This window comes from Ahaetulla prasina, chromosome 1 (assembly GCF_028640845.1).
Source record: "Ahaetulla prasina isolate Xishuangbanna chromosome 1, ASM2864084v1, whole genome shotgun sequence".
NCBI classification, from domain to species: domain Eukaryota; kingdom Metazoa; phylum Chordata; class Lepidosauria; order Squamata; family Colubridae; genus Ahaetulla; species Ahaetulla prasina.
In genome coordinates, this window is record NC_080539.1 from 213,166,387 (window position 1) to 213,382,184 (window position 215,798).

The 215,798-nt window shown below is 38.7% G+C and overlaps 2 protein-coding genes and 2 long non-coding RNA genes across 6 annotated transcripts; 2 read left to right on the forward strand and 2 right to left on the reverse strand.

The window, feature by feature from the left end:
- Positions 1–933: 933 nt before the first annotated feature.
- Positions 934–173,243, forward strand: PDE11A (phosphodiesterase 11A). The gene is made up of 20 exons (XM_058189722.1): positions 934–1,271; positions 35,972–36,130; positions 79,455–79,544; positions 83,470–83,610; positions 87,382–87,446; positions 91,189–91,327; positions 93,395–93,470; positions 96,006–96,073; positions 101,064–101,156; positions 102,597–102,647; positions 120,035–120,181; positions 120,287–120,394; positions 135,805–135,914; positions 144,158–144,248; positions 145,971–146,071; positions 148,507–148,584; positions 151,583–151,646; positions 154,177–154,251; positions 154,961–155,044; positions 169,655–173,243. Exons 1-20 carry the CDS (start codon positions 1,053–1,055, stop codon positions 169,796–169,798), a joined length of 2,103 nt encoding a protein of 700 aa, XP_058045705.1. The 5' UTR covers positions 934–1,052; the 3' UTR covers positions 169,799–173,243.
- Positions 5,485–60,712, reverse strand: LOC131201694 (uncharacterized). 3 transcript variants are annotated; one of them, XR_009155952.1, is made up of 5 exons: positions 60,643–60,712; positions 57,978–58,028; positions 14,663–14,760; positions 12,850–12,939; positions 5,485–5,687 (listed from the first exon to the last, which is right to left on the reverse strand). It is a non-coding gene; the product is annotated as an uncharacterized LOC131201694 (long non-coding RNA). The 3 variants fall into 3 exon arrangements; XR_009155953.1 differs by lacking the exon at positions 5,485–5,687 and adding an exon at positions 10,804–10,920; XR_009155954.1 differs by lacking the exon at positions 12,850–12,939.
- Positions 109,389–115,105, reverse strand: LOC131201690 (uncharacterized). The gene is made up of 2 exons (XR_009155950.1): positions 115,013–115,105; positions 109,389–110,881 (listed from the first exon to the last, which is right to left on the reverse strand). It is a non-coding gene; the product is annotated as an uncharacterized LOC131201690 (long non-coding RNA).
- Positions 173,244–175,895: 2,652 nt separating the features above from the next.
- On the forward strand, positions 175,896–180,193 carry IFT70B (intraflagellar transport 70B). The gene has a single exon (XM_058189697.1). The coding sequence runs from the start codon at positions 176,832–176,834 to the stop codon at positions 179,094–179,096; it is 2,265 nt and encodes a 754-aa protein (XP_058045680.1). The 5' UTR covers positions 175,896–176,831; the 3' UTR covers positions 179,097–180,193.
- The last annotated feature ends 35,605 nt before the right edge of the window (positions 180,194–215,798 follow it).

The window sequence follows — 215,798 nt, forward strand, 5'->3', positions numbered from 1 at the left end:
GGAGCTGGTGGAGAAGTGGCTGAAAAGGAGAACCACTCTCCTTAGTAAAGCAGCTCCCGCGGGAGCGCCTGACTTCGGCGACGGCGGGGCGGCAAAGCAGCCAAGCAGACACCACAACGGCCTCTCGCCTCGGAGCAGCCCCTCGTCCACCGTCTCCCCCGGCCCGGAATCGACGGCCGGCGGGCTGCTTCAACACCGAGGGTCCCAGAAAGAGCTGAGGAAAAGTTTCGCGCGCTCCAAAGCGATCCACGTGAACCTGACTTACGACGAGCACCTCCACGCCAGGGCTCAGGAGCCGCTGAGCAGCGCGAGGAGAAGGGCGCTGCTGAGGAAGGCCAGCTCCCTGCCGCCCAGCACGGCGCACCTGCTCAGCGCCTTGCTCGAGTCCCGGGTCAACCTGCCCCAGTACCCGCCCACCGCTCTGGACTACAAGCGCCACTTGAAGCAGCACAACGAGCGGCAGTTCTTTCTGGAGCTTGTCAAGGACATTTCCAACGACTTGGACCTCAGCGCTCTCAGCTACAAGATCCTCATCTTCGTCTGCCTTATGGTGGACGCCGAGAGGGGCCCTTTCCTGGTGGAAAGCGGCGGCGGCGGCAAAGCAGCCAAGCAGACACCACAACGGCCTCTCGCCTCGGAGCAGCCCCTCGTCCACCGTCTCCCCCGGCCCGGAATCGACGGCCGGCGGGCTGCTTCAACACCGAGGGTCCCAGAAAGAGCTGAGGAAAAGTTTCGCGCGCTCCAAAGCGATCCACGTGAACCTGACTTACGACGAGCACCTCCACGCCAGGGCTCAGGAGCCGCTGAGCAGCGCGAGGAGAAGGGCGCTGCTGAGGAAGGCCAGCTCCCTGCCGCCCAGCACGGCGCACCTGCTCAGCGCCTTGCTCGAGTCCCGGGTCAACCTGCCCCAGTACCCGCCCACCGCTCTGGATTACAAGCGCCACTTGAAGCAGTACAACGAGCGGCAGTTCTTTCTGGAGCTTGTCAAGGACATTTCCAACGACTTGGACCTCAGCGCTCTCAGCTACAAGATCCTCATCTTCGTCTGCCTTATGGTGGACGCCGAGAGGGGCTCCCTTTTCCTGGTGGAAAGCGGCGGCGGCAGCAAGAAGAGCTTGGTCTCTAAGGTCTTCGACGTGCACGGCGGCGCCCCCGTCCTGCCTCGCTACAGCACGGAGAACTCCAACGAGATGCAGCTGCTCTGGGGCAAAGGCACCGTCGGTTATGTGGCCGAGCACGGCGAGACCGTCAACCTGCCCGACGTTTACCAGGTAACGGCTGGCGTTTCAGCAGCCCTCCTTGGCGACTCGATAACCATAACAGAATAACTTTATAAAACTAAGGTCTCCGGTTTAGACTCAAAAAAAAACAAAACACAACCCAACACCACCAAAACAAAATCCTCCTCAAATTCATACCGTAGTTATCCAGAAGGGCAGCGTGGGAAGAAATCTGTTTAGATGAAAGCATAATATCTTGCCGAAATGAGGTGCCGGTTATCTAGGAGCTGTTACACATGTTTTATGGCGAATTGAGGGTGGGGGGGGGAGAAGAGATTTCGTATTTACATTTAAATATACGTTCATGTATAAATACAATGTGCCGTCAGAGAAGGGTGTTTGCAATCAGAGTAGCCGAAACAGAGCGAGCGGTTCCTTTGTGCATATATGTGTGTGATTAAAGGATTCAGATGAGTGAGAGATAGATGGCAGCAGCTGTGTAATTTATGGCCAAAGAATCCTGTGTGGGTTAAACTAAAGACTCAAGAGAAGTCATGCCTATTTTTTCCTCAATGGCCAACTAGAGGCTGAAGTAAAACACAAGTAGTCTTATTTTACAGTGCCTTATACACTGTAAGCCGCCCTGAGTCTTCAGAGAAGGGCGGGATATAAATGTAAAATAAAATAAAATAAATAAATAAATAAAATAAAAAATAAATAAAATTTTATTCTCCAGCAATTAGTATTGAGAAGTTTATTCTTGCTTTGCCTGTTAAATCTAATGGGTTTCTTGGTTAATAACCTATAGCTATAGCCTTGCCGTCCCTCAAATAAATGCGCTTCTGATCACTTGTTTAAGTCCAGCTGGATCTCTAGATAATAGTAATTTTGGACCCATGAAGGTGCCTATGAGTGTATCCAAAAGCAAACCACGGTGATGCCAAAATTACAACATGCATGTAATAACCATTATGTAAAAATAAAAGGCTCAATTTGCCCTTTTGATTGCATTCATTTGTATTTATTCCAGGGATGGGATAGTTTGGCTGATGCATAGTATCTAAAAGGAACATCATGGATTTATGTGAAAACATTTTGGTTTTGACTGTTTAACTTTTAATATTGCTATGTATCGGTCCATAAATAATTTGGAAAATATGCATTGGAAAATAGGGGAGTGTAAATAGAGAACTCTTGTCCGTAGGCATCTAGAGGAAGTAAGGGACAAAACATCCATGCAACTTAAGCTGCACCATTACATGCTGTATCATGATGCAAATACGAAAGGATAGGGTTCATATCCTGATGTCACAATGCATAGGTAGTGTTCTCATATCAACATGATCAGCAGCATCAAGCGAGATATCTATGCCCTCGACTGCAACTTTTGAAAGCAGCCATCTCTATTTCCAGGATCACATGCTGCTCTCTGCAGCTAACATGTCCCGGGAAAAGATTTGACTGCTTTAAAGAGGTGCAGATAAATTCACATCCCCCTTTTGAAATGGAATCCAAAACATTGCACAGAACTAATTTTTAGTTCTTGATCTCCTTAACATGGTATGTGCTTTTTTAAACTGTTTTGTACATTATGTAGATGTTTTCATTGGCCCTGTGAATTCTTATCAAATTAATTACTGCCAGAATTTAATAATCCTCCTGGTTATTTGTACAGACGAATCCATTTGTAGAAAAAAAAATAGGTTTCCTTTATGTGGTTGACACAGAGACTGATTAATAAAGATATTATTAGGTGGAAGTGCACAGGTTAGTATATAGGACTGCTACTAAATATGAAAAGCTGACTAGCGGTGGGGGGGGGAAAGGCAGTCTTGTAAAAGGATATTATTATACTGTACCTCTAGAATTAATTGGCAATAAATTAAATCTGATCAGTAAAACACTTTTTTATGTAGAACAGTCAAGATAGTGGGCTTTTATGTAGTTTACCTTGATAGTAATGGGAGTGGAGGGGCTACATCGTGGTTTTTCTGTAAATCACCATCCAGAACATGTTTAATTTTGGCTTCTTATTGTTTAGCAACCTATATTAAGTCATTTTCACTCCCAAATATAGTTTGTTTTCATAAATGCAGATAGTGTAAATTTGATTGATTGATTATGTGTTAATAAAGTTGTTTCCAATTCTTAGCAATCACATAGCTACATTTTCTTCATGATGATCTATCCTTAACCTGTTCTTTTAGGTCTTCTAATGGTGCACTCATCACCATTGTAACTGAGTCCATCCACCTTGCTGCTGGTAATCCTCTTCTTCTTCTTTTTCCTTCTTTTTCTCTCAGTATTAGAGTCTTCCCTAGAGAGCTAAATCTTGGCGCAATGTGTCCAAAGTAGAATAATTTGAGCCTAGTCATTTAATCCTCAAGTATGAACTCTGGGTTGATTTGTTTGCTAGTCTATTTGTTTTCTTTGTTGTACTTGTAAATTGAAACTTATTACGGTAGTTAGAAGGCTAACTAGTCTGTGAAATTACTTGCATGGAACTAGTTGTTCCTATTCTACCTACAATTCTAATAGATAAAATTGTGGGAAGCAATATGAAATGTAAACATACAGATTTACTGACCGATAGTCTCACTGTAATGTAGGAGCTCCTGCTTTAAGAGACAGAAGGAACAGATGGATTACAAAATAATTGTGATTAAGATCTGGGGCAAATTACAATATTTATTAAATCTGTTCTGCCATATGTTCATCTTTTATAAGGTCTATCATTAGGTCTTGGCTTTTCATCTAAAAGAGTAAGTCACTGATTTAACCCAACCCTGTAAAACACTCTGTGTGCCATTCTGGTTTTGGAACTATATCAAGACTTATTTGTCTCCAATTATTCAGCTGCTTTTAACACAAAGAGCTATGGACTTAGATCTTAGAGATTCACTGTGGAAAGAAACTGCTGTATATGATAATTTATCAAAACTGCTCTCTTCTCCTGCAAGCTGAGTGCTTGATCAGTTTTACAGCTTTTTTCTTCTTGTTTAAAAGTAAACCTGTGGATTTACTTCTATACCTATTGTATGCAACAAGTTGCATTATATTTATTAAAAAGTGTTTGGTTTGACTAAATACTGCTAGGTCAAGCAAATATGAGCTTCTCTTTCATAAAAAATATGGAATTTTCTTACATCAGGGAAAGGAATTGTGCTTAAAAAATTTCCACCAGAAATAGCTGGGTTCCAATAATAACATGTTGATTACAATGGCAAAAGAAATACCAAATTTGGATCTTCATTGTGGACTGTTTCAGTCCAAACATCAGTGCACTCACTTCTTATATATTACACTATGTCTCCATTGTGATTACTATATTAATTCCTTGCAGGTAGCCAGATAGTGCCTGGTTTGCAAAAATCTATCCCAACTTAGTGTCCTTTCAATGGATTGAACTAGAACTCTAGATACAATAGTGGGAGTTGTTACACCTCACTTTTTCTGTGGTGTCCTATGGACAGGACATCACAGAAAATAAAAACTATTGTCTATTGCTCCAAAGGACAGGAAAATAAAATAATATATTTAAATTATAGGAAAGTACACGTTTAATGCTGGGAGGATAATAGCCAAACATTTGGAGCAGTTAATGAGCAGGAAAGAGCAGGAAATGAAACAATTATCTGGAGAGGTGGTGGGTTTCACTTTACTGGATATAGTCAGATGGAGTTAGTCAGCTTTCTCTCATGGATGCTTTATTTTAAATTTCTGCAGTCAAATAGGCAGTTGGTATGATAGTCTTAATGGACCCTTTCAAACTGTTTCATTCCATTCATTTTAACTCCCATTTTTCCTAGTATTACTTGTGCAGAACTACCATAACCAGGATGACTAGAAATGGTAGCAAAGAGTTCATTTTTGTGTACCTCTTTGCTGCCATAGCCACCCACAGATTTGTAAATGAAAATGATAGTTCTAACATCTTTTTTTTCTAGATAATAATGGAACAAGTTAAATGATAGAATAGCTGTGTAGTGCTGCCTGAACATATTATGAATTCTTTTTCTGAAAAGATAGGTGACAGTCATGGTTTGGAGGGCCTTTGCACATATTCTTCTTGTGTGCCAATGATACCTGTAAGAATAAGAATTAACCCTTTATCTTATAGGTTGTTACTAGCCAGCTCACACTTACTCTCAATTCACTCAGGGATAAATGAAATATTAAATAATCACAGATTTGAAGAAATGTTAGAGTGGTCAGAGAAAAGAAGTCGGGTATTTTTTTGTTTTGTTTATTGAGTGTTCTTTTGAATATTGTTGTGGATCTAACCCTATGCCCTTACTTTATAGTAATTTTACAGAATTTGATACTTTCCTATTGAACATCTACATGAAACTTGAAAGTTCACCCAGTAACTTGGGTTTAGGAATCATCAATATGATACATCTCGACTCCTGGTCATCCAAGCGATACTGTCAGTGTTTCATCTCAGTATCCGGAAACTGTGAGAACCTAGATAGAGAGGAATAGGCTCAGTCATAAACCTGAATGAAAATGAGTAGCAGTTCCACAGATTTTTCATCTCTAATTCTGGATGTGGCCATACTCCCTAATCAAAAATGGTATGCAATTTGAGGGTCCTCATGGACTCATAGTTCCAGCTTGAGCGGTAGCTGGCAGTTATGGTTAGGAGGGCCTTTGCACAAAATCCTTCTTGTGTGTCAATTATAGCTGTTCCTGAATCTGGAGGCTTTGCTCATGGTCATCCACACTTCAGTGAACCCTTGCTTGGATTAGTGTAACACGCTCCACATGAGAGTGCACTTACGGACAGCTCAGAATCTATGGCTAGTCCAGGATACAGCAGCATGAATAGTTTTAAGTGTGCCTCAGTATATCCATATAGCATGAACTGCATTGGCAAACATTCGGCCTTCTCCAGGCAAAATCTACCTTGTTTTTTCCGTGTCTTCTTTGGACTTCTTCTTTTTTTTAAATAGAACCCAACATTGTATATAACCCTCCCTGGAACCTAAATTTATCTTCTCTATCCCATGTAGAATGTTACGCACAATGTTTCATCTGAGGGTCATTCTGATTTTTCCCCCCACTGCATTACATTTTTTCTTACTCAATTTTTCATATATTCTTGACAGGATTTGCCATCACAGTGATAGATAATGTGAGGCTCAAGGCTCTGTGAAGCACATGGTATCTCAGCCTAATATTGTATGAAGTGCCAGAAAGGACAAAAGAAAGAAGGCTAGAATGAACACATAAAGTTCAAAATCAAGAGAGCAGAAACTATTACAGCAGAACACACCTTTTTGTTCAGTCTTTCTCAACTCTTTTATCCTGGAGGAAACCTTGAAATATAATGTTCAGTTCTCAAGAAAGCTCTGCATAAAAAAATATCTCTACAGCTACCGTAGCATTGCACAATGTATTAAGTTTAAAAAACAGTGTTTAAAAAGCAGTGTTTTTGTTACAAACTCACAGAACCCCTAGTAAAGCTGATTAAAAGGCTGCCTTTTTGCCTTCGTGTAACATGGTTCTTCTCTTTGATTAATTATTAAGAATTTTTATTCTTGATACCTTTGCTTATTGTAGTAACTTTCATTTGATCTACTGTACTCTTGGAAAAGCCAATATTTTCTATGTGCCCTGCATTTCACATATGAATGTTGTTTTTAGATAATCAAAGAAAAAGCTTTATTTTTTGTCAACACAATTTTTAGTATGCCAATTTTATATACTAACTAACCCCTTACAGATATATTAGAATTGACAGTTATCTAAACAAGAGGAAATAGTGTGTTCAAAAAATGAAGAGGCTTAGAAGGGCTCTTTAGTATTGAATACACACAAATGAGCAGCAGATGTTGCCAATCAGATCACTGTTAATCTCATGATATTAAAAATTAATAGCAATTGTTATTTTTTATTTATTTATTTATTATTTTGATTTATATACCGCCCTTCTCCCGAAGGACTCAGGATACTTTAAAATATCATTTAGTTCTGAACATAGCTAATTGCTTATCCATGAAGTGAATATATAATCAAAATAATAGATAAATGATGTTCTGAAGAATAATGATATGGAAAATAAAGTTCAAATGTTTTGGAAGAACAAACATTTCAGCGTTGCTGATACCTAAAGACATATTGGGGGTGGGGGGGAAACCCCAAATCCTGTCTTTTGTCCTAGTTATTTAAACTTAAACTTTAAATACACTTCATAATGTAAATATGTTATTGGATGCTAAGTTTAGAATAATAGAGTATATTCTCTTCTATTGGTAGGTTAATAAATATCCGTGTTGAATATTTAGTGTTACATAGAAAAATGGAGAGGATTGGACACATTTTCACATTTTTAAACCATCTGCTTTTCTTCCTCAAATCCTGATAAGTTTGGCACTGAAATCACAGGTTTTACACTTGATTCAGTTAGATTTGGACTGTATTTCTGCTGGCATATGAAATTGTTTCAAAGACAGGTGAAATAAAGTGTACAAAAATATTCATGGCAAAATGATGTCTTTATGTACATATTTTATGACTTTAACTGCTAGAAAGCAGTTCATTTGTGTATCACTAAAAATATCAATTGATTCCAGATCATTAAAGTGATTATTAATAAAAGAGAAAACTCCTTGGAAACTATTCTATTCTGATCTCAGTCTCATAACAAGCTGTATAAAACTTCTGGAATCCAGTGTTTGGTGTTTCTTTAGGAGCGTGGTTTACTACATATACCCAGCCTGAGTCAGTGGTTCTTAAACTGTTTGACCCAATTAATATTTTCCTGGTCTCAAATTATGTCATTATGCCCACAAAAAACCCAGACTCTCTTTATTTCACTCCAGCTTCTTGATGGCAGCAGTTCCAAAATGGATCCTTGAAACACTATCAAGCAATTACAAGTTGCCCCATTACTTCCACAATATACCCAAATTATACCTCTGGGAGGAATTACTTCTCAGTTTAAGAACCACTAACCTAAATTGTTGGGTTTACCAAGACATTTTGTACATAGTATAGATAAGAACATGCACGTCTATAGAATTATAAAATGGATTGGACTACACACCATGCATAATGAGTAATTGTAAGTAATTATAACTTCCTACTCACCTGCTTTTTGCTACAAAACAATAGTGCTTTACAATAGAGGGCAAAGAATATAAAACAGTTTTTGTGTCATTGGTCCATTTCTTCCACATAGCATTCCTCGCATCCAGTCATGGAATTTCAGAGAGTGCAGTTTGAATGACTTATTAAATCTGGGTCATAATTCTTCGGACCCACATCTGTGGATGTACACACCTCTGTTGCTGCTTTTGATTGCCAGTAAGCATAAGTGGATTCAGGTTTAATTTGAATTTATATCCCGCCCTTCTCCGAAGACTCAGGGCGGCTTACATTGTGTAAGGCATCAGTTTGGCTTTGATGCCTGCTTGTTCCTGATACTTTATGAAAGGCAATATTGTTTAGTCAATGGTAAAGCTGGATTATGTTTTCTATTATTAGTTTTGTTATATGAAGCCATGAAATTAATATTGTGTTACTATTTTTTATCATCATCTTAGCTGTGCTTTATAGTAAGATTGGCAATTAAACCTGTAATGTTCGGGTTACACCAAAATGGCTGGCCCAGTTTACAGTCTTAGAATGGGTGATGAATTACAACTGATGTTCCACTTTTTTGGAGGGGGGCGGGGACCTAGAAGGGTTGAATTGAACTACTATTGTTGGAATAGGGCTGTGATGGCAAACCTGTGTCAAGGGTGCACAGGAAATGGCACGCAGAGCCATGTCGCCTGGCACGCGTGGTGTCACCCATTCCTCTTCCGGGCATGCGTGCACGACAATCAGCTGGCCTTCACAGGTGCCGTAGTGCCAGAAACCGGAAGATCAGCTGGCCAGCTGATTGTCGTACACGTATGTTTGCCAGTAAACGGAAAACTAGCTGGCTTGTGCACATGCGTTCCCCGGGACATCCAGCCCTTGCTAGCCAGGAGCGCTACCCCAGTTACTCCCCTGCGCCAGCCCACCTGCCTTGTCACCGATACCGCAAGGAAAGGCCCTGAAGCTCCGCTGCCTGGGATCCACATGGACTGCGGCAGGGGGAGGCCAGGCATAGCTGCCTGGAGCGCGAGGCTGGCAGGAAGATAAGGAGCCTCCACTGCCTCTTAGCTGGTGCAGACGACCTGCTGCCACAGCCTGCCGCTGCCCTCTCTGCTCCGCCAGCTGCTCCTGCCACTGGAGCTGAGAGCTTCCCTGTCTCCCTGCTCGAGTGAGCTTCTTGCACGGCCACAAGCCTCCGGTGGGGAGACAGGGAAACCCCGGCCTAGCCAGCAGCTCTGCTCCTTTTCCTCTTCTGGGTTCCAGCGTGCCCCTTCACCTCTCACAGCCAGGAGAAGGAGAAGCCACTGACGGGGAAGCGAGCTGCCCCCAGGAGGACCAGAGGGGAATGTGGTAAGTGGTAAGAGGTGCGGAGAAGTGGATATGCTCCCTTGGAAGAAGTGGTGGGAGAGGGTTGTACCAAACTTTGCCAGCCCGAATGGCCATGCTGGATGCTGCCTGGAGCTCGAGGCTGGCAGGAATAGGAGCAGTGGCAGCAGACCATTCACAACAGACAAGTTTGGTGCAAGAGCCTTTCCAGGCCCAAAACGAGGCCATATGTGCAGGTGGTGGTGGTAGCATCTTGGTCCCTCTATCTCGGCCTCTGAACGTGCAGCCTCCGCCACCCTGCCTAGACTCCTCCCTGCAGGGAGCCACCAGCAGAGCAGGTGTGGCTGGCAGGGCTTTGTCAGACCAGCAGCCGGTGAGGGTGGGGTGGATGGGCTGCCTGCGCTGGTGACCCCATGGCCATCATCAAAGCAGGACCAAGAAACCCTGTTGGCTCACTCCGCTGGCTGTACATGTCCCCTGGACTGTGGGTGTCGCCACCTCCCCCTGCTGCACAGCTCGGCAGCAGGGGTCGGGTGGAGGTACCGCGCTGCCTGCAGTTGGGCCTGACCTCTGCAATGCCCGCTGCTGCACCGCCTTGGGACATGGAAAAGCCAGTTGGGTTTGGATCACAGGATGTGGAGGGGGGCTGCTGAGAAGTTAACCCTCGACTCTCTGCAGATTCCCACCCACCTACCAACGCCTGGATGGGGTTTCTGAAAGAGGCACCTGTAAATTAACGTGCGGCTGCAGTGCAGGTTCAGTTCATGTCTGAAGGCTACTCAGGAAAGATCGGAATCGGGGTGCTTATTTGCCGAATCGATTTTTCGGAAGGAAAAGATTGATGGGTGGCGGGGTTGGGGTGGGAAGGGAGGGAGGAGAGAGAGAGAGAGAGATTCAGATTCTTCAGGTATCAGTTTTAGTTTAGTCTCAAAAGATTTCAGGGCATGAAAAAGGAGAAACTCCGGCTGCCCTTCTGCTCCTTCCCGGTGTCGCGAGGGTTGGGCAGGGATGCCGTGCATGTTCACTTCATGTCTGAAGGCTACTCAGGGGAGATCATTGGCTCAGCTGATGGCACAGCGGTGGGCATGGCAGAGGTCGGGTGATGGGCCCCATCGCAGGTGGCACAGCACCCCTTCAGTGACCCCACTGTAGGGGTGCACATTGCATTATGGGTGCCGCCACGCATGAGGGTTGTTGCATATGCACTTTCAGCATCCGAGGAAAAAAAGGTTCGCCATCATTGGAATAGGGCATCTCCTAATGGAGTTGTTGTAGCTCGTCCTCTCTATTTAAAAAAAATATTGCAAAGGTTGTTACTAAGGTGGATGTTTCATAATAGCTCACCTTATTCCTAGTTGCATTCTTCTAATTATATCTTGACATAGGCAGTGGATATCTGTAAAATCTTAACGAAGGACAAGGCCTTTGAAATGCAGTGATTTATATGTTTTAGATTTGTCTTCTCCAATCAATTTGGTCATTGAAATTATGAGGACTGATCCAATATTCCTTAAGAGTTCCAGATTGGGGAAAGTTATTTAAAAGATGTTCTTTGTTCAACAGAGCATTAGCTGAGGTTTCAACATTTACTGCTTTTAAATTATATTTATGTCAGGTAGAACCTAAACCAGAATGGTTTTAATTTTAGTCAAATTTCAGCAAGAAATTGAAAAAAACAGCAATTTGCAGGAAATGGTTTTAAGAAGTAGGGATAGAAAAAACATTCTTTTGTAAATGTTTATCCACAGTGGATAAAACATTCTTTTCCTCCCGGAACAGCATGACTATTCTAAAGGGCTGTGAAATAAATACCATATTTAGATAGCATTAACATAAGCCAGGTCAAGAAACAAATATGTAGCACAAGACATATTAATTCTCTACAATTTGTTGAAATAGACTATAAAAAATATAATCATGAAAGCCTGACAGCATTTTCCCTTCCTTTCCTCTTATTTCAAAGAAAGTCAAGTCTGTTTTCCTGAACTAAGCTCATGTTTTACTAATGGTGGCCACATATTTTCTTCAAAGCCAACTTTGTTTCCCTCTGCAAAATTTCTTCAAACAGAATATAAACACCTCAGCAGTACTTTAAAAAGTGTTATTTAAGGAAGCATTAAAAACAGCATCTGCACTTGTAGTTCCCAATCATGTCTTCCTTCTGATGCAAGTGCTAACATTCTTCCTCGTAGTTACAGTTGAAAGTAGTTTGGAGATTGCAACTAAACAGAGTGCAACAACATCCATAGCATTCTTCTAAGACCAGCTGTATGTTTTCTCCTGGATTTCAACTTTTCATGGATGATGCTGAGGATCTTTAACAGTTTGGAACGTCAGTACTTAGAAACACTTCTAGGATGTATCTACTGTTATTTTAAGATATACACAGAGGGGGGCTTTTAGTGTCCCTTGGCTAGAATAATTATGTTAAGTGGAGATATGGGAGATACTTAGTGGCACCTTGATTTTGGAATATCATTCCCCTAAGACAGGCTAACACCTGATTCATCATGAGCCTTTTGGCTCTAGCTCAACGCTAACTTTTTTTCTTATGTTCAAAATGTAGCATTTGGAGCCTGGTCATGCTTTTAATCACTTACCTGATTTTCTATTAGGAATTCTTGCTGATTTAATTTAATTTAAATAATTTAAGTTCATTTATATCTTACCTTAATCATATTTATAAAAAACTCAAGATGGCGAACATACACAATATTCCTTCCTCTTCCTATTTTCCTCACAACAACAATGTTGTGAGGTGAATTAGACAGAGAGAGAGGTACTAGCCCACCATTCCTTTCATTCTTAAGGCTATATTTTATTTGGCAGTAGGGTTTATCCAGTGGTGGGATTCTTCTGGTTTAACAACCGGATCATGCATTTTGCGTGCTGCGCACATGTGCACATTTCAACAAAAAATCACCTTCCACATTAGTGCTAGGGAACTAAAACAGCTGAGGCGCAGCAATCTGCTCTGCCACACTAATCAGCTGTGAAGATAAAAGTAAAGTGCAGGGGTGGACGGGAGGGCCCAGCTGATCGTCGGAGCAAACCGGTTTGCTCCAAGCTGATCGTCGGAGCTACCGATTCACCCGAAATGGTCCGAAATGATAGAATCCCACCCTGGGTTTATCTTGTAACATGCAGTGGGATCCTCTGGATAGCAGCAGATTTAAGGGTATGGTGTGTAAATAGCAATAGCAGTTAGACTTACATACTGGTCCATAGTGCTTTACAGCACTCTCTGAGCGGTTTACAAATATCAGCATATTGTCCACAACAATGTGAGTCCTCATTTTATCAACTGCGGAAAGATGGAAGGCTGAGTCAACCTTTAGCCAATCAGGATCAAAATCTAGACTGTGGGCAGAGTTTGCCTGCAATACTACATTCTAACCACTTCTCCACCAGTGGCTAGAATAATAATGTATTTTCTGTTAATATGCCCATTGCTGCGTTTATTTGGGTTTGCTATAACAGGACAAAGTATAGGCAATTTACATCCCATTTATTTTCTCTTTTAAATCAGAAAAAGGTCATATTTGGGCTTATACTATACTAACTGAATACCTGTAATACGCTACGAAACTATATGATCGGGCTTGATAAATTGACACAGCTTGAAAATTAATGAGTAGTTATGACCAGCCTCTCCTCTCCCCTTCTCTCCCTCAGCCTTGCCCCACAAAAGCCTCCCCTCTCCTATCCCCTTCTCTGCCTCAGGCTTGCCTCACAGAAGCCTATCCTATCCCCTTCTGTCCCATATTTTTCTGCAAGCATAACTAAAACCTAAATGCCTGCTGACGTAAAAGACAATCCTCTTCATTTGTGTATTGATTTTGTCATTTTGACTGGGAAAATGGCAAAGTCCCTGCCTTTATGCAGTTTGGCATAGCAGTTGTAAGTCATTTGAAGGCCAAATACTGGGAAATGTAGTACTTCTGCATTTGTAGAGGCATACTATAATTTGAAGAAATAAATGTTCCTTAAGACTAAAATAAAAGGCGATGTTTGCAGCTCCCTTTTTACTTGAATGCTACATTTCATACTAGCAACTAAGTTTTGTTTTTGGGGGAAAAAATCCTTTACCATCTTCAGAAAAGAAAATATTTCTTGCACACTGATATAATCAAAATGCAGCAGAAGTATAACATCTTAATTGACTTAAAGGAAAAAAAACCTTAGAAATCTTAATCCACACTCTTCTGAGAATTTATTGAAACATCTCCATAGTACTAACTAGATATATTGTCAGGACTTTAAAATAACATAACCTTTTGGGAAGGTATTTTAAAAGGAACAGTGGGGGAATTTATGTAAATAAGGAAGGAGGGAGGGAGAGAGGGAGAGAGAGAGAGAGAGAGAGAGAGAGAGAGAGAGAGAGATGTTATACCCTAGTATTCTTCATTCCTACGTTTGAAATTTCTGATGAGAAAATAAAATTTTTATGATGACAATCATTCAAATAAGCTAATATCAAAAACAAGGAAAATATTTTTCTTCTCTCTCTATAAATGACCATACTTTAAATCAAATCTCAACAATAACCTAATCTATATTAAGTAGCTATCTTAATAACGCAATTTGAAATTTAGTATTGCCAATCTACCTTGTTGTTTGGATCTTGTAGAATTTTAAACTTCACTTTCAGTCTTTTACTTGATCATGTAAAATTAATTATACTGTATGTCTCTGCCATCAGTTTATTATCAATACTTATTGGAATGATTTGAAATTAGTAAAATCTTGGCAATATATTCATTTTTTTAAACATTGCAATTCTTCCTAACAAAGATCATTTTTACTTTTTCAACCTTATCTGCCATATTTTTTTCAAATCTCATATCTTTTGAAAAACAAATCTTTATTTATTTTTGCTAAATTCCAGCAGACATTATCTTTTTTGTAATAACATTAAACCATTTGCTTGCTGTAAATACTGTTTTTCATGTTCATGTTATAATTGAGCCGTACTTCCTAACAAACAGGAAGCAGCAGGTGAAGCTAAACAGAATCACATTACATACCTGTACAATTAGCACAGGGCTCCTCCAAGGCTGTGTGCTCTCCCCACTTTTTTCTGTATACCAATGACTGCATCTCTAACGATCCATTTGTTAAACTTCTGAAGTTCACAGATGACACAACAGTGATTTGAGACAATGATGAATCCGCATAGAGACAGGAGGTTGAACGACTAGCCTTGTGGTACAATCAGAACAATCTGGAACTGAACATACTCAAAACCGTAGAAATGGTGGTAGACTTTAGGAGAAACCCTTCCATACTTCCACCTCTCACAATACTAGACAACACAGTATCAACAGTAGAAACCTTCAAATTTCTAGGTTCTACCATATTGCAAGATCTAAAATGGACAGCTAACATCAAAAACGTCATCAAAAAAGGAAAACAAAGAATGTTCTTTCTGCGCCAACTCAGAAAGCTCAAACTGCTCAAGGAGCTGCTGATCCAATTGTACAGAGGAATTATTGAGTCTGTCATCTGCACCTCTATAACTGTCTGGTTTGGTTCTGCAACCCAACAAGACAGACACAGACTTCAGAGGATAATTAGAACTGCAGAAAAAACAATTGCTACCAACCTGCCTTCCATTGAGGACCTGTATACTGCATGAGTCAAAAAGAAGGCTGTGAAAATATTTACAGACCCCTCGCATCCTGGACATAAACTGTTTCAACTCCTACCCTCAAAACGACGCTATAGAGCACTGCACACCAGAACAACTAGACACAAGAACCTTTTTTCCCCGAACGCCATCACTCTGCTAAACAAATAATTCCTTCAACACTATTTACTAAATCTGCACTACTATTAATCTTCTCATTGTTCCCATCACCCATCTCCTTCCACTTATAACTGTATGACTGTAACTTTGTTGCTTGCATCCTTATGATTTATATTGATATTGTTTCCTGATTGCTTATTTGTAGCCTATGACTATCATTAAGTGTTGTATCATTAAATGTTAAATTTGTACCCTATGACTATCATTGTGTTGTAAGTGTTGTACCTTGATGAAGGTATCTTTTCTTTTATGTACACTGAGAGCATATGCACCAAGACAAATTCCTGTGTGTCCAATCACACTTGGCCAATAAAAAAATTCTATTCTATTCTATTCTATTCTATTCTATTCTATTCAATTCTATCCTATCCTATCCTATCCTATCCTATCCTATCCTATCCTATTAATTTATCCATCCATCCAGTGTTTAAGAGTCAACACCAATTTGATGGTACATAATCAGTCTTGTTAACCTGATATCCTGATGATGAACTACACTGCTGTAGGTACTCCAATGTAAGATCTAGAGAGCATTTTGCATGGATAATTGCAAATATATCATCTGCAAATAATTTATGTACTTGATTTGATGGTTTAATTCCTGAAATTTTATTTTCCTGCTTAACTTCTTTGCCAATGGTTCTAATGCCAATAAAATGAATGAAAGAAGAAACAGACTTATTTACGTTTTGATGCCAGAAGTCCATTTACAATTAACATTTTATTTTTTTATAAATAATATGAATCCATATAAAATTTTAATTACAATTCATATCTTTAAAAATAAGAGAAAGGTCTTATATAAGAAATGTAAATTATCAGAATCTTTGTCCACATCAAGAAAAAATGCAACTGTTTTCTTATTTGTTTAATTTATATTATTATTACATTCAAAATATATCTGATATCCTCATATATCTCTTTGATATATGAGAATAATATCAGATATATATTATCTTTTTTAGGACAAAGCCAGTCTGCTCAGGATATATTAATTCAGATAGAACGCCATTTACTGTCTTTGCATTGCTTTAGAAATCTTGTAATCTACTGCATTGTATTTTATTGCTCTTATTGCTTTAGATATCTTGTGATCCACTGCATGTTTAACAAAGAAATTAGTCTCTATGATTCTGGCTCAGTTGGATCATTCCCTTTTATATAAATCAAATAATTTAGAGCTTCCTATCATGTAAAAGAAAGTACATAAATTGTTAAAACTAATTCAGTAATTAACAGTGTAATCAAAATCTCTTGGAAAGTCTTGTATTAACTTCAGGAAAACAATAAGGTCCTGGAGATTTATTCAATTTCAATCCGTTCTGCTTACCTTTGGTAATTGGTTTATTAAGAATTTCCTTTTGTTGATCTATACATTTGGTGAACTGTCTTGTGTTTAAATATTTTTCAGTTTGTTCTGGATTTGGTGTCTGTTTGGTGTACAACAATAGAATAATATTTTATTTAATAATTAATAAACTGATTTATCTCCTCCATTGTTGAAACATCTGTTACCATCTCACATAATTTTTGTCTCCTTTTCCCAGTTGATAAGGTAACAGTTTATCTAGTTTCAGTTCATTCACCTATATATCCTTCTGATTTTATACAGCTTTTTATTTGATGCTAAGGAAATAAAAACTTTCTCGTAAATGATTTGCTAGAATTCATCAAAAGTTAAACTAGCTTGGAAGAAGCACTTTGGTTTATGTTGATGTTTTAGTTTAATATCTTCTTGCTGTAATGATAAACCATTAAGTCTGCACCTTTTCCAGGCAAAGGGTTCCTCTGTGTAAACTGACAATTATTGGATTATGATCTGCTAAGTGAACGGTGCAGTTTTTACATTTATAAGGTTAGTAAGCAATGAGCAAGAAATCCAATGCAAGTCTAGTCTTGGATAAGCTTTATGAGCAAGAAAATCATAAGTAAATTTCTTTTTGAGAGGATATTGGCATCTAATGTGAATTTGAGAGACAGAATAGCAAAATATCATCTGAGACATTTTGGGGGAATTTTGGCCAAAGTCCTTTTAAATGATCTACATTTGTTGAAATATAAAGAAAGGATTCTGTTGGTATTTGTAAGAGTCAGACTTCTTCCCCTGCAAACTCAAGAAGAAATTGAAAAAAAGAACAATTCTACTATAAACTGCAAGCATTTGCAGATGATTTGGCTTTTATTAATGAAGAACCAATAGAGAAAGGACAAATATTAATTAAAGAATTAGAAAGATATGGAACTGTAGCAGGACTGAAAATCAATAGACAGAAAACAAAAATTCTAGCAAAAAATTTATCAGAACTACATACGACAGAATTGGAAAGAACACTTGGACTCCAAACAAGAAAAATCAAATATTTAGGTACACGGTTGACAGCGCACTGCAAAGCAATAAAAGAGAACAACTATAACAAACTATTACAACAAAAAAGATTTAGAACGATGGACTAAGATGCAACTGTCACTTTTAGGAAGAATAGCAGCCATAAAAATGTCTATATTACCAAAATTTCTATATTTGTTCCAGACTATCCCAGTTAAACTAGAAAAGACCTTTTTCAACGACCTTAATAAAACAATAGCAAAATTTATCTGGCAGGGGAAAAAACCCAGAATAAAAATGAAACTACTACAAGATATGAAGAGCAGAGGAAGATTCGGATTGCCAAATTGGGAAATATACTTTAGTGCAGCAACATTAGTTTGGTTAAAGGATTGGATTAATTTAAAGAATAAAAGAATGTTAGCTATAGAAGGCCACGACCTGCAGTGAGGATGGCATGCCTTTCTGTGGGAAACAGGGCTTACAAAACAATATTTCCACTGACACCTGATTAGAGATTCGCTAATAAATAATTGGATTAAAGTTAAAAAGAAACATTACATAAAAATCCCAACTTGGCTATCCACAATGAAAGAAATGATCCACCCAAACAATCTAGACCTGAACAAAATGTTAAAATATAAAGACCTATTAGATATCCGTGGAAATTTAAAATCAATACAGGATCTCCAAGAACAAGGGCTACGAATCAAATGGTGAGCTTATCTCCAAATACAAAGCCGATATAAACAAGATATAAAAGACTACGGAATATATCTCAAACCACAACAATTAGACAAAATTTTATTAGGATTAGGCAAAAAAAATATTACTAAAATTTACAAATAACTTCTTGAAGTAGAACTGGAGGAAGAAGTAGTAAAAGGATGTATGATTGCATGGGGTCAAAATATTGAACACAATAGAAATCTATCAGATTGGGAGAACATATGGAACAGAAACCACAAACTAACAAAATCAACAGCCTATAAAGAAAATGCATATAAAATGTTCTACAGGTGGCACCTACCACCTTCGAGATTAGCAAAAATGTACCCAAAAATGAGCCCCATATGTTGGAAATATAAAAAGAAAGAAGGAACATACTACCATATGTGGAGGTCCTGCCCTGAGGCTTGAAAATATTGGCTTAAAATTAAAGATTGGCTACAGGAAATTACTAATGAACAATTAGATTTAGAATCAGAACTCTTCCTACTGGGGATCTTTAAAAAAAGTTAAGTAAAAAGCACAAAATATCTAATACTACACATATTAACTGCTGTCAGGATGGCCTTCGCTCGATGTTGGAAACAGCCATGCATACCCGCAGAGGAACTTGTCATACAAAAGGACATGAACTGCGCAGAAATGGACAAATTAACGCTGAGTTTAAAAGATAAAGAGGCATCAATATTCTACAATGTATGGGAACAGTGGTATAATTGGATAGAACGGAGATAGATTAAAGATAGATAGTTTTTAACTGTAAGTAATAGATAAAATAAGAATGTAAATACACACAATTGAATTTTTGTAAATAACGCATGAATTATTGTCATAAGAAAACCACTACAAACAGCTGTTGTTGAGTGATATAATTTTTTATGTTTTTGATGTAAAAAAATTGAATAAAGTGTATTTTAAAAAAAAAGGAAAAAAAACTCCATAAGATTTTGTTTATGATAATTTAGAGCATAAATTGAAACAATTGTTATTTTCCCTTGTTTGGCCTTAAAATGAAATATTTGGTCTTGAATTTGTTTTTTCCAGAGTCAATGGTAAATTTTTCACATATATGAGTATTCCATTTTTTCATCCACCTAACGCCACACAGATAATTAACATAAGTTATATACAGTCTAATAAATTAATAATTTTAATGCAAATCTTTTGAAGATATATAATATCATATTTAATACTTATGTATTATCAGTAAAAGAGAATATTTATAGCTCAGAGTTGAAATGAGTGCTCTCAGAGCTTGTTTGTTTGTTTTTTGCAGATGTTTCATTATCCAAGCTAGAGAACATCATAAATGCTAGTGCTAGTAACATACCTAGCATTGATCATGTTACCTAGTTTGCATAATGAAATGTCTTCAAGAAAACAACAAGCTCAGAGAGCAACAAGGACCCCTCAATTTACACATTACCTTTTATTACTTTCAGAAAACCCTTTCCTTTCAAATGGACCACTTAGTCCATTGATATTAGTTGAAAATGTTTCTATAACTTATTATGCCAATTATCACTGAAAAAAAGCTGCTGCTTGATCCAATTGGTCTTTAATTGTTTTGAGTATTTTTAAAAATCTATAATTGCTAATGACTCAAACATACTGTTGGTGACTTCAACTGAATATATAAAGCCTTTACTACCATCCATAAAACTGGAGACAAATGGCTTTTAACTATATGATCTTTCTCTCTCAAAGAGATGTCATGGAAATCTCAATCTCTTTTAAGTATGCAGCATTCTTCCACAAAATCTAGAACAGGAGTGTCAAACTCAATTTTATTGAGGGCCGTGGCCAGGGTGAGCGTGGCCAGCTTGATGTTACTCGTTTCGGGGGCACCTGTGGCGATCCGAGTCTTCTGCCAGTGAAAACGGGCTCCCAATCTCCATTTTCGGCTGCAATGGCCTCCTGCAACTCTCTGTCAGAAAAAACAGAGGTCAGGAGGGCAGCACACAGTCCTCCTGAACTCTATTTTAGGTGGTAGAGGCACTGCGGGCTGGTCCTTCACTGTTTCTAGGGCAGACCCCTGTGCCAGATCTAAGCACCCTGCAGGCCGGATCCGGCCCATGGGCCTTGCATTTGACACCCCTGATCTAGAAGGATCTTATTTGTCCAAACGCATCTCAATATGGGTCAGGAACAGTGTGCTGGGATGCAAGGGAATATACAAGAACTACAGCATAAGGAGTTAGGGTGCATTAGGTTGCAAGGGAATGGATAAGAGGCACACTGCCAGTCAGAGAGGGTACGTGGGGGTGTGAGGGATGTGTGGCAATGCAGCATGGGTTTAGGAGGGTGTGCGGGAATGTAGCATGGTTTGAGGAGAGTCTGCTAGGGTCGGGAAAGGTCTGCAGGGAGTGCATGACAGGCACTATGGATTTTGGAGCTGCATGGGGGTACAGAGTGGATAGGGAAGGGGTATATAGTTGGTGCATCATGGGTTGGGGAAAGTGCATACTGCACAGGGATAAATGAAAATGCAATGGAGGTATAGCAAAGTTTTAAATAGGGTGTGAAGGGATGCATGGGTGGTAGGTAAAGAATGTATTAAATGATAACCAAAATGAGTCATGATTAATAATTAATTCTGTTTATATCTATCTACCAGCTATTCCCCTTGAGGTAAGAGGAAATAAGTTAGTATCAGGCTAAATTTTTAAAATGCTACTAAAAATGTTAGCAGTTGTCAATGTTTGCACTTTTATGGTTTTCATTTTGCATCAGAAGAAAATTGTACCAGTCAGGAGCTTTCTGTCATCAGCCTCATTGCTGATGGCTATCATGTTTCTATTGCCTCTGTAAGACAACTTCAATTGTAAGTTCTGTCATTCTTCGAGATTTTGTTTTCTTTCCAGGGCATATAGGCCTGTGATGGCCTGTGATGACGGAAGTGGCACGCAGAGCCATGTCGCCTGGCAGGCACAGCGTTGCCCATTATTCTTCCGGGTTTCCGGCACATGCATGCGCATCGGCCAGCTAGTCTTCTGATTACTGGTGCGCATGCGTGCACGACAATCAGCTGGCCTTCACATGTGCCGCAGTGCTAGAAACCAAAAGATCAGCCGGTCAGCTGATTGTCACACACACATGCGTGCCAGTAAACAAAAGACTAGCTGGCTGGTGGGCATGCATGCCTCAGGACATCCACCCCCTTGCCAGCCAGGAGCGCTGCCCCAGTCACTCCCCTGTGCCCGCCCAGCTGCCTTGTCACCGACACCATGAGGAAAGGCCCTGAAGCTGCACTGCCTGGGATCCACATAGGCTGCTGCCGGGGGGGGGGGGCTGGCATAGCTGGCTGGATGCTGCCTGGAGCACGAGGCTGGCAGGAGGATGAGTAGTCCCCTCTCGACTCTGGACGGGTTTCGCAGTTGTGATCCTGAGCCAACACTAGGGAAGGAGCAGAATGGCAGCCAGCTGCCCCGCCTGCTGCCCCTTCACTGGCATTGGTTTGGCCGGTAGCGCAGCAGCGGGCATGGCAGAGATCAGGCAATGGGCCCAACCGCAGATGGTGCAGCACTCCCGCCCAACCACCTCCGCTGAGCCGTACTCTCCGGTTGCCGTAGTGGGAGGTGGTGACGGCCACAGTCCAGGGGACACATGCGTCCGGCAGAGCGAGCCAAGAGGGTTTCTTAGCCCTGCTTTGCTGGTGGCCATGGGGTCACCTGCACAGGCAGCTTATCCCCCCCACCCTCACCGGCTACTGGTCTGCCAAAGCCCTGCCAATCACACCTGCCAAGTCCAGGCAGGGCGGTGGAGGCCGTGCATTCGGAGGCCAAGGTGGGGCCAAGACGCTGCCACCAGCCAGGGAACAGCTGCTGCTTTGTCTCACCAGAGAACGGGTCGATACCCGGTTGCCCTCTGGCCTGGCGATGCGTGCTGAGCTCACCAAAAGACTCGCAGTCAGCTGAGTGAGCGTAGCAGAGCAAGAGGCAGCCAGGTTGCTCAAGGGCCCTGACCCACCAGGCGAGGGAAAAGCAGCGGTGGGCAGCAGAATGCTTTCAGACGTGCAGCTTTTAATCCTTTATAAATCATTGTTCTTTTGCTATAAGTAACAGAATAGCAGCTAATGTTCTACGGTGACTGAGATGTTGCACTTTTTTCATATGTTCATATGTACATCTCACTCTGATCTGTCCACCTTAGTATCACATGAGTAAATGTAGATAGCTTATAGCCTTCTGTATGTTTTGGAGTGCAGCTGCTATCAACCTCTAGCCGTCGTAGCCAGGGGCTAAGAATTACAGGAAGCATACTCCAACCATCTGGAAGAGGATGCTTTTCATACGTTCACAGACCTCATTGGACATATAATTTAGACTATTATAAAACCCAAGAATTTACAATAATATAATATTAAATGTAATTTATATTAATTAGGTTTAATTAATATTTATGTTAATTAGGTTTAGTTAATATAATTCTTTAGCAGCATATTGTTTTGAAACTCTTGATAGAACTTCTCTCTCCCCTCTAATTTAATAGCTTTCCCACATGTCACCCAATTGTTTCACAGGTTGTGGCTTTCTGCCCTTTCTTGGGTAGAGAGTTTGATATTAGATACCGTATATACTCGAATATAAGCCGATCCGAGTATAAGCCGAGGTCCCCAATTTTACCCCAAAAAACTGGGGTAAACTGGGGACTCGAGTATAAGCCGAGGGAGGGAAATGAGGCAGCTACCGGTCAGGGAAAGCCTCCCTCCCTCAGCCGAGAAGGCTGGCGGCTCCCCGCCCGCCTCTCACTGCACCGGCAGGGCCTCCCCGCGCTAATGCAAAAGCCCGCCAAGTTTGCACCATCCGGTATAATGTGAAAAAAAGAAGAAAAAAAAAACCTCGAGTATAAGCTGAGGGGACGTTTTTCAGCACAAAAAACGTGCTGAAAAACTCGGCTTATACTCGAGTATATACGGTAAGTTTAGAAATGTGTCTTGCACAGCAGAGTGACCTGCTCTTTTCAGTGGATTCCCCCCTCACTTCCTGCTTCCCTACCCAACCATATTTTCTTCTCCTATCCACTCTATTGTTGTTTTCTTTTTCAATGTGTTTATTCTATTGTTCTGTTACTTTACTACTGTTAAGTTTACACTTCTTTTCATTTCTCCAGTTTTACTGCTGCAAGCCACAGCAGTAGAGTAGCTCCATAGGTGGCAAATAAATTTTAACACATAAATAAAATAAAAATCTTGTTGGATTTGTATAAGGCTGGTCATTTCGTACAATCTTGATATCTTCATTAGCAGAGTTAGAAGTATTTTGTTCCTGAAAGGAGTAGAGAATAGCAGACTAAGAGAAATGATAAGGAGTAAGGGACTTTTTCCACTTGCTATATAGCCCTGAGGAGTTTTGAAAGCTCCAGTGAATGAGATTCTATTTAAGTGTGGCAATCTGCACATATTTGTAGCAATCCAACATTTACATTTCTTTAATTTGTATTGTGAATTGTTTCTTAGCATATGTTATTCAGATAAAAATAGATAGAAAACATAAACTAGCTTTCTATAACAAGATATTCTCCAAATGTGTTGAACTAAATATTCTTGAATTCCTTTCTGGAAGTATCTGGAGTCTGGAAGTATCATCCAACATATTCTGGAATTGCCAGGCTCGAAAAGGCAAAAATAATTATAGCAATTGCAATGCATTCTGCCATGAATTGGGTTTCAGGTAAGGTAAATACTTAAGAATACATTTAAATAAGCTATATTTTTAGATATAAATGAGAATAAGAGAAAGTTATTGTGTAAAATTTATATGTACCCAAAAAAATAGCTGAAAATGCAATGATTAAGATTAAAAGAAACAGGGAAAATGCAAAAAGTTTTTACTGGAATTAAAAAAAATATTCTAGAAGTAGATAAAAAGGGTTAAACAAGGAGTCTTCAGCTGACTGAATGCGATTAAAAATAAAATGATTAAATTATTTGAGATGAAACTGAAGTCAGGTAATGCTGGAAGAAATAGTTTAGTAATTTTTATGGCTGTGGTAATGTTAGATATAGGTCAGGAAGCCATAGTAAACACAGATCATGGTGAAATACAGATTTACGCTAAAGTCTTCCTTTTTTCTCTTAAGCACGGCTTCTAGCACACCAGTGCATTCCTTTTGACGTCAATTCCCCATTGTGTGCCTGCATGCTCTCTTCTGACACTTTCTTCTGCAATGAATGTAAATACAAACATCAATTCTCTGCTTGCTAATTATCCCAGCACTGGGATGAGCATTCCCAGGGGAGTGGAGGAACAAGGGCTATAAATAGAGATTTTTCCCTTTTCTCTGCTTCCTTGGGATCTGAGTTCTGGACACCTTATTCACTGTTTGAGGTCATACACACACACACACACCCGGCCTGGATACTGTAATGGAATGGAAACCTGAAGTAAATATGTAAAAACACAGTTGCAGTCAAGGAACTTTTCACTTTATTGACTACTTCACTTAGTGACTGATTTGCCTGTCTCAATTATGGCCACTAAATGAGGACTGCTGGTATGTGGAGATTGCATTTCCGCATGGTGTTCAGAAGAATGTTTTTTATCGTTCCCTTGTACAAAGGAAAAGTTATAAGAGTGAAAGCAAAAGCTATTGGAAGATTAGTTTGTTATGTGTGTCCAGGAAGATGTTCTCAGAATTCTGATTGAAAGGATAGTAGAAACATAGTAGAAAGCAAAATTTGAGATGTGCATGTTGAGTAGAACACTTCTCAGCAGATTATGGAGAAATATATGAATGTGAGAAAATTTACTGCATTACTCAGGCTCCAGTTGTGGGATATTTTTCCTGAATATAAAATTGAAGTTTAGTTAATGAATGCGACAAGAGTAACATATAGTGGAAATGAAATATGTGTAAGAATAAATGCATTGTTTAATGAATGTTCAACATTGAGCTTAGAATAAGATTAGGCTATGTAATGTTTCCTTAGTTGTTTAATATATTTATGTATGAAAACAAAAATAATACTTATGCACTCCAGTGTGTAATTTTAGAGAGATATTGGGGAATTTGAATCTAGACTATGCCTAGATAGAGCAGGAACCTTTAAAACCACTAGATATATCTTACTATATTGCTTGCTTTATGATGATACTCATGGTTAAGTACACATTTAAACAAATTTCTTAGTCATTCTGATCAGTTTTATTTAGAACACTTTCAGGCTCAGGTAGTTTTTTTTTTTTTAAATGTAACCAAATTCTGTCATGGAGTATGAAAGATATGCAACATTTGGGTTAACATGCTTAATTTAATCAATATTATTTTATATATGTAATGTGTTTAATGGACTGGGCATTGATCATAATTGTCTGTCTATCTGTCCCTCCGTCCATCCATCCATCCATCCATCCATCCTCATGGTAGTGTTTGGTATGTATTGGACAGAGACATGAATGTGTGTGCAGACAATTCTTTGTTATTGATTGAAAACAAAATGATTTACAACAGATATTAGATTGTATGATGCAACTAGAATATGGATCTGGAAATTAATGTATTGAGGACCGAGATAATTATGCTTGACAAGGAAAATGGAGTGAATGATTGCAAATTATATATAAACAGCAAAAAACTAGAGCAAATACCGGTAGATGAATCTGTGTGTCTAGGTAGAGCAATAAGAACGTTAAGCAGTGTAAATGTTGATAAAAATATAATAAATAATATGTGATCTTTTATGAAGAATGAATATTTCTTGAAATAAAATAATACGTTGTATATAAGAATGTGCTCCTGCCCATTTTATTATATAAAGTTGAGTATGTCAGGATGAAAAAAAATTAATGCAGTTGGAATGGGGTACTTAAGAATTTGTACAGTATAACAAGAGATAAGTTCAGGAATGAATGGGAAATGAATGTGCACTGAATTAAAAAACAAATTAGTGCTATGAAGGAAATACATTGAGGTAGTTTGACCTTAGGGAAGAATGCACTGGGAGCAGGATTGCTATCACTAAGTAATACAGTTGTAAACCACAACATCACATTATAGCATCACTTAGTGACAACAATCTTGGGCAGGGGTGAAATTCGACCAGTTCGGACCAGTTCAGGCAAACTGGTAGGGACAATTTGAATCGGTTCGTAGAACCTGTAAAAACCACACCTGGTTGGCCCCTCCCACGCCCACTTGCTGCTCATCCCTTGAACGCGCGGCCGTCCTGTGTCCATGTGCCAGCCAGACACGCACACACCATTGCCTGCTGCCATTGCGGTGTCCACAGGGCAGTGGCTCGTTCAAGAAGCAGAGCTACTCCGGTAATTTTCACTACAAGAAGCCTGCAGCCACTGTCTACTTTTTGGCGCAAGAAGCATCCCAGCGCACTGAAAAAAAGAGGCTGTGGCTGCAGGCATTTCGCAACAGGGGGGGCGAGATGCGGGCTGGCATGGCAGGGAGCCTAGCAGCAATGGTTCAGCCCTGGCTTGCCTTCCCTGGCAGCCAGCCTTGGAAGGAAGGTATGGACGCATCGCTTGGCAAAGGGAGAGTGGGAGGCCTTTGACAGAAAATAGAATAGAAAATAGAATAGAAATTGAAAATTTATCCCTACCGGGTTCTGTGGGCATGGCTTAGTGGGGGGAGTCATGTGAATGAGTGGGCATGGCTGTGAGTTACGTCGAGTTGGCCTCGCCCACTCAGTCACAGGGACCCCACCACCAAGCCACGACCACAGTAGGGAAAAATTTTGAATTTCACCACTGATCTTGGGCAGTTTTTAGTTGACATCATAGCCCCAAGATTTATGTGTCATTTAGCTAGAAGAGATGGTAGTCCCGGGTAAGGAGCCTGTTATAGGGGGTTCTGGAGGTCAGGGAGGGATGGTGGACCTGGGATGTCAGCGAGGGCCTGATGGGAGCCCAGGGGATGGCTGACATAAGCTGACCATGGGTCATGGGAGGCTGGTGGAATAGGCATGTAGGCATGGGTGTATTGTGGCTTGGAGAAAAAGCAGGAATGACATACTGGAGCTCCCCTATTGAGGTTGCTTACTGAAGCTTCCTTATTGAGTTTGCTTTTGGGAAGCCAGTAGAGAAGGTTGCAAATGGTGATTATTTGACTGTAGTTTTCTACAAACTTGTAATTACATGCTGGGTACCTGAGCACACATATTGTGATTGTGTGACTGCATGGTTGCTGTGATTGCTGAAAATTCAAGGACCAATGATATGTCCATTTTTTTACACCATCGTAACTTTGGTCAGTCACTGAATGAATGGACATAAGCCAAAAGCTACTTATAGATAAATAAAGAGGTAATGGTTGAGAGAAAGTTGTGGTTGAAAAGAGTTGACAAGGGAAGTGGAAAGTTAATTAACAGAAGGGAATATGTGAACTGGTACAGATATGGTAACAAGAATGGTTTGCTTTAGAAAGAATACAGATGTAAGTGGTGATTTAGCTATATTTCTTATTCTTTTTCATCTCATTCCTCTAATTTCTTTGACTTACTTGTTCTTACAGTATTTCCATTCTGTGCTTTTTGTAATATTTCTTATCTCAAAATAGAATACTAGTGATAAGAATAGTATGCATATATGTAATCCCAAACTTTTAGGATAATAATAAATTTAAGATTCTGAAAGTACATATGGACACTCTCACTAAAAGTAATGTGGATAAGGCAGGGGTGAAATACAAAATTTTTCCCTACTGGTTCTGTGGGCGTGGCAGGGGAAGGATATTGCAAAATCTCCATTCCCATCCCACTCTGGGGCCAGCCAGAGGTGGTATTTGCTGATTCTCCGAACTACTCAAAATTTCCACTACCAGTTCTCCAGAACCTGTTAGAACCTGCTGGATTTCACCCCTGGGATAAGGCCAATTAGAAAATATTAAGTAACCAGAACAGTTGCTTTCTAACATTGCCTCTTATTCTCCAAAAACCCATCCAGTTGTAATTTCTTCAGTAACTTCAGATTAAACAAATTCATTTACCATTCATCAAATTTATTTAGAAGGAAATAAGTATACAAATTAAATAAAAATTAAACCCACAGTCATTTGAAAACATTTTCTTAGTTTTTCAGGGGGCTTTTATTTAAATCCTTCACATGACTCATGCTTAACTTAATTTCTTTTATGATAAATTACTTTCTTTTATGTTGTTTTTAATGTGCGAAGCCAATCCCGATTTCCTAACTGTATTATTAATCAAAATATGAATATAAGTTACATTGTTTCTCTTTTATATTAGATGGCATATTTAATACAATTAAGATAAGTTAATTAAAGTTCTGCCATCCTTTGAAAATTAAGGGACAGAATGTTACAGGTCTAAGTAGTAATCTCTTTGAAAACATGGAAAGTAAATGAGGGCTGTATAATTGTCTTTGGAACAGTTTTGTTGCATTTTTAAATATCATATTTATTACTTAATGGAACTACCATATTTTTCTTCTCTACAAAATTATGCACTTTGTTGATCATTATTTTCTAAAAAGTTATCAACATGTATAATCAGCATGATTCATTATTGTCATTATTAAGAGGCCTATAAATTTTTTATGGAATGAGTTACCAACAATATCAAAAGATAAGTAATTAATTGAAAAATTAATTGAACCTCTAGCTAGCTAACTACAAAAGATCAGTTCCATAAAATACACTTTAGTTCCTAATTTATTAAACATATAAGCTTTTATTCTCTATAAAGCTAATACAGAATGCATGATCTTTGACTTGCAAAAATACGACAAATTTAAGACTTCATAGCTGATATTGAAAACATAGTACAAATTATTTTAAAATTGCTTTGTTTTCATGTTTTCTCATGGTGAAGCTTCAATGCTTCACCCTGTGAAGTAAGCAATAAACTTCCTCGAATAGATAAAAACACCTTAAGGTTGACTCATTTGGGCAAAGAACATGCAGTGCAATCTTATCTTCACTGCCAAGCTGTGACTAAACAGATTTCCCACAATTATTTCTCGAATATAGAGTCTTTAGTTTAGGAAACAGTTGTATGGTTAGGTAGAACTGACTCTAATGCTGTGGTTTCTACACCCAAAATTACTCATCCTTTAAAAGATCCTCATTGTCTATTTTAGCAAATTTTTGCCATTGGATTTGCTATCATTGCGGAGTTAAGTTCCTGAGATCAGTGTGCAGGTATGTTTTTCATGATGCCTGCTTTGGCTGGTCAATGCCACATGAAGCATGCCAAATGTTCTATAGATGTTTTCACCCAAGTTAAATGCAGAATGGGCAGCATCTCTTCTGCTGAACTCCATACTGATTCATGACTTTGTAGAATTTTGATAATATAGCAATTAAATTTTCTTGCAAAAATGAGAGATTAAGAAATAGCCCAAGTGATAATATGTCTTCGAAACTGTAAATGGTTTCCAAGGCAACCCAAAATTGACAAGTACATGAAAGAGCAGTACGCTGGACTCCCTTGAAATGACTAAAAAGTATGCTGTTTTTAGAGTTAAACTTGCTCCTAAATAGTAAGGCAACTACCATGATAAGGCTACATTAAATTCTGGTTCTGAATATTAATTTGGATGATTCACATTCTTTAGCTGTGGTTATGGAATCCTTAGGCCCTGCTGAAATGAAGCAAAAAAATAAAGACTCTTGGCTATCCTAAGTCAATTGACCTCACCCCATTCCTAAGAGGTCTGTAAGGGGCGTGCATAAAAGCACCAACTTCCTGTCCTAATGTTCCCTTTGATTGTATCCAATTTGTATAGTTATTTCATGGATATATATATATATATATATATATATATATATATATATATATATATATATATATATATATATATGCTTATATATATATATATATATGCTTATATATTGTATAGTTATTTCATGCTTATGCTTTTATATACTGTTGTGACAAATAAATAAATAAAAATAAATAAGTCCAGCCTGATATATCCGACGCTCACTCGTCAAGTCGGACAAGTGGAAAAACACTGGTTTCTCAAATTTCAGCTTAACCATTAAATTAGGCTTTGACAGCATCACAGTATCTGTGTCAGTATATGAATAAACATTTCAGTCCTCCCCTTGATAGGAACAGACATGTTTTTCTTGGTCTATGTTTATAAAGGTTGTTTTCAGAAAAGAAAATTTAGACCAAGCATCTTTAGAGCTATGTCATTTGAAGGAAACGGTCCTTTTATTTAAAAAAAACCCAATACACTATACTAGATAGAAATCTCTGCAGGTAGTGAACCATACAGGTTTGAATATTTCATATATTTTTTGTGGCTTGCTAAATCATGCTCCTGGATGCTGGGAAATTCTTTGATTATTTTGCCTCCTCTCAGCAGAATAAACAAAACAAGTTCTTTCCAAATGGAGAAAAAATGTTACTGAATGGAGAATTGCTAACACTACTAAACAAAAAGATATTATGCAGCTATTCCAACATGTTCTCCTTAATGGATTTCAATCATAAGAAAAAAGGATGAAATAAGTAGTGGAAAAACACAGGAGGATTAAAAATGGAAAACATCATTTGGAGCATTGCATTAAATTCCATTAACGAGTCAGTGGGTCTGCACATAAAAGCCTTGTCTAGAAGCACTCTTTCTTACAGGAACTATTAAGAAGATTTCTTCAATTACAAAAGAGTGATTGGTAGACATGCTGAAAGGTTTGCTGTAAAGGATTTTTCACTGGTTTTAAGCATAGCAGGCAGTCCTTGTTTACAGGTCATAAATGAAACGGGCAACTTGTTTGTTAAGTACAATAGTCACTAAGTGAAACTGCCACTGTGTTTATGATCTTCCTTCAATTTCCCTTTGCTTTACAGACCTGCGAAGGTTATAAATGCAAGGAGTGCTTATAAAAGTGACTTTTTCATCACTGTTGTAACTGTGAATGGTCACTGTGCAAGACAATAGCTAAGCAAGGACTACCTATATTCAGAATATTTCAGTAGACAATAGTATGTTCTAATACTGGCATGAATAGAGGAATGTATAGATACGTGATGGTGAACCTATGGTGCGCGTGTAGATGGCACGTGTAGCCATATCAGTGGGCACGCCAGCTCAGCTCTGGCGCGCATGCACATGCCACCCAGCTGATATTCGGGCCTTCTGGGCCCACCAGAATTAGGGAAACAGGCTGTTTCCTGCCTCCGGAGGGCCTGTGTGGGTGGGGAAGGCCCGTTTTTCTTTCTTGCCTGGCTCCAGATCCTCTCTATGCATTTAGGAAGGGCAAAAACAGCCTTCCCCACTCCTCTGAGGCCCTCTGCAGGCCCAAAACAGCCCGTTTCCCAACTTCGGTTGGACAGGAAGTGACATTTTTTGCTGTCCCCAGCCTCCAGAAACTCCTAGAAAGTTTTCTGTTCTTAGAAAGACCATGTAAGTCAGGGGTGTCAAACTCAATTTCATTGAGGGCCGCATCAGCATTGTGTTTGACCTGGGGGGGGGCAGAGGGGTTGTGGCCAGAGGGCATGGCCAGCTCGACATCACTTGTGTCGTGGGCGCCTGTGGTGGTCTAAGTGCTCTGCCAACAAAAATGGGCTCCCAAGCTCTGTTTTTGCTGGCAGAGACACCATGGGCCAGTCCTCTGCTGTTTCCAGGACGGCCCGTGGGTCAGACCTGGCTGGATCCAGCCCCTGGACCTTTAGTTTGACACCCCTGATATACGTGTTTGTGGCATTTTGCTATTTCCCCAAGTCTAATGTATAGTAATTAAGAATGCTCAAATTATTTTTGAGTGGAAGTTCTGTTTCTGAAAGTGTAAATATGCATTACTTAATTTTAAAAAACCAACCTTTATTGACAGTATTTGAGATGTAAGGATATGCCCTCAGGTAACCTAACGGTAAGATTGGTTTTCATGTTGCTTTTTTAGCATAAGCATTGTTATTTTTGTTGTAAAACAGATATTCAGGTTTGTTCAATTCTTAAGAACCTTCTTTAAAAGGTAAAGGTAAAGGTTCCCCTCGCACATATGTGCTAGTCGTTGCCGACTCTAGGAACCTTCTTTACTGATAACAAATTATATATACTGATACCAGATTAGAATCCTTAGCTTTGGAATGGTTTAAGTTTTGAGAATTCGCAACATAAATTTATTATATATGGGCTATTATATGTCTACAGAGATTCTCAGTCATCCAGGTCATGGTTGTCCCAAAGGTGCTGCTTCAAAAGGCAACTGAACTTCAGTTCGTGAACTGAAGAAGTTTCTTGGATGAGAAATATTTATTTATTTAATTTATACACTGCCCTTCTCCCGAAGGACTCAGGGCGGTTTACAGCCAAATAAAAACAAATATCACAAAAATTAAGAAACATTTTAAGAAACTAATTCGATCAGGCCAAAACAGACTAAAACTATAGTAAAACCCCCATTACAACTACATTAAGCTAGCCCTGCGCGATGAAACAAAAAAGTCTTTAGCTTGCGTCGAAAGGTCCGGAAGTCGGGGAGTTGACGTATCCCCGGAGGCAGCTCATTCCAGAGGGCAGGAGCCCCCACAGAGAAGGCCCTCCCCCTGGAGGTCGCCAGTCGACATTGCTTGACTGACGGCATGCTGAGGAAACCCTCCCTATGGGAGCGCACGGGTCGATGGGAGGCTATTGGTAGCAACAGGCGGTCCCGTAAATAACCCGGTCCTATGCCATGGAGTGCTTTAAAGGTGGTAACCAACACCTTGAATTGCACCTGGAAGACCACTGGAAGCCAGTGCAGCTTGCGTAGGAGAGGTGTTGCATGGGAGCCTCGAGTTACTCCCTCTATTACCCGCGCAGCCGCATTCTGGACCAGCTGGAGCCTCCGGGTGCTCTTCAAGGGGAGCCCCATGTAGAGAGTGTTACAGTAGTCCAGGCGGGAAAGTCAAACATCTTCAAGGAAAAACAAAGCCCAGTTGCCATTTGAAAAAGCACCTTTGGGATGGGCTATGTAATTGACAAATTATAGTTGATGCACAATATGGCAGTGAGTTTGCATAGTCCTTTTCATTCCTTTTTGAGGCTTGTTTTGATCTATTATGTTCAAATGGGACCTTAGAAGAACACCTTTTGCCTCATAACTACTCCTTTAAGGTTACTTGCAGTTGCCCTTCAATCTGTAACTACAGATGGAAAGTAACTACAATGGACAGATATTTATTGTTTATAGAAGTTCTTTAAGAAAGGTTAACCTGATACCTGCTCCTTTCAGTTCTAGACCAAGATACATATTAAACAACATATTAATTAATTTATTAATTTTTAATGATAGTAATTGGTTGTTTTTCATTTTTAGAGACCTGTTTTAGCTCTCTTTTGTTATTGACTTTAATGCTAGCATTTCCTTTTATTTTGGAGTCAATTATCTTTTATTTTATTTTGTATTCTGTATGTGTCTTGAAGAATTCTGTTTTATAAAATGACACCATTATGAACAAATGCATTCTACATGATTACATTCACTCTAGTTATTTTCTTTGGAACTTATTTTTCCATTTTTTGCTCCCTACCTTTACATCAGCCATGCTTATAACACTTTATGAGTTATAATTTGCTCCATTTGGTTAGTTTCTTTTTCATTTCACATTCATTACTTCTACTGTATGGGACTTTTTAGTAGTGGGTCTGCCACACCCAAACAGGACAACCAGGGGATTGTTCAGAAGTTCTTGCTTTGTCCTATATTTGCTGGCAGCACTGCTTTTAATCTCCCCTTAATCAGAATTGTAATAGCTAGATTTTAAGGAAAGGGTTAGCCATCTGTAGAAGAAATATAAACAAAAGATGGAGATTAGACCTCAGGGGAAGATTAGTTTAAAGGGCTGCTTTAATTCAAGCAAATGCAAATCCTAATCCCAAATCAAGCTTTCAAGGGTTACACACCCGGAGTTAGGGAGTAAATCACAGATTGCCAGACAGTTAACAAGATAAGAAAGGTTATTGCATGCAGTAATGGAACTTCAAATACAACAGTTGATTGTCCAGTGTAGTGCATAGAGGTCAGAAATTTATATAGCTTTAGGGTTGAATTCTTCCTCCTTACTTCTGAATTCCATTCCTCTACCCGTAATAAAATACTTTATGCCACTAGACTCCAAATTTTAGGCTTAGACAACTTAGAACCTTGCCAACTTCAGTCTCACCTAAGCATAGTACATAAAATTATTTACCACAATGACTGTCAATGACTACTTCAGCTTCAACCACAACAATACACGAGCAAATAATAGATACAAACTCAAGGTAAACCGCTTCAAACTCGATTGCAGAAAATATGACTTCAGTAACAGAGTGGTCAATGCCTGGAATGCACTACCTGACTCTGTGGTTTCTTCCCCAAACCCCCAAAACTTTAAGCTTAAGCTGTCTACTGTTGACCTCACCCCATTCCTAAGAGGTCTGTAAGGGGCGTGCATAAGTGAACTTGCGTGCCTACCGTCCCTGTCCTAATATTCTTTTTTACTTATGTTTTTCACGTATTCAAATTATGTTTATACTTTTACCTGTTATCTTATATATGCTTGACAAATAAATAAAAATAAAATAAATAAATAAATTAGCAGATTCCTAGCAGGATGTTCAGAAGTAATTGTGATATGCTTATGAAATGGTTGTCTTTACCGTGGAATTATTGGGTCCTGCCTTAGCAGTTTCAATCCTGTCGATATCTAATTTCTCACTGCATGTAAACATCTCTGTGATTTAGACATAGTCCTTGGAGTATGACCATTCATTCAGTGACCATTCAAAGTTACGATGGCACTGAATGAAGAGACTTACGATCTGTGCTCAAAGTTACAAGCGGTGTAGCAAACCTGTGGTTATATGACCAAAATGCATGCGCTGAGTGATTGATTGTAAGTCAAGGACTACAGCTTGGTACCTGTAAGCTTCTCATATTCTCAAGTGATGATGGAAGGTGTGACAGTAAACATATAGGATGGCAGCTGTTTATATCCATTCATCTCATTTAAATTGTTTAAAGAATAGCAGTTACTGTTATATCTGTCAGTTATCTTAAATATTATAAATGATTTCCAGAATTGGGTGGAGCAGAATTGTACAGTGATCATAGATATCAGTGTCAATAATAGATTGGAATGGGAGTCTAAAGAAACTGGTTAAAATATTTATTTAAAAAGTCTGTTAAATTCAGATCCATTAAAATAGCCAAGAATGAATGAAAAAGCAGAAAAATTACTCCTACTGTACATGCCAAGCAAAAGAAGCAAATAGAAATATTACAAAATGTATATCAATTTAATGTATACAACATAAAACAACATGCAAAAAAATTTCTGTCTGTCTGTCTGTCTGTCTGTCTGTCTGTCTGTCTGTCTGTCTGTCTATCTATCTATCTATCTATCTATCTATCTATCTATCTATCTATCTAGTATGTTTTAAATTATCATCTTTCAGGAATGTGTAATCCATGCCAGATCGTAGCTTAATCTAAAAAATTCCTGACAATATATTGAATGTACAGAAGAACATTTTAAAAGCATATACATTTTGATCTTAATATTTTCCTTCTCCATTTTGTTAGGACCACCGCTTTAATGACAAGATTGACAAACTGACAGGATACAAGACCAAGTCGTTGCTCTGCATGCCTATCAGAAACAGCGAGGGTGAAACCATTGGAGTTGCACAAGTGATAAATAAAACTCCTGGAGGTATTCCATTTACTGATGATGATGAAAAAGTAAGATTTTCTGCCCTTTTTGTTTGATAATATGAAAACGATCTCGTACGTAGTTCTTTCAAATGTGTATGCAGAGATGTATTTCTTTATATATTTATTTATTTACTTATTTATTTATTTTGTCAAATACATAGTGTAAGCCGCCCTGAGTCTTCGGAGAAGGGCGGGGTATAAATGTAAATTTAAAAAAAACATATTCAATAATATATATAAGTATAAGCATGAATTGAATACATAAAATGAATACAATTAAAGGGAACATTAGGACAGGAACGGTAGGCACGCTGGTGCTCTTATGCATGCTCCTTACAGACCTCTTAGGAATGGGGTGAGGTCAACAGTAGACAGTCTTAGGTTAAAGTTTTGGGGATTTGGGGATGAGACCACAGAGTCTGGTAGTGCATTCCAGACATTAACAACTCTGTTACTGAAGTTATATTTTCTGCAATAGAGATTGGAACGGTTCACTTTAAGTTTGAATCTATTGTGTGCTCGTGTATTATTGTGGTTGAAGCTGAAGTAGTCATTGACAGGAAGGACATTGTAGCAAATGATTTTATGAGCTATGCTCAGGTCATACTGAAGGCGGCGTAGTTCTAAATTTTCTAATCCCAGAATTTCAAGTCTGGTGGCATAAGGTATTTTGTTGCAAGCAGAGGAGTGGAGGATTCTTCTTGTGAAATATTTCTGGACGCGCTCAATTGTATTAATGTCCAATATGCTCTGTGGGTTCCTGAAAGATGAGCTGTATTTGAGAATTGGTCTAGCAAATGTTTTGTATGCTCTGGTTAGTGTAATCTTACCAGAGAAGAAGCTACGCAAGATTAGGTTTACAACTCTTAATGCCTTTTTGGTGATGTTGTTACAGTGGGCTTTGGCACTTAGCCACTTTGGTACTGTATAATGTATAAAGATAAAGGTTCCCCTCACATATATGTGCTAGACGTTCCCAACTCTAGGGGGCGGTGCTCATTTCTGTTTCAAAACCGAAGAGCCAGTGCTATCCGAAGATGTCTCCGTGGTCATGTGGCCAGCATGACTAATCACCAAAGTCGCACAGAACGCTGTTACCTTTCCACCAAAGGTGGTCCCTATTTTTCTACTTGCATTTTTTACATGCTTTCTAACTGCTAGGTTGGCAGAAGCTGGGACAAGTAACGGGAGCTCACCCTATTACGTGACACTAGGGATTCGAACCACTGAACTGTCGACCTTCTGATTGAAAAACTAAGCATCACAGTCACTGTTTATGTATAGTAAAGTATTATTTTTCTATAGGATACTAATAAGCGTTGCATTACTATATTTAATTTGAATCTTACTGGAAACCTGGTCATTCTCCCAGATCTTGGAGTAAGATGGCTGGTTTAACTGCTTCAATTTTTTTGGTTTAGATATTTTTTTTTTACTGTTGTAGGTTGGTTTTCTGGTTAGTCTTATTTTTTTTCCTTGATTCTTATTTTATTTCATTTTATTTCCTTGTAAACTACCCAAAGTCGTTGTGTAGGCAGACAGCCTTACAATTGGGATAAAAATTAGAATTAAATTATTTAATAGCCAGCCGTTAAGTCACTTATTTGTTGAAATTGTTCTATTCATTAACAATTATAAATTCTTTGTATACATTGATCAGGTATGAATGATTATAATAAAATATGGTCCCCCATTACTGAACACATTTTATAAAATTTTACATAGTTCTGTAACAGGCCTTCACATACACATTTTTATTATGTTTCTTTCTTTTTTCTTTTTCCATTATTTTCTTTTTTCTGTCCTGCTTATTTAAAGAAAGACAGCATTTACAAACAGTCACTCAATAAGCTATTCTTCCAGAGATATCTAAATCAACTTTTGACTTTTACCTCCCAAATGATAATCAGAGTAAGAGAAAACCATTTTCTGGGTGGAGACAGCAGTGACAACAGCAGCCACAGATTAAGTAATTCCTTTTTATAATACATTTAAAAAAAATAAATTTACAACTCAAGAGCAATTTTCAGTGGAATTTTAGAGGTATACCCAGGTGCATCTAGATCAGTGGACTTCAAGGGTTCCAAGTTATCTGTCCTGGATATATCAGGACAGGAAAGGATGTCCAGGAAATGTTATTATTAAAAAAAAGAAATGAAAAAGGATGCACATATAGAAATGAATCAGAAATGGAAATCTGGAGATATTTCTGTTTTAATGGTATATTTTGCTTGGATAGAAATATAATTTCTTAGTGAAAATCTTAATTACTATAAGTAACCAGATCCCACTGGAAGTATGCATGTGTTTATGATAACTGAAAACTTTTCCTCATATCACTGTTCTGTTTCTTTGCTCCTTTGAAATGAAAGCTTAATTTGGAACAAACAAGTGAAATTTGGATACACTAATTTCTTTGCACATGTTTCATTCTTCTCTTCATTCTTTAGAGCATTTAAGACATGGTCTTATTGTTGTGGTAACAGCATTACAATCATAAATATTTTTTAATTAAAAATACACAGTTTAATAGCAAAATGTACCCATTTAGGTCAGGGGTAAAATCTAAAAACTTTTTAAGGTTCTGCTGATGAGGAACTCAGGTGAGATCCCCAGAGTAGCCTTTATTTATTTTTTTAAGTTTAAAGGCTCTGCCGATCTCAGCTGAGGGGAGGGATCCTCAAAGGAAGTAAAACCTTCTTTTAAAAGTAAAAAAAAACCCTCTGCTGATGGTGGGGCTCAACAGAGGCGGGGGGGGCAGGGCCAGGGATTTTTGCTATCGGTCCTCCGAACCAGCAGCTGCCTTCGCTACCGGATTGCGCGAGCCGGTCCGAACCGGGAGCATTTCACCCCTGATTTAGGTCTTACAAGAAACAAATATTTAGCAGAATTGGATGAAGAGTTACTTAAAGTTATTATGTTCTGAGCTAGCCCTCTGAAAATAGGGAGAGGATATTGATTTTCCGTTTTTAGCATGCCGCAATAATTTGTATGTAATTATAACAATCTCAGATTGTAATGCAATCGGGCGTCCTTACTTTATTATTACCCATAATCTCTTTGTCCAAATTTTCAGTAATAATGGTGGATGAAATCATTAAGAATATTTTTTTTTTCAAATTGCATCATGGTATTTTCAAGAGCTCCAGGGAATAAATAAGAATTGAGTATGGTTCTTTTTATGGCTTCCTATCACTGTGGAGGACCAGTCTAGCAGTGGAAATCATGCTGATATATAAAAGAAAAGCTGCAGTGGCAATGTGGGAATACCTTTAAAGTAATGTGTTTTGCAATTATGTGCCTTAAATGTGGAATTAATCAATTGGTGGAAAACTAATGGACTTACTAAGCATAAACTTCACACATTTTTACAATAGAAAATCAGTACTTCCCTGGGTTATAAAATTGGAGATTTGTTTGCTCTCTGTGTGTGAACTGGCTCTTTATCAACACAATGGAAAGATCAATTAATATTATTTCATGTGGATAAGGTTTAATGCATTTTAAAAACTAAGTTTTTATGTATGAGTTTTGTCTTTATTTTTTCCTTTTGCTTATTTTTATTTTGTTTTAGATTTCCTATCTTTTAAAAGACTGACACTATGTTCACCTATTCAAGAGGTGCAAGGCTGGCTTAGTGGCTGGCTTATCAAACTTTCCATAATGAGAATCAGAGTCTTATAAACATTCATACTCTTTTGCATACAAATCAGGGGTGGGTTCTACTTACCTTTACTACTGGTTTGCAATGGGACCGCGCGCGCACACAGTTCTGCACATGTGTAGAAGCTTCTGCCCATGCGCAGATCACCCTTGATGACATCGGGGCGGGTGGGTGGAGCCTCCCGTTGGTTTTACTACCTGCTCTATAGAACTGGACAGAACTGGGAGCATCGCACCACTGATACAAATCAGGAAAAGGAGAATGAACAGAACATATTTATGTGTATTGGATGAATCAGTGCAGTTGCTTCAAGCCAGAACTATCATCTTCAGTGGTTATGTTTTAATGCCAATACAGACTGCAATTAGAATGATTATATGTTGATACATAACTATCCTAGTCAGAGCTCCGTATAGTTTGCCCCAGCTTTAGAGCTCTTGTAAGCTAAGACTGGCTTATTTCCTTGCAAACTATACCAAAAGGTTTTAGGGTTTCTACTGGTGATCCCCCTTTTTCCCAAATGTCCATGAGTCACTTCTCAGAGTTAGATGGACAGCATATAAATTAAATTAAATAAATAAATAAAATATATCCTACATATTAGATCTGCAGCAAGAACGTGACCACCACTCAGCCGGAACGGCAAGAATAACTTTATTTTAACAACTGTGTTTAACAGCAAAGAAAACAGCAACAACTCGGCTCTCTCTTGACAGCTCTTATATACTCGCTGCCTCAGAGAGCGAAACCAATGGCAGGGCTTCAATTTCCTGCTTCCTCGAAGCCACGCGTCTTAACCAATCAGCAATCGCCTGGCTGTTGTCAGGCGAATAAGACGCGTCGTAACTCCGAGGACTTTACACTCTTCCCCTCCTGGATCGCGCATGCGAAATCGGCCAAATACGCAGGCCGACGTCGGCTCCGCCCAGATCTCAGTTCGGGGCCGGCCGCCGAAGGAGGAGGAGTGGCTGATGCTGTCGGAGTGGCTGGCCCTGCTGACGATCTATCGCAGATGGAAACTCCACCCTAGGGGCAGGCCTGGGCGACGCGGGAACTACAAAAGACCCAGGTACGTTAGCCGGCGAGATCGATCCGTGTTTCGAGGGTTGGAGTCCCTCCCCGGCTTGCAGGTCCGGAAGGCCGGTTCCCAGAGTGGGAGCGGTAAGGTTGTGGTTTCCTCCCAGGACCCTTGGCCTGGAGGGTAGAACGGGAGTATCCTGCTCTGTAGTTTCCGGGTAGTTTCGCTCAACTGGTGTGTCCTGGTTGTCTGGCAGCCGCTGTTGAAGTTGGTTTATATGGCGGCGCCATTCTCTTCCATCAGCCAGCTGGACCCTGTAGGATTAGGGGCTCGTTATTTGAGTAATGCTGCCTGGCACCCTCTTAGGGAACGACCCAAAATTCCGGGCAAACACTGGGTCCCCGGTATGAAATGCCCTTGTTGCCCTGGAATTATCAGGGGCCCTTCCTGTATCATAGTGGGGATGCAGCCGATCTAACGTTGTCCGTAGCCGCCGCCCCATCAATAACTCAGCTGGGCTAAGATTGGTGTCTGGACATGGAGTGGAATGTTGCGCCATTAGATACTGGCATACACGGTCATGCCAATTGGTGGCCCCTATTCTGCCCAATGCATCCTTGGCCGATCTAACGGCCCGTTCTGCCCGGCCATTCGCAGCCGGGTGGAATGGCGCCGTTGGGGCATGGCGAATGCCATGCTTAGTTAAGAACAACTGGAATGGTGCCGATACAAACTGAGGGCCGTTGTCCATAACCACTAGGTCCGGTAACCCATGGGTTACGAACAAACATTCGAGCACTCTAATGGTGGCCTGCGCAGTGGTAGAGGACATGCGTACCAACTCCACCCACTTGGAGTAGGCATCCACTACCATCAGGAAGGACTGCCCTAAAAATGGTCCCGCATAATCCAGATGGATTCGAGACCACGGCGAACGGGGGGCCTCCCACTCCCTGACAGGGACCGCCGGGGGAGCCGGCCTCGATTGCTGGCATCGCGAGCAACCAGAGACACAAAGTTCTATCTCTAAATCCACCCCTGGCCACCACACATAGCTGCGGGCCAAGGATTTCATTCGGACAATTCCTGGGTGGGCCTCGTGGAGCGTATCAAGCACTCCTCCTCTGAGATCTCGTGGGACCACTACCCTATTTCCCCACAACAGGCAGCCTTTCAGGACTGACAGCTCCTGCTGCCTGCGCCGAAAGGGGACAAATTCTTCTGCCACTGGGTCCCGGGGCCACCCTCTGCGCACCCAGTCCAAAACCTGGGCCACAGTCTTGTCTAATGCAGAGTGGCGGGCAATATCAGAAGAGGATATTGGGGCCCGCCACTTGTCAATCAGAAGGACTGACGCTGCCGGGGCAGGGTCAACTAACGGGACCCGTAAAGGGCAACGACTCAATGCGTCTGCGTGCCCGATCGCCTTGCCTGGCCGATAGGTCATTGTGTAATTATAGGCCGCTAAAAATTCAACCCAACGTGACATTCTAGGGGACAGGATCTGGGGGGACTGTCTGTCTCCCGCCAGCAGGCCCAAGAGTGGTTTATGGTCCGTTATTAATAAGAAATGACGGCCATAAATGTAGTGATGGAATCTCTTGATTCCGGCAACTGCTGCAAGGGCCTCTTTATCCAATTGACTATAATTCTGTTCGGGCGCTGATAGCGTCCTGGAATAATAGGCAATTGGCGCCTCAGCCCCACCAGGCAGTATGTGACTCAGGACTGCACCGATGCCAAAAGGAGAGGCATTGCAGGTCAGGGTAACAGGGAGGTGCAAGTCATACTGGACCAGAACTGCCTGAGAGGTGAGGAGGCCCTTGACAGCCTCGAAAGAGGCAGCTTCCTCCCTTCCCCAATGCCAAGGCTACCTATCTGACAGCAAACGGTGCATAGGTTCTGCTAGGGACGCCTTATGCGGTAAAAAAACTGCATAGAAATTTAGGAGCCCCAAAAAGGCCTGGAGCTCCGTTTTATTAGTCGGAGCCGGAGCCTTTTGGATAGCTTCCACCTTAGAGAGTGAAGGGTGGATTCCCTGAGAGTCCAAACGGACCTGTGGTACGCCAATTTGGCACTTTTGCCTCTTGAGCCTCAGCCCCACAGTCCTAAAACGGGACAAGACGGTCCTCAGTTTCGCGGCCAGGTCCGCCGGACTAGCCACAGAAACAAGGACATCGTCGAAGTACGGAACGACACCCTCCAACCCATGGAGCAATCGCTCCATCAAACACTGAAATAGCCCAGGGGCGAGACTCACCCCGAATTGGAGGTGATTGCATTTGAACGCCCCGCGGTGCGTCACGATGGTCTGGGCCATCGCTGTGGCGTCGTCTATTGGCAACTGCTGGTATGCTTGAGCTAAATCAAGCTTCGCAAAGATAGAGCCTCGTCCCAAGGAGTGGAGCAGATGCTGCACCACTTGGACAGGGTAGGGGTTGACCTGTAGTACCTTATTAATAGTGCCCTTGTAATCGGCACAAATTCGTATTGCCCCGTCCTGCTTCAGGGAGAGAACAATTGGGGTCTCCCAGGGTGAATGATCCACAGGCTCAATCACCCCTTGAGAGAGAAGCTTATCCAACTCCATATCGACCCTATGCTTTAAGGCGAGGGGCACCCTCCTAGGCTTCAGACGGATCGGTGCAGTTTTGGGGTCCAAATTGAATGAGACTGGAGAACCTGAGTAACGGCCCAACTGCTAACTAAACACATCAGCAAATTCCTGGACAATGGTCTCCCAGCCACCCAGAACTACGGAGTGGACCCCCAGGACTCCCAGGCCAAGGGAATCAAACCAGTCTAGGCCGAGTAGTATGGGTAGACGGCCCTTTACAATGACAAGAGGCAATGACCCTGAGAACTTCCCATGGCGAACATGGAATGTGCAGCAGACCAAAACGGGAATGGTTTGCCCTTGGTAATCTTTAAGTGTAACTGGGCACGGCCACAAACGGGACTTAGAGAAGTTCGGGAAGAGCCGTTTGATCGAGAACCAGGAAATCAGTGATTTAGAGGACCCCGTGTCCACTTCCATCCTGCAGGCAGAGCCGTCGAGCTCTACCGTGAGGTAAAGCTTATTACCGTGGGGGGCCACTGCGGCGTGCCCCACGGCAAAACAATCTTCCTTGAAGCCAGGGGCCTTTGCCGTCGCCTTCTTCTGGGTAGATGAGTCCCCAGGATGGTCAGAAACGGGTGCTGCGGCATGACAGACACGGGCGAGATGGCCCTTTCTCCCACAACGACGACAGGTGGCAGTCTTGAAACGGCAATCAGACCTTCCATGGTTACCTCCGCAACCTAGGCAGGGAACCGGGGGCGGCTTGGCAGCAGGCCACCCTCGTTTTGGAGCGGCCCTGAGATGGCAGACCCCGCCGTCCTCATCAGAGGAATCGGAAGGGTCCGGCGCAGTATGGTGGACAGTCGGACCCATCTCAGTGGCAGCAGCGTTTGATTGAAACTTGTGGATCTCCGCTGCGGACTTTTCTGCCACCTCAGCTGCTCGAGCCTCATCGAGTGCTGAGGTCAGAGTCAAATCTGCACGCGCCAGCAAGCGACACTGCACCCGCAAGTCGGCAACGCCGCTAACAAGTTGCTCAAGGAGGACCTCATCCAGGTCATGGAATTCACAGTCCAAGGCGGCCGTCCGCAAAGAAGCCATATACATATTCACCGACTTCCCCGGCCGTTGCACCCTACGCCTGAAAGCGTGCCGCCGGGCAATGCGAGAGGGTGTTGGGGAGTAATGGCTCCGCAATTTGGCCAAGAGGGTGTCCCAAGGTACATCAAAAACTGGCAGGGGAGCGGCCAAAACCCTTGCTGTCGCAAACATGTCACGTCCACAGAGGCTGAGAAAGTAACCACGCTTCCTAGAAACGGTTAGATCTGCATAATCATTCGCACGCAAGAAGCATTCAAAGCGGTCGAGAAAAGCTTCCCAAGTCTCAGCATTAGGGTCAAATGGAACGAAAAACGGCTGAGTAGCCATCTGAAATCTGAGAAGGTTACCGAAATTTGTCCGACAAAGTCGTTTTAGTCTGTCTTTACCTTCGTCACCAGTATTAGATCTGCAGCAAGAACGTGACCACCACTCAGCCGGAACGGCAAGAATAACTTTATTTTAACAACTGTGTTTAACAGCAAAGAAAACAGCAACAACTCGGCTCTCTCTTGACAGCTCTTATATACTCGCTGCCTCAGAGAGCTAAACCAATGGCAGGGCTTCAATTTCCCGCTTCCTCGAAGCCACGCGTCTTAACCAATCAGCAATCGCCTGGCTGTTGTCAGGCGAATAAGACGCGTCGTAACTCCGAGGACTTTACGCTACATGATTAATTCATGCTATCCTCCTGGCACAGGTGTGATGAATGCTATTGCATTGGCTTGGGATAGTTGTATCTTTATTCCTGTCCTGATGTTATCACTAGGTCCCATTCATTTTAGGGGTAGGACTGCTAGGATGTTGGCTTATTAAATTTAGGGACTCTCCTTTCTGTCATCCAAGTTAAATCATTGTTACCTTTGCCACAAATCTGCAAATACCTCATCAGTTATATCTGAGATTTCCAGGCCTTGGAGCTCATAAAATTCCTTCCATAGTAATCCAGGAAAGCAGTTTCCATCCTCCTTCAGTCCACTTCCAGTATTTCTCTAATGAATCCCAATAAAACTCTCCAGATGCTGGATAACATTTGACAGGCAAAGTAGGAGGGGAGAAATGGCATAATTAGAATAACGTATCAAGGAGCAAATTAATTCTTTGGGCATGACATTAAAGAAAGACATAGGAAAATAGGATTATAAAATGGAGGAAGAGAAGAAGGAAGATATTGTTTTTAACCAGATTTTCTGCTTTGTAAAATGGAGGAGGAGGAAGATATTGTTTTTGAGTTAAACCAGATTTTCTGCTATGTGGAAGGAATGAGCAAGTAATAAAATTTACATAAAACTTAATATGTAGAAATTTGTTCTGCTGGCACAATAAAGCTGTCTCCAAAAAGTGAAAGCCAATTTAGTCTATTGGGTAAGGCCCTAGACTAGAAAGTAGGAGACCATGAGTTCTAGTCCTGCCTTAGCCATGAAAGTCAGCTGGATGACCTTGGGCCAGTCACTCTCTCTTTCAACCCAGCCCACCTCACAGAATGTGGGGAAAATAAGAGGCAGAAGGTGCGTTAGATATGTTGGATGCCTTCAGTTAGCTATAAAAATAGTGGCAGGATACAAATAAATAAAGTCCTTTGAATATGGTGCTAGAAACAAAAAACATTGTAAAAAAACAATCCTATTATATATTACCAGTGTTGAACCTGACTTCTAGAAAATAATTGATACAAATGAAAAAAGCATGGTAAAGAAATTTGTTCCCTAACAAAGTTAATATAAGTGGAGAGAATAAACTTCAGACTTAGGTATTGCTGATGCTGATTATGTCAACAATGATATAGTATTTTGAAAATTAAATTCCTGTTTAGGAACTAACATCTCTTTCAAGAGGAAATAGGAAATTTAGTGATGAGCTCTTTAGTTAAGAACACACGTAGATCACTATATTTTCTCTTTGGTAATGGTCTTAAGAGTTGTGCTGTAACGGCACAAAGTTTACCATGTTACGCCATAGAAAATCTGTCTGAAACTATTCCTATTTGGTCCCATCAGGAATAGTTTATGATTTAGCTGATATCTGAAAAGAATTTTTAAAAAATGCTAGAATAAATGCCTTTGCTTGCTTCAGTTTTCCACATTTACAAAATGGGTATATCAGGAATGTTGCCTCACCATGTGTGTTGCTTAGCTAGATGGCTCTACCTAACTGATTTCTGCGGTCAGAAGCTAAGCAGGGCTGAGCTGGGATAGAATTTAGAGCAGGAGCGTCAAACTTGATATTGAGGGCTGCATAAGGGTTGTGTTTGATTTTGGGGAACTTGGGTGGGTGCAGCTAGGGTAGGTGTGGCCAACTTGATGTCACACATGTCGGGGATGCCTGCGGTGGCTCGAGTGCTCTGCCAGTGAAAATGGGCTCCTGAGCTCCGTTTTCGGCTGCAATGGCCTCCTGCAATCCTCTGCTAGTGAAAACTGAGCTATCTCCCAAGCTCTGTTTTCGCTGGCAGAGGCACCGCTGGCCAGTCCTTTGCTGTTTTGAAGGCAGCCCCGCAGGCCAGATCTAAGCGCCCTCTGGGCCAAATCCGTCCCCCAGGCCTTGAGTTTGACACTCCTGATTTAGAGAAAATTCTGCCAGAGAATCTCAAACTGTAGACTGGGTTGGGAAGCTGAAAAAAATATCTAAGAAGGGAGTGGAAAGGCATTATTGTTACTGTGGTAAGGAAGTCTTATCTGTAAAATTATCAGGAATTGGGCTCAGGACAGAGTCCCTACGTTTTTATAGCAAATTTTTAGGCAAAGATGCTTTTGGTTTTCCCTTTTTTGAGGGAAAAATTAAGACTTACAAAAAAAAAATGTTTTCTTCTGATCACTGTTTTTTTAAAAAGATCTATAAAGTTTTTTATTCACTTTTCACATATTTCTTAACTGGCAATATTTCTTAACAGTTTATTTTAGAATTCAGTTATATTTCCCATTTATTGCTATATTACTCAAAATTAGAGCTATAACCATTAACATATATATAATTTTTTTAGAACCAATTGTATGTGAATTTAATATTAGAATTTTATTGGTGATTTTTTTTCAAGAAATAGAATTGACCGTATTTTTTTTTCTTCTCTGTTAATTTACTACTTCTTCTTCATAAAAAAGTTTTATTTTTACAATCATATCAAACAGCTCATCCAATGTACAGTTATATACAATTAGTCGGGCTTGCCCAGTCACCACCCCCCTTTTTAACACTCTTCCCTCTTCTACCTTCTTCTACTTTCCAGACCTTCGTCTCCTTCTCATATCTACATCCTCTCCTCCCTCCACCCTACACCTTCCTTCTCCCTCTTCTACCCCTCTTCCTTCCTCTTCTCCTCTTTCCTACCTCCTACTCTCTCCTCTTTTCTCCCTCCCCATCGTTCTAAAATGGTAACTGGGCAGACCCGACCCTACATTAATTATATTTATACATCTTCAATAATCTCTGTACATTAACCATCACTTCATCCTTTACCCTCAACCCCCCAATTCCCCACCCCCTTACCCCCCACCCCGACTTCTCAGAACAAAATGCAGGGTATCAAAACTAACAATCATAATCCAAAATAATTCCTAAATTATAATCTCTAGTCACCCCACACATAATCACACTCTCAATTCCCCTCTCCTTCAAAAATATATCTAATACAAAATATTTCCTAAATTTACTCATATGCTATTCGATATTTTTTTATCTGATACTTATGTATCAGATAAATAAGTATCAGAATTGACCGTATTTTAATGTGTCAACTATCAAGTGATAAATTATCTTTGAATTCCCACTTTTGAGTATTATTGCTGGAGCTTTTTATTGGCTTCCTCAGAGATACATAATAATCACAATTGTTTTTGGTTTTTGTTTAGTTATTATTCTGAGTAATTCAATTTTTTTTTTCATAAAGGAAGAACTTCACAAGTTTACTGCACAGTTGTTCCTTTCTGGTTACAACTTCTTCAGCATTTTGATATATGATTATGAGCTGTTTGCACTATTCTAATTGAAGTTAAATGCCAACAATGTACTATCTTCCACTGCATCTTTTGTATGGATGCTGATAGAAAAATAACTTCATTTTTTGTATTCATTTTTCTAAATCAATATGACAAGATTTGTTTAAAACTTCTGTAGGAGTCACCTAATTCTATATTCCAGTAATTGAGATTGTTCTTTTAGGTTGGGAGCAATAATTGGTTAGTCATTTGTCAAAGGTAGCCTAACACCAAGATGCTGATTCTTTTATATCCTTCCCATTAAAAAGAAATTAAGATGGAGTCATTTGAGCAAAGACAGATGGCAACCTATTTGTAATTCAATCTCTACTGTGTAATGCCTTCTTATTATAGAAGCTACTGACTGCCAATTGACTCCAAGGCTTCAGTTGGGTTGACTGATCGTGGTTATGGAATTCTTAATATACCATTAAAGATATTGGAGAGATACCTCTATCAGTGCTACATGTTAATTTTTCCCAAACCAAAACAGATTTTGCAAATGTTCTGTTTATATTATTTTATTTTTAAAAACATTTTGAGGAAAATTGACTTGTGGATCTATTTACTTTTTATTTGTGTTTGAGCCGTATCCACTGTCTTCTTCGATCAAAGGGTCCCAAGATTGCCACTTGATACATAATTTTAGAAACTCCCCATCCTTCTTATTTTGGGTGTATACAAGTAGGCCTTATTTAACAAACATACAGTTGGGACAAGCAACTCCATCACTAAGTGATGTTAAATTGAAATACCATATGCCATGCAAGACGTAGGATGTCAATTCCACATTAAGAGAATCATCCACAGACATCACATGACTGCAATTTGTGACTTATGCTGACTTCTCTATTGACTTTGCCTTTCAGAAGCCAGCAGTGAAGCTCGCAAATGGTGATCACATGACAGTTGTGACATTGCAACTATCATAAATGCATACCGCTGCAAAGTGCTAGAATGGCGATCAAGGGCTGGTTCTAAAGTTACTTTTTCAATGCTACTATGCATTTGAATAATCACTAAACAGGGCAGTAATTAACTAAGGCTTACCTGTGTTTCCATAAACTTTTTTCATTAACTCTTAATTTTTTACATTGAAACTCTTTTTTTTAGAGTTAATATTTCATCTGGGACTTCTTCTGGAAGAGTTTGAAAAAACAGGCCAAATGCTAACTAAAACAAATGCTAACTATTTTCCTTACATTTCCCCCCAAATTCTGAAATAGATTTTCAGTTGTAAATTATATAACACATTATGTAAAATTATACAATTAAAATGCCAATAATGAGTAAATGAGATGTATTTGTCCAAATGAAATATCAAAATTTCTGATCTGAAATGTGTACTGGTACAATCTCTAACTGGACTGATTCAGATATATTTTTGGAACCCAAATATAATTTATTGCTTTGCCTACCCTAATAACACCCTGTTTGATAGAAAGTTTCTGTCTAACCTGTGGTAGTGATAGATTAAATTAGCAGTCAAAAAAACGTTTAAGTTAGTGTTCAGGAAGCAGTCTTTGTTGTGCAATGTATCCAGCTAAACCAGTATTTTTTCTAATTCTCAAATTTTTTCTTCTCTTCTTTTCCTGAACAGTAGTCAAGTCCAATCTAATGTCTATAATACCTTTTTGCACTTTTCCGGTATCAAGGAAATTCCATTGTATGTTTTACTTGAGTAGATGATTCTTTTAACTGTTTATTGACTTGTTCCAATGTACCTCCCATATTCTTTTGGATTGTATTAGCTAGTTCATTCCATACTACCTTCAGTTCTTATTTTAGTTGCTCAAAACATTGATTGAACAGTGCTCAATTTTCTCCTGCTTTGTGGTGCTATATCCTCCTCTTCCATTCGTGTAACTTCAGCCTTTTGGAGAATCACCTTTCATAAACATCTTTTATTAGTAATCTTGCCAATTAGATGTCATTTTTGTGTGTGCATGTGGCTCGGAGTCTGTGATTCCAGGCAACTACCTGGACTAGTCCCTGCTGTTTTCTTGGCAAGGTTTTCAGAGGTGGTTTGTCATTACTCCCTTCCTAGGGATAAGAGAGAATGACTGGCCAAGTTCGACCAGCTGGCTTTCTGCATAAGGGAGGACTAGAACTTACTGTCTCCCAGTTTGTAGTATGATACCTTAGCCATTATACCAAACTGGCTACCTAACAGTCAAATACAGAAACATAACATATCAAAAGGTCTGGAAGCAGTGGTGGAATTCAATTTTTTTTAACTACAGGTTCTGTGGGCATGGCTTGGTGGGCGTGGTGTGGCTTGGTGGGCGTGGCTTGTAGGCATGGCGGGGAAGGATACTACAAAATCTCCATTCCCACCCGACTCCAGGGGAAGTATACTACAAAATCTCCATTCCCACCCCACTCCAGGGGAAGGATACTGCAAAATCCCCATTCCCTCCCCACTCCTGGGGGAAGGATATTGCAAAATCTCCATTCCCACCCCACTGGGACCAGCCAGAGGTAGAATTTGCCAGTTCTCCGGACTACTCAAAATTTCCGCTACTGGTTCTCCAGAACCTGCTGAATAGCATCCCTGTCTGGAAGATATCAATTTGTTCAATACACCGTCTTTACTGGTGGCTGGCCACACACCCTTGTCCCCCTTCTTCTCTAAGTGATTGTTTTATATTCTTTACATTAAAAAACTCTTCTTGAGATAATTCTTGAATAACTGAAACGTTTTGAATTCATTAAATTTAACAAAAAGTAAATAACAGTCTAAAAAGCAACTGTGTATACAGCCATCTACAATACAATAGCAATAGCACTTACACTTATATATTGTTCCACAGTGCTTTACAGCACTCTCTGGGGGGTTTACAATGTCAACATATTGTCCCCATCAGTTTGGGTCCTCATTACTGACCTCAGAGAGATAGAAGGCTGAGTTGAAACAGTCAGGATCGAACTCTTGGCAGTAGGCAGAATTAGCCTACAATGCTGCATTCTAACCACTGTGTCACCACAGTTCCTAGGCATAATTATGTATAGTAAAATATATTTGGCATAATATCACATAAAACTTTGTTCTGCTCTATCACCACAGCTCATGGATACAGTTAATCACAAATATTTTGAAGAGGGATGCATTCAAAATAAGACATTAATGTAATAGTTACAAATTCCACTGGCTTCTAATTATGTAAGGATAATTTATCATCGGCAGCCAGTGGGGGATATGGAAAAAATAAAGCAAATGACAGAAACTTAAAACTAGGATCAATATTCAAAAATATTAAGTTGTTTGGAACCTTGGTTAGAGAAGGAAAATGACAAATGAGTATGATTTAACAGAAAGTATATGGCTGCTTGTAAAATTATGTGGTGGGTTTCTCTGTGCCTTAGTGAACCTGAGCAGGATTAAGGTAACATAATACTGTTTTGATATTGGTTTATCACTAGCACATATCAAATAGAGTAAGGAAGATTAAATTTTTGTTGTAATGATGACAATGCATCTCTTGTATATCTGGTTTCAGAAATTCCATCGCAGTGTTAATATGGCTATATTAACCACAATATTTAATTCTAGTTTTGCCTTATATTTTATCTGATCTAGCATGTATTAAAAACACAAAAAAAATGGAATAAATTCTAGAATATTTTCCTTAAACGTTCTTTATTGGCAATTAACTTTTAAGACTACATTTTCCATTGCATAAAGTGTATTTCTTGTTGACAAATTAACATAATTGGCCTGTTTTGCTGATACTTTAATTTTAACAACCTTTTTTTAAAGTGGCCTTTATAAACTATTCCAGTTTTTCTTGACTGTCATGTTTGCAATGGATAACTAGGGGAAAAAAAAGATCTGATACATTAGCTTTGCACTGCAATTTAGTCAACTAGAATAAAACTATTGTCTAGCTAGTTTGCCAATTTATGAAGTTCGCTCCACTGCTTGGCATAAAAATGAAAGCCAATTAAGCTCCCTGTGATATTTTCTTCCCATGCAGCCATGTCTTGGCATTATGTTTATTACTGCAGTCATAATAATTTTAACGCTTTAACGTATTTGGGGAATATCAAAGATAAATGTGTGCCATTGTTTACAGTCACATATGCTAATTAAAAATAGCAATGTATTGCATAGTTTACAACTATAAAAGATAATTAATGTTATGCTCTCAAACAGCCCGTGTCTCTCAGTTCTATTGATATATTCAGAAGATTGTTAAATATAATTGGAATAAGGTTTATAATAGAAATATAATAGAAATGCCTTACCATATTACCAATTCTATTTCAAACCTTATTACTGTTTGAATTGGTTTTATCATTGTAGCAAATAGAAATATATATTAGTATACACTAAAATATGTCAATTGCTTTGAATCCATATTATAAATCACCATATTATAAAAAAAAAGTTGAGACTCTGGGAAAAATGCAGAAAAGAGTAACAAAGTTGATTAGGGAACTAGAGGCTAAAACATATGAAGAATGGTTGCAGGAACTGGGTATGTCTAGTCTAGTGAAAAGAAGAATTAATGATAGCAGTATTCCAATATTTGAGGGGCTGCCACAAGAAGAGGGAGTCAACCTATTTTCCAAGTACCAGAAGGCAAGATAGGAAACAATGGATGGAAACTAATCAAGGAAAAAAGCAACCAAAAGCTAAGGAGAAATTTCCTAACAATGAGAACAATTAACCAGTGGAATGGCTTGCTTTCAGAAGTTGTGGGTGCTCCATCACTGGAGGCTTTTAAGAAGAAATTGGATAGTCACTTGTCTGGAATGATAGAGGATCTCCAGCTTGAGCAGGATGTTGGATTAGAACTGAGGTGAAATGCTACCAGTTTGGACCGGTTCGGGCAAACCGGTAGTAATAAAAGCTACCGGTTCGAGTGAACCGGTAGTAAAAAAATGCTACTGGTTCCGATGAACCAGTATTTCCGATGATCAGCGGTGCCGCATACTTTCTAGTGAATCTAAATCGCGGGGCAAAGCTGTTCCCGCTCTTGCTGTTCTACTTAGAAAGGACTTCTTAATCCTTCCTTTTCAGTGCTGCGCAGCAGCGCCTGCAGTGCGCCTGCACACGAAGCACACGTTTTGTGTGCACCATGTATGCACGCACGCACGCAGCGAACTGGTAGCAGACCTTGGAGGATTTCACCACTAGACTAGAAGACCTCAAAGTCCCTTCCAACTCAGTTATTCTGTTATTTGTCTCTTACGTATTCAGTGTTTTTGAAGTTTGGGTAAAATCAAGCAGTCAGTTCCTTACTAATACTCCAATAATAGAACAATGCACATTTTCTTTTACATTAGTGAAATATAACATACTTTCTAGGAAGAATGCTGAGTTGTTCATTGTTATGTAAACCAGAGTCCCTCAGCCTTTTGAGCACCAGGGACTGGTTCTGTGGAGAGAGGTTTTTCTGTGGACCGGAGGGGGCGTGGTTTCGCATCTGTCCTGCATCCTGCAGATGAGGCTTCACTTGTTTGTGTGGCCTGGTTTCTGGCATGCCTTGGACTGGTGCCGGTCCATAGACCAGGGATTGGCGACCCCTGATGTAAACCATTTATTTATCGTACACTTCACAAAGGAGCTGCACATGACCCATCCTTACAGCTTACATCCTTACATCCAATATAAGAAGTTGTTATTGGTGTACATTGGATAACTGAGAAAACCAAAGAATACCGAAAATACACAAATGCCTTTCTATAATCAATGAACCACCTATGGTTCATTGATTATAGAAATGCATTTGTGTCAGTGTTGTCAAACCGTGGAATGTGCTTAGAAAAACATCTCATTGTCTTCATGCAAAACCTATATACAAATCAGGAGGCCACAGTGCAGATAAAAGATAAACAGCTAGCTTCAGGTTAGCAAAAGAGTAAGACAAGGCCATGTATTCTTCCCTTATTTAGTCAGTCTATATGCTGAATATATATTAAGAGAAATGGATTGAAAGAAGATGAGCTTTAAAATTGGAAGAAGAAACATAAATAGCAGTCCTATACTGATGACACTACTCTGATAATTGAACATGCAAATGAGATGCAGTCTCTATTAATGTAAGTCAATGTCCTCAGAATTTAAAAAAACCCAATTACAACAGGTATAGCAACCTTTGTCTGGAATTGGGCAGCTTCTAAACTGAATGAATTAAGTTTAGTATAATCAGGCTTAGAGCTGACATTTATTTATTTATTTATTTATTTATTTATTTATTCATTCATTCATTCATTCATTCATTCATTCATTCATTCATTCAATTTATATAGATATCCATCTAAGATAAGTAACATTAAGGATACTGAAGAGAGGAGTCAAGAAATATGCTGCAAAATCAGAATATACCTACAAAATCAAAATATGCAAGTGATAGTACACAATCAGTGTAAAGTTTTTGTTGATTTTCCTTTGGATTGCCATCTTCCTGCTCCTTGTTTTATGCTGGCTGTTGTCAACTTGATTTATATGTTTTAGTTTTTTTGTTGCAAAAGTTGATTTTAGTTATTAAATTTCATAGCAAATAGTTGCAAAAGTATTTTTCCAGCTTGGTGACTTTTTCATATATATGGGAGGATAGTGTTCTATTAAACCTAACATTAATTGGTTGTCCAATAAATATTAGAAATAATATTGTATGCGTACTTTTGGATACCTTAAAAGTTATTAAAGGTGATTCTGGCCCCTTTAGTTGTGTGCTGTAGATTATTTAAGCATAAAGATCTGTGCAACATTTTTGTTACCTATTGTCATTGAGAAAGAAAATAGCGATTGCTACACCTGACTATAAAAATATATTTGTGGAGCTGAAGAGGTAGAAGTTCTGACTCATATATTATTCAATTGCTGTTTGTATAAGGGGGCAAGAGATAAGTACCGTATTCCATATATTAAATGTATGGCCCAGTGGGAGGCCCATATTAAAACAACATACCTCATGTGTGGCTAGAATTTGAAAACAACATTTAATACAGCACAATAGCTGACTAAAATAGTCCAACTGAGATCAGCTTATGTGGGCCTGATTGGAGTAGATAGAATAGAATAGAATAGAATAGAATTTTTTATTGGCCAAGTGTAATTGGACACACAAGGAATTTGTCTTAGTGCATATGCTGTCAGTGTACATAAAAGAAAAGATACGTTCATCAAGGTACAACATTTACAACACAAATGATGGTCAATATATCAATATAAATCGTAAGGATTGCCAGCAACAAAGTTACAGTCATACAGTCATAAGTGGAAAGAGATTGGTGATGGGAACGATGAGAAGATTAATAGTAGCGCAGATTTAGTAAATAGTTTGACAGTGTTGAGGGAATTATTTGTTTAGCAGTGATGGCCTTCCGGGAAAAAACTGTTCTTGTGTCTAGTTGTTCTGGTGTGCAGTGCTCTATAGCGTTGTTTTGAGGGTAGGAGTTGAAACAATTTATGTCCTGGATGTGAGGGATCTGTAAATATTTTCACGGCCCTCTTCTTGATTCGTGCAGTATACAGATTGCAGGGGTGATGCAGAAATATAATGTTATGTCATTTGATTCTATTTTACGTATTTAGGTATTAAATTATTGTATTTTATCCTGTACTATTGTATTTTGCCCTACTCTCATTTTAAATTGTTTGTATAGGATTTTATTGGTAACACGTGTTCGAACCTTGCACGTTAAATAATAATGATAATAATCAGATTCTAGGTCCTGTGGTTCGGCAGTGAAATATTGCTTCATCATTATAGCTACAAAAGACTGCTCTTTCTAGTCTTATTATAACTTTCATAATTGTACTACTTGTGCTGCTTGTGGCTCATTTTTCTTTCCCAGTTACTGTTACTGCCAAGCAAAATTAATTGCAAAATTGGATAAGTAAACCTAGTAGAATAATTTGCTCCGCAGGTTTTGCCACTTCAGTTTTTTGTGTGCAAAAACTGAATTGATCTCAATGATCTAAATGTGCCAATGGAGGAGAACGAACTGGATGCACTGAAATGTTCCTAGTTAGATAATGAAACATCTTGCCTGAAAACAACCAAACTCATAGAGCACTAAGGATTCCACAGATACAATTGTACTTTCTAGTCTCAGGCCTGCATGACATACAGTATGAAGCTGCCTTTTTTGCTGCTTAAGCAGAGAGATTCTGCTTAAAAGTTGGAAGTTGAATGAAACAGGTTCCCCATAAACAACATTTCTTGACGATCCTTGTTGGCATGTCAACTTTGAAGCGATACCCCGTCGCATTATTCCTAATTTGAAGGAAGCAATTTTAATTGAATAGTGAGAACCAGATAGGCAGGTTTTAATAATTTGATTAGGTATGCAGAATGGTGGCCTTCATTAGAGATGCTGAACTTGAAATTTGAACTTTCTTACTTCCCAAGTCTGTTCTCCATGATTGATATAGAGCAGGGATATCAAACCCAATTTCATTGAAGGCCGCATCAGGGTTGTGTTTGACTGTGGGGTGGAGGTGGGGGAGGCGTGGCCAAGATGGGTGGGGCCAGCTCGACGTCACTCATGTCGGGGGCGCCTGTGGAGGCCTGAGTGCTCTTCCAGTGAAAACGGGCTCCCAAGCTCTGTTTCATCTGCAGTGGACTCCTGCAACCCTCTGCCAGTGAAAATGGTGCTCAGGAGGGCCACACACAGCCGTCCCAAGCTCCATTTTCACTGGCAGAGGCACTGCGGGCCAGTCATTTGCTTTTTCCAGGGCAGCCCTGCAGACCAGATCTAAGCACCCCTGGACCTTGAATTTGACACCCCTGATATAGAGAGAGGGGAAGAGTCTAAATGAGCCAAGCAGAAGTTATGGAAGGAAATAATTCTAGTGTTTATTTTAGGTAATTGAGATAGAATGAAACGATCGTAGGCTAATATTGGAGGGCTTCTCCTATGGAACTGTCCTTGTTCTTTTTCTGCTTTTAAAATTTCTGTTAGGCTTTATTCTCTCTGTTCCTGAGCTATAAACTGCTAGATTCAGATTGTTTATTGTTTAGTTATTTATCATCTTTAGGAACCACCCATCTCTCTCATAGAGGGAGATACAGTTATATCATTTGTTCTATGATAATGTTTATTGTTGTTGTTATATTATTACTAGATTAGTCTTTTAATATGTTGCAAGATACTTTGGGCATAATCTTAATATACAAAACTTTGCCAATAAATAACAAAGAGAATAGAGGTGAAGTATGTCAAGGTGCAGGACCGTGCACAGTGAAATGCAATCAGAGGTTCGATTCAGCAAAGCTTCAGCAAGTTTGACATGTTGGTGTTAGACTAACACTGGGGAGCCCCAGAATCAAGTCTCCACTCAACCAGAGAAGTTTACTGGGTAAATATAGGGCCAATCATTCTCTCTCAACCCAACTTACCTAATAGAGGAGTTGTTATGAGGATAAAATGCAAATGCATCTTGATAGAGAGTGGACCAATCTCTCCTTAATGATCCTCCATAATCAGTGAAGGTGGATTTGACTGCATCACTTAGCAACAGCAATTCTGACAATCCTTCCTGTGAGTTGGGGGAGGCTGGGAGATTCTGGGAAAGTTGGCGAAGACTGTATGTGGCGGGAGTGACTTACCATCTTGTCATCTTCCTTGCTGTCTTCCCGATTGACTTTGCTTGTGGGAAGCTGACAGGAAAGATTGCATATGGTGATCATGTGACTGGTGATGTTTTAATGATGTAAGAAGCTGCGCACCTGAGTGTCCAGATTGCAATCACATGACCATACGGGTGCTTTGCCGGCTTGAATACTGGTCATATGTTCATTTTGAAGTGCCACTGTAACTTTGAACAATGACTAAATGTATGGATGTAGGCCAAGGACTAGCAGTATTTTACTTTGAATGTTTTCTGCATAAAAACTTCAATAATAATAAAAAAAGATGTTCAAGGAACGTCTGACCCCAAATAAGGGGAGGTATCACTTCCCTTGATTTTGAAAATTAGCTTCTGTTGATGTAGCCTAAAATTTCGTTTCCCGTTATTGCTGCTGTTAACTCATACCGAGTTTGCTACCAATTACTATTTTTTTTCATAAATACTGTTTTCATAAGTAAATGTGCCAGGCCACATATCTCCAAGTTGTGCTTATCAATTTGAATCCTCTTTACCAAGTGAAGAACTTTGCATTTATCTTTGTTAAATTTTGTTAGGTTAGTCTCAGTTTGTTTTTCCAACCTATTAAGATCATTTTGAATCTTGTTTCTATTGCCTCTAGGATATTAACTCCCACACAGTTTCATGCCATCTGGAAATTTGTCAAGAATTCCCTCTTTCTCTTCATTAAAATTATTAAAATATATTGGACAACACAGGGCCCAGGATCGAATCTTGTTAATAAAAACATTAACAAGGAAAGCATTTTTTGGGATATGATTTTTGAATCAGTTATGTATCTACTTAATTATGCTATCTAGGCTATACTTAGTCAGTATGCTAATCAAAAAATCATTGGCTATTTATTAAATGGCTTGCTACCATGATATGTTTATAGCTTTTACACAATATGGCAAGGTAGTTACCTAATGGAAAACTGGGATAAGAAGATTAATCTAACATCTCTTCTATTCATGTTGACTTCTAGTAATTATAGCTTTATTTGGCATGATACATTAGCATTTGCTGATTAGGTGCATTTTAAACTATAAAATTAATAAATACTGTTATTGGACTGTGACTGCATCATTCTTAAAATGTTGTATGAAATCTGTTTTCATTCCCAATTTAGATATGAAGCCAATAGGATTGTTTTTAACCAAAATAATGCCTATTAAGACAAGACTCTTTTAAAAATAAGACCAAGGTGATTATATATAAACTTTTTTAAAATAAAGGATGAATATAGCTCTCTCTCTCTCTCTCTCTCTCTCTCTCTCTCTCTCTCTCTCTCTCTCTGCTGAGAGTTCAAAAGGAGGAATATGCTTACTTAATACATTTTAACTAATTGATAGTAATTGATAGATAGAGGGACTTCTCAGGGTGCCGTCTGCCAAACAATGCCGGCTGGCGGCCCCCAGGGGAAGGGCCTTCTCTGTGGGGGCGCCCACACTCTGGAATGAGCTTCCCCCGGGTTTACGTCAAATACCTGACCTCCGGACATTTCGTCGCGAACTAAAAACACATCTTTTTATCCGCGCGGGGCTGGCTTAAATTAGTTTTAGGGGGAAATTTTATTAATTTTAAATGGGGTTTTTAGTATGGATAATTTTTTAATCTCAGGCTAATTTAATAAGTTTTTAAATGGTATTTTAATCTGTATATTGTGTTGTTTTACTTTTGCCTGTACACCGCCCTGAGTCCTTCGGGAGAAGGGCGGTATAAAAATTAAATAAAATAAATAAATAATAAATAAATAAATAAAGTAGAATTGATGAAATGGTTCAGTTTATCATCCACTCAACAGATCTCTCAATTAAACTTGTGTATAATTTTAAAATATAAATTGAAAAACTAGAAAGATAGAGTTCCTGTAAAACATTACCTTTGTTAATAATTTTTAGAAGTTTCATTTTTAAATTTAAACCTGGTTTTATTATTTTCAACTTAACTTTTTAAAATTAGTATTGTTACTGTATTTGTAAAGTATTGTTTCCTATACACTGAATTAATATGAATTATGTAATTATAATGACATAATATATGGATTTGCACAAGTTAACAGCTTGGTTATTTCCAATAATCTAAGAATTTTGGTCCAGTTTTTATTAGCACTTTGTGCCCTACAGTTCTCCCTGACAATCCCAGCCTGAAACGAGGAAATAGGCCTAGCCTATTCACACTGCCATCAAGTGGATGAAAGCTATCATAACTCAAATTTTTTTCACTACTCAAAGGTTACAAATTACAGTACTGTCACATTAATTTCAGCAGCATAAAATTGAAAAGTCCAGTTTTCCCTTGTTCTCAGTAAAATAAAATAAAACATTACACTTATCAGAATAGATCCATGTAAAAGTTCAGGCTGATTTCTTCCATTAATTATTCAATCTGTAACTCAACAGCTTTAGTAGCAGTGAGTTGTTTCATCAGCATTTATTAGACATAATGCAGTAGCTGATGTGAAAAAAATTGCACACAACCTGGAGAGTTAAAATTCCTTGTAAATTCTAGGGTTGGGATATATCACCTCATTTTATTCTGAATGGATCACGTTACTCTTTCCTCACTATCTTTCTTTTAATTCAGTTAACAAATTATAGCTCACTTTTTTTTTCTTTAACCTACACATTTTTCCATGTTACCTCATATAAGAAGATATAATGGAATCATGTATGATAGCAGCTCCCTTTTGACAGAAGTTGTTCAAAAGAGGTGTTTCATAAAATATGTATGGGTGAACCAAATGTTTTCTATCAAAAGTTAAAACAGCTATATCTATTGCAAAGCCCTGAAAGATATCCTTTGTGTGCACGTGCATACAAAGGCCATGTTTCCATCAGACTGCCCATAAAGCAAAGGAGATGAACGTACACATATATGCAGAGCTATGCGTGGCTTGCAATTTAATGTCCCTGCGGAACATCATCCACACGGATATAACACTGACCTCCAACTTGATTCTCTTTGGAAAGGCCCTGAAATCATTGGTTTTGTCAGCAGGCCTGCGGTGATATGGAGCCCATCCAGTGGTTTGTTTGATGTTGCTGTTGCCAGGGGGAATAGGGGTTTATTGGGTTTTGTATATGGAGTTTTACTTCTGTAAGCTGCCTGGAGCCTCCATGAGTGAGATGGGCAGCCATGTAAGTTTTCTTAATAAACAAATGTGGGGAAACCGCCCCCCCCCCCGCCCCAAGAAGAATGAAATATTTTGGGGAATATTAAAAGAGGCAGAATATTATATTTCCCCAAACGAGAAATGGAGAAAAATCTTAACAAAGGCAGAAAACAGCCTCAAATGCCTCCAGCAGATGCCTGAAGTCTTTAGAGATGAGATTTTGTACCCATTAAGAAATCTGGGCCAATCTATTCACAAACAAAACACCTTCAGCTCCAGTTGATGTGATTAAGAAGGACAGGACATGACATTTAGGACATAATAGGATTAATTCATCACCAATCAAATAATAAAAGCACACAAAGCAAACCTCAACATTGCAAAATACTGTAAACTGTATAAAAATCCTCGCATTCATCAAGCTAATTTGTCAACTGTCCCAGAACTGTATGCTATGGTTGGTTCTGCTCATCAATAAACAGGGTGCTTCTTTCAAATCAACCTCTATTTTATTTCCAGTGCCTTTCTCCCAGTTTGGAACCAAACTGGATTTTCTTCCTACATAAACAAGTAAAATAAATCAATTTTGTAAAAGATATTGCATTTCAACACATCCAAGGGAGGTACTTCGTTCTTCCTGGTGCATTTGGCAAACTACGTACTTCTGTCGCATGCATTACACTGCCTTGAAAATCAATGTGTGAAATAAGTCTTGCACACAGCCCTCTAATTATTTTTGTAAATGCTTGGTTTTTTTAATGTTTGGAAACAAATATATATAAATACAATGGAAATGGACACTGTGCACTTTTCTGATTGCAAAATAATTGTAGTAATAAATTTGGAAGCATTTGCATTTTCCATCAATTATATAATGTTCTAAAAAAGTCATTTCTCTTTCTGCATTAGAAAGAGCCATGGTGGCGCAGTGGTTAAAATCCAGTACTGCAGGTTAATTCTGCTGACTGCCGGTTGCCTGCAGTTTGGCAGTTTGAGCCTCACCGACTCAAAGTTGACTCAGCTTTCCATCCTTCTGAGGTCAATAAAATAAAGACCCAGATAGTTGGGGACAATATGCTGATTCTGTAAACCACTTAGAGAGCACTGTAAAGCATTGTGAAGTCTAACTGCTATTGCTATTGCTATTAGAATAAACATTTTATCACTGGGAGTCATCTTTGGGAGATTATTTAGCAACTGTTATACTACTTTGGATGTTTAATGGCCCATTTCTTTAATGTGAAAGCAAGTGGATTTAACTGTTATTAATTTTAACATATCACGTTAACACCATCATTGCAGTTGCAGTTACATACAAAAATATTATACAAAAATTATCAATAATGAACTGATTAAAATACAAAGAAAGTTTTAGTTCTATAAGTTTTACAATATGTAATACTCCTCAACTTCCAACTGCAATTGGAATTTGAATCTTTATCACTAAATAATGCAGTTGTTAACTGAATCCCATGGTTGTTAAGCAAGACACTCAAAATCAAAGTCAGTGGGGAAGCTGGCAGGAGATTGCAAGTCCCAGGCTGATAGGCAGGCAAGTGGCTACTTCTTGGTGTGGGAGGGAGCATGGGCACCCAACATGGGCAAAGTGTGGGTCAGGGAGGGCATAAGAGGGTGCGTGTAACAGGCATGGAGAGGGCTGAGAAGAGTCTGAGGGACTGTGTGAAAGGTACTGTGTGCGTTGGGGAGGATGCAGGGGAATGTGCGAGAGGCATGGCACAGGTTGTGGAAGGTGCATGGTAGGGGAAAGAGGCATGAGTTGGGGAGGTTGCCCAGAGGTGCACAAGTGGCCAATGCAGCATGAACACAAAAGGGCTGGTGGAGGGTATCTAAGTGAGGGACACTTGCCCCCAGTGATTTGCGACCTTCCCTGCTAACTTTCCCGCTGACTTTCTAGGGAAGGGTTGCAAATGGCGATTACATGATCATGGGACTCTGCAACTGGATGTAAATGCAATCTGGTTTCTAAGCACTCAAATTGCGATCACAGGACTGTACAGATGCTAGGACAGATGGAACTTCAAGAACCAGTCATAATGACCATTTGTTCAGTGCCATTGTAACAAATCTTTGCAGTTCAAGGACTACCTGTATTTTATAAGCTGTTATAAATGATATAATGTGAGATGCTACTAATTTATTGACCCCCCCCACAAAAGAATTCTACAGCCCAATCCTGTGATAAATTATATACTCTTATATAATTTCACATCTACTGTCAAAATGGTAGCAATAGTTTTAGCTACAAGGACATTGCGTAGAAGCTGTGGCAAAGCTTTAGAAATTTGGCAAAGCTGCAGGTGTAAACTTACCCCTTTTATTAAAGAAGAAATGACAGATTGCCTTTGTACCATTAAAAGCAATTGGTATTATAAATATCCAGTTTCCAGGAATAGAGAAAAATGAAAAATGGCCTTTTTGAGGCATTTTGGCCTAATCATCAACAAAAGTACAGTGTTGTCAGAATACAGTTGCAGTAGGATTCTACATTCAGACAGAAAATGGATTAAATAGAAGAGATAGAAGGCTTATGAATATGTAAGATAAAAACATTAGGAACAAGGATACAACTCTATTAAACCTCTCTTCTGGCATTTAGGGTACATAAGAACCACATCTGATTGAATCTTGGCATTTTGATACAGACAAGTAATTAAGTGCAGCAATCTTTTATCAAAAGGAAAGTAATTAAATGTTCTATCACAATTTCTCTCTAGAAATAGAATAAAAAATAAAATACAAATGAATGAACACGAAATGCACATGTGAATTTTATGTGTAACTAGCATTTATTTCTTGGTTAAAGATTTAAGACAGTGATGTGGAATTTACTTTCCTGTTCAGATCCCAGAGACATCAAATTTTCTGCTAAAGTAACTCACAAATCTGATAGGTTCCCAATTACTGATAGCAAATAAAAGATCTATAACTGAGACAATAATTTTTTTAGCCATTTTGTAATTAGGAATTGCTGTCTCCAAGAACTTATTTTCTTTATTGTGTAAATAATGCTGCCAAAAGGACACATTGACTTTTCAGGATCTTGGGCATAAAATAGTCAGACTTGGATATTTTCCTAGGTTTTGGAAGAAAAATCAAAGATCTTACATCAGAGTGGATTGTAAAATTCCAGGCTACATGTTCATGCATTTTCAGTAATAATGGAAAATGGGATATTGAAAAATTCAAACATAAGAACAATCCAAACATTCAATGCAACTCATTTTATTAAGGATGTTAATTAGTAATGATCCCATTGATAATTGGCTATACTGTGTCTGATACAGTGGAGAAGGGTATAGAGGTCATCTCTGATGGATTTGTTCAGAGGTCAGAACTTTTGACAGTGCAGCATCTGTGGTGTTTCTTAGCACAAGTGGAACTCATCCAGCTGCTTTTTATATCACAGCTATTCTGTAACTTTTAACAAATTATTTAGCTTACAGATAATATTTGAGAGATCTCATTGTTGCTGTTATCTTCTTGGCAGCCCAGAAGCTTCTCTGAATGTTCCCATTAATCCTATTTTTCTACAGAATTCCTTTGTTTGCAACTTTTTTGACCTTGATCATGATTATTCTGCCTATTGCAAATTTTTCATCCCTTTTTACTCCAAAATGCTTATATTCAATTTTAGTTGTAATCATTGAATATTGATGCAACATAAATAATAATCAATAAATATAATAAATACCAGTATACATGTAGTTACTAAGTGATACACATACACTGTTTAATATTATGTAAAACCAATATATTTTTTTAAAGCACTGAAAGGCATTTAGTGTATTTTCAGTTGGTAATATATTATAGATAATGAGGAATTTTTTTAATGGATTTATACCAGTATTAATTGCTTTTTGGCTTCACAACAGGGGTGAGTTCCCCTTACCTTTGCTACTGATTTGCAATGGGAGTGCTAGTGTGCTCTGCTCATGCGCAGAGTGTCCATGATGATGTCCAGGTGGAGGGGCAGAGCCTCCCGCCACTGTTACTACTGGTTCTCAAGATCCGGACTGAACCGGTAATAACCCACCAATGCTTCACAATACTTATTTTCAGTGCAGCACATCTGAATGGTATACACCTTTCCTTGAGTTCTCCAACTACAGAGATAAAGCTATTATATATGTCTTACAGATAAGAATTGGAAGGCATCGTAGAGGCCTTCTAGTTCAACCTTCTGCTGAAGCAGGAGATCCTATACCAGTGATGGCTAACCTTTTCTGGATGGACTGCCCAATGGATGACCCCCCAAAATGCAATGCGTGCTTGTCCCCGTGCATGTGCGCACAACCCCCGCATGCACGTGACCCCCGCATGCTCCCAACCCCATACATGTGCAAGTGCCCCACCCCCCTGCACATGTGCGTGTGACCAACTGCATGCTCCTGCCCCTCGCACATGCTCACACGAACCCCCCCCCCGCATGCCCCGTGTGCCCCGCCCCTGCAGCAGAGACCCAGCAACCAGCTGGCCAGCAGAGCTGGGGCGACAGACAGCTCATGTGCCTACAGAGAGGGTGCTGCATGCCACCTGTTGTGACTCCGGCCCTCGACCCTGAGGAGAGTGACTCGGAAAGTGAGGGAGAGGAGCCAGCAAGGCCTCCCTCGCCAGGATCCTCCTCGCTGGCACCGCCCCAACTTCCAGCTGCAGGCCAGGAGGAGGAGCTGACAAGACCTCCCTCTCCCGCACCCTCCTCCTCCCTGGCAACGCCTCAAGTCCCAGCTGCTGACAATCCTGGATTGATCCGAGGCAGCGACGTAAAGATAAGCGTGCACAACAGAGGAAAAGGTGTGGCAGGCTCAGAGATTGCTGAGTCACTGAGCCACACCCCACAGGGTATAAAAGTGGGTGGAGCTGCTATGTGGCCCTTGTGACGGACAAAAAAGCTACCAAGGGTGTACTGCAGCTCGGTTGTTGGAGGGTTAACAGACTTTGTCAGTGAGTTTTGACAACGGACCTTGGATACGAGATAACGGACCCAGCACTTGGCAGGCCTCTGCACGGTCACTGCCATGTATTTCCTCAATTGAAGAAAATCAGGTTTGTAGCAAATAAAAAGACTGGGAGACACGCGTCTTTGTATTTGCTCTGTGAAGTGGGGACGGGGACAGAATACTACCTATGGCACATGTGCCATAGGTTCATCATCAGGGCCCTATACCATTCCAGACAAACAGCTGTACAATAACTTCTTAAAACCTCCAGTGATGGAGGCAAGCTTTCCACTGGACAGTTCTAACTATCAGGAAATTTCTCCTTAGTTCTAGTTTGGATCTCTCTTTGATAAGTTTCCACCCAATACTTCTTGCCCTGCCAGGTGCTTTGGAGAATAGGTTGACCCCCACCTCTCTGTGACAACCTCTCAGAGATTGGAAGATTGCCATCATGTCCCCTCTAGTCCTTCTCTTCAGATGTACTTAATTTCCACAACTGTTCATCCTACACTTCAACCTCTAGTCTCCTAATCACCTTTGTTGCTCTTCCCTGCATTCTTTCTAGAGTTGCAACCTGTTTTTTGTACTGTGGTGACCAGAACTGGATGCAGTATTCCGAGTGTGGTCTTACCAGTGCAGGATAGAGTGATACTAATACTTTACGTTACCTTAATATTATCTCTCTGTTGATGCAGACTCATTGGCTTTTTTAGCAGCTGCAGCCCACTGCTGGCTCATACTTAAATGATTGTCCACTAGGACTCCTAGATCCCTCTCACAGTTATTGCTGTTGAGCTAAGTACCACCTATTCTATACCTGTGAATTCGGTTATGCTTGCATGCATACTAGAGGTTCCAAGATTCTAGTGCTTCAGAGGGTAACTATTTCAGTTTATGTTCTTCCAGATTATAATGCATAATAATTATAAATAAATGCTGCTTTTTCATAAAGTAATCAAAATTTATTTAAATAAATGAGTGCTATATGAAAAGGCAACCTTCCTTCGTTGCGGCAAAGCATGCATGAAACGAACATGTCTGTGAAGAATATACATATTTTTATTTTTTTGTTATTGTTTAAATTTATCATGTCTATCCATTCCAAAAGTCTCTGGATGTTGTATAATATGTTGTATATCCGAATTCCAAACAGCCTGCATATACATATTTGTGTAGGTATTTCTGATTTAAATTGCGGTTGGAAAGACAGCCTTAAAAATACAGATTATAAACATTGTATTTGGTAGCTTCAGTACTGGCACCCTGTTATGCTTGTATAACAGTGTGTAATGTTTTGCAGGATGTAAGCTCATAACATTGCTCACAGTGCTGTACTCACAGAATGTTCATCCAGTCATTTGTTCTATTTTGTTGGGTTTTTTTCTCTCCGTGCATTTCATAAAATTACCCAGAAGAAAGGCAAATAGGTTCATTAGAAATCATTGTAAATAAACTTCCAGTCTGCTTAGTTAGAAAGGAACAGAGGAAAGATATAGAAACGTTGCCATTGCTTCACTGCTCCAAAATTCAGCAGTCAACTTTCTTTGTGTCAAGCTTTACATAAACTAGAAGATGCTGAAAGCCATTATGCCCTGCTGTTGCACCCTTCTCTGATATCTCTGTCTTATTTAATTAGATGGAATGTGTGATGGGCTATCATCCCATTCCCTTTCAGAGCTTGCCACTGTGCAGGGAGAGAAATTCAGAACAAAGGAGATTTAACTTTATGTTGTCAAGAAGCAAAGAAGGGACCACACCAGGATTGCTGAATGGCTTAAAAAGAATGCAACCTTTGATCAGTGCTGCACATTACAAGCTGCTGAAACGCTATTTTTTCTTTTATGAACCAGTGTTTAGAAACACAAAACATTTACGTTGTTTTAAGTACAGCCATCTTTTAAAGGCAAGGAACATGTGTAATACGTTCTTTGTATAGTTTTAGACCGTAGAGATGAGCTATGGGTGAAATTTTTGTCGCTTGGAATTAAACTGACAAATATAAACCCATGTTTTAAATCAGAGGCTTTGGGCTGGAAAATCGGCAAATTAGCTTTTAGAGTTATATATTTTAAATTCAAGGTTACAGCATGTCTCTTTGAAAACCTCTGTTTCTCTCCCTCCCTCATAGAGTTTTGTCATCTAGATTTGTAAACTTTATTCATTGATCCAGGAAGCACAGCAGGCTGTGTGTGGGATACTTGGAGCTCAAACCATTCATACCGTTTCATTTTTCCACTGAAGTACACATAGCATAGATTCAGATAAATAAAGCTAATAATACAAAGTCAGGCTGTATTAATCTAAACTAAACGGGGATTATGAAGAGTTATTGAATTCAGAATAAACTATGTACTGTTCTAAGAAGGAGGTTTTTTTTTTAAACTCTTAATCTCCTTTTCTAATGTAGAGGTGGGCATTCCGCGGATATGATACACAGAAGATTCCACCCCCTCCTTCGCACCATGAAAATAATAATAATAATAATAATAATAATAATAATAATAATAATAATAATAATAATAATAATAATAATAATAATAATATTTTAATTTGTATACCGCCCTTCTCCCGAAGGACTCAGGGCGGTGAACAGGCAGATAAAATATACATACACACAATAATTAAAAACATCCCTTAAAAAACTAATTTAAATGCCCAAAATATTAAAAAACATACTTCCCCGTAAAATCACAGAATTTTAAAAAACCATCCAATAAAAATAAGAATCAGACTAGTCCAGCCATACAGAATAAATAAGTTTTAAGTTCGCGGCGAAAGGTCCTAAGGTCAGGTAATTGTCGAAGTCCGAGGGGAAGTTCGTTCCACAGGGTCGGAGCCCCCACAGAGAAGGCCCTCCCCCTGGGGGCCGCCAGTCGACACTGTTTGGCTGACGGCACCCTGAGGAGTCCCTCTCTGTGGGAACGTACCGGACGATGGGAGATAGAAGCCGGCAGTAGACGGTCCCGTAGATAGCCCGGTCCTAGGACTTATTTGTTAATAACTCATTTTATGACTTTTCTTGCCACAGTGAATCACTGCAGTTGTTAAGTTAGTTACATGATTGTTAAGTGAAGCTGGCTTCCACATCGAGTTTGCTTGTCAGAAGGTCACAAAAGATGATCACATGACCCTGGGTTGCTGCAGCCATCATAAATATGAGTCAGTGGCCAAGCATCTGAATTTTGATCATGTGACCATGGGGATGCTGCAGTGGTCGTAAGTGTGAAAAACGGTCATAAATAAATCACTTTATTAAGTGCCGTTAGAACTATGAACTATCACTAGACAAACTATTGAGGATTACCTCTACTGTACGAGATATATGAAGCCTAATTACAGCCCATTTTAGTGGAATATAGAAAGAGGATGTGAGAGGAAAGTTCTAATAAACAAAACTAATATTTTACAGGTAGTCCTCGACTTACAACAGTTCATTTAGTGACCATTCAAAGTTACAACAGCACTGAAAAAATAGACCTATGACCGTTTTTCACACTTATGACCTTTGCAGCATCTCCATGGTCACGTGATCAGAATTGAGATGATGTTTTATGACCGTTTTAATGTCCCGGGATCGCATGATCTCATTTTGCTACCTTCTGACGGACAAATTCAATGAGGAAGCGAAATCCACTTAACAACTATGTTAACTAACTGAACAACTACAGTGAATCACTTAACAACTTTTGGTAACCTGTGGTAAAAAAAAGTCATAAAACGGGGAAAAATTCACTTTAACAAGTGTCTCCCTTATCAACATAAATTTTGGGCTCAATTGTGGTTGTACTCAATTACCTGTACTCAATCAATTACCTGTACTCAATCAAGTTTCTGTTTGGTTGGAAACATTCCCATCCTACTAGTTATTTTACCAGCTTCTCTGATAAGTTATGAATGGACAGTTTGTCTTTCCAGGAAAACAATCAGCCTACACTTGCAGCAGGTATATGATTCTTGGCTTTGGAATTAAAAAAAACATAGTGCACTCCTGGGGGAGCAATTCTTACGCTTTCATATTCCTGAGATCAATTATAAGTAAAAGAATTCTCCCTCTCCCTCTCCCTCTCCATCTCTCTCTCCTTTTCTCCCTCCCTCCCTCCTCTTCCCCCCTCCCTCCCCCTCCCCCTCCTTTCCCTCTGTCTACACTCCCGCTCTCCCTCTCCCTTTCCCTCTCTCCCCCCCTCTCCCCCCTCCCTCCCTCCCCCTTCTCTGCCAAATCCTGTTTGTGCTCCCTTTTTCATTGTTCGGTGCTTATGTGATTGAAAGTTTCAGTCTTCCCTATCATACATTAACAACGCCCACATACAAATCCTGGAGAAGCAATAACTTAAAAGCACATAAAAAGAAGCTAAGAAAGATTTATGTTCTCAAACTCCAGTGGCATTTAGTAGCAGGTTTAAAAATAGACCTTGGAAAAATATTCATTACAAGACTTGTTTCAAAAAGACTTTAAAAGTAATTTAGTGGTTATGATTCAAAATCATGGGGAATAAAAGTTGTGCCAGATAATGTATAAGTAGTACAGCCATGGATCAGTTTAGAATAGATACTGGACCTTGATGCAACATATTTCACGGGCATGGACCAAATTTGCACTTCCGTCGCTGGTGTAATGAGATTATAAAAATCCCTCTGATGCCTGATTCAACACACCGTCTTCAGTAACAAAAACATAGTTCTTCCAATCAGTCCACTCATAGATAAAAAATGGCATCCTGTATTCATCTATGGAGATTCTCAGTCATCCAGGTCATGGTTGTAGAAGCTGAAGAAGCTTCTTGGATGAGAAATGAAACATCTTCAAAGAAAAACCAGAAAGTCTAATCGCATCTTGTATTTGTTGATCAGCTTTCTCTTCTTGCCTTTAACAGTAGTATGGGTCTCCTTTCGTACTACTGTAAAACATTTCATAATGCCTTGAGGTAACCTATGCGCAAACCAATATTGTAAACTGCTTGCAGATTTTTATACCTAAGGCATCCCAGAAAATTACTGAGAGTTTCTTAAATATACTGATTCAAACTTGGCCTTCTTGCAAAATGACTGTTTAGGTGGTTCTGCTTTAAGGATTATGATCTCTGTCTCCTAAGGATATTCAGGGTATTCTCCTGAATATCCTTCTATACCTTTAAATCTCTGGCAGGAGAGATTGAGTTAAAATAGAGATTTGAATGAAGAACACAAGCTAGCATAACACGGTAGCTAGAATGATATGAATCAAGATTTCTGACGAAATAGACATTAAAAAAAAAGATTAACATGTTGCTTCTTATCTAGGACTAGTGAACTTGAGTTTAAAACTCAAAACTGTGGGTTAAACGGTTATTTTGGTGGCTTGAGAATTAAAACAGGGATCTATCTCCCTAGAGAAATATATTTGTTGTATGTTGATTTGATCAGAGGTCTTGATTATGAACCTTGCCAGTAACACCCAGCATAGATGCCATAGAGTAATTCTATTTGGTTGAATGTTCACATCTAACCACATTGCAATTGATTTCCAGGCTCTGGATTCTGGTTTTAGGCGATTAGTGGAAGTGTATTACTGTATATTTTTTTTTAGGAAGATATTATATAACAGAACGGGCATGAAGATTCAAGTTTGGACATATATGAATTAGTTATAGAGATAACGTATTTATGAAGGAAAATTAGCTTTCTGCTAGCATTCTTCTGAATCCTTTTCTTGCTTTGTAGCAAACGCCACAGAAAAGATGATTGCTGAATGTATAAAAAAGAAAGGCAGATTGCTCTTTCAAGTTTCTTCTGATTCCAGGCTTAGATCTGACAAATATTTGAAAGGGAGGGAGCATTACGTTCTTTGAATGTAGTATTGTTTACTGATAAGTTTAAGGATAGACTTAATATTCCTTTTTTTCTCTTTAAACATATTCTTAAATCCCCCAAAGATTAAATAGAAGAGGACACAATAATTATAGCCCATAGCAATATATAAGGCCTGGGCTGTCACTGGTACAAACAGAAAATCCTTAGGAAATGTATTTCAGCATGTGATATATATTTTACAGTATGTGAATCTTTTATAAAACTAGGAATGCCTTTTTCCATTATTCAGAACTCTCTTCACTGTCAGTATAATTGTGTAGTCTCTGAAATGGTAAATTCTAATGGCTTTATGATAGTTTTACAAAGTCACACGCTACTAATTTTTGTAGATAAATCAAATTCTCAATAAACATTTATTCTTCAATATGCAAGTAGACTTTTTGTATCCCTAGAACATGTGTGTCAAACGCACCGCGTCACGTTGCCGTCATGTGAAGTTGCATGACGTTTTTCCCATTCACGGACCTGAGGTGGGCGTGGCCTGCCCGTGACGCATCCAGCCTGCCAGCCACCAGTTTGACATCCCTGCCCTAGAATTTCTCTTAGAGTAAGCTAAACTCAGTGATGGGATGCTGGTGGTTTAACAACCGGTTCGGTGATCACACGCTTTGACAAGAATTATTGTTGAATTACTTTTTAGTTTTTTTGAGCATTATAAATGAAGGATAGCAAATAGCTAATCTTTACAACACAGTAGAGAGCTATTCTTCTTTCACCAGTCACAAAATTTGAAGCCATCCTTTTCATGGGAAAGGTCAAATCTCCTTCAAGTCAAGCTTAAATCATTAGTATTTGCTAGAGGTCTCCTGTCCAAGCATTAAGTAGACCCAGTACTGCTTACCGTATTTTTTGGAGTATAAGATGCACCTTTTTCCACCCTAAAAGGGGGTGAAAATTTGGGTGCATCTTATACACTGAATGTAGCCACGCCCACCCACTGGCCCCCATGCTTTGGCCTCTGCCTCCCAGTAGTTTACCTCCTTGCAGCAAGAAGAAACAGCCCATTCAGCTTCAGCACAACCTAATTAGCACAAGTTGATTGTCTGTTGGATCAGCCTCCTGACTCCCAGCTGTTTCAGGCTGCAGGGATAGCCATTGCCTATTACTGTGTGGGCCTCTACTGCTTGCTGCAAGGAGGTAAATTGCTGGGAGCAGTTTTTTTTTTCTTGTGCTAATCAAGCTATGCTGAAAACGAAAATGAAAGTAAAGCAGGCTATTTGCTGTTTGCTGCAACAACGCAAAATTGCTGGGAGGCAGAGGCAGATTTCTTTTTCTTGTTTTTCTCACCAAAAAAGGTAGGTGCGTCTTATAGTCCGGAGCATCTTATACTCCGAAAAATACAGTAGTTCTGAGCCCAGATAAAGTTGCCCAAGTTCTATTAAGAGTTATGGTGGTGCATTGGTTAAAGTGCAGTATTGCAGGTTAATTCTGCCGATTGCCAGCAGTTCAATCCTGACTGGCTCAAGGTTCACTCAGCTTTCCATCCTTCCGAGGTCAGTAGAATAAGGACCCAGATTCTAGTGAACTTCTAGGTGCTTCTGTATAATCCACAAAACATCTCAAGGAGCTTTCAAAAAATTCTATTTCCTATTGTTCCCTAGACATTTTTAAATTTGATTTTAAGTATTATTCCTTTTTTTATTTATTTATTTATTTATTTATTTATTTATTTATTTATTTATTTATTTATTTATTTATTTATTTATTTATTTATTTATTTTTTATACCACCCTTCTCCCAAGGGACTCAGGGCGGTTTACAACCAAAATAAAAGTGACAGCAATATACACATAAAACCATGAATTAAAAAACTTATTACACAAATGGCCGAATTAAAACATTTAGAATAAAACCCCATAAATTATAAAATATTAAAACATTAAAACTAATTAAAATCCTATGCCAGTCCTGCGCGAACAAACAAATAGGTCTTCAGCTCGCGGCGGAAAGTCCGAAGGTCCGGCAGTTGCCGAAGTCCAGGGGGAAGTTCGTTCCAGAGGGTGGGAGCCCCCACAGAGAAGGCCCTCCCCCTGGGGGCCGCCAGCCGACATTGCTTGGCGGACGGCACCCTAAGGAGTCCCTCTCTGTGAGAGCGTACAGGTAACAGCAGGCGGTCCCATAAGTACCCTGGCCCTAAGCCATGGAGCGCTTTAAAGGTAGTCACCAACACCTTGAAGTGCACCCGAAAGACCACAGGTAGCCAGTGCAGACTGCGCAGGAGTGGTGTTACATGGGAGCAACGTGAGGCTCCCACTATCACCCGCGCAGCTGCATTCTGAACCAACTGGAGCCTCCGGGTGCTCTTCAAGGGGAGCCCCATGTAGAGAGCACTGCAGTAATCCAAGCGAGAGGTAACCAAAGCATGAGTGACCGTGCATAAGGCATCCCGGTCAAGGAAGGGGCGCAACTGGCGAACCAGGCGAACCTGGTAAAAAGCCCTCCTGGCGACAGTCATCAGATGATCTTCGAAAGACAGCCGTCCATCCAGGAGGACGCCCAAGTTGCGCACCCTTTCCACTGGGACTGCGGCTGCAGCTGACTGTACCGGGGTGGCGGCATCCACAGCCACTCCGTCTTGGAGGGATTGAGTTTGAGCCTGTTTCTCCCCATCCAGACCCGTACAGCTTCCAGACACCGGGACAGCACTTTGATAGCTTCGTTGGGATGGCCTGGGGTGGAAAAGTACAGCTGCGTATCATCAGCGTACAGTTGGTACCTCACCCCAAAGCCATTGATGATCTCACCCAGCGGCTTCATATAGATGTTGAACAGGAGAGGCGAGAGAATCGACCCCGCGGCACCCCACATGTGAGGGGCCTCGTGGTCGATCTCTGCTCTCCTGCCAACATCGTCTGCGACCGGTCAGAGAGATAGGAGGAGAACCATCGATAAACGGTGCCTCCCACTCCCAAACTCCCTAACCGGTGCAGCAGGATACCATGGTTGATGGTATCAAAAGCCGCTGAGAGGTCTAATAGGACCAGGGCAGAGGAGCAACCCCTGTCCCTGGCTCCCCAGAGATCATCCACCAACGTGACCAAAGCTGTCTCCGTACTGTACCCGGGTTGGAAGCCAGACTGGAACAGGTCTAGATAGACAGATTCATCCAGGTATTGGGGTAATTGACGTGCCACCACACTCTCAACAACCTTCGCCACAAAGCGAAGGTTGGAGACTGGACGGTAGTTGCCCAAAACAGCTGGGTCCAGGGAGGGCTTCTTGAGGAGGGCACTCACCACCGCCTCTTTCAAGGCAGCGGGGAAAACCCCCTCCATCAAAGAAGCATTGATAATCCCTTGGAGCCAGCCTCGTGTCACCTCCTGTGTGGCCAGCACCAACCAGGAGGGGCATGGGTCCAATAAACATGTGGTGGCATTCAACCACCCCAACAACCTGTCCATGTCCTCGGGAGTCACAGGGTCAAATCCATCCCAAATAGTCTCAACAAGATGTGTCTCCAGCCTCTCACCTGGATCTACCCAATGTTGATCCAATCCATCCCGAAGCTGAATGATTTTATCGTGTAGATAACCACTAAACTCCTCGGCACGGCCCTGCAAGGGTCATCCCGCACCTCCTGATGAAGGAGGGAGCGGGTCACCCGAAACAGGGCTGCCGGGTGGTTATCTGCCGACGCAATGAGGGAGGAAACGTAAGAACGCTTCGCTTCCCTCAGTGCCACTAGGTAAGTCCTACTATAGGACCTAACTAGTGTCCGGTCAGCCTCGGAACTGAGGAACTTCTTTTCTTTAGAATAGAATGTCTTTGGTAGCATCATGGTTTTTTTGCTGAGCAAGTTCTATTTTGCTCTGTTTTGCTGATGTTTATTAAACAAAAATTCCATTCTGATCTGGTTTGCACTCCAGAATGAGGTTTTCTTTTAACTTTTTAAAAACTCAGTATGTGGGAAAGCTGGCCAAGGGGCCTTTTCTTGGATGAATTACTTTCTGAGGTGTTGTTTTGGACCACAGTGGCCCAATATCTTATTTAAAGAAGGTATTTAAAGAAGGTCACATAACCAGATATTTATATTGGATTCAGCCTTTTTGAGTCTTTCCCATGGACCTGGTAGTACAGGCAGATGTTGTTTAATAATAAAGGTATTGTTGCAGGCTATAAGCTGTTCCAAATAAAGCTGCCTTTTGCAACTGACTGATGATGTTTTTTGTCAATGCTAATGACGTTCAAGTGGTGCTCAAAATATTTTAGGGCTGCAGCCAATGCACCTATGGGTACTATTTTTGCCTATTTGCAACAATCAGCCTTTTTCTACATCTTTGCATTTTGTGATTTTCTCTAGGGTTGTTTGTTTTCTCTTTTGTTCTGCTATATCCAAGTATTGCAAAGTTCATTATTCAAATATTTTTGTGTTTCTTACAAACAATAGTTAAAAATCTGGGGTGTTATATGGCAGATGCTTACGGTTTGAATTCTAAAGTCCTAGAACCCATTGGCTTTTTCATTCTTTATTAGTTTTTCTATTTTGTGATTCCACCAGTTGTTGTTTGTAGGCACATGGTATTTCTTGCTTGTAGGCAAGTGGTATTATAATGTGCCATTGTTGCTACTTTGTGATGCTGTTGTCTGCAATCATTCTGTGCAGTCTTCTTGCAGTGGCTAACTAGGTATTCTACTGTTTCTTCAGCTTCTCTATAGAGAGGATTTGCTGTCTCTCAATCCTGGCTTTATATGCATTTATTTTTAAACCTTAAACTTCGCAGGCAGAATTAGCCCTTCTGTCTCTTTCTTCAAGTTTCGTGTTCTTAGCCATTGCCAGGTCTTGTTGTTATTTTCTTTGCCTATTGGGGTTCCCCCCCTTTTTTTTTAATGTACTAGCCATATAATACTTTGCCTTGCCATGCCTCTTTTCTGTTGTTCATTTGGTCTTTCTTATAAGCCAGTTTGATCTCTTAAGTCTTCCTATGTACTAGCTTCAGTGCATCATTGATCTTCAGATTTTATTCCAATGCCCTTTTTTCTTCTTCATCTGTCTGGTGTACTTACAAAATTGCATTCCCACTTATTCTTGGTAAGTAGACTCTGTCAAGTGTCACTGCATTGGATGAAGAGCATGGTTCATTGTGATTATTTTTCTGGTCTTCTTATCCAGAGTTAGTTAGTTCAGTTTGAGCCTAGTCCACTATGCCAGCTGCATATATAATTTCTGGAATTGTTCAAGTGTTAATTGCCTTGATGGAATTTCCAGCACTGAGATTGGACTTTAAGGTCTTCTTCGTTCTAATGATATATTCAGTACTATATTTTTTCTTGACTTCAGTTGTCTCTGATGTTGTCAGCCTGAAGGATTTGTTTAATTTTATTTTTTTATTAAATTTATTGATATTTATTGATCAGGTGTTCTTTGATTTCTTCATTCTTCAGCTTCTTTTTTTCATCTGTTCTAGCTCTCTTGATCCAATCTTAGGAAAGCTGATCTTATTTTCTAACCTGATTTTCTAATTTGGTGATGCACTGTTTGCCAAATTTTTTCCTTATTTGTTGATTTTGCATTTAGTTATAACTGCAGCAGTGCTCTATATCTGTTGGTTTGTTTATTGCAGTAAATTGACGCTTGTATTCAATATTACAATATTGGCATCTTTTAATACTACTGTATTTGGGTTTTTCTTTCTTTATAACCAGCTTCCATGCAGGTAACCATATTCTGTTGATTTTCTGCTGCTCTTTCTGCAGCTTCCAAAGCTGACAGCTCAGTTATTCATCATTTAAGTTCCCTTGTTTTTTTTCAGTTAGAGAACTTTGTTTTTCTGAGAAGGTAAAGGAGATTAAGCCTGGTCTGTAAATGAGAACAGTTCACTAGTAATGCTGACTTCCTCTACCACCAATTCCCCTTTATTTGTCTCTACTGTCTAAGCTACTTTGTCAGACATGCTTCCATTCAGAACCCAAGAAAGAAAATCCCAATTCCATTTTTTGTAGATAAGAGGTACTTTTACTGAGTTTGAAATGATAGTGACGAAAGAAAAGAAAGATCTGAACCAAAAGGCACAAAAGTTACATATAGAGTAAGTTTCCCCTAATCCCTCCCCCAAGGAGCCAGGCTGAATGTCCAAACCTAACCCATATGATGTCATGTGAGGCAAATCTTCAGGTGTTTTCATCCATTTGGTATTCCGGGACAGTTGACCTTGACTGGGTATAAAAAAACCCCCATTCAGCCAAACAGTAGATCATGAGAACATCCCTACCTTTTTGTTCACACAGGCCATCTTCACTCCAGCTCACTTCCCCACCCAAATGCCAATCTTCTCCCCTCCCCGTTACTATGGCAGCTGTTAGCAAGCAAACATCAGAATGCTGACATACTTCTCTTGCAAGGCTTCAATTTCTTTGTCCTGGGTAGGCCATTGATGTACTTCCAGTTCTACTTCTATGAATACTTTATTTCATGTAATAAATTGATGTTGATTTGTTCTGTTATTTCAGAATCTGAATGTTCTTTCGAGAACATTCTTTTCAAATATCCTCTTTTCATTGGACTTGATTTATAATAGCAAATCATATTTCTTTGTTTTCAGTCTTTGTATATTTGTGATGAGTAAGCAACTTTTTTCCAGTAATCCTACAGCTGCTAGCCCTGGTTGCTCAGTTAACAGTTCCGAGTTCTATAGTCCACTTTTGACCAGATGTCTAGAAACTTGTATACCTAGCATGGTCATTGTTGACCTAGGCAATAACTCATCTGGTATAAATTTCTGTAGTTATGTCTCACTATATTGTTTATGGGAAAGACACTCTTTGTCTGGCTTCTCTGAGGAGACCTGTCCATGACTATTGAACCTCTGGCATAGTTCTCAACTTCCTCAGAGCATGCAAACCCTACAACCTCATCAAGGGGATTATTAAGTCATTATCATAATAATGCCAATAACTGGGGGTTATTGTCATTATCATAATATTTTAACCTGCCTTTTTTATTACAATATATTCCCCATGGAAGAAATCGTACCTGTATTTTTTCCTCCTCCTATTTCCCCCACAACAATAATCCTCTGAGGTGAATTGGTTGAGAGATAGAGAGTGATTGGCTAGTCACCCAGCTATTTCTTTTTAATGTCTAAGGTGGGACAGAGTTCAATATCTTCTGGTTTCTATGCCAGCACCATTACGCAAACTGGTAGTGTAGGATCTGGGAGGCAACCACTGTTCTGTGTCTAGCCTAAGATTATGCATTTTAGTAGGAAGATTCTTACCACGACAATCTTGTCCTGGGGAATCATTGTCCTAATTAAGAAACATCTGTTAGAAAATATCTGAGGAGTTTAATTGCAGCCTACAAAATTGGGTACAAAAAGAGCTGGGCCTGATTCTTCGTCCCGTGAGATGGGGCAGGGGGTGGTGGTTGTGTCTTCTTAGCCAGGAACTCTAATTTTTACTCTGCAGGGAACTGTGTAAGTAAGTTTGATGTCAGAATACCTGATATTCTGATATATCTTTTATGAAAATGAGATTGCTGATACATATGTAATTTCACAAAAAACATTTGATGACCTTGTCTTTCTCTGTGTGCTAGGTAATGGAAATGTACCTTCCCTTCTGTGGTATTGCCATATCCAATGCTCAATTGTTTGCTGCTTCCAGGAAGGAGTACGATAGAAGCAGAGTAAGTCAGAATAACAACAAGAATAACTGTCATTAATATGATTTCATGTGGCATCTGTTTTATCATGTGATAAAAGAACAAGTGATGATTTGCATAATTATTTGCACAGTTACAGTGCTCTATAGTTTCAGCAAAATGATCATAATTGATATTCCTAATTTGTATTTATATTTTAATATTGCCATATGTATTTTTATCCAGTGAAGCGGTTTTTGCGGTTCTTTAAATTCAGTTGGGAAAAACTTGCTTTGAAACATACAGGAGCACAAGCACTCTGTTCAGCTTATTAAAGCAGCCGCATTATTTTTCAAGACTGTGTGGTTGCAGCAGAGAGATTTCTGCTACAGCCGCATGATCCTGAAAATAGATCTGGCTGCATCAGTAATGAGTTAGCATCTTTGTACACATTTCCCTGGGAATAAGCTATACTGAATTGTGGAATTTGCTTGTTTATACATATGAAGAAGTCTATAGAATGTGGTTTCCTATTTTCTCATTCTTCTCCTTACACCCAAATGTTTTATCTTCCTTATATTTTAATTGCTAGTATTTACAGAAATTCATTTCTACTTCTACTGTGCCAACACTTTTAAACTAAATAACAAACAATAACATTTTTTCAAGATTTTACAGTGCATAATCTAAGAGAATATAGTACATACTCTGTTCAGAGATGTCTCCCCTGCTCTTACAAAATTGACTAGCAAATAAAAAAATTCTGGTCTTATTTTTTTGACATTTCAGTTTCCTTGATTTCCCTTGTCTCTTTACCAGATGGATGATATTGGGGAGCACAGTGGGAAGCAAGGAGAATAAGGGGCGGGGGGAAGCCTTCTAAAGCAATTTTCCTCATTCATTGGCTGTGCTATGCCTCATTCATGAAATTTATGTGGATTCAGTCATAGTCATGTTCATTTTGTTTAATTTTTCATTTTTTCTCTACTGCTATTCGTTTCTTTTTTTAGTTTCCCAAAAATAAAAAATTAAAGGGAAAAAAATTCACAATATTAATGTTAGACGCATTACCCCAACTGCGCTAATATATGCCCTCTCTTTAGGACTGGTGCTGTACAAACCCAATTCTTATTTTTTCTGTTTGCTTTAGGAGCTCAATACCTATATCCTGGAAGGCTGATTTCCTTTTGGAATACTAACATAACTTGAGCTTTCATTAGTTTGTGAAAATAATTCATACGACGATTCCAATAATGTGGGAACATAAAAAATAAATAAATAGCACAAAAAAAATCATCCCTAGATTTAAAAGAGAGGTAGCATTTTTCTTCTGCACATTTCTTTCAGTTTGCCAAACTTGGATCTCTGTGATTAATTTGTGCAAGGATACCACAATGCAGGAGATTCTGAAAGAAGAAAGCCTTGATTATTAGTCCTTATTTATGCAGCTTTCATGAAAAGAAATACAAATTATTTTTACCCCCATTTTGGGGAGACTTCCTCACTCAAATTATTACTGTTATTCAAAGCAAACATTGGTAATTAGTATCCCTTCTGAAGTTATCACTTACTTCCTCCACCATATCCAGTCCAAATAATAAGACTAATTGCTATAGTACCATATGAACATATTATGAATTGGGGTGAACTTGGCCTTGTATATTTTTCAATGTAAATCTATCCTAGAAATTTTAATATTAACCCAAGTACCATTCTTTAAAAGGCTCTAAAGATGATTCTAAATAAGGCTTTTTAGAAATGAATATCCATAACAAGTCTCTATATACTCGGGGGGGGGGGGGAACATAGTGTAACTTCCGGCATTCTAGATACTGCTGAGCTCTAGGAACTACTTGGAGATGTAGTTCAGAAGTACCTGTTACACATGGGTTTACATTTTCCCAGTGCAGTAAGGAATCTTTACATGTGTTTTTTTTTTCCTATCACTTTCTCCATGCTCAAATCTGGGAATTGGGTAGCGTATAAATTAATTAATTAATTAAATATATAAATCTTGAATTACCCTTTTCTTGGAGCAATGTTTTGTTTTTTCTTAGGGCCTTTCCAACTTTTACAAATTATGGACGACCCCAGAAAGCTCTTGTTTGGATGGGTTACACTTTTACCGTATTAAATATCTCATGATTGTTTGGTGGGATTTTAAGATGGTATTAATTTATTAACATCGGATAGCAAATAATTGATTTTGATTTTATTTTGCTTGGAGGGAGTTGGTGGACACCCCCCCCTCCTCCCACCCCGGGGTCCTAGTACCACATTCTAAGAAACACTGCCCTAGAGAAATAAGAGAGCTAGGTCGTATTCTGTGGAAACAGCTTTTAAAGTAACAGTTATGTTGATATATCGGCTAACATATATTTTTGTGAAGTAGAGTCCACTGAACCTTAACTGACTGCTGAGAATAACATTTTGCCTGTTTAAGTAGTAAACTTTAAAACACAAGAGCTTATGTGATAATAAATCTACTAGGCATTAAAATGCACTTTTTAAATATCTTGTTTGCTAAAAGTTTATGCTCCTAATATCCTGAGTTTAATTTATTTCTTTTTCAATATAAAAGTTGTCCTGTGTGATCATAAAATGAATGATAACTAAATGAACATGGCAGATAGTTATCCCTATGTTGACATTTTTCTACGCACTAGGAAGACATGAGGAAGGGTAGACTTTCATTTTCCTTGGAGATACCATTTTGAAAATTGTATATCTCCTATACTAATGAAATCACAATTTTTAAAGAAGGAGCATCCAGAAATTTCCCTTGCCTGTCCTCTTTGCAGTCCTCAGTCCCTCCAAATGTATTAAGTGCAGAGCATGAATCCTAAAAGTCGATCCATCTGTCCAGTGGCCTGCATTTGTATTAATTCATCAATTTTCCCTTTCATATTGTAGTCTGCAGTTCTGGGCCCAATCCTATCCTTGAAAGTACCCCCAAAGGAGAATAAAACAGGTCTAGAAAATTTTCCTCTGCCACTCCTAGTACTTTTAACATCTTTCTGTAAAAAATCTCTGCTATTCTTCAGGTGGTGATTGCCCACTTCTGCCATAATTAATGCAGTATGAATAAGAGCAGAATTCGGCATCAGTACACTGTTCTGTATTCATACTGGGTGTTGTGTCATGTTTGCATACTCCTTGTTTTCTACAGCACTCTTAACTGAAATAAATCCCATGTAAAATGCATGGTATTGGTTTGCCTGAAATCTATTCAGCTTCACTACCATAATTATCAAGGCTATAATTCTGTATGAGAAAAGATTCTTTTTTCTTTTCCACATAATTACTTTGAAACATTCAGAAAAGCTATTCTGGGCTTTTTTCCTCGTACTTTACTAATACTTTTCAAGATCACTTAATATCTAGTTTATCTCAAAAATTTGGTAGATTGCCACTGAGAATTAATCTGTTATGTTATAATTTGCCTTGTGAAACACATACATTAGCTACTACAATCTGAAGCAAAGTAGCTGTGAGATTAATTAACGCTTTGTACCTCTACTTTCAAATTGCCATGAAAGAAAAAATAATGATCTCATATTCAGCACAAGGTCACACAGGTTTATATCAAACTTGCTTGATTATTCTTAGCATGTGACTAGATGATTGTTTTTATTATTATTTTCTGGGGGTCATTATGATATGTCAAAATATCTTGGTAGTTGTTACAGAAAGCTAATATTCCCTAGGACATTTCCTAGTCAGAAATAATTTTAAAAATAGTTGAAATATATTCAAGTCTCTTACAGGGAAACTAAATTGAGAGCATTCCATATGTACATGTCCTGGTACCTATGGAATGACTGTGCATCTAAGTTTAATTTACAAGTAACCAGTATCCCAGAGTGTTAGTAACTGGTTCTTTTTACAGCTCTTTTTTGAAATATTACACAATCATGTATTCATTACTTTTGGAAACCAATTGTGATCGATTTCCATCCCATGTATGAAGGCCTTGCTGGAGGTGGTTAATGATCTCTTTGAAGAACAGACAGACTTGGAGAAAATTGTGAAAAAAATTATGCATCGAGCCCAGAATCTACTCAAGTGTGAGCGTTGCTTGGTATTGCTTCTTGACGACATTGAATCACCAGTAAGTAGATATTTCATATTTTGAAAAGTGTATTTTATGTAAGCGTCGTGATGTTTGTATTTATTTATTCAGCATGTACTTAAAATTTGTTTAAAATTTGAATGGTACTACGTTTTTGGTTGACTAAGCTGAAACAAATAGCTAGTAAGGTGGAACAATCATGAACAATTGGATACTCAAAATATCTGGTTTTGCTGAGAGAAAAGCCTGAGTGGAATGGGAGTGTAGATTTTTGCGCTCAACTGTTCTTTATGCGGGAACATTCCCATTTCAGAGGAAAAAGGGAGATGGATTATTAAGAGCCACGGTGGCGCAGTGGTTAGAATGCAGTACTGTAGGCTACTTTTGCTGACTGCCGGCTGACTGCAGTTTGGCAGTTAGAATCTCACCAGGCACAAGGTTGACTCAGCCTTCCATCCTTCCGAAGTCAGTAAAATGAGGACTCAGATTGTTGGGGGCAATATGCTGACTCTGTAAATCGTTTAGAGAAGGCTGTAAAGCACTGGGAAGCGGTACATAAGTCTAAGTGCTATTGGTATTAAGAAATATGAAATATAAACAAACAAACAAACAAATTCATCAGAAGTAGAAATGGAATGAAGCGTTGCTCATTTTCTATTATACAGTCTAGGTTTTGGGGGTGGTTTCACTTAACCCACCAAGCAATCATTTTTGTTCCCTCCGCTCACCTTTAAAACTGGGAAGATGCTAAGTTCAACAGAGGAATGACTGGACATTTGCAGCCCTTCTGCAGTGTTAAACTAGAGAAAAAAATTAGCTTCTGATCATTCACATGGTGGTATATTTGTTGAAGCCTATGTTTTTAAAAATATTTTTGAAGGCATTGTAGCTTATTATTCAACCCATTAGATCCTTGACCTTTGAATATATAATCCACTGAAATTAATGGACAACCTTTGTTTTACTGAGCTTTAGGAAAGGATCATATTTAGAATGACCATACACTCTGAATTATAAGGGATACTCCTTTATTTCAGGAAGCTGCCCTTTAGATTATTTTTGTTTTGCTCTTGAGTTTCCTTTGTTATAAATAATTTTGTTTTTATCATAAAAAGAGGTTTTCATGAACCTCTTTCAAATTTGCCCCTTTTTCAGGTTTGTCCTTTATTTTTTCCAGCAAATATGATCAGTGTAATCATAGTTCAATGTACATGTTTAATTGAAAGAACCTGAAATGCACTAACATTGTCAGTTCAAATTGGCCATGCAGATACCATGGGCCATAGGTGTCCCTCTAATAAATAGGCCCTATGCAGTGTAAGGCTTTATAGGTCATAACCAGCACTTGGATTGCACCCAGAAGTAAACTGGCCACCAATGCAGCTTGCAAAGCAAGGGTGTCACATAGACATATTGAGACATGCCCATAACTGTGCTTCCTTAGCTGTTTAAAACTTCTGCATGGTTTTCAAGGCAGCCCCATGTAGCCCTAAATGTTCACTCAGTATTCCAAACTATAAACTATAGTTTATATTGGAGGTCCTCAAGTAACAAAAACAATACTTAAAACAACTTGGTGATCTTGAAATCATACTTTGGAATAATTATTCTATTCCTATTCCTATTTCTGTTCTATTCTATTCTATTCTATTTTTTTTTAATTTATATCCCGCCTTTCTCCGAAGACTCAGGGCGGCTTACATTGTGTTAAGCAATAGTCTTCATCCATTTGTATATTATATACAAAGTCAACTTTTTATTGCCCCCAACAATCTGGGTCCTCATTTTACCTACCTTATAAAGGATGGAAGGCTGAGTCAACCTTGGGCCTGGTGGGACTTGAACCTGCAGTAGTTGCAAGCAGCTGTGTTAATAACAGTCTGCATTAGTCTGTTGAGCCACCAGAGGCCCGGATATTCTATTCAATTCTATTCTATTCTACTCTATTCATATCATTAAATTTTTATCTCGCCTTTATTACTTTATAAGTAACTTAAGATGGCAGATATATATATAATACTCATGAGGAGGGTTGGGTTGAGACAGAGAGCGACTGACTTAAAGTCACCAACCTGGCTTTCTTGCCAAAGGCAGGACTAGATTCACGGTCTCCTGTTTTCTAGGCCAGATTAGTAATAATTTCACAGTATATGAAATTCACAAGGATTCAGTTAATTCTTTATTATGTAGATAGGATTAAAAGAATGTGCTTTATGCTTTGAGTATAAATAGGGCACATATTTTTATAATGTGATTATGAATTTTTTTAATGTTGTATAATAAATTTGCAATGTATGACATTTACACATGTTTTACCTTGACAGGAGGTAAAATTTACCAAGTCCTTTGAACTGATGTCTCCAAAGTGCGTTGCTGATACAGAAAATAGGTTAGATTTTATTCTTTTATAATTAATCTTCTTTTTAGGAATAAACCTAGATTATAGGACAAAATTCTGTCTGTGAAAAGCTCTTTCAAGTTCACCTTCATTCTAGAAATCCAAATAAGAGGTCCTTTTATTTCAGGAAGCTGCCCTTTAGATTATTTTTGTTTTGCTCTTGAGTTTCCTTTGTTATAAATAATTTTGTTTTTATCATAAAAAGAGGTTTTCATGAACCTCTTTCAAATTTGCCCCTTTTTCAGGTTTGTCCTTTATTTTTTCCAGCAAATATGATCAGTGTAATCATAGTTCAATGTACATGTTTAATTGAAAGAACCTGAAATGCACTAACATTGTCAGTTCAAATTGGCCATGCAGATACCATGGGCCATAGGTGTCCCTCTAATAAATAGGCCCTATGCAGTGTAAGGCTTTATAGGTCATAACCAGCACTTGGATTGCACCCAGAAGTAAACTGGCCACCAATGCAGCTTGCAAAGCAAGGGTGTCACATAGACATATTGAGACATGCCCATAACTGTGCTTCCTTAGCTGTTTAAAACTTCTGCATGGTTTTCAAGGCAGCCCCATGTAGCCCTAAATGTTCACTCAGTATTCCAAACTATAAACTATAGTTTATATTGGAGGTCCTCAAGTAACAAAAACAATACTTAAAACAACTTGGTGATCTTGAAATCATACTTTGGAATAATTATTCTATTCCTATTCCTATTTCTGTTCTATTCTATTCTATTCTATTTTTTTTTAATTTATATCCCGCCTTTCTCCGAAGACTCAGGGCGGCTTACATTGTGTTAAGCAATAGTCTTCATCCATTTGTATATTATATACAAAGTCAACTTTTTATTGCCCCCAACAATCTGGGTCCTCATTTTACCTACCTTATAAAGGATGGAAGGCTGAGTCAACCTTGGGCCTGGTGGGACTTGAACCTGCAGTAGTTGCAAGCAGCTGTGTTAATAACAGTCTGCATTAGTCTGTTGAGCCACCAGAGGCCCGGATATTCTATTCAATTCTATTCTATTCTACTCTATTCATATCATTAAATTTTTATCTCGCCTTTATTACTTTATAAGTAACTTAAGATGGCAGATATATATATAATACTCATGAGGAGGGTTGGGTTGAGACAGAGCGACTGACTTAAAGTCACCAACCTGGCTTTCTTGCCAAAGGCAGGACTAGATTCACGGTCTCCTGTTTTCTAGGCCAGATTAGTAATAATTTCACAGTATATGAAATTCACAAGGATTCAGTTAATTCTTTATTATGTAGATAGGATTAAAAGAATGTGCTTTATGCTTTGAGTATAAATAGGGCACATATTTTTATAATGTGATTATGAATTTTTTTAATGTTGTATAATAAATTTGCAATGTATGACATTTACACATGTTTTACCTTGACAGGAGGTAAAATTTACCAAGTCCTTTGAACTGATGTCTCCAAAGTGCGTTGCTGATACAGAAAATAGGTTAGATTTTATTCTTTTATAATTAATCTTCTTTTTAGGAATAAACCTAGATTATAGGACAAAATTCTGTCTGTGAAAAGCTCTTTCAAGTTCACCTTCATTCTAGAAATCCAAATAAGAGGTCCTTTTATTTAATTAATTATTTGCACAATTTTTCATTTGTTACACCCAGCTGTCATATTTTCCTTCACTTTTGTTCTACTGTTGTAAAGGTATTATATACTTTTATGCCCTTAAACTCGATATGTTGTAGAAGAGAAAATATATTCTTCCTCAGATGGTATAATTGGTTGCATTTCTGTTATGTGGGAAACAGTTGCAAAACTGTGACATGATTACATGGAATGTTATTTTAGCATAATTAGCAGACTAAAAGATTTAAGTCTCCTTCTACCAAGGGCATTCCATACAGACTTCATCCAGTTTATTAACTCCATCCACGTTACTTAGCTTCAACAAATTGAAGATACTTTCACCATATTGATAAGTTTATTGATGTGATTATTGAAGAGTTATACAATCTTCTTCCTTCCAGCCAACTTTGTGCACTTTTGGGTTATTTCTATTTCATTGTAGCAGTGAACATTATTTAGCTGTGCAAACATTCTCATGATAGTTTTAAACTTTGGGCTGTTTCTTCTCTCCTGCCATCCCACAGCTGCAGCTTAAATAGCAGAGTACCTTAATGACAAGATGGGTACTAATTAAATAACCTCTTTTTTTAAAAAAGCCAAGTTTTTAATATTTAAAATACTTTTAATACTTATTTGGCCATGTTATTATATAAGGTGTCTGTATCTCATGCACAACATATTACATGGGAAGAAATAAAGTTATGTTTAGCATAAAATAAAAGGTGCAGATCTAGAGGTTCATTGAAACTTGGGAATTTTTATATTGTTGTAATATGAAGCTTGACTTATATAATTCCCAGGAACTTTTAGCATGTACATTTGGTTCTAACTTCTATGTAGAAATAAAAGTCCAGAAATAAATTTGACATAGATGCTGTTCTTGGAACACAAACAGAGAACCATGGGCTGGTATTTTCTGTAACATAAAAAACATTTTCTTGTCTGCAAAATAGTGTTGAACCTGAAAAATTTGCCTTGACCATGTAATGTTTCTGCTAATCACCCTTTTTCCATGTGTCTATCTGTTTTCCTTAGTTTTTTCTTCCCAACAGAGATTCTAGCTAATTAGGGATTCTGATGTCTTTTGAATTTGGTTATTGTAATTTTTCTTGTGTAGTTTGCATAGGAAACATTTGACATTCATGTCATTTCTGCATTTTTATAGTAATATGCAGTAATCCTTGAGTGTGTTATGTAGAACAATCAATCATGAACATAAAATTGTTGGGGGGGAAACAGATTTGGAATCCTTTTTTACAGGGTCTATAAAATGGAACAACGGAACATAATATATTTTGTTCTTAGTTATTCTTTCCTCTATTTAGAGATTGTGAGGGAACGAAGGAAGATTTCAGGATAGAGAGAAGAGGTGCCTAGAGAAAACTGTAGATGCATCTTTTATGTTATTTTTGAGACTAGTTTTTGCCTTCAGTAATATTTTATTCAAGTATGGATTTCTGCGTTCTTTATTTGAAAACCAAAGGATACAGTTTAGTTTATGATCTTGAATTTATCGATGGGGTATTTAAAGGAAAAGCCAAATTCAAATAAAGAAAGCATCTCAGATCCAGCAAGTCTGACTGGGAATTGGCCTGGGTTTCATAGATTCTCAGTTTATAGTTGGATTTGCTCCTTCTGGTCTGCCAGTCAAATCTTACCACTGTGAAATACAACTGTATGATTGACTTCCATGAATTTCATTATTAAACAAGGCCCGAAGAGTAGATCCTGGCCTTTAAATGTTATACCTCTCTGCCATCCTACCTTTCAACTCAACATACGCTGAACTATTGTAAAAGTGTACAATCTTCACAAATCTCATTACTGCAGCATGATAAATATGGACAAATTCCTTTTATTAGTAAGTTCTAGAGCTACAATTGGTTTAAATAAAAATGAAGGATTATAAAAAGAATATTAGTTTTACCAGAGGGAAAGAGAAAAAAAGACCCTTCGTCAATCAGTTCTGTGTTAATATTTTGTAATAAAATAACAAATAAACAATATGAGAATAGGAAAGAAAAGAAAAGTAAACTAACATTAGAATAAATGCATGTGTGTTCCAACAACATTCTTTGCCTCTGCAGAACTACAAAATCAGTACTGTTTTTCAATGAGATAAATAAAAAGATGATACCAAGACAGAAAACAATTAAAAGAAATCAAGAGGGAGATAAGACAAAGTAAACCTTTATTAGCTGGTTCCAAGAAATCAAATTATCAGGATACAACATAGTTGAGTCGGGACTGAGGACACCACCGATGACATTATATTTAGCCAATGTAAATAATAGCAAAAAATAGAAATAAAGGATTAAAGTGAAGCAAAAACAAATTGTAAATGCCTTCCCCTACCCGCCAAAGGACAGATTGCTTTTGGAATAGACAGTTTCTTCCCTTGATGGTGACTAATCAACATTGCTGGGGAGATATGTTTACCAAATACAAATGTTTCATGTAAATCATTCAAAGGTTTATTTCTAGCCTTGTCTGGAAGAAATATGAGCTGCAAGATGGAATAAGTGACAGGCAGAAAACAGATGCCTGTGGACTCTAGAAAACTATGCTTTTAAGAGCAATAGAAGCAAAAGAGAAATGAAATAAATCTTAAACCATAACCAACATTTAAGAATTTTACTTCAAGCTTGCTTGACTGATTCGAGGGAATGATTCGGGGGAATGACTGATTCGAGGGAATGAGTTATAGAGGCAGAATATTGTATCTGCTCTCTCACATTGCAGTGACCAAGGACATACATTCAATTTTGCAGCTACAAAGATTGTTGGATGAACAGGCACAAAAACAGCCAAGGGGCGTGACTGAAGCTTGGGAAATGGATCCCTCCTCAGTCAACAGGAGTGCTGATTTACCACCAGCTTATCAAGCACTTGGGAGGCGAGGGCTTGACAGCTCCAGGAAACAACAGCCAATGACTTAATAAGTCAGCATCAACACACCAATCCAAATCTAAAAAGCCACACACAACAGGCACCATATAAATACCACACAGAATAGCCCAAGCACACAGTCTGCTAGAGACAAGTTCCCTAAGGATGGTCTTCAGCATGAGTCCAAAAGTTCGGAAGACTAAACCTCTGGTCCCGATGACCAACCTAGATTGGATCCTGCAACATTATTCTGGGACACATCTATTTGCCTTCATTCCTGTATTTGGAAATCCCATAGTTGTTATTATTTGTTCACAATAATGTGAAGTCATAGCTGCTGGTTCTTTAGCTGGTGTTGGCCCTTATATGCAATGAGTTCTTTCCAAGACCTAGGTTGTTGTAATTATTATTATTTATTGATTAGCCAAAAGGCCATATAGAATAAAGATAAGACAATGTGCTACAAAATAGAGTAAAACGTGTAACTAAAGGAAAATGCAAATCATTTTTTTATGTCACTCTAACAATTTCCCCCAGTTGTGTACAGATATAAATATCGAGGGCAAATAAATCTGCCCATTTTTTTAATTATCTAAATGCAATTAAGCTGCTCTGAAATTTTAAAGGTTACTCTGAAACAAGATGATGGTTTCCATATATTTAAGTGGATCTTGAACCAATAGTGACTACATTCTTTCTTCCCTTGCTTTTTTTAATAGTTTCAGAGACAATTTGGAGAAGCCATCAGCATCTTATTCAGACTGGCTGGTAAATAATAGCATTGCTGAACTTGTAGCTTCCACTGGCCTACCAGTGAACAACAGTGATGCATATCAAGATCCTCGCTCTGATGCAGAAGTAAGACATTTTTGACTTATATAAGTATCCCATTCTGTGTTCTTTTGATAGTCAAAATTTTGGGGAGCTTTTTAATAGCTAATCATATTTATCAAATGTAATGATAGCTGAATGTACCTTTTATGATCTGATCATAGACCTGGAAGAAATTAGATTTATAGAAACATCCTCATGGTGTGTGTTTTTTTTAAAAAAAGTCAAGATGGTGCCTATGACCACATGTTTGAAGCCTTCTGCACATGTTTTGAACTTCCACACATATTACATGGGATGGGGCTTCAATTACACGGTCATGATTGACCCTTTGGCCTCCCACCCATCCACAATACTTTTGGAGATTTGCCTTCTGAATACATCTTTTCTCCATTTGATTTAGTCATTTTTAGAATCAGCATTGGATCTTTGTATCAAAATAATTGCCTGGTTAATTCAAATTAGTCTGTTAAAGTTTTTGCTCCATTATACAGTTTCTTAGCCTTCAGTACTTTCTGGAAATATCAGATCACAATTGACAGTAGATGCCACAAGTACCAAGATTTCCTATAATTATGGCATTCTTAATTCCTTTACTTTATTCAAAGAGCCCTAAAATAGTTTAGTTTGAGTGTTTTTGTGGGTGGGAGCCTGGTGCAGAATTAGGTGAGAATTTACAGCAGTTCAATCCATACAAAGCTAAAAGAGCAAAAGTGACATTTTTAAAAAGTCTTCTGTTTATAGGAAGTCTGTCAAGAAATGTTTCTAAAAGCCTTCATAATATATTTTTTATTATATTTGAAATATAAATGCTCAGAACCATTTTACAGAGAAAACTACTGGAGGTAATTAATTCAGTCATTGAGAAAGTGTCATTAATGCCTAGGCAATATTTCCTGCCAAAAGGCATGCTGAAATAAAGCATATAATATTCTTGCTGAATGTAGAGTTACAATTTCACATATGCTCTTTTGATTAATATGTAATGCAGCTGATTAATTTTTGTTTTACATTTCCTTAAAGAGTGCATTAATAAAAATGCTGTCAATTTATTTAGAGAAGGAATATTGTTTTTATGAGGCAGAAGAAGCAATAATTCTTGATGGGATTGTCTTGCTATTTAATATTTAAACTCGAAAGTCAATTTTTGAGAAAAATGATTATTGAAGACAAAATATCTTTATTATTAAAATAACATCTCATTAAAATACAAGAAAGCTAAGAACTGGGATTTGCCATCAGATTTTGTTTCTGTTCCTTTCCTGCACTGCTTGAATTGCAAGTAAAATTATTATCTATTTTATTTCTGAAACGTCTTTACCATTTTGGAAACTTATTTATAATATCTATTAGTAACGGGTCCAGCAACTACTTCATTTACAGCACAGCAAAAATCACATGTTGAACTCCATATACCATAAATTATTGCTTAAAATGATGAAAAGTAGCAAAGACTATTAAAATACAAAACAGATTAAAAAAGGATCACTGAAGTTTAGGAAGAAAAGCTTTTCAGTACAACTGAGATGTATTCAATAAAGATGCATTGATACATATCATTTTGCCTAGTGTTCATGTACCTGTGTTATTCATTTCAAATTAGCACCTTTTTTCCTCCAAATATTCAAGGGAATGATGATATAGGTGAGTCCTCAATTTACGACCATTTATTTAGCAACTATTCAAAGTTATGACGGTGCTGAAAAAAATGATTTACAACTGATCCTCACACTTACAACTGTCGCAGCACCTCGTTGTAACATGATCAAAATTCGGCATTTGACAACCAGCGTGTATTTAGGATGATGTCATGTCCCAGGGTCACACGATCATCATTTGTGACCTTCCCAGGTAGCTTCCAACATGCAAAGTCAATGGGGGAAACTGGATTTGCTTAATGAGTCCATGACTCGCTTAATGACTGCAGAAAAAAGGTTGTAAATCATCTGCAACTCTACTAATAACCAATTCACTTAGTGATGGATGTTGCAGTCCTAATTGTGGTCCTAAATCAAGGACTACCTGGATACCTTTTGGATAAGACTAAACCATACGTTATGGTAGTTGATGAAGGTTGTTTTTTTTTTAATCTAGGTTGATCAGATGTCTGGCTTTCACATAAGATCTGTACTCTGTGTACCTATATGGAATAACAGTCACCAAATAATTGGTAAAATACTAAAAATACTTTTTAAAATGTGTTAATGTGTTGGTATGATATAGTTCACTATCAATTAATTACTGCAGTAATACTGTAATAATAAGTAACTTGCAAATTAGTAGATTTGCAAATTAAATTTATATTGAAATTGTCCATGTCTGTATAAAATAGTATAAAAGATATGAACGCAAACAATAGAACTGTAACAAAACTTTACTGTTGGCTGTTTTAGTAATTAATTTATGAATTGAATTGAATTGAATTGAATTGAATTTTTTATTGGCCAAGTGTGATTGGACACACAAGGAATTTGTCTTGGTGCATATGCTCTCAGTGTACATAAAAGAAAAGATACGTTCATCAAGGTACAACATTTACAACACAATTGATGATCAATATATCAATATAAATCATAAGGATTGCCAGCAACAAGTTATAGTCATACAGTCATAAGTGGAAAGAGATTGGTGATGGGAACTATGAAACGATTAATAGTAGTGCAGATTCAGTAAATAGTCTGACAGTGTTGAGGGAATTATTTGTTTAGCAGAGTGATGGCCTTCGGGAAAAAACTGTTCTTGTGTCTAGTTGTTCTGGTGTGCAGTGCTCTATAGCGTCGTTTTGAGGGTAGGAGTTGAAACAGTTTATGTCCAGGATGCGAGGGATCTGCAAATATTTTCACGGCTCTCTTCTTGATTCGTGCAGTATACAGGTCCTCAATGGAAGGCAAGTTGGTAGCAATTATTTTTCCTGCAGTTCTAATTATCCTCTGAAGTCTGTGTTTTTCTTGTTGGGTTGCAGAACCGAACCAGACAGTTATAGAGGTGCAAATGACAGACTCAATAATTCCTCTGTAGAATTGGATCAGCAGCTCCTTGGGCAGTTTGAGCTTACTGAGTTGGCGCAGAAAGAACATTCTTTGTTGTCCTTTTTTAATGATGTTTTTGATGTTAGCTGTCCATTTGAGATCTTGCGATATGATAGAACCCAGAAATTTGGAGGTTTCTACTGTTGATACTGTGTTGTCAAGAATTGTGAGAGGTGGAAGTATGGAAGGGCTTTTCCTAAAGTCTACCACCATTCCTACGGTTTTGAGTGTGTTCAGTTCCAGATTGTTTTGGTTGCACCACAAGGCTAGTCGTTCGACCTCTCGTCTATATGCGGATTCGTCATTGTCTCGAATGAGACCAATCACTGTTGTGTCATCTGCGAACTTCAGTAGCTTAACAAATGGATCATTGGAGATGCAGTCATTGGTATACAGAGAGAAGAGAAGTGGGGAGAGCACACAGCCTTGGGGGGCCCCTGTGCTAATTGTACAGGTATTTGATGTGATCTTGCTTAGCTTCACCTGCTGCTTCCTGTTTGTTAGGAAGCTTGTGATCCACTTACAAGTCTGTTCCGGTACCTGTAGCTGGTTTAGCTTAGTTAGAAGAATGTCTGGAATGATGGTATTGAATGCTGAACTAAAGTCTACAAAAGGACCCTTGCATAGGTCTTTGGAGACTCAAGATGTTGTAGGATGTAGTGCAGAGCCATATTAACAGCATCATCTGTTGATCTATTTGCTCGGTATGCAAATTGCAAGGGGTCTAAAAGCGGATTCATGATGGTTTTCAGGTAGGAAAGCACTAGCCTTTCAAAGGTTTTCATGACTACAGATGTTAGAGCAACTGGTCTGTAGTCATTTAGTTCCTTGATGGTGGGCTTCTTCGGCACTGGGATGATGGTAGAGCGTTTGAAGCAAGAAGGAACATAGCACATCTCTAGTGATTTATTGAAAATATGGGTGAAGATGGGGGCCAATTGGTCAGCACAGACTTTTAAGCAAGAAGGAGTTATCTTGTCTGGGCCTGGCGCTTTTCCTGGTTTTTGTCTGTGAAATAGGTCCTGCACTTCCTTTTCTGTGATCACTAGGGGTTGTGAACCCAATGAAATGGGGTCAGTTGTAGGAGGCTTGGCTGTTGTTGCTGTGTCTGAGATGGGGGTTGTGGAGATAGGTGGCTGTAGTTAATGGTAGTAACAAATTAAAATAAATAAAACTCTGCTTGGAAAAAAAAAATAAACAGAAGCCTATTTCCGAAGTTTCAAGTACTGATCCAGCAAGTGAAAGAAGGTTTAGGAAGAAAAGAAGACTGGCAAGCAACAGATTGTTGTGCTTCCAAATTAATTATAATTTATTGTCTCATGGAATTTATTACGTTAAAAAGGAGATACAGAAAGAATATTTGTACAGTAAGTTGACACAAAGCCTGACACTCAGAGCTAAATCTAATTCAGCCAGCAAAGAAGGAGAAAAGCTACTATTTAGTTTCATTTAGCTGAATTCAAGCTTTGATGATTATATTAGTAATCCAGTATCAGATGCTATTGGTATCATAGCATTTATCATTTATAATGCAAGTAATAATGCTTTGTGGTTTTTGAATTTTGAGTTCTTGTTTTGTGGCATTTCTCCATTTATTTATATATATGCTTCTCATTGTAAATACACAGTTTCCTTTAAAATATAAAATTAATTATGTATGGTAATTCTTTGTAAAGGGGTCGCTCAGGTGCTGAATAGACTTGATGGAAAACCTTTTGATGATGCTGATCAGCGACTCTTTGAGGTAAGACATGTCAAATTGATGCAGCTTAATTACAATGTTCAGTGCAGTATATATATTTCTATAGGAGACACCTTCCTATAACATTTGTTGCAAGTAGAAAGAATTAATAGAATCATATTGGGTTACCTGATTTCAGTACAGGTAGTCCTCAACTTACAACCACAATTGAACCTAGAATTTATGCTTTCTTAAGCCCATTTTACGACTTTTCTTGCCACATTTGTTAAGTGAATCACAGTAGTAGTTAAATTAGTAACATGGTTGTTAAGTGAATTGGGTTTCCCCATTGACTTGGCTTGTCAGAAGGTCGCAAAAGGCGATCACATGATTCCGGAACACTGCAACAGTCATAAATGTGAATCAGTTGTCAAGCATCTGAATGTAAATCATGTGACCATGGGGATGCTACCACAGCCGTAAGTGTGAAAAAGTCGCTTTCTTCAGTGATGTAACTTTGAACGGTCACTAAATGAACTGTTGTACATCGAGGACCACCTGTATATTAGTGGTGGCAGATACCTTTAGAACCTGTGCTGCTGTAGTCTGCTTCAGCATTCATATGAGTGATAATCAGACAACTAAACAGTAAAATCAAAGTGGAAGATTGAATCTGCTATTCTGAAAACACACCAAACTTTGCTCTTCCATTTTGGTTTAAAAATAAATTATGTTTGCATATGAAATACTTACAATGTAATAATTTCATCAGTATTTGCAATTGCACATAGTCTTGCTTTTCTTATATCTGCTTTATAATATAAATACTGTGCCTTGTGATATTGCTTTATAAATCTTTACAGAACCTCAAATTAAATTGCTTACTATAGAACTACATTTTAAGATTTATCACTCACAGTTTTTGATGAAGAGATATTTTTTTAATTCTACTCTTTTCGTTATTCCTGATCCATCTCCTTTTTTCCACCATGTCCAACTTTTTCCTCAAGTGCTCCAAAAAAAAGTGGCCCAGATTAACAGGATCCAGCAATATGAAAAAGAATCACGCTCAGAATAAAACATGCCTCTTTCGAATGTTTATTTCAACTACTGAATAAAATGTGCCTTTTTTTTAAAGCAGTCTTCTGGATGGTCTGTGGATGGCATGCATAAGAGCACAAGTGTGCCTATCGTTCCTGTCCTAATGTTCCCTTTCATTATATCCAATTAATATAGTTATAACATACTTATGCTTCTATATATGCTTATATATCGTACAGTTATTTCATGTTTATGCTTATATATACTGTTGTGACAAATAAAGAAAGAAAGAAAGAAAGAAAGATCCAGAATTTTGTTTTGCCTCTTCCAATTGGAATGTTGTTTCCCCTACTGCAATTCAAAATTCACTTTGAATTTTGCAGCCTGAGCCGGTACATCACTAGGGATTTGTCATGGATCAGGGGTCTCCAATCTTGGTCCCTTTAAGACTTGTGGACTTCAACTCCCATAGTCCCTCAGCCAGCAAATGGCTGAGGGACTCTGGGAGTTGAAGTCCACAAGTCTTAAAGGGACCAAGGTTGGAGACAGCCTGTCATGGATGATGTGAGAGATTGAGCTTTGGTGTGAAGCAGTAGCCCTTAGGGGCACAGGGGGAACTGAGGAAGCCATTCTGGGTTTGAGTGCTGTAGGTGAGAGATGCTCCAAAGAGTGAAGCTAGGAGTAAATGCAAACAATACTAATACAATTGCCTTCTTAAATTCAGGTATAGTATGCACTATGCATGGTCTTATGTGCTGGAGATGTAGAAATGTAAGTAAGTGAATGAATATGGGTGATTCCTGGTTTCTCTGCAGAAAATAACTGCTTTCCCATTGCATAGCTGGGGGGGAAAAGTCCAACATTTTTCATCAATCTGAGAATGCAGCAAGACGCAGAGATAGATTTAATCAAGATCCATGTGCCTCAGCTTGATCAACAAGCCTGGTCCACAATCTTGTGTTGCAGCATTGCTGATTTATCCACCCAATTGAGTGTTGAGCATGGGGTGACGTCCATTGGGTATGTTTAGTCTAGTGAAAGGAAGGACCAGGAGTGACATGATAGCAGTGTTCCAATATTTGAGGGGCTGCCACAAAGAAATGGGGGGGGGGGTGTCAACCTAGTCTCCAAAGACAAGATAAGAAACAATGGATGGAAACTAAACGTGAAGAGAAGCAACCTAGAACGAAGGAGAAATTTCCTGACAGAACAATTAACCAGTGGAATAACTTGCCTCTAGAAGTTGTGAATGTTCCACGACTGGAGGTTTTTAAGAAGAGATTGAACAGCCACTTGTCTGAAATGGTATAGGGTTTCCTGCTTTAGCAGGGGGTTGGACTAGAAGACCTCCAAGGTCCCTTTCAACTCTGTGATTCTGTTAAATTCGGGATACCTGTAAAAATGTAGTACATCTTTGTTTTTAAAAGTTCTCTGAAAGATCCATAATCAATAGGGTAGAAAAACATATAAAGGAAAATGAAGAGACTAAAGTGCTCAGAGACTTTAGAATTCAATCAGACAAGTACCTGTGACATAATGTCCCAGATTTATCAATTGTTGTTTTAAAAAAATTGAATATAGGACCTGGAGAAAGCAGAACAGAAGAGGAAGAACTTGAGAACAATCACAAAATACACAAAATACACAAAATAGCTATAAACAAGAGTAAAACAAGCATGGCAAAAGAAAAGCAAGATAGTACCAATAGTAATAAGTCTCTTGGGTGCAATCCTTAAGCATCTGGAGCTCTACTTGAATACCATCAGCATTAACAAAATCACAGTCATTCAATTGCAAAAGGGAGTTTTACATCCTGGGACAACGACTTAAACCCCATCAAACAAACAAACAGGTTCTTGGGAAGGACTTGATAGGTGGATAAATATGCCAAATCCAATCTAAACATCTGAATGACTATATGACCAACAACAACAACAACAATAATAATAATAATAATACTCTGGCATAAACCAGTGCAGGTGGTTCCAGTGGTACTTGGCACACTGGGAGCTGTGCCTAAAGACCTAGGCAAGCACTTAAAAGCAATTGGCGTTGACAAGATCACCACTGGTCAGCTGCAGAAGGCCACCTTACTGGGATCTGCTCTCATAATTCGCCGATACATCATGCAGTCCTAAACGGTTGGGAAGTGTTCGACTAGAGATCTGTGATACGAAATCCAGCATAGTTATCTCGTTTGCTGTGTATACTGACATTTTGTGTAAATAATAATAATAATAATAATAATAATAATAATAATAATAATAATAATAATAATAATAATAATAATATGATGATGATGATGATGATGATGATGATGATGATGTTCCCATTTTAAAATTTAAATGTAATTAAATGTAAATTATTTAAACTATTAAATAAATCACATTTAATTTTTACTTATTTATTTTAATTTAAAATTGACAAAATTCCTACTTGTCAATTATAATAGGCCAAACTGCTTGGTTATGCACATATACTATGCCAATATACTGTATTGTAACAACCTGGGATCTTGTGAAAGACCAAATCCTTATGAAGGCCAACACCAGCTAAAAAACTCACAGCTATGATTTTATATTGCACATGTATATAATAAGATACAAAATGCCAAATCCAGTCTGAACAGCTGGCTGATCGTGCAACAAACCATAATAAGAAAGGCAAATGATTTAGAAATGCTTACATCCTGTGATGTTACCTTTAACCAAGGGTGAAATTCACTTACTTTTGCTACCAGTTCACAAATGTGAGTGCGAGCATGAGCACTACACACGCACACGCCTCCTCCACGCATGCACAGAGCCTCCTTCCATGCATGCACAGAGCGTGATGACATCTGGGTGGCTGGGCAGAGCCTCCAGCCATTGGCGCTACCGGTTCACCCGAGCCGGATAGAACCAGCTGAATTTCACCACTGCCTTTAACATTATTCAACAATATCTGCCTATCTTAGGTCCTTGGGAAGGACTCAATAAGTGGATAAAAAGACCAAATCCAGTCTAAACATATGGCTGACTATGCAACCAACCATAATTTATAAGCTTGTAGGGCACCCAGCTCATATAAAAAGTCTGTACTGGTTGGTTTCAGCTCAGTGTTGAATTTTGCTGAGGGCTTGCACTCTGTTCATGTTCCTGTGCAATATTGATGCAGTTTATGATGTATTTTGCTATAAAAAGATGTTGCGGTGTACAGTATTTGTTCCTTTGGCATTTGAAGTAAAAAAGGGGTTTTTTTACCCCCCCAATCAAGCATACATGCATGACTCATTCTTGTTCTTTTTCTGAGCGGCTGAGGTTTTAGAACCTCAGTGTGTAGAAAAGCAATTTTATATTTTCCTTGTAAGATTTCTTCCCTGCACAGCAGTACTTGCCTTCTTTCTTCCTTCCTTCCTTCCTTCCTTCCTTCCTTCCTTCCTTCCTTCCTTCCTTCCTTCCTTCCTTCCTTCCTTCCTTCCTTCCTTCCTTGTTCTCATTACAGTATGGAGAAGCATATTTGTTTCTTCATTCATATGTTTGTAAGCCAGCTATTGCAAGGCTGCCAGGAAAGATAAAACCACATATTGAAACTGAAAAATAAGAATTGTGATGTTAGGTGCTGACTATCTGCAAGAAAACTCACAATAAATAGGGAAAAAGTCAGCACTCCCCCTGACCCCTGGGCAAAAATCCCTGAAAACTGTATAGGAAATTTCAAATTTCTTTCATGCTTTGGGGAATTTTAACTTTTGGCTAATCTTTATGCAAGTTGACAAGCCAATATCTGCATAAACTGCCACTATATGTATTTGTACAGTCCTGAAAAGGGAGAACCTCATTGATTTCAATGTTTCCTAGGACTGGAACACAATAGCATTTCAATGAGACTGTTTTGTTCTGAGCTCACACAATTTTTTTTTTTTTTAAATCATGCACATCCTAGTAACCAGAACATTGCTTTCTTTATTCCATTCAGTATTATTAAATTTTGAAATCACTTATATTAAAGCTAGATCTTTTTTTTTTTTTAGGCTTTTGTTATATTTTGTGGCTTGGGCATCAATAATACTATAATGTACGACCAAGTGAAAAAGTCCTGGGCAAAGCAGTCTGTGGCTCTTGATGTAAGTATTATTGAAAAATAAGTTTTTTTTTTTAAAGCTTTTTATGAGACTGATTCAAAGAATGCTATATATAATTGGAAAGAGATCAGTAGGAAGGCAACAATGCTGATACATACATACAAGCAGTGGTGGGATTCAGCCAGTTCGCACCACTTCGGGAGAACCGGTTGTTAACTTTCTGAGCAGTTTGGCAAACTGGTTGTTAGAAGAAATCATCAGGGCAGAGAACCGGTTGTTAAATTACTTGAATCCCATGACTGCATACAAGTACAGAATTGCTGTGCTGGGTAGGGACATAGCATACAGAAAATGAAAAGGAAGAGCAGACTGGAAAAAAATTAATATTGAAAACAGAAACAAAAGAAAACAAAAAAGTTACGTATACTGAACTTTGACTTCCTCTCTATTAAACAAGTGAAGAAGAAAAACGACTGAAGAAACAGAAGAAAAAAAGACCCAGGTTTATACATTGTGCCATGTAAAATGTCTAAATCAATAGCTCATTATTTATCAACAGTTTTATTTCTTCAAAGTAAGACAGATTTAGGGTTTTTTTTAAAATACTCTTTTATACTGTTAGCTAATTTCTTAATTTGGTATGAGTAGTTTCCATACATCACTCAATCATTTACTTCAACTTTTAAAAACAGACTATTAGGGAACATTTTTAAGACTTGTAAAAAACAAAATGTTTGGTGCCTCTTGGCAGCCCCTCAGGTTTTCAGGGTACTTTTTCCCGGACAATTATGTCTCTCTGCAGTGGTGGTTGATACCACTGCCAGGATCAAAAATAATTTAAATGATTCTGTTATTTATTAATTTGTCTTGCAAATGAGGCCTAAAACCTGAAGTAGGCATAGTATGAGTAGCTGTAGTGAAAGTGTATTACTCTAGAAGCAGAACCATGGGCATTCTAGTTTTCTTTAAAATTGGGTCCATCAGGGTAAGTAGTTTCGTGGATAATACATATTGCAAAGATACTAATAAACCATTATAATATTCACTTCATTGATGGCTTAAGACAGGGGTATCAAACTGGATTCTTCAAGGGCCAGATCAGCATTGTAGTTCTCCTCCATGGGCCAGCGGGCCGGGGTGGTGGATGATTGCCTCCTGCAGCACCCAGCCGACCAAAATGGGGCATGGGAGGGAGCATGGGGGTACTGAGGAGTACCCCCATGCTTCGTTTTCAGCCTGGACAACCTCCTGCAGCACCCTGCCAGCCAAAATGGGTTGCACAGGTGCTGCCCCGTGCCCCGTGTTTTGGCTTCCAGAGGCACCACAGGCTGGTCCTCTGCTATTTACAGGCCGGCCCCATGGGCCAGATTTAAGCACCCATGGGTGGGCCTTGAGTTTGACATCATTGGCTTAAGATGATTTTAACTTTTTAGGTTCTCACCTGTGACCGTTTCTCCCCCCTCCCCATTTGTTCTGGATCAGGTGCTGTCTTACCATGCAACGTGTTCAAAGACAGAACTTGACAAATTTAAGGTAACATATTTCACTAATTTTAGCAAAAAATTTAATAAAAATACATTTGACTCTGATAGAAATTAATTCTAATATTTTCAAGGTTGACTGCTGATTCAATTTCTTCGGTTGCTATGCAGTTTCTTCAGTTGTTTTTGAAATGTTTGTGATCAAATGATTACTCTTGTCAGAATTTCCTGTGTTTTATGTTTTTGGCTCTGCATTATTCCTCCCTCAATAAACGCAACCTAACTTTCTCTCTCCGCTCTTTCACTTTTACTGGGATCATATATTGTCTTTAGTCCTGGTTGGTCATGGTATGCTTAGCTACTAAGGTTTGTTGAGTAAGTCACATTCAATACAATGCACAAATTGTGGTTTACAAACCATAGGGGCTGAATTGAGATTGTAAGACAATTAGAGTGCTTATATAAGCAGAAAAGTGAGTATACATTTGTTCAGTAATAAAAAAATAAATACCCTGCAACAAGCAAATGAAATCAAACAACCAAATTATAGCATTGACGAGGAGTACTGTAAAACTTTGACCTGAGGGTTGCAGTATTTTTAAATGAATATGACATTCAAAAGCTGTGGTTACATGCAATGTGTGAATTTGTTGATGTAGTATCTCCATTTTAACGTTTTATCTAGTGATAAATGCTATAATTTGTGGTGGGAACAATTGTACGTATTGCTATAATTTGGGGCAACATGATGGGAGGCTGCAGATTGGGAATTGGAATGTGGCCTGTGGATTATAGGTTGGTCATCCAAGTTTGATATGGTATAGGAATTTTATCTAGTTGACCATTCCATTATAGTGACTAATAATCGTATTTGTAATATTGATGAAAGTGCCAAATGTGTGCAGACTACTACAATAAAAAATATCTGCAAAACAAATGTTTGCAAAGATCATGATCTCAGTGACACTCTATAACAGGGGTCTCCAACCTTGGCAACTTTAAGACTTGTGGACTTCAACTCCCAGAGTTCTGGGAGTTGAAGTCCACAGGTCTTAAAGTTGCCAAGATTGGAGACCCCTGCTCTATAATGAGAGAATGGAGTTGGCAAGGAAACTTGCTGACTAGGAGAAGATAGAAGGTAAATGAGATGAAAGACAAATAATGAAGCCAGAAAACAGGACATTAAAAAAAACACCAACATTTTCTGAAAATGAAATAACTAGAAATCCAGAAAGTTTCATGCACAAGGAACAAGCTAATATGCAAGACAAGAAATAACAAGTTCAGGATTGGTGCCAATCCTTATAGTCAATACCACTCTCTGCCCCATAAATACATGTATACATATATACATATAACAACCATGTTATATGGTTGTTGAATAAGGATATTGTACTTCTGATAACCAATGAACCAGATAGAATTCTTTCAGTCATTATTTGCTAGTGTGTTTGGTAATTCAGGCCATGTTTTAAATTATGAATTGTGGCTCTAGCATAAAGCATTGTTTTAAGTGATATATGATACTAGAGTCTAGTAACTAGACCAACATCTAGAAAAACTGCGTCTGTTGTATATAGACTAGCTTTGTAAGATTATTTTTAAAAAAGTAAGTGCTCCTTAAGTTCTGAGACTGAGAAAAATTCTCTTAGTTTTGTCTTAAATTTCAACCAAGTTTCCAAAGAAAATATGTGAACAGTTCTGTTTCTTAAGTATTTACAGTTAAGTGAAAAAATTGCTTATCTAAATTGTGCAGCTGGGAATGATGTGTATGTAACAAATTAATAATTCAAGGTGATTTGTATTATTTATAGTTTGTATTCATTTTTGTAGGGCAAATAATACTCAGGAGAATCTTATGATACAAAATATTGAACCACTTGTTTTATATATCTTTGGATTTTTAATTAATCACAGCTTCAAAAGTCATTTTTATTTGTTGAAATAACATTCAACACAAATATGGTGAAACATTTTGGTATTGTTGTTTTGCATGTATGTACATACCAACAATTTATTTTATAGCTTCAGAGATTTGCATCGGTTAAAAAAAAGAATCCCCTTGTTGTGTATTGTAGAAATCAAGCAAAAGATCTTAACATTATTTTGTTTGTAAAACTTTGTTAGATCAATTACCGTATATACTCGAATATAAGCCGATCCGAGTATAAGCCGAGGTCCCCAATTTTACCCCAAAAACTGGGGTAAACTGGGGACTCGAGTATAAGCCGAGGGTGGGAAATGAGGCACCTACCGGTTGGGGAAACCCTCCCTCCCTCAGCTGAGAAGGCTGGCGGCTCCCCCGCCCCGCCCTCTCACTGCACCGGCAGGGCTTCCCCGCGCCGTCCGGTAAAATGTGAAAAAAAAAAAAAAAAACTCGAGTATAAGCCGTATATACTCGAGTATAAGCCGAGGGGCTTAAAAAAAAAACTCGAGTATAAGCCGTATAGACCCGAGTATAAGCCGAGGGGACGTTTTTCAGCACAAAAAACGTGCTGAAAAACTCGGCTTATACTCGAGTATATACGGTATATTGAGATGTACAAAATTTTTATAAGAGATTATGCAATATAACTTTGCATTATTTTTCTTTTTTATATAAAGACTTTAGCTAAATTTTAAAAAATAGCACAGGAAAATGTCTTCCATATAGAGAATGGCACTTTTGGACCTTTATCATTGTGTTTCTTCTCAAATGTGGCTTGTTATCTTGCAGAGTCATGAGCTACTTACAAGAGGGTAACAACATTTTTTAAAAAAATCTCTTCAGCTTGTGCCGATACAGTGGGAACAGAGTAGTTTGAGACAAATTTTGAAAGATGTCTACAATCTGAAATTCTTTTTTAAGTTCCTTTCTGAGATATTTATATGTGTTGGTGTGAGGTTCCTTCTCTTCCTAGTAATATCCACTGTTGTGACATGCGCTTTTTTCTCCTTTCTGTTTCTTGGTCTTTGGCAGACTTTTTTCACATTCATCTTTAACAATCACTTTGAGGTTCAGCACTTCAAAATGATCCTTTATGTTCTCTTTAAATATTGTAGGTATATGTTCAGTATCATATTGTGGAAACTGATTAGCTTTGTTCTTCAGTTTAGCTTGCCATAATACATTACACGGTCATTTGTAATGGATTTTCGTTTATTGCTATTCCATCTCTTAAGAAAACCACAGTGCTGTCACCTAAAAGTTGAGAGAAAACTTATGACATTTAGAATGATTAGAAATTAGATGAGATCATTGCATTGTTCAAAGCAGAAGGCAAAAATATTCTGGCTTTCTGTCATTTAGACTGTCAGAATATATGACCGTTATGAGTATATTACAAATTCTAATAGGATTATGATTATTTCATTAGTGAGAATATTAATAACAAGAAATTATTAAGACAAGATTAAGCATCATAGGAAGCACGGAGGATGCCCTGTTTTATTTCTGTCACATTCTCCTTGTGGGTGACAGCTACTCAAATACTAGATCTGCTTCAATGACCCTGCAGGGTTTCCTATTTTTTTCTTTGAACTATTGCCTATTATTGATAGGAGCTGAAAAATAGTGTGATTTCATCACATCACACACTGAGTTCTTGTAGCAGTAGATGGAGATAAGATCCGACTTTCTTTTTCTCTTACATCTCTTGGTTATCTGACTGCAAATGGAGAGATACAAATTCTGCTTCCAAATTTCCCCACACTTGAAGGTGGAAGCGAGAGATGGTTTGGATAAAGCTGTTTTCCTCAGGTCTTGAAAACAGGTAGAGCTTCTTCATAATGAAGCACCACTTCATCAAATGATGAACTGTGTAGTGTCAGCAGAGTATGTTACTATTTGTATTAGAAAAGAGAGTGATGAAAAGATAAGAATGAAGAAAGAGCTTGTGTATTTTTCTGTCATAGAGGAATTATTTTTGCTCAGGAAGGAAACAATCCATCTAAAGATCAATATGAACAAATAGAGTCTACCCTGGTCTGCTATTAGATGAAAAGGCAGCAAAAGAATGAATTGGGATGAATGAATTCATAACAGTGCTTGCATAGAGACAATCCTTAACTAAAATGCCATATATACAAGGCAATGCATCTAGTCAATACATCTTGTTCCAAGAGCATACATACAGTATATGTAACACGTATGCCTACATATATCTAACTGTGTCACCATTATGCTAAATGTATTTCTCACACTCCTTCTGCCCCCTGCAATCTTTCCACTAATGCAGATGTGCTTTTTATACACAGGAGATCCTAATCATTTAACGCCCATGCATAAGAGCGAAATTGTTTGATATTCACAGGCTGTCATGCCATTATTCTGCCTGAAAAAAGAAGTCAAGAGCTAAAACAGTTTCCTTTACTGCAAATCCAGCAACTCAAACAATCACGTTTATGCCGTGTCCTCCAACATAGTTCAAGTTTATATTGAGGCTTTGTTTAAACTAGTTGCTGGGAGAAAACAACTCATCCTCGCCTCTTCTCTCCCAAATGGAAAGAAAACAAAACTATTGGCTAAGCAGTAGATCTTCATCCCTAGCGAATTCTTTGATTCTTGACGAATGTATCTTTTCTTTTATGTACTCCGAGAGCGTATGCACCAAGACAAATTCCTTGTGTGTCCGATCACACAATAAAGAATTCTATTCTATTCTATTCTATTCTATTCTATTCTATTCTATTCTATTCTATTCTATTCTATTCTATTCTACAGTATTCATATAGTCTACTACTCTGTAAAGTACAGTCAACAAAGAAATCAATCACTTCACTTAGTCTTAGCAACAGAAATGTTTCTTTGATGTTGAGAAATCTTAGCACCTTTCATGCTTGTACAAGGGTACTATATATTTGATGCCCAGAGTCTGTTTTAAAAGTAACATCAAATTAAAAGAAACTTTTGTCACACCTAACACTCTGTAATTTTTTTTTTTTTTGCTTTGAGTGAAGCTCAGCTCCTACTGATACCAGACCCATTTGACTAGTTTTCATGGTAGCCATAAATAATTGATTTGCATTTGCTACTCTTTCTTCTTTTTCACTTCCCAGCTTTGCTATTTCCTATAGAAGTGCTATCCAGGCTTACCTCTTTAAGTTCATCATTTAATTGCTGCCCCTTAGCAATATCACTTTGCCTACTGCAAATAGGGAAAGGCTAACTTTCCATAATATTATGATAAGGAAGTAGAATCCTGCTTATGTGATCATGAAACAAATAGCCCTCCAGAGTTTATTGAACTACATTTTCTGCATCTTTCATCAATCACCATGGTTCCTGGGGAGGCTGGGAACTGTAGTTCTTCAACAACTAAGTTTACCATATGTGAATCAACCTTTAGTAGCACCAACAGGAATGTTTTAACTTAAACTCTAGCTATACGCAAGTGTGGGCTATGGATGTTCTGAGCTTGGAGAGGAAAGAATAAGATTTCCCTCAAGTGTGGTATGAATAAGCATACCTTATCTTGACTGCAAAAATTTACAAAACCTCTAAGTTGTCCACAATGAGATGTCAATAAAGGAGAATGTTTTTAGCTCAGGGTTGAAATGCACTGATGATGTTGCCTAGTTTACAGATCCCTCACATCCTGGACATAAACTGTTTCAACTCCTACCCTCAAAACGATGCTATAGAGCACTGCACACCAGAACAACTAGACAACAAGAACAGTTTTTCCCCGAACGCCATCACTCTGCTAAACAAATAATTCCCTCAATGCTGTCAAACTATTTACTATGTCTGCACTACTATTAATCTTCTCATCGTTCCTATCACCAATCTCTTTCCACTTATGACTGTATGACTGTAACTTTGTTGCTGGTATCCTTAAGATTTATATTGATTGTTTCCTGATTGCTTATTTGTACCCTATGACAGTGGTCTTCAACCTTAGCAACTTTAAGCCTGGAGAACTTCAGCTCCCAGAATTCTGGCTGGGGAGTCCTCCAAGTTGCCAAGGTTGGAGACCCCTGCCCTATGACTATCATTAAGTGTTGTATCTTATGATTCTTGATGAAGGTATCTTTTCTTTTATGTACACTGAGACTGTATGCACCAAGACAAATTCCTTGTGTGTCCAATCCCACTTGGCCAATAAAGAATTCTATTCTATTCTATTCTAGTTTGGATAATGAAACATCTGCAAGAAAACAATCAAACTCAGAGAGCATCAAGGACCTCTCACAATGAGATATTTCTATTTCTCTTTGTTACCATATTATGGTCAACTAAATTTTTATTGCCCAGAAACATTTTAGTGAAGCAACAGATACATTAATCTGGATTTTGGACCTTTTTTAAAAAAAAAAATCAGCCATTGAGTGAGTGGAAACTTTATAATTTTCATATTCTCAAAATGCAGTTGAGATAGATCTGCTATTGCCTAATGGTTCACAGAGGCAAGCACTAACCAACTGATGGGTATGCCTGCCTGGACTAAGCAGCTTCAAAGCTGGTCATTGATTGTAAATCAATACAGATAAAATAAAAAAGGCAGGGACTAAGCAGTTGGAGAATTTTAAAATAAAGAAATTGCTTGGTAGAGAAGAGAAATGAACCCATTATATAAGCTTCCATTTGGAGGATTTTGCTTGATTAAAAAAACAACAACGTGAGAGCCTTTTCCAACTTTGCGCTGTCTAGATATTTGGGGATTATGGAAATCAGGACGACGTGTGAAGTGTAATGGATCAGAAATATTTTTTGGTCCCTCTGTTGAATCCAAAAAGAAAACCATGTACACTGTACATACTCAGAAGTTGTTTTCATAGCACATTTGTAAACTACTTTCTAAATTAACAATGATACATGTAAATAGATTTTTTTAATATATTGGTTCAAACTATGTCATTTTGATAAACTAAATGGCGGGATATTAATATAAATGCTTTATTTCCCGCTGTTACTTTGATTTTTAAAATAAATGTTAAAAATGTCTTCATTAGTCAGGCACTGATTGTTTTAAGCATACTAGTCTAAAACACCAATGAAGTTCCATCATAGTTTTTCTAATTATACAGTTTATGTCCGGAACATTTTAAAATTCAAACACCTGTTTGGCCACTAGGTGTCATCCTTGCTCCATGTTAAGGAGTAGAGTAATAAGACTACTTCCAGGATTGCCAGAAGCACAATATTCAAAACAATTCAGTTTTCATGTAAATTTAGATCGGAATAATGTTTTCACATGTGCAGCGATTTAATGTTGGCAGAAGCAGCAGTCATTTTGTTTTTGCTTCAATCCATCAAAAACGAGAGCTCTGAAGAAATGTTTTTGTTGATTCAATGGTAAATACAGAGTAGTCGTATCAAAGATGCTTTCTTGAATCAACACACCCTACATATAGTTGAAAACAGGAATAATTGCAAGGCCATATGTTCTCTTAGGCTCCCATATTATCAGAAGTTGACCTTAGAATCTCCCTCTTTTCCCTCTCATCCGGGGAGGGAGGGGCAGAGATAGAGAGAGAGAGAAGAAGGAGGAGGAGGAAGGAGATATTCATCATGGCCTCTGCAAATCACATATGTTGTCCTGGGCAAAATGAGTCCATGGGTGAGAGAGGGAGAAAGATTTATACCCTCTGTTGAGCTTTGAATTTGCTTCCTGTTCTTGTGGCAAGAAATGTATCCTGATTGGTTGTCAGACTCCCATGGGGCCATGCAGGGGTAACTTTGTAGGTTGTTTGAGTCCCAGGCTTGGTTGAATCTTGCTGGGTGATGTAACCTTCTCAGGTGCCATGTAGTGAGATGGGTAGAGGGCTAATCCTATTATGTCCTGAGGGTGAAGGTCTTTTGTGTTGTAGATAAACTGGCCCAGCCTTTCTGGGGCTATTAGCAAAGGTGGGGGCTGCTTTCCAAGAGCATGTTTCTCCTTTTCTCATCCAGGGAGGTATAATATTCTGCCTTTTTAATATTTCCTAGAATATTTCATTCTGCTAGGAGGTGGGTGGGTGCTAACTTCCTATCCTATAGAGACCACTCTTATAACACAGGCAGCTTGGTGAGGACCATATTTGACTGAAGTGGGCAGGAAGACTTATTCTTCTTGACTGAAGTCATTTTCCTTTTTTTTTTTTTTGCAGTCAACTCTGTGGTCTAGGATAGCCCAGGTCTGTCACAGTTGACCAGAGCGCGCAACTTAGCAACTGCCTTATTTCACAAAGGAAGAGCATTGCCAAGTTGAGCAGAATAAAGTTCCACCGAGGTTGAGGTGATAATGTAAAATTGATCGAGCTCAACTCCGTTGTTTATCTAATTCAAAACTGCAAGTCTCAGTCCGATCTGTCAAACGCCAAACACTAGAAGAAGAAAAATGACAATGAACTACCTTCCAGGATAGGTCAATATACAGGTGCTGACAGAGCAGGCAGTAACTACGGTACTCACTCTCCCACTTATCCAGGCTTTGCAGTCAGAAACACTTAACTGTAATCAATGGCAGTTAAAGCAGCAGGCTTAGGTTGTAAATAGAGTGAGGTCATATACCTTAAAAGGCTTCTACAAGCAAGCAATAATGAGCATGTAATCAGAAGAAGGCAGCAAGGAAAACTTTCACCAGTCTCTCCGAAAGAAGATGTATTTTTAAAGCAGTTTGCTTTTGAGTTTCAGTCGGCATCAAGAACTGTTCATGGCAAGGCTTCCACGAAGCTTCCACGAGAGACACTGCTCCAGTAAATATCTTCCCAATCATAGCTGCTTTCCAAACATCAGTTCTCTCTGTGTCTAGTTTAACGTGGGCCTCTGGTGGTTCAGCAGACTAAGCAGTCTGTTATTAACAGCAGCTGCTTGCAATTACTGCAGGTTCAAGCCCCACCAGGCCCAAGGTTGACTCAGCCTTCCATCCTTTATAAGGTAGGTAAAATGAGGACCCAGATTGTTGGGGGCAATAAAACGTTGACTTTGTATATAATATACAAATGGATGAAGACTATTGCTTAACACATTGTAAGCTGCCCTGAGTCTTCGGAGAAGGGCGGGATATAAATTCAAGCAAGCAAGCAAAAAAACAAACAAAAAAATAAATAAATAACGTGGCCCTCTTTACAATTTAACCACACTGGCTCTGCCTGATTTGCAGCTTAGCCAGAGACTTCTCGCCAATCCTGCCTTCTGTTGATACTTCTTTAAACAATTACGCTTGTAGGTTGGACAACAAAACTCCCATTTCCAGACTTTGGATAGGCCCTTTTTTCACCCTCCCAGAGCCTCCATGTGTGCCCTGCACTTAACCTGGCATTTAAAATGGGCTGCGTGGAGACTCCTGGGGTGGGGTGGGCAGGGTCAGCCAGTCCGGTTTGGCAAACCAGATTAAAATTAACATCCGGTTTGTCTGAACTGGTCCAAACCGGCTGAATCCCACTCCTGTCTCAGCCCAACCCATTTCGCAGGATTATTGTTGTCAGGAAAAGAGGAGGAGGAAGGTGTGTTGGATATGTTTGCTGCCTGGAGTTATTTGTAAAACAAAGGCACGATACAAATAAATAAATAAATAAAAACCTAAAAAAAAAAAAAACCTCTGTGGTCCAGATCAGAGGCAGTAATGTCATGCATTGCTAGAGGAGCTGGGGGATGGATCTCACTTGTAGCACTGGTTTTGCTTCTAGAAGAACTTGGTCATAATAAAGGAGAATATTTGTAGTTCAGGATTGACATGATATGAATGCCTATTAAAATATGTAAACATATTTACATACTTATAAATATACACAAATATTTTAGTGCACAGTATTCAGGGGGAAAAATACTGTATTAGTATATGCTATTCCCTATGATATATTATCCCTGTGAAAATGATTACAATATATCTTAATATATCTGATGTGCAGAGAAGTACATTTGTACATTTATACAAAATTGGTATGAATATGATTATAGAAGAGAACGTGTTTATTGTTTAACGGAGAAATAATAAAATATAGAACTCAGCTAACCATCCAAATAATATTTCTAGGAGTAATAAATAAATCAGAAAGAATACAGCATGGTTACTTATATGTTAACCATTATTAGAGAGTCACGCCATGGAGATCTGCTTTGTTTATCAGCTCTTAGTGGCAGAATAAACTGGAATTTAGTAGTAACTAAGAAACTTACAGCTTATGAGTTCCTTTGAGCAAAAAAGGAAGTCAGAAATGTTTCTGGGGAAAAATGATTTTTTAATCCATTCCACTCTGATAGCATTACTTGGATGGATTAATTAGCAATAGCATTTAGATTTTATTTTCGTTTGATCTACAAAATGTTGAAAGTTGTTGATGCACATTTGATAAAGATAATACATAGTCATGTGAATAAGTAAGTATACCCCTGCTTTTTTTTTTTTTTTTGCAGATGTTTCATTACCAAACCCAAATAACATCATCAGGGCACTGATGATATTACCTTGTTCAATAATGAAACGTCTGTAAGAAAACAACCAAGCTCAGACAGCACCAAGGATCCTGCAATTTAACCCTGAGCTACAAATATTCTATCAGTACAGTTTGAACTACAATTGTCTGGAATAAAAATTATGTGGTTGAATAAATGAAGTTATCTGGGATTATGCTACTGGCAGGTCCTTTGCTTTCTTACTTATGGGCAGTTTTTTTTAAAGGTTTTTTTCAGCTGTGTGTGTGTTAATTTGCTGCCATTTTCAGTTTCTGTTTTGCTTTTTAATGGCGTTTAATTATATTTTTATATATAGTCCTGCACAGAATGAAGTTGAACAAGATAATGATCTTCATATGTAAAAATCAATGATTTTATTACTGTAATATAGTATTGTTGAGCCAGTTTTGCCTTCTGCAATCTAGCATCCTCTATATAGTTTGAATTATAGCTGAGCAGTGTGTCATATAACACCAGTATTAATGCAAATTGAAGAAAGGGTTATGGTGTGCTAGAATTCATCTAATGCCCTGTAGGCAATGCTGTGACTTTTACAATATTTGTTCCTGTTTCGTCTCCTATCTCTTTCAGCAGCAAAGAGAATCTGGCTTTTCAAATCTCAGATATTTGTGGCAAGATATTAAAAGATATACTTGGGCTTTGTTGGCTTGAGGGTGTGTATATGGCCTGGTTCATATGCACTACTATCTTTTAAATATGCAAAAAGGAAAAAAAAAAGGAAAAAAAAACCTCGCAGCTAAGGAACTGTGAAGATCAGCAATATCATTTGCACATCTCAAGCTATATGAGAGCTGTATTAATTGATGTATGCCAAATACATGTAGCTTCCTTTGTCTGACTCACTTAATCTTGAGCCAGATACCAGAGTCGTAGTGTTGGAAATCTTTGATGACTGTCAACACTGGAATTACAATGGGTTAAGAAAAGAAAGGATGGAGAAGGAAGACATTTTTCATTACAAGGACAAGCACTCTTCCTATGGAAGATAAAAAAAGGGTATGCTAAACCTAAACCCCTGCTTGTTCTCCTCCATAATTGCAGCCATTATTGCTTACTGCAGAAAGAGAAGCCTATTGGCTGTTTATTTCTTGCAATGGTGTAGACCAGGGATGTCAAACTTGATTTCATTGAGGGTCACATTAGGGTTGTGTTTGACCTTGAGGGGCTGGGGTAGGCATGGCCAGGTTGGGCATGGCCAGCTCGACGTCACTCATGTTAGGGGCATCTGTGGAGGCCCAAGCGCTCTGCCAGATCTGTTTTTGGCTGCAGCGGCATCCTGCAACCCTCTGCCAGTGAAAACGGAGCTTGGGAGGGCTGCACACAGACCCCTCCGAGCTCCGTTTTCACTGGCAGAGGCACTGTGGACCGGTCCTTCGCTGTTTCCAGGGCAGCCCTGCAGGCCAGATCTATGCTCCCCGCAAGCGGGATCTGGTCCCTGGGCCTTGAGTTTGAAACCCCTGGTGTAGACTATTCCTCCTTCCAGATGGTGCCAGTTGTTACAACAAATGCAATGAAGCCATATTGTATAAAATAGGAGTCTGTCTGTCTGTCTGTCTGTCTTTCTTTCTTTCTTTCTTTCTTTCTTTCTTTCTTTCTTTCTTTCTTTCTCTTTCTCTCTCTCTCTCTCTTTCTTTCTTTCTCTTTCTTTCTCTCTCTCCCTCCCTCCCTCCCTCTCTCTCCCTCCCTCTCTCTCTCTCCCTCCCTCCCCCTCTCTCTCTCCCTCCCTCCCTCCCTCCTTCTCTCTCTCTCTCTCTCTCTCTCCCTCTCTCCCCTCTGCTATGGCTATATTAATATTAAGTGAATAATAAGGAGTACAGTATAATGTGATAGAATTTTCATTTGTCCTTTCAATGCCCTATCTGGGGTCCTGCCCAAAGACACTGCATCAATGAGATGGATGGCATAAAAATTAAATAACATAATTTTAGATAACGTGCTGAATATCCATTATAATAATACAAAATCTAACATGAATTGTAATATTAAAAGACATATCTATCATACAGTCCGAATTGCCTTTTAAAAAAATGTACTCTTACACATTTTGACTTTGTTGTCCAAACTTCAGTCCTTATCATAGCTTGCTTTGTGCGTAATTTACTCTTCCTCCTTGCCTCCTCTCTCTACGGCTGTGTGCATAAAATGAATATAAAGGAAGCCTTATTAAAGAGGAATTTATCTTTACCACTTTTCTTGTTTCACATGATGGCAGAGAGAGAGAGAGAGAGAGAGAGAGAGAGAGAGAGAGGTTTATTTTTATCCCTTTGAGTCATTTAAGTCATTGTTTACTCCTTGTTTACTGCTATCTGAACAAGTTTATGCTCTTTTCTTGGCCAGATTTCAGAAGTGGTTTTTCCTTGCCTATTTCCGAGGGCTAAGAGTGAATGTCTGGCACAAAGCTATTCAGTATGTTTGAATAAGTCCTGGGCCTTCCCTCCAGGTTATTTCCTTGTTCTGCCTGTGTTGAATACACATTACTAAACTGATGTAATTGACACAGTTGTGTTTTGCATAACGCTCCCCACATCCTGATGTTCAACATAAATGTACACATACAATAGCCGTAAATGTACACGTACAATAGCCGTAAATGCACATGCACAAAAACCACATTGGTTCTTGTGAATTAGAACAGTGGTTGTGGAAGCCACTGCAGTCAGCTTTCCTTGGGCTGATGTGCTTGATATGAACTGGGGAAGAGGTTTCTCTGGAAGGCTCTCATGTTAAGTTTTTTGTTTATTAGTAGCTGAAAGAGGTTAAGATTCATGGGGAATGGTATCTCAATGACTCAAATCTTTATTTTAGTTGTAAACCAGTGTACATCAACAAGACTTATGACCATTTTAATACTGCAATAAGAGCAAAACCTATTAGATATAAAAGATACCTAAAATCTAGCCTTACCAACACAATACTACAATGTTAAAAGAATGGTGTCTTTATATAAAAGTTTTTAATATAAAAATAAGATTATACACAAAAAATCAAAAACAAAATATAAATAGAACTTTGAATGGGTAATCTTCAACTTTCGACTACAATTGAATTTCTGTTGATAAACAAGACAATTAACTGAGTCACATCCAATTTTGTGGCCGTTTTTGCCATAGTTGGTAAATGAATCAGTGTACTTGTTGAGTGAATCATATGTTGTTAAGGGGTTTAAACTTGTACCTTAGGTCCAGGCTGTGAATTATTATTACTGGATAGTATATCTGAACAGGAAGTTCTCTGAACAGGAATAAATTCTATGATTCGCTTAAGGGCTCTATGATGCCTTCCATGTACTCCAAGCGATCATTTTGCTAATCTATAATATTTAAGAGCTGGAATTTCAGATTAGTAGTGGTTATAAGCAAGCATTTTAATAATATATTCAGCTATCTTTTATGATAATCCAATTATTATAATATTATAAATATATATATATATATTATAATCGTATTATTAAAAAGCTATGATTTTCTTTTTATTCTGCTTCTCAAAGCTAAGAGAAAGACAGCAGCTGAGGCACATAGATAATATTTCTCTTATTATGCAAATAACTTGTGATTGCCCTACCTAATTCTGGCATTTTTTAAATTACTGTCGTAAGTAAACAGTTACTTTATTAAAATGTTATCTCTCCGCTTTCAAATTAGTACTTACTTTTTTTTAATACTGAACTTCTGTTTAAATATAGAATGAAAAAACATAAATACCAACTTTGACTTGTTTTGCTCATTGATCCTTATGAACAATTTGCTATATTATATTATTATTATTATTATTATTATTATTATTATTATTATTATTATTATTATTATTATTATTATTATTATTATTTTTCCTGCTGAGATAGCCTTATAGCTCTTCTCATCTGCAGCATCAGGAAAATTCATGCTTCTGATTTTATTTTATTGTTACCTTTTCACTGGTCAGCAACTTCCACAGAACAAGGACTGGGAAAAATCCTCACTCTACTATATGAATAGTAGAAGAGGTATATGCATATACCCCTTCTACTGATTTATTTATATTCACAGCTTTTTTCCACCCCAAAAATGTTCAACAAGCATCACTAGTCATTGCTGAATCCAAGTATAGCTAGCAGTGCTTGGATTATAAATTATGGCTTTACCATGTGGACAATTTCATGCAATTTTATTCAGGAAAATATCCAAATAGGTTGATGGATGGTCTGTCAAGGAAGCTTTTGTTTTAACTGCAAATGTGGACATTGTAAAGACCTGGATACTTCCCCTGACATTTTCTTCAGAATTTTGAAATCAGTGATCTGCTTAGTAATGTAAATACCAAAGAAAAGAGAAAAATCAAAGGGCATGTTTACAGTTCACTTTTTTTTAAACAAACATTGTAGAAAACCGAGATGCATAATTGCAGTTCTGAAGTGTACAAGTGACCAGATTTCCAAGAGTATAACCTGTGACATGCTAACAAATACGTGTACATATTTATGACTGTTAATTTGTAAGTCAATTTTCCAAGACTTCCAAATAAAGATTACATTTTAAAAAAACAACCTCAGATTCTGATGTGGTCACAAGGTTTGTTTTAATTACAATTATGTAGCTCCTACTCCCCAAATTAAAAAGAAGCAGTGCTCTCTGCTATTCTCCAGCAAATCATTTTCCATAGAAGGAATTTTGTGAAGAATTTGTTACTATTTTCCAGCCTTATATTACAGAATTGAGTACAGCCAGAATTATAGCTGACGGTCAATAAAACCCACAACTGTAAAGTTCTCTAAAGATTGTTCATACAAGAGACATTTCATTCTAAGGAGCATCCATGCCATGGCAAATTGTTTTAGAAGCCAATGTTTCTGAGCACCCATATTTCCAAAATGCATGAAAGCTTTTATCCATTGTTCATCTACTGACTTTTGTTGTTGTTGTTGCACTTACTGGGGTTTTTTTCTGCCCAGTATTTCTTTACTAATGTACTGATTTTGCAATTTGCTCTTAAAAATTGTAATGCAGGCTCTATATAACTCCTCTCAAAGAGGACTGTTGTCTAGCAGGGCCCATATGACTGAATTCAGTTCATCGAAATGTGATGAACTACCATAGAAAGATTGTGCCTCCTTCTGGAACTGAGCTTGCTTCTTGGGCCTTTAAGAAAAGCCTTCACCAGCAGCCCAAGGAAATGCACATCTCTTCTTTCCACCGAGTTTTCTTTCAAGTCTCTCAGTTCATGAGAATTCCTATCACATCCGCGTTTTGTTTTTCTATAGTTCTTATTGTGTTGTTGAACAGACAACTGATTATGCAGGAGCCAGAGGCATATTTCACTCGAAGGGTCAACAGCAACAGAATTGATATTGAGTCCAGTTCCTGTGAAGAGATTTAAGATCTGCTCTTGTCTGCTGCAGCAATCAGGGGAAGCCAAAGGGTTTTGCTTGTGTGGAGATTCTGGTAGTATAAATTGGAAATGTTTGTAAACGTTGAAAACAAAGAATTCAATACCAGGCTTAGAATGCATTTCTTTTGCTTTTAATTCACTTCCAAAGTTAGTATTTGTTTTCTCAGCATAAAATTGAATCCCCTTTTCTTGTAAACTAAACTTGCCGAACTTTACATATTTTCTATGATAGAAATAAGGTAGAAGTTTCACCTAAATAACTCTATACTGTGAAATTTTTACCTTCATGCCCTCACTGTATTTCTTTGGCTAACAGCTTAAATTTTCTCTGTTAGAAACATCAGCTGGCATAAATACCTAATCATGGTTGCTTGTGCCACTTTTCAAATTGTCCATGGTAGAAGTTAAATATGTTGGCAATCAGAGTTTTATATGAATGCACTAGAACTTTTCATCATATAGTTTTCTAGTTAAAGCAGAAATGCAATTCATTAACCAAAATCAATGATTATCCATGGATTACGTCCTGCAGCCTAGTGAGCAAAGATACCTTAACCTGATGCCCTTCCTTATCCACCTTCATCAGAAATTGCTTTTACATATATATTTGCTACACCACTGCTTCCAGCTTTAATCCATGATTTTTATGTGTATGTTTATATATGATACATGAAGTATAAGCAAAAGAAAATATAAAGAAAAGTATACAGCTTGCAGTATACTTCTATAATGTCCATTCCTATCTTTCTCAAAAATGGAAAGGTTTACAGTAGTTATTTATTGATGAATATTTGCATTTAGGAGACACCTCTCATTTTCTTAGCAAGTAGCTTTAATGGACATCACCAGAGATAATATTTTGATAATAGAATAAAAAATAACATTGTGCTACATACCCAGTTCAGTGTATTCTTGACTATGATTTAACTTAAAGCCATATTATTACTAGATGGATATCTCAGATGGGCCTCTGAAACTTACATTCATTTGTGAATATCTCTATTTACTACTATAGTAAATCATAAAGAGGAGTATTTGCCAGGCATAAATATATATAATATAAAACAAGAAATCTATTATTCAATCCCCAAACTCAGCTGCTATTAAGGCAGACCAATGTGATGGTATTTCTATTATATTTGCTTCCCATGCTTCCATCGTCCCTCTGCTCACAGAAGCATATTTATTGACAAATATGAATCCAGTTTCCCATGCCGTGGTTTGTGTAAGCCGCCCTCTCCTCCCACTGCCAATCAAAAGTATCTTCTAGAAAGCAGAACATTTCCTTGATGTCTGGGCAGTGATTGGAAACCAGCAAAATCAGGAATGTCCAACAAGTTTTTATTTAATGAATATATTTGTATCACACACATCCGTTTCCTTTCCCAGGCCATGAATTTGCATTTCTCCTCCTGCAGGATTTGCATTAACGCTGAAATAGTATTGCAACAACAACAAAAAAGTTGTTAAGCATTTTAAATAAATGGAACTTGATGCAGTTGAAGTACTTGTTGGCTTCAATTCAACATAAACAGAGAATCTATTTCAAGTGGATTTTTTTTCAGATTTGCATCAGAGAGTTATAGCTGCTACACAAGTTATATGTAGATATAGAGAATGTTTCATTACACAAAAGAGAGTAGAAACATTGCTGAGTTGTGCCTCATACGTTTTTCCTTCTCCCTGTGCAATTTCAGACAGCAAACATCCCTCTGGTGTCAGAGCTTGGTATAGATAATGTCCACTTTGATGATTTCTCCCTTGATACGGATACCATGATAGCAGCAGCCCTCCGGATGTTCATGGAGCTTGGAATAGTTCAGAAATTTAGAATTGACTATGAGGTAACCATCTGCTCTGCAGAGATAATCAGCTGCTTTTGTGTTGGCAAAGGAGGCCCCATTTGTACTTGTTCTTGTTCCTGATGCAATTTTTCTTTTCCATTTCAGACACTGTGTAGGTGGCTTTTGACAGTGAGGAAAAATTACCGAATGGTTCTGTATCACAACTGGCGGCATGCTTTCAACGTGTGCCAGCTCATGTTTGCCATGTTAACGGTAAGTATGTGAGTGGCAAAAGAGATCATCCCTCTCACTTAGGATCTAAACATTGATCAATATGAATGGCTAATAATTAAAATTGATATAATAATTGGGTGAGGTACAGGTGCTGTAGTGAAAAATGTGTTTTTGCTACAGCAATGGCCCCAACCTTTTGGGCTCCAGGGACCAGTTCGGTGGAAAGAATGTTTTTCCACAGACTGGAGGGTGCGTGGTTTCACCTGCTGCCTGCATCTCGTGTGTGTACGGATAGGGCTTCCATTGTTTGTGTGGCCTGATTTCTGCCGCACCACAGACTGGTGTTGGTCCGTGACCCGGGGGTTGGTGACCCCTGGATTGCAACATATTACACATCCTCCTTCAGTGGAATGTTTTTAATAACCTTTTGTTCTAACACCACTAAATCATCTTCAGAGTTTAGAAATCTGCAACGTAACATAACTAGGTGAAATGAAAGACCAGTTAAAGTATATAAAAACTTGGTTAACCCAGGAAAGGAAGGACAATTTTTTGGTATTATTTAACTTAAAAAATAAGTTCACGTATTTCTACACATCATCTATATCCTCTTAATAATACCATATGCTGGCCCTAGCATTATTGCTAACTGTATTTCTGACACCTGAGGTATTCACCGGCTTAGTTTCTGGGAGGTTTTTCCAATATGCTTTTCCATGGCTTCTCCCAAATTCTTTCTAAAATACAAACCTGGGAGTAGTAGCCATCCTTTGGCCATTCCATCTCCCAATCATCACACAGCAGCACTCAGTTTGCAATGTTTGTAAGTTTTCTGATGTTCTTGGCACTATGCAGGAACTGAACAATTGGTGGCGGTTGTGTAATCTTATTTTGCAATATTCTCATATTGTAGAATGATTTACATAATAGAGATTGTGATTTTAAACAAACGAAAACCTGCCTAGGTTCTACTTGCTTATCTACTCAGCTGCCTCCCTACTTAAATCATAAGGTGCAGTCCAATGATTTGGGTACATCAAGTCATATGTAAAAAAATAAATATGCAATTTGAGGTGAATATATTAAATATTTAATACACATATAAATGTAAATATTCCTTTCCTGTCTTTTAAGTCTTTTAGTCATTTGCATTCAAAGTGTTTTCTCACGAAACGTTGGACTGGGAAAGTCCACAGATCCTTCCCATTTTTATATATGGGAAGGATCTGTGGACTTTTCCAGCCCAACATTTTGTGAGAAAACACTTTGAATGCAAATGACTAAAAGACTTAAAAATAGGAAAGGAGTATTTTTAAAAGGATAACTAAAGTAAATTACCTGTGAGTTTTGAAACTTAATTGTTTTAAAGGATCAATATCAAAACCATGTTTTATAGAACTTTTAAGTACTATGAACCACTATGGACCACTTTGAAATAGGTGTCATGCCAATATAAATTTTAATTTACATCTTCCTCTAGATGGAGCTCAAAGGCTAGATTTGTTTTAGGCTGCTTTCTGGAAGTGATTGTAAAGGATGGAAATAGTTTTTTGTTCTCTGAGAAACAGCCTTATTTCAATTGCATAAAATAACTATCAGTAGCAGGATCAAATAAGCCTGCTTTTGTTTATTTTAGTAGGGTTGAGCTTTGAGTTTTTGGTAGTGGATCTGAGAATGTTTGCATAAAAGCCTTTCAAATTGAAAGTTGATCCCTTCCCACCCCACCCCACCTTACTTCCCACTTCTTATTCTGCAGAACTTCTGTGTCAGATCAGATCTTCTTTACAATAGTTGAGTTAGGGACATAAATGTTGGTATTGAGAATGTCTTCACACCAATCTGTTTCCACATGACTTCTATCCCAGTAATCAGCATGTAGAATTTTGCCTTCTGGTTGTTAGTGAACGCAGCCTCTAGATCAGGGTGTCAAACTCAAGATCCGGGGGCCAAATCCGGCCCGTGGGGTGCTTAGATCTGGCCTGTGGAGCCACCCTGGAAATAGCGTAAGACCATCTCACGGTGCCTTTGCCAGCCAAAAACTGAGCTCATGAGGACCATGTGTGCCCCACCTCTCGAGCTCCATTTTCATTGGCAGAGGGTTGTAGGAGGCCATTGCAGCCAAAAACGGAGCTTGGGAGCCCATTTTCGCTGGCAGAGCACTCGGGCCTCCACTGGTGCCCCCCAACACAAGTGAAGTCATGCTGGCCATGCCCACCCTGGCCACACACACACCCCGCTTCCTCCAAGGTCAAACACAAACCTGATGTGGCCTTCAGTGAAGTTGAGTTTGACACCCCTGCTCTAGATGCTTAAATATTTTTAATTTAATTGGATAAAACAACAAGCCATAAAGTATAATATAGGGTCCACTTGATAGCAGAGCATTTCACGTTACAATATTGCAGTAGGAATATTGTCCTTTAGAGAACTCACTTTTTTTATTACTTTTTTTTCTTATTCACTCTTTTATTTGCTCAGAATTTCAGCAGGGACATATAGTGGTGTCAGTATCCTTTGATATATGGTTCCAGCCGTCGTACCATAATGTAACCAAGGAACAGTTGTGTTATAATGATTGGTCCAAGTAATTAAAAAAGTCCTTTCAAGATTATATTACATTATGTATACTACTCTAAGTGCTATCCTCTGGTCCCCAGTGATACATACAAGAAAAAATTGCACACTCTAATGACATATATATATATATATATATGTATCCGTTTGCTTTAAGCTTCACTGTAATGTCTTTACGCTTAATTGTGTCAGATTTCAGAACAATTTTACATCTGCAATCAACAACATAGTATATCTGTGATTGACTTGGAAACTTTCTCTTGCTCCTATCCCTCTTGCCTTCTTTATACATGCTCCTCCAGATGTACTGTATCTATTTTTGTCATTCGGATAGAATGGAGAGCAGTTCCATGAAGAGATAAAAAATGTCAATCGCTGCATTAACCTGATCCTTAATTAGAAAGCAAATAGTACCAGATGACTAGAGGCACTTACAGAAGGGTCTTTGGCTTTATTCAGAATAACCAAATAACAGAATAACACCGTTAGAAGGAACCTTAGATATCTTCTAGTCCAATCCTCTGCTTAGGCAGAAAACCCTATATCATTTCAGGCAAATGGTTGTCCAGTCTCTTCTTAAAAACTTTCAGGGTTGGAGCGTTCACAACTTCTGGAGGCAAGTCATTCCCAGATCTACACCGTGCCCATCTTTTCATGTTACTTTCTGAGCAGCTCAGTTGTTAACATCTTGCTAGACTTGGCTCAAGGCTACAGTAATGGCAAAAAAAGAGAGGGCTTTTTAAAATTGACAGTGCTGGGGCTACAGGGTAGGCAGCTTCCCCACTCCATTCTGCTTCTTCCTCCATGCTGAGGTTCAGCTATTTCAGTATTTCAGAGACCTCAGGCCCTGCTCTTAGCAATCAGCCACTGTTGATTCTTAAGTGCTAAGAAAAGCTGTGAGACCAGAACTAAGGATGAGAATGAGATGTGCTGTAAAAACTGGATACTGTACTGCAGAGGTCTTCAAACTTGGCAGCTTTAATACTTGTGGACTTCAACTCCCAGAATTCTGCTGTACTGATTTCTGTGTCCCCCTGTTGGTCAGCTGAAGGAACTATTCATCGACTCTGGGATGTGTGAATATGACAAATGAGAATGGTCCCAGGAGCACCCGACAGTATTTCTGGAGGGTTTGGGATCCAAACATGGTGACTGTGTAAAAAGGTTCTGCATCCATTCAAAATTCAGTTTATAATGGAAACTTACAAACTATTTGAACATGTTCTTCTGCTGCAGATAAATCATATATAATTTCATTTGTTCAAGATTCCCCAGCAGAGCTAAATCATGCTTTCCTTAATTCAGAGTCATTAAAATCCTTTTGTTTAATGCCACTGGGTTAAAGTAAAATAGCCAACACAGTTCTGGGCTGCATAAACAGAGGGATAGAATCAAGATCACGTGAAGTGTTAATACCACTTTATAATGCCTTGGTAAGGCCACACTTGGAATATTGCATTCAGTTTTGGTCGACACGATGTAAAAAAGATGTTGAGACTCTAGAAAGAGTGCAGAGAAGAGCAACAAAGATGATTAGGGGATTGGAGGCTAAAACATATGAAGAACGGTTGCAGGAACTAGGTATGTCTAGTTTAATGAAAAGAAGGACTAGGGGAGGCATGATAACAGTGTTCCAATATCTCAGGGGTTGCCACAAAGAAGAAGGAGTCAAACTATTCTCCAAAGCACCTGAGGGTAGAACAAGAAGCAATGGGTGGAAACTAATCAAGGAGAAATTTAGAACTAAGGAGAAATTTCCTGACAGTTAGAACAATCAATAAGTGGAACAACTTGCCTGCAGAATTTGTGAATGCTCCAACACTGGAAATTTTTAAGAAAATGTTGGATAACCATTTGTCTGAAATGGTGTGGGGTTTCCTGCCTGGGCAGGGGGTTGGACTAGAATGCATCCAAGGTCCTTTCTGACTCTGTTGTTGTTGTTGTTATTATTATTATTTATTATTATTATTATTTATTTATTATTATTATAGTTATATGAAACCTGACCTCAATTTCTTTACAATCCCGATCGTTATTCCTTATTCTTCTACTTTAAAGTATCCTCTGCATGCTGCCATTCGGCCATAGAAGTCACATAGGCAATGAACAATGACTTCAAATGAAAGCATCAGCTACTATGAATTTGTCAGATGATTTTTCTTTCAGAAATAATTGACCGTAGTCTTTTTTTAAAGGATGAGTACAGTAGCTACCATAGTAATTTGAACTTTGCTTAGCAGGAAGATAAGTCTTATTGAAAAAGGGCTGATCTATTATTGTCTCCCTACCTAAAGTTTGTGAATTACACCAGAACATTTATCTTTCAGTTATGTAGGCCTTCGGAACTAAAGAACTCCTAGCTCGCTATCAATAATGACTCAGTCAACAGTTAAACCAAGTATATGGGCTCAGGAACTAAATATTGGCTACAAATGTGGGTTATAGAAATGCAGGGGACCGCTAGATGGTAGCAGAGAAATGCCTACAACTCAATTTTTGTACATTCAGTAGCTATATTTACTCAGGGAACTGTAATATAGATAATATCTTGCTCATAGTAATACAAATATATTACCTTTTATGACCTCCACTGTGATATATGTCATCACCTAGCAACACTGATTGATTGATTATTATTATTATTATTATTATTATTATTATTATTATTATTATTATTATTATTCAAATTTTTATACCGCCCTTCTCCGAGGACTCAGGGTGGTGTACATCACAAATAAAACATAGATACCAAAAAAAGTTAAAATACAAAATTGGTTAAAAAACTGATTCAATACTTTAAATAATTAAAATAAGGATATAAAATTCTAAAAATACTAAAAGCTCCACTAAAAACCCTCAATAAAAACGTTAGGCCAGCCCTACTTGATGAAAAAAGAAAGTTTTGAGCTCGCGTTTAAAGGTCCGAAGATCAGGGAGAAGGCGTAGCCCCACGGGCAATTCATTCCACAGGGTCGGAGCCCCCACAGAGAACGCTCTTCCCCTGGGAGCCGCCAACCGACATTGTCTGGCCGACGGCACCCTAAGGAGGCCCTCCCTATGAGAGCGCACTGGACGGTGGGAGGCTGTTTGCGGCAGCAGGCGGTCCCGTAAGTATCCCGGTCCAATGCCATGGAGTGCTTTAAAGGTGTTAACCAGGATCTTGAATCGCACCCGGAAGACCACCGGGAACCAATGCAGCCTACGCAGGAGAGGTGTTACACGGGAGCTACGTGACGCTCCCTCTATCCCCCGCGCGGCCACATTCTGCACCAGGTGGAGCCTCCTGGTGCTCTTCAAGGGGAGCCCCATGTAGAGAGCATTGCAGTAATCCAGGCGGGAAGTAATGAGGGCATGAGTGACTGTGCATAGAGAGTCCCGATCAAGGACGAGGCGCAACTGGCGAATCAGGCGAACCTGATAAAAAGCTCCCCTGGCGACGGCTGTCAAGTGATCTTCTAAAGACAGCTGTGCATCCAGGAGAACGCCTAGATTGCGCACCGATTCCCTGGGGGCCAACGACTTGCCCCCCACAGTCAGCGATGGAGTTAGCTGACTGTGCCGGGACGCTGGTATCCACAGCCACTCCGTCTTGGATGGGTTGAGTCGGAGTCTGTTCGTCCCCATCCAGACCCGAACGGCCTCAAGACACTGGGTCATCACATCAACGGCTTGGTTAGAGTGGTTCAGGGTGGAAATGTACAGCTGAGTGTCGTCAGCGTACAGTTGACAACTCACCCCAAAACCACGGATGATCTCCCCCAGCGGCTTCATATAGATGTTGAACAGGAGGGGCGAGAGAATCGACCTCTGCGGCACCCCACACGTGAGTTGCCTAGCGGTTGACCTCTGCCCCCCTGTCAACACCGTCTGCGAACGGTCGGAGAGGTAGGAGGAGAACCACCGAAGAACGGTGCCCCCCACTCCCAAACCCTCCAGCCGTCGCAGCAAGATACCATGGTCGATGGTATCGAAAGCCACTGACAGATCTAACAGGACAAGAACAGAGGAACCACCCCTGTCCCGTGCCCTCCAGAGATCATCAACCAACGCGACCAAAGTCGTCTCCGTGCTGTACCCAGGCCTGAAGCTGGACTGGCACGGGTCTAGATAGACAGTTTCCTCCAGGTACCGGGGAAGCTGCCAAGCCACCACACTCTCAACAACCTTCGTCACAATGCGAAGATTGGAGACTGGACGGTAATTAGCCAAAACAGCCGGGTCCAGGGAAGGCTTCTTAAGGAGGGGCCTCACAACCGCCTCCTTCAAGGCGGCTGGGAAGACTCCCTCCGCCAAAGAAGCACTTATAATACTCTGGAGCCAGCCTCGTGTAACCTCCTGAGTGGCCAGCACCAGCCAGGAGGGGCACGGGTCCAGTAAACATGTGGTGGCATTCAACTTCCCCAGTATCCTGTCCATGTCTTCGGGAGTCACAGAGTGGAACTCAGCCCAAATAATATTCTCAAGACCTGCCTCCGTCGTCCCGCCTGAATCCACCGAATCTGCGTCCAGCCCATCTCGGATCTGAGTGATTTTATCGTGCAGATACCTTCCAAATTCCTCAGCACGACCCTGCAAGGGGTCCTTCCGCGCCCCCTGAGAAAGAAGGGAGCGGGTCACCCTAAACAAGGCGGCTGGGCGGTTATCTGCCAATGCGATAAGAGCGGAAAAGTATTCCTGCTTTGCTGCCCCTATCACCACTAGATAGGTCTGAATATGCAACCGTACTAGTGTTCGGTCAGATTTGGAACGGCTGGCTCTCCAGGCGCTCTCTAGGCGTCTTTTCCGGCGCTTCATCTCTCTCAGCTCCTCCGAGATTGATTGATTATTTCAGTTTGGAGATAACCCGTAGTAAGTCTGGGCAGCTCACAGACAAAAATTAAAAGAAAACAAAAAATATCAAGAGAAATAAAAGAAGACAGTTGACTGGAAACCAAAAGCCCCCCACCCCACCCCCAAAAAAACCTAAGCAGTCAGTATTTATTTATTTATTACATTTGTATACCGCCCTTCTTCCAAAGGACTCAGGGCGGTTCACAGCCAGTTAAAAAATACAATAAATACAAATTAAAAACAGAGTAAAATTTATATAAATAGTGGCCAAAATATTAAAAAACTAAACAATATAAAAACTAAAACCCCATTTAAAATTACTTATTCAGGCTAGCCCAGCTCGATAGAATAAAAGAGTCTTCAGTTCACGGCGGAAGGTCCGAAGGTCGGGGAGTTGGCGGAGCCCCGGAGGCAGCTCATTCCAGAGGGCAGGAGCCCCCACAGAGAAGGCCCTGCCCCTGGGGGTAACCAACTAAGGCAAATATCTCTAAAGCAAATAGACCCAGATTTTTTTTTTTTAAAAAAAGAAAGAATTATTAAACTGGCCAATGGCTGATTCACTTTTTTCCCCCTGACCCATTATGTCTGCTCACCTTCTGCCTGATTTGTTTAGAAAGAATAGTTGCAGGGAGTCCTCAATTTATAATCACAACTGAAACCAGAACTTCCATTGCTAGGTGATGAAGTTATTAAGTGAGTAATGCCCAATTTTTCTACCCTTTTTTGCCGCAGTTATTAAGAAAATCCGGCTTCCCAATTGACTCTGCTTTTTGGAAGTTGGCTGGGAAATGGCGATCATGTGATCCCAACACATTCCAGCCCAGCACCCAAATTGCGATTGCAAGACGGTTTAAGGACACTGCAATCGTTGTAAATGCAAGGACTGGTGACCGTGAACCAGAATATGGTGAGGATTTTGCATTCATATTCCTCCCATCTTGAGAGCTGTCAAAGAAATCAGGAAGAGCCTTTAATATGTACAGCCCTGTAGGAATATGCTTTGTCAACTCCCAACAACTTTATTTTTTTTTCTTCCAGTAATTGCATATATTTCCATCCCCCCTTTTTTTTTGTATGGTTTAAATGGCCATTCGGGGCCCATAAGCATTCCTTTTTTTCCCCATTTAAAACTGTTTATTTCTGATTTTTACAAAATAAAAGTAATAAGAGTTCATGCAAGATGCACATCTGATGTGACAGCCTTCTTCTGGTTCTCAGCATTTAATTCTGTACTTTATTAACTTTTCATTTTGATATACAAGTAATTTTTGACCTCAGCAGCCTTTAGGTATATGCAGAAGAGGAAGTGATACCTTGCTTTGAAGGGGGGCCTTCTTCATCCCTTTCTAAATATCGTTTCCTTCTTGAGCCAACGCTTCATTGGATTCACTGCAGTTTTCCTCCTCCATTTGTTGTTTTATAGTCTTAATGGTGATCTCAGAATCTTTTATGGTAGCTTCCGAGTGACCAACCAGAGTTTGTTGCCGACTTATTTCTTTGTCCTTTCGTTGCACAGCTTGGCTCAGCTCCTGAATGTGTTTGTTCTGTAGAGCCATAATTAAAGAGGTTAGGGATTTAACACTTTTGGATTTGCCGCATGTCAGCTACCAATTTTTTTCATTAAAGTTGCTACAATTAATTTTAAAAATCCTGTAAAGGAGACAGACAGCCTTGTGGGCATAGTGATGAAAAGGTTGATTACCCATCATCTACTAAAATAGTTGAAAGGTTACCTGGCCACTTTCCTAAGGCAAGAGTTTTCAAAGTTTTTCAATTCGGAAACCCGTCTTGAGGAAAAAGAGAGAAAATAACTTCAAGAGAAAGGGAGTAAAAGGGACAGAAGCAATTTAATTGAATGGAATGAAATGGAATTAATTTATAACGTATAACATTATATGTTATAAATTAAAAGCATATAATGAATTATAAAACATAAGAAAAAAGGGTGGTGGCCCCAGAGACCATCATTTTGTAAAAATGCACAGAATTTTGTTGATGTAACTCTTAAAGAAAAACAACTCACATTCCATACTATCTACTGGGAATAAGATTATTGTTAAATAAGGTTGTAATTGTTTGCAATTAAATGGCCTCCACTTGATTATAGTCGTGTTCTCGTGGCTACCATATATATTTTTCATCAATAACTGTCTACATTTATGTAACCAGATCATATTATAATGGGGAAAGGGGTACGTGAAGCACAGCACCCTGGGCATATTAATCTTTGTTCTGACAGTAATATACTGCTGTGGTGGCTTACGTTGGTCGGAGTTAAATAGATCTGCGGGTCCAGTCGAGAATATCTTTATGACCTATTTTCAGTGGAATTATTGTCACTAATCACACTTTTCTGGCATTTGGAAAAGACCATGATGTTATTTTGTAATCTGAGAAGGGCACATGATTTTCAAAAGCATACTTAGCTAAACTTTCTTTCTCTTTTTATTAATATTTTAACTCTTATCTGTAGATCGTGCTTGGAAGCTTTAAATTTTTAAAATAACTTCCTAGCATTGCAGTTTTTTATATGTTTAATGATTTATACTGTTACCCTGTATGGCTTGGCCTTTGAGAGCTATAGACCTAGCAGTGCAACTTACACATCCATCATTTTAACTCACATGACTGCTTTCATTGATTATAATGAGACTATAGTGAGTATGGAATTTGATTGTAGGTTCGACCTCAGGATTAGATCCATTCTTTTATCAACTCTTGTTTCTTCAGATAATCTTTTCAGCTTTTTTTCTTCATTTTCACAACTGATATATAGAAGAAATAATTAAATTTAAAGTCCTAATAACAAAACACATAAAAGTGGACCAGTTAAAATGTAATTCATTTCCTCACATAAAGAACGACCTTTATAATTACATTTAGACTCTGGCTCTAGTGAGTTGAGATAATTTATTCTCCAACAAAAAGAAGTTTTCTTCCACTATTACAGTACATTATGCTGTACATAATCCTTTTCAGGCTTAGATTTTGAAAGTAAGGGGAATATAATTCTTTATAGAATAACATTTATTTATTTATTTATTTATTTATTTATTTATTTATTTATTTATTTATTTATTTATTCACATTTTTATACCGCCCTTCTCCGAAGACTCAGGGCGGTGTACAGCAAATAAAACGACAATAATCCAAAAACAATTTAAAATACCGTAACAAGATTAAAAATCTAATTTAACCGCTGTATACTTAAAAATATTAGATAAAAAATTACAAAAGATAAATACCCCTGTTAAAAAGCCCGCTAAAACCCCCAAATATTAAAATCAATCAATCAGGCCAGCCCCACTTGGTGAAAAAAGAAAGTCTTGAGCTTGCGTTTAAAGGTCCGAAGATCAGGGAGAAGATGGAGTCCCACCGGCAGCTTGTTCCACAAAGCCGGGGCCCCGACAGAGAATGCTCTTCCCCTGGGGGTCGCCAGCCGACATTGGTTGGCCAACGGCACCCTAAGTAGGCCCTCCCTGTGAGAGCGCACTGGACACACCGGATGATGGGAGGTAACTGGCGGCAGCAGGCGGTCCCGTAAATATCCCGGTCTGATGCCATGGAGCGCTTTAAAGGTGATAACCATTCATAGAATAACAGAGTTGGAAGGGGCCTTGGAGGTCTTCCAGCCCAAACCTCCCACCCACCACCCACCCCGCTCAAGAAGCAGCCCCAATATCATTTCAGACAAATGCTTGTCCAGTCTCTTCTTAAAAACCTCCAGTGCTGGAGCACCCACAACATCTGGAGGCAAGCTGTCCTAATTGTTCTCACTATGAGGAAATTTCTCCTTAGGTCTAGGTTGGATCTCTCTTTGATAAGTTTCCATCTGTTGCTTCATGTTCTGCCTTCAGATGCTTTGGAGAATGACTCCCTTTTTTTTTTGTGGCAGCCCCTTAGTTATCAGAAGACTAAATCATGTGACCCCTGGTCCTTCTCTTCATTAGACTAGACATAGGAACCAAATCTTTCTGTGCTCGTATTGCATTTGCATTGGAAATGATACCTTTGGAATTATCACTTGTAACTGATATTAGCTTATTTCATTACAAGATTTACTGCACACAAATCATATAACAGTGAGGAGAAGGATGGTATCAGTTTTGAAGATGTTTCTTTATATAGTAGCGATGCCCTGCATTGTGCTGGGATGGCAATCTTTCCTAAAGTGCTGTGCCAACTCAGCAAGATAAGTCAACAATATTTAACATATTTTTCGGAGTATAAGATGCACCTTTCCTCCCCCCCAAAAGGGGGTGAAAATTTAGGTGCATCTTATACACCGAATGTAGCCCTCCCCACCCACTGGCCCCCACCCTTTAGCCATGTTGTGATTTTTTTCTTTATCATTTACTCTGCAGACCTGCAGGGGTTTTCCTAAGGGAAATGTGTTTGAGGCTTTATGTGTGTGTGATAATCATTACACATATGAATGATATGAAGAAAATGGATATTAGAGTTTTTCTCCCTCGTAACAATCCTAAAACTCAGCACTCAGTGGAATTAAATGGAGGGAAAACTAGAACACAGAAGAAAAAGTAGTTTCACTGGATTTAACTAACCTGAGGAATTCACCGTCATAAAATGGAATGACACCCATTAATTTGGGTCTCTAAAAAGGTGAATTAGATTGATTCATGGAATGCGATTATCAGTGGTTACTAGCCTCGATAGCTAGTTTTACTTCCTGTATCTGAGGCAAAATGGCTTGTTTGCTCAATGAGCTAAGGTGTAAACTATGATTTAAGAGCCATAGTAATTGAGTTCATATGCACTTCTTTAAGCCAAATGCAAGCAAAGAGAATAATGAGAAGTGCAAACCCAGTCTATGCCTCTTCGTATTCATGTTACACAATGAGAGGATGACAGGCAAAACAAGCTATTGCGCTCATCTCCTACTTGCTAACTCCCATGGATATCAGGTGGGCTAGTGTGGGAAAAGGATGGGCTACATGGATTTTTTTATCTGACCAAGCATGGCTCTTTTGATCTTCTTATCATATTTTAGATGTATTTTTTCATCAAAGAGAAAAGGATGGCAGATAATTCCTTTTGTTAGCTTTAAACTAACTTTGTTTGATAGGTTCAGTAATACAGATAGTCCTCGACTACTTACGACCACAGTTGAGCCCAAGATTTCTGTTGCTAAGAGAGACATTTGTTAAGTGAGTTTTGCCCCATTATACAACCTTTCTTGCCACAGGTGTTAAGTGAATCACTGCAGTTGTTAGGCAGAGTATTGTTAAGGGAATCCCGCTTTGCCATTGATTTCACTTGTCAGAAGGTCGCAAAAGGATCACATGACTCCGGGACACTGCAACCATCATAAATACAAACCAGTTACCAATCTCTGAAATTTGATCCCATAACCAAGGGAGTTGTTGCAAGGGTCATAAATGTGAAAACTGTCATAAGCAGGGGTGAAATCCAGCAGGTTCTGACAGGTTCTGGAGAACCAGTAGTGGAAATTTTGAGTAGTTCGGAGAACCGGCAAATGCCACCTCTGGCTGGCCCCAGAGTTGGATGGGAAGGGAGATTTTGCAATATCCTTCCCCCAGGAGTGGGGAGGGAATGGGGATTTTGCAGTATCCTTTCCCTGCCACACCCACAGAACTGATAGTAAAAAAAAAATTGAATTTCATCACTGGTCATAAGTCACTTTTTTTAGTGCTGTTGTAACTTTTAATGGTCACTAAATGAACTGTTATAAATTGAGGAGTACCTGTATTGTGTATTTCCTATTGAGAGGCCTTTGAACTGGAATGTTTCTCCTTTTCACCTCCAATACTCAAGGCTTTAATATTCTAATCTCTAGTTTTCTGGAATCCCAGCCCCCACAAAAAATTGATACGGCATAGTATTAATATGTGACTGAGGCTATTACTCAATACTATTGAAAAGAAGTATGGGTAGTCCTTGACTTATGACCACAATTGAGCCCAACATTTCTGTTGGCTAAGTGAGACAGTTAAGTGAGTTTTGCTCCATTTTGTGACCCTTCTTGCCACAATTGTTAAGTGAATCACTGCAGCTGTTGAATTAGCCACACGGTTAAGTGAATTTGGCTTCCCCACTGACTTTGCTTGTATGACACAGCAACTTAAACATGAGCCAGATGCCAAACATCTGAATTTTGTCACGTGACCAGGGGGAGTCCAGAATAATCGTAAATTTGAAAAACGGTCAAAATTCGCTTTTTCAGTGCTGTTGTAACTTCAAGCAGTCATTCAATGAATGGTTGTAAGTCGAGGATTACCTGTGTAGTGTGTTAGATGAATAAGAAAGTATGAAAAAGTGAGAAGGATCACCTTACAAGGCAAACTGAAACTCTTGCTGTGCATAAAAAAAGCTCCTTTCTATCATGTTCACATCCCCTCTGAACTCCAGCTAGGGATGAGATTTATTCATACATACCTGAAGTGCACCTGTGCAGAGAAAGATGATTTAAGGGATAATCTCTGATCAGATTCCCTTTTATTGTTGTTTTTATTGAACACCTTAGCAGCTGAAAAGCATCCTGTTCAATGATTCGCTGATGGTGAAACCAATTAGTTATAGTCCAGCTTGGCCAATAAGCTTCCTTTTTAAATCATCAAAATAGCAGGATATCAATAGAATGAAGGCATTTATAAGATTACCATTTAGCAATGCTGCAACAGTGCACTTCTGAGTTACTGTGCACCTGTGAGTTAATTCTAGCTGATACAGTAAAAAACGAGAGGTATTGCTTTACTCCATACGGAGGGCATAGGAATTATGAACAACTCCTTAGCTATTTGCTAAATGTACAGATACTCCTTGACTTAACCACCACAACCAAACCCAAAATTGCCACTGCCAAGCCATTCAAGCAATTGAGTGAATTTTGCCTAATTTTATTACCTTTTTGCCACAATTGTTAAGTAAATCATTGTGGTGGTTAAGTGAATCATGCAGTCACTAAATGAATTTAGCTTCTACCCCCCTATTGTCTTTGCTTGTTGCAAGCAGGATGGGATGTTTAGAAATGGTGATCTTATAACCGTGGGACAGTTTAAGTACAACTGTCATAAATATATGTCAGTTGCCAAGTGCCCAAATTTTGATTATGTGGCCATGGAGATGCTGCAATGGTTGGTTGTAAGTATGAAGATGATCACAAGTCACCTTTTTTCAGTGCTGTTGAAATCACAAACAGTTGCTAAATGAATTGTTGTAAGTCAAGGACTACCTACGGTATATATTGTTGATGGTGAACCTATGGCACACATGCCCAAAGTGGCACACGGAGCCAGGTCGCCTAGCACATGCGGCATTGCCCGTTTCTCTTCCGGGTTTCTGGCGCGCATGGGTGCACGATGATCAGCTGGCCTTTTTGCATGCAGCAGTGCCGGAAACAAGAAGAGCTGGTCTTCCATTTTCCTGCGTGAGCATGCACGCCAGCCAGATGATCGTTGCATGCACATGCGCACCAGAAACTGGAAGAGTAACTGGCTGAAACCAGAAGTTTAGTAGATGAAACCGGAAGTTCATTTTTTGGGGGGGGGGCGCATGTGCCCTGGGCAGCTCCTCTTCCAGGTTGCGGCCTAGGCGCACGCTCCCTTTTTGGCACTCAGTGCCGAAAAGGTTCGCCATCACTGGTTTTTCCTTCAGGAGTTTAAGGGAGGTAACCAGCATTCCTACCTCCCATTTTCCCTTCAGCAGTAACATTGTGAGGTAGGCTGGCTGAGAGAGAATGACCCAAATCATCCCAGGGTTTAAGGTGATCTCAGTTTAACCACTAGCTCATCCTGACTATCAAACTTAACTTCTGATACATCTTGGTCCTTCCTCCAATATTCATTTATCTCATTGGTGTCAAACTCGTGGCGTCATGTTGCCGTCGCGTGACGTTTTGCAGCGTTTTCCCCTTCTCAGAGCTGGGGTGGGCGTGGCCTGCGTGTGACATACCTGGCCTTGTGGGCCGCCAGTTTGACACCCCTGATTTATCTGATTTCTAACGACAGCTTAAAAATGACTGCACTTGTTGACGTTACCAATATAATTTTTTTTTCTATTTTCAGACAGCAGAATTTCAGGAGATTCTGACAGAAATAGAAATTTTAGCTTTGATTGTTGGATGTTTATGCCATGACCTTGATCACAGAGGAACAAACAATGCATTTCAAGCTAAGTACGTGTCCACTATTATTTGTTTGTCTTGTTTTGAAAATTAGTATTTTAGAAGTTAGAGATAAGTGTTGGTTTCAAGATATGTGTAATAAAATTGCATTTCTTTCTCTACATTTCTTTAAAAAAAAATTAATTCCTTCCAAATTATTTTTTTTATCATGACCTAATCTGCCACAAATGAATATCTATCTAACATAACATTAAATTAGGCAAAACTTCAGTTTAAATTGGAATAGAATAGAAGACAGAATAGAAAGCATAAAATACGGGCCATTATTCTGTGAAATGGTAGCAAGTATTAAGGAAACAGCAAGCATTTACATTCAAAAAAAAAGACACTTTTTACATAAATAGTGCCTTGTTTCATAAAGACAGGCTGAGTCTCACAGAATTCAAACTATTTCGTGATTTGTGCATGACATACTGACAACTTTTCGCAACAGTTTCTGGGTTTTTATAACATGTTAAACTCTGACTGAGGAGTTGGATTATAATTACTCACACACTGCTCAGCTTCATAATAGGCAATCTCTCCCAACTACCCACATGATCCATTTACTTTCCACTTTTCTGGATTAGCATGTCCCCTTTATCAACGAACTTAATGCTCTGGGCCCCCAAGGTGCTTTTTTCAGGAGGCAACTGGATTTCCTTGTTTTTTCTTCGAAGACATTTCGCTTCTCATCCAAGAAGCTTCTTCAGTTCTGACGGGATGGTGGAGAATGGCAGGATTCATATTCCTTGTAGGCAGCTGGTCATTTGCATTCTTTTAGAGAGTTGCTGAGGCCACTTGGAGGTCTATCTGTGTCCTCAGGATCACCTGAGTAGTGCAAATGGGTGTGGAGCCTTCTTGGCTGCAGGATGTTTTCTGCACTGTTAAAGATGGGTGCAGACTCTTGGGGCTGATTCTGTGTTGTCTGCAACTCAAACTGAAGCACAAGTGATTCCTCCAACTGATGGTCCCTGGACCACTGGTGGTCCGTGAGAAAATTTTGGTGGTCTGCAGAAAAATTATTTGCATTTTTTATATTGCACTAAATCAGGAGTCCTCAAACTACGGCCCCTGGGGCATATACGTGCAATGAATGTTTGTGTCGTTGCACAGGGTCTCTCCCTTTGGGGTCTTTTTGTGTGGGTCGGAGTGGGGCAGAAATTCCGACTTGTGGTCTGCTTCAGCCTCCTGCTGCGGGGCTTTGGGCAAAGGCTGGAGGAAAGTGCTGCTGGTGGCAAAGAGCCGGAGGGCCTTGCTCCAGTGGGACTGCCTCATGGCCTCGAACTGGCTGACCATGTCAGCCTGCTGAGCCTCCAAGAGCCGGTACCTGGCCTTGCACTCCCACAGATCTTCCCTCTGCTTGGAAAGCCTATGCTCATAGTCCTCAGTGAGGTGCTTCTGCTGAGCCTCTTTCTCAGTCAGATCCAATTGGAACTGAGCCAGCTGTTTTGCCAATTCTTTCTCATGGTGGCTGCTTAGCTCCAACAACTGCTTCCTCTTGGGCCCTAAGGAGGCCGGGCAGGCAGGAGAGGAGGGGCGAGTAAAGGACGGTGAGGTGGCCCTCAACATGAGTGACATCGAGGTGACCATGCCCATCCAGTCACATGACCACTAACCACACCCACCCAGCCGGTCATTAGGCAGATCATATTAGTGGTCCGCAGGATTAAAAATTATGAAATTAGTGGTGCCTGAGGTCCGAAAGGCTGGGGACCCCTGCTCTAGTCTGCAATTTTTCTGGAAATCCATTCACACTCCTGAACCATTCGAATGGTGTTTATCCCTGAGAATCTCCATAGGCATTTAATGGTCTGGGATTTTGTATCAAAGGACCAGAGGTGGGTTTCAGGAGGTTCTGACCAGTTCTGGATAACCAGTAGTGGAAATTTTGAGTAGTTCGGAGAACCGGCAGTATAAATTCTGACTGGTCCCGCCCCCATGTATTCTCTGCCTCCTCAGTCCCAGCTGATTGGGAGGAAATGGGGATTTTGCAGTAACCTTCCCCTGCCACACGCACCAAGCCATACCACACCCACGAAGCCATGCCCACAGAACCAGTAGTAAAAAAATATGAAACCCACCACTGCAAAGGACCAAAGTCTTTATAGCAGTGGTTCTCAACCTTTATAGTGCTGCAACCCCTTTAATACACTTCCCCATGATGTGGCGACCCCAGCCGCAGAAGGGGGAAAAAAGCGGCAAACTATTTTTTTGAATTTATTGCGCCTGAAGCCGTATTGGCTAGTGATCTGAACTGCTTGCGATTGCCTTGAGGACGGAGGCATTAAAGCAGAGACTCCTCCCCTATTAAGTTTATCGCGCCTGAAGCCAGATTAGGCTAGCGATTTTTTTAAAATTTGAATTTATATCCCGCCCTTCTCCGAAGACTCAGGGCGGCTTACAATGTGTTAAGCAATAGTCTTCATCCATTTATATATTATATACAAAGTCAACTTAATTGGGAGAGATTGCAGCTTAATTGGGAGAGATTGGGAGAGATTACAGCTGGCTTGAGAGGGAGACATCAGAGTAAAGATTTCTCTCTTTTTTAATTCATCGTGCCTGAAGCCGAATTCGGCTAGCGATTTGAAGAGCCTGCAGCTGGCTTGTGGAGTCAACCATTGGAGCGCGATTCTTCGACTCGCAAGTATACTTCCCATATTTCCAAGGGTCTTAGGCGACCCCTGGCAAATCGTCATTCGACCCCCAATGGGGTCGTGACCCACAGTTTGAGAACCGCTGCTTTACAGGGAGAGCATAGGATTGAGGTCAGATTCTGTAGCGTCATCATTTTCTTCAGCAGCTTCAGATTATACACAGAATATATTTCAATTTTACGATTCTGAGAGACCTCATCTGAGATAAAGGATACCGCTGCTTCTGGGATTAGGCTTTGGACAGGTAATAACATTTTTCACCAGTTAGGAAAGAAAAATGAAGTAGTTTGATATAGTATAAGTGTAAAACACACAAATAGATGAATGTGCATTGTAAAATGTACTTTGTAATACAACATGTGCATTGCTTTTGGGAGGCTGAATTTCCTTCATAGGAGATCCTTAATTTTATTTCTTTTGTTTACACCTCTGTTATAAACAAGTATTCTGTGTATGCTTAAGTTATTTTATTCCTAGCGTAGTGTTATGCCAACACAATATGTTGGGTTTCCTAATATAGATATTGTTTATTGTTTTGGGTGAAACTAGAGCACATATTCATTGCATGGTAACTGCTCCCATTCAGGCAATTAAGATATCAGAAAAACAAAATTGGAGCCATACCTTCTCTAGACTTATTTTCTCTGCAATTTTTCAGCCAACGGTCACTAAGTGAACTATTGTAACTTGAGGACTACCTGTACAGCACCCCAAATGAGAAATTCTGTTTCCAGTTACAAACTGTTTCTGATAATACAATTCTCTGTATTAGGAATTCAGTATCAGGAGTTGCATTATGGCATGCAGATTATATTTCATACAGAAAACTGATAAACACACACACACACTTACTTGGCCCACCTGGTTGCTAGGCAATAGATTTCAGAAAATTAGGTCTGCATTATTAGCACAGTACAAGGCATTAAGGAAATATGAATCTTTAATACAATTCTGTATTATAACAGCTCCAGCAACACTAAGTGCAAAATATGTATAAAGAAACCCTTACTATTCAGGACTTAGTGTGAAATGGGGGAACCTGACTATATCTTCATTTTGGGAAGCATTTTAGTTATCCAGTATATCATGATGGTATGTGTTATAGTCTGGCTTAATCCCATGCATATGAGGGACTATACCAGGGGTGTCCAAACTTGGTCCCTTTAAGACTTGTGGACTTCAATTCCCAGAGTTCCTCAGCCAGCTTTGCTGGCTGAGGGACTCTGGGAGTTGAAGTCCACAAGTCTTAAAGGGACCAAGTTTGGACACCCCTGGACTATACTCATGTTTCACTGTTCTTTACACCAGTTTAAGTAGAGCAAAGGTGATTGCTGTCTACAAAACAGTAATAGCAACAAGGATAGCCTTCCATTGGATAAACCAACCATCAGGTAACTTGGGTGCTAGAACAAGTGAGTTTGTTACTGCATCTGACAGCACACCATTATATTTCTCATTATATATGCCAATATTTGAGAGGCTGTCACACAAAAGAAGGGGATAACCAATTCTTCAAAGCACCTGAGGGCAGGACAAGAAGCAATGGCTGGAAACTCATCAAAGAGAGATCTAAGACCGTAGAACTAAGGAGAAATTTTCTGACAGTTAGAACAATTAATCAGTGAAATGGTTTGCCTTTAGAAATTGTGGGTGCTTCATCACGGGAGGTTTTTAAGAAGAGATTGGACAGCCACTTTTCTGGAATGGTATAAGGCACTGATGGTGAACCTTTTTGGCACTGAGTGCACAAACTGGAACGTGCCTGCATGTGCACGTGCCGAAGCACTGGAAACCCAAAGACCTGAAAAAGGCCTGGAAACGGCCTGAAAATAGCTCCAAAAAAACAGCCTGGTTTTGGGCCATTTTCAGGCCATTTTCTGGCACTTCAGCGCCCGCGAACACCAGCTGGCTGGCATGCAGAAACCAGAAGAGCAGCTGGCAATGGCGCACGTGCCCACAGAGAGGGCTATGCATGCCACCTCTGGCATGCATGCCATGGGTCTAGGGCCACCTCTGGCATGCGTAATATCACGGGTATAGGGTTTCCTGCTTGGCAGGGGGTTGGACCAGAAGACTTCCAAAGTCCCTTCTAACTCTGTTATGCTATATTCTGTACTCTGACCTCTGTCACTGATTTACTTGCAATTGGAATCTTTTAACATGGAAAAAAAATCTTGCTATGAATGAAAGCATGTTCTTTCTCAAAGCGATGGCTCTGGGTTCAGCCACTAGAGTACAATAGCTGTGTCACCATTGCTTTGTGTGTGTGTGTGTGCGCACACACATGCACAGCAAATTACATTAATTTTAAAAAAATTCTGCAAGGGCATACCATTTTGTACTGAGTGGGTGTTTAATGTTAGGGGAATTTTTTTTCCTGCACAATTTACAGAAGCTGTGTATGGTAGAAGCCAATGAAGAATTCTTTGCTACTCCTTTTGAAAGAAATCATCTATCATTGTAAAGAATTTGAAGAGCCATTGATAAAAAAAAATACCCCAATGCAAGTGGAAGCAGAAAAGCTAGATAACTCTGAAGTCTAAGACACCCTCTTACTGTCTTCTTTTTATCTGTTTCTCTTCTGTGGGATGGTTACTGGGCTTTTCTGCAGTAACTAAATCTGATTAACAGTGAAATAGTTACCAAGGTAGTATAAAAGCCTAGGGCTCTTGAGGACCGTTAATGGTTTCAGTGCCTAATTAAACAGAGAGGAAGTATAATGTTAGTATGCAAACTTGTTTTGAAGAATGTACGTTTGGCCTGCAGTTCAAACTGAACTGGAATAACTACTGGATCAAACAATCATCATTTCAGTTGCGTGGAGCTCTGAAATTATCAAATAAGTTATAGGCTAAAAATTAGCATTCAAAACGAATGCATTATAAAAAAATGTTTATAGCCGTATACTAACAAGAAAAACAAAGTCCAGTTGCCTTTTGAAAAAGTACCTTTGGGACAATCATGAGATTTTGCAGTATCCTTCCCCTGCCACACCCACAGAACTGGTAGTAAAAAAATTTGAATTCCGCCACTGCCAGAGACACTAACAAAAACGATATATAAAATGAAGATTTTATGGAAGTTAGAAGAACTAAGCTTTTGGCTGTTGAATGTAAAATAGATTACATTCAAGCAGGTTTCCTATTCCACCCCTGTTTTGAAAGACTAATATTTCCTTCGAATACGTCTCTATAATGCCAAATGTATGAGGTGGACTAGGTTTGTTCAAGATCAATTCTGGCAGTGAGTAGAAGATGGAAGAACTGCTGGTATAGCTGAGTTCACCCTGGCAGATTGCTGCATTAACTCAGTAGTAAAATGCAAGTTTTTATGAGGCTTAACAGTGGATGTCTCCTGAGAAGGCTTTATGTTCCTGTTTGAATTTATACCATTTGAGATTTTTCTGACAGTGGATGCTTTTGTACAATCTTGAACAATAGTGCTTATGTCAGATAAATAAAATTTAAAAATGGATGAACTCTTGTAGGGAATAGCAAAATCTAGCACATTGAGACATTGACCAGAAAGTCAACATGTCCGTGTACAGCAAGTTTTTAGGTTCAAACCTGAAACCAGGTGCACAGCAAAATTACATGCGATTTGAAACTTGGCAAGATTCAAACATTTTTAAAACCGCAGTATTTTATAAAATGGATATAAAAATGCAACCCGTTTAATCTAAAGGTTATTTTTTTATATATAAAAAAGCATTATTTACTAGTAAACCATCAGTCTATACCTGCCACTTGTACTATACTGAGTTCTGTGAGTTCATGCAAGGAGAACATGGTCTTTTTGTAATGTTAAAGAAATAACTGAAAGATTATAGGCACCTGGTGACATAGTGTGTTAAGTGTAATGATAACAGCTGTTATTATCCTGACACGTTGTGATTTGTAGTCACACAGGTTGCAAAGACTGTAAATTTATGCCTCACCTTTCCCATTTCTTTCCTAACTTGGGTGGGGAGGGTTCAGCACAATGAAAGATTAGGAAGAGTGTGATTGAAAACAGTATCACAGGATGTTAATCCCCTTCACTGCTGTTTCCTCTGGGGGACAACATTCTTGGTAATTTCCTCCTCTTTCTCTCATTACAGCTGCCCCATGATGATTAAATATCTGGGTAGTGTAGCTTTGCAATATAAACTCCTAGGAGAATTCTTTTCATTCCAGCCAGAATCTCTTAAACTAATTTCTTCAACTATGCATATATACATAAACATACCCACACACACATACACCAAATAACACCGAGCCTATCTGGTAGTGAAGTAGTGATATGTGTTAATCTCTTGTGACAGTTTAATTCTGGTATGTTCCACCTTCTAACAATTACCAGTTTTGTAACTGTAATTCATACTTTCCTGGAAGAATTAAATTTAGCATTTTAAATGTACTACAATATATGTTTGTGTAGGTGCGTGGTTAGTTACACAGCTATGCAGATATTAAGCAGGAATTTGTTTTGAAAGCATATAAAACTTAAACTGATGCATTAACAGAACGTGTGTGCATATTTAGTCATATCTGATTTTTAAAAATGAAGCTTGCACCTCCAGATGTAACTTATCTTGAACATTTGAGTAGATTATATTTTCCTTCTACAACTTCCATTCCAGTTTTTATATAGATTATAAATTACATAATAAATTCTTCATATATTTAAAATAATAAGTGGAAACCGCACAGCAGTTAAGACAGAGTGAATTGATTTTAAATCCACTCTTTCTCAGCTGCTGCGTGACTTCTGCTTAATTGTTGATTTATCAGAATTTGAAGCTATTAACAATAGTTGTTTTGTCTTGCCTGAGGTTTGTCATATATTTTGTGATTACTTGGCAAACAATATTAACCTGATTTCCACAAAGATTAAAGAACGCTGAAAAAGCAATCCGTCTCAGAAATACAAAGCATAAAATTTGGATTTACATAAATCAGGCTATGAGTTATTAGTTATATAGTTCATAGCCTGCCTTATTGGGGAAATGAGTAGCATATAAATTAGGTGGGTAGGTGGGATGGATGGATGGATGGATGGCAGGAAGCTCTACTACCAAAAATACATCAAAATATATCTTTCTATAAGATCTCCCCTCCCTCATATGGTGAATGTGCAGATTCCAGTCATGAATTACACATATCTAATTTTAAACTGTGGCAGAAACCTTTGACAACTCCATTTTCTTCTCCAAGCAAAATTTAAACAATTTTAAAGAAAGTTAAAAAAAATATAGCACTTCACCAGTTCATTTCAGAGCCCAGCTCAGAAGAAACCATTACTAATGAAGAAATCAATGTCCCAGTGACTGAAAGAGATCAGATCGTGTAGAAAAGATTATTCAGACTCACCGATCATATTGTATTTATATGTTGAAGAGATCTATGATCTGAATACATATCCCTGTTATAACTCTTCCTTTAGCCCTCCCCTTTCTCATCCTGGAATGGTAGTACAGATGGAAGACAGTGAATTTGGAAAAGTTGATGGTTTGTTCTACAAAACTGAAACATTGGGATAGCATTTCTTTCATCGTTTTGACAATCTCAGAAACATATGCTGAAAGAATGTCATATGTTGCAATTTTTTTTTCAGAATTGGTTCTGCTTTAGCTCAGCTCTATGGGACATCTGCTACTCTGGAGCATCACCATTTCAACCATGCTGTAATGATTCTTCAGAGTGAGGTACAAAAAACATGGATTACCTGGTCTCTTCTTCTTTTCTAAAAATAACTGTCAAAAGCTGCTTTATTATAGCATATCTAAAAAGGTATTTTCTCTGCCAGCACATAGAAAACAGATTCTGGATTTCATATATGGCACTGAGTTTAACTATATGACTTACGTAATATTTACTCTCAAAGCAAAATACTTCCAAAAAGCAAAAGCAGTTTTATATATTTTAATTGTAAGCTGCCAGAGTCGCTTTGCGGAATCAGATAAGTGGCATATAAATTTAATAAATAAATGTGCGTAAAACGGTTTTGATTTCTTCTTTACAATTAGAGCTGTAATGTTCTTAGCAATATATTCTCTCTTATGGGGAAATATAAAATAATTATTTCCCTAAATATAGGCTGGCATTACCTGTTCCTAATTACAGTAACTATTCTAGTATTAAATTATTCAACAGCATTCATCTTTTGATTGAAAAGAAGTTCATGGGTTGAGCTGCTGGAATTGAAAAAAAAAAGGCATCGTTAAAGTTTTGCATTTATGAAGTTGGAAGTTTTCCTCCAATGAAATAGCTCTGTTACTTGAATGCATACATAGAATTTTTTATTAGTATGTTTAATGAATTTTGGATGAATAATTTGTTTCTTGAATTTAGTTTTAATGTAACTTATACTTACATAACTACTATAAGAAAATATCTATATTAATATAGATTCCTTTTCCAGAATGAATTGGATTTGTCTGGGTAGACAGAAATGATAGGGAAAAAGTTTTTGATAGTAGTGAAAGTTCCAGAGAAATCAGAGGAGGACCAGATCATAAATAGGACTTTATTAGCATATTATTGGATTGAGCCTAGATAATTTGCCATTGTCTACAATTTATCTCAGAAGTTATAGAGAGAAACACACCTTATTGTGATTTATGTTGATTGATTATTTAGTATCCTATGACTAACACTGAGTGTTGTATTTTATGATATATGATGATTGTATTTTATGATTATGATCATGATTTATCACTTGTGGCTTGTATGTAAGCTGCAAGCTTATGCACTGGAGACAGATTCCTTGTCTGTCCATTCACACTTGGCCAATAAAGAATTCTATTCTATATGAGTCCCAAAAAATAAATAAGAACATTTCAAGAGAACATCTAAAGTGGACTTGGCCTTAAGAGTTTGTAGCATCTTTGGCATATTTACATCAAAACAACTTTTACTGAAACTGAGATTTATGAGCATAGATATATATTTAGGATTGGGTGGATAGCCTAATAGTAATCTGTATTTTATCTCCCTGTACAGATACATGAGTTGTTTCTTTAGATTTATGTAACCACCCACCTCCTACCATAGCAATTCTGGGCAGTTAACAAATTAAAAACACCATACAAATAAAAACCAAAAACAACTAACATAAAACTTCAGTTTTAAAGAAAAAGCTAAAGTTCTTTAGGTTGAAATTTCCATAGGTTGTTCATCAGTTTATATGCAAAAAAAGAAAAAGTAGATGACCAATATTTGTATTTACTACTAGGCTATACTTTCAGTTCAGCAGAAAAAACTAGCATTATATCTTAAGTATAGAAGCTGAATGAAATATTTTTGCAATTATTTCATTACAATTTTTTTTTAAAAAAAAAAGATTTGTTGCAATGGTGAGACACAATGCTGACTTATTGGAAAAATTGATTCTGAGCTATTTAGCTTTGCTCTCTCTTTCATTATAGGGTCACAACATCTTTGCTAATTTGTCCTCCAAGGATTACAGTGATCTTATGCAGCTTCTGAAGAAGTCAATACTGGCAACAGACCTCACTCTCTATTTTGAGTAAGTATTGGCATTTTCTAATTTTGATAAATGAAATTCTGAAAGAGTTGCAGTCCTCAACAATGGTGTTTAAATATCAGCTGGAGCACCAGGTACACAGTGCTATAAGTTAGTATTTACTTATTATTTTCATTATTTATTCTCACACCCACAGCAATGGCACCCTTTACAGCAGGGGTGGGGAATAATGGCCCTTTTATGACTTGTGGACTTCATCTCCAAGAATTCCTGAGCCAACCATGCCAGTCATATTCTACATATGAGAGCCAAGGTAGCTTAGTGATTAAGGTGTTACACTAAGACTAGTTAGGCCCAGTTTTTGGTCCACCTTCAGCTATAGGAATTGCCTGAGAGAAATTCTCTCCCTCAGCCCAACTGCACCTCACAGGGTAACACTTTATATGAAGTTAAATAATGAAGTTGCTTTATCTTCTAATCTGATTTTATAAGGCATTAGTGAGACTGTTAACAATTATTTGAAATCAAGTTGTTAGTACAGGTACTCCTTGACTTACAACCATTCATTTAGTGACCGTTCAATGTGTCAATGTGAAAAAGGTGACATGACCGTTTTTTGCACTTATGATCATTGCAGCATCCTCACGGTCATGTGATCAAGATTTGGCTGCTTGGCAACTGGCATGTATTTATGACAGTTGCAGTGTCTTGGGGTCATGTGATCACATTTTGTGACAAGCAAAGTCAAATGGGAAGCCAGATTCACTTTAACAACTGTATTATTAATTTAACAACTGCAGTGATTCACTTAACAACTATGGCAAGAAAAGTCATAATAGGGCAAGATTCACTTAACATTCACTGTCTTGCTTAGCAATGGAAATTTTGGGCTTCATGCACACAAGAGATTATCATGTTTTCCTTAATTTGTATAGTTGAAATTTGACACAAAAGTGGTGACACAAGTATAAAATATGATACTTAGGAATATGTGTTTTTACTAATAAGTAAAATATATGCATAGGAAGATCACATATGGAGACTAACTGCCTTATCCATTTTTATATATCCTTAGGACAAACAAAACAACTGGGAACACATTTTTCAAATGTGATTTTGCTTTTTCAGGAATCAAAAGACATACTAATTAGCGAGCTTCTTATTTTCAATAGTAGTAAAAAGATTCTACCTACAAGACGATCTTGTGTACTGCTGACGCAATGCAGATTTGCCTTTGAACAGTTACGGATAAGATTGATTTAAATGTACCTGTTAGTGTACAATTGTGAAAATTGTAATCACTACAATACTTATTCCCAGAGGGATTGAATGAATCTGCATGAGAGAAAAATGATATTTTTTTCTGCCAGCGTGAATTTGTATAATATTAGAAAGTTTCAGCTACATGAAAATGCTCCAATTATCTATATAAAGTAAAATGTATGGGAGACAGTGATTAGTCTGAGGCTTCATTATTAAGAAAGTATTTGTTGTTCTTGGAATGTTTTTTGCCTTTATTATGTATTACAGTGGTATATAATGACTCATTTATTAATTAGATGTTAGATAGTGTTTAATAAAAACAATCCAGAACATGTCTGTCATGCATAATTTGTGTATATATTGTTGTTGCTCTCTAGCCCATCTAGTGGCTAGAGAGGGGACCCCAACTCCCGGTCCGTGGACTGGTACTGGTTCGTGGCATGTGAGCAACTAGCCACGCAAGCAAGCGAAGCCCCATCTGTGGGATGTAGGCATCATGCCAAACCACGTGCAAAACCATGGTCCACAGAAAAACCTTTCTCCATGGAACCGGTCCCTGGTGCCCAAAAGATTGGGGGCTGCTTCTCTAAATCATTTGGAAGGGATGAGGTTGAAATAATATCTGATCAAGGGCTATGGAAGATGCAGGAGTTTAGAGAGTTAATTTCAGACATTGTGCAGTTCTATTTGGAGGAAGGCAGTAAATATTAAGTAATAGGTTTCCATCATTTCTGTCTTTAATTATTACAAATCTATAACTGGCAGCATATGATGAATGGGCTGTTAAAAGACATCTGCAATTATCCCCTTAACTACCTGGAACAATCTAAACTGTATACTGTAGGTTGTGCTAATTTTTACTTGTTGTATTAAGGATTATTTAGCACAATTTTTTCTGTTAATTTCTGCATAGTGGGAATGAATTTTCATACACCTAATCCTGATCTGACTTTTCCCATAAGCCGTTTGATAGTATGGAGACTGCAGCTTAATGAAATTTTAAAGTTTGATTTGGATATGTGCAGATGTGTTGTGTTACTGGCCCTGGGACATTTTTTGTTTTGTTTTTACTATTTAATTAGTGCTTTTGAGCACCTAGGATATTGCTGCCTAGGTGGGCAGCTATACAGATATTTTAAATAAATAAATACATATATATTATGAATACATGCCTTTCCCTGTTTGGATTGTAATAGTGTAATGTTTGGTTACAGGAAGAGGACTGAATTTTTTGAACTTGTCAACAAAGGAGACTACAATTGGAATGTTAAATATCAACGAGAGGTATTCCGGTGAGATCTTTCTCTTGGGTAAAGTTCACCTGGTGTAGGAATTGAGGCACTCTGCAGGGACAAGGGGCCAAATTCCTCCCAGTGGCTTTAGAAGTAGTCGATTTCCGTACATCCTGGAGGTGCAAAACATTTTTAATTTGAAGTATTTCATATTGAAAACATCTTATCTTGAGCCCAAAAGTGATTGTTTTGAATTCAAAATAGGTTGTTTTAACATTCTGGAATTATTTGGAGCTCAAAACATTTCTAGAAAGGTCAGAGCAATCCATTCTGAAATGGAAACTGCTTCCAACTCTAAATGTTTTGGACACCTTTGGTATGTCTTTATTAAGAACGTCAAAGACCGTTGCTTCTTAAGTCTATCCACACTTGACATTAAAAAAAAAATTCCTAATTAAGTGCCTTCATTACCACACTTTTTAAGTATTTATAGTGAAGATTATGATCATTAGGTCTTGTATTCTGGGGTTACCAAATGTCCTGATTTCAGCAAAGTGTGGAAATTCTCTGAATATTTGCCATGATTCCTGAGATCAATAATGTATGTTTGTATTTAGCCATACGCCAAGACTACTTTTTTTAAAAAAAACCAAGTATATCTGATATCAAAAAATAAACTCACAACAAACCTGTACACGAAAGCCTAAAACAGTTAGTGTGAAGGGAGCTCCCACATGGTGGCTTCAAAGAGCCATAGCTATTGTTAGAAATTTGGTACCCCTTTTTTAAAAGAACAACTGAGGTTTGGTCATGTTAGAGGAAGACAATGAAACACCCTTGTGATTGTTTGTTAAATTTATATTGCATATTTCCATCATGCTTCCCTTTTCCTTGAACAGTCACAACACCTATTCTCCCATGTTTCATTTCTTTTGGAAGGAGAAATCTCTAAACATTTAAGGTGCTGGTTGAATATTTTAATGTGCTTACAGGTATAATATTGGGGATATGTGAATAAAGCTGCATAGCAACCCCTACAAAAAAGCAAACCCATTAGCCGATTCAGCTCATATTCTCAGTTAAGGCACATGGGTACCCACAGATTATTTTAATTGTCTATTTCTCATATGCAGGTAGAGTTACTTTCACCCATTGTCTCTAATTTAACCATTTACTGTCATTATTTTTCCATTTATTTATACTGTCTTTCTTAAAAACAGACTTTTGTTTTAAATGATTTTTTTTTAAAGTGAAGATGACAGCCTTGATCATGTAGTTGCAACCACTATTTTAACTTTTTTAATGCTCCTTCCAAATGCCTCTGATTGTGTCTTCCATTCACAGGTGTGGAGAAAGTACACATTGCAGAAAATGGCCCCGTCTTAAAGCAACCTTTGGGAAGGAAAAGCTGTTTTTTTATTTGTTACATGGGTCATAAAGGCTCCTTTAAATCAGTGTTCTTTTATGTGGTGACCTCCAGAGACAGCTGAATTTTAACTCCCATAAAGCATAAAGTCCTGCCTTAGGCATGATAGCCAGCAGGATGACTTTGGGCCAGTCACTCACTCTCAGGCCATGATATCAGGCTCAGACAATAAGCTGGTTGGATCAATTCTTGTTGCAAACCATGGCTCAATACTTGGTTGATCCAGAAAAAAATAGCAAATCCTGCACTTGTGGGAAAACACTAGGAAGGAACAAAATACATAAAGTTATGTAGGCTGGAAATGATATGTACAGGTAGTCCTCGACTTACAACAGTTCATCGAGTGACCATTCAAAGTTACAATGGCACTGAAAAAAGTGACTTATGACCATTTTTCACAGTTATGGCTTTTGCAGGATCCCCATGAACATGTGATCAAAATTCAGATGCTTGGCAACTGGTTCATACTTATGACGGTTGCTGTGTTCCAAGGTCATGTGATCACTTTTTGCAACCTTCTGACAAGCAAAGTCAATGGGGAAGCCAGATTTCATTTAACATCCGGGTTACTAACTTATCAACTTCAGTGATTCACTTAACAACTGATGCAAGAAAGGTTGTAAAATGGGGGGAACTCACTTAACAAATGTCTCACTTAACAACAGAAATTTTGGGCTCAATTGTCATAAATCATGGACTACCTGTGGTGTATTTTGACACACCTTTATGGCATGAAGTTTGAGAAGGCTAACTTAGATGGTCCACTGCAATCCTCTTTATACCATAAGAAGCTCTGTTAATATGTTCAGACTGGGAATATATAAACATCAGCATTTTCATCTGTGGGGGAATGAAACATACTCATGAAAGGAGCTATTCTTTAAGTCTTTGTGTTTTAGATGAAGTATAGATAATTTTCTATCTTTTCCTATTTCACCCATTCCTGATTTTAGAATATGGACAATACATCTCCTTTTTTTAAAAAATCCCCAGTATTCTTGGTGTTCTTCTGGGCTTGCTTATAGTTTAATATGCTTTGTGCATTGTACATAAATGTTTTCTCCATCTGAGTAATTCTTATCTCCCAACACTTGTAAAACGTATTTGTAGCCAGCTATTAACTACATTAAGATGGAGTAATCCTTACAATAATCTTAAGTATTTATTGCGCACAAACAATAGAAACTGTTCAAACAGTGTCTGGAATGTCTCTCACCATAAGTATAGTAGCCAGTTATAACCAGGCAAACAGTCTACCCAAAGCTGTATATATTACATAATTTCCTTTTATCGTATCATGGCATTCCAATACCCAGTGTCCTGTATTATGACTTTATTAATCAAACCACAACAGCAAAATGAGTGGTTAGTCTGCAGTGAAACATGCATCCTTTGTAACACTCAATAATTAGCATTGAAAAGTCATTATCTGATTATATCTATAATGCATTAGCTTTCCTCTATCTAATGACATAAAAAAAGTGACAATTCAAATTCCAAACTCTGGCATGCTTTAAACTGGCAAAGAAGTTAAGTCTGCCTCTTAAAAAAACCCTCATGTATTCAGGATGAATCTGTTTAGAAAACTAACAAAGCTTTGTTCCATTTTTATTGTTCATTTCTGTTTTTCAGATCAATGCTAATGACAGCCTGTGACCTTGGAGCTGCAACTAAACCATGGGAGATTTCAAGACAGGCAAGTCATGATTAATAGCAGCATAAGAAAGAGGAGGTTCTGTCCCAACAATTTTCCCAGGAACCTGACACGGAAAGGGCCAAATCTGCAGTCAGGTTACAATACCATTGCTTGCATTAAAAAATACCACAGACCTTCCGCGAAATGCAGTTTATTGCCCTTATTGTCTTTTTTTTTTTTCTTAATTGATAACATTGAATAGTATTAGAATATTTCAAGAGATTCTGCTTCCGTAATCACATACTCAATTATGATGAACAGTTGCATTTTATTAAAAATGTGAATTAAAAAAAATTGGTGTACCTAATTGACAGTGTTTTAAGGTCCATCCCGGCATAAAATAGTGAAGGTGAAGGCTTACCATAAATCTTTGTGGAAAAACTTTTAATTTTTTTCATTTAAAACTTTACTTAAAATTATTTGAGGGATTGCTTTGGTTATTTTTACCCAACTTGATGCATTCATATGGAATTCCCATCATTTGTCAGCCAGAATGGCTGCTATAGCCGCATTTTTTTTTCTCCGTAGGGCACAGTATTTTTAAAAGATCATTTATTTATATGCTACAGGTAGTCCTTGACTTACGACCAGTCACTTAATGTCCTGTTAAAGTTATAACAGATCCCTGAAAAACTACTTAGAACTACTTAGAATCTGGTTTAAAAAATGCAGACACTGCGATGCCCCAGTAATCACATGAACAAAATTTGAATGCTTGGCAAACCGCTTGCTCTTACGACCTATATCAGCAACACTGCAGCTCCCCCTGCCTGTCTCCCTCCCCCATCCCATGTGAGAACAGGACTATACCGAACTAGGACCAGAGGACCAGGTGGTGCAGTGGTTAGAGTGCAGTATGGGAGGCTACTTCTGCTGATCACCAGCTGCCAGCAGTTTGGCAGATCGAGTCTCACCAGGCTGCAGGCTGACTCAGCCTTCCATCCTTCCGAGGTGAGTAAAATGAGGACCCAGATGGTTGGAGGCAATATGCTGACTCTGTAAACCGCTTAGAGAGGGCTGTAAAGCACTGTGAAGTGGTACATAAGTCTAAGTGCTATTGCTATACATTTATTCATTTAGTGTAATCATATTCTAAATTGAAAAGGTATGAATTATGGATTGTTATATGCAAAAGCAGAGTTGCAGTTGCTGGATGGCAGTAAAGCAATGGAAATAAATCATGCAAGAGAATAAACGGGTGTTTACTAAATAATTCAACATTGCATGTGGAGGAAGAAATGGCTGACCAACCCTTGGTTGTTTATGCACTTGTGGATAAACGCATTTGTGTTATGAATGTTTGTGCTGATGTGTGAGGTGTATTGGTCGGAAATGTGAACGTGCGTTTGCAGTGTTGGCTGAGAATCCCAAAGATTTGCATTGAATGTTACAGAGTTGTATGATGCAACAAGGATGGATTTGAAATTTAATGTATCAGAGAGAAAACTACAAAAACGAATGGCATGTATATAAAATAAACATATTGAAGTGGCTTGGTCATGTTAAGAGAGTGAATGAAGATCAAATTAGAAAACAAGTATATGAAGGATGAGCGAATGTATCAAGAGAAAGGGGGGAAAAATCAAGGAAATCTTGGTTATATGAACCTAATGAAAACATCAAAAAGAGACAGGTGAGAGAGAACTTTAAACAAGGGAAAGGGGTATATGAAGCATGTTTGAAGCATGGAGGTTCAAGTATGGACCTCCAAGGTTTAAAAAGGTTTAAAAAAGTATGGAGAGACATAGTGAAGGTATGGCTAGGTAGTAGATTAAGCTATGTTGTCCTTTTTCCAAACCCATGTTTTAATTTCCTTTATTATTTATTATTCGTTTTCTGCTCTTTGCAAACGTTGCATAGCATGACAGGCATATATTATGCCTAAGTATTCACAAATGGCATCAAATAGTCAAATACTCATTTGTACTTACAAGCTTATACTTAAGCTTATAACAGCGGTTCTCAACCTGTGGGTCGTGACCCCGTTGGGGGTCGAATGATGATTTGCCAGGGGTCGGCTAAGACCATTGGAAATATGGGAAGTATACTTGCGAGTCGAAGAATCGCACTCCAATGGTTGACTCCACAAGCCAGCTGCAGGCTCTTCAAATAGCTAGCCGAATTTGGCTTCAGGCGCTATGAATTAAAAAAGAGAGAAATCTTTGCTCTGATGTCCCCCTCTCAAGCCAGCTGCAAACATTCCCAATCGCTAGCCTAATCTGGCTTCAGGCGCGATAAACTTAATAGGGGAGGAGTCTCTGCTTTAATGCCTTCGTCCTCAAGGCAAGCAGTTCAGATCGCTAGCCAATACGGCCAATACGGCTTCAGGCGCGATAAATTCAAAAAAACAGTTTGCTGCTTTTTGAGGAAATTCTGCGGCTGCTGAGGCGCATTTTACGGTTGGGGTCGCCACATTGTGGGGAATTGTATAAAGGTTGAGAACCACGGGCTTATAAGCTTATAGTTAATAAAGGCTTCTGTCTGAATTAACAATATAAACCATAATTTGATCTTTTTGTATGTATTTTAGGTAGCTGAACTGGTAACAAGTGAGTTCTTTGAACAAGGGGACAGGGAGAGATCTGAACTGAAACTCACACCTTCTGTAAGTTAACCACTTTGGTAATTATCTGTTGCTGCAGAGTGAGCAAACATAGCATAATGTACTGTCGTGCAATATGATGATATGATATAATTAATATTGTAACTATATTCTTTCCCACTATCAGCGTATAATAACTAAGCTTTGGATTCCATTCCGAAAAGAAAATTATCAGATCTGGGTTGCAAAACCCTTAGACAATCACTAGATAGCAGCAACGATTTACTTTTCTTTATGTTGTGCCATCTGATGGTCACAGGGATTTTTGCAGCTCCTCTCAGATAACCATACTTCCCAGAAAGTGTGTGAAACTGAGCACAATGGAAATTACTTCAGAGTGGAAGCAGGAAGAATTGCATTGCACTTCTCCAAAATGAATAGCAAAAATAATGCTGCATACATTTATTTTCTCTTATTTTCCTATGCAACGTAAATGCCAACAATGGATTGCATTTGTTTGATACTAAGGAATTAAATTGTAAAGCGGTCAAATAAATGAAACCTCTACATTCCCTAAACAGGGCCAGAGAATAATAAATGGTTTATTTTTCATTCTAGACAAAAGACAGGAAAATGTGTGTAAAGATTGATTATGGTTTTCAAAGTATTCCGTTTATAACAATTTGATCCTAGATCCAAAATATTGGATGAAGCAGCTTCTGTAAAATACTCTAGAGTAATAAAGCATGACACATTCCTCTTCTCCGCTCAGGCTATATTTGATCGGAACAGGAAAGATGAACTGCCTCGATTACAGCTGGAATGGATTGATAGTATCTGCATGCCTCTCTATCAGGTAATTGTGCATATTGCTGGTGCAGAGTTAAAAGAAGGCCCAGGGGTTTTGCCTCTCAGCAAAAGGAGCGGGGGAGGAGGAGGAGGAGAAGGAGATGACGTAACAATTTTTGCAGTTTTTTCCATCTCGCAGTCCCTAAGCATTTCATTTTTCCTCTCCTGAGGCATAAACCACACTTGATAAAGCAGCAAAGGTACTTGTAACGGAGAAATCTGTGCCATGAAATGAGTAAATATAGATCAGGACAAAACCAGTGCGGTCTTTCAATAAAGAAAGCAAATCAGATAAGAAATCATTGCCTTCCTCTGCTCTTCCCTGGGTTTCCTTCCTCTCTGCGTCCCATGCTCTGAATCAATTGGTTTTGGTTCGTAAGTTGCAAGAACCATTGCAGCGTTTTGTATTTCCCTCTCTTGTTTATTTGTGATGAAGAAGACAATTATTGTTATTGTTATTATTAGTATTTTTTAAAAAAAATTCTAAAAGATAAAAACTTCCACTATAATACCAACAAGGCGAAGTATTTTCCTTTTTAAGCAAGTGCTCCATTTCAGAGTTACAGACACTGCTCTGCTTGCAGTCGGTTTATGTCCTGAGAGGCTGTTTGGTTTGCAAGTCCAACAAATATAAACACCCATGCAGTGCGGTTCTTGCCTTGCATGGTTGGCAGTACCATGGTAAAAGCTGGCAGTGATGGCATAGGCTCATCCTCTGGAGGAGAAATGGCTGTTGTGACCAAAGCCCAATTAGTGATTACTAAACACAATTCAGTCCTCAACAAACTTATTTTATTAAAACAGCTGAGAATTAATTCATTCTCAGCTTTGTCCAAAACAAAATTCCCTTGGCCTTATCAACAAACTTTGATGTCTTTGGCAACCTCCCAAAGGCTTTTCTTGGCAAAAACCCCACAAAGTTCAAGAAGATGCTGACAAGAAGCACGGAAATCAACGTTGCTTTTCTACAAAGAACCCAACGGCTCGTTGCTGCTCTTTTAAGCCTTATGGGGAGTGGCCAATCATCTTCTGGCCTTACTCCCGAGTTGACCTTTTTTCTTCAGCTGCTCTTGCCTTCTGGCAGCTCTTTGCATGCGTGCATTAGGAATAGGCTCCTCCTGTTCCTCTGCCTCTCTGGTGTCCGCCTCTAGAGGCTCCGGAGTCCACGCATCACTCCCAGATGGCCCTGGCCCCATCTCTGCCTTTGATGCAGAGCCCTCGTCCGGGCCTTCCCCTGACTCCAAGACTGGCCCATTGTCCTCCCCAGCCTCCTCTGCTGTCCGACTTTGCTGCCAGGTCCGCAGGCTGCTGGCGGACCACAACAATGGCACATTTCTCCGCTTTCCTGAAGAAGCAGCCCAGTGGGCTTTGAATAGTGGCAGGAGGAGGGCAAGAGAGGGAGGCTGGGGTTCCAGTGAACTTACAGATATGTGTGGCACACGGAAACCAAACCCACTTCTCCCAACCATTGGGCTTAGATAAGTTTATTCATATTGACAAAAAGTTTTCAAGTCGACCGTATGTTAGTGGAGTAAGATCTGTACTTCTAAAATTTGGAGAGCATGTGCTAGTCAGACAGGAAGCACTTAGGACACTGCAGAAAACTATTGACCTGCAAAAGGAGACACTTCCGTATTTTTGGCCAAGATTACATTGGAGGATTTATTGCTTAGTTTTTAACTCAGATTCCTCTGTGCAAGTCTTTTATGGAGCAGTCTCTCCTGTACTGCTTTTTAAAGCAGGTTTTGAATGGATTTGCATTTCAATTGTACATTTTAATTAAAACATAATTTTAACCCACAATATGGATTAATATGGAAGCTAGTATTTGTTTAATTGTTTTTAATATTGAATTTATACATTTTTATATCATTGGTATTGATTTTTTCAAAAGAATTTTGCAATACATTTTAATGGAAGTCAGGATTAATATACTTCTTCAGCTGCACTTAGAATAGTTTCCAATAGACCTCATATTACTCGAAATCAGAGGAAAGAAGCTGGATTGATTTATTTGCATGTTTATTCATCTATCCCATTTCTAAGGTTACTCACCTCCAAATATGACCCTGAGCGGGTTCACAAAATTAAAAACATGATATAAAAAGGAATAATGAAGAAAATCATCTACCATGCTCACAAATCATTCTGACCAAAGGCTTGACAGAAAAGCTCTGTTTTTAGAGATCTTTAAAGGCAGGTAGCAAGTTTCTGGGGAAAATGCTGTTTCAGAAAGCAATATCTATAACAGAGAAGGTCTGCTTCTTGAATCTTGCTAGATTACATTGCTTAGTTGATGGGATTTAAAGGAAGAAGATTTCTATCTGATTGTTCAGGAATGACAGACACTATGGGACCAGATAATCTCCTAAATAATTAGGTTCTATGAATACCTATAAATAGGTATTAAATAATAATCAAAACATAAGACACAACACACAACAAAATGTATTAAAGACAAAAAGTATGGAAAATGATTAAAAATTATTTTGATGCTTCTGATAAAATTCTATGGATAGGGCCATGATAGATACCAAATGAATCTTGGGCAGGGAAGGTTTTATTGGTAAGGATATTACTAAACTCTGGCCCATTCAGGAACAATCTATTTCATCTCAGATACTTGATGTTGGAGAAGAATCATGAAGATATAACCTAATAATTATTTATAATATTTTGGTTTTCAGCAGATTGAGGGACTAATCTATCCCTTAACTCTAGAGCGATCATATAGCAAATTGTACAAAATATTGTTTCAAGTCACGTAATTGCAATCTATTAAATATCTTATAATAAACATTTGTTATTATTTTATATAAATACTACAGTGCAATTAAAAAGAAGTTAAGTGGGGGAAGAAGTTAGTATGTGATGAAAGAAGACAAAGAATGCTTCTTCAGCCAGAAGTTGTATGCTATTTGAACTAGCGTTTTTAGCCCAGGAGAGAATAGAATTATCCATGGAGATAAAGAATGCTCAGAACATTCTTTCTGGATGAGAAGGTTGGATATAGCAGTTAAGGATTCAACTTTATACAAGCAGAATTTTACTAGCAAACAGAGATGCATCTAAATGTCTTTTTCCCCCTCTGTTCATGCTGTATAGCTATTATTCCCCTTTTTATTATTACGGCATCGTCTAATCCCATACTACCCTAAGGGGTAAACAGAAAACTTGATGTCATAGTCACATACTGGGAGAGATGCTCCCTAGCATATAAAACTGAGTTTTAATTTCCAGTACAGCCACTGTACCAATGATGCATGGAGACACTGTAAATCCCATTTACACATGGTTAAGAAACCCAAGTTGGAGCTTCATGGTCTACGGATACCCCAGGCTCTGAGTCTCTCTCTCTCTCTCCATACCAATTTATTTTTCAGTGGTAATAAATGGTCTAGAACACACAGCATAGAACATTAATGATAATAGCAGCAGGACGTTTAGTGTTAATGCAGAATTCAGCTTTTTCCTTTTCTCTTCCCCCTTTTCCATGCAGTTGCAAAGAAGGGGCTGCATAAAACAGACCTGCCTATTAGAGTTCGTTTAGCTCAGACACATTGTCCTTCCCTGTCATGTTCTACTTCCTGCCACTTTCCCCCTCCCCTTTTTTTTTTTTATGGGCTAGAATGTTTATCTGTTAAAAGTTATCTACACTGTTTAGGCTGGACCATCTTGGTAAGATACTAATAATACAAGGTGGCAGCAAAACCAGCAACTCTGGATATACCTCTCTTCAAGTAGCCAGGGGCATTTGATCCTATAATGCCAGTGAAGATGGGACAGATAACATTTTTATACTTATTATCAGTTTAAATTAGAAAAGTTATATTTTAGATTAGGAGGTAGCAGTCCACTGGCAGAAATATCCCTTAGCATCCCAAGATCACTGCATCAAATTATCACCACCACCAAAGGGAGAAATAACCAAACAGCCAGTGCTGTTTTGTTTTATTTTATTATATTTTACAGAAGAAGGAAAGTAATAGAAGTTGGGGAGAAAGTGCTTCCATCTCCATTCTTAACCAACTAACTCCGCCCCCCACCAAGTTATTAAAAAATGTCCAGCCTTCTGTCATTAAATTATTGCTGTTTTCTGGCTTTTAGAAAGATGCAGAGTATGAATTGCAATTGCCAAGCCCTCAAATGTACACACACACATTTGAAGTTATGCATCTTTTAATGTATATAAAGCCAAATTTGAGAATGTGGATCCTCCTTAATCACATAACCCCGCAGATGAGGTAAATGTGTAAAAGACCAGGATAAAGCAGAAACTGAGGAGGGCTTTGCGGGTGGCGGGAGGGGGCGGACTAATGAGTATGGGATTGAGAAAGGAAGTTAAATAAAACCTGCCAGTCACTGCCACCACTTTTTGCCAGTTCATCTGAAAGAACACAACATTTGAGTTGATTTGCAAGTTGTCTAATCCAGGACCACTTTGTAGCTTCTCTCTCTCCCTCTCCCTCCCTCCCTCTCTCTCTCTCCCTCCCTCCCTTCCTCTCTCTCTCTCTCTCTCTCTCTTTTTTTTTCATCTAAGTCCACAAGAGAATTGAAGGTAAGAATTCAAACACTGAGGTAGGAACTAAAGATTTTTTAAAAAGAAGGTATGAGAAATCTCCTCGTTTTTCCCCACTGCATTGTTATGTGCTAGTAGCAATCTCTTGACATGGAAGAATACCCAGGTCAGAGGCCAAGCATTGTGCTTCTGTCTGGGTGAGAAGATAAGCAGTTTGCTAGTGACAGCTGACAGCAGCAGCTTGAAATTTAAGGAATTGTTTTGCCTTGGTAGACGCGTCTCCAGCAGTTTGATCCTGAAAGTGGTGCACCCTTTTTGGAATCCCAAATGGGATGCTCCTTTCACAGCAGCTCAAAGAATATTTTGAAAATGTCTGTGAATGCTGATTATAAAAGTTAAAGGAAATTGGCTCACTTTCTTCCTAATCATCTAGGAACAGGATGTCTTTCTCATTTTACATTGGCTCATGCAGCTCTTAAATAAAGGCCCCCAGTAATTGACTTCATCGAATAGCATTGATCACAATAGTTCGTTTTCTTGGCCACTAGTTAGCATCTTTTTGTGTCATCCAAAACCTTCATTAAACTTCATTAACCCCATGGTTAAATAAGTTTTCTAACTTGCTTTAGCTATTCTTAGTGAAAAGCAAAAGTTTGAGAAGGGAGCTGTACTGTTATGGGGCCAAGAAGTGTTGGAAAATAAGACGGGAAAGAGAAGCAGTTATTCCCTTAATGCAATTTCAAACAACGTTGCAAGAACTTTTTTTTTTTAAGGAATAAGTGACATGTGAGATCACAAGTTTTCTCAAGGTATATAACATTTTGGGGTTTTTTTGTTTTTTTTTATAAATGTAATGGATAGAGTCTCTATGGGCTCTGTGTTGCCAGATCCTAAGTTGTAATATATCAGCTGCCTTTTGAAGATTTTAAAACAGATGTCCTGCAGGAAGTGCTGATATCAGTGGTGTCTCCTGCTGGTGGGAAACGAGCAAGGTCACAATAGAAGGAGTCACCGGATCACCATGGGTGTGGATCAACAAAGGTCACCATAGGCAGAACATGAGAAATGCTTTCTATTATCCCATAAAAAATACCAAAAGAGTATAGAAAACACTCCATTTTCTCCCACTGAAAGATACTATAGGATCATGCAAAACTATTTCTAAAAGATATTTTTTAAAAAAACAAAACAAATCCAAACCATAATTAGTAGGTGAGAAAGAAATAGTTTTACCGCCCTCAAATAACAGAAACAAAATAGAAATCAAAAGTAAAGTATTTCTATCTAGGTGAATGAGGATGAACAAATAACAGGGTGTCGTGATGATGCTGATTTTCTTATCATGCAAATTACAACATTTCAGAGTTGAAATGTTCTCACTCTATGATACAAGCAAAAAAAAAAAAAAGTGCAAAAATATACACATCTTCTCTTACTTTCCATACAGGCTGTGCTCTTCAAGGAAAAAAAATGCTGCTATTCCAAAAGCGTGTTCTGTTTTGCTCATCACAGTCTAGAACCTGAGACCTGCCTGCACATATCCTTAGCTGTACAGGTAGTTCTCATTTAGTGACTGCAGTTGGCTCTGACAACTTGGTCGTTAGCTTCAGCTTTCCTTTGCTTTACAGTGTCCGAAGGATACAATCCAAACAGCCTCGATGAGTCCAAATCAGGGGTGAAATCCAGCAGGTTCTGACAGGTTCTGGAGAACCGGTAGTGAAAATTTTGAGCAGTTTGGAGAACCAGTAGCGGAAATTTAGAGTAGTTTGGAGAACAGGCAAATACCACCTCTGGCTGGCCCCAGAGTAGGGTGGGAATGGAGATTTTGCAATATCCTTCCCCCACGAGGGGGGAGGGAATGGGAATTTTGCAGTCTCCTTTCCCTGGAGTGGGGAGGGAATGGAGATTTTGCAGTATCCTTCCCCTGCCACGTCCACCAAGCCACACCCACAGAATCAGTAGTAAAAAAAACGTGGATTTCGCCACTGCTCCAAATGGCAGGAAAGGTTTCTGGAACTTAGTTCACAAGCAAGGTAAAAGGGCAGATCTTATAGCACTTTTTAATCGGCTCTCCTGTCCTTTGGAATGTTCACTCTGGTGCTTGGATTATTAGCAAGTAGCAAATAAATGTTTGTATCTACATTCATTTAAGAGAAAAGAATTACAAGAGAGTAAACAAGCACATAATGGGGAATACACATGAAAAGGAATGCAGTGGCACCAGCTCGTTTCCTTAGGACACTGATGGCTGCAAGCCACAAGCTGCTTAGGAGGCAAAGGAAGGACTTCAGTGTGAAAATGTTGACAGTCTTGTCATTGTCAAGCAAGCAGTGCCAGGGGACTGGAAGATTCTGATCAACTAATGAAGGTCACAGATCTGAGTTTGTAATTTATGGTTTGCAATTTTTAGGGAAGCACTGCACTACGGAGAAAAGCAGCTTAGGCAGAGTAGCTTGTTTTAGCAATCTCTCTGCTCTACAAAGGGAGCACCTTTGCTCATTCATCAGACATTTTAAACATGCAAATAGATACGATAATCACACACCTGTTCTTCTGCAGAGTCGATCCGGTAGTGAAGGCAGCAGGTGGTTCAGAGAACTGGTAGCAAAAATCCCTGCTCCCCCCGCCCCGCCCCTGCCCACCCAATTGCCAGGTTGCCCGCTTGCAGCTTCTTTTAAAAATTGCTTTTCAAAGGTTAAAAGAAAGGCTCTGACAATCCCAGCTGAGCCGTGCGATCGTCAGAGCCTTTTTTTTTTACTTTTAAAAGCATTTTTTTACAACCTATTCGGCTGAATAGGTTGTAAAAAAAATGCTTTTAAAAGTAAAAAAAAAAGACCGCACGCCACATCAGATCACACACCCCCTCGGCACTGTTCTACTTACCCCATGCCTCCTTTTGGCAGCATCTCGCATTTGGTGCATGGTGCGCACTGCGCATGCGCATGCCCAGCGCACATGCACAGCCAGCAAACCGGTAGTAAACCGGTTCAGATTTCACCACTGGTGTATGTACACAGTAAAAGTTATAAGTATTATCATTACCAGTGGCAACTGGAGAAATATTTATTTTAGAAATACTAATATTTTCAAAAGAACAGGATACGGCCATATGTTTAATATCTGGGATTATTTTTGTAGATTCTTTCAACAATTCTATTGTTCTTTGTAAAGATAAGGATTTTGATTCAGTTCTATTATTTACATTCCAGATTCATCGAGGTGTTCCCTATGTAGTCAGCTTTGCTTGTCTCTTACATTCCAGTAGGAAAGGAAGGAGATGAAAAGAGTCAGTCTCAAGGCAAAAAATCCTTGAAATGGTCCCTGTCCTTTGGAGAAAGAAGGGGCTTCTAGACATCAAATGGAGAGAGTTCACTTATAGAATGAATCTGATTCAGATGATTTGTTTTAATCCAGTATCAGTTCCACTAGGTAAACCAGACCAGCAAATCAACTCCACAGGAAACCTGAAATTACATTTTATTGGGATTAGCTATAATAACAGAATCTTGCAAGTCTGATCGTGCTATATCTCTTCCTCCTCCTTATACTCTAGTGAATCAGACTTTAAAATCTGGACTTTAAAAATATTTCAGCTCCTTTTGCTTAGGTAATAGTTCCTGTCTGTCCCCACAACAGCAACTCTATGACATAGGATGGCCCAAAAGAGAGCAACTGCCCCAAAGTCCCCCATTGCGCTTCCATGGTTGAGAGTAGTCTCTCTGCTCCTACTCCAACAATTTAACTTTATACTACGCCAAATTCCCCTTACTGTTTTGCTAGGTGTAATCAAGCATGCTAGTTAGGCCTACCAGATGTAAAGTCATGTCCCTTTCTCCTTTCTGTTATTCTTCAGAAGGTATCGATGATGATGGTTGAAATATTTGGGAATACTTCCTTATCCTTTAGGGTTCCTCTTCAGGGAGTAAAGCATAAAACAGAGATCTGACCATGGATGGAATCTAGGAACACTTTCCTATTGTCCCAGTGCTGAAGATAGGGAAAATTCCTTAAGACAACCCAAGCTACAATTCAATGATACAAGATAGGGAAATATTCTAAAATGGACTCCTCATTTTCTGCTGCTGTATTAAATGGCATTGCATACAGCACAGAAAGAAGTTAGCAGCAGAAGGCATTTTTTCCCCTTTGCCTACAGTGAGCAGCCTGCAGTGAATTAAATATGTATTTAAGAAATGGGGAGAAGGAAGCAAAAAAAAAACCCTCCTATCCCCAAACCCTTCAATCTCATCACAAATTTCTTTCCTGATAAAATTTGACTCAGCCTTCAGATTGATAAATGATGAAGAAATTATCACACGGGAGTTAAAATGGCATGACTTAGGAGCGTGCATAACATTTCAGGGGGAAAAAATGAGGTGAAAAAGAAGCAGTTTTTCCTCAGATTTAAAGGAAGACATGGGAGTTCCTGGATCAGTAATGTGCTTTCAAAACGATTATATAGTGCAATCTTAGAGAGACTGAAATGTAAAGAGAGAGTCAAAGTAGAATTTAAGGAAAGGATCTGAAAATCTGAAAAATGTGTTGTGGGGGGGGAGTGGCCACAAAACCCGTAGGTAAAACAAAGAAGGGAAAAATTCACTGCAAATCTGAAAGAGAAGATTAATGGATAATTTAACAGCCATTTGGATTTCAAGAAAGACAAAGAGCAAAGAGCATTGCATCAGAAAAGGGCTAGAAATGATGATGGATAGCATGCTCCCTGTAAGTGTTGAGCAAGCCAGAATCACCTTGCGTCTGGCTGGCAAATTCCCAGCTGAGGATAAATCTAAAGAACAGGGGATAAGAGACTGATATGGACTGAAGAGATTTCTAAAGATCTATTTAAGAGAAAGGCAGCAAGTATCGATTGCTGCGTGGAACAAATATCATAAGTAAATGGGTGGAGTCATGTCGGAGGTTGTTCAACTCTATGATAATCAGGGAAACTTGAAGAGGAGATGAAAATTGAAATCCTGCAGCTGTGTCTTGCTTAAACTATTTCTGAGATATATTTATTATTCTGCGGTAAACACAAAAAAATCCAAACCATTTTGTTAAAATAATTGTAGATTTTAATATACAAGATTATTTATGAATATTTAAATGATTTTGCCTTATTTTTTAGAAAAAAGAGTGACTCACAAAAATCATTAGAAAAAGGTAACCATGGCCAGGAATGCGGCTGCCTAACTATGTTAGTGGGAAAAGGTTTAAATTTATGTAAATATGCATTTAAGAAATGTTATGTTCTTTTGATGTACACTTAGATAAATTTAAAAGTTTACATGTAAATATATCTAGAATGCTGCAGCACATTACTGACTGAAATGAACATTGCAGAATGTAAACAGCTTTCTGGAAAATGTATATATTTCTGGGCACCATATAAAATGCTAGCTGTGATTTGCAAAGTACTACGTGATTTGGGAATCAGTCAAGAGCAAATTTTCCTCTATTAGCTTGCCTAGATTTCAAAGTCCTTGAGAGTTCTTTCCTGCCCACCATCAGTAAAAACCATTTAATGACACAGAACTCCTTGCTAGAATAGGTCATGCTCCATCTGTCTTTGATCTCTTTCTGCCACATTTCAAAAGTGTGTTATTTAAATAGGCTTTTGTTACTTGAGTTATAATCAGTTTATTGAAATAGGTTTCAAGAAATAAGGGCTGTTTATTTTTATTTTATTTTAATTATGTATCTTTCAACATTTGCTGTTAAATAATCATTTTGTGTTTGTTGTTAATTTCCTCAAGCACGGTTTATAGTGGAAAATCAAGATGTATATTTAATGAGTAAATAAATTATTTGTATATTCCATTCTTCCACCAGAATTTTCTCCTGAAGCATCTTTAGTGACCTTCAAAGAAAGCTTTGGAAATATTTCAGTTAAAACCCTCCTGTCATGTGTGAAAGATCAGGACCACACATGAAGTTCCAATTAAACTGATGTATTAGTAATCATGCTTATGCACAGGAATCTACTCAATTAATAGCAGCCACTATCTTGGTACTAGATAAGAGTCAATGGAATTCAAGAGGGGGTTGGACTTGGTCTGTTTGTGGCTACGTAGAGAGTCTAGGCTAATTCCTCTTTTGATACCACCCCCAGGTTCTGCCGTTCCTTCTCCTACACTTTCTAAGCAATTTGGAATATGTGAAATTGTGAATATTAATTGAGGATAGGCATCACAGCCTCAGCCCCATCCTCTCCATTTTCCAAGTGCTAATCTTAAGGAGAGTTACAAACATATAGCCAGTTCTCTACAATTTGAAATCCTAATGAAGTAAATCCAATGATGTGAAGAACAAATTGAGAATATCAGTCGTTACCAGGACATGGGGAGTTAAAGAACAGAATTAAATGTAGCGCTTAGATGTGAGCAATATCTTCTATGTGTGGTCCTTAAAAGTTCAGCTTCTTTATTCTACTTATTTTCAGAGAAAAAGTTTAATCAACAAACCACAAACCACAAATCTGTTATTACTCTTTTGATTTCTGTGGAACTTTCACATGCTAATACCTGTTGCCCCTTTAAAGTTTTCCTTGTCACCTAGTTCCTTCTTGATGAGATTTTAGAACAGCAGTAAATTAAATAGTTTTGAAGAAAATTAAGCAAAATTTATAGAGTACATCTGTTACTATTATAATAGTATAATAGTCACTTAATGTACAGAAGCAATACATTTCTATAAATCTTAGAATAACAAAACCAAGAAGTAGTTACCCAGTGGAAAGGCTTGCCTTCAGAAGTTGTGGGTATTCCAACCTGGAGGCTTTTAAGAAGAGATTGGACAGTCATTTGTCTGAAATATTATAGGGTCTCCTGCTTGAGGAAGGAGTTGGACTAGAAGATCTCTAAAGTCCCTTCCAACTCTGTAATTCTGTTAAGTGCCACAATCAAATGTTTTTGGCAAGAGCTTAGTCTTCAGCATCTTCTAGAAGGTGGCTATGATATGGGCAGATGTATTGAATATGGCTGCATGGTTGAGCAGATTTGGGGAGGCTTTCAAAATCCGACTAACCTAACTAATCCAACAATTGGGAGACCCTTGTAAAGAGTTGATCTCACCACAATGAAATAATCCCTCTGAGCATTTTGCCCCTTAAATTCCTGAAAATGGGGAACAGTCGTATGCTGTTCTCTGCAGGATTGACCTCTGTAGGTTCTTGCTGATCTCTACGTTCTCGTAGATTATTATATAGTACAGGAAGAATTAAAATTTTTAAAGGTGTGTAAGATACTTTGTGCACAAACTTTATCATATATACAACTAAATAATATACAAATATTGCAAAAAAAGTCCCAAGAGTCAAAGCAGCACTTAATTTTTGTATGCATGCTAGAAATAATGCCTTGTTAACAATAATTTCTAATTATGCTTTCCAAATGATGGTCAGCAGGAATACATTTGAAAAATTGCAATGGTATATTGTATTCTTAAAAAACAGTTGTTGTGACATTTTCAGTAATGTCCATTACATATTAGATTTTGGAGACTGAGCCAGACCAAAACTTTCCAAGTTGTTATATAAATAACTGTTTAAGGGGAATACATAGGATAGAAAAAGTCTCCGCAAAGGACTTCTCTATAACTGGTAGAACAGGACCTGTTATGTGTGGAATGAAGTGTTAAAAGGTACAAGGTCACAGCTGTACCAAAGTTAAAAGATTTAAGTGGCCCAGTAAATAAATTGGTAAATTGATTTAAATGTGAAAAGGTGCTAAAGAAGTAATTTAGTAAATGTCAAAGGAATCTGCAGGGAGGAGAGAAATGTGGCGCTTTTGAGATAATTTCCCAGAAGTTTTATAAAAAGGAGTTGATTGCAGTGATTTAGTAAACAAAAAAACCCCAAAAATATATAGTAATCAAAAGATTTTTAAAATTACTGGTATATCTCAGGCTGTGTATTTTGTATCTAGGAACCCCAGATTAATGCTTTAGTAGCCAAATTATTTTTAAAGGCTAATTTCTACAAGATGTATAGCAGGATGCTTAATTAAAACACACAAATAGAGTTTAAATATCAAAAGAGCTTCTGAATAAGGACATTTTATGCCTTGCACATAAAATCTACCCTTTTGAGGTATTTCTAACCCAAATGCCATCTAATTCAAGTGTATATGAAATGGTGGTATTTTAATAACGTTACATCATTATCTTATCACTGTTCTGTACAATTAATTTCTTGTAGTCTTCTTATAACTGAAAATCAACTATCTCCTTCATTTTTTTGAATTCACTTTTAATAGCCAAGAGCAATAATGATGTTGGGTTAACTAACAATTATGTCTTACAATTATAATCAATATACAAATACACTTCACTAGAAACAGGCTAATATGCTAATTAACCATATAAAAGCATATAAACTACTAAAGTAGTTACTTTACTACTTTAGTAAGTTATATTTAGAAAGAATATTACACAAGATAAAAGCCAAGTACAACCACATTTTTTCATAAACAATATGGATTTCCCATTGGTTTTCTCTTTAAATTGTGATCTCTCTCACAATTTGTTCCAGAATATTTCGGAATCCCATAGTAGCAGGTTTTGTTGGTGTGCAGAAAGCCATTTCATTAGAATAGAATAGAATAGAATAGAATAGAATAGAATAGAATAGAATAGAATAGAATAGAATAGAATAGAATTTTTTATTGGCCAAGTGTGATTGGACACACAAGAAATTTGTCTTGGTGCATATGCTCTAAGCATACATAAAAGATACGTTCACCAAGAATCATAAGGTATAACACTTAATGATAGTCATAGGGAATATGTACAAAATTAGTAGGATATCATCCAGTTTTTCTCAACCTTGGCAACTTTAAGATTGTTGGGCTTCAACTCCCAAAATTTCCCAGCTAACATGGTTGATAACTTTGAGAAAAACTGATTTAGACTAAGAAGGCTATCCTTTCTAACTTCTTAAACTATTTCCTATTCCTTATTTACTTGATAGGAGTCACATGCTTAACTGCTAATACAAGCCTTCCAGCATTGTAGATGCAGCTAGGTCATTTTGAATGTAAAAGTAAAAATAACTGCAGCTGGGAAATTTTTTAGAGGAAGCAAAACCCACCAGTGCTTCTTAATTTCATAGGGCTATGCAAAATATTTCAAAGAGGCAGTTTCCAAAGTCCCTGAAGCCTCAAAGGTGTCCTTGAAGACTTGGCACACCTACTTCATAAAATTTCTCTTTTTCATCTCTGCATGCATATTCACACAATGATTATTTTGTGTATTTACACATAACTGGAGACAAGTGGGGAAAGACTTTGAAAAAAACCATGCTGAGGCATTAGATGTACTTGTGTCACGTCATGTAATATAGGGCAGCCTGTAGACCCAAGTTCTCCACAGCCCCATATGATTCTGAGATTGGGCGGCTGAAATTTGACAGGACATTGCCTAAACATTGACAGTGCAGTTATAGAATTTAAAAAAAAAACTAAGGATAGGCATGAATATATAGGCCATATGTCAGGTTTACACACTCCCAAACTCCTCCTTACAAAACACCCTAAACATACTTCAGCCCTGCCACTTAAAGTAACATTTTGTTACTAGGCTTCTGTAGCCTACCAGCCAGCTAGAGAGTTACTCCATGGCCAAATACAGAACATGTTGCCCATCCTCATTTTTTACAATGATTAGAATAAGACTAAGGCTGGGGAGTCCTTGGACAAATATCTAATTAGCTTCACGGTTGGACCATCTTTGGCCAATTGCTCTCACAAAACTTATCTCTGCATTTTTGTTAAAATAAAGTGGAAAAACTCCATTCTATTGACACTCTCAGTCTCAAGATGTGATAAGAGACTAACTGCTTGTTTAGATAAGACATTTTTAATGATTGCTTTTTGTCATCTTTCACAAGGATATATTAGCTATATCCCCGTCTCCTTCAGAATTGCTTTTAATGTTTGAGAATATGTTGTGCAACAATACTGTCCATTAAATGCTCTAGAAGAAAGACTCTCCCAAGGAGTCTGTGAGCAAACACTAAACCAAGCAAATATTCCATTTTATCTAAACTGGAACCAACATCTTAACTAATAATTCACAATTGCTTCTTTTGTGTTTTCTCTTCAGGCCTTAGTGAAACTGAATGGAAAACTGAAGCCTATGCTGGACTCTGTGGTGGCCAACAGAAAAAAATGGGAGGAATTGCACCTGAAAAGATTGCTTTCCCAGACAACATCCAACTTAGCCATGTCTCCGGAGAGCATAAAATAAGTCTACGTCTGTTTCCTGTTCCTAGGATAAGAGAGTCAAAAGAATGCTTAACGTTTCGTCTCACAGTACTTAATTAATAATATAAGGCAGGCAAGAACATATGTAATGTCAGTGAAAACCCTCTGGCTGGCCAGGCCTTAGCTTTTCCTACAGGCCAAGACTTGATCTGAGGAGAGAATCTACAGGGAGACGGTTGGGTTCTTTCAGTAATCTGGAAAGCTTGGCTGAGTCCGGATCTTGTCAGCTTCTTTCAGCAACTCTTAAGAAAATTGGCAAATATAGTCACAAAGGATTCATATAAGTGGAACTCATGGTTCAGTAAAATTAATAAAAGTGAGCTGTGGCTAATTTTAAAGAAAATACTGAAGCATTTTCAAGAGACTCTGAAAAAAGGGAGAATTTTTGTAAAAATATTTTGAGATTGCACCTTTCCAGCTTTTATTAGTATGAATGGTTATTCCTGCGCTTGTGAAATTTGTCTTTTTACACCTTTTATGTTCTATTTGGTTTATTCAGCGAAGCCTGCTTTATATTCTGAAGAAATATGTTTTTTTTACAACAAGCCTCGTAGGATTCAACAGGGCTTTTAGAATTGTCTCTCTTTGCTGTATTTAAAAGGGAGGGAAAATGAACTTTATTACATTTAAAAAGACAAACCTGCTCTGGCTTCCTTGTTTTCATATTAGCAACCCAATTTGAATTGCTCTGCAGGCAGAAGCTTATATAAAGGTAAAAGTCTGCATGATTCTTTTAGAATTCTGTAATAATTTCATTTTTAAAGCTGCTTTGCACATCTAAGAAGAGAATCAGTGGTATATCAAGAAAACTGTCTAACAAAAACAAAACCTTGCCTTGGGTAGAGAACTTGCACTATAGGATATGAACGTAGCTTTCTAGTACATTTTCAGAAAATTATTATTTTTAAGTCTAATATGACACTCGATGATAATATGAAAAGAGCAATGACTACCTCTGCTTTTTCTAGCTATTTTCTTATACGTTAATCTGTCTTAGCTTAGAAATTAAGTCACCATTGCATGTGCTCCTATTATTATTATTATTTTTTGCATGTTGGCAATCCTTGATTTATAAAATATCCCACAGAGATGTCTGCAGTTGAAATGAACTCACTTCTGCTAATGAAACATCAAATTTATTTCAGCACTGGCATGGCAAGTTACTGGATTTCTATTCCCTAATGAGGTGTGGAATTACATCTATATTCCATTCTCATTGCCAGTGTGGTCTATAGATAAATTGTGCTTGCCCCAGGAAGGATGTTGTACACATGTCCAACCACAACCCAGTCAACACTTACTGAAAAGGTTTGTGAGCTGAGAACACCTGAGTCCAAACAATTTGCATGTTTAACATGATAGCCTTTGTCATATGAATTGGCATGTTAGTTAGGATTATTCTGGGTTACTGACACTTCCCAAAGTGCAGGAACAAAGGGTCTGAGGAAAATGGCTGGTTATAATTTCTGCTACCTTATTAAACCCCTGCCAAAGATCATTTGGAAGTAAAAGATCTCTAGCTACTCAGAAGAATCCTTACAGAAGAAGGTGTTTGTAAAAGCAGTATTATTGCTTCCCTTTCAGAACTTGCAGAATTTAGATCGCACAAAAGACTGGATTTCTAAAGGAAAAAAAGTGGAAAAAAATACAACGCTATCAGAAATCTGGCAAAGTGCCTGGCTTAAATCAATTTATGAGAGCAGTTGAAACAATGATGAATAAAAGCATAGTAGAGAATCAGAATTTTATATAATTCTTTAACAGCAAAGGATCATGGTTGGGATGAAAAAAGCACTCTCCTGAATTTACAGGAATAATTTTAAGGCAGAAGAGTCACAATTCCCATCTCCGCATTTGCTGTACAACTGAATCACTTGGTTTGAGGTTGGTAGGAGCTTGATAGTGAAAGCTGGGGTGCTCAGAGGGATCCTTTTATCATTTCCTTGTATCTGAAAGGCTTCCCATTCAATATCCAGCAGATTCTGAATGTCATCAGAGAGGTTCTGCGTCGAGTGCGAAAGGAAGGGGAGAATTTACGTCAACTGCAACTGTAGCATTTTATTATTTAGCAGAAATAAGTGGCCCAACATAATTATTTTAGGGGACCTACTCAAGGGCACTAAGGTGTGATCATGTACCCAATTTCAACAGTGGAAATGAGCTACTTCTGTTAGTGTAGACAAACCTCTGGCTCTGCCAAGCCCTGCTACAGGATGGGAAACCCAACACCTTCCATAAATTGTAAGATACAACCACCATGGTCTTGCAGCTGATTGAGCTGTGGTCCAAACACCACATTGCTTAGAACAGCTTTGCTGGCTGAGGGACTCTGGGAGTTGAAGTCCACAAGTCTTAAAGGGACCAAGGTTGGAGACCCCTGGCTTAGAATGTAAAATGTGGCAAGGCTCTCCAACATTTCTCAAAGGTAGAAAAAAGAAGCGGATGAGCCTGAGAGCTGGATGGAAAAACATTTGACTTGATATTCTCTTTCACTATGGTTTAGGACTTCCAACCTTGAACATTTCATAGATAGACAGGAAGGAAATGGTTCTGCAAAGGTTCTTTTTCATTTCCTCACTCAGGAAACCTAGAGTATAGTTAGGGAAGGGTAATCTCTATCTATGCCTTTTCTTTTAATTCAAATCACATTGCTAACGGCTTAATTACAACGATGTTCTCTTCTCCTCTTTCTCTCCATATCTCATTTCATAGCTCCTGGAAGTTCATTAAATGCTTGTCAAGCTTCTGCGGGAATTTTAAAACATTGTTTTTTCTTAATACGGCAAACTTTATTGAGTTTCTCCGAGTGAATAGAAATGAAGTCTTTTAGCCTAAAGTTAAATATATTGTTGTAATGGAATTTTTGCAATTACACCCATCAAGATTTAGGCAGGAAACCATTTAAATGCTGTGAATCCCTCACTAATTTGCTAAGGAAAGCTACAAGCAAGAGATCCGATAGCTGCTTTACAGGAGTTATATCTCAGAACAATGATTAAGGGAAATATTTTCCTTAACCTCATATAAATTACAGTGCAGATTTATTGAACGCTAATGTATAGGTAAAACACTGAGGATAGATGTTAGAGGGTGAAGCCTGTCACTATTTACTTTTTTAACTAAAATGAAAGCATTCACCAAAATAGGATCTGTCACAATGCAAAAGGACTTCCAATGTGAAATGTTTTCAAATATTTTTTGATTCCAAACATGCATACAAAAAATATTTGGTAAATATGCCTTTCCCAATCAGGAAACTATACAGACATATATACATGTACATATATATGAAACTGCATAAAGAAATAGGGATTCACATTTTTAAAATATATATATAAAATGCATGAAATTAAAGAAATTAATTAAATTAAAATACTAAATTAAAGTACTAAGAAATGTTTGTGATACCGACCTATCCCAGATGTGGACTGAACTATATATACAATGGAGGGTATTTTCTGTGGCATAAATAGAGCAGATGAAATCATTTGCCTTTAAAATATATTATACATCTACTATAAATTTGTTACTTTTCAGTTAGGCAAAAGCTGGTATAATCATGAAAAAGTGGCTTCTCTCGGACTCGGAATGTAGTAATCTTGGCACTTTGAATGCTGCAAATGCATGCTGAGCTGTATTATACATATTTATTAAATTTAGAATTTGAGTCACCTGACTCAAACAAATGCAAGATTGTCTTGAAAAACACTTCAAATAGAATATAATTTTAATGGAAAAACTAGTTTTTCCCTTTATAAGGAATTAATTCTGATTCTCTAGGAGGTACTCTAGATATCTGCCGTCTTCTACATAAATATCTTAAGCACAAGATTCAGAAAGCAGATTATCTATTAAATCACCCATTTTGAAATTGTAGTAGCATTTTGTATTTCTAGGAACATATGACAAACCATCTGAATCCTAAATATAATTTATTTTTATTTTTTTTTACATTTATATCCCGCCCTTCTCCGAAGACTCAGGGCGGCTTACAGTGTGTAAGGCAATAGTCTCATTCTATTTGTATATTTACAAAGTCAACTTATTGCCCCCCCCAACAATCTGGGTCCTAATATGATCTCTACAACACTTTATCATATTAATGACATACGTGGATCCCATCACTAGACCTGATCCATTTTTAAAAGCTTTCTCCCAACCTTGGTATTAGTACTATTCACTTTGATGAAGTCTTCTGGAGAAGTTGAAAGCTTTTCCGTTCTGTGACAGTTTCAGTCAGTTATAATGCAAAGGTTACCCCACTCTTAATATTTTAGAGGAACATGTTACTCTGTATGTTACAATACAAGATGATGGAACTTCTTAATTCTTTTTCCAGAGGGAATAGGACACATAAGGAAAGGGAAGATCTATGTTATTGTCTAAAATAAATACTTGTAGTCTTTTAACTTGTGTTATTCCTCCACCACTTTTCTCTTTTTCCTTAGTAATAAATAAAAAGGTGGGATGGCATGCTTGGAATTTGTCTGAGACTTATTTATGTAATATGTGCTTTATGGCAAAAGACAGATACCATGATTGACTGGGGGTTGCTGGCAGCTCCATAAAGCTTTCCTGAATTTTGATACGATGCACTGCGAAGTGTGACATAATTTATAGCACGTAACCTCCAGCTTCCTCCAAGGTTGAGCGTTCCCTTGTTTCCTCTGCTTTTTATTGGCTTCAACACATCGTTGCCCATGGCAACAGCAGTGGCAGTGAAGGGAATGCAGAACCATTGCAAGCTGACATACACTTGAGGCCCTAACAATGTCAACCATCCATCACAGACTTATTTGTAATTGCCTCCATCTATTTCCCATGTCTCGTGCTATCTTTTCTATTGTGGCTCAAAATTCAAAAACTTGCTGACTAATATTGTGGTTCCAGTGCTCCCCAGTATTTCCATTCCCTTCCCCCAATTCCAACACAACTTCTCCTTACCATTAATGCATTTAGACATAGAGAAGCATCTCCTCCTGTTCAAAAATTTAAACAAACTACCGTGACATGGATATGGAGGTGATGGTAAATTGTCCCAGTGGTCCTTGCAGAATCTTCTTTTAAAAGCTTAAAGCTCCTCTTAATTTCATAAAAGTAAAGAATCTCCTACTGCTTCAGTTCAGTTTGGAGAATACTTCTAGGTAGGTAGCTCCTAACGTTACCTACCCCAACACATTCTGTAATATTTTGTATTTTCTTCCTAAACATAATGCTTTGGGTTTCTAATGGAGACTATCTGATGGAAATGGCCTTTCTTTGGATTCCTGTAAAACTGTTGTGGAAGGCAGAACAACAGCATGAGAAAATTAAAACCATTCCAGAAATCTGAACCCCAACTTACACTAAAGAGTTTTTTCCCCCAAATGAATCCATAAATTGTTGGCCATAAAATGATGCATGTGAAATTTTACTATGAGGGAAATATAGGTCACATCTGGAAAACTCCAAATGAGGAAGGTTGAATTGCACTGTGTTTTACATTAGACATGGGCACTAATGTTTAAAACACTTTTATTATTGACGATGTACCATAATGATTTCTAAATAGAGAGAGATGGACAAAATTTAACATTTAAAACAATTTTTGCAATTTTATTCAAAAAATCATGTAGGAGAGTTGCCTGAACAATTGTTGACATATATTCCAACACTACCCCCGATGCAGCCCATAAATACTTATTTGGCCATAAAACGGAAATTGCCAGCCAAACCTACTAAGCATTATTACTATTAGCAGAAGAAGAAAATGAGAAACTACATTGAACATTCTGATAGGTTGCAATACATCCTTGGTTATGGTTCACTAAAAAAATATTCAACAAGTGTCTGATAAAAACAAGCGTACGTGGTATTTTAAAAAGTTGATATTAATATAACTAGGTAAATGCTTTAATGATTTATACATTGTAAAAATGAAAAGCCTTCAAAATATTTGTATATAATTTATGTGGAAGATTTTAAGATTTCATTAACAATTCACTATTATTTCTATCAATCAAATTGTATTCTGCCCATTTGTGTTTCATAAAGGCAGAAGCTATCATATATTTTATCTTTTTCAAAAAAAATCTTCAAAATTAGCGGTAGTATTTGATTCAAGATCATTCGAGTTTTATGATTCAAATTTTAAAGAAAGAATCTGTAGTCATCATAACCCTAGTTTGTGCAAATACAAACAAAAGAAATTGTATAAATGAACAGAAGATTGGGTTCTCTTTCCATATCCTACCCAACCTGCAAACCGAATTGGCGTATTTTTAATTGAAATCAGAATAAAAAACATGTCATTTATAATAAAGAGGGAGTTGAATTATATGGAAAAAAAATTATTATTTTGAATATTTGAATATGCCAATTCATATTCTTTAGAGGAAAGTTAAATTGAAGCATATGTCAATTATAATAAAGGGAGAGTTGAATTATATGAAAAAAAATAATTATACATTTGAATATGCCACTGCATAGTCTTTAGAGGAAAGATAATTGTTCTTACAAGACAACCTTAAAGTTGAACCACTCCTATTCGTTTTAAAATTCGTGATGCACGAATTCCTTCTGTATCCAATCACACTTGGCCAATAAAAAATTCTATTCTGTTCTAAAAGGGGAGAGGGGGGAGAGCACGTCTTTGTTTTAGCGGGATGTGAAGGTCATTGAGCGGGATAGAAGCGGCATCCGAGGGACAAAGGAACCTTGCGACATCAACTTCGCTAGCGCCAAAATCCTTTGCTCCACCCAGTAATTGAAAGCACAGGCGCTTGACTCCCGTTGCAGTCCGCTTCCCTTTGAGATTTCGGAAATGGCGAATTTGGCTTCAAACCTCCGCAGAAGGAAAGGAAAAACGCAACGCGTCTAAACCTGCGAACGCCCACTTAGCCATTCTAGGCACCCGGCCACGCCCCTGACCTGGAACGCGCGGCAACAGACGCCGGACGCCCAAGTTCCAGACGAGAACTACATCCCCCACAATGCTTCGCGGCAAGGGAAAACGAGAGCCGCGCGACTAACGGGCGATGTGGTCCGCATGGTCAATCCTTTTGGGATCCCCATCTCTTTCCCATCTCGTTCCCTCTTTACCATCCTCTTTCCAGGGTCGTAGCGACCCAACGGGAAACCGAATACGAAACGGCTCATTTCCCCAGGACGATCACCACCGTCACTTTTACAAGTGGGGGCAGTTGCGGGCCGCGGGCTCTCGGTCGCCTTCCGCTTCCGGTGGAGGGGTGTTGCCTAGGCAACGTTGTTTACAGGCCGCCGGAAGCTGGGTCAGGATGGCCACCGGCATGGCCTCTATCGCCGACGGGGAGTTCACGGCGGCTATTTACGGACTGATCCGAGCCGGGCGGTTTGCGGAGGCGGTGGGGATCTTGAGTAGCGAGTTGCAGAGGAGCTGCCGGTCGCGGGCCGGCCTGTCGCTGCTCGGCTACTGCTACTACCAGCTGCAGGATTTCCCGGCGGCGGCCGAATGCTACGAGCAGCTGGGGCTCCTGCATCCCGAACTCCACGAGTACCGGCTGTATCACGCGCAGGCGCTCTACAAGGCCGGGCTTTATGGCGAGGCCCTGCGCGCCGCCGCCCCGCTGCTCGACGTGGCGCCCTTCCAGAGCCGAGCCCTGCGCCTCCAGGCGGCGGCCCACTATGCCCAGGGCGACCTCTCCAGCGCCAAGGCCCTGGTGGAGCTGCAGCTGGCAGCCGCCACCGAAGGCAGCCCCGGCGGCCCCGAGGACCCTTCCGAGCTGCCCGATGCGGAGGTGAACATGGGCTGCCTGCTCTACCGCGAAGGGCAGCACGAGGAAGCCTGTGGCAAGTTCGCCTCTGCCATGCAAGTGCTGGGCTACTGCCCGGAGCTGTCCTACAACATGGCCCTGTGCTGTTACGCTGCCAAGCAATACGCCCCTGCTCTGAAGCATATTGCCGACATCATTGAACGGGGCATGCAGCAGCACCCGGAGCTGAGTGTGGGGACCAATACGGAAGGCCTCGACGTCCGCAGCGTGGGCAATACGTTGCTCTTGCATCGGACAGCCCTGGTGGAGGCCTTCAATCTCAAAGCTGCCATTGAGTACCAGCTGTGCAACCTGCAGGCAGCTCAGGAGGCCCTAACAGATATGCCCCCTCGGTCTGAGGAGGAACTGGACCCCGTCACTTTGCACAACCAGGCTCTGATGAATATGGACAGAAGAGCCACAGAAGGCTTTGAGAAACTTCAGTTCCTTCTGCAGCAGAACCCTTGCCCCCCAGAGACATTTGGGAATTTGCTGCTTCTGTACTGCAAGTATCAGTACTATGATCTGGCTGCGGATGTGCTGGCTGAGAATGCTCACTTGACGTACAAACTTCTCACTCCTTATTTGTACAACTACTTGGATGCTATGATCACCTGCCAAACAGCCCCCGATGAGGCATTTCATAAGCTTGATGAACTGGCAGGGGCTCTAACGGAGCAGCTCAGGAAATTGACCAAGGAGGTGCAGGAGTCTAGGAAAAATCGAGATGACGACGCTCTGAGGAAAGCTGTGAATGAGTATGATGAGACCCTGGAGAAATATGTTCCTGTCTTTATGGCCCAGGCCAAGATTTATTGGGACATGGAGAACTATCCCATGCTGGAAAAAATGTTCCATAAGTCAGTAGACTTCTGCAAGGATCATGAAGTGTGGAAACTGAATGTGGCTCATGTACTGTTCATGCAAGAGAACAAATACAAAGAGGCAATTGGTTTTTATGAGCCCATTGTAAAAAAACACTATGACAACATCCTTCAAGTTAGTGCCATTGTTTTGGCTAACCTATGTGTTTCTTATATTATGACTAGTCAAAATGAAGAAGCAGAGGAGCTGATGAGAAAAATAGAAAAAGAAGAAGAACAGCTTTCTTACCATGAACCTGAGAAAAAGATCTACCATCTCTGTATTGTCAATCTAGTTATTGGGACTCTTTACTGTGCCAAAGGAAATTTTGATTTTGGCATTTCTAGAGTGATTAAGAGTTTAGAACCATATAACAAAAAGCTGGGTACAGATACTTGGTATTATGCCAAAAGATGTTTCTTGTCACTTCTAGAAAATATGTGTAAGCATGTGATCATGGTGCGAGACAGTGTCATTCAAGAATGCATCCAGTTTCTTGAGCACTGTGAAGTGTATGGCCGAAATATCCCAGCAGTAATAGAACAGCCACTTGAGGAAGAGAAGATGCACAGTGGGAAGAACACGGTTACTTATGAAGCTAGGCAGCTGAGGGCACTGATGTATGAAGTTATTGGGTGGAATAAGTAGCTGCCATAGCATTTATATTCAAAATGGCCCAGGTCAAAAGATCACTGAAAAGTGGTGATGTAATACAGTTCTGTTGTAAAAGTTCCACAGGAATTTGAATTAACTTGGAATTATCAGGCAGCACTTTTCATCCTTTAAAAATATTTTTATTAAATGAGCTTCCTTGTCAAATGTATGATAGATATATTTGACAAAAGTAGAAACATTTTTAAAATTGTAGTGTGCTGTCCAATAAGCACTATAAAATGAATATGAGGTGGTGGATAATATATCTTATATATACTATATTTTTCAAGAAGTTATTTAACCACAATATTTCATTTTATTCAGGTTTGTAAGTAGCTCTTTAAAAAAACCAAAAGTACCTTTCAAACAAGTATTCTTTGGAAGTTGAAATTGTCAACCTAAGTCAAATTTGCTAAATTTGGTAAGGGCAGAAAATTATCTTTGAAAGATGTCAAGCTTTTGAACATTTTAACTTTTATTGTATGTATGTTAATGCTTTCATGGTAATGGGAGCTTTGAATAAGTGGTCTTTCAGGTCCTAGTTTAAAGCAATAACAAGTTTTTTTTCAAGTAACATGATTTAAATTTTACCAGTACAAACATGGAAACAAATGCAATATGTATTTTCCCAAAATACTCTGTAATGTTCAGTGGAACTTGATTGTGTGTGCAGGGAAAGTAAAAACAGATGCAGGAGGTACTAAGTAACTGCATTTATCTACAAAACATTTTCCTTCCAAATTTACCAACACTATATTTCCCACTAGATGCATCATATAGTCCAGCAGGGCTCATTTCAAGGCAAAGTACCATTAGTTGTTATTCCTTTCTTTAGAGGTAGAAATATTTGCTACATATTCCAGTTATGGAGTTTACTATAGCCCTAGAGACCATGTCAAGCCTACATAATTTCTCATAGGGTTCAGCCTGTGTCTTCTGTTTTAAGATTACAGGTATGATTAAAGTCCAATCGTATAATGTCAGCATAAAACACCTAATCTCCTTTTCTGTCTTCCTTTGCCAGACGAAAAGTTCTAAAGAACTCAAAACAACTATGCACCATTTTGCCAGTCTGAATAAAAGTTATTGGTACTGTGGATTTTGTATTTTCTTTATTCATTCAAATTCAAGATGAAGCTGAACATTATTACCATTGAACAGCAGCTTGGAAATCACCCTGATCGTTCAACATGCTAAACATGGCTTAGTATACCTGTATGGTAGTGTATGTGAATGTGCTCCAAGTGACACAGTAAACAGGTTACCTCTAACTTACTGATCTCCCTCTCTCTTGAATGAAATAGAATAGAATAGAATTTATTGGCCAAGTGTGATTGGACACACAAGGAATTTGTTTTGGTGCATATGCTTTCAGTGTACATAAAAGAAAAAGAAAAAAAATACCTTCATCAAGGTACAACATTTACAACACAAATGATGGTCATAGGGTACAATTTAACCCTTAATGATAGCAACAAAAAGTTACAGTCATAAGTGGAAAGAGATTGGTGATGGAAACGATCCCAGTAACCTTTGAGTAAACTAGCAAACCAGTAACCTTTGAGCAAACTAGCATGTATATGATGTTTGAGTGGCACACTGGACTGATAAAGGCAAACTAAGTGATAACACATCACGGTTGAGTGTATGTTTAAAACATCCCTAAACCATCCCTCAACCACTTACAAGCTGCATTTGTCCAATAATGATAAGGCTTAGAGGTCAGATGGAGTAAGGCCTTGTGGGGTCATTATATGTTTGAAACCAATTGACTTACAGTATTTAATTGGTACCAACATCATTTGAAGCCATCATATATTAAATGTTTGCACAATTTCAGGAAATGTCTCATGGAATCCAACCTTATTCTATATGGAAGAGAGCAATAGAAAGTAAAATATATTTCAAATTTACAGGGGAATTGTATATTGTTCAATGTAAACAGGATGACCTTTATTGAAGGTTTTTAAAAGTCACTCCATATTATAGGGGACAGAGTGCAAGCTGTGGGCAATGATACAAGGAGATAGAAGAGCTTTGCTTAATATTCACTGAATGCTTTCTGTAAAAGTCAGTGGGCATTAAAAAAAATCCTGGGCATATTTGTGGGGGTTCAAATGTTGAAATTTCTTGAAGCAATATGGTGCACAATAAATATATCTTTATTATGTTATCCATGGCTGATTTTGCTATGATGGTCATTGGCTCTGGACATTTCCATTTTAAAATCATCTTTAATAATTCCATGGCCAGTGTTATCTTTTGGTATCTAATGCTCTCGTCCGTGTTTTTAATGCAAGGAGCCATAGTATTGAACACCTTCAAAGGAAACTGCGGTGAGGAAGATATTTTCAGACTTTGTGTCGTCCTCATCCCTTCTGAACGGCATTGCATGTTGCAACTGCAGAAAGAAACACTTCTTCCCTATAACCTCTGTTGTTACCTAACGTCATCCTGATAATGATTAAGCAGCATCTATAAAGGTGTCATGCCCCTGTGCAGCAAGCCCCGCCCCTTGGGGCAACCATGTGATGGCACAACATAAATACAAAAGGGTCAGAGCTTGCACTGCAATATTGTGAAGCTGCTTTCATCGGTCTGAACCACCTTTGCCCTCTTGGGGGATGCTGCATTGTTAGAAATAGATTAAAGAGTAGCATATAAAACAATGGCAAACACAGATGGTGTAATCTTATACTGCAGTCTTATGTTCACCTATTCAAAGAGCACATGGTGTGTATATTTTCAAACTTCACAGAGTGTAATCCTAGTCCAGAAATGGTAATCTAGTATCCACCAAATGTTATTGGAGTTCAATTTCTATTAGATCCAAGCATAATAAGCTAATGAGAAAAACCTGTCTGGAAGTAAATCCCATTCCTTAATTGGATTTACTCTTTAGTAGCCATGTCTAGGTGTGCCCTGAGATAAATAGTTTTAAATATTTAAATCAAACATGCATTTTTCCTGAATAATTAAAATAATCCAAACAGGAAATGAATCACCATTTTTATTAATTTTCTTAGGTATATTACGGTATCGTCTATGGTAGCTTTTTTAAACTGCCGCTTCACCTGAACTTGTATAGGTATGATAAACTACCGGTTCGCCCGAACCAGTGCGAATCAGTAGCGTTTCACCCCTGCCTCCAACCCACCTCTATGCTTCTATAGCACGCTTCATTAGGCTTCTGAGTCCAACTCTATAAAATGGCAGGTAGGGGCATCTGTTAGGGAGGGCGGTCAAAAAGACACGATGATGGGTACTACTACATGATCGAAGCCCAGCCTTTGTTGAGCAATGTGTTGCATGTATGTCAAAGCCTCTGTGGCTCAGACTGGTAAGACAGTCTGTTATTAACAGCAGCTGCCTGCAATTACTGCAGGTTCAAGCCCCACCAGGTCCAAGGTTGACTCAGCTTTCCATCCTTTATAAGGTGGGTAAAATGAGGACCCAGATTGTTGGGGGCAATAAGTTGACTTTGTATATAATATACAAATGGATGAAGACTATTGCTTAACACATTGTAAGCCGCCCTGAGTCTTCGGAGAAGGGCGGGGTATAAATTCAAATAATAATAATAATAATAATAATATGAGAATAACTCCACTTAACTGAATAACCTAATAAGTGCTACAGAACATTCATAGTTGGCAATAAAATTAATATTGACATGAATAGATAGTTAAAATGTCAATGAACTTCAGAGGATAGATATGAAAATTGATAAATTTTATTATCATAACTACATTATTTCATTATTATACTTCATTGTATATATTGTAAACCAGTTGAACTGATTCAACTGGAATTCATACATACATTATTGCTTTAAGATGATTTTACATGTATGAATTATGTATGTATGTATGTATATATCTCCAAGACTTTCTGTATCTACCGTATGCTTTTCTTGGTTTCCTGATTTTCAGCTTTATCACCAGATTTTTACTTCTATTTTTTTGCTGAATACATGGAATAAAATTCCAAAGCAATGGGCATAACTTATACAATAACCTTCAATTGTCTGATACTTTGGCAGTTGTATTTTCAATATTTAAAGCTGCCAGCTGTTGGGGAAAAAGTGCAATTTTGATTCTCATTCTCATCAAAATTTGGAAGAATCTTAGACTGAAAATTGTAGATAAATCATTTTTCCCTCCTCTCATTCTCTTGACATATTATATACAATTTCTTTTGATATGGATTAAAAAGGTTTAAAAGAATATTCTATAGGTAGGTATGAATCATGATAGCTAAATGTGAAAATGGCACACTGTACTTCTGAATACTGGATGAGGAAGGCAAACTGCAATAGTATTTTATTATCTGGACAGCTCTTCTAAACTTCCTTGATGGCTTTGGCTAGCTACAGCATCTACTTCCAAGAGCAAGTGTGAGACCGTAAACAGCTTACTCAAAAGCCAAAACTGAATACTACACAACAAGAGATCCATGGATCTTGAACATCAAAGCATTCCTTCAAACCTATATTTGCTGCTATATCATCCATTGTATAGAAGGCAAACCAACAAGTGAATGGCTCAGAACCACATGCTGAGTACACGGCAGGGGTAGCTTTAAGCACTGTTTTCTTTTCCATTCCTTTCCTCTCTTTTAAATGTATTCCTGTCCCTCTTTAAGCCTGCCTCCATGACTCTATCCTCCATCAATCCAAGTTGGGATTGCAAGTAACCCAGTTTTCTTTCAGGTCAGACGAAGCAGGAAGTCAACACTGCAAATCCTAAGAGAGTGGTGGTGATGGATCTGTCATGCTATGGCTTGGAAAACTTCTAAAAGAAAATATTTGAAAAGTCATCTGATTCCTTTGCTCGCAGCAGAGAGGTGCTGTGAATAGTAAAGCAGAGGTCAGAAGACTCTCATGCTCATCCATAGCATCACCTCTTTGGTGTAAGAGAGGGACATTTGGAATTTGATTCAAATACCATTATAAAAAAAGATCAAGGTCTTTTCCTTCTCAACCTCAGATTTTCCTTCTACTTTTAAGAATACCACCGTCTTTTGATCTGACATTTCCTAGATATTAATTATACTATCACTGAAGTATCATAGAGATACTTCAGAACTTAAACTTCCTTGTCACCACATTGAGTAGCAAGGCACCTAAAGACTTCTCATTCATGGCATGTCTTTACCAAGACTGTATGTTACAAAATGTGTGTGAGTGTATCTTTGAGTCAATTTTGACTCTTGGCCAGAGGTGGGTTTCAGCAGGTTCTGACCAGTTCTGGAGAACCGATAGCAGAAATTTTGAGTAGTTTGGAGAACCGGTAGTAAAAATTCTGACTGGCCCTGCCCCCTTCTATTCTTTGCCTCCCGAGTCCCAGCTGATCAGGAGGGAATGGAGATTTTACAGTATCCTTTCCATGCCATGCCCACCAAGCCACGCCACGCCCACCAAGCCACACCCTCAGAACCAGTAGTAAAAATTTTTAAAGCCACCACTGCTCCTGGCAACACCTGGACTTATCCCTGCAGTTTTCTTGGCAAGGTTTTTTGAAAGTGACTTGCCTTGCCTGCTTTCTGGGACCAAGAAAAACAACGACTGACCCACGTTCACCCAGCTGGCTTAGTGCCTAAGGTGGCATTAGAACTCACAGTCTCTCTCTTTCTAGACCAATGTCTTAATCACTGCACCAGACTAACTCTCTTCCATATGTTACGAAATACATGGATTTTATAAAGATATAGAAAGGATGTATACATGAGACCCAGTTTGGCCTAATGGTGAAGGCACCAGGCTAGAAAGCAAGAGAGACTATAAATGCAAGTCCCACCTTAGCCATGAAAGCCAGTTGGGTGAGTTTGGAAAGTCACTCTCTCTCAACCCAACCCACCTCACAGGGTTGTTCTTGTGGGGAAAATAGGAGAACCAAGTTATGTTGGGTGTGTTCATTGCCTTGTAAATAATAAACGTGGGCTATATGCAGTGGTGGGATTCAGCCAGTTCGCACCACTTCAAGAGAACCGGTTGTTAACTTTCTGAGCAAATTTGGCAAACTGGTTGTTGGAAGAAATTATTAGGGCAGAGAACTGGTTGTTAAATTACTTGAATCCCACTACTGGCTATATGTAAATTAAAATGTGTATTACCTGGATTCATGCACCACAGATTTTTGCTTCGTTTTTAATGCTTAATGTATGAGGCACTTTTTTGGTGCCTATGGTACTTTTGGAGGCATATATTTTAATGAATAGTATATTCAATACTTGGATAAAGATCTGGGTAAGGTTTTTTTTCTTTATTTAAGAAAAAAAATCATATTTGAGAAAATTAGGAAGGACATTAAAATAACAAAAAGAAGAAGAAAATTTATCCAATTTACACTATTTCAAATCCAGGGTCCTTTAGGTTAAGCTACAAATATTTAAAGAAAAATCAATTTAGCAATTAAAAGCATGAAAATCAGTAAATTCAAGACCCCAACCTGTATAAAACAGTGTGTTATATGTAGGAGCATCTACAGAGGATCAACAATATTAAAATACCATACATGAACAGGTAATCAAAGCCTTGCCCCTCTTAACATGTGGCACATGTAGTTCACATGTAAAAAAGGGTGGGATTTCAACTGCATAGTCACACCTGCTATTTTGACGTCAGCCCCACCTGCAGATGCCAATATTAAACTGTGACCCCCAACAGCAGTAATAATTTAATCAGATGTTTTCTTTGGCATAAACAGAAACTTGTGCTGCCAATATTTGTTTTTTAAAATTACATTTATTCAGAAAACATGTTTTTTAAGTACATTGAAATGATCTGCATCCTTTCTAGTTCTACAGCTCTATTCATTCAAAGATTAAAGAGAAGAAAAATAGGGAAAAGTGGAAAAGAAATTTTAAAAAAAATAGAAAAGGAGGAAAAAGGTTACAAAATAATAATAAATGACTTCCAATCTCCATGGTCTACCATTTATAATCATCAATCTGTAAATCACCAGTTCATTTTTTTTCCAGGAAAAAGTGTATAGGGGGTCTCTAATCATAAATAAATGTGAACTATACTAAACACTACCCAGAATAACTTGTTTAAGATGGGCATGCATGCAAATTGAATGAATAGATGAGGAAATAAAGAAGTTTCTCTAAGCAAGCAAGTTAACTTTGCCATTGCATATTGTGTAACTTTACCACAATTTATGATTTTAAGAATTCTTGCAATTGGCTTTGTGGAAAATTCACGAAGAACATTCCCCCGCTCTCTCTCTCCTAACATGCTCAGATATGGGTAGAGATACCCCTTCCCCACATATATGTGCTGTGAAGAAGCTGTGTCTGAGAGCTGACTACCCTCTTCAAGGAATCCTATGGCATTCTGTGTTTCCATAGAAACCAAATGATGAATGGGACTCTGTTAGCACATTAATTTTATAAATTCACTGCATTATCTCCTCAGCCTGTGGATATAATGCAGTGGAGTAAGTAGAAATCATGGCCAGGAGAAATTTTGGCCCTCTTCCACTGGTGCATCGGTTGTAGCCAGTCTTGGAAAGGGATACCTTAGCAGTCAAGACCTAATACCTCATGGTTAGACTATTGCAATTCATTCTTGAAAGGTTTGTCCCTAAAGACCACTCAGAATGGCAACTGTTTGTCTGCTTAAAAAGTGAGAATGGATATAATAACCGTCTTATACCTCTAATTGTGAGGGCCTATTCACTACCAATTTGGTTCTATATGTAATTCAAGATGCTGGTTATTACCTATAAACCTATAAACCTTAAATCCAGGGTCATTTTAGAATCATCTACGCTCCATGTAGAATCCGCCTCCCAAATGTTGCTACAGAACATTCATAGTTGGCAATAAAATTAATATTGACATGAATAGATAGTTAAAATGTCAATGAACTTCAGAGGATAGATATGAAAATTGATAAATTTTATTATCATAACTACATTATTTCATTATTATACTTCATTGTATATATTGTAAACCAGTTGAACTGATTCAACTGGAATTCATACATACATTATTGCTTTAAGATGATTTTACATGTATGAATTATGTATGTATGTATGTATATATCTCCAAGACTTTCTGTATCTACCGTATGCTTTTCTTGGTTTCCTGATTTTCAGCTTTATCACCAGATTTTTACTTCTATTTTTTTGCTGAATACATGGAATAAAATTCCAAAGCAATGGGCATAACTTATACAATAACCTTCAATTGTCTGATACTTTGGCAGTTGTATTTTCAATATTTAAAGCTGCCAGCTGTTGGGGGAAAAAGTGCAATTTTGATTCTCATTCTCATCAAAAATTTGGAAGAATCTTAGACTGAAAATTGTAGATAAATCATTTTTCCCTCCTCTCATTCTCTTGACATATTATATACAATTTCTTTTGATATGGATTAAAAAGGTTTAAAAGAATATTCTATAGGTAGGTATGAATCATGATAGCTAAATGTGAAAATGGCACACTGTACTTCTGAATACTGGATGAGGAAGGCAAACTGCAATAGTATTTTATTATCTGGACAGCTCTTCTAAACTTCCTTGATGGCTTTGGCTAGCTACAGCATCTACTTCCAAGAGCAAGTGTGAGACCGTAAACAGCTTACTCAAAAGCCAAAACTGAATACTACACAACAAGAGATCCATGGATCTTGAACATCAAAGCATTCCTTCAAACCTATATTTGCTGCTATATCATCCATTGTATAGAAGGCAAACCAACAAGTGAATGGCTCAGAACCACATGCTGAGTACACGGCAGGGGTAGCTTTAAGCACTGTTTTCTTTTCCATTCCTTTCCTCTCTTTTAAATGTATTCCTGTCCCTCTTTAAGCCTGCCTCCATGACTCTATCCTCCATCAATCCAAGTTGGGATTGCAAGTAACCCAGTTTTCTTTCAGGTCAGACGAAGCAGGAAGTCAACACTGCAAATCCTAAGAGAGTGGTGGTGATGGATCTGTCATGCTATGGCTTGGAAAACTTCTAAAAGAAAATATTTGAAAAGTCATCTGATTCCTTTGCTCGCAGCAGAGAGGTGCTGTGAATAGTAAAGCAGAGGTCAGAAGACTCTCATGCTCATCCATAGCATCACCTCTTTGGTGTAAGAGAGGGACATTTGGAATTTGATTCAAATACCATTATAAAAAAAGATCAAGGTCTTTTCCTTCTCAACCTCAGATTTTCCTTCTACTTTTAAGAATACCACCGTCTTTTGATCTGACATTTCCTAGATATTAATTATACTATCACTGAAGTATCATAGAGATACTTCAGAACTTAAACTTCCTTGTCACCACATTGAGTAGCAAGGCACCTAAAGACTTCTCATTCATGGCATGTCTTTACCAAGACTGTATGTTACAAAATGTGTGTGAGTGTATCTTTGAGTCAATTTTGACTCTTGGCCAGAGGTGGGTTTCAGCAGGTTCTGACCAGTTCTGGAGAACCGATAGCAGAAATTTTGAGTAGTTTGGAGAACCGGTAGTAAAAATTCTGACTGGCCCTGCCCCCTTCTATTCTTTGCCTCCCGAGTCCCAGCTGATCAGGAGGGAATGGAGATTTTACAGTATCCTTTCCATGCCATGCCCACCAAGCCACGCCACGCCCACCAAGCCACACCCTCAGAACCAGTAGTAAAAATTTTTAAAGCCACCACTGCTCCTGGCAACACCTGGACTTATCCCTGCAGTTTTCTTGGCAAGGTTTTTTGAAAGTGACTTGCCTTGCCTGCTTTCTGGGACCAAGAAAAACAACGACTGACCCACGTTCACCCAGCTGGCTTAGTGCCTAAGGTGGCATTAGAACTCACAGTCTCTCTCTTTCTAGACCAATGTCTTAATCACTGCACCAGACTAACTCTCTTCCATATGTTACGAAATACATGGATTTTATAAAGATATAGAAAGGATGTATACATGAGACCCAGTTTGGCCTAATGGTGAAGGCACCAGGCTAGAAAGCAAGAGAGACTATAAATGCAAGTCCCACCTTAGCCATGAAAGCCAGTTGGGTGAGTTTGGAAAGTCACTCTCTCTCAACCCAACCCACCTCACAGGGTTGTTCTTGTGGGGAAAATAGGAGAACCAAGTTATGTTGGGTGTGTTCATTGCCTTGTAAATAATAAACGTGGGCTATATGCAGTGGTGGGATTCAGCCAGTTCGCACCACTTCAAGAGAACCGGTTGTTAACTTTCTGAGCAAATTTGGCAAACTGGTTGTTGGAAGAAATTATTAGGGCAGAGAACTGGTTGTTAAATTACTTGAATCCCACTACTGGCTATATGTAAATTAAAATGTGTATTACCTGGATTCATGCACCACAGATTTTTGCTTCGTTTTAATGCTTAATGTATGAGGCACTTTTTGGTGCCTATGGTACTTTTGGAGGCATATATTTTAATGAATAGTATATTCAATACTTGGATAAAGATCTGGGTAAGGTTTTTTCTTTATTTAAGAAAAAAAATCATATTTGAGAAAATTAGGAAGGACATTAAAATAACAAAAAGAAGAAGAAAATTTATCCAATTTACACTATTTCAAATCCAGGGTCCTTTAGGTTAAGCTACAAATATTTAAAGAAAAATCAATTTAGCAATTAAAAGCATGAAAATCAGTAAATTCAAGACCCCAACCTGTATAAAACAGTGTGTTATATGTAGGAGCATCTACAGAGGATCAACAATATTAAAATACCATACATGAACAGGTAATCAAAGCCTTGCCCCTCTTAACATGTGGCACATGTAGTTCACATGTAAAAAAGGGTGGGATTTCAACTGCATAGTCACACCTGCTATTTTGACGTCAGCCCCACCTGCAGATGCCAATATTAAACTGTGACCCCCAACAGCAGTAATAATTTAATCAGATGTTTTCTTGGCATAAACAGAAACTTGTGCTGCCAATATTTGTTTTTTAAAATTACATTTATTCAGAAAACATGTTTTTTAAGTACATTGAAATGATCTGCATCCTTTCTAGTTCTACAGCTCTATTCATTCAAAGATTAAAGAGAAGAAAAATAGGGAAAAGTGGAAAAGAAATTTTAAAAAAAATAGAAAAGGAGGAAAAAGGTTACAAAATAATAATAAATGACTTCCAATCTCCATGGTCTACCATTTATAATCATCAATCTGTAAATCACCAGTTCATTTTTTTTCCAGGAAAAAGTGTATAGGGGGTCTCTAATCATAAATAAATGTGAACTATACTAAACACTACCCAGAATAACTTGTTTAAGATGGGCATGCATGCAAATTGAATGAATAGATGAGGAAATAAAGAAGTTTCTCTAAGCAAGCAAGTTAACTTTGCCATTGCATATTGTGTAACTTTACCACAATTTATGATTTTAAGAATTCTTGCAATTGGCTTTGTGGAAAATTCACGAAGAACATTCCCCCGCTCTCTCTCTCCTAACATGCTCAGATATGGGTAGAGATACCCCTTCCCCACATATATGTGCTGTGAAGAAGCTGTGTCTGAGAGCTGACTACCCTCTTCAAGGAATCCTATGGCATTCTGTGTTTCCATAGAAACCAAATGATGAATGGGACTCTGTTAGCACATTAATTTTATAAATTCACTGCATTATCTCCTCAGCCTGTGGATATAATGCAGTGGAGTAAGTAGAAATCATGGCCAGGAGAAATTTTGGCCCTCTTCCACTGGTGCATCGGTTGTAGCCAGTCTTGGAAAGGGATACCTTAGCAGTCAAGACCTAATACCTCATGGTTAGACTATTGCAATTCATTCTTGAAAGGTTTGTCCCTAAAGACCACTCAGAATGGCAACTGTTTGTCTGCTTAAAAAGTGAGAATGGATATAATAACCGTCTTATACCTCTAATTGTGAGGGCCTATTCACTACCAATTTGGTTCTATATGTAATTCAAGATGCTGGTTATTACCTATAAACCTATAAACCTTAAATCCAGGGTCATTTTAGAATCATCTACGCTCCATGTAGAATCCGCCTCCCAAATGTTGTTATTGAACAATTTGTATGTGTGTTCGGGGTTACAATTGTCTTTTGTGAGCATAGATCTTCATATTAAATCCAAGAAACATTATTTTATTTATTTATTTTATTTATTTGATTTTTATACCGCCCTTCTCCCGAAACATCTTGAAAGTAAGACACCAGTTCAACTGGATTGCAAAATTGAAACTCTATTCTAGTCACTTTCTTATAATATGATGTGACAAGCTTCTTTCATTGGTTTCAGAAAGTCTTCAGTTAGTTCTGGGAGGTTTTTATTGCTATCCTCCAGATCTAGCTTGGCTCTTGCAAATATATCAGTAAATATATTCATTGGGAATAAGCATACCTACCCTGATCGTTTAGAATTTATGTTATGGAGAAAGAAAAAGATAAATCGTTGCCTTTCGCTATGCTTCAATATCTGAACAGGGCCTGACTGTATGGAATCATGCTGTTAAGTCCAAACCATGATGCCTTGGTTTGGATTCTGGCGCTTAGGGAGGGAGAGGGCAAACAATTTTGAAACCATTCATTTCTTGAAATCATCAAAGTTCATATCCTGTTCCCCCCTCCCCCCTTTCCACAGAGTGTCTCTTGGGGGGCGGGGAAATCTATTAAGCTGTATTTTGTTCTAGAACTCTAGGGGCCTTTAAAACTCCTTCCTCTGATTCCTCACCACAGTAGTAACCTTGTTAGGTATTGAGAGAAACTGACCGGCCCAAACTCATCAATTAATTGAATTGAATTGGCCCATGGTCTCCTCAGTCCTAGTTCAACAACCTGAAATCACACTGACTAGGAAGGGAAGGAAGGAAGAGAGGAATTCAACGCTGTTTCTTAGTAAGGATGAAGTTATAGGGAAAGGACAGAGCATGTAAAAGGGGAGAGAAACCATTGGCAAAGGAGCATACGCAGCTAGGAGTATGTCTGGGAATCCTAGAGCAGGGGTGTCAAACTCAAGGTCTGGGGACCAGACCTGGCCCAAGGAGTGCTTAGATCTAGCTCGCAGGGCCACCCTGGAAACAGCGAAGGACCGGCCTACAGTGCCTCTGCCAGCAAAAACAGGCTCCCGAGCTCTGTTTTTGGCTGCGACAGCCTCCTGCAACCCTCTGCCAGCAAATCCTGTTTTCGCTGGCAAAGAGTTGCAGGAGGCTGTCGCAGCCAAAAACTGAGCTCGGGACCTGTTTCCCCCTACATGAGTGATGTTGAGCTGGCCACACCCATCCCAGCCACGCCCACCCTGGACCCCCAAGGTCAAACACAACCCTGATGCAACCTTCAATGAAATCGAGTTTGACACCCCTGCCCTAGAGGGTAGCATGACTTGCGCTAGCACTTATACAGAGTTTGGTTGTCTTGGAAACAGATCGCTGATTGTGTGTGTGTGGGTCTGTGTGTGCAATATAAGATTATTTTTTATTTGTTGGTTTTTCAGGATTTATAAGTTGGCTGTAAACAGTTTACAATTATTATAGTCAGTTTAAACTGAGAGCTAGTGTTTAAGGCAAGAAACTGTGAGTTCTAATCTTGTCTAGTCTTGTCTTAGGTATGAAAGCCAGCTTGGTGACCTTAGGCCAGTCTCTCTTTCTCAGCCCAACCTACTTCGCAGAGTTGTTGTCATGAGGAAAATAGGAGGAGGAAGGTGTATGGGATACGTTCATCACCTTGAGTTATTTGTAAAAACAAGGGGATATAAATAAATAGCAACTACAAATAGCAATAGCACTTAGATTTATATACCGCTTCACAGTGTTTTCCAGCCTTCGCTAAGCGGTTTACTTATTGCCCCCAACAATCTGGGTTCTCATTTTTACCACTTCAGAAGGATAGAAGGCTGAGTCAACCTTGAGCCGGTGAGACTTGAAGTGCCAAATTGCAGGTAGCCGGCAGTCAGCAGAATTAGCTTCAGTATTGCATACTAACCACTGCGCTACCCTGGCTTTTATGTATGGTTTTAGATTAAATTAACAGAGTTGGAAGGGACCTTGTAGGTCATCTATTCCAACCCCCCCCCCCGCCCAAGCAGGAGTCCCTACACCATTTTTGACAAATGGCAGCCTAATTTCTTCCTGAAAGCCTCCAGTGATAAAGCTCCCACAACTTCTGAAGGCAAGCTGTTCCATTGGTTGATTGTTCTCACTGTCAGAAAATTTCTCATTTCTAGGTTGAATCTCTCCTTGGTCAGTTTCCATCCATTATTCCTTGTCTGGCCCTCAGGTGCCTTAGAAAACAGCTTGACCCACTCCACTCTGTGACAGCCCCTCAAATATTGGAGCACTGCTATCATATCTCCCCTAGTCCGTCTCTTCACTGTAAAATAAAAACATCAAATCAGGATGATGTTGCTTTTCTAATATAAAGTGAGTATGGCTGATTGCTATAGAAATGTAATCAAATGGAGAAGAAAGATGCTTGGCTTCCTTTTATTTACTCACTCGCTGCTCTGCAAACCAGCAAATGAACCTAGGTAGCAAGATATCCAATAAAGGAATGACAAGGCTATAGCAAACTAACTGCAAATTTGTCATTAATTGACATTAACTCCCATTTGTGAGTATGGACTTTTCGGTTATTTCTACACAGCCCTTGCAGCTACTAAAGAGCCCCATCATTCAGATGCGGCTTGGTTAGTGACCTCAGCATGAACATGTTGACTCTGTGCTTTGTTTCTTTTTCGATTTAATTCAGGGTGGTTTACAGGACCAAGGGTCAGTTCCTGACCTGATTTACACCACAAAAGCAATGGGGGTTATGTGATCTTGACAGCATGATATGGGGGTCAGGAATGTTGGGGCAATTAATCATGGAGTTGGAAGAGACTTTCAGGGTCACCTCCAGCTCGCCTCTGTTGCACAGCTTCAGCTTTTCACGACTCCACAAATGCTGAACACTGGGATTCCTTGCATGGATATTGATGATCATCTCCGTTCTTATCTGCTACTCACCAGCTTAGTTATGACACCCCTGTGAAGTATTTATAGGAGGAGGTAGGGAAGCTTTCACCTGAGACAAATGGTAGCAGATCTAGAGTACCATAAAAACAGTGTGACCCCACTGGAGGCCTCTAAGAGCATTTTTGTTTAAATCTCTGTAACCCAATTTATTTTTTAGATTATGCAGCAATATCTCCAAAAGATATTGAGACAGGAGAAGGAGGATATTGTAATTTGTTCACAACTGGACCAGATGATCTTGTCTTAATTCATCCCTCCCTCTATTTCCTATCTAGCCTTCTTTTCTCCTTTTGCGAGGTAAATCCCAGCTTTCTGCAGAGGTTGTAAAATGTGCAGCTTATTTTAATCACACCAGAGACAGGTTTCATTCTTGGTTTTTCAGATTTATATACCTTCCATTTAAGTTTATCAGCCTTCACACTTAATAAATAAGGCGATCCTTTCCTGATCTTTCTATTACTTTTCTTCGCAAATGGAAATGTCCCAATGCATATAGAATAGAATAGAATAGAATAGAATAGAATAGAATAGAATAGAATAGAATAGAATAGAATAGAATAGAATAGAATAGTTCATTGGCCAAGTGTGATTGGACGCACAAGGAATTTGTCTTGGTGCATATGCTCCCAGTGTACATAAAAGAAAAAATACCTTCATCAAGGTACAACATTTACAACACAAATATGTTGGGCAAACCATTCTCCAAAGTAGCAAATGTTTTCTTGACTGGACATAGTCTGTATTTAAAGAAAACAGCAACATGCCCATTTTTCTTCAAGCCATCATGGTCCAGTCATCCATTCAGTGTTTGGCTCAAATTTCTGTTTTCTGTTTACACTTTGATGATCTACTGCTTCTAATGTAAATATCCTAAACCTTTGCAAAGTTCCTTACCCGTATGGAGCCTCTTTGCTAATTTGTTAAACATTTCTGTGATCATGGACTGTGGAAATGAATCAGATACAACTGTAAATGTCACAAGGAGTTACTGGTATTTATAAAAAAGAAACTCTTTTTACTAGTTACAGTTCTATAGAGCATATGTGCCACATCTCTTAAGAGTTCAGCTCATTTTCTGCAGTTGAAAGGTTCAAGCTCATAACCAGATTGAGAAAGTTCATCCTGCTAGAAATGTTCACATTTACAGCCTGATGAATACAGCAAATCACTTTTAGGAGAATATGAAATTTTTAAAAATGAGCGTAGTCAATCAAGGTAGGCTGTTGAACATGTGCTATTCAATAAAAAATTGGTCTCCAGTGGTGAAATTCATTTTTTTGTTACTACGGGTTCTGTGGGCGTGGCTTGGTGGGCGTGGCAGGGGAAGGATACTGCAAAATCTCCTTTTCCACCCCACTCCAGGAGAAGGATACTGCAAAATCCCCATTCCCTCCCCTCTCCTGGGGGAAGGATATTGCAAAATCTCCATTTCCATCCAACTCTGGGGCCAGCCAGAGGCGATATTTGCCGGTTCTCCGAACTCAAAATTTCCGCTATCGTTTCTGCAAACTACCCAAAATTTCCGCTACCGGTTCTCCAGAACCTGTAAGAACCTGCTGGATTTCACCCCTGCTGGTCTCCCAATAGAGAACATGATATCCCTTTAATCTGGATGGGTTTTCAGCAAGGGTTAGGGCAGTTTTAATTCTTGGTCTCCTGCTGTATAGATTAATCTTGTCATAATTGCCATTTGGGTGGTTAAGGAAGTTCCTACTGAAATTTAAAACCTTGTATTTAGACTAGTTCCATGCCTCCAACCCTTTTATTAAAACATTTCTATTGTAATTGGGCTTTAAAAAACAAACATGGAGATTTTCTTAAGCTAGATACTTTGTATTACAGAATTCTTCTATGAATGTGCAGATTCCTTGACTCTTGGTGTAGGTCAGGGGCTAACAGTAGGAAAGTTTGGCATTCTGTGTGAGATCCTGGAGTAAGATTCCTCAAATAACACAGGAGTTAACATTTTGCAAAATTTCATAGAATCTACATAAGAAGATACCGTCATTGGCCCAAGTCTACAAAGGTTGCCAAACCTTTGACCAGTTGCCCATAGCTGTAGTACAAGCCAATATTCTCTTCCTATCCTACTGTATTATTTAAAGAAATGTTATTTTCAATGTGCCTGTTTGGTAAATTAGTTCTATGTTACTTCTCAACACCTGTGTCATCCAGCTAAATCTGTAAGCAAATTCTGCTTAAAGACATTGACATGAATCTAATACAAAACTGAAGTTGAAGTTCTAATTATGCAGTTTAAACTCAGATGATTAATTCATATTTGCAAAATCACTCAGCCTGCTACTTTAGGAAGACAGTAGAATCCACTTTTATTTGGTGATATCTGACATTTGATATCTGACACCTTGGTGACTGATTTTGATTTCAACCCAACCAATAAACAAGCGGGGTGGGAAGTGCCAAAGAGAACACAACCTCCCAAAGAACAGTTGTGCCAAATGCTACCTCCCAGATTTGTGCTAATGAGCTGTTGATCTGTTCAGGAAGCCTGTTAGGAAAATGTTATTTGTCTAATTAGTTGGCCAGGCAATTTATAAACCAACTATGTATGCTTACAGTAAGAAAGGTATTATATTGCTTTAAGGTTGGGCTGCATCATCATGCATCCTGATTGGCTGAGCTCTGTAGCCAATGTACATAAGGAAAGCTAAATGATGGCTTGTGGGGATTCTACAGCATTGTTACCTGTTGATATGCTGCAACTGTATATTTGAGCTCTATGTATGATCATTGCATGATCATGGCTATTTACTGAATCCTCAATATTTGCTGACTGTTGTGTATTGAACTGTGTTTTGGCTGAAAGAAGATCTGGTTTGTTGTGCAAGTCTACGTTTGGTAAGAAGACTTGGTATTTGTAATATCCAATAAAAATTCTATTCTATTCTATTCTATTCTATTCTATTCTATTCTATTCTATTCTATTCTATTCTATTCTATTCTATTCTATTCTATTCTATTCTATATTCCTGGACTGGCTTTATATGTGTATGACATGGATTGTTTTGTACTATGATTTTGCTTTTTCCCTAAAAGTAAAGTAATATCAAACCCCAGTTTGTCTGTGTAGTAACTGTTACTGTCCATAACCAGTCTCAGTGGTTTTCATGTGTAGGGTTCTGCTCAATAGTCCACAACCTTGTGAACCCAGATTACCCTTAACATTGGTTATGGGCCCAGAACACTGAGAGTGGGGGTGAATATACAGTAATATATTCAGACGGCTGTGTTTGGTATAAGTTGTCCAAGTGAAGATGGCACAAGAACAGTCATCCAGCATATCCATGATATGTTTCCTGGTCTGTGAAATGCAACCTACTTCTACGTAAGGAAGGACTATGGGACGCAGTTAATAATCCACCGGATGTAACTGCATGGAATCCAGAAGATGAGAAGAAAATAGCTAAATTTAATTAGGATAACGAACGAGCTCTTTGTATAATTGAACTGACACTGAGTGACCAGCAGCTAGTTCATATTTGTGATGAAGAGTCTGCTGCTAGGTGTTGGAACAATTTAAAGAGGATTTATGTTCGAGATATTGTGGGTGCACACATACACCTTACACGTAAACTGTTTAAAGCCCGTCTTCTTAAAGGTGGAGATATGTTGGCTCGTTTGGAGTTTATGACAAGAACTTTTCAAGAGCTACATGAAAAGGAACTAATATTTTCAGAGTTGCAGCAGATTTATATTATTCTTTCCTCTTTGGATGAAAGTTATGATAACTATGTTTCTTCACTGGAGGTTTTGACCAGAGATGAACTAACATTGACTGGCATAACCAGAAGTTTGTTGGAAGAGTCCAGAGGAAGGCAAGAAAGCGAACAATTAAGAGAGAGACAACCACAGGAAGAAAGATTGTCTTCAACTGCTTATATTGTTAGAAAATGTTTTTCTTGTGGGGCTAAGGGTCATATAGCTAAATACTGTAATAAGGGTAAGAAAATGACTGTTCATAATCAAAAGAGGACCAAAAATGACGTTAATCTAGCTATATCAGGTTTCGCTACTGTAAACAATGATTTGTGGGTAGTTGATAGTGGTGCATCGCAATCAATTATTAGGAGTAAAGAAAAGTTTGTAAAACTGAATAATGGCAAACAACATGTAACATTAGACAATGGATGGAAAATGAAAGTAGCTGGCGAAGGTATTGCACATTGTTCATTTATTAATGAGCAGTTGCCAATGTTGTATATACCTAAACTAAAATTCAACTTGTTATCTGTTAAATCATTATTACAGGTTGGATTTGTAGTAACCTTTAGGGGAGATAAATGTTTAATTGAAAAGGATGGTAAATGTGTTACTGCAAAGTTAGAAAAGGATTTATTCATACTGAAAGATCCAGCTATAGTGGCTAATGCTAACTCGGTTTATGACAATAAGAAGCCACATGATGAATGTATTCATTTACTTCATCAACATTTAGGACATACAAATTTTAAAGCATTGAAAAAGACAGTAGCATTATCTGAGGGAATAAAGTTAAAACCATGTAACAAGTACCTAAATTGTAATGCTTGTAATCAAGAGAAAAGCAAAGTAACCCCAGCAAACCGAGTGAATGGATTTAAAACTAAAAGACCACTAGAGGTAATGTTTTCTGATTTAACTGGACCTAAAAAACCCAGTTTAGGTGGTGCCTGCAATGTATACAGAGTAAGTTGATACAATTGGAGTATTGTATGTCAGAGAATAATATTGCTGATAATTTTACTAAACCTCAGGGTGCGATTAGACATAAAACATGTTGTGAAAGTTATGGGCTAAGATTGTAAGCCATTATATATTGTCCTGTCCAAAGGGGAGTATGTTAGGAAAATGTTATTTGTCTAATTAGTTGGCCGGGCAATATATAAACCAACTATGTATGTTTGCAGTAAGAAAGGTATTATATTGCTTTAAGGCTGTGCTGCATCATCATGCATCCTGATTGGCTGAGCTCTGTAGCCAATGTACATAAGGAAAGCTAAATGATGGCTTGCTCTACAGCATTGTTACCTGCTGATATGCTGCAACTGTATATTTGAGCTCTATGCATGATCATTGCTTGATCATGGCTATTTACTGAATCCTCAATATTTACTGACTGTTGTGTATTGAACTGTGTTTTGGCTGAACCTAAAGAAGATCTGGTTTGTTGTGCAAGTCTACGTTTGGTAAGAAGACTTGGTATTTATAATATCCCTGGACTGGGTTTATATGTGTATGACATGGATTGTTTTTTTTTTGTTTTTTTTGTTTACATTTATACCCCGCCCTTCTCCGAAGACTCAGGGCGGCTTACAGTGTATAAGGCAGGTTTTGGATTATGATTTTGCTTTTTCCCTAAAAGTAAAGTAATATCAAACCCCAGTTTGTCTGTATAGTAACTGTTACTGTCCTCAACCAGCCTCAGTCGTTTTCATGCGTAGGGTACTCTGCTCAATAGTCCACAACCTTGGTTGTGAACCCAGATTACCCTTAACAAAGCCCATTCCCAGAAGCAATAATAGGCTGATTAGACTCTCCATCAGAGACAGTAGAGAGAATGGTTGACCAGCAGACAGTGTGATTGCATGGTTCAGAATAATCAAAGGCTTTGGTACATCAAATGGACCATCAGAGGTACCAGCATTCCGGATGCCCAAGGATGGGGGCAACAGTGAGAGAGAGAGACCATGCTGGATCCTTCCCGTGTGGCATGCATGGTACAGAAGAAAGGGATGGAGAATGGAGTCCACCTGATTAGACAATAGGACCCAAGATGGTGATCTCACATCACATTGAGACTGGCAATGATTGCCTTAAATACTGGCGCAAAACAACCAGAGAGAGTAATGTGTCAATTCAGTTATGGTCCTCCTAGTTCTGCTTAAATAAATTTTGACCACCTCTTGATCTAATTTCTTCTATAATCATCTGAGTATTTACTTATTAGAAATATTTTAATGATAAATATGCCTCTCTGAGATGCCTAGGTACTGATTCTATCTTCTAACGATGTAGAGAGCAAGTCTGCTCTATGTTTCACAAGCTGAGTCTTCAGACATTTGAACACCACTATTATCTCTGTCTTCTCTATTTTACAACCAACTTTTTTGGTCTTCTGAGAAAGTTGAGTTTTTTGCAACCATATTTGCTCTATGCTCTCTTTTATTTTCCCACCCTTTTCTTTTCTATTAGTTAGTTTATAACGTTGTAGCCAGGACATTTAAAAAAAAACTCGATAGGGACATGTAGGTGATTTGTGTCAAGTGAATTTAGTAAAGTCAGATTAAATGTAAAAAAAGCAACACCTATTCTCTTCCATTGACCTGGAATTTATTCCTAAATCAAGGCTGGAGTAAGGACGGGAGCTCATCCCATCATATTGTACTTGGGTCTTGAACTGCCAACCTTCCAGCTGAAAAGCTCAGCACCTTAATCACTAAAGAGGGGTATATTCTGCCTATACAGTGCCCAAGGAACTGCTCCATAGATTTCTGAGGCACCAGATATCTAAGAACCATAAAGTCTCAGGCATAGGATTAAGGCACTAGGTTAAAAGCACAGCGAATGTGAGTTCTTGCCCTCCTCTAGGCATGAAAGCTGGGTGACTTTGAACTCATCTATCTCTCTTCCCTCTCTCTCTCTGTTCACGGCCTTGAATTATTTATTATTATAATAATAATATTATAATAATAATAATACAGTCTACAAAAAACCTTATACAATAGTTCCTGAGTCTTTACTTTCTCGACTGTTGTCAAAATTAGCTGCTCCATTCTTGCCCTGTTATTCCATCCATTAGTCAAATTTAAAGCAGCTTAAGTATCTGGCCAAATGACCACCGAGACATATTTGGACAGCGCTGGCTCTTCGGCTTAGAAACTGAGATGAGCAGTGCCCCTAGAGCTGGAACCTTTACCTTTAAGTATCTGGAAGTTAGCTCTTATCTCTTCATTACAGTACTATGATATTTATATTTATCAGCTTAGTCCACCCCACCCTAACACCCCACCCTAGCTTACTGTACCACATGCCTGGTTACAATGATATCACACACACACACACACACACACAACCATGGCTACTGATAAAATTATGGGAGGTGAAGTGTGTGCCTCTAGAGGGCATATTGGGGCTGGATGCACTACAACAATGCTACCAGGATATACTGAATTTCCAGGTGCTTTCGGGATTTGGAGTGTAGTCCTATAGATACATACCGGATAGCATGTACACTTGTTCTATTTCCTATGAGATCACTATTGTCAGTATTCCCATTTTTTTCTTTAATTTCCATTTTGGGAAGACACACTTTTTTTCATCAGATTAGACATTTTTAAGGCATTTGATGCAGGAAAAAGGAAGATTTTACAAACATAGTTCTACCCCATCAGTTCCCCAGTGTGCCTGGTGGCCTTGGTGGCAATACGCTTAGCATAACACATCATTCCATTTTTAAAAAATGCTCTTTACTAAAACATGAGCTTGTGGAATTTAAATATACAGACTAAAACATTAGTAACACTGGCAGCTCAGTTCTCTTCCTAAAACACTGTTTGTGCTTGTAGATTTTTTGTTCCTAAAAGAAAAAAATGGAAAAGTTCTGTAATTACAAAATTACAAAAGTGTCTCCTCATTTTAAAACTAAGGTTATTTTCAGCAGAATAATGAACAATTGTGCAACAAATAAAACTTTGCTGATTCTAATTCCATTTTTTTAGTGGAAAGCCACGTGTAAGGGCTAATATTTTAATGGGAACTGATCAATTAGTCAACAAAACCAGTACAGGATATAATGCTTTCAAAGTCTACCTGTCCCCACCCCTTCTCATCATCTCACATTCCTTCTTAATTGAAATCACTTCTTGTAATTGGCACACATTATGGCTACAAAATTTTACAGCTCAAAATGTTTATTAGAATTTGGGCATTTCATCTTGCTTTTTTTGCATCAACTGAAACAGAATGTAATCCCAAATTCTATCTGTCTGCTGATCTCTCTCTCTCTCTCTCTCTCTCTCTCTCTCTCTCTCTCTCTCTCTTTCTATCTATCTATCTAGATCTAGATATATGTGTGTGTGTGTGTATACACACATACACACACACATATACATATACACTCCCAAATAATCTTTTCTTTTCGTTTGTTGTCAATAGCAACTGGAACAACTGGACTCCCTTGCTTCATGTAAGATCCCTACAGATGAATGCAAAGCAGTGATAGTATATGCAAAATGAGATAGAAAACATTTTGTTATGTTCATTAGAAACAGCACAGTGTTTGTGAGGAAATGCGTACATACAGCCATAAAAACTGAGCCTGGTGTTTTTACACTGTATTATGTTCATATAAAAGCCAGTCTAGTGTTGTGATGAAGACACCAGTCTAGAAAGCTGGAGTCCGTGAATTCTAGTCATGAAAATATGTTAGGCAAGAAATCAGCCGGGTGACCTTGAGCCAGTCACTTTCTCTTGGTCCTAGGAAGGAAGCAAGGGCAGACCAATTCAGAAAAATCTTGCCGAGAAAACTGCAGGGATTGGTCCAGGCAGTTGCCAGGAGTTTTTTGACTCCTGACTTGAAAAGACAAAATCTCCAAACCTAATTGTGTTGCTAGACCTCTTTTTAAAAGGCAGCCTGGTAAATGAAGGAATGAATTATTTCAGATGTTTATACATTACTTTTCTTTCCAACCCAAGTCTACAACTTGCTGAGAGCAATGACAGAGTGGAAAAATATGCAAGTTCTTAAATTATGCACGGGGAGAACAGATTTAGCCATGACCTGCACTGCATTTCCCCGCAAAGCAGGGAATGGCAATAATAAGAGATATAACTGCCTGACAATTTGACACACACATACACACACACACACACACACAAGTGAACAGCAATTCTTCCTGAACACACCTGGGATCAGGAGGAAAAATAAAAATGTATGGAAATTAGCTATCCTTTTTTTAATACACATCATTTCTTGTTGCACTGGTTCACGCTCCAAAACTGGAAATCCTGCGTTTCATTGGTTTGCAAATCAAAATTAGGGACTACTTCAGCTTACTCTTGAACTTAACGTAAGGGTTGTACTAATCCAAAATTGGCACCATGTCTGTCTTTTGTTGGGCATCAAGTGAAAAGTTGAAGATGGCAAATCTACTGTTAGTGCTGATAAAGTCTGCAGCATTCTTTTTGTGCAAATCGTTTTCTTCTTTTTTCAGTTGCTGCTACTAGGAGCAAATATTGATGAAAAATAATTATGAAATGAAAAGGACACACAGATTTCAGGAATTATGCAAAAGCAAGCTAGCTTATCTTTCCTTCCATTAAAGTTTTAATTAAATTTAAATTGAATTTCTTTTTTCATCTGCACTGAAATGGTTTTTGTTTATTAAGCTGTAAGTTTCTTAACTTGTTGTTTTATTGGATATGTTAATGACTGGTATATATATAAATTATATTTGCTGATAAAGAAATAAAGGGAGACTACTATAGATCTATTTCTAGCTATTTAGCTCTCATCAGCTAGCCATAACCCTTACTCGGATTTGAATTTAGGCTGCCTGCATATTAGGCAGTTGTATTAACTTCTGAACCACTAGTTCTCCTCTCTTTATCAACTTGAGCCAGAGGAGAAATTCAGTGCTTTTCTATCGAAGCACCTGGTCTACCCCAACATTTATACCAAATTTATTTGGTATAAATTTGGTATAAAATGGTTTGTCGTGAATGTGACTGCTTGAGGGCTCCTGGATTGGAGCTGAAAGGCGAAAGGGAAGCAGTATGCTCCCTTCCCATATTGGGGTAGACCAGGTGCTTTGACAGACAGACAGACAGACAGACACACACACCGCTTTCTCCAATGAAAGCATTCATTTTATTTTTGTGGAAGGATTACACTAATTCACTTATTATTTTAGGGTTTGTGGTATTCCAAAACATGAGAACTGCAGGAATCAGAAGCGGGACACATCTTAGATTTAAAAGACAGGATTTTATTTTTAAGCAGTAACCTATTGACAGAAGAGATTGCCTTAGCTGCAGATGTCACTGCCTAGATGCAGCAGACCAGTTTCATGAAGAGGAGACCCTAAAACCTTCACTTCATGTGCTCAAAAAAGTCACGATGGTAGACCTGACTGTATGACCGAAGCATGTAAAGAAACAACTAGAGGCCTGGTCTTACTGTCATGGCCGCCATTTTGACTTTTTGGCTACATCTTGTAGACACCCCAGATGTCTACAAGATGAGAGGAGGGTTAATGAAATAGAGGAGGGATGAAGAGAAGATGAAGTGGGGAGCTTTAGGCTTGTTTTGTTCAGAGCCTGACTTTCCTTTCTTTGCAGTGTTCGGATGGAGCTACAGCAGTTAGAAGGGGTGATTCAATTTGTTTCTAACTTTCGTTTGGCCATACTGAATTTGGTGCCTTTGTTACATATTTCACAATGAATGTTCACACATGTGGAAGCCATTTCCTCCGATACCTGTGCCTGAGATTAGCTCTCCCTGGTCCAAAGATTACACGCAAAAAGCTATTCCTCTGGGCCCTTCCCCGTTTCTCATCAAACTGGACATACTTTTTAAAAAGATAATATAATCAAGCAGAATACACTTTAAAGGTTACTGCAGAAATGGTAGCATTCAATTTGTGATGCACATGTGCGTAGGTGGGTAAAAGAGTGATGAATGATAGAGATGTTTCTTTTCCCATTTGGGAATGCACATACAAGGAGAAATACTGAATATGTTTATCCAGATGGTAGCCATGTGTCACCAGTAGTGTTCTTTGTTAACTTTTTTTTTGGGGGGGGCTATTATTGAACAACCCTGGTTTATTAAAATTCTATTTCAGAGCACCAGGGTTTTCTTTTTTAGCATATTTCCTGAACTAGCCAAAGAGAAGGGAGGTTAACTTAGTAAAGAAAAGAAGATTATTTTAAAAGAGTTTATTAGCTGATGGATTTGTAAGAGGAGGACACTGTTGTTCTGGGAGCCACTTGAGTTATAAGAACTCAGCGTGACCACTCTTGCCAGTTGGTTCTCCTGCAGTACTCAGGAGCATAAATCTTATTATGTTCTCCTATCTCCTTTTGTATCTCTGATACTCTGTTGTACCTATGGGAGTGTAACTCATACTTATCTGGACAGAAAAAGGAGTCATCGGCCTAATTTAAGCCATAAAAGAGTAGTAAAAATTCTGAACCATTCTGGCTACGTTGGTTGTAAGTTGGCACGATAGCAAAAGGTAAATGGATAGATCACTGACCACAGTATAGACCAGTTTTGATGAGTTTGTAGATGGGCTACCTGATGGATTATTTAGCCATAAATTGGTTAACTGATTGTATTTATTTATTTATTTATTTATTATTTAAATTTATATACCGCCCTATCTCCCGAATTGTAGTTAAATCAAACATCAAACATCGTAAACATAAACTGTAAAAACATGATGGCTTAGGGGAAATGTGCTGTTGCTTTTTGTACATGAACATGCAAGTTCAAACCATTTTTTTCTTGTACAGTACTGACCGACTGGCAGAGCAGGGAGGAGGCATCCAGATTGAAAGGGTCGGAGGAATCATTTTTTTTTCTGCCAGAAGCTTCTCTCGTTTGGCAGTGAGGAATAATAAAATAATAAGAATATATTATTTTAAATAATAATATTTTAAAAATCCTACTGATAACAGTTAGGAATTTCTTCTTCTACGTTGATGGATGGAATCACGCTGCAGTCAGATTGGCTGACCCTCAAGTAGTTTTGAATGGAAAATAGAGCACAACATAGCCACCCTTTCAAAATATTAAAATGAATAAATAGTAGGCTATTTGGCAAGGGAGACATCCCAGGTTCAAAACAAGATGCTTCTGTTGGTATACAAGTGAAATCAAGCTCGTTTATGAATGTTTACAGGCCTGAATGTAACTTACAAGATTTCAACAGTTATTTGTCTTTAAGTATTGGCCTCTGTTCTATATTGCAAAACAGCACTTGCAAATTCTGCTTTGTGGTAATAAATGCAGCACTGTGACAAAGTTAAGCCCATGTATTCTTGTGATCTATGGGTCTATGCCATTGTGGGGAGAATGAAAAGATTTATTTAAAAAATGGCCCACTTAATTATTTAAATTTAAGATGATTAACTCAAGCTTAAAATATATCATTGTGATAATAATCATGCTAACTTTCCATGAGATTTATTTGTGACTTTTTTTGCTGTCCCAACCCTTTTTGCTTGTAGCTGTGGGACTTGAATAACCATAAAATCATAAACCTGATTCGTAAAAAATATATTCCTTTTTTTCTGAGAAGTATGAGAACTTGCGTTCTTTTGATGTTAGCAAAGAATTTTTAAAGGGATTGTTCAACCAACTTCAATTAAAGATTCTTTTGGAGAAGCCATCGCAGTTAAATTGGGGAGAAATAATTGAATAATATATTTCTATTACAGTTAAGCCCTACAATTTTCCTGGCATTTTCTCTTTGCACCAGTAATGGCAAGTAATTCAAAAGTAAATACTGGGCAATTTATTTTACTAAGCAACATGGTATTTCTTGAGAAATAATTTAAGTCCCAGCCACATTAGCTGCACATGGAAAGCAGATTAAGTTTTGATTAATAGTGTGCTCTCTCCTTCCCTCCCTCCTTGTCTCACACTTTCTCCAAAAGTCCTTCAGAACTTTTAAAGGACTGCATGGCTAATGGCATGGTAAAATTTAAATGCAACTCTGGCATGAACCCTCTAAACTCTGAAAATTAAAAATAAAATGCAGTTAATTCCAACTGAAAGTGGCAACATCTATAAAATATTTCCTCTCAAAACATGGAGAAATTCCAAGACACTGGTGGCCAACCTAAACATGATATTACATTTTTTCTTGATTTTTATTTTTTTAAAAAAAGGTAATCTCAAGAGCCCACAACAGAAATTATAAAAAACAGGTACATATAGATTCAGTTGCACTTATTTAAAAAGGTACTTTTTGTCCCTCCAAGAAAGAATTTTTTAGTAGTTTCTTGTGTATCATTTTCTTTCTTTTATTTTCAATACATCACATATTTAGAAATGCATTTTAATGTACATTTAAAATGTAATGTATGACTGCAAAAACATCATAAAGGAATATTAATCAGAAAGTTCCAATGCTTACCAGTTTTCTACCAAATATTTACTTAGTGGCAGATCTGAAGTTGGTACCAGATAATTAATGAAATGCCTAAAAATTCATAGAGAAGAAGGGAAAATATGTACTAATAATTGCTTTAATCACCATCATCCACCATTTGTTTGCTTAATTAGTCTTGAGAATTGAATGTATGCATGATAATTTATTTATAAGACACACGTATGAATTCAGTTGAATTGCCTTCAAAGGAGAATAAACAGAAGGCAGCTAAGAAGAAATCAGATTGATTATCTTCATTCAGTTCAACTTCTCCCTCTTTATTTATTTTTGTTTCTCAAATGTCTCCCCCTGTGCAAGGCAATGGATTAGGTCTCAGCTTTCTCCCCTGCTCTCCAGAAGAGCTAAGAGTTAAAAAGAAGAGATGAAATAAAGCCCGGCTTCTTTGAAAGAATTAAGAGGAAAGGAAGAAAACAAGAGCCCAAACTTGGACTTGACTATTCAGAGTAGGGAATATTAATCTCTAAAGGAGGCTGTCTGTCAGCCTAGTAGCTATGGTGCCTGAATCACCCTGACATGCCTCATTCATCTGGATGTGTGTCACATAGGCAAATACTGTATTGTCTACTGGCTGGTTGGCTCCTGGCTGCACCACAAGTTGGCCCTCTGAGGCCATCGCATGTGGCAAACTGCACAATCTGCCTCCTTGCAAGATGAGGGGAAGCCTAGGGATTTTAGCTCTGGCCCCCAAGTCACTCCATCTTTCTCATGGCAGAGCATGGTTTCTGCTTCCTGCTTACTTCAGGGGACCTGACAGCAGGTTAATTAGGTTGTCAAGTAAGGATCTTTTCTTCTTTTAGCAGACCAGCTGTGTCTTTTCTTCAAGATTGTGCTTTCTCTCCATGTTGCCTCTTTAAAACAGCTTTGGGAAGATCAAGGGGTGGAGGTTCAAGGGAGGATCCTCTGACTCCAGAAAGGAGATACAATGCTGGCATGATTGTTGCAACTGGACTGCCATCCAATTGAATAAGGATGGACAACTGAAGTTAAGCCCGGTGATCTCATTCTTTTGCCATGACAACCACATTAAAGCAAGCTCCTATAGCAGATTTCCTCCCCTTGATCTCCCCAAAGGCAATTTTAAAAAGGCGGCATGGAGATAAAGCGCAACCTTGAAGAAAAGACAGAGCTGGCCTGCTAAAAGAAGACAAGATCCTTACTTGACAACATAATTAACCTACTGTCAGGTCCCCTGAAGTAAGCAGGAAGGAGAAACCACACTCTATGTGGAGAAGGATGGAGTGACTTGGGGGCCAGAGCTAAAAATTCCTTGGCTTCCTCATCTTGCAAAGAGGCAGATTCTGCAGTTTGCCACCCATGATGGCCTCAGAAGGCCAACTCTTGGTGCAACCAGGGGCTGTGGTGGCACAGTGGTTAGAATGCAGTATTGCAGGCAAACTCTGTCCACAGCTTGGAGTTCGGTCCTGATTGGGCTTGAGGTTGACTCAGCATTCCATCCTTCTGAGGTTAGTAAAAATGAGGGTCCAGTTTGTCAGGGGCAATATGCTGAGTCTGTAAACTCAGTGAGTGCTCTAAAGCACTATGGGTTGGTGTATAAGTCTAAGTGCAATAGCTATAGTACCATCGCTAACCTTGCATGCTTACTTCAGCTGCCCACTGGGTTAAGAAAATGCCTCCTTCCACCAGCAGAGTGAGATCCAGGCAGACAGTGATGCCTTCTGTGAAAAAGACAGGAGGTTTTCCACTGCTGCAACCACAGTGCCATGAAGCAGCTGCTCTTGACAACAGGGCTGGAAGGCAGGGAGGACTTGAAAAATGGGACTGCCCTAGTGGTGAATCTGAACCAGTTTACTACCAGTTCGCTGGCTGTGCATGCAAAGTGCACATGTGCACAATGCATGCCAAAAGAAGGCATGGGGTAAGTAGAACAGCGCGGGTATGTGTGTGTGTGATCAGCTGTGGCGCGCAATCTTTTTTTTTCTTTTGAAAGCATTTTTTTTACAACTTCTTTGGCCAAAGAGGTTGTAAAAAATGCTTTTAAAAGTAAAAAAAAAGCTCTGATGATTGCGCAGCTCAGCTAGGATCGTCAGAACCTTTTTTATAACCTTTTAAAAGCATTTTTTGCAACCTATTTGGCTGAATAGGTTGTTAAAATGCTTTTAAAAGTTAAAAAAAGGCTCTGACGATCGCGCAGCTCAGCTAGAATCATCAGAACCTCTTTTTTTAACCTTTTAAAGGCATTTTTTGCAACCTATTTGGCTGAATAGGTTGTTAAAATGCTTTTAAAAGTTAAAAAAAGGCTCTGACGATCGCGTGGTTCAGCTGGGCATGGGTAGGAGGGGGGGGGGCAGGGATTTTTGCTACCGGTTCTCTGAACCACCACCCGCCATCACTACTGGATTGACTGATCCGGTCCGAACCGGGAGCATTTCACCCCCTGGACTGCCCCTCCTAGCCCTCAAGTGCCCTGTCAGGAGCACTGAAATAGGATTCACCTGCCCCCTCTCCGGTTGGCTTTTAGATGTGTAAGAGTAGAGAAAGCCCTGTCTTACTTTCCATCTTGATCCTCAAAGGTTTTTTTACTTTCAAAATTTTCCTGCTCCAATGCTGCAAAAATTCCTCTCAGTACAAGAAGGAAGAGGAACCCAGATTTGGGGTACAATTTTGTCCCAAGGCCTATCAACTTTACATTACATTTAATGATCTGTCTCCAATCTACTAATATTGGAGGCTTTATCTCTGAGCTCAATAGGGTTGTCATCTCATATCTCAAAGGGGTAGAAATTTAGCTTGAGTAGTATCTTTATGAGAAATCGCTTTGTGCAAAGGTTGAAGACACTGGACTAGAAAAGAGACCATGAATTATACTCCTGCCTTGAGCACAAAGCCAGCTGGGTGAGTTTGAACCAGTCCCTCTCTCTCAGCCCTAGGAACAAGGCAGTAATGGCAAACCATTTCCAAAAATATTGCCACTAAAATTGCACAGACATGTCCAGGCAGTTATCAGGAATCAACACTGATTTAAAGGCACAAACGCATACACACTTAAATGGTCTTTATATCAAATTGAATGGCAGGAGAGGCCGACGAAATAGTTTCTCAGTGTGGTTTATAGTCTATTGCTATTATTTGCTCTATAGCTATTATGAACAAATATTTGTGAGGCTTTTGTCTGGTTCATGTCATTCGTGCAGGCTGGGTAATGTTATGCCATGGAGTCAATGGGGGCTTCTTTTAATCGGATAGTTGGAATGGACACAACTTGTATTAGTTGCACCACACTGCCATCCCATGTTTAAATTGCAGCTATGCTCCTGATACATAACAAGAACAAAATCCCCAAGCTGGAGTCTTAACCAGTTCCAAATCATAACAATTTTTAAAAATAAGGTACTACTTAGGGTTATGTTTTGTTTTGTTTTCATTTTAAACTCATTTAAAACATCTGCAGAAACAAAAGGAAGCCTCTATGCTAAACACATTGGGAAAGGTGCATCCTTTTGTTCTAGAAAAGGACAATCTGTTTTAAAACCAAACCACTGAAAGCATTGGGAATCATGTATATATTTAGCTGGTTGTTACCTTAAATTACCTTAACTAAATTAAATTATTAATCTAAAATCAGAGCCAGCTTGGTGTAATAGTTAAGACATCAGGCTAGAAACCAGGAGACTGTGAGTTCCTGTCCCACCTTGAGCATAAAACCTGCTGGGTGACCTTGGGCCAGTCACTTTCTCTCACCCCTAGGAAGGAGGCAATGGCAAACCACTTCTGAAAAAACTTGCCAAGAAAATTGCAGGGGCTTGTCCAGACAGTCTCTGAGATACAGACACAATTTAACAGAAGGAAAAATAAATAAAGTTAAATTAGACAAAAGGCTACTGATTGAGGTGATCAGCACAAGCAAGGCTGGGTTCTAGGTCGCCCAGGGGAGGATAATAGACCTATTGCTGATCTCTTTGAGACCCACCTCTCTGGGAAGTCATCTGGGTTTCTGGCTGGAAGGAACTTAAAAGTGGGACTCCAGCAGAGGTGGTATTCAGCCGATTCAGACCAATTTGCCTGAACTGGTAGCAGAAATTGCCCACCCACCCAGCCTCCCCAGCTCTATACCATCCTATTTAGGCATGTTTTTGAGGCCGGGCGCATGCACAGAAGGCGTGTGCACGAGCAAAGTGCATGTGTGGAAGGCAGGCAGGCACGCGCATGCGAAGCACGCATGTGCACGCGTGGTGAACCGGTAATAACATTAATTGAAACCCACCACTGGACTCCAGATTGTGCCACTGGTTCTTCTTTGGATATTAACGAAGTCAGGAAGGTGTAAAAGAGCTTCTTCTCATGGCATCTTAAAGAGCATTGTAATCATTTCTCTTCTAATGAAACCCTCCACCATCAGCTCTGCAGCTGGAATACTGAGTCAAAATAAAGACAAATGTGACAGGCACGTTTCTTAAAAAAATAAACAGGGCAACTCTTTCATAAAATACAACTGTCTGACAAACACAGATGAGCCCTGTTCTCTGAATTACAGGAAGTCTGCTGGATTGTTTTTCTAGAGGGATTGCTTTTCTTCCTCCCTTCTGTCTCAGAGGGATTGAGCAACTGGCTTCAACTAGAAGATTTAGGAAAACAGCTTTTCAGCAGTGTGTGAAATATATTGAACGGGGTTTATTCATGCCTGCGATGCAGAAGAAATCCTTGGCAGTGATGTCTTTTCAATACTGGATGGGGGCGGAAGGGTTTTTTTTTTTATGTCATTCGAAATTTTGCTTTGGTCTCAGCTGTTGGACACAAAATCAACACAGGCCACTTTTAGAAATAAAGGTTCAGAAATGGATTTGGTAAAGAAAATAAAATTAGATTACAAATACTTGAGATAATTGAATTAAGAAACAGATCTTATATTTTAGGAGTTTAACAGTATGGATCCAGTGGCCAAAATCTACAGTATTTTTGAGGCATTTTTCTAAATAGTGACTTTATAGGGACAAATGAATACCCTGTTTCCAATCAGGCTTTTGATTGGAAGCCCTCCCCCGAAAATAAGCCCTCCTCGAAAATATTTTAATGCATGCGCAGCTGGTCCCCGCCATTTCCTCTGGTTGCTTGCCGTGCAAACAACACAGGGGAGGAGACGAGGCTGGAGGGGAGGAGAAGGGAGGGGGAAACATACCTCATGCACCCCACACACCCTTACCTAATGGCCACTCCCACAACCCTAGCCACTGCACCCCTTCTGTCACGCTAATAAGTACTGCAAAAGCCATTAGTGAAGAACAGAGAGGTGACAGCGGCGATGGGACATCCAGTTGCAGGAGCGTGGCTGGGCCGACAGCATGGTGGAAGCATGGACTCAGGGGCGAACAGCTGACAAGCGGCTGTGTCAGCCGCAGCCATGAGGTGACCACACTCGTCACCTCCTGCACCTCAAAAATAATAAGACCTCCCCGAAAATAAGGCCACGCGCTTATTTTGGAGGTCAAAAGAAAACAAGACCATATCTTATTTCGGGGAAACATGGCTAGACATCAATGTGTGGCATAATAACATTTTAAAATTATTTCGTAAACATTTTTGCAATACAATGCAATAGTAAGAGGGCCGCCATCTGACCCCAAGCACAATAATTACACTCAGACAATCAAAGCCAATTCTGAGGAACCATCTCTTACATGCCTATACTTTCATTGTATATGCGTGCTTTTTCATATCTGCAGGAAACAGCACCATGAAAAATATAGGATGCCTCTCATATCTCTTTCTTTACCTTAGTTCAAGCCTGTTATGCCCTAAAAGTATAACTGAGTCCTTGAGTAACCAAAGGTACTTGTTCATAATAAAAGGAAATTATATTTTGGCAAATGCAACTCATTATTCTAATCTAGAAGCAGCACCTATTGATTGAATTGTGGATAGCTGTGGAGATGAAAAGGGGTGAGGGAGGCTATGGCATCACCACACAAGTGACGCAAATTATGTAAACTGTGTTATTTGCACAAAGATCACTACTGATTATGCAGATCAATTAAAAATGCCTTCTACTATAGCTTTAGTCCTCCTCCAGTCATCTATTTTGCATCGTTTAGAAAGGAAAAGGGAAGTTTGCGGTCAAACCTATGACAGAAGCAGCTGCTGTTATGGATCAGTCCTGTTTACCATTAAAGCTAAGGATCAAGACAAGAGATGCTAACTGGTGTGTCTACTGTAGCATCAGGCCTGTTCTACATTGCACTGAGAGGAAATGGTGAGATGGAGCAAGGCCAGGCTCTCCAAAATGGCATCTTTAAGGAGCTTGATTTAAGGAGCGGGCAAAAAGTCATGATGCCTGTCCTCTGAAATGAGGCTGCCCCTGAGAGCTGGGTGACTGTTGTTTTGATGGCCTTCCTCAGAGCCTTGAAAGCTTGGCTCTTCTCCCATGTTCTGTTTAGGATCCTTGGAGCCCCTTCTGGTGGTATGAAATGTTTGGGATTTTTTTGATCCGTTCTGCCATCTGGTTATATGCAGGGGTATATTTGTGTTTTTTTTTAACGATGTGAGCTGCCCAGAGTAGGTTGGAGTCCAAGTTTAAATAAATAGGTAAATAAATAAGAAGTTACATGTGTGTAGCCAAGGGCCCTCTGACTAACACTCCTCTCCTGTTGAATTTGGATCTCAGCATAGTACTTAGAGATACAATTTCTTTTCAGATCAAAAGACAGAAACCCTGCTCAAAGCTGTGTCACCCACTGTGTGTTCATATTTGTAACTGAGAAGCTAGAAAAAGACACGCACTAGAATTGTTCTCTGTCTCCGGCAGCCATGTAAATTGAAAATAATTCTGTGGATAGTGAGCAATATATCATAATCTGAGATTTTCTGAAAGTTTGGCGCTTCTGAGCAATTCACAGAGATAAAGACCAGTAGAATTTTATTCTAGAATTTTGCTGCTGAACCTAACCAATCTTGGTTAGGTTTTGCCAACAGCTGAAGCACTCCTGCAAACCTAATACTTTATTCAAAGCTCCTTTTTAATGGAGTGGGGGGAGCCCTAAAATTCCAGAAACTTTTGGAATATCAATGGTTTATGTGCAGCAGTTAAAAGCATAGGTTTTAAATGCAAGCACGTTTTTCTTTTGCATCTGCGATTTATAGCTCAGGAGTCATTGGGCATGATAAACTATGCTGCAAAATGTCACTTTCCGTACACATAAAATAAAAAAAAGAACTTAAAATAAAGAAATGGGGAGGGGCAAGTAGATTGTCTTCATCTCCAGAAATTACTGCTTTGCTTTCTTTCAGATAAGAAGCTGAGAGCAATTTATAGAAAGAAATGTAGGCTGTCTAGCAGGGGAGTGAAGGGTTATGTGTAAAGGATGGAGAAGCAAGAGGAGGGGGTGAGGAGGAGAAACCGCACTGGCTGGAAGGTCCACTTATAGCCTATCCAGAGTCTAGATTCAATGAAGCAAATCCTAATGGGTTTGATCTCATGGGAAGCAAATAAGCTGCTTCCTCAAGGGCTGGGCAATAGCTGTCATTCGTGATTTTTGAGAGTATTCGTTGCAAACTGCATTTTCCTATGATTTAAGTGGCAGGATTGTGCTTATTGGAGGACTAATGCATTTCATAAACCACTTTGCCAGACTGTGTGACGTGGGAAAGCAATTATAGTCAATGTTCTCCAATCACAAAGCCTCTGTGAAGATCTTGCTTATCTCACTTACTTTTTGGCATGGCTCTTCCAAGGAGTATATAGTTGGCATGGAAGCATCTGTTGGTTCAGAGACCTCAAAGACTCCCTTTTCACTGTACTGCTCATGGAGAAGGAATGAAAGGGCCTCCTTTGGATAATCCTACAAGAGACATGAGGGAACCTGCTTTTCACCCACATATTTTTATACCACAACTATCAGCCTCCTGTAGCATTGTCTATGCTGACTAGTAATAATTAAGCTTGTAATTGAAGCACTCTTCATTAAAATATGCTACTAGGGGGATACAAATATATTTGTGCTTGTTAAGACAGAGAATTGCATGTTTACAAGATCAGACAGACAAGGCAAGCTTTGGATCCCTTCACCTAAACAATGTCATCTGTCGGGATCCAGGAAGAATGTCAATGAAGATTCAATCGTCCAGGCCAAAAGTATCTAAATCATGGCAATTGGACCAAAATTTTGGTCAGTTCAGTGGTGAGATTCAAAAAATTTTCTACTAGTTCTGTGGGCATGGCTTGGTGGGCATGGCAGGAGAAAGATACTGTAAAATCTCCATTCCCTCCCAATCAGTTGGGAGGCAAAGAATAGATGGGGGTGGGGCCAGTCAGAGGTGGTATTTACTGGTTCTCTGAACTACTCAAAATTTCTCCAGAACTGGTCAGAACCTGCTGAATACCACCTCTGGTCCAATTGCCATGATTCAACCTTTTAGATGCCTTCCCTGTCATAACACCAGAACAGCATCTCCCTCAAGATTCGGAAGGCACCACGCCTGCCAGTTTGTTATAGAACATTGTAGACTTGTCTCTTCTCCCAGTTGTGGGGTAAGATTCTCTTTGTGTATTTTGTATTACATTCTTATCTGGTCCTACATACATGTTCTTTTTAAAATCTTAAAGGGAGGGAGGGAGGGAGGGAGGGAGGGAGGGAGGGAG

What these genes read in the sequence shown, in the direction of transcription:
- PDE11A (XM_058189722.1), top strand. Translation starts at nt 1,053, where the DNA reads ATGGTGGACGCCGAGAGGGGCTCCCTTTTCCTGGTGGAAAGCGGCGGC. An exon ending in AGGAGTACGATAGAAGCAGA is followed by an intron (nt 79,545 to 83,469) that starts GTAAGTCAGAAT and finishes CCATGTATGAAG; the next exon opens with GCCTTGCTGGAGGTGGTTAA. An exon ending in AACTGAAACTCACACCTTCT is followed by an intron (nt 154,252 to 154,960) that starts GTAAGTTAACCA and finishes TTCTCCGCTCAG; the next exon opens with GCTATATTTGATCGGAACAG.
- IFT70B (XM_058189697.1), top strand. Translation starts at nt 176,832, where the DNA reads ATGTGGTCCGCATGGTCAATCCTTTTGGGATCCCCATCTCTTTCCCAT.